At 39.5% G+C, this 204095-nt stretch overlaps 7 protein-coding genes and 4 long non-coding RNA genes across 32 annotated transcripts; 2 read left to right on the top strand and 9 right to left on the bottom strand.

Moving 5' to 3' along the window:
- Nucleotides 1-4264: 4264 nt before the first annotated feature.
- Nucleotides 4265-11128, bottom strand: LOC110981796 (uncharacterized). Its single transcript, XM_087138871.1, has 8 exons — nucleotides 11108-11128; nucleotides 10260-10373; nucleotides 9095-9163; nucleotides 8559-8666; nucleotides 8057-8137; nucleotides 7556-7651; nucleotides 6469-6599; nucleotides 4265-5398 (listed from the first exon to the last, which is right to left on the bottom strand). The coding sequence occupies exons 2-7, from the start codon at nucleotides 10341-10343 to the stop codon at nucleotides 6486-6488; spliced, it is 552 nt and encodes a 183-aa protein (XP_086994997.1). The 5' UTR covers nucleotides 10344-10373; nucleotides 11108-11128; the 3' UTR covers nucleotides 4265-5398; nucleotides 6469-6485.
- A 1530-nt stretch (nucleotides 11129-12658) lies between these two features.
- LOC110981794 (uncharacterized) lies at nucleotides 12659-22998 on the bottom strand. Of its 7 annotated transcripts, none has more exons than XM_022239710.2 (8): nucleotides 22888-22998; nucleotides 19437-19542; nucleotides 19115-19168; nucleotides 18017-18127; nucleotides 17270-17356; nucleotides 16974-17066; nucleotides 15936-16090; nucleotides 12659-15032 (listed from the first exon to the last, which is right to left on the bottom strand). In XM_022239710.2, the coding sequence occupies exons 2-7, from the start codon at nucleotides 19533-19535 to the stop codon at nucleotides 15971-15973; spliced, it is 564 nt and encodes a 187-aa protein (XP_022095402.2). In that variant the 5' UTR covers nucleotides 19536-19542; nucleotides 22888-22998; the 3' UTR covers nucleotides 12659-15032; nucleotides 15936-15970. The 7 variants fall into 7 exon arrangements, with proteins under 7 accessions (XP_022095402.2, XP_086994995.1, XP_022095400.2 ...); XM_087138869.1 differs by having other exon boundaries at nucleotides 19443-19542; XM_022239708.2 differs by lacking the exon at nucleotides 22888-22998 and adding an exon at nucleotides 20139-21216 and having other exon boundaries at nucleotides 15931-16090.
- LOC110981791 (uncharacterized) lies at nucleotides 16387-185546 on the top strand. Its single transcript, XM_087138851.1, has 18 exons — nucleotides 16387-16403; nucleotides 27938-28013; nucleotides 146367-146437; nucleotides 172285-172394; nucleotides 172851-172924; nucleotides 174234-174378; nucleotides 174707-174763; nucleotides 175876-175964; nucleotides 176491-176539; nucleotides 177623-177761; nucleotides 177894-178111; nucleotides 178861-179015; nucleotides 179356-179444; nucleotides 179775-179978; nucleotides 180406-180496; nucleotides 181723-181912; nucleotides 182213-182411; nucleotides 182920-185546. Exons 4-18 carry the CDS (start codon nucleotides 172302-172304, stop codon nucleotides 183075-183077), a joined length of 1950 nt encoding a protein of 649 aa, XP_086994977.1. The 5' UTR covers nucleotides 16387-16403; nucleotides 27938-28013; nucleotides 146367-146437; nucleotides 172285-172301; the 3' UTR covers nucleotides 183078-185546.
- Nucleotides 28136-38839, bottom strand: LOC110981795 (uncharacterized). 2 transcript variants are annotated; one of them, XM_087138852.1, is made up of 8 exons: nucleotides 38820-38839; nucleotides 35856-36026; nucleotides 35184-35222; nucleotides 34302-34520; nucleotides 33423-33521; nucleotides 32924-32959; nucleotides 32362-32500; nucleotides 28136-31822 (listed from the first exon to the last, which is right to left on the bottom strand). In XM_087138852.1, the coding sequence occupies exons 2-7, from the start codon at nucleotides 35946-35948 to the stop codon at nucleotides 32387-32389; spliced, it is 600 nt and encodes a 199-aa protein (XP_086994978.1). In that variant the 5' UTR covers nucleotides 35949-36026; nucleotides 38820-38839; the 3' UTR covers nucleotides 28136-31822; nucleotides 32362-32386. The 2 variants fall into 2 exon arrangements, with proteins under 2 accessions (XP_086994978.1, XP_086994980.1); XM_087138854.1 differs by lacking the exons at nucleotides 32924-32959; nucleotides 38820-38839 and having other exon boundaries at nucleotides 35856-36082.
- On the bottom strand, nucleotides 50107-65707 carry LOC110981792 (uncharacterized). Of its 3 annotated transcripts, XR_015425961.1 has the most exons (4): nucleotides 54830-55030; nucleotides 54379-54442; nucleotides 52696-54055; nucleotides 50107-51460 (listed from the first exon to the last, which is right to left on the bottom strand). It is a non-coding gene; the product is annotated as an uncharacterized LOC110981792 (long non-coding RNA). The 3 variants fall into 3 exon arrangements; XR_015425960.1 differs by lacking the exon at nucleotides 54830-55030 and adding an exon at nucleotides 65288-65699 and having other exon boundaries at nucleotides 50107-54055; XR_015425959.1 differs by lacking the exons at nucleotides 50107-51460; nucleotides 52696-54055; nucleotides 54379-54442; nucleotides 54830-55030 and adding exons at nucleotides 57747-63364; nucleotides 63689-63754; nucleotides 65288-65707.
- LOC110981789 (uncharacterized) lies at nucleotides 71175-74696 on the bottom strand. The gene is made up of 2 exons (XR_015426031.1): nucleotides 74171-74696; nucleotides 71175-73875 (listed from the first exon to the last, which is right to left on the bottom strand). It is a non-coding gene; the product is annotated as an uncharacterized LOC110981789 (long non-coding RNA).
- On the bottom strand, nucleotides 101579-106797 carry LOC110981788 (uncharacterized). Its single transcript, XM_022239685.2, has 4 exons — nucleotides 106554-106797; nucleotides 105616-105700; nucleotides 103082-103168; nucleotides 101579-101737 (listed from the first exon to the last, which is right to left on the bottom strand). Exons 1-4 carry the CDS (start codon nucleotides 106733-106735, stop codon nucleotides 101579-101581), a joined length of 513 nt encoding a protein of 170 aa, XP_022095377.2. The 5' UTR covers nucleotides 106736-106797.
- Nucleotides 117231-124195, bottom strand: LOC147798648 (uncharacterized). The gene is made up of 4 exons (XR_015425852.1): nucleotides 123645-124195; nucleotides 120933-121016; nucleotides 120713-120804; nucleotides 117231-120165 (listed from the first exon to the last, which is right to left on the bottom strand). It is a non-coding gene; the product is annotated as an uncharacterized LOC147798648 (long non-coding RNA).
- On the bottom strand, nucleotides 133200-153078 carry LOC110981799 (uncharacterized). 13 transcript variants are annotated; one of them, XR_015425851.1, is made up of 9 exons: nucleotides 152771-153078; nucleotides 151123-151325; nucleotides 149496-150106; nucleotides 148338-148455; nucleotides 146084-146137; nucleotides 145835-145885; nucleotides 143723-145062; nucleotides 133710-133793; nucleotides 133200-133581 (listed from the first exon to the last, which is right to left on the bottom strand). XR_015425851.1 is itself a non-coding variant. In XM_087138863.1 (8 exons), coding segments are annotated over exons 3-8 (399 nt in total). In that variant the 5' UTR covers nucleotides 150015-150106; nucleotides 151123-151325; nucleotides 152771-153078; the 3' UTR covers nucleotides 142203-144999. The 13 variants fall into 13 exon arrangements, 12 of the variants coding, with proteins under 12 accessions (XP_086994989.1, XP_086994991.1, XP_086994984.1 ...); XM_087138863.1 differs by lacking the exons at nucleotides 133200-133581; nucleotides 133710-133793 and having other exon boundaries at nucleotides 142203-145062; nucleotides 149496-149606; nucleotides 150013-150106; XM_087138865.1 differs by lacking the exons at nucleotides 133200-133581; nucleotides 133710-133793 and having other exon boundaries at nucleotides 142203-145062; nucleotides 149523-149606; nucleotides 150013-150106.
- On the bottom strand, nucleotides 162921-165820 carry LOC110981798 (uncharacterized). Its single transcript, XM_022239716.2, has 7 exons — nucleotides 165746-165820; nucleotides 165567-165628; nucleotides 164884-164934; nucleotides 164583-164714; nucleotides 164088-164138; nucleotides 163869-163913; nucleotides 162921-163582 (listed from the first exon to the last, which is right to left on the bottom strand). The coding sequence occupies exons 1-7, from the start codon at nucleotides 165801-165803 to the stop codon at nucleotides 163556-163558; spliced, it is 426 nt and encodes a 141-aa protein (XP_022095408.2). The 5' UTR covers nucleotides 165804-165820; the 3' UTR covers nucleotides 162921-163555.
- LOC147798647 (uncharacterized) lies at nucleotides 164643-170176 on the top strand. Its single transcript, XR_015425853.1, has 2 exons — nucleotides 164643-166491; nucleotides 168982-170176. It is a non-coding gene; the product is annotated as an uncharacterized LOC147798647 (long non-coding RNA).
- Nucleotides 185547-204095: the final 18549 nt, after the last annotated feature.

Raw genomic sequence — 204095 nt, 5'->3', positions numbered from 1 at the left:
TTTACAAAAAGGTTGTAAGCACGATGAAACTAACTATGGACCTATTTCTGTTCTATCTACGTTTTAAAATTGTTTAAGAAGATTATTTATCAAAGTTTATTATCTTTCATCAATAAAAATGACATTCTTTCTGAATCACAATTCGGATTCAGACAATCAATCATAATATATTAAGTAAAAAATAATGCTACCCGGTGGTACAGCTCTGGACTCGTTGAAAAGTTATCTTTGTTGTTCGTTTAAATCGGTTAATTCCAGCAGTCGAGGAATCGCATGTGGGGTACCATAAAGTTCTATGTTTTGCTATTTCTACTTATATGCAGTATCTCAATCAGTACATTTTGTTTATTTGCCGATGATACGAGTCTGTTGTATACACACAATAATGTAAATGAAGCAATCCAAAACATTGCTAAAATTAATGAGTGGCTTTTAGCAAACAAATTGTGTGTTAATGACTTCAAATCGCATTACATAATTTTTCGTCCAAATCAATTTAAGTATACCCAAAATGCTCATTTGATCTTAAACAATTCGAGGTTGATCCAGGTTAAAAGTACAAAATTTCTGGGTGTGTTAAACCTGGATGAAACTCTTACTTAGAAATGTCATATCGATGAGGTAGCTACAAAAATATCCAAGAATATAGGCATTATTAATCGCTTAAGGTTTTATCTTCCGGATAAGGTTTTTAACACTGTACAGATTCTTAGTTTTACCCTATTTGAATTACACTAGAATTACTTGGGGCAGCTCGCCATCTAGATGAAATAGATTACTTACTCTACAAAAGCGAGCGGTTCGTATATTTAAAAATAATGCCGGTCACCGTGATCACTCTGCTCCATTGTTTGCTAAATTAAATCTTTTACAATGTAATGACCTATATTACCTGAATCTCGCGACGTTTATGTACAAATGTAAGGCATGACCTACTCTCTCCTTGTCTTATAGGCTGTTTCACCTTGACATTAACCATCATTACAGTACATGAAGTATTTAAAAGGGAAACTTGTGCGTCCAGTTTAATTTTCAATGTCTGAAAATAATGTTATTCACCAAAATATACGGTATTGGAATTGCTTAGATGATTCTATGAAATCACTACTGTCTTTACCCGTCTTTGTAAAGAAACTATAAAACTCAATTTGGAGAGAAGTTATAGGAATTTTTCTGAAGTGCTCTTTCAATTAAGCATCTTTCCCTTGTCTCGCCTTGCGTGTAGGTTTTTTTTTCTTATGGCCTCCTCGCCTGTCTATATGGGATAGAAAAAGCATTTGCTTAATCCTAACACCTAAATGTTGTCATTTTCTTCTGAATGTTATGTAGCTATGATAACATTAATGATATTTATTGTTTGTGACAAATGTACGTATGTTTATCTAATTTGTGTCTACAATGACAACTTTCAATAAATGTCCTCCTCCAACTAACATTTTAACTGCGAAAGGGCCCTTTTTTCGGAGTCAAAACGAGGGCTTCTGCGCTGAAAAACTTTTGCGAGCGTAAAGCGCGCACCCAATCTCCATTTCGGTAGACTTGTAAAGTTGTATCAATCGTACTTTTACCTTCCGATCCGGTGCAACTGAGAGCGAGTAAATGCGTCGGCATTATTGTCTCTGTTTTTTTTGTGCTGTTCTTACTCAACTTGAATTTTTCAGTGGATGTTTAAAATTTTTAACGTTAATTTTGAATTAAATAGTTCAGATCCAATGATATGGCTACGCTAGACCACTCTCGGTGGAATTATAACTAAGAACTTGGCAGACACTTTTAACGATTGTTGCAGACATCGATAAAAGAATGAGTCCACCAAGAAAAGGAACTTTGCGATACCCAAATATTTATTATTCCTTCGGCAAACAGCAACATATGCAATAAAATGAATGTCAAAGTTCCTGCTGCAAATTAAGATTGGGGTAAAAAGTTCTGGTGAAAAAAACTGAAGTTATTCCATGCCAGATAAATAAATATAAGGTTGTTACGCACTGCTGTCAAGTTCCCATCTCGGTCTTTCGGTGAAGGACATCTTTAAGGAGAACACTGGAAAAAATAGAGTAAATTACAGGTAAATGGAACTTTATCACAGAATAAGGTTATTTTCTTTCCTCTGAAAACTAAATCATTCTGTTTATCCTTATTTATTCATGAACAAGGTGCTTTCAAGGCCATCGTACAAACCATTTCTCGATACCACACGTGGCAGCGCTTCCACTTTCAAGGAAATTTCCTTATTTTTAGGAATTTTTTGCTTTCGAAGGAAATTTTAAGGAAATGAAAAAATCTAAGGCGATTTTGAGGAAATGCCCCCAAATCTAAAGTAATTCTAAGGAAATTATTAAATTTTGAGCAAATTTTACATATATTCATAAAATTAGCAGCAAAATCTACATTTCAAACTCTACAGTAATATTCTTTCAGATTCAGGATGACTGGAAACAAGACTAATAGAATAAAACTTTCTGCGCGTGCGCACAACACACTTGAAGCCCGCATTAAACGCAGCCTGATTTTTTGTTCAAGACAGTGAGTTTGGTTTGAGCATAACTTTGGAATCTACCATGATTGTACTGACGTCTGCCTATCATCTAGCAGACAAACATAGTAGTTTTGTTAGTATATTAGGCTTTTTGGTGGTTAACTAAAAAATAAGGAAATCGGGAGGAAAATAAGGAAATTTGGCTCTGGGGATAAGGAAATTTTCATTTTGACTGTGGAAGCACTGACACGTGGACGCGATAATTCCACCTCCGCTTGCAACAGTGAGTACAAAGACTTTGAGCTATCGTAGAGGACAATAAATTGAACCACGAACAAAATCTTTGTTTAGACTCAGTTAAGGAGTCGACGTGCACCCCGCAGTTAATTCTAAGGGAGTACTACAGGAGTGCATGCCCCAGGCACGCGGTCACAGAGGGCGCCAGTAGGACTGACCAGCGGCGGAGGACTGGACCCTCAGACATTGTGTAAACACGCGTGGTGCCAGTAGTGGTGATGCGTGCACTGTGCAGGATTCAGTGCATACTACTATACTGTATGTGAAGACCATGTTTGTCAATGTTAGTACACGGTATCTATAACCATGAACTGCATGGCCATGTTTCCATTGTTGCTCTGTCTGTCTGTCTGGAGTCAAAGATATGTCATGTTTATTTTTGACTGTAGTGGCCTAGGCCCTATAGACCTAAATGTTCAAAGTGTGCAATTGCAAATGGTGGTTATCCCCCCCAAAAAACCCCCCAATTTCCAAAGAAATTACTAAAATCTTTAATTGTTCTACAGAATTCCCCTTTTGTTTCAGCTCTACTAGGTGGAACGTCAGTATTCCTCCTCTTCGATTTTGGACAGGATCATCATTGAAAAAGAGGAATACTACCGCTCTACTTATTGACTTAGTAGAGCTGCTTCTGTTAATTCCCAATTCATTTGTCCAGTAGCAAATGTTGTACATATTACAAATGGATGTGCCCATAAATTCCTGGTCACTGGAGACTGTTTCTGGGCAAATGGAGTGGTAGTATATGCACAAGTGAGTTATACTTTGTAGTGTTCATGGGACCTTGAAACTGTAGGCCTAGGGCCTTCTTCAAATGTGTCATGTCTCTTGCTTAACGCTGCAGTGTGCCAATAGGGATTGATTGTCTTATGAGCTAGCTCAAGATATCTTCCAAAAGAGGTTACTGGAAGCCTTTTACACTACAGCCTTTCAACGTGTGGGTTGAACTCAACCCGAGTCGAAAATTTGATTTTTCAACCCCACTGAGGTGGCAACCTGGTGGTGTTTCACACTTGTTTAGTGCGAACCAAGCTTGTCAAGGTGAGTTCAACCCAGAAATGAGCACGAAAAAAATTTCAACCCGGGTTGGAAATGCTCAACCCTGATCTGGAGGAAAGTTGAGTTCAGATTTCAACCCGGGTTGAAACCAATCTGAAAATTGTCAACTGAGAATCGTCGCTATGCAGTTTCAACCCTGCGTTAACCCCGAGATGTGTCCGGTGTGAAAAGGCATATAGTGTATCGTAGTGGAGTTCCACACTATGGTCCATGAGTGGGTAGTTCACTTGGCATAGTCGGTGAGAAAAAACTTGGCGAATGGAAGAGAAACACAGTTGGCCTTTTGCAAGCAAGTGTACCAGTAACACTGACATACATGTAGCTGATTAGCAAAGTACACGTACAGTGTACATGTAGCTCTGGTTGAGCAAGGTATGTTGTACCGACAAAGGAACAGATAGGCAGAGAAAGAAAGAGAGAGAGATAGGCTAAGTTGGGCCAATTGAGAGTCTTTATTTTTATTCCAAGAACTCACTCAATCTTCCATTTCAGTACAGTGAGTAGCTAGTGGCTATGCCAGGTTAAAGAATGTAGAACTCTACACAGGTTGTGCATGGCAGCCATCTTTATGATAAGAGCTTTTGTTTCTCATGGATACACATGAGAACACCTGTGGATATCCTCCATATCGAAAGTGCTAACGGGGAGAATGGCTGTTGTGCACAACCTCTGTTCTCAGTCTACTTCTCTTCCGATTGAAATGGGTTAAAAAATCAGCACATTTATAAAGGGGAAGGGGATGATCTTTTCTCAGCAAGCGATGATGGCAGTGAGGGGAAATGTAACGTATTTATTATATTAAAAGGAATAGGGCATGTATGGTCTATTTCGTGAGAATTCAGTGAGGTCATGACCCTGGGGGACACTGACCCAGGGACTTTGGAACGCCCTCAGTTGGGCATAATTGAAATGGGTTTAGTAGGATTAGGGAAGGGACCCCTAGATTGAGTATTGGACATTGGTTATGACGGACACCAGTTAAACTGGGTTGGTCAAATTCGAAGTTAGTGTCATGGGTTGGACTTAATCTGCACTCGGTATTTTTCAGAAGCTGTTTTCGTCGGTCAAGGTCGGCGTGGTTAAAACAAAGGAGACGGTTTGCCTATTTCAAATCATAGTCATAAGTTTGGGCATGGGTGGGGGTGCTGCTTATTTGTAATGCATCATTCTTAGTTTCTTCAGGTTTTACATTGTTATTCTTGGTAATTGTGAACTAGCTCTGTGTACCATACTTAAGAATCACTGGCTTAGCAGGAATTACTGGCTTAGCAGGAATTACTGGCTTAGCAGTGCACAAGGGGAGCGATTTAAGCTACGGATAATAATCTGACTGTGTACAGAGTAGGGGCATGAAAGGAATATTTCATTACATGATCGTTCAAAACCTGTGGTCAAAAGAGTTGAATCTGTGTAAGAAGCAGCTCAATTCACACACTGATTGGGAAACATTTCACTTTCATGCCCCCTAAAGTGATTAAGATGTGGTTGGCTGGAGATCTAACAGACTTGGCGACCTTGATTTCTCTAGCAGTCTTCGCTGTTTGTTTTCATTTGGATCTGCAACTGATACAGAAAGTAAATGTGTGTTTATGATTCAGTTTTTAAAGTAAGACTTTGAAACTCTGTCCTACTCTATCATGCGGAAGTCAAAGGAAGCCAGATTGAAATTCGGGTAGACCTCGAATGCAGTACTCTGCGGAATATTTTTGAGAGGAGCTGTTGGATTAGTGAAATTGTTTGACTTTTTTGCAGGGTTTTCTGCACTTTTAGGACTCAGTGTGGACGAACTGGACATCATTTGAAAGGATATCAGTGTCACTTGGACAACAGGTATAATTTTAATTTACATTTTGATATCTGATAACCAAACTTTGAATGCGTCATGATTTTGTTTTGACACATTCACTGGCATTGGTATTAGTCAAGAATAACTCTTGACATGTATGGCCAATGGATTGAATAAAACCATAAATTTCAGGCACTTGACAAGTGTCTTTAAAGATGACAGAATGCGGTCAACTCAATGGATGGTACCGTCCAACTACATGCTGGATGTAACATTTGTCCTGTGGCAGAGAGAAGCAAGTATGGGTGATAGGGCTCTGCCCAAATACACAGATTTGGGAATCGGCCCGAAGCCCCGTTTGTGAGGCAGTTTGATATTCAACAATAAACAAGGAAGCCATTTTGGATCATTTTTCCTGAATTCAATGTACACGTTATCTCTCAAATGGGGTGGTGCCAGACTATTTTGCCTTACATTCATTTTTTTAATGATGTTGCTTAAAACATTCAGATGTAATGAATAACATGTTGTAAATTACCGTAAACGAAGTTCATCTGCCATGAACTTTTTTCATTGCTTTAATTTTTATTTTCCTGAAAAAGAAAAATTCAACCTTGCTCTCAGCTCAATATGGCCGACTTGTGAATGAGATCAGTTGAAATTCCATTCCTTATGTAGCTGACATACATGACATATAGGCATGACACTGAGGTTTCAGTTTGATCATGATAACAGTTACCTTAATGCATACAGGAACACAATTACTCCAACTAGCTAGAATTTTTTTTTTGGGGGGGGGGAGGAACATCAAATCTGGTAATTTATAAAACGTTAAAAGAGGACTCACAGACAGTAGAGTTCAGTCTACATGTGTGCATGAATGGGGTCAGGTTCCGGTGGCTCATCATACATGTATGGTTCCAGTGGCTCATAGTCTGGTTGTGGAGGTCCACCTGCCATGCTTCTAAGCTTTTGATTCTTTAAGCAAACAGAAATGAAATGGTAAAGAGGGGCTACACAATGACTTCACTTGGAAAACGGCGACTGAATGTTTTCCAAAGGCTGCAAACTTTCCTTGTATTTTGCAAGTGCAGAAGAAGAAACGGAAAATATGATTGAAATGTAATAAAATTGTCTTTTTTTATTGTGAACTGAAAACTCTACATACATCAATTATTCCGTTTATTCATTTTGGTTCTAGGCTATCATCTCTTGGTTCTACAAAATTTCCTTGGGGCTGCATGTACATGTAGATCTTAGAGCTGTATTAAATGAATACAGCGGTAACTTTGAGGCCCCGAGTGCAGACATTTTGAATTCGTGTGTGTTGTTTTAGAAAATAATGAAATCCTATTTATAAAACAAATGCTGAATCATGGTCTAAATGCAAGATGCAAACATGCACAAATAGGATGTACCGGTACCCGTATATGTACCGGTACCCGTATATGTACCGGTACCCGTATATGTACGGGTACCCGTATATGTACATTGTTCCACGCTTAATGTCTTCATTGTACAGCACATTTGATCGTATCTACATGTATATGAAATTTGCGCTTTATAAATGAATATATCATCATGCACATTAATTTAAGGTACATGTACATGTATGTTGTGTATCACTGTAAAGCATGAAATAATGCAGCAAGCATGCGATTGTGTTAATGCCCTGTATATTGTGCATTTATGCTCCAGCTTACATTGGCTTTGTTTTAGATACACAGCTACATGTACACAAACTTGAGAGACACAAAACTTCAAGTGTTTGCATGAACATGGCTGCGCCCAGCAGGTTTCACTTTCCACAGAGTGAGCAGTCCAATGATTTACTTAATATAATTCCGCAGACATCTGTCATGCCATGAAATTATTCTTACCGTTGCACTATTGAACGTGCGGCATCGTTAGGATGGGTTACCGTGAGAGCTTACCTGTTCCATTCTCATACATGACTTCATTGCGATATCTTCTCCATACATGTATAGTTTGCCCCTGATGTACATAAAAGGCTGTTTACTAGCTTTCTTCTGTGAGAAATGCAAATTAAGAGTAACCGGGTCTGAATACATGGTGAGGTATATTGCAAATGTCTGTCCACATTCACAAAGAAAAGCTGTTTTTGTACACTTTCAAAAGGGGGGGAGGGGAGCATAGGGATGCCTTGTATTCACTCAAAAAATAAATGAAGAAATAAAAAGAAGAGAAAGGGGAGGGAATGAAGGGAGGGACCCAGCTCCATAAATACGACGAAAGCTTTGAAAAAAACAACCTCCCTAATCATACTGCTGCAACCCTAGAATTTGTAGTTCACTTCCCCCTTCTTGGAAATCCTGCATCTGCCCCTGAAAATGTTAACAGAAATTGGCCCTGCAAAATGTGCAAAGAGGCCAGAAACAAATTTTGTTTTGGATTTATGAACTTTGTAGCATTACCTCATTTTTGATGTAAATTTGTTGGTGTTCAGTATCCTCCTGACTTTTCTTCCAAGGAGTTTGATGTTTTATATTTCCATTCTGTGGAAAATGAACAAAAAATTCCATGGAAAACATACTTTGACTGGGAAAATGTACTGTTTCAATTAACTGATATTGTTACCTCATGGTAAGTTATCCACGCGAACTTCAGTTCAGACTTTTAATTCCAAACCCTTCTAATTCCAAACCCCTGGCTAGCTACACTGAAAAGTGTGAACCTTAGTCATTCACATGTATGTTTGGGTACATTCTAAACAAAAAACTGGAAAATTACTCTACATCTAGGGGAAGAGTCAAATTATTGCAGTCGTTTTGATTATATTTTTCCTGTTAAAACATCTACAGTGATTTGTTGAAAATACTGGGAGATAGTAGAAAGAAATTGTTGTCTAAGAAAACGATTGTGACTTTCTGAAACGGCACGTTAAGTGTCACAGGCAAGCTTGTCATCACTCTTTACCTTTTTTAGTAGAGGAAGTGGCTTCTTCATGATTTCCCACCATTCCTCTTCATAATGGTAGTCATAAAGATACGTAAGAAATCGATGAACATCATCATCCCAAGTATTCTGCATAAAAGAAGATGTATTCTGTGACTGTTGACCCAAAAACTATAGTATCTAGTCACTTCCCAAAAACAAGGCAGAAACACCGAGTTGGTGATTGGGATGATTTATCATTTTCTTCCCCACTCTTTTGTTATATGTACTGTACGCGTACATAGAATTTAACATTCAAGTGTGGAGAAAGCCTAGATACATGAATATTTTCTTATATGTGTAGCTTGGGCAGTGATGAAAGCTGCACATGGTCACAGTTCGGAAAAATTTACATTTTCACTACTGTCCAAGTATACATGTAGGTACATGTAAATGTATCTGCCCTACTTGCTTGTTTGTTTTATAATCATAATGGCCTTCTTCTTAACATGTGTGCCACCAACGTTTATCCCGGAAAAAAATCCTTAATCGTCAATTTGTACTGGTCAAACACTCACCTTTTTAGCTCGGATGGTTGATGTATGTTGCGTTGATTTTAGAGCTATGAAAGGTTGTTGCTCATGATTCTGTGGGAAAAAAAAGCCCCCCCCCAAAAAAAGAAGCGTAATGTAACAGTTACCTGAGCTCCACCAGCGGGCATACCGAGCACACTTTTCAAATTCTTTCAATACCTTTTGGGTTGGGTGCACTCTGTAGGTATATAAGACTGCTGCACGCATTGGGGCGCTGGTCATTCTTTTGGTTTCTTTATGTTTGTAGCCACTTTTACGTTTGGGTTTCTTGGCCTTTAGCCATGCTCTCTCCTCCAGCCCCGCACCTGCACTGGTCATATTACTTGTGTTACCCGATATTTTAATTTATCTACATTTGTTAATTTGCCTTTTGGTTATCTTTGTAAATTATTTGCATTGTGTGATTTCAATACTAAATTTGGGAGGCGCCCCCAAAGTCTGTCTTGCTTTTACGTGTTTTACTTGGTGGTTGTTAATTTGTATTCATTTTCCCATACCCCGGCCTGCTCAGCCCGTTACAGTAATTTGTACCTTTTCAGGAACAGTACAATACACCCCTATTAAATTAATGCATACAGCGTGGTACATGTACATGTACATACATGTATAGCTACATACTGTACATGTACATTTAGCTATGCTGGCCAGCACTACAGTGTAGCTAGCATTTCAAATCACCAGCTGCCTTACTGGCCGACACAAATTTTGCTGCATTATTTGACAGTTTTGAAGTTTTGAGAGAAAAAAACTTTCAAAACTTCTCAGAACTCTTTTTCCACCCTTTTCATTTAACCCATGTATTAGACAAAGGGCATATACCAGCCAAGGGGTATGTACAATACTCAGTTGGTCTGTATGTACATGTACGTGCTCCCGCTGCTCATTCTTTTAAGTTCAACCCTCTACCGTTAGTCCAAAAATTGCCGACTCTCAAAGTTTTCCCGGCTGCAAGTCTGAATGCATAGGTGTGCAGAATGAACATCTGCACATTTCCACAAGTAAAGTTGACTCTAACCCTAACCCCATAGGGACCATTGAAATCCTACATAACCTTGTTGGGTTCAGCATGGTTAGGGACGAAGGAAATTTGTCTATGCAATTTGTAGGTCCTCCCTTAGTCTTTAGGCAATTGATCGTGAACGGGACTTACCTTAAAAAACAACTGATTGATGATCTGGCGGTCCTGATTATTGTGTAGATGGTCTATAGGCGGCACGCCAGGCGGAACTGCCATGATGTAAAACACCTGTAAAGGTTCTGGTTTCTGTGAATGGACAAATGTGTACAGTAAATATATTTAGATTTTGAAACTTTAATCTACTTGAGGGTACCAACTTACCTTTTAACATGCTATAATTTGTTTCATGACATACTATTATTAACATAACCACTTCATTATGAAAATTTAAACAAATTATATTGGGAAACTGACTAGGTGGTTACAAATGATTGTAGAGATGAACAAAGAAAATGACTGCAGCGGGATTTGAACCTGCGGCCTCCCGAATACTGTGCCGGTACTCCACCAACTGAGTTGTCCAGCCCTATGTTGGCGGCTCTTTCCATTTGTCAGTATCTGAAACCTGAAACACCATGTAGCCAGGGATCGTGCCCCAGTAACACAATATAACCTGGGAAGTGGTGAACAGGGATCACTCGGAGAGGATGTGGCTTTTTGAACATACCGGTAAATCATGAAACAAATTATAGGCCTATAGGGAAACTGACTGGGTACTTAAAAATGTCAGTCAGTCTCTTTGTTCATCTTTGTAATCACCATAAAAATTATGAATTTACAGCTGTATTAGTGAAAAGACCTTTTGCGTTGTATTCAAGAACCAGACAGGTGAAAGCGCAGCATGGCTGGCTGTGTGTGCGTGCTGTTGTCTTCGTGCTGCATTCTGTGTTCAATACAGTACAGTACGGTACAGTACAGTGCAGCTATTTCTTCAGCATGCATTTGGTTTGTTCTACTCCTCAAAAAACAATAATTCATACCCCTTCCAAAGAAAAATCCGCCAAAAAAAGGGGCAAACCAGAATTTTGGGAATCACGCTTCCCTCAATATGCCCTCCGTCACACAACATCACAAGACAATCAATGTCATCCCCTATACCGTTGTGAATTGAACATCCAAACAGGCCTAATTGAACGGAAGACATTTGGGGTGTGTGTATGCTGCGATCGACAGGAAATTTGATAAGTCCACAGTCCACACTTTGGTGGTGCATTTTGGTTGGTGCCTCCTCCGCCCCCCCTCCTGCCATACTTAAGTTAAAGTGCACGTTCAAAATGGCACGGACAGGAGCGGACTGATCACAATGATCATTGTCTTGTGGTGTTGTGTGACGGAGGGCATATTGAGGGACGTATGATTCCCAAAATTCTGGTTTGCCCCTTTTTTGGTTGATTTTTCTTTTGGAAGGGGTATGAATAATTTTTTTTTGAGGAACTCATGCAGCAACATGTACAGATTTTTAGAATGGTTTTCATTCAATTAATTTTTTGCAAGAAATTGGAAAGAAATGGAAATCTCCAACAAGTTTATTCTTGAACCTATTTTGTGTGCATGTACAGTATTACCCTGTTCCTCAAAATCATTAAAAGAAATGCTGAAATTTTTATTGAAAATGGCATTCTTATGAAATACTTGCACACATTCCCAAAGCCAAGGTTCACTTTATATAAGGTGTGAATTGTAAAAGGTTCCAAGAAGTACTCTACATGTATCATGTCTGAAAGCCAGGCAATTCACTCTTGGAAATTATAAGTATCGTAGCCTTGCAGAATGTAATGTTCAACCAAAGAACTTCCTTAACTGCTTCAACAAAGGAGACAGGTTTGTGTAATGTGAATTACAGATCCTGCACATTTTTATCATCCAAGTACCTGTGCTGTGAAATGTGTTGTAATTGAAAACAAACTTACCACCTGTTAACCCTTTAAAACCAGTCAAAAGTATCTGTTCAAACTTCATTAACAGGTGGCATTTCATTGCAGAGACAACTTGGCAAGAAATCCAGCACCAACTTACCTTTTCTGAGTGGAATTCTGATTTTTTTGACGTTCAGTGCAAATGTCATCTACAGAAATGTTTGTGTTATGGAATTTGGGAATTCCCTCCTACATGTACGTCACGCTCTTTGTACGCATGTACGGTCTTGCTTGTAATTACGGACCCCATTATGTGACACTTCACTTAGTTCAAAAGTCAGTTAAGAGGAAAGAATTATTTATTTTATGGGGTTGTACCATTATATATAAGGGGGATACATTCTGCAGAGGATACAAGGGGTCTACATAAATCCAGGAAGAACCTTGTTTGGATTCAGACAATTGGCCCACATAAATATGATGATGACAGCTTGACAGATGAAGTTGTATTGAATCCAACATTGTGCGCAAGCTTGTGACCTTTAATACGACCCTTGATGGTACAGGTGGCAGTGGTAAGTCTGGGAGAAGTGAATTTCCATAGCTCTTCTGAAGTGATGTGTCAAATTTTAGGTACATGTACATACGACAGAATTGACAGAGACAGCCTATTACTTTTTGTTTTTTTGCTTTCTTTTAATTGAAGACAGCACAATTAACCTCTAACAATCTTAAGTGTGAGTACAATGTAGCTACTACAATAACATGCATTATTGGCCAGGCATTCCTGTTAAGAATTTTTAATTGGAACAATCTGGGTAAATATACAAAAAGCAGCCAAGCAGCTTTTACATGTCTATAAGCACTGAATATACTGAGATATACGGTTTACTACTCTATAATTATTACTTTCAACTAGAGTAAATCTGTGAGCCACGCTGTATGATTGTGGAACCGAGGGAGAAAAAGATTGATTCACGATTAACGTTTAGGACATACTTCAGCTGTGGCCTCTATTGGTCAAGGTACATGCATGACTCTTATCTAATATGTGGAGACTTAGGAGTAGTTCACATTTCAGTAGAGTGCCATCTCTAGGGCACCATAGGGTGGCCAATTTTGGAGTGCATCATGGGAAAATGGTCATCAAACAGAACTTTTCCATTTTAGAATGTGATGATTTTCAAAATCGTTTTGTGATTTTTAAGTTGAAAATAAATTTCCAAAGCTCTGGGGAATTGTAGGTTGGTATGATACTGCAGTAAGTAGGGAGAACATTTTCATCTCGGAGCAATACTACTGTACTAGGTAAGGATCGGGGAGGGGGGTATCCCCACTCAAAAAAAAAATGAATAAAATAAAATGGCGAAAATAATAAAAATAATTAAATAGAATATAATAAATGTGTCAAGTAATGTTTCACCATTGTTTCCGCTCATCTGCACATATGAGACATTGTGAAGTCAATACCCTGGTGCACATGTAGACCAACTTCACAAAGGTTACTAGAAACCCACTTAATGTTTTACTTACGAAAACCCAAACAGGACTATAAGTGCAACACAAATATTTTGTGGAAAAGGCCGAAGCAAACTTGTACATGTACATGGTGCAGGAGCATTTTCCATTCATGTACTTCCCTTCTCATTGACCCAGGTTCAAATCCCAACCAGGTCACAATTTATGTCTTTGATCTGTACATGTACGGGTACATGTACCTTGTTCTTTGGGTTCGACTGAGGATTTCCTTCCACTTCTTAAATTGAACCTTTCTGAGTGGTTCTCTCCCCCTTTTCAGTTGTTTCATGAGACCTGCAACCTGAAAAAATTTGGCCACTTTGAAAACTCTGTGGTTTTCATTACCCCAAACAGAAATAAGTAATTAAAACAAATGTTGACAAATAACTACCAATGTTAATTTTGGTTCACATAACCTTTCACCAGTCCCACTTTACGGCAGTCAATAATTGTTTCATTGCAGCCCTGCATTTTCCTCGCCTGAAGTGTCTGGAATTTCATTCAGATGAGATCTTGGTTTGTTGCTGCACAGAAAGTTCTACAATGCACGTGGATTTTTGCTGTACTGGCGTCAGTTGAACTGTGGTGGCCCCATTTGTCTTTGTAGAAATCAAAATCTTCAAGATTCTTTATGTTTTACATAAACATTATTTTTGAGGAGAGTCTGCATGTGTCCTCAAGCTCAGCAGATGTTGCGGAATTTATAGGAAGAAATTAACTTCAAATGAAACATTTTTTGGCCAGAAATTGCAGAGCTCTTACAGAGGATTGCTCCCTTTGCCTGGTTGCTGCTCTTACTGGAGATTGTATTCATGGTTTGTAGTCCCGACATCATGGTTTGACTGAGGGGGCGGAGACTACCCTTTAGTATAATATGCTATGCACAAGGATGGGGGATATTTTTTGAGCAGTTTCATTGGCCAGTTAGGTGATCATTCTAGGCCAGTGAAAATGTAGCATTCAAGACAGAGTTACATGTACATTGTCAAGTTATGAAACTGACATCTACCAATATGACCAACTTTGATGCTTATAAACTCAAGTAGTCCATCACCAGAAACTTTACATTCCCTTCACAAATATTGTTTAAGTCTACATGCTAATATATAGTAAAGTTCAAAACAGCCATGCACCTGATACAATTTATTTCTAAATGATTTCATGCGGTAGTTAATATTGAGCAAAACACTAAAGTAATACTTGCTTATTTAACACTACCATTGACATTGAACGTATTTAGCATAAATTTCTAATTTCTAAAACTCAAATTACACCCATTAATTCTAAAATTTCTATTCTTGTGGCATGAAATGGATATTTCCTCATGTAATTCAAACCAGACTTTTTTTATTAGTCTTGGTTTTTCAAAGTTGTTGTCGTTTGGAGTGAACTCATTAAATTCACAAATGCATGATGACGTATTCAGATTTCATGCCTCAATAATAATAAATGCATCCGTCGTAGGGGTTGGCACCGATTTGAGTGCTTTGATTCCTCGCGGCTCTCATCCGGTTGCTTTGCTGGGCTTTCTCTGCAGGAAAAAATTAAAAAGTTAAAATATTTTTAAGTGAAAAAGTTGTGAATGTTGGGGTTTTGTTCAGCGTTTTTAGGGTTACCTGTATTATCGTCAAATTCTTAGCTCTCAGATTCTCACTTGAAACTTTAAATAAATACAGGAGAATTTTCTCTGGCTGTTTGATAAATGAATATGTCTTGAATAAGCTGTTCTGTGGTATAGTCACACTACATTTGTGTAGCTATTGATATATTTGTATGCAGCATGTTGGTGTAATATTGACTGGCACACATTCAGCACAACTGCAGCCATGGATGTTGTGGGAGGGAGGAGCAAAGGGGGGGGGCTCAATTCCCCTCCCCTAGAAAAAAAGTTGAAAACTTAAAGGGGATGGAAATTACCAATTTGCTTGAAATTACCAGTACCTTGAAACTGACCCCTCTCTACCATTACCTGACCGATCAATTAAACCTTACCCCATTTGTTTTTTTAACAACCACAGCCGTTATTTATGTCCAATGAGCGAGGCTAGAACCTGTGGCATTAGACAAGGACATACATGTGTAAAGTGCCTTTGCGCACAGTGCTTGTCACTTTGCTGCTGATGAGTTATAATCCCTCCTCCCTCCCCCCCCAAAAAATACTTGCAACGCCCATGGCTGCAGCATGTACATGTACATGTACAATGACCGTGTCAATTCGTGTCAAATGTGTCTAGGGTCCATTTCGCTCGTTTGGTATACATGTAGATCATGCCAATATGATTGTCTTTTAAAATCACAAAGTACACAGATTGCACCATAGTTCAAACGGGGTGGAATTGTTTTCTTCAAGGCGAGAGTGTCATGTATCATTCGAACCAAGAATGCAAGAAAAATTTTGTTGACAGAGCAGTTACCAACGAGATACTAACCGTACCTGCAGTGAAGGTGTTGCACAATATGGAGTCCAGTCTACATGTACATGCGTTTGAGCATGAATCCGGCTTCTGCTGGCTCGTCATATGTGAATGGTCTTGGTGGCTCGTAGTTCCATGTTGGTGGCCCACGCACCAAGTTCATCAGATTTTGAATCTTGAACAAAGAATGAAACAAAAGGCCTCACTGTGTGTGCTTCTCATAAGCAAGTCAAATTCGTCACACATTTTTAACCTGTTCACCCAGTTTCCGTTCATCTCTGGGGTCTATGTGGCCCTTGGAGGATGGACACCAGCCTTCATTTTCATTATTACTGATGTCCGAGATCATTCACCTGTTTGTTATTGTTTCCATTAACAGCTAACCTGGAATCAAGATGCTACTGGGGACGATGTCTTGAAATAGCTGCTAGTCTGAACGTTATGAGTGATCTTTGAAACAGAAGAGAGCCAAGCAAAGTTGGACACAGGTGAGTCTCTCCTCTGTTTGGAATTGTGATATATTTTACAGTGGGGTAAATCTGTCCCGGGAAATTGGCCTTTGAGACTGGATTTGTGTGGCTGGATTCTACTGAGATACTGTATCCTAATATTTCCAGTTTGTTACTTTAAGAAAGATGGTCATTTTACATTTTTTATGGCCTTAACCCACCTCGAGTAGTGCCCACATCTTTCATGCCTCAAAAGACTGATGGGAATGCCTTGATCCAAACTGGGGGCCAATTTCATAGCGCTGCTTAAGTGAAAAATTTCTATAAGCGTGAAAAACCTTGCTTGACAAATCAGGTTACCAGCCAAAACTTCTTGTGATGTATATTGTTTTTGGAATGGCATTTACATGTACCTGTCTTTTGGTTAGTTTGACAATCACAGAGTTTGAGCTGGTGACCTTTGTTTATTAAGTAAGGTTTTTTCATGCTTAAGCCAATTCTGTGCTTAAGCAGCTCTATGAAATTGGCCCCAGATGCATTCTTGAAACTTGAAACTTTTTGCCAGGATGATTGTGAGTAGTAGTGTGGGAAAACTTGTGTGAAACCTACCTCTTGCATTCTTGTGCTTGCTCTTTTTTCAATATCCTCACCGTAGTGTTCATTTTCAGTGTCACAACATTTACTACAGGCACTCGCTTCTTTCTGTAACAAGACAAATGCCGAAAATAAATCAAACGTGCCAGAATGGTTACAGTACACATCACTGAGTGTGTGATTCTGAATACAATGTACGTTGAGCCATCACACAACGGTGAAAATGAGCTGTATTTCGTGAGTAAAGAAAGGTTTTGAAAAATTGACCTTGGAAAATGTTTAGAGGGACCGAAATAAGTCTGCTCTATTACCCGTGTTGTTTTGAACACACTTTGGTTTCGAATATTCCAAGAAGGTACATGTATCTGCAACTGATTCCTGCTTGTTTTCTTGTGCTTCTGTAAAAGGAGAAAAAAAAACAGATTTAAAAAAAATGTGAGCCTGGAAAAGATTTTACAAGAGGGCTGTAATTCCTGGATATCTAACTCCATGGGAGTATTTGACAGTAGTTTAGGTCCACAACCCATCCCTTGTCGTGTTTCAGCACATTGCAGTGGCTACTACATGTACTGTCTAACGTCCATAGCCACATAGTTACCAGGACCCTAATTTGGCCACCTATTTTCAAATCTCATTGGTTTTCATGTTTTTCACGTGGCACTGAAAATACTGGATCTGGCGACTATACCATCATGGATGTCAAACATGAAAAGACTTGCAGTTACAAAATAACAACAGAAACAACCACATCAGCATAAACCGATAGCAGAACAAGTAAAAGGTGTCTTCACTGCAAGTTGGAATTCCCTAAACTTCATTTCCATCAATGTTTTTATTGGTACGGAGGGATTCAACGTTTCGCCGTTGCATCTGGTTTCTTGTACTGAATACTAAAAAATGTACAGCAATTGGTTAATGCAATGGAGGAAATGAGAAAGGATGTCGTTAATTTCTATTCTTGACTCCTGGAAACTGATAGATTAATAATTACCGCATGACCAGTGGGTTTGCAGGCTACCAGTATCTTGTATACACAAATGTGTGTAGCGTACACCAACCTTACTGAGTAGAGGCAGGGGTTTCTTCATAAATTCCCACCATTCCAACTCTTGATGGTCGTCACGTAGAAATTTCAGAAAGCGCTTGGCATCCGCATCCCACTTGTTGTTCTACATAAAAAGATGTGACTTAAGACACATTTTTAGCTAGCTTTGGACTGAACTTTTCCGAGTGATCTGCCACCTTTTCCTGATTAGAATCATTGGATATGATCCTAACAGCACGTTTCACCTCAGTTTGTGGGATTTTTCCACCATAAATTGATGGCAGTGCATAAGTGTAATGTAGGTACATGTACAATGTTGACCCCATTCAGGAGGTGAAAAAGAATACAATCATTACTTTGATCGAGCAATTTGAAGTCAGCATTTTTAATAAATCTCCTTTTTTATTGCTCCTGAACAGCAACCTAGGCAGCTTTACATCTGTGTTCCCATTCAACACAGTTTTTTCAGAAACTTGAATTCATCCGACCTTATCCTTAAAACAGCATGAATGGCAATGCAATGGTGAATGAATTTTTTGTTACCTCCTGTGGGCAGTTCCAGAAGTTTTTATCCAACGTGTCATTTGGCTTTGACATTCCACGAGTTGATGCATTTTATATTAAAAAGACTTACTAATCAGTTACAATCAAAACTTTCAGCTTCGTGTAAAGCAAAAGCAGGGTTACATGTTTACTAGCTCAAATTGGAGAAGTTATTCTCAAGTTCCCCCCCCCCGAAGAAAAAATGCATGCACCTAACTGTCTCCTTTACCAACCAAAATTGTCCTGTTACTTAAATCCCTCTGCCACCAGAAACTCCCCCACAAGCTCTGTGGTTTTGAAATACTGTATTTGATAATACATGTAGGTTGATGAAAAGTATCATTTTGTAATTATCGTGTTAGCTAAATTTAATTAGTATCAAGAGATGTTACACATGGTTACTTTGCTTCAACTATGAATCATCTGTTGTACATACTAGGAGTAAGTCCAGAGTAAAAAAAAAAAAAGATAAAATAACTGTTGTATGAGTTTCCCAACCTAGTCTGAAAAGTACACAGAACTTCATGCAAACTTCATAACTAAAGGTTACTGCAGCCTTGACACATACCTTTGTAGCTAGGATGGTTGGCCCATGGTGCTTAAGAGCTATTGTAGTTTTGCTCTAAGAATTAAGTGAAATCATAAGCGTTATTTTTTACATGTAGTGGAACTTTCTTGGAAAGAAAAATAAGATTCACGAACATTAGACTGGCTTAGAATTAATGAACTTATTGAGAAGTTTAATGGTAATAGGTTCATCACAAGGCATTCCTGAGCACGTATTTTAAGCTTTGGCAACTGTTGTACAAGTATACACAGACATGTACTAAGTACATGTACAAATGTACCGGTACATGTGCCTGTATATCTTAATGTTTTAAAAGACTTACCGGTACCTTTCTAAAAAACAAATAGTTAATGATCTGGCGGTCCATATCGCTGCTTAGATCTTGAATTGGCAACTTGCTGAAGACAGACGGAACAGTCATGATGGAGCTGATGTGGACAAAGAAAACACAGGAATTGTATAAAGTACTTAAAATGTTTGAAAAAGACATAGTCATCTTTTATAGGAAAGTGTGTGATACTGCAGCTCATCAACACAAATTAATCAAACTTTGAATAAACTCCCGTTGGTTCACCTTGGTACCATGCCCTTTTAAAACGTTGGAATTGTCACATCCTACATCCTTACCCTTAGGATCACCATAAAAAATAAAAGTCTTTGAGCAGTTTTCGTTTGCACTGAAAAAGTGGCCAAAAGGAGGTTTTTGTCATCAAGAGCCAGAAGTGATCAGTTGTGTTTCAACAGGGAAAAAAATGTATCTTCATGTAGACACAGATTTTCTAGCATATTATGCGTGCATTCCCGGTGTTGTAGCATGTACGAATACAATGTACCAGTTCGTTACATACTGTTGCATACATGCACGTACATGTACATGTATGCACAATGTCATGGATGAACTTTTTTGACCCAAATAGCCACTGATAAAAACATTTGTACAGGTATTTGCACAGCTGGCATTTTATCACTGACATACATGTACTGGGACATGTACATGAGGAAGAGTTTGTGCTCCAAAACTTACCAATTCTCTCTGGAATTCCGAGTTTTGAAGTGCGGTGCTTTTTGCGTGTCGCAAATCTTTATTTGGAATTCCCCAGTTTGAGGTGCACGTGATGTTTGACGTGTTTATGTTTACGCATGCGTGGCTTTTATTTACTTCCTCAAGTTCAAAGGCACTCATGAATTGACTTTGGAAAGAGGAAAAATTGTTTCCTGTGGGGCAAGAACGTGTACTTAAGGGTAGAGTGGTTGTTTCTTTGCAATTAGAGTAAAAGGTGTACAATATGTGAATTTGGCCTCAGAGCCTAAAAAGTTATCAATTTCTAATAGATTGGAGCAGGCTATAGGTTAGAAAGGGCACTTTTTGAGGCAGTTTCAGACAAGTTTGTTAAGGAAGGGCCACGTGTAAAAGTTATTTCTAAAGCCTCCCCCCTCCAAAGTACAGTACTGCTGCTTTCGATTTTCTGACCGACCCTAACTATTCGGCGTGACCCTAAAATCTCTATTGACAGGTTAGAAAAACAAATTTTAAAAAAGTGGAAAATAAAAAAATAAATCCTGTTGGCTTTTTCTGTCTTTACAAAACACCTCTGAATTTTTTTCAAATTAAAACACTTGTTTTTACATGATACATGTTTTCCTACTTTCATTTGCAACTTATAAAAAGAAACTTCTATTATTTTCAGGAGTTCCCTTCGGGTTTTGCTGTCGCAGGGGTGAAAACACTTGCGCAAAGCTACCGGTAAATGCATTAAAGGAATGCCCGTGCACATGCAATAGAACATGTGATAGAAATGTGGCAACCATTATACATCTGGTCAAAATAGTGTTGTTACGTTACATTGGCCCCACACGCAAGCAACCCTACAGCTTCAGGTCGAAAAAACATCAATGTTTTGAGAAGATTTCTGCAGGTTAATTCACTGAATTTTGTCTCTTGCCTGTGTATGTATTTTTCGTGTTGACGAGTTTAATTTGAAGCTGTACCGGAGACACGGTGCGATGTTTCATGGCCAGGGTGCCCAAAATCGGAACTTAAGAAAAGACGGAGCTGCTGGGACTTGCCAATCAAGGTTCATACATTGTCAGCGCAGAGTGCCGGCATTAGCCCTAACCCTCCTCAGTCCTCCAACAGGTGAAGGATTGAGGAGGGTTAGGGTTAGTGGAGGTAATCCATAATTTTTTTGGAACAGTACCATTATTGCTGCTGCCAGTGCAAGCAGATTATCAGGGGACAAAAGCACTCCAGCACTCGAGTGACGAGCTATACAATACCGCTGCACGCTCGTGGAATCTGGCTGCATGAGTACAGACAATACTGCTGCGCAGCATTCATTGTGTTGGTGTGCCCGGTGAGTGGCCTGGTTCATTCTCCTGGCCCACGCGCTGCTTGACCGTCAATCGCTACGCATAGCAACACCGCTGTCCAGTGTAGCAATGCACTGGGCCAGTTCCCGGAACAAAGAGGAAATTACGCGACACTGCACAATGGGGGCTCTTTACTGGGCAGCAGGTGTGGCTGCAAATACTCAGGGTCCCGAAGATACCGACTTAGCTGGAGTTTACTGTATTTCCTACTGCTGCATTAGTTCAACTTCATTAAAAGAAATTGGAGCAGTCATCGGTAATTGAAAATGCAAACTAAGAACGATAAAATTCACATTACAGCTGGAAAATGTCGGATACTGACCCAAGCTACCAGTACCTGTACATTGGCTGCATGCTTAATGCTGGCGTACCATGCTCATTCAGTGCTTGACGACAAATTAAAAGCACATCTGCGAAAAACCACTGTGTAACTTTGGGCCAACTGCACTGGCCAAAATGGAAAGTTCTTCAGCTAAAGCCGTCCAGAAATCATGCAGAAGTTTAAAACTGTTCCAGTTCAGTGGCCTCTAAGGTGCTTTAAATTACCATTGTAGCAGTGGGCTTGAAAGCAATGGGGTTAAACTTTGAAAGCATTTAGACACTGTTTTATCTGGGAAGTTAACTAGATCATGCTCAGTTAGCGTTTTTACAAGCAAATGGAAAATAGTATCCCTACTGTGATTGTGTGTTATCTGAGCTGGTCGGAAACATTTTTAGTAATCATTTCAACTTTCTAGGGAGTACATGAAAATCCTTTGGAATCATTTCATGCCCGCACAGGTTCCATACTCCTGGATGGAGAGAGGCCAGTGAGCATAGGAAATAAAATGATTTGCCCAAGCTTAGTTACAAATACGTGCTTCAGTGCTGGATTTGAACCCTGACCTTGTAATCCTGGAGAAATCGCAACTTACTTAGGAATGGCTGTTTGCACTCTCGATGGACCTGTTCTTTTGCAAATGTGATCTTTGATCTAGTTGATACTTGTAGTCTTCCAAGAATGCTGTTCTGAGCTAGACGATAAGTTTCATGAGGGATACTTCGACAGTCAACGCACTATTGGTCACCACTCTATTGAACACTATAAATCCCGCTAAACATGTACCCAAACAACATTGTGGTTTTTTTTTTGTATTTATGATTCACTTCACCGCAGGAACTGGGAACATATTCCTGTAATAGATTGAATGTGAATGCTCCATTGTGGCCATACGGATTCATGGCTCAGTGACCTCTTCATTTTACTTAAGCCTGTTTTAAAAGAAACGTCTCTGCCATTTCTCTGAACTCCCAGGTACTCTGTACCTTGGAAGGATTATTTTCATCTCTGTTCCTGGTATGGGTAGACAAATAAGAAACAGGATTTTTTCAACCAACAAGTTAAAAACATGTTCTGCACTCACCTGTTGCTGCTACTGGTATTCGGTGAAGAACTTCAGCGGTCTTTTGGTGTTGGGGAGGATTTGATTGGCTTGTTTGCATCATGTGACATGGTTATGGGTTAATTCTCGAACATTCCATCTGTACGTCATGTACAGATCACGTCAGTCTAGGGAATTCCCCCAAACTTGTTTACTATCATAGGAAGTACTGCTTAACGGAATGTGCATAGAATAGGCATTTGTTGCTTGTGTACATGTGTGTGTGAAGGGTGAGGGAGACATGTGTATGAATCTGAGGTAACTCCTTCATTTTAATACAAACATGTGACCAAAATATTCTGGGAAATACACACTGGTACATGATGAGGTCTACCGTACATGCATCAATACCTTGTGCCAATACCAGGGTTATTACATTTCCTTTTGTGTTCAAATGATCATTCTTGCCGTCAAAATTCTGTCATTGGCACCAAATCAAAGAGGTCACGGCATACACTGCCACTTGGTGTCAGAAGTGTTCGGCCTCTATTGACCAATGCCCCACCAATGCACATATTGTCCAGCCCTAGCCACCAACCTAACTTTTACATCTTCGCAGTCAGTAAAATTGGAGAAATTTGTCTTATCCCCCCCCAAAAAATGAAGTAATGTCCTTCATCAGAAGGCTGAAGACGGAAGAATGTTTGGGAGCAACCTGTGGGAGATAATTGGGTGTCAGTGAACTCTTGCAAAGAGGAGGTCAGCTAGACTAGAGCTGATTCCCTCATAGACACAGTGTTTCCCTGCCTGATGTGCATGTATTTGAATGTGAGGCAGCCTACCTCATTAATTTTAGGGGTACAAATGTGGGTCCACGTTTTGTATCTAGATTGGACTCATTTTGCCTTTCCTACTGGCAAATAACAGTGGAATTGTGAAGCTCGTGACGCGCTAAGAATCTTCTTTACATTATAGCACTTTTCATAGGAGAATGTGTGACCTCGCTACCATTTTCTTTGATAGTTTTATAGAGAGTTGTGTAAACACGCCTAGCAGTCGTGACAGGTTAAAGTGTCAGATTTCCCATTTCCATGTATTTGTACATGCACACAAGTCCGTGGAGGTGGCTGTGTGTTGAACTTGGTTATGTTGTTGGCCCTAGATCATTTGCAGAAATTATGTCCTGGCAGGGAGCGTTGTACAAATCTTGCGCAAGTAATGCTTCAAAAAGCATGATTTATGGTGTCCCACGCAGTTATAAAAGTAGCTGCAGTGTGTTATCACTTTATAAGTTCAGATTTGGCCTAAAAGTGCATAACGTGGTCGAGGTAGGAAAAAAAGGGGTCTCAGTTTCAGCTAGCATTTTAAAAATTTTCACAGATAAAATATACATGTGGCTTGTGGATCAGCCTTCATGTGAACAATTTATACATTCATTATATGCTTCATACCTGCTGCACAGCCCTCAAAAGGCCATATTTTGATTCAAACAAATCCAACTAAGAGGCCATTCAAGGTTTTCAATATTTTTTAATTTCAATTTTTTGAAGTGATGGGTGGGTCAAGGTAAATTTTTGAAGATTGAAATTCACTTTTCATTAACCGAAACAGTCCCAAATCCTCCAATTTTATGATTTTACATACATCCTACCGGTTAGGTGATGAAAGACAAAAGCAAATCAAAACAATTTCAATGAAAATCGAAATTTTTCAAAAAACTTCAAAATTTTGAATGATCCCTAAATAAGATGGAAACACTATGACAATTTACGAGTCAATTGTCATGAGACTTGGTGTAGTGATGACTTGAAAGTATTGTTACGCTCCCAGAAACTGTTCCCCTATATGCATGTAGCTTATAGTGTACACGCTACTACACACACCACTTAGCCCACAGCGAGCGAGCAGTGACCATCTAGATTACACGGGTTGTACACAGCGCATTGCATTCCACACGTGACCCCATTGCTCTATGCTGCAACAAGCTTGAACCGCAACTCCGAAGCACACTTCCAACTTAGTCATTTTCCCCCAAATCTTCCTCGGAGTCGATCCTACTTTCAGTCGCACATATAACCCGTACATTCGACCCACACAGACCCCCAACTCATACCGTAAAACGGTGCCCCACCAAACCACACACCGAAAGCCTGTCTTCGGTCACGTTACAGCAAAGGTCAATTACCTCCGCTCACTCTCAGTTTTATCCCGTAAGAATTATGTGTAAATTTCCTAGCCATTCAGAGACTAAGTGTTGTACACAACCCAATGTACTGAGAAAGGCTCACCCTTTCCTTTCCCTCGTTGACCAAGTCCCCCATAGCTCACCCACGAATAGCCTCTCACCCTCTCGCTCCCAAACTTCTCGGACCTTATCGCTCTCCAGAAACTAAGTCGGCGAAGACCAAGTGTGTACAAAAGCCCCATAGACTTTTCTGCCGTAGACTTTCTACATGTATGAATTATTCATAACCACCCCAATCCAGTGCTCCCATTGGTCCCCATTGGCTAAGACGTGGTCCCAAATGTCTATATAAAGTGACCAGCTCCAGCGGTCAGCATCGATCACTCCCGAGCGGGCAGCTTTGGAGAAACAACTCCCTGACCGTTTGTGAGTGTATAGCTCCGATATGAACAACCTTTCTATCACTCCTGAATAAATAGCTCAGATTTGGACATGCAGTACTTGAGTAATATCCAGCCTTACTAGCAGAAGTTGCTCATTGTAAATATGGGGATATAAATGATTCTTCGGAATAAAACAGTAGTGTGTGTATAAGTCAGTCCAGTGACTCTCATTCTTTATGATAACGACTCCCTACCCCAAGAGAGACGTTAACGTATGTAAAGTGCGTGTAGCTGAAGTCCATTAATGCTGTATGTAGCAGGCAGTGGACAGTTTTGAAACGAGAAGTGTTGAAAGCCCTTTTCCCTTACATAGTTAACTTGCAAGCAAATTATGGCAAGAAACTAACAGATCATACACATGCTGAAGATTGCTCTGCTGCACATCACTTTATTAAACTAACTACAGGCGTACATTATGAACTATTACATACTTTGAGCAAGTTTATCATAAGTTGCATTTCTGCAGTTGAAACAGTCAGAAGACCAGACACAAATTCATTCACAAGACCAGTCACAAGTAACTGGGTGGGATGCGTTTGCTTCAGTTTGAATAGCATGTGACCGTGAATTCCGACTGGAGGTCTTAATAATTATAGTAATAATTGAAAATTTATAATGCGCTATATCCATTAAAAAAAATCAACGGTGCCGTACAAGTTTTAACGCAAAAATAATTTAAGAAATGAAAGGGTAAGGAAAAATGAATAAGGATAAATGAATGTCACCGCGCTAGTGCCCAAACCACAGTATGGGGATACGTCTGCCCCGCCAACAGGGAGAACCTAACCCTGCTGGCATCGGTGATGTCTCAATCTTTCCCGGGGACAGACGCCTCTAACCCTACCTACGATAAAAGAAAAGTAATTATACCCGACACGGTGACACTAACGAATCACAGCTAAACCTACGTTAAAATAATAACCGTACTAGATAAAATGAATGAAATCAATAATCTTGAAGCGCAATATATCACTGTGTAAGTGCAACATTAAAAGGTAAGTTTTCACTTCACATTTAAAAACGGCTAGGCTTTGCTCACACCGTAAATGGCATGGCAAAGCATTCCATAATTTAGGAGCAGCCATAGATGGATTTCACATTAGTCCTGTCTGCGCATATCTGCATCGAAACCGAGGCTCTCTGTGTTGAACTTCATCGCGCGTGCCCACGGAGTCCACACAGTACATGCAGTACGCGGTTTGTAAGTGTGATACCACTTCAGTTTAAACCACGCCCACTGCACAAGATACACGGCCATCGCAGGTACGTTAGTTCGCGGTAAATTGCCATTGTTTTTTCCTTTGATTTCATGCGTGGAGTCATTCTGAAAGGCTCTTCAACAAAAATTTGCAGCCTCAAAAGTCCGAATTTAACATACCGTTACGTATTTTGTGTCTTAATTCCTTACTTTCAATTGTCTGATTATATTAAGAATTGAAGCTGACACATACAGCCTCGTTTTCAAACGCGGAAGTACGCAGATCGACGCTAAAAGCTTCGTAGTGGGATCCCTCTATTGCGAATGCCCTGTCACCAAGTGTGGGTAGCATTTAACCATTAGGGTAGCTTAACAAAGGACCATTACTTGCTGACCTGAGATGATACCTAGACTCCTCGGTCTTGTTATGGTCCTTCGTGTATGCTGGTCCACTGGGATCTTGTGACAGCCTTGAGAGGTCTCAGCTACAATACTGATAGATTCATTGCAAGGCGATTTTACTATAACTATCCTTACTCCACCAAAGTCCTCCACTGCCGGGTTTCCAGCTGGCAAATTTTTCATTTTTTTTTTTCAACAATAGCCAAAGTTTTTTCTCGTGCACATTTTTCCTGTAAATCACTTTTTATTAAGTGCAAATTGCAATTATTTTCTTGCCTATTCCTCATCAGGATTATTCTGTAAATATTTGCGATGGTATTCAGCAACAGTGGCCGCTGGCAGCTGGAAACCCTGACTGTGTAGGATGTCAACAATGTATACATGCACATGTACATTTCTCAAGTGATTAACTCTTCGCTGACAGGAGGTTTGGGTAGACACAGGACAGGCTGGTGCCAATTGCTAGCCCAGTGGATTTTTGCAAGTTGTAGTTGTGGACAAGCATGTACTGGTTCTAGAACTAGTGACATGAAGACACTGTGGGCCTTGTATTCCACTTAATTTCCCATGTGCCACTGGAAAGACCTACTGTAGAATTGTGTCAAATTGAGATGATGGGAACTTGAATTTCATCGGCTGTGTGCCGCTGTGAAGCCCTTGGGAGTTCCTACATGTTGAAAGTGTGTGGACCTGGCGGTCGTTGCTTTTACTTCTCCCATCATGTATAGTCTTCCCAACCGTCACGGTGATTGTGAAGGATTTGGATAGGTGGGAGTAAATGCCAGTTTACCAACTGGTAAATGCACAATATTTCCACCCCCTTTTGGTGGGGTCAAAAGCTGACAAGGCTTCGTCTCTCCTTAGGGTGTGATGCCAGACAGCACATAGCAGAAGGTCCCCTAGCAGCTAAAGAAGGAAGTATACCTAGGGCCCCAGCCTGGTGAGTTCAAGTATTTTAGGTGAGAGTGTCAGCGAGCCAACCTGATTAGCCTGATATTACTTGCATGTATTACAGTGATGAAAGAAGAATCAGCATGGAGCATACAGACACAATTATACATGTATCATTTCAATATATAGTGTAATCTACTTTTATTTCCAGTTTTTCTATGTACAGCGTGGTATTAATAGAACCAAGGATTTGAACCAGGTTTCAAGTCATTTAACTTACTTGAAAATGGGCATGCTTCATTGATCATACTTGTGCTTGTATAATACTACTGGTTTGGTGCTGTTAAAGAAGTGATTTTTCAATACAGTGCTTCACCAAGAGGTTACCAGAGGGAGGCCAACTTTACATTTGTGGTGTTCTCTTCTTTTATACTATCCAAATGTTGTCACCAGAAAGTAAGAGCATCTCTTTTGTGTATGATTGGTAGCCCCTTCCAACAGTGATCTTTAAAATTTTTCATTCCATGGAAGGTCTTCTTCACACTGCCTCATCTCAACCTTGATTATGGCCACTACCTTGAAATCACCTGACAGTGTTTGGTACTGAGTGCTTGGGTGGGGTCAGGAAACTTGGAACCAGTAGCAGGTGCTGATACAGGCAGTACTGGATTACAGCTTCACCAATAGCAATCTAAAGATCCTCACGAGATTGGCCTGACTTCTTTATGGGAAAAGCATTGATAAATACCGGTACACGTTGGTGCAATGGCAGGTAGCTATGATGGTGTGCACGGTTGTATGAACTACAATAAGAGGAATACTGAAGGTGTGCAGATCCTAAAGTCTGTTGATGCAGTCCAGTTAGTGATATGTAACACTTTGTCTCAGAAAGTCGGCTAACCAGCAGGTGACATACAGTTCATGAGGATGCAACAGTGCTATAGACTCCCTGATGGTCAGGATAGGGGGCCTTACCATGGTGGAGGATGTCAAGGTCATTGCCAGGGAGGTGTGTGTTTCACAACACTGTTTCATCATTGGTGAGCTGGCTTTATGGTTCCAGTTGGTGCTAGGAAGATTAGAAAGAAGCACATGCCAAGATTGGGGGTGCAGCGGTTAGTCAAGGAGGACGTGAGCAAACGGTTTAGATTAACCCTAACCCTCCTCAATCCTTCACCTGTTGGAGGACTGAGGAGTGTTAGAGTTAAGGGTGGAGGAGTTGGCAGAGCAGGCTGTGATTGAAGAGAGTGTGGATGACTGGTGGTCTTGGCCAAGAAACATCTGGTTGCAGGTTGCCCAAGTGGTTTGTGGGTGATGGACAAAGGGCAAGTCTAGGCACAAGGGAGACCTGGTGTGGACTGAAGAGGTCGGGAGTGCCGTGGATGAGAAGAAGCATCGCTTTAACTCATGGAAGTCATTAGGTGAGGAGATGGATAGGTTGGCCTACCTTGAGGCAAAGCAGACATCGTGAAGATGGATGTGGATGGCACAAAATGCCAAGAGAAGGGAGTTTTCCACGGAGTTACGCAGTGGCAAGGGTAGGAGGCAATTTTTCAAGACTGCCAAGCAGTTGGTAAAGAAACGGCAGGATGTGGCTGTTGTGAGTTGTGAGCTGTTGTGAACTTGGTAACGAAGTGAAAGGTAGCGAAGGTAAACAGGAGGTATAGAGGAGATACATGGAGCAGCGGCTCAGTTTTAAGAATGAGTAGGACAGGGAGGTGGAGAGTAAAGTGGTGGAAGGCCTGTATAGCCTCATTGAGGAGTGGGGGTGATTGAGGCACTGAAACACTCCAAGTCTGGGAAAGCTGCTGGACCATCTGAAGTACTTAGTGAAATGATGAAGGCCTCGGCTGATGTTGATATCCAGTGGATGACAGCCTTGTACAGTTCCACTCTGGCACAAGGTCATATTCCTACTGATTGGCTGAGCAGCATCTTACTCCCCCTGTTCAAATGCAAGGGTGATCCGTTGCAGTGCAGCTCTTTCAGGGCCACCAAGCTCGGAGTAGGCCATGAAGGTGTGAAGGAGGGTACTTGAGGTACGTCTGAGAATGCGCGGTGGATTTATGCCTGGCAGAGGAACTACCAATGTCATTTTCATTGTGCAACAGCTGAAGGAAAACTTTCAGGCCAAGAAGATGAAACTCTACCTTGGGTTTGTGGACCTGGAGAAGGCTTTTGACCAGGTGCCAAGGGAGGCTGTGGGATGGGCCTTGAGGAAGAGGAAGAGGGGTGTTGAGGAATGGCCGGTGAGAGCAGTGATGATGCTGTACACGGGATCAATCACAGCAGTGAGGACACGTGCAGGGGATAGGAGGCGTTTTGAGCTGAAGGTCGGTGTGCACCAGGTTTCGGTACTGAACCACTTGCATGGATTTGTTTTTGCTCATGCAAGTTTTGCTCTTTGATAGATATGACTCTTTCTCTACTCCTTGGTGCCTCTGAGTACTTGAAAATGTATGCATATCAACCCTACAATTAAAAAAGTGGCTTCCCACGATTGAGGCAAATACTTGGTGACCCACTGTCTTGTGAATAGCTCTCATTAGTACTAATTATCAAAATAATTATTTTATACGTTGGTCTGAACCAGGGCCAAGTTGTATTAAAAATTTGCCTCTGTTATCATACAACAGATCTCGGTATAAACTATTTGAGTGACCAGATTAGAAGCCATTGCTTTGGGGCCATCCAGTTTGCACGCAGGTGGTACATGAACATGTTACGCACATTTTTTTCTCTGACCAATAGGGTGGTTGTGACTTGTAAAAAGCATGCACGCACTCAAGTTAAAACCTGTGTGCTTGAGTATGATGGCCCAGCAGGAATGGCATCTCCTCAGATTTGTCTCTTTTGAAAATAATAAAAATGTACCATATGTAAAGGAGTGAATGCGTGTACCATGCAGATCAACTTCACCAGACACTTGTACTATACAGATACATACATGTAGTATGTAATGCATGTGTATTTTTTGAGTGGGAATTTTTTTACCTAACAAAAAGGGGGATACCTACATATCGCAGATATTCATGGAAATATGCCAAAGCAAGTATCTGGTTGGTTAGTGCAGGAGCACTTCCCACACTTTCCTTCTCATTGACTCAGGTTCACATCCCACCCAGGACATACAGGTAACTCAGATTGGGTGTTGATCTATACCTGATTTTGTGGGTTGTCTCAGGATATTTGACTGAGGTTTTCCTCCCACTTTTTTAAATGTAAATGATTCTTTCTGCATGGTCCTCTCTTTTCCAGATGTGTCTTGAAATTGTAAGCTAGAAAGCTGCTTTACTTGACAAATCCTTAGTTTCAAAATGCAAAATGAAATGATTAACATTTACCAATGTAATTAAACATAGATGCCAATTTTATACAGTGCTAATTATCCCTTAACCATTAATTTCACAAATCCTTTCACAATTTCATAAGTCAGTATGTACAGTGTAAATAATCTTTAATTCCTAACTATGCAGTAAGCAAGCAAAACAAACCAAAAAACAAAAAGCAAGAAACAAAACAACAAACTACACGCAAAGCATCTGCATTACAATGTATATCTACATATTCCCATAACACCACCATTCACGGTGAAAGTTTCTAATTTTTAATTGAGTGCAGCAGTTTTGGCATGAAATGAATAATTTACCCCGCGCTTGATCAGACTTCTATGTTATTTTCACTGAGTTCAAAACGGATTAGATTGTTTAAATTGAACTCGCAATCCATCAAATGCACGGTGAAGTATTCAGATTCCATGCCTCCACAATAATAAACGTGTCTGCCGTTAGGGGAAAGCACAGACTTAAGAGCCATGGTTTCTCACTGCTCCTGTCTGGTTCTGTCCGTCCGGATATTCTGCAGAAATAGAAACAGAAAGTAACTACCTTTAGTGAAAATGTTGCAGTTGATGAGTTCTTTCTGGATGGCAAATTGTGGGTGCACCCTTAGGTAGAGTATGTGTATGCCTTGGATTTGCTTTGCAGCTTTTCTTTTTATCCATCAAGATTTGCTACCGCAGTTTTTACCCACAGTCTTAGTTTCTGGCCATTCTTAGTGATGGAATGTCAATTTCAGAGAGCACCTGTACAGTACCAGTACATGGTCCGGCAAGGCATGCGCCATTCATTTGACCACCTCCCGAACCTGCCTCGATTGACAAGATGCACATGCTAGGTGTGGTGCTCACCAAAGGTGCTCACAGTGTTAACTGCACAGTCCAATGACATGTGCACTAAAGCATACTGTCATTGGAAGTCTTGGAACCAAAACTAGGCGGTAAATGAACATTGCATGAAGAAATTCCTAAATTTTGGGGTCCCTGGAAAAAAAACGAGGTTCCCTTCTGCCAGCATTTGGTCCTGGATCTGTTCCTGGCAACCACAGGCAACGCTTACCAAGTACGTTCTCCATTTTGTTCTTCTATACCTGCCAGGGGTCTGGTGTTGGTGGGTTACACGGATATGTAGTCCCATATGCAGTTATTGGCTTATAGATACCAGTAGCTCCTGGTGGTTCACATGGAAAATTTTCAACCTGACCATGGACAAAAGAAGTTAACATAATGGTTGTTTTACAGAGAAAACGGTAATGTACGTGTAGGTTCATTTTTTCTCAAACACCCCCCTACGCCCCCATGAATGTCTGAGGCATATTGTGTGCCAGTACAAAAGTCCTGCGACACACACGCACGTGTACTATACTTCATATACAAGAATTTGATTGGGACAAAATCACAAAAACAGCTATTTGTAAAGGAGACACTGGCAAACTTGTTTTTGCAACCAGATAAGGTACCCATAACTTGAGGATAATAGCATATTGTTAATTCGTTTGTACATTTCAGAACCATAGATTTGTAGCAATTTGCCTGCGACCACGTATGTATACACCTCCCATTCACTACATGTACCGATTGTACTATGCATGGCAAAAAGTAGTTGCTGAAATGAAACTCACTATTTGCTCATTAGGATTTGTGGGAGTTTCTGCATCCTGCAAAGAGAGAATATATTTAAAATGCCACCGTGGGAATATAGGGGAGTAAGGTTGGTTTAGGGGCTCTGTCCTCCTCTACCACATGTTAGTTCCAACCTGATGGGTTCTCCCACAGAACATTGGTCTGGGGTTTTCTTCCCACCATTACATAGGACTGTAACTGCCATGCATTTGTCTCCTCTCGACAGGTTTCTTCAGGCTTACGAGTTATATTGTTCAAGGCACTTTCAAGTGTTCCTTCCCATCATTTCTAGAGATGCTTATTAGCAATACCAATGCATATGGTGAGAGTTTTGTAGTGTAAAATTAGATATTCATTTGAAACAAAGAAATAACTTAGGTATAAATTAGAAAGTTGGAATAATTGGAAACACCTTTATCCAGTGTTTTGTGCATTTGAAATCAATGGGTTGAGCATTTGTGAATGTTGTCAGTTTGGGAAGATCAGAGCCATACGTACCAGAACAAGATGATAGCGTTGTTTCTTCTTTTTATTTTCCAAAGGTTGTTCATTATTTTGGTCGTCTGGAAATGAACTCCCAGCCTTTCTCTTTCGATGCTGTAAAAATACAAGGAAAACGCCATGCACTTACATGTATATTTCATAAACATTCGGAAGCTGTTAACATCCCTTTGTTCACAAGGAAGCCCTTTTATTGCCCTCCCAGGGAAGGTTTTTGTATGACTCTGAACAAAAAAGAAGGAATTAAAGTTGAAACAGTCTGACGAAAAAATGTCAATATGCATGTGTGTACTTGTGGCTCGGTCTTGAGCTGAAACCAGTTACCTTTAACCCAATTAATGTTGGAGGATTTCAGGCTTGTCTTAACCTTAATAAGGATCTTATTATCTCTTTTATACAGACCTTTGGCATAAATTGTCTAACTGAAAAGGGCCTTCGCAATAATTTTGTTTTTACTTCTGTTTTGCTGAGAGAGGGCAGTATGGGTTTTGCTTCAAGTTTGAAGCCCTTTTTGACAGACTGGGCTTCATGCATTTCAAAAGATACTGCTCATCTACACGTGTTCTCTGCAAATGGCACAGTAGTGGGCCTACCAGCTTGTCAACTTTCAGCATTCCAATCCCGTGAGCACGACAGCTCTCTGCCATTTTTCCAGAAGACAGAGTCATTAGCTTCTTTATACGATTTCCAGATGCAAAGTGTGAGAGTATAAAACTCATATACCATAGCATCAAACAATATTTGTCATTCAGATGCTATGACAGATGGTGTGACAAAATAATTTTGAAATACGTGTAGGCATAGTCAAAATGTTGTCCACAGTCAAATCTATGATACACATACAAGTACACTGTACATGGAAGCCTCATATCTTACCTCAGTAGGCTGAAATTGAGGATTTGTGTCTGTCCAGGAGACTGATTCTGCTCGATTGGCTTGGATATACTCTTGGAATGCCACCACATGTTCACCTCTCTTCGGAAAAGTTAGCGGTAGTTGAAAAGAGTGTGATGAGGCCCACAAGAAGTCATCTTCAAGATACTCTTTGAAAGCTGTTGTTTTGCCCCCTCTGTTGTCAACAGTCTGTGGACTAGACTGTGATAACCACAAGAACTTTGCTTAAAATAAAGAGTGCAGTATTCGTGCATTGGTTGTGAAACTTTGGCATTCAGACCAGAATTCTTCGAGAACTGGCTTAAAAGTAGGATGAATGCAGATCGGATGTGGCTCATGTTAAATAGTTCCTCTGTTTAGGACAGAATAGCCAGTCAATATTGGGATGTCATATTTTCTCAAAGATAATGCATGTAAACACTAGTTTTGCTTTCCATCAAAGGGAGGGAAACTTGTTAAATTTGTTCATATCCCAGTAGGAATTACGGGTGATTCCATGTAAAATGGAACTATGCTTACACTTTTACTGACCTCATTATTAATTGTGATTCAATAACAAAACAATTTGACAAAAACTTATTTCCAACCTTCAAATGCCTCATTTTGTTTGTGAATTACCTCTGGAAATGAGGTGAAAAACAGTGTAAACAAACTTTCCCTTTGTATTGAATGGCTGTCGTCACAAATGGATTGTGTTTAAGCAGTGTTCTGTATTAAGTATGCAAATTTAAGTAATAACTTCTGTCATGGATGTTGTACATCAGAATAAACAAACTGAGCTTTGTTTCAATTTCCTATTCATTGAGGAGGTATTTTGTGGTACAAAGTAGCCACTTAGCAACTGGAATTTGCTGTCACACGTACCTTTTTTTCCACATGTATTGGATAATTTTCTTCTTCTTTCTGTTGAGTGAAAGAACAAGGTATCAGAAGTCATTAGTGCATTTAAGGACTTAACTAATATTGACCCTAAAACTTTATTTTCGGAATTTAGAATGAAACGGTGTCAACTACAAAGTTTTGTCATAACCCTAGTGGGATGGAGTTTAGGATAGGGATGAACACAGCTCTCAATCTGTTTTGAATGAAAGTTTTTTGCTCTGTATCAAGAATTAGCAATTGCTTGCAGAGTGTCAAGTAAACCCCATTCCATATGTGTCGTACATGTACATCTAACTCATAGATCTATAAACTACACTGCCCATTAGCCTATTTGAGGGAGGGCGCCATGTGGTCTAGGCCAAATTTTTCTTGCTTACTTTTAAATTTACCCACTTCAAATAGTACTCTCCTACTGTGCCCATCCTGCATCAAAAGTCTGCCTAGACCAGCAGCAGTCAGGCCATGTTTGAGAACTACATGTCATTTCTGTTGATTTGGGGATGGAATTGTCATTATACATATTTGTCTTCTTGGCCTATTCCCATGGTGCATTTGGTCAGAATTAACCATCCCAAGTGACATTGCCTATTTGAACGACATGTTAAGCCCCTTTGAATCCAAAAAAACTACAGCACTGTGAACTGGGATACTCACCTTTATGAGAAAATCTGGTTGTCCCAATCCTTCATAAAGTTCATCCTTTTGATGATGAGGCTGCATGTTGATCTCTGCACTTTCATACCACATTGTGCTTGTAGTAAGAATAGCTCACAATGGCCAGGTTAACAGGTGCTTGGCGATTAGCATATATTGGCTTGTAGGTATCTGAAAAAAACATCAAGGTTTAATACAAACATTGCAAACGGGATGTTTATTTCATATTTCTGCTAAAGATCTATAGTTTGGGTAATTTTAGATCAGTTTCGTTTGTTTTCTAGATACGTCCATTTAAGAATCATGATTTTTTTGGGGGGGAAGGAAGAGACGAGTTGAGATAACAATTATGCAATGAGAAAAGCATAGAAGACCACAGAGCTTGCCAGAAAGCGAGATACATCCCACACGTGAGCTAACCTTCCCTGCGTATCCAACACAAATAAGGTTCAGTCTTCCTATTTTTCAATTTTCAGGTTTAAAAAAATGTGTATGTGCTTTTAAGTGGAATGTACATATACATGTACATGTATGGTTTGTGTTTATTTTTGCAGGTACGGTACATGTATGCAATGCTTTTTTTTTCATCCTTGAAAATTTCTCATTTCTGGAATTCCCCTGGAATAGGTTGCCATTGTTTGCTGGGATTGGTGAGGGATGTGTGTGTGAAATGCATACATGTGTATGTATTGGTGCCAGGCACAGGCTGTCACAGAAAAACATGAACCTGGCAGGAAAACAATTGTTTCCCAGATTGTTCCTATAGATGATTGGTGTTACCTTTTTTCCCCTGTGTGTACACACTCTAACTTGTACATTTACATTACATACGGGTAAAGGCTCGCACGGAAAATAAAGGAAGAGTATTTTGCAGGGATAATATGGAAGCACATAATCCTTGATGTGCATGTCTTGCTTTAAGGGATAAAAATGTTTGTTTTGACAAACAGGAAAATATTCCTCATGAATCCCAAAGTTGTTGACCTTTTGCCCATGTATGTATATGAAAAATTCGACCTTTGATCTGTTGTTCTGCCTTTGATGTTCCATAATAATTGAAAACATGGATCTGGTACATGTTCATGTACATGTGCATGTACCGGTAGCTCTTACTACATAGAAGAAAACAAAGCAAAAAAGAGCATTTGCAGTGCACAAATCCCTCAAAGGGCCCTGTTGGAAAGCACAATTACATGTACTACCCCGTCAGTATCATACTGTACATGTAAGTTGGTCAGATTAAAACATCACAGTACATGGTGTAGTGTCTTTGTTTTCCTTTTGGATGTCAAGTTCCTGCAATTGGCTTAATTCTGGTCTTGTATTATGCATTCTACATGTAGCATCTCCTTTTTCTTTTCAAATTGGAGGCTGTCCCTATTTTGGGATTAAATTTTATTTGAGTGCATTGTTCTAGTAATAGCGCCTCAGGAAGACAGTCACCAGTTCATGGATTGATTTGTGAAGCCCACTGCTTTTTAGCATGTACTGTACATGTACTGTATGTAAGCAAAGGAGCAGAAAATTAACAGAACAGATGGAAGCAGAAATATACACAATCCTGGAAAGTTTTTAGAAGCAACTGTACCAGGGAAGTTTCTGGCTAAGATCATTACTTTTTGGCTCGTAATATGTACGTATGGAAATGTGTATTAGCCCTAAAGTACCTCCTGCAAAATGCTCTCAGAAAGAGCAATTCAGGAACTGAATCATGTGTACATCTACATGTACATGCGGGCCTAATGGTAAGCTGGAATATCTGGTGCATAGAAGCTTTGTATGAATAAATCCAAGGAGACTGTAGTGACACCGCACTCAGCTGTGCATTTTTAAACTAGACGGGTGTTTGCATTTTGGAAAGTGGTGGAAGCTATAGATATTCTACACACCTACTACTATAGTTAATGCAAATTATGCAAACACAGAAGCAGATAGTTGGGTATGTTCAACTTTGCCTTTGTCTTTGCCACTGATTTCGCACCTCAGGCCATACAAACGCTTGTGTTGGCATGATGGTCATACAACAGTGTCCCTCTTTTTTAAGTTCCACTTTAATCTTGTCCCATTTTCTCCCCATTTTCTTCCTCAAGGAAAGCCCGCATTGTCAACAGATTGCTGACCGTCAATGAAATGCATCCAGTCATCACTAAAAAAAGGCACTTTGTACAAACATTTTAGTAGGTTTTGATGCCATCTTGGTCTCCAAGTTTTTTTTTAATCGTTTATGGTCGAAGAACATGACACTATTAGTTAGTTATCACATGGGCCCAAGTGGAAACAGAATAATGTAATGCGTCTGTCTCATATACCACGAGGCCGAAAGCCGAGTGGTATATGGGACGTACACTGTAGATGCACTACATTTCTCTGTGTTCCATGGGCACGAGTGTGATAACAAATTTTGCTTCAAGCAAACTTGACACGCAGTAAAGATGTTATGGGGGAATATGTGCACACACAAGTGCCAACTTTGAATTGACATTAAATTTGGCTTTTGGCGTAAAAAAGGTGCCTTGCGTGGAATTGGAACAGCACATTATGCAGGGTTTGACATGGATCGAGCAACACAGACGTCGTTTGTTGCCAGGGATCGACCAATCAGAATCGAGAATTCATGTTTGCCTTAGATAATGTCCCTTGCATGATGACTGTCTGCATCTTTAATTTTTTTTGTCGGCAAATATTGTAACCATGTGGCAATTTTGGCGACTGGATTCAGAACACCACTTTTTTTTGAAGGCATATCAGGAAAGAACAACAAAGGAGTTTCACGAAACATATACCCATGTACACCAAGGTAAATGTGCATGTACGGAGTATGTACATATTGCGCAAGTACAGGTCATGTCATGTAAATCTTCATCACATTCGAGAACATGTTGAGAACAAATCATGCATGTGACCAGTTTTGTGTAATGTGATATACATTTAACAGAATATGCTTTTAAAAACTGCAAAACTTACCACAAAAGCTTGATAATTTTCATACAAATGCAGAATCCCAAATGCTAGAGTTTTTTAGAAGTGTTGAGATCCTTGTACGCATGCGCATTGATAGTTGGTACTCGTACTCGTACAAGTACTTATGTACAACCCGTTATTGTTAAGAAAAAAAAAAAGTTTCACCTTTCAAAATAATTTGAAAATAAAATGTTGGTATTTTCTTCTCAAAATATTTAAATTTGCAGAAGTATCAATTTTCAGTGTAATACATTTGTACTAAATGTATCCATAGTTCTGATTAACCGTACATGAGCACATGTAATTATTGTATGCTGCCCTCTTTTGTTTCCTTTTTATGCTTCCGCATTTTAATTCTGGCAAACATGAATAAATTCCACTTCTATTTCTCATCATGGGAAAACCCCAACTTGATACAGAAATTGATCTTTGATGTCTATTGAATTCTTCCAGGACGTTGTATTGAGTTCTAAACCAGTTCTGTTTTGGGCTGACTTTCTTACTTTGCATGTGTATGAAGACAACGTGTCATATTTTCGAGAGTAAATACCCCAATCACCATGTGAACTGAAGCAGATATGTTGTAAATTAAATGACAGAAAAATGGTGGCAACCAGTAGTTGTGGTTATTGTATTGAGTATGAATCGTATGGTCTGCCTCAATTGTCCATTTAACTTGCTGTAAATGTTTATGGATGTTGTGGGTTCCAGCAATGGAACATCCCGAAAAGATGTTGAATTGCTTTTGTTGAAGTGAATGTCTACTGACAGGATTTGATAGGTTTATTCCCTATGAGTGGTAACAAAAAAGTGTGTGTTTTTAAGTGACATTGACAGTCCTTTGGCAGGAACTCACAGCACAGACACCCAGTTGGAAAACTTTGTAAGAGTCTGTCTTTCCTTTGCTGTTGAGGGTGCACTTCAACTCGGTCTGGATTGCTATGGCAATTTAGAAGGTTGAAGAAGGTTTTGTCTGTCGAGTTTGTTTCAGCTTTTGGCTGGTATGCCATGAATGGTATTTTTTGAAAGCCAACCAGGCAGGGATGGAGAAGTGAATATGTGGTTTGGGGAAGCTATAGCCCATCAAGAATTTTTTCATCAAATATTTTTTTCATTTTGTACCATTCAACGAACTTAACACCCTTTGATCACTGAGCAGTTGCTAAAGTATACAATATTTCCTAGGCCAGGAAATTGAATTGCCCTAATAACAGTCCCCGGAATCCTCCGGATTTCATTATGATTTTACATGTATACACTCTGGAGGGTTAGGGTAAACAACTCATTCTACAGTGTAGGTCATCAGTTTTCAGTTGAAAGGTTTGTGATGGACCAGTCAATCACCTTTATAGCAAAAGATTTCAAATATTACGGAACAGAAACCCACAACAACCACAAATGGTGATATTACCATTTGTGGTTGTTGTGGGTTTCTGTTAATTGATTTTGGACTTTTGCCCTGCCTGACGTGTCTTATAACTCTTTATACTCAGTGTTTGAGTGTATACTCAGTGTTTGAGTGTATACTGAGTATGCAGCATCGTAATACGCATCAGGCAGGGCAAAAATCCCAAAATTAATATCTCCCTGGCGCAAGTCCATCCTTTGAAATATTTGTTTGTGCTACCTGCTGCTACAACTGATTCATACTAGCCAGCTAACTCCAACAAGCTCGGTGGTTGAGTGGTTAAGACATCTGCACTAGTAAGCAGGTAGTCATGGGTTTGAGTCCCACCCGAGTATACTTGTGGGTTTTTCTCAAGCCTTCAGGGGCAAACACTGAGTATACAGTTTTATAATAAACATTGGGCAGGGCAAAAAATCCAAAATTAATTAACATCTCCTCAGTGCAAATCCATCCTTGGAAATAGGTTTCTGTTCAAGCAGCCAAAGGGGTAGATAGAAAACATGTTGTACATATAACTGTACAATACTTGTGTTATTGCTTTGGGGAGGGGATCTTTGTTTTTATACTATGGTGGCAAAATTGAAAGCGTTTAGCTAAATTCTCTGAAGTGAATTGACCGGGGAGGATTTTTCACCTTTCTTCATGTTTTTTCATTTTGCTTCTGACCATCAGTAAATTTGTTCTGCATTTGTTTCAACCTATTCAAATTGTTCAATATTTGTAAATGAACAAGAAAAATCTATATTTTAGTGTTGACACAGCCCAGTAGTTGAGCTGTTTACCGAAGGCTTCAGGAGGTTCAGCGTCCTAAGCTGATGAGTAAAGGTAACAACTTGTAATTTTAACTAGAGATTGCTCAGAAAATGTGATCAAGTGGGTTTTGATCTCTTGGCTCTTTGTGGCAGTCCTACTGTTGTTAAAATCAATATGTCTTCATTAGTCATAGAAATAAACAGTCAAACCATTCATTCACATTTGAAAACTTGTGTTTTATTTGTTGCCATATACATCATTAAAAAAAGGAAATGTTTTCCCTTTTGTGCGTAAGTCTAACTGTGGCCTGCAGTTTGTAGAAGCCAAAGATGAGACATCAAACTCAGTCTGGGTGCAAATCAAATTGTGCGAGGGACATTTCATATACAGTAAATTAGCTGGATTCATCTCTTCAGCACAAAGTAATTCACATTATATCCTCTTAAAACTATATCATGTATAAATTGAAGAGATTACAGTGTGTTATTGTCATTCAAATCATATAAGATTTATTTCAACAGCAAAGGCATGTTCTTCATAAAATGGACCAAAATGCAACTCTGGATGTCATTTTTCAAAACTTCTAAAAGAGTGACTTTGATCATGTAAAATACAAATTAGCACCTTCAGATTTTTAAAAATGATTATATGGGGATACTTAGGCATAATATATATTTATGGTGGACATTTGGTTGGCTACCAGTGCAAATCAAATGGAGTTGAATTCATTTAAAGTTTTACGTCAAAGTGTTTACATCAGGGGACTTGATTTCAAAACTTCTCTCAACAAGAAGGAGAATTCAGTATGTATTCAGTATGTTTTATTTATTTTGAAGCACCTAAGAAATAACTTAAAAAACATATAAGCCACAAAAAACCGACAAAATTGACTGAAAATTATGAGAAAAGTTAGGCTCTCTTCATTCTCTTACCGTTTATAATCACTCTCACTATACCAGCATATCTGCCAGGTCTTATACTTTTCAACCACCAAAAATTATCATTGCTTGGCTGCTTCAAAAATTTATAGTGAGTACAATATGTTCATTGCGAATGTCATATTTGACAAAATTTTGATGACGTTCAAGAATTTTGACAGAAACTGCCTGACGTTCGAGAATGCCGAATATGCTGTCACAAGTAGGGCTAGAAAATGCCATGCGCGATTTTCATGTTGCCGTTTATTTTGGAGATATCTCCGCTGAAAATTAAATTAAAATGTACAACTCTGAGCGTTAGATTTTCATCATGAATTGTATTTTATGTCTTGAATGTCATTTTTTTTCGAACGTCATTCAGAATGACAGATTTTCTTTTGAGAAACCTTGTTCCTAAGAGAAAAATTGCAGAGCGTCGCCGTTCAATGGAGGGGCTCATGAATGACAAATAAAAAAGAGGGCGCACTATCTGGGTTGATGTCAAAGGTCAAACAGGCCACGATGCAGCGAATTTTCTCTAACGTCATCGCGAGAGATTGATGGAAGCCGCAAAATTGCCACAATCAGTATTTTGGACTGCGGTTTTTGGAAATGTACTTCAAGAAAATGTGATTGGTCCAGTCGTAAAAGGATGGTGGTTTGGCGGTGCTTTTTTGCACTCTTTTTTAAAGCTTGTGTTGTACATCAATATATGGATTTTTGACACTAATGACAGAATCGAATGACATTCGCGACTGCCGACTTCAGGACCTGATTAATTGTGAGAGGTGTTTTTTAATTTCGTGATTATGGTTTTAATATGTTTTAATATTATCACCTGTCACCACACATAAATCTGTGTAAAATAACCGCAGTGATTATCACTCTTCAGTAAATTCTATTGGCTAGGATTTCAACAGGTTGGTCATGTTCGTCAAAAATGCTGATGTTCAAGACTTCAATTAAATAACTCCAATTAAGTTGAAAGGTTGACATGGTCATCATAGTTCCAGATATCAGCCATGACTTCCCTCATTACATCAAACATTATAAATTAATTCGCTGCTGTCCACTTCAGGAAAAATGAACCCCCAAAGTTGAACATTATCTAATGGTCCATATTTTTAGGAACCTGCCAAAAACATCATTTAAAATACATGTTCACTGCTAAATTACAAATTTACAAGATTTAAGTGGTAGCCATGAATTACATATAGAATAATGACTACATGTATAATGAATTAGTAGCAAGCAGATTATTGGATTTGCATGTATGGCAATTTGTCAAATTTCGCCAATTTTGTGGTTTGTGATTTAGTTTGTGTATCATTTCAAGGACCCGTTTTCATTTTTTTTAGTTCACTGCTTTGAGGAAAATCGAGAACGAAAGCGCTGTTCATTATTTACACTCGAAGCCCAGCTCGTGTAATTTGTCTCTCAAAAGTCCATGGGCCATAGGAGGTTCTTGAGTTTCACGATAGTGCAAAGGCAAAGTTGATCTGGAGACCAACTGTAGCCCTTGAAAATGTATTTTTTTCCATGACATTGAGCAGTGATAGTGGTTTGCAAATTTACCTTCAAGGTTGTGTTTCCTCTTCACCAATGCAATGCCGAAAATTTTGTCGAATAAACACCGTGTCATCGTGCAGTGAGTTGACTGCAGTCACCACTGCGTGACCAAAACATACAATATGTGCACATGCACGATGGACCGGTTTGTTTGCTCTTCACATACACATAGCCTCCCGTGTCGGACAAAAACTCTACGCACCGTCAGTGCCCATCATAAATACTTCATAAATCAACAAATGTGGCAACTATTCGTGTAGAAAGTATTTTCCTCATTTTCTAACACCGGTTGTCTACAAGAATGTGTGAAAATCAGCAAAAATTGGTCCCGTAACAAGAAATTGTCAGATATGGTACCGTGAACCCCAGACTTATTGTGCAGCACCTTGTACATAGAAACAAATTCACACTAATTTGTGTGTAGTAACAAAATTAGCACAAAGTGTGTATTGGATATAGGCCTACATCGATCACACCATAAAAATCAAATACATCTTTAAACAAAAGCACCATTGTGTAGAATTGTACAAAATGAAAGTGTTAGACACTTTCACCCACTCACAAGTGGTGGTGACACTGCACTGGCTTACACCACTGCCTTATGTATTTACCAACTGTGAAATCAAGCTTAATCTTCCTTCGCATTTGGTGAAGATTACTGTTAAGCCAAACCACCGTAAATGCTTAGAGGATGGCCATAAAAAATCCATGGAAAAACCCTTCCAGGATTAGTTCAGTAAGCACGCAGTAGGTATCCTTAAAAAACATCCAGGATTAACTTCACAATACCTTAAAGATGTTCATGAACTAGGAGTGGTTTTGTTTTGCCTTTTCAATTTCTTTTTCAAGTTTGTCTTTTGCCTTGTGGTAACTTTTTGTACGAGTATGTCTGTTGTGTATGAATTTGAAATACATTTTCTCCATTTTTGTCCAGAGTTCTCTAATTGTATCAGTAACCCATGGAGCTGCTGTCCATGTGATGCGGCTGATTTCAATCTCAGACACTTGAAACAAAGGGAGATGTTCAGAGATATCTGTTATTAAAACCCCTTGTGTAGTTTGTACATTTGCAGAGTGAGCATTTGTAAAGATGTTGTCAATTAGTGTTGCTGACTCTTTAGTGAAATGGGTTTTACTGTTGATCAGTATCTCATGATCAGGATGGCCCAAATCTTTAAAACTTTGATTGCATTTGCGTAAAACATTTATGTTAAAGTCACCCATTATGTATGAGATTTTGTCCTCTTGTTTTATCGTTTCAAAAATGCCACTGACAGATTTCTTCAATTCATCCTTACTGGAAGAATTTGCTCTGTAAATTATGCCAACAATAATGTTTTTGCCATCTACCGGTATTTCAATGAACAGTGAATTGCATTTAGCTTGGCCTTCTTTTACTGGAACCTGTAGTTTGAGATCATGCCGTCTTTCATATTTGACACTCTCATGTACATAAACAGCAACCCCACCACCATCTGTCTCTCTGTTTTCTGTAATGAAATTGTAGCCTGCAATATCCAATCCAGACACGTCATGCTCCATCTTTAGATGTGTCTCTGAAACTCCAATGATGTGCCATGGATAAGCAAGCTGAACTAGGTAATCATGAATTTGGCCAAAATGTTTGTTAAGACCATTTGCATTGATAGAAATTGTTGAAAATTTTTTGATAGTATTTTCTTTCCCATACTGTTTTCTAAATTCATGACTGTATAAGTATTGGTCATCAGCAGTTGAACCAGGTGTTTCTGATCTGTCCTCATTCCTTTTCTGGGTTGACAGGGTTCCTGGAATATACAAATTTAAAAGATTGAAAGTCAAATTGTCATGGTAAAGTAACTTGAAACAGACAGGAAACAGTGCCTTTAAACACAGGAGATGGTACTTGTCCCTTCCTCATATCAGTGTTGTCATCAACCTATTTTTTCCAAAATCAAGTCAGAGGTGAAACAACAGTGTGACTTGAATGGAACCTGAGCCTAAGTTTACAATTCAATAACAGCCTATTTTTTGTTGATCTGTGCCCCAAAGTGTGTAGCTAGACTAGATTGATCAAATTTGATCGGCATAAAATGTGCTGATTGTTGAGGCTCATTTGTGACCTGTTACAAGAACATGAGAGTAAAATCGCATCTCGCTCTTTCCTTTTTTGAGTGTTCAAAGTCATATTGAAGCGGAAGTCAATCTTGAGGTTTCGTAATTTTTGAAAAGAGTAACCTGTCTCCTATTTAATGCCAAATATTTAAAAATATCATTTTCTCAGCAATTTTGCAGATAGCATTATTTGTGCCTGGTCTGAAAACAAAGACACCAAGCTGGCTTATAATTTTACCTTAAGTGTTCCATGTATATACCACTGAAAAGCTCTTTGCGGCTGAATTAAAAAACACCAATATCTGAATTTTTGAAAATTCCGACTTTCAGCCCATTTTGTGGTGACAGGTCACATTTATCAGTAGAGGATTTGTGAACAACTGGGCTTTTTGGTTGCCCTCAAGTACAATGTCCTTATCATGGACTAGTCACTTGTAGCCCTGCTGGCTCTGAATTGATTCAAGAAAGTCTGCATGTTTGGTATTTGAATGTGGGGTGTGCACTGAAAGGATGAAATAACAATGGGTGACTACATGTACATCTCAGTATTGTCATTTAACAGCTGGAAATTGGGCAGTGCTGGTTAGCCCGTAAAACTTGAGTCAAGGGGAAAGTGTGTATTTTACACCTTATTTATTGATTGCAACAGTACTGAATTTCTTGGCGGTATTGCCTTTGGATTGTCACTGAAATATTGAGATGATGTACATGTACTCACCATGACCCTGATCTTGCTGAGTGGAACTCCCAGCATCTGTTTCAGAAGCTCGGCGCCGCTTTGGCTGTGAGCCGTTGTCCACTTGAGATGATAGTCTCCGCTTATTATGCTCTGACATGTTCCTGCACCTTGCATTAAGCACCGGGTGTAAGATGAGGAATCCAATTAAAGTCTGGCTTTGTCAAGAAAAGGCCGAGCAACAATAAATGGCTGTACCATAAAAATTCAGATCCTTTGAAGTAGCTGTTCTTGTCTAAATCAGGCTGTCTCAGCTAGTTAGGTCCCAAGTAAATGTTGCTGTGATAGTCCAGCAAGTCAAATACTGAGGTCTGGAGTCGCACGTTCTGAGGGTTTGGATGATCAAATGATCTGCTCACTGAGATGGTCAGTGGGAAGATGTGAAGTCCAGTGAGTCAAAAGCAGATGAATGGAATCCAGCCTGTGGAGATAATAATAGAGATGTAAGGAAAATAATGCCCATACTAATTGAAGACAACATGAAATAGGATTTTTATTGTATTATTTCAGTATAAAACAAATTCTGATCTAAAGATTCATATTTTGTGTGATTTGAATACTGGTGTCGAGGATAAGTCAACGAAAAAATACATATTTGGTAAGCCACTCCACCCATGGAGTTTAACCTGAATTAACAAAAATCTTTGCGAGGGGTATGGTCTACACTGGGACACCGTCTTGTCATGCTTTAGTGGGTCTTGCCAGGCAGAAGCTCTATCATGTATGTTCATGTACGTGTGTGATTGCAACAGTCAGTGATATTGTTGCCAGATTTCAGATTAAAAAACATTTTTTTTGAGGAGGGGACATGTTGACGAGGTGTGTTGCGGAGGAGTATTGGATATTCCTGTATGGGGTATTCATCACAAGAACAATCAGACAGATTATTCATGTCAGAGCTGTTAAGGCTTAACAAACAGTCAAGGAATTGTTACTCTGGAGCTGCCTGCTTTGGAATGATCAATGCTTTATACAGACTTTTGAGGTCATGTCTCAGCCAATGAGAGTCCTAGGTTGGGGTGGTTATGAATAATAATACATGTAGAAAGTCTATGGAAGAAAACTCTGTGGGGATTTTGTGTACACTTGGTCTTGCTTACATAGTTTTTGAAGAGCAAATAAAGTCTGGTAAGTTTGGGAGCGGAATGGTGAAAGGATGCTTGTGGGTCAATGAGGGAAAGGAAGTGGTGAGCCTTTATCTGTACATTGAGTTGTGTACAACACTTTGACTCTGGATCGGAAGGGCAGAATTTCACTGCATAAGACAGAATGCAGATTATGCATAATTTGATACATGTACATGTACATTGCCAGCTTCGTCCAGAGAGGCCTCATTTAAAAAACTAATGCATTGACCCTGTGTGTCACTCGTGCTTACAGCTGAGTCACGAATGGGTTTTTCGCGCCAGTTCTGGCAAACATGTTTGTGTGACTCGATCTGGCGCAAATGTGAGAGGAGATCCAGATTTGCTTGTGCATTTACATGTATATAAAACTCCGTGTGGCTTCACTGGTTTTTGGAGGTATAATAAAGGCTAGAAGCACTTGTGCAAACCCACCCGCAAAAAAAGCAGCGATGTTTTTACAATACTGTATTAACCCAGAAAGTATGCTTCATGTGCTGTACTTCAGCGGATAATGTTCACATTGGTCATAGGTCTATAATGCACAATAATCAGGCTGAAAATACAGAACTAACGTCCATGACCATATACAGGTACAGTGTACATGTAGTTGCCAGGTCCCTAACTTCGCCACCTTAGAATTTGTCAAGTCTGATTGGTTTTCTCAGTGGCAAAATAAGGGAGTTGGTGGCGATACCATTATGGATGTTACATGTGTAACAACTCTCTGTGAGTGCAAGATTTATATTGCAATACATATATGCTGCAGCAACATCCCTGTGGTCAGAACGTTTTCCTAAAATAGACTGAATGTGAATTGCTTCTGTTGTATATCTTCTATCTATTGTATTTATGGCGATGTGTCATGTTGCCCTGAATGCCTTCTGCATTTGACTAAAGCCTGTTTTATAAACGAACTTCTGGTACAGACATTCTAATCAGTTCTTGAGAAGGATTTGCCAGACTAAGAAAAAATATTGTAGCGCACTCACCTGTTTTTGCATTGTGTAGTTTCATTTTGTAAACTCTCATAGGAAATCCCTGAATGTTATTCTGGCATTAAGGATTGATTAGCTTGTTTGCATCATGTGATGTAAATGCTTATGTTAATTGGCAATTCTAGAAAGCTCTATTTGTATGTCACCATTGACATTGACAAACAAAAAATCCAAAGAGGTTGGAATCAGCATGGAGGGAGGTGATTGGATGTCTGTGAATTTAGGTCTTGTAAAGAGGAGGTAAACCAGCCTTAGCTGGTTCCTATACCCTCTGCCTCATCGAATGCGAGGTTAACCTCCTCACTTTCGACAACCCAGTTACCTTTTGAGTAGCAATAAGCCCATATCTCAAATGCCAAAACGTAAGAAAGCAATCCAAGGAAACATCCACAGAAAATCTGAGAATTTCTGATTGATAAAGAATTGGGAAAACAATTATTGAGTTTAGAGGAAATGATTGAAATGTGCCAATGGAGTTCAGGGAGTAGAGCTAACTTGGACCCTGTTCACTTGATTGTCAATATGACTGCTATATACTATATAAGTCTGTCTGCATATGGACCTATTAATTTTAAAAAGTCAACTGAAACTTACTGGTACTGTGGTGCAACGGAGGCTCAATTATTCTCATACAACCACCAAATTATCAAACGCTGGATATATTCCCATTAATCATGATAATCATAATTAATTGCTTGAGTATGCATTGAATAAGGAAGTGCATACATGTGGATGCCTTATTATTCGTTTGCAAAACCAAAATGTTGCTTCACCTAAAAAAAAAAAATCCTGTATTTTTTTCCTCAAACTACAATCCTGGACAAAATAGTTGGAGCACCTTGTGGGAAGCGCGGTGAAAAGATCCCCCTCTCCCCCATTCAATGTTGCGGACATTTATTGGACCAAGATTCGGCCCAGCTTACCCAATGAGAAACAACATTGACAGGGGGCGAGGGGGGAGGCATGTTCCAACAAGATTTGTCCACTGGCAGGATTGTAGTTCCATTTTCAAAAGAAAGACCAATTACTTTTCAGTGTATTACAGTGGTTGTGGTAACCATATCAACATGTACACATGTACTTTATAGTATCTGTAGATATGTCATTGCCATGCCTCTTTCTGGCAAACACAAATGAATGTTAACTTGATTTCTCATGGGGGGACCCAACTTTGTAGGTGTGTTGTCTACCTTATAGTCACCCTGTTTGCATTATTAATTCAGGAAGGTGATCCTTCACATTAAACAATTAAATTCTTTGAGTTTATTGTGGGCCTCTTGAGTTCTGAACATATTGATCCTTTCTTATGGAGTGTCTTTTAAAGAAACATTATTCATTTCATTTGATCCTTTTTTAAGAGTGAAAACCCCAGTCACCATGTTAACAGAGGCAGGTATTTGTGCAGTTAGTTGTGTATACGAACAAAGCAAATCTCTGGTTTAGTGTTCACATAGCCCAGTGGTTGAGCTGATTACCGTAGGCTTTAGGTGGCTCAGCCTCTTAAGCTGATGAGATGAAGTTAAAGACTGACAAGAGACCAGTCAGAAATTGTAATCAAGTGAGTTGTGATCTCCTGGCTAATTGTGGCAGTCCTACTGTTGTTGTTCGGTAGACTCAGAGACCTCAGTCCCTTGAAGTCTTAAATTCACTGTGTCCTCACCCATCATTGAAATAAACAGTCAAACCATCAATTCACATTTGAAAACTTGTGTTTTATTTGTTGCCATATACATCATGAAAAAAGGAAATGTTTTCACTTTTGTGCGTACATGTAAGTCTAACTGTATTGGCTGCAACATGTAGAAACCAAAGGCGAGACATCAAAATCAGTTTGGGTGCAAATCAAATTGTATCAGAGACATAAATTACATTTAAATGTACCTTTACATGGACGCATCCCTTCAATGCATAAAGAAGCTCGCAATATATCATGTATAAATAATACAGATTCAACTTACAGTATATCGTTTGTCATTCAAGTCATGTCATAAGCTTTATTTCAATAACATTGATTAAAAACATTATTTTAGAAATACATGTGTGCACTGCTAAATTTACAACTTTACAAGATTTCAGTGGTTGCTATGAATTAATAAATAGAATGACTAAAATGAATTGGGAGCAATTAAGCCTTAAACCAATTTTTTTCCTGTTGTCATTTATGAAATAAAGAAGATGTAATATATGTGTACATTTACCACAAACTACGGGTACACGGAAAAAAGGAAAACATTTTCAGTTAGGTATGATTGCCTCTTTATACTTTAGTCTACAACATATACAAATCGTCACTGGATTTTAAAATTATACTGTACATAAATTTCAGTTTGGGTGTCAATCAGATTAAGCCACAGGTAAAAGTTTAGTTGATTGCACCCTGCATTAAATTCCTAACGTAGCTTACATTATGTCCTCTTTATATTTTATAGCATATTCAACTTACAGTTTGTATTACTGTCATACAAGTTATATTAAAACGGCATCAAAAGAAGAAATCATTGTGAGTCTGTTCTGTAGTTTGAAAAGTTCTGTAGTTTGCAAGCATTGTTTAAAATATACACATACATATTACTGGTAGATCAGTTCGAAAGGTTACTGTGAATTTTAAAATAGGGTTACAATGTTTACAGTGAATTTCTGTGGTCTACATAAAAAATTGTTAATGTTGTCACTTTTATAATAGAGAATATCACCTTCATATGTATACGTACATGTGCATATTTGTCATGCACATCAGGAGGACCTACTTGTGTTGCATTGCAACATTCTCAACACTATCTTTTTTGTCTTCATACTACATGTACTACATGAAAAAAATTTGGTAGATAATCAAGGGGTCTTAGTTGTTTCAGCCGGTGAGAAAATTGTATAAACTTATTCTTAAAAAGAAAGTCCTCATGGTTAGCAGGATTTTTATCTAGCATCAGTTTGATTGCATTATTTTTGTGTAGTAACTACAAATAACCTATTCGTAATTTCCTTAAATGGTGTCCCATTTGTCCATCATTGTCTGCTTTTTAAAAGGCTGTAGCTCTAACATGTTTCCTGTAAATTAAAAAAAAAACACATAAAGCTGTCCTCCCAATCCATTTGATAGAAAGTTTTTAAAGTTGTATGCTTGCTGGAATCTAAGAGTATGATTCCTGCATAAACACTTGTTTGACTGATTTCTAAATTCCATATCTTTGTCGCATAGCTTTACAGCAGGAACAGGTACATGTAACACAATTTTAGAATGCAGTTGCTAGTTGTGTTTCTCATCAGGGGAATTCCCATTTGCTCCATCCCAATCAGAGACCCATTGTAGTAGATAAATCTACCAGGAGTTAGGGTCAGGGTCATGTATGGGCCATTCATGTACTGTACATGTAGGTGTACATGTACATGTATGCCTTCGGAATCTGGAAGCCATTTTAACAATAAGGCAATTTTACCTTGTACCAATATGTACAATCTACTGTACAATCTGTTCATTGTGCAAACATTTTACATTTTGGATTAGAGAAACTGCTTGTTCTTTAAAATTATGGCTTGAAGCGTTGATATCTTCACTGAAATTTGCTACATTTGCATTAACTACATCATTTATTCAGCAAAACTGAGAGGCATGCAAGTTCTTTCCAGGCGGCTACTTTTGGAGCCTTGAGAATGGTTACGTTTTACATTAGGTATAGCTTTGTAATGTGTCATCTTTTAGCAACAAATGCAATGTTCAGTACCAAAATCAAATCTAGAATTGCCAAAATCAAAATCTAGAATTTCCAAAATCATAAATCTTGAATTACCTTTTCTAAAAAGGGTACAGGCACGCCGCCTATTCACAAATTTCAAATCAGAATAAATGCGCATGTATAATATTGACAGTTCAAAATGTTCAATCCGATAGTTAACTTGTGCTGCATTCATGTACAAGTGTGAATTTGTGTGGGAAGAGCGTGGAAATTCTAGTTTGCCTTTATATCCTATTGACTCTGATTGATTCCATGTATTATTCCAGTTGCACATCAGAATTGTTTTTCTGCCATATTTGGTGATCTCTAAGACACTACTGTCCTGTCTTAAAGAATATATACATGCCCATCATGGTACTCCTGGTCTGCTAAGCTAACATCAAGGCAAAAAGCAGGAGTTATGGGTGATTTGAAGATTTGTCTGAGAGCAAATTTCCAAATTACAATTTGCTGATATTCTTCATGCCCAAGCTCCTTAATGATTAGCTGAAATGGATTATGGTCCTTGATTATTTCATGAGTTCCATTGTTACACACTTTCTCACGTACACTGTTCATAGCTCCTTCAGCTTTTCTTTTGAGTTTGCTGTCTTCGTTTTCGGGTGTAATTTCTGTTAAGAAAGCACCCAGAAATGTGAATAAACACCCTGGGTAGTTTTTGAAACAGTGTCCGTATGCTGCAGTCATAGTTTCTTCTACCCTGCTAAACATGTCGTCAATGCTTGAACAGTGTAGAAGATAGAAGCACAGTATGCTTTCAACAAGTAGGGGATCTGAACGTGGTGCAACTGAGAAGCAGTGCATCATGCATTTGTCAGATTCTTTCTGTAGCTTTGGTACAGCTTGAAGTTTGTACTGTGAGAAAAATGTCTGTTCAATATAGAGATTTGATATTCTTCTTTGATGGTTGCTTTCTCCATCTGCATTTAAGAATCCATTCAAGATTGATGTTAGTTCATGCAGTGTCTGAAGGTACCAAATTACTTCAAAGTCTTGTTCTGACCTTTGCTTAGTTGAAAGTGTGAACCTAACCTTACATGTACGTTCCCTTATATTTGTTTTTAGGGTGAAAATAAGCGTGTTATGATTTGTGGTTCCAAAGTCATCAACTTTGAAGTTTATCAAAAAACTCCAATCCTTCTTCCTGCAGAGCAAGTAATCCAAAATGTGGCGTCTAGTTGTGAGCCCCTGAGATTCATCCCCAAATCTGCCGTTTGCTATACGAAAGCCTGTTCTTTTGCAGAAGTCCAATAATGTTTTTCCAAAATCTCTGGTTTGCCCATCTGGGGTTATTTCTCTTGCTCCAAATTTTCTTGCTTTAAGATTACTTCCTTCTGGACCATCAAGCTGCCCGTAAGTATATGCATTAAAGTCTCCAGTGAGATAAAATTTAGCCCCCTTGTGCTCATCAACCAAAATCTTGTACTCTCTTTCCATGATAGAGAGGATCTCATCTTTTGTAGTTTTGTCGGTCGGGGGGTTGTATATAACTGCAAATACCATCTGTACATTCGATTCAGGCTTTTTGGGGTCTGCTTTCACCCAAAGAATAAAATGAGATTTATTCAGAATCTTTGAAAATCTATAAGGCAGTGATTTTCGATGGGCAAACAAAAGGCCGCCCGGAAATGGTCTTTGCGTTGATTCAGCCAACTTGTTTACTGACTTTCCAATCACTGCAAAATCTGGAAATCGGCTATCATATTGGTGAGTTGAGTTTGCCTTTGTCTCTGTCAGGCACATTATGTCAATGTTCCTGTCCTCTAGAAGTGCTTGAACTTCAGGTGATCTTGTCCCAAGTCCATTTACATTCCACGAAAGAACTGTAAGAAGTCCACTCCCCTGTTCAGCCATTGTTTCTTTGTCAGGTAATCAGATTAAAGCTTAATCTGATAATACAATTTACATCCTGGAAGTAAAAAGAAATGAACCAAAACAGAAATGGTTACAACTTCATTTTATGTACTCATGTGGGCAAGTACCGGTAGCCATAAATGATTCTAATAGCAAATTGAAGCACATAAATCAGTAATGACCAATAACTACACATGAGCATGAAATACAGTATACATGTGTCTGTGAGAGAAACTATTCAAATGAGGTATATGTAAATTAGTCAATTAAATGTACTTAATCAGTAAAAATGTCTCAGGGTACAAATATGAAATCGTCATGTACTAAGCTAGTCATCAATTTTTCATTTGCATGTGTTGACATCAATTTATCACTTACCACACTCTACCACAGCAGCTGTTGAGTGCGTTGCAGAGCCCTTTTGTCTCCGCAATTGTGAGATCTCATGATGGAAAATGAATATTGAAAATTTAGAATCCCAAAGACAAAAAATACATAGAAACTTCAAGGAATTTTAAATGTCCACGAATGAAGACAGCGTGATGCGTGTATTTTAGACTTTTGGGAAAATGGTGGAGTCATCTTATTTAAAGATGAAAGAAGAATAAAGAAAGGCTTGAGGACTACAATATAAAGTATGTGTGAAAGGGCTGGAATTTGAGTCTTTTGAGCCCATTTTGCTGTGACAGGTCACATTTATGAATAAAAATGTGAGAGATGCCAGATCAGCGAACTCCAGCAGGACAGACAAATAGTGAAATATTGCAAAATATTACATCAATCTAAATACAAGCATTGTGGAATTAGAGTATGGCAGTTTTTTACTCACCTTCCGACATGTACGTGTACCTGCACATGTATTCTTTTTCAATCCACAGCGTGAAAGCACAGCCAAGCTCTTCTAGTTACACTTTGTTCAAGAAACAAGATCATGGGCTCAGCCTTCAACAAATGGGTGAAATTTCTGACTGCCAAATCTTTTCCCACACTGTTCTTTTATACTGGTACACTTCCTCCTTCAATGCCCCTTTATGCAAGCATATGTTTTTATGTGTGTACTTCTAAGCAAATAATGGACGGACGTCACCCTTCACTTGTGTGATCACTGACAAAACACCCACTTATCAGCGCAACAAAGTGCTTTCTTCATTGTATGTGAAATAGTGTTTTCATAAATGTTTTTTAGGTTGTGGATGGGAGCAGCAGTTTGTAATAGAGAGTACGTCATGAAAAAACTGATGACCTCTGCAGCCCTACCTGTGAACATTTGAGGCACCTCTCTTCCCCCATCCTAGGTCTAGCCCTAAATTTCAGTGTGAACTCAAAGTTATGTAAATGTTAATGTGCCACATTGTCCCGCACTATTGCCAAACAAAGTTGAATGTTTGCTACTTGCGATATGCTGTTAAAAGTTGTTGAGTGATTTTTAGGATTCTGTTTATTGCTAGAGCTTGCAATGTTACAACAGGTAACTCCTCTAAATATACATGTACATCTCAGTGTTTCAAGTAATTGCCCATTTTCAAAAGGATTTGTGTAAAGCAAGAGAGTCAGAAAGGGATTTCCTCATGTTGTCTTGCAGTCCTCTGAAAGACGGTGAAGACTTAGTTAATTATTAAAATTAACCAAAATGCAATGATTCTTTTAATGCAATGATTCTTTTAATGCAATGATTCTTTTAATGCAATGATTCTTTTAATGCAATGATTCTTTTAATGTAGGGGCAAAGCCAGCCTTTTGTGAAAGGGCAGAATTTAATTTCACTGCCTAAGACAGGATGCAGGCTTTCCGTGACTTGATACATGTACCTTGCCAGTTTGGTCCAGAGAGGCCCCATTTTAAGAAACCAGTGCATTGCCTTGGTATGTCTCTCTGCTTGCAGCGTAGTCATGAATGAGTTACTCATTAGATTATTCCCAATCAGAAGCGGTGATACCCAGGCCGTTAGCACAGGTTCAAGACAGGATGCCCTCTGATAGTCTGTAACAGCTCACAATATCAAGTTGTTGGTTGGATTACTTGGTATAACGAAACACGAAGGCCTTAATTAACAGACTATAGTCTTCAAATGGCCACAACACTGTATACCACTCTGCTGTGTAGTCTGCCTTGTGCGATCACTGGAAAAACTTTGCTTTTCTGATATCAGTGATGCTTGCCACAGATGAAGCCATAACTAGTGTATGTTGGGGGGGAGGGAACATGCTTTCAGGTGGAGGCCCACAAAATTTGGAAGTACGTGTATTTTCATGTGATCTTTGTGAGGGTGGGGCTCCATTTTGGAGGCTTTTTGTGTGCTTTTTGAATGAAGGGAAATGAAATAGATAAAACTTTGCTCTCAATATTTTTCAAAACTAAAAAGTTCCCTTTTGGAGTGTCAAAGGATCCCTTCAACTACCTGTACAATGGGAGACGGGGGGTAATCCGGGTCATCCCCCCACTCCAAAAAGGAACCTTTTTCCATAACATCTTGCTAGAAAAGCTTTTTTTAACTTCATTACTTTGTTGCTTTCATGGACGTGTAAAGATTCACTCCACCTGGCTGTTATGTACGTGCACATGGTATGAGCTGTCTTTATTTCTGCATAGTTGTGATATGGGTCGACTTTGAAGTACAATTGTGCAAACAAGTGCATGTGACAAGTTTTATTGTTCAACTGTCCAAGAATTCCACACACATTTTCTTCTTGGTGTGTATTTATGTGGTAGCATCCATACATAATGTGCTTTCTTCGTTTTATTTTGCATAAAATTGTTACTTGCTTGGAGGTCAAGTAGGTGGAGTTTCCAAAACTGTATGTTCTTTTATGGGTTGTTGCTGGTACAGAGTTGTCATACATTTGGAATACCTCAAAAACAAGTTTCTACCTCGCCTGTCCCCTTCCGGTGTGTATTAGTGCTAAACATACCATTTTCTTGCCAGCATTTTACTATCTAAAGCTCAAAGTTTGCCAAATGCAACAAGCTATTGGTATGATGGTAATTTTACAAGAATCATACTCATTGGCACATAGCCAGAAGAATCCAGAAGAAAACAAGTAAAGTTGAAACTAATCAGGGAATTAAGAAAGAACACCCAAACTGTACAATATATTCTTAGGGGTGTGAGAATTCAGCTTTTCAGCTAATTCAGCTTTTTTGTGTAGATGTTGACCCTGAATGGCCATATCTCTTATACCTATAATTCTGGCAGACACAAATGTTTCCTTGATTTCTCATAGAGGACCCAACTTTGTAGACCTTTTGTCTAGCTTACATCGCCCTGTTTGCATTATTTATTCAGGAAGTTGATCGTTGACGTCTAGCAAATTCTTTCAGGTTATGTTAGGCCTGTTGAGCTCTGAACATTTTGATCCTTTCTTATGGAGTGACTTTTTAAAAAACAATTATACATTTAATTTGATCATTTTTGAGTGAAAACCCCAATCGCCATGTTAACTGAAGCAGGTATTTGTGCAGTTAGTTGTGTATACGAACAAAGAAAATCTCTGGTTTAGTGTTCACATAGCCCAGTGGTTGAGCTGATTACCGTAGGCTTTAGGTGGCTCAGCCTCTTAAGCTGATGAGCTGAAGTTAAAAGACTTACAAGAGATCAGTCAGAAATTGTGATCAAGTGAGTTGTGATCTCCTGGCTAATTGTGGCAGTCCTACTGTTGTTGTTTGGTAGACTCAGAAACCTCAGTCCCTTGAAGTCTTACATCCACTGTGTCTTCACCCGTCATTGAAATAAACAGTCAAACCATCAATTCACATTTGAAAACTTGTGTTTTATTTGTTGCCATATACATCATGAAAAAAGGAAATGTTTTCCCTTTCGTGCTTAAGTCTAACTGTATAGGCTGCAGTATGTAGAAACCAAAGGTGAAACATCAAACTCAGTCTGAATGCAAATCAAATTGTGTTAAGAGACATAAATTACATGTACTTGTACATGGATGCATCCCTTCAATATACACACAATAGCTCACATTATATTGTGTATAAGAAACCAGATTAAACTTACACTGTATTGTCATTCAGGTCATATCAAAAGCTTTCTTTCAACAACTTTGATTAAAAGCATTATTTTAAAAGTAAATGTGCACTGTTAAATTTTCAAATTTACAAGATTTCAGATGCTATGAATTAATAAATAGAATGATAATGACTACAATGAATTGGTAGCAAACCTTAAACCAATTTTTTAAATGTTTTTACTTATGAAATAAAGATGTAATATTTGTGAACATGTACTACAAACTACGTGGACAAAGGGAAAAAGTGGAACACTGTTTAGTGTGCAAGATGTGCAAATCATTGCTGGATTTTAAAATCATGCTGTACATCAATTTCAGTTGGGGTGTAAATCAGATTGAGTCAAGAGGCAAAAGTTTCATTGATCGCACCCTGCATTAACCGCTTGCTTGCTGAAAAATGTAGTGGATAATGCTGGGTCATTTTGAAGATTTTCAATTTTCAAAATTCTTTCATTTAACGGATCATACCCACAACATGTAATCTTTGGGTATACCAGGCAAGATATGGGACGGAAGGGTACCCCCCTTACCTGTTCAATCCCTATACACACTCTAGACTATTGTTACCTAACACATCCCCCCCTAGAAGTCTGTAAAGAATTCCTGAGATTCCGATCAAACAATGACCAACACAAAGGTGTGTGGGGGGGGTCTCTTCCTCCCATATCTTGCTTCAAATGCCTTTGGGTGACCTTCATTGATGCAGGAGTATTTTAGCCAGGCCTGCAGCCTTGTAAAAAAAAGAGCCCAGATTATTCAGTGTTATGAAACCTTCTTTTGTTTATGAACCTACCACAGTGCACTACTACCCTGTTTTCAATCAGGGCTAGATTAGCATGCAGCCATGCTGTGTGGTTCATCACTGTGGTGGTGGAGAGCTTTTGTCCCCGGTGGTAATCCCTAAATCTAAATGCACAAAATTCTGGTATAAGATTTCAAAACAACGATGGATTATCTCCATTATTGAGAGTGAAAAAATATTGGTAATACCCAGCAGCTCAGTCCTTTGTGCCGAGCATGGTCTTTTGTTACAAGGTCGAAGTCTTTTGTCCAGAAACGGGCTCCCCCTCTTCGTGCATTAAGCCCAGCTCCTCGAAAATGGGTCGCCCATCAGGAAGTGGTTTAATTCTTAACATAGCTTACATTATGTCCTCTTTATATATTATAACATATTCAACTTACAGTATGTATCACTGTCATACTGAAACATCATCAAAAGAAGAAATCATTGTGAGACTGTTCTGTAGTTGGAAAACTGATACTGGTAAGCATTGTTTAAAACATACACATACATATTACTGGTAGATCAGTTTGAAATGAATTATGAACTGAAACTTGGGAATTTAAAATAGGTTGATAATGATAACATTAAATTTCTGTGGTCTGCATAAAAAATCATTAATGCTGTCTTTTTTTAAATGGAGAATATTGCGACACACCTTACACTCATGTACACCCTACGTATCTGTCATATTCCACCAGAAGGACCAACTTGTGTGGCATGCAACATTCTCAACACTGTATCTTTTTGTCTGAATACATTTGGCAATATTATACCTCACTTTTGGTAGATAATCAAGGGGTCTTAGTTGTTTCAGCTGGTGAAAAAATTGTATAAACTTTTTCTTAAAAAGAAAGTCCTCATGGTTAGCAGGATTCCTATGTAGCATCAGTTTGATTGCTTTTTCAAAATAGTTCGCGGTACCTGCTGCTTCATTTGACTCGGACCGGCCAGCCGACCCCAGCAAGCTCGGTGGTCGAGCGGTTAAGACATCTGCACTAGTAAGCAGGAGGTCGTGGGTTCGAGTCCCACCCGAGTAAGCTTGTGAGGTTTTTTTCGCAAGCTCTCGGACAAGCACTGAGCATACATTGCTTATTAATGTACGTTGGGTACGGGCAAACCGTTTTATATGTAATTAACAGTTTGATTGCATTATTTTTGTGTAGCAACTACAAATAACCTATTCCTAATTTCCTTAAATGGTGTCCCATTTGTCCATCATTGTCTGCTTTATCAAAGCTGTGGCTCTAACAAGTTCAAAAAAAATTAAGCCTATCCTCCCAATCCATTTGATGGAAAGTTTTTAAAGTTGTGTGCTTGCTGGCATATAAGAGTGTGGTTCCCTCATTTCTATAAACACTTGTTTGACTGATTTCCTTATCTTTGTTGCATAGCTTTACAGCAGGAACAGGTAACAATTTTAGACTGCAGTGGCTAGTTGTGTTTCTCATCAGGGGATTTCCCATTTGTTCCATCAGAATTGAAGACCCATGGTAGTAGATGATTCTACCTGGAGTTAGGTTCAGGGTCATGCATGGGCCATTCATGTGCATGTACAGGTAGGCCTTTGGAGTCTGGAAGCCATTGTAACAATCTCGCTGTTTTACCTTGTACCAATATGTACAATATTAATGGTATGACTTTAAAATACTGTACAATCTATTAATGTAATAATATATACATTTTGGATTAGAGAAAGTGCTGGTTACAATTAAAATTATTGCCCTTTTAAGTCTAAAAATATTGATATCTTCACTGGAATTTGCTACATTTGCATTGGCATATTCATGTACTGTACATGTATATCATATTTAGCAATACTGACAGACCAAGTTTTTTCCATGTAGCTTCTTTTGGAGCCTTGGTTATGATGAAACCTTACTTTAGGTATAGTTTTGAATGTGTAACTTGAGCTTTACAACAATGAATTGCTAGTACCAAAATCAAAATCAAGAATTAACAGTAGCTATATTGTAAAAGCATGAAGGTCTGTTCACAAATTTCTAATTGCAGTTCATGTGAGTTTCAGATGTTTGATCTGAGTTTACTTTGCTTGGCATTTACACCCAATTTCAATAGTAAACCTATCAAGGCTTCCAAGAATGAGATCATCCAATACTTTCAGGCCAGATTTGCCAGCTCATGTTGTCTCATGTAGTTAAATGTAAACTTATGAAAGTAAGCAGTTCCACTGTGGGCTTACTCATAGATTACTGGAAAAAGGTAATGAGAATCTCTGAATGACATCTCCATAATGACACATTATCCGCTACATTATGCGCTCATTCGTCCAATTAAATTGGTGCAGAAAGAAATTGCATATCATAGCTTGTGATACAGTTGATGCTGATGAAAAATGCTGAAGTCACGTTTCATTGACTTGTGTTTGCAGACTTTTGTTTTTCTAGTGCAATACTTACTCAGAAATGAGACACCTCTGTCTTAATACTATCACCATGTTACAATAGCACATGTTGTATTGCTACCTAAGTTCAATGCACGGATTGACCTTCAACAGTAGAACCGCTTTCCAAGTAATGAGCCTCACTTAAGGAATGACTAGTTGAACCACAAGGCCCTTGGGGAGGAAAGCAGGGCTGGACCGGATGGGTCATGAGGCAGCCCACTGGCCTTATAAGGAAAAGTCAGTGTTCATTAATTTGACTAACCCTACCCTCAAATCCAAATGAACCAAACATATTCATGCACGCTGTATTAATATTCAAAGAATAGTAGCTAATACCTAATAAGGCAAGGAAACCTGTATGATGGATGAAAAATGGAATGTCCAGCAAATGTATAAAATCCCTATGAGTTCTGGCAATTGGGCAGAGAGCCGCACATCGAGCCAGCCGAATAAATCACATCAACTACAGTACAACTTTGTCTCAAGTCATCCTCTTGTGTCCATTCATACATGGAGGTAGAATATTCTACCTCCATGATTCATATAACCTGTCAGGTTATATTACTCTCGGAGGATCATTACTGCACTTCTGGCCTGCAATTAAAGCTTATATTCAAATCAAAATCTGGAGTTAACTCTGTTTTGAATTGTTGTCTTGAAGCAAATTTCCAAATCACAATTTGTTTATCTGGTTGATGTACAAGTTTCATGGGGATTAACTTACAGGAATGTTTTATGTGTTGGCGAGTTCCAGTTTTTTTAACTTCCTTCCGTACTCTTGTCATGACTGTTGTATTAAGGTTGGTACATATGTTTTCTGTTGTAATTTCAGGTGTAATTTCAGTTACCGGTATGAAAGCACCTACAAATGTGAATAAACACTCTGGGTAGTTTTTGAAACAGTGCCTGTATGCTGCTATCACAGTTCCTTTTACCCTGCTAATCATGTCGTCAATGCTTGAACAGTATAGTAGACAGAAGCACAGTATGCTTTCAACGAGCAGGGGATCTGAATGTGGTGCAACTGAGAAGCAATGGATCATGCATTTGTCAGATTCTTCCTGTAGCTCTGGTACAGCTTGAAGTTTGTACTGTGAGAAAAATCTCTCTTGTATGCATACATTTGATACCTCGCTTTGGTACTTGCTTTGCTCATTTGCCTTTATGAATCCATCTGGGATTGATGTTTGTTCTTGCAGTGTCTGCAGGTACCAAATCATATCAAACTGTTCTTCTGACTTCTGCGTTGTACATGTAAGTGTAAACTTACCGGTAACCCTACCAGTATATGTACGTACGCTTGTATTGGTTCTTAGAGTGAAAATGAGAGCTCTATGATCTGACCCTCCAAGGTCATCAACTTTGAAGTTTATTAAAAAACTCCAATCCTTCTCCCTGCAGAGCAAGTAATCCAGAATGTGGCATTGAGTAGTGAGACAGTTAGATTTATTCCCAAATCTGCCATTTGCTATACGAAAGCCTGTTCTTTTACAGAAGTCCAATAACGTTTCTCCAGAATCTCTGGTTTGCTTGTCTGGGGTTATTTCTCTTGCTCTAAATTTTCTTGCTTCAAGATTACTTCCTTCTGGACCATCAAGCTGCCCGTAAGTATATGCATTAAAGTCTCCAGTGAGATAAAATTTAGCCCCCTTGTGCTCATCAACCAAAATCTTGTACTCTCTTTCCATGATAGAGAGGATCTCGTCTTTTGTAGTTTTGTCGGTCGGGGGGTTGTATATAACTGCAAATACCATCTGTACATTCGATTCAGGCTTTTTGGGGTCTGCTTTCACCCAAAGAATGAAATGAGATTTATTCAGAATCTTTGAAAATGTATAAGGCAGTGATTTTCGGTAGGCAAACAAAAGGCCGCCCGGAAATGGTCTTTGGTCTGATTCAGCCAACTTGTTAACTGACTTTCCAATCACTGCAAAATCTGGAAATTGGCTATCATATTGGTGAGTTGAGTTTGCCTTTGTCTCTGTCAGGCACAATATGTCAATGTTCCTGTTCTTCAGAAGTCTTTTAACTTTCTTTGCTTTTTTCCCAAGTCCATTTACATTCCACGAAAGAACTGTAAGAAGTCCACTCCCCTGTTCAGCCATTGTTTCTTTGTCAGGTAATCAGATTAAAGCTTAATCTGATAATACAGTTTACATCCTGGAAGTAAAAAGAAATGAACCAAAACAGAAATGGTTACCACTTCATTTTATGTACTCATGTGGGCAAGTACCGGTAGACGTGAACGATTCTAATAGCAAATTGAAGCACATAAATCAGAAATGTACCAGTATGACCAATAACTACACATGAGTATGAAATACAGTGTACATGTGTCTGTGAGAGAAACTATTCAAATGAGGTATATGTAAATTAGTCAATTTAATATACTTAATCAGTAAAAATGTGAAATATGAAATCGTCAAGTACCAAGCTAGTCATTAATTTTTCATTTGCATGTGTTAACATAAATTTATCACTTACCACACTCTACCACAGCAGCTGTTGAGTGCGTTGCAGAGCCCTTTTGTCTATACGCAATTGTGAGATCTTATGATGGAAAATGAATATTGAAAATTTAGAATCCCAAAGACAAAAAATACATAGAAACTTCAAGGAATTTTAAATGTCCACGAATGAAGACAGCGTGATGTGTGTATTTTAGACTTTTGGGAAAATGATGGAGTCATCTTATTCAAAGATGAAAGAAGAATAAACAAAGGCTTGAGGACTACAATATAAAGTATGTGTGAAAGGGCTGGAATTTGAGTCTAACAACACTTTGATTCGTAGCTTTGATTTACATGGTCGATGGCCATTTTTGCTGTCATCACTCCCCTGCTATCAACACAGGTATGGGACATGCACAATCCATAATACAATTATAAATGAACGGTCTTTGGTGACTCGGTCCCCTGGCCAATTGAATTTGCAAACATAAATGAATCCAAGTGGTCGGAAGCCACAGATGCATTTGTGGCCTCCTTTACAGAACTTGATTTGGGGTCATTTTCAACTACATTCAACTATTTTGTCAACTTTATTCATAGCTGTCATGTTTTCACTTTGCATTGGGGGAATACCGGTATTTTTATTCCTCTGTGTCCCAAGGTAACCCTCCTGGTGGGTCGGTTACTGGGGCCAGACCTAAGAAATTACTGGTATTTGTTTGAGTGACAAAATCAAATGCAGTTGTGCTTGAACGAGTAAGCATGCGGGAGTTGATTTACATGTAATATGTCTCAAGTAACTGAAAGCTTCAACAATAATAGTTTGACTCCTGGAACATGTAATTACATTTAGTCCTCTGGGCATAGTGCTGGAAATATTGGTTTCCAACGACACGTTGATTCACTTATTCTTCTTTGAACCATTTTGTCCCTTATTCCAGAGACATAATTTCTTTGTGTTACAGCAGACCTTCCAAGTGCACATGTACATGTCATTTTGCTTTGGAAAACTGAATCCTCATGGATTGTGCAGTTAGCTTTGTCATTCTTGTCGACCCTTTGTCAGGAAACAGGAGGGGGATTACAACTAAAATTCAGTTGAATAAATACACAAAATATAATTGCTTTGCCCTTTGTATCCCTTATTATGACTTGTTATTGAAGTATGATTATGAATATTTAGCACTTGACCAAACAAATTTTTTTACCGATTATCTTCTCCGGGTGGATTAGTATTTCACCTCTAGGGCAGCTAATTCCTCCAGGTGGATTTTTATTTTGCCCAAGCAGATTAGTTTTTCACTTGGGCAGATTGAACTGATATGTTTCACCATTTCAACAGTAATACACTGGGGCAAAATAGTGATCCAGTCAGGTAAAATAGTAATCCATCCGGTGAAATAGTAATCTGCTCGTATGAAATAGTAATCAGGCTGTGCAAACCAGTAACACTTATAACAAAATACTAAACCGCTTGGGCAAAATGCTATTCTGCCTAAGTGAAACACTGTTCCATCCTTTGAAAAGCTAATCCACCCAGTCATAAAGCGGCCATTGTGGGGGTTCATCATGTCCTAAATATCTTTCCGTAATTTTTTTCATGTGAATTTAGTAGTTGATAAACATTACTTACAGATGAAAATCTGAGGCTGCAGGTGGCTTTGTATCATCTGAAGTTGAGCTAGTTCAATGGTAGAAGGTATGTCCATATACATGTACCCCAAGACAGCGGTTTGAGGTAGCCAGTGACACGTTCACAATTTCATATTTTTGGTGTAGCTTTGATCTCTTGACATAACAAAAGCGAGTGGCCTCATCAAAAATATCAAGCTACAGTTAAAGCTTCGTGTACTAAACGCTGAATGATTCCCTACAGTGTCATTTCCTTGTACCCCGCCCTAGTAGAGTTCTACCACTGACAAAAGAAGACCATCCGACCAACCATGTTGCTTTTGCTATCATTTGTGCCCAGCAGGGGTGAGATCTTGACCATTTTGTTCTCATTTCTGGATTTTTCATGAATCCCAAGTTGGTCTTGGAGATTTTACTTGAACTTTGAGTTTTACATGTTGAATTAACATGAGGCACGACTTGGTAAAGTCTAGCACAGTTGATTGCAATGTAAAACAGTGAATAATTCACAATGTCACGTGCTCTGAAATAATTGTATGCGCACCTTGACTATGTTGGAGTGTTGCTATTAAAAGTAACAGCAGAGGAGGCATTGTGTATTTTAATGCATATACACATACATTATGTTTGAACCCAAAAGTTGTTTCGTGGACAGGTGGATTTTAACAAAATGTACAGTTCAGCTTTGGCAGTATTTTTAGAGGTCAAATAGAGCATTTCTACCATTAAATATTCAGAGTTTGCCATATGGAACAAGCCGTCGTATGATGATAATTCCTGGGAAGTTGACTAATTGGAAAAGCAAAGCATTCATTCCCTTAAAGAAAAATACAAGGGATGTATCAACTACTAAGGGAATTTGTAAAGAACTCTGTAAAGGTAAATTGTTTGAATTCAACAGTGACTTTAAGTGCCAAGAAAAGGTGTAAAATCGATAAACATCGTAACTGTACGAGGTGTTCTATTTGTCAGCATTCATATTTTTAATGTCAAGCTTTGGTTTTAATTTAAGTCTCCAATACTAAACAAGCTACAACAAAATCAATTCAAATTCAAATGGGTGTGTATTTGAAGGTACATGAAGGCCTGTGCAAGTAACTTAAACTTGGAGTTTAATTTCTGCTCCATTCACCTCAGACTCAGATATATTTCCCGTTACATGTCCATGTACAGTGCTTCCTGTTGACATTTTCTAATGTGACAAAACTTTACAGATCATATGCGAGCAGTATGCAGGTTTAAGACAACTGCCATTAATATGTGGATGATACCAAAACATCAGTTGAAAGACAATTCTTAATCACTTGACATTCATGTTGTTCCAGGCTCTGTACTTGAATTCACGTTAACACATGTTCACATGAATACATATACACAAATGTGTATGTACATGTATTCACATGTATAGCTTTTATCAAAATAGGCCCTAATAATAAAAAAGAAGACAACTCCAGTGTCACTTTTTATGTGAGCCATGGTTTTATGTTCTACTGACATCATCATCTGAATTTGCAAGTATAAATAAAAAGGATATATGTATTCACATGTGTCAGTTTTATTTAAAAAATCGTAATAAAAGAAACTGCAATTTCATTTTACATAAACTACATGTAGTATCAGGTATCACTTACATTAACAGCATAAATCAGAAATCAGAAAAACTGCACTGTGGTGGCTTGTTTTATGCAGATCAGCTACTTTTAGGTTTCTCGTAACACCTCGAAATAAGCTTTCCAAATTTACTTCAGTCCCAGAAATGTGCAATTCCTTGATTTTAGTCTTGTTGAATTTTAAGTAACATTAATCGGCTGTTTGGGATTCTACATCAGCACACATGCATGTTCTTTGGGATGAATTCTCCATATTGGTGCCATTAATGAATCTTTTCAACATTTATAACCCGGCTATAAGCAAAAGTAATTATCCTTGATTTGTAAGCTTTTTTGGATAGGTGATCTTGGGTAAAGCTTTGTTACAAATAATGTGTGTGTCCCTGCAGCGAAATACTGCAGTGTAAAATTGCAGAACATGAATAATTAATACTTGCAATTTATGCTGTTAATGTCAGTGATACCTGATACTACATGTAGTGTATGTAAAATGAAATTGCAGTTTATTTTACCATTATTTATATGAAGGCGCTACATGTGAATACATATATCCTTTTTATTTATACTTGCAAATTCAGATGTTGATGTTAGTAGAACATAAAACCATGGTACACATAAAAAATGACGCTGGAGTTGTCTTTTTTTTGGAGTTATGTGTTTTATTATTATGTGTGTGTCCCTGCAGCGAAATACTGTGGAGTAAAATTACAGAACATGTGTTTCTACAGTTGCTTACTGACTCATGTTTTGACCTATACCATTTCTCAAATTCTCACATCAGCTCGTAGAATTGCCCCAAAATCTTGCTTAGTACATTACTTTTGGTTATTAGAGTTTTCTACCCATCTTTGGTACAAATCAAACAAGGATCTTTTAGCAAGTAATATGTAAACTATTCCCTTCAAAAAAAGCTGCAATATACACTTGCATCCATGATTCCAGCCTAATTTCTTTTGGGAAAACTTACCTGTTACTGTATTCCATTTCATTGGCACACCATTCAGTGAAATCTCCGGTCCCCTTTGATCTGATGCATGTACCACATTTTGTGGTTCTGATGTGTGCTCCGTAGTTCAGAAGTTTCATTACATTTCATTTTTCAAATTTGTCCACTTCTTTAATTGAATTTACTTGCATTTTTGGTGCAGCCGTTAAAGGGATAATAGTATTATTCCACCAAATCTTTGGTCTCACTGATTGAAGACTGCTAACTATTTTTTTAAATATGTCAGACAACTGTTTGATTCGGGAATATTGTGTGTTGATTCAGGCCTGTGAAGAATGTGAGAATGTAAGCAAACAGAGAAATTCAGAATGCTTAAATAAAGTGAAGTGAACAAACAGAATGTGTTGTATTTTTGATTGTTTCCGTGAATTGTGCAAATCAGCAGAACTCAATGTTTTTTACTGGGTCTTCATAACTTAAAAGCTCAGCTGGATGCACATTGAACCCATACATATATAGTTTTTCTCCTGTGTGTTTGTTATGAATTGAAATCTGAAATTTCTGCAATGTTTTTTACTGAGTCTTCATAACTTAAAAGATAAGGTGGATGCACATTGAACCCATACATATATAGTTTTTCTCCTGTGTGTTTGTTATGAATTGTTCAAATAAGCAGTCTGAAATCTCTGTAATGTTATATTACTGACTCTTCCTAACTTCAAAGCTCAGATGCATGCATATTGAACCCATACATGTCATGTTTTTCTGCTGTGTTTGCTGTTGCCATGGATGCAGTTGCCACATATGAAACCACTGCAGCAGGAAATGAATGTGTGCCTCTGAACTTTGTTCCCTGTGCATGTTGTTCTTCACTCATTGTCATGTATATGGACAAATGAAGTACTTATGAGATTGTGAATGTTAGTTACAGACATCGATATTTTTACACTACAGGAATTTCCTTGTTATTCCGATTTTCAAGGAACTTCACTGGCACCCAGTGTAATAAAAAGGAGTGTTTTTTAAAGTCTGGGCTTGTGGTGTTTTAATCAGTTCAAGTTGAAGCGCCTTCCTATCGGTACATATCTAAACCCCTCCATAGATACATGCCAAATGTTTGCCTCTGATCTGTTGATGACAAGAACTGCCCGTAGAATCACTGGCACATACTTCATTATGTAGTCTACATTTGGGCGGTAATCAGAAACCCTGCAGATCTGTAAGGTGTCTGCCTAAATCAGACAGCAGTAAATAGCAACAGACACAACACAGTCCTGAAAGTGGCGCACTCCTTAACTAAACCACATTTTTTAATAAAACCATGTGGATGATTGAACTAGATTTAAGGTGTTTATTCATTTTTAATTGATGGACAGTGTTTCAGTCATGGAAGAAATACTGTACATGTAGATATTTGCGAAGAGGAGTAGGCCACGTGGTATTGTTGTACACCCACAAACCTGGATGGTGAAGTTCCAGCACCCCCCATGTTTTACTTGTTCTCATTGCCTTGCATTCCCAGGGTCTCTTATTTAGCTCAGCTATGCATATGGAAATGTAGCAGAGAGACTAATTTATTCATTTTAAGTTTTCCGGCTGTACTATTGTGTGAACGTGTGTTCCTTCACTCTTTTGTCTTTGTCTTTCCGCTGCTCAATTTGGCATCTTGGAATTTTTCCCTACACTTGGCTGAGCATGGTAGGGTTCCCTGGAATGCTAATACCTGTGTTTGTTTACCTCAGACTTTGCAGCCGTTAGTCATTCTCCAAGATATTGTGTAATACATAACCGAACTACACTTTTGGACATGTGATTTCTTATTCTGTACTTCACATTTGTACATACGGCAGTAGAACTTTGAAGAATTTAGGTCAACTTATTTTGTTTAGATGGCCATAACCACCACGCCTTTACACAGAGGTTCTTCTCTGTATGAGTGATAGATAATCAAGATAGTCCAGTTAGCTGCTACCCCACTTGAAGGAAGACTTCAGAAGACGGCACTGTGCCATGATGTTACAGGTTCCTTGGGGACTTCACAACATTGCTATTGTAACCTGGAAATTGTTCGGAATTACCCTTTGTAAAAACAAAAATTGTTCCACAGGGAAACCTCTGTGCTTTCCTGCGGAACAAAAGCACCGGCCTGCAAGATGGCAGCCATGCAAACCCTCTATTTCCTTTATTTCTGTATGATGTGCTGGAGAGATCTACACCTGTTATTTTGGAGATTTTTTTAGGCTGAAACTACCCTCAGACAAGGCTTTGTGACTTTTGTGAATTCTACAAAGTTGCAGCGCTCTCCAAATTAGTTTTTAAAATGATTGCCAAGATCTCACAAAGTGCTCAAAGGGTTTGTCAGATATCTGTTCTCCTAGTTTGCAAATAAGTGAGTGTGAATTTTGAACACATTCAAATTTCCCAGTGACTTTTGTCATATCTGTTCAGTCTTGGATTGTCTCAAAATAGTCTCAAAGCCTTCACAATTGTTGGCTTACAGGTGCCAAACCATTTAAAAATGTCGCTAGCTTTTGTAAACTAAAAAAGGCTTGATCCCTGGGCTGGTCAAGACCCGGGCCTTGAGCCTTGGCTGGTCTTCAAGGTCCATCTAATGGTGTTGCATGTCCATCTTCTCCAGAGTCTGGATGCAGACTGATGCTGACCTCAAAATATGATTCTTGTCCCTTCGCATGAGTTTGCCAAGGTCATGAAAACATCTCAACACTTTTGTGCAAATGTTTGATGAATGTCATGTGACTTTTGTCATATTTCTCAAAACAGAATTGACCACAAGTTGACCAAAATTGCTGTGAATTGCCGGGAAAAAGGCCACAGAAAATTCTAAACATGCACAAATCACGGCTTTTCTCTGGAGAAAGTGCAGGGAACCTAGTTTGCCAAGCTTGCCAGCATGGCCAACTCTAGTGAGAGGCCACCCTCAAGAAGTAACATGAAGAGAAGTAAATCGTAATGCTTGATTTTATTTGTAAATACAAGTGTTTGAAAGTGCATATGTTGCAAATGTCTATCTGTAGTCCAGGACTCGGGTTTCATTGTTATTCTTGAGAGATTTTCTGACAAGAATTTGGGATTACTGCTAGATTTGCAGATGACAGGTTGATTAGCAGTGACGAGAACCATCAGTGCATTCCCATTTTTCCAGTGGTTAAACCGGGGCCATTCTTCTTTTGAAATAAGATGAAGAGACAAACTTTGGGGGACATTCATATTTCTTCCTCCCCAAAGTAAGAGAACCCTCAAATTGGGCACAGCTGTCAGAATTCTAGTTCCCCTCCCACCCCCCCTTTTTTTTCTTGATTGGCCCTTGGGTATAGCGTGCAATTTCAGATAAGTAAGAGTCAGATGTCAGCAATGCACAGCACACGAGGGTCATGTACATTGTGCCCGACTCCTTTTATCATCATCAATTGCACTTTTTCTTTTTTTCTGTTTTTTCCTTTTTTTTTTTAATATTTTTTTCTCATTTTGTTATTCTTTTTTGTTCTTATTTCCTTTTTCGTTTCCATATCTTATTCAGTTTAATATGTGATTAATACAATTCACATGGCTTAATTGTAACATAAAATTAACACAATCCATTGTACTATTTATTTTAAAGAAGGAAATTCTGATTATCAAAACTTAAACAGTAAACAATGGTGAACATGTACGCGAACATTCCTTGTTATACCATTCAACACATTCATCCCCATTTATTTTGTAAAGGAAGGAATGAATGTGATCCATGCTTGTAGTCTATAGCTCTGCCACATTCATGCAGCAAAGTTGTGCAGCAGTGAGGACTTCGGAAGGAAGTAAGTTTTGTTTTCTGCACTCATCAATGACTTTCTGTTCTTCACAAGCATGCATTTCATCACCAATGTGAAAGTTTAAGCCAGAATCAATACTTATCCCACAGAATGTTGTTTTTTCAACACGTTTGAATTTCTCATTGCTTTCCTTTGGTGCTGTTTGGTCTTGTAAAGGTTTACCATTGTTTTCCTCATTTCTAAATCTTATGTAACAACACCTTTCTACGGATAGGCCATTTTCATCTAATTCTTTGTAAAGATTGTCCATAGTTTCTTTCAGTTTTTCAGACCATGCTGATTTTTTACCTTTTTTTTCATTAGTACAAATTATGACTATTTCATTTTGGTTTACAATAATGGGATAATTTGAAATGTCAGTCATGACATTGGCATACAGAAGGTCTAACAAGGATGAGTTACATGTACTTGGGGTATTTTGATATCTACTTTTAAAATAGCTTGATAACCAGTTTAAAAGAGCTCCATATATTCCAGTTTTCTTTAATTTTGTTGAAAGGATTCCACTGTCTATTTCTGATCTTTTTAAACTAAAGAATACACCAATTGGAGAGAGGTTGTCGTCAAGAGCCCTTTGTACATTGTTAACAAGATATGCCATTTTGTTCACTTTTTGAGTTTCAAACAAGTACGGATTGTTGTAAGTCAATTTATTTTTGTCTAATAAATTCTTTGTTAGCTTGCAAACAATTTTTTCAAAAATGTCATCACATTGGGGAAATACGCATTTCTCCCAAACCTGCCATTGCTCAACAACCTCTTTCAAGGAATGCAATGAGGAATAATCAGGACTTTTACCTTCACGTAAAGACTGATTGAAAACTTTGCTTAGGGATACAGTCAAATTTAAGTCTTCTGTTATAAGTTGTGGACAGAATCTATGTAAGCTGAGATGGGCATTATCTTTAATAATCTGGTGAATCAATTCTACAATCTCTTCAGACGTTGTATCTGTAAAGAGGCCATCTGAAGGTGTTTGTACAAATTCCTTACGAGTCCCACAGAAATATTGGTATGTAAATTCACTTTGTGGCATGTGTGCCATTTTATATTCAGAAGTACAAATACATGCACAAGGTTTGCTACATTTAAATTTGTCTTTAATCATTACATTAATAAAATTAATAATTTCACGCTTTACTTCATCATTTTGGAATTTCGTTATATAATAATCACTTTTAATTTTACTTATCCATCTATAAAATTTTTCTGTTTCTCGACTTAATACTAATTTTGTGTCAGTTAAAGAAAAACCGTTTATTGTCTTATATGCAATTTCGTTCTTAAGATGAGTTTTAAATGCTTGTTTGTCTTCAATACCAACTTTCCAATTTACTGCATTATTTACTTTATCCAATGAAATGAACTGAAATATTGGAAAGTGATCGGATACAGCACTTAACAATATCCCCCCTGTGTCTGCAGTTGCATACTTGGCATTGGTATATATATTGTCAATTAATGTCCTTGACTCGTTAGTTTCAGTAATACAGACACGGGTTGATCTGTTAATGAGTGGCTTGAAATTATAATTGAATACAGCATTGAGAAACTTTTTATAACGTCTGTCTAAAAGATTGATATTGAAGTCTCCCATGATGAAAAGTACTTTGTTTTCCTCAGCTATCTTTGCAAAAACATTTGCAACAGAATCTCGAAATTCACCCATGTGATTTTTTCTCACAAATGATGGGCTGTAAATGACACCAAAAATGATGTTTCTACTGGCTATGCCAGTTACTTCAATGAAAAGTGAATTGCATGGTGTCTCACAGTCTTTAACTTGCACTGTAAGATCTTTTCTTCTCTCGAAAGTGATGCCGTTATGCACAAAAAATGCCACCCCACCACCTGCTTTGTCTTTCCTTTCATTACCCACGAAAGTATAGTGGCAAATGTGCAAAGAGGGGTCACCATTTTTAAGAAACGTCTCCGAACATCCAATTATATCCCATGGATAACCGAGCTCTTCCAGATAATCATTAATTTTGTCAAAATTATACTTTAGATTATTAGCATTGATACAAATCATAGAAAGGTATTCAGTGGTCTTATTTCTTGTTTGGTCATATTTTTGTTTAAACTCATAGCTCTTAAAGTATCGAGACTCGTTTGTTATCCTCACCTCCGAGGGATTCTCACCGGGTTCTCTCTCCGGTTCACGTGTTATTACTTTGTTAGCGGAACATTGTAGAAGGTTTTTCTGAAATACAAAGGAGATAGCAAACGTTAGTGAACATATATGTTGTTTTTATAGCAGAAGCTTTAATACATGGGGAGGAATAGACAAGAGGCTTGAGCTAAATCAAAAGATGCTACTTGCTACTACACCCTGTATACAGCCTTGTCAGGTTTCAAATTGTTTCATTCTTTCTTTCTTCTGAATTCCTACTTGCAGGCCTAATTATGCCCAATCTTCAAGGTTTGTGAAAATTCGTATCAGTAATAGATGATTGAGAGCTGTTAGAGTTAAATAACGCCACCACTGGCATACTTACGTCTTTGATATCCATTTTAGTGGGATGAAATTCCTGCCATGATCTGCTTATATACAGTGTAGAAAGATCTTCCTGGTGGTGATGTCAACAATGGTGGAATATGATTGGCTGTCCCGTGTCAGGACTGGGCCATTTTTTATAAGGGGGCTACAAATTGAAGTTTAATATGAATACTTGGAATGCATTGTACGCATTTTTGTTGTGTACTCCATGTCAGGGCCCATTCTTGTATGTGTGGCTTGTTCAGTAGGTTCTCAATTTACCTGTCTTCATCAGCTAGCCACTTCTGGGGAAGTGCCTTAAATGTAAATTTCATGAATTACCCAGAATTTGCACTTTTTATCATCCCGGCTGATTTTTAATTTCTGTGTTTTATGTTTAGCTTATTTGGGCACGTTGTTTGCCTTATCTTTCTTCGCTGTTGCTACAGGATACAGGTTTGCACAAATCTATAATGTAATGTCTGGATGTACATGTATTTCTCATCAGGGGATTTCCAGAAATTTTTGTAACCTTACAGCACGTCATATTGGTGGTATTTATTAACCACTTACAGCCGAGTGTGCCCATATATGGACACATTCTTCTAATCCACACAGCCGGTTGGCCGTCGCCCAGCCCGCCCATTGTTTGTCGTTCCTAAGGGCTGAGGACAAACAAAGAAGCCGTTATGTAACATAGACATAACAATGGTGACAAGTATGTTGGATACGAATGTCAAAGTCAAAATCATAAAGCACTGCCCGCAGCTTGTTAATCAAGGGGCTGTTTTACCCGGCGACAAGTGGTTACATCCATGCATTCACTCGAGATCATCGCTACATTTCATCGCAGTCATACTTCCTGGTGCTGATAAACCTGTGGTGATGAAAACAACATGGCGCACGATCTAGTGGTTTAATTGAAATAGAGATGTGGACTTGAAGCCCTGGCTTTTACTCCGTTCCATTCCACCCCCAATGTTTTCCCAACTGATAAAGGAGGTCCCCGAAAACACGAGTGCTTAATTGGTATTTGGTATGGTATTTATTTAATTAAGGAATAAAAGGCAGACACTAGAAAACAAATTCCCATGCATAAAGGTAGATGTGTTGATGTTACAAAATACAATAAACACCCCCAGCCCTCATCTCAAATACCATTGTAGAAGTCAAATTGAAAGCCAAGAGCTTTCAGGCTCGAACAGTATTGACAGTATGCAATGTAATCACTGCATTTGCCGGTTTGTTGTGGTTTTCTCTTTGTCGTCTTGGAAACACTTATTCTGTTTGGATTCCCCCCTTGAAACATCTTTTATACGTGAACCTGTTGATGAAATCGGAATCCGAAATGAATCTGTTGAAATTAGAGAGCAATAAACAACAACCGTCAAGAAACGTTAAGTTGTAACTTTAATTGAAAGGATAGCTCTTTTCATAATCAATTTACTTGAGACTGTGTACTGCAGATTTTCAGTAATGACTGACAAATGATTTTGTATTGAGAGAGGGGGTCATTCCACTGTCCCCTACAAATTTTTTATTGTTGGGAGGGAGGAAAACTGTGTAATTACAGAAGCATTTACATGTAGTATCGGCCCCACAGAAAGACCATAAAAGGTTACATACGTGGATGTAAAAGCAAACTCTTTGGATCTGCCTTTGAGTTAAGCATTTAATTTCAGATAATTAGAAGTGAGACGTCATACCATGATGCATAATATACATTGTACACTGTACAGTTGTTGGCTGCTGTGTAGGGGTACATGTACATGTATATGGCATTTGTACCCCCCCCCGTGTACTAAATCATGGACCCCTTCGCAAATGGGAGATCATTATCGACCATGATAAAATTATTAATAAGCAGTGAATTGGGCAATACCGTGTACCCTGTGTTCATTTCAGTGTTTGGCAGAGGGGATAGCATGCACTGTTGTATAATAGCTTCTGTATAGACCGCGTGTGCGTTACATGTGCAGACACATATACTGTGGTTAGGAGTCATTTACACACGGAAACCCATTGGAAATTTTGTGAGAACATTGTGATCCTCTCATCCAGAAAACAGCCAATTAGGAGCCGCAGAATGTTGACCAATGTCAAAGACGGTTTGGAGTGGCAACCATCTAATCAGAGATTGTTTTCTGTGTTACTTGGCAAGGCCTGGCCAGAAGCCAATTAGAAGTTGGGTTGGTTCTTTTCTCTTTCGAGGTTAAAACTTTGAGCAGAAAGGAAAAATTGCCGTGTTGTCGCTTTTGTCTCAACCTAAGAAGGAGCAACCACCTTCCCCTTCCTCCTCCGATAAACACCCCCATGGCTTAGGAATGATTTGTTACTCTTGACATGATGAAATTTTAAATGATACGTAGATGAGATAAAGTTCATTATGATGGATTATGTAATTAACTCAATGGAGTAGCTACAGTGTCTAATGGTGGCTGTAAACTATGTCTTCCCTTGAGTATTGTGACGGGAGAATAAACCATTCTTTTTTCTGTAATTACAAAGAAAGAAAGAATGGTGTTAGGAAACTCATTTTGCTGACTTTGCATATATGAACATAATAATTATTATGGCTTGGTAGAGTTTTGAAGTGAGGTGGCACTGTCCTAACGAATGGTTGCTTCGGCCCATCGGAAGGTCATTATCATTGAGTTGTGGTGCTCAAAGAATGGACATTGATATGTGTTGCATGCAACATAAGTGGGCTGCCCAGATTTCAGTGCCTGACGCATTAATATTGTGGCGGTTTCCCCTCCGTAGTCCGCAAACCCTTGGCTCGCCGGGCCACTCAGCCCGGTTGCGGCGCTGCTCGCACGTGATTTGGCCAGGGCCTGGATCCGTTTGGGTGGAAATATACCGCCCGTTACACCAAGGACAAGGGATGCTGATCAAAATGGCACGCCCGGCAAAGATATGTGTGATACCGTCTACTTCTAGCAGGTTTATTCACTTCCACTCACTTCCTCAATGCATGAGGTACCCTAACAAACTGATGCTAAACATTTGCAAACAGCAAGGAGGGGGCTTGAGGACCCATCGCACACCCCCTCGCCCTGCCGAAATGCACTGTCGCAAAATTAAGTAAAGGTAGAATACCGGTTCATGTACTCACATGAATTAATTACAAACGTCCCGTCAGTACCCAATCCTTGTGCACAATCCAAGATGAACTAACAGTTTGGTTACAATCGTCCACACATTAACTAAATCCCGGTGCCAAAGTTGTGTTAGTCGATCCAATCTGAACTCCTCAGCAGCTCGGCTTAGACTGACCAATTTTTCCCACTCTGATATTATTTAATTCCCTCCCCCGTTTCCCACAGTCTTGAAAACACCATCTTAGCACAAAGATGCAAAACAATGGTCCACAATACCCATTTCAACCTTTCTTCCATTTACTAATTTTTATCACACTCCGGATATTGTCAAACTCTCCCCCCTTTTTCCATCATGGCAGTCTTATTAGTTCAGTTTCCCACTTTCTACAACATGATTTACTCACTAAAAACATGTTGTCTATCCCCTGACAGTTACCCCGCTGCCATTCCTCTAGAGTTTAAAGGGTCACCAGACATTCACGTTACAATGTGATGAATAAATTCCTTCTGACTGAGGCGTGCAAACACACCAGTATTTTTGTCTGCTTATAAACTGTATTATATCCACTCATCTGAAGTAAATACCTGTATGTCCTAGTATGTGTCTACATACATGTACATATACATTTCCTGACCAAGTGGTTCACATCACATCCAGCTTATGTTACAGAGCACCCAGTTTCATTTGAATTGGCACAAAATGCACAGCTATTTAGATGTGTTATGACTTTGTGGGTATATCTGTCTAATGTCTCTCTGCATTGTTCTAGAGGGTACTGAGAATGGAGTCGGTAATATCCAGGAAGTTAAGCAGTACACCTATTGATGGCTTTGTGGTGGTATAAAACCAGCTTCCATCACTGATCCGTGCAGCATTTTATCTGCCTCGAGGGGGATCAAAAGAGGGCACAATTTGACAAGTACCTGAGGCTCATTTGGTAGAACTACAGTGCTCTGGATTATGTACGAGTGTAAAAATACAGGTGTTGCAGTCACATCACGATCAACACAATGTACATTCCTCATAAAAGCATGGCTCCTGTCAACCCATGAGGGGTGTTTCTCCTCGAGGCAGATATTTCCCTCTGCTTTCTCACCTCAAGAAAATAGAATGCTTCGTGGATCATCTCAGACGGCCACTTATATCTGTCCAACACCACGAGATGAAACATTCAATATTTGTTTTAGGACACATTTTTCACAGATTCTACTTGATTGAAGAGATAACTGAAAAATTCAATCCAAATGAAAGGTGCATCTATTTGAATAAGAAATTCTGTTTGAAAATTTGTACCCAGTTCTTTGGTGCTAACACTTTGAAATGGGCGTGACACGCACACCAGTTCGTATCACACAATGTCGCTGATCATGCATATACATGTATGTTCCTTTAGTGTCTTGTAGCAATTTGATTACAACAGGTTTATTTCTTTTGGCTGTGCACCGTGAGATAGCAAAACTATTGAAAACCAAGTGACTGGCTATCGGCCTATCAAGATGTAGAATCTGCGAGTGAAATATCATAAATTTAAATTTCATTAAGGATGTCTGTGCGCTGAGCTTTCAGAATCCAGCAGCAGTGAAATATGGTGAATTTCCAACTTGTAAAGTTGAATTAAAGTCTCACCAAAAACCCTGACTGTAATGTTTTTTACATTTTTTACAAGTTACTGCCTGTTTTGGATTTTGGTTCCCGGTTCAGCAGGGTTGAGGTTATAAAGCTGTAGTATTACAAGGTAGGCAAAATAAGGAGGCAGTTGAGAGCAAGTATTTGGAAAGAAGTGTGTGGGGCTCTTTTATATCTTGTTGGAGTGTTGCTATTAAAAGTAACAGCAGAGGAGGCATTGTGTATTTTAATGCATATACACATACATTATGTGTGAACCCAAAAGTTGTTTCGTGGACAGGTGGTTTTTAACAAAATGTACAGTTCAGCTTTGGCAGTATTTTTAGAGGTCAAATAGAGCCAAGCATTTTTACCATTAAATATTCAGAGTTTGCCACATGGAACAAGCCATCAAATGATGATAATTCTTAGGAAGTTGACTAATTGGAAAAGCAAAGCATTGATTCCCTTAAAGAAAAATGCAAAGGATGTATCAACTACTAAGGGAATTTGTAAAGAACTCTGTAAAGGTAAATTATTTGAATTCAACAGTGACTTTAAGTGCCAAGAAAAGGTGTAAAATCGATAAACATCGTAACTGTACGAGGTGTTCTATTTGTCAGCATTCATATTTTTAATGTCAAGCTTTGGTTTTAATTTAAGTCTCCAATACTAAACAAGCTGTAACAAAATCAATTCAAATTCAAATCGGTGTGTATTTGAAGGTACATGAAGGCCTGTGCAAGTAACTTAAAGTTGGAGTTCTGCTCCATTCACCTCAGACTCAGATATATTTCCCGTTACATGTCCATGTACAGTGCTTCCTGTTGACATTTTCTAATGTGACAAAACTGAACAGATCATATGCGAGCAGTATGCAGGTTTAAGACAACTGCCAGTAATATGTGGATGATACCAAAACATCAATTGAAAGACAGTTCTTAATCACTTGACATTCATGTTGTTACAGGCTCTGTACTCGAATTCACGTTAACACATGTTCACATGAATACATATACACAAATGTGTATGTACATGTATTCACATGTATAGCTTTTATCAAAATAATAGTAAAACACATAACTCCAAAAAGAAGACAACTCCAGTGTCATTTTTTATGTGAGCCATGGTTTTATGTTCTACTTACATTAACATCTGAAATTGCAAGTACATGTATAAATAAAAAGGATATATGTATTCACATGTGGCGCTTTTATTTAAATAATGGTAATAAAAGAAACTGCAATATCATTTTTACATACACTCTACATGTAGTCTCAGGTACCAGTGACATTAACAGCATAAATAACAAGTATAAATTATTAATTAAAATAGTGGTAATGAACACATTAACGGTAAGGAGACTTTCCGTGTCGTATGTACGCTTCAAAATCTTAGGTACTATTCAACTTTTTATTGTAGCTAACTAGGATATGTACACACACATGATATTAGTTTTTGAATTTGAATATTCAAATCCAAAATTCATGAAAAGGAAGGGAGAATTTTGTTTGTTTTAAATCAGAAAAACTGCACTGTGGTGGCTTGTTTTATGCAGATCAGCTACTTTTAAGTTTCTCTTAACACCTCGAAATGAGCTTTCAAAATTTACTTCAGTCCCAGAAATGTGCAATTCCTTGATTTTAGTCTTGTTGAATTTTAAGTAACGTTAATCAGCTGTTTGGGCTTCTACATCAGCATGCATACATGTTTTTTGGGATGAATTCTCCATATTGGTGCCATTAATGAATCTTTTCAACATTTATAACTCGGCAGAGTAAGAAGTGAAGGGAATGATGGGCAGGGGTGGAGTAGGAGATGGATAGGATGATGGGGAGGGGGTGGAGTAGGAGATGGATAGGATGATGGGGAGGGGTGAAGTAAGAGATGGATAGGATGATGGGGAGGGGGGAGAGTAGGAGATGGATAGGATGATAGGGAGGGGCGGAGTAGGAGATGGATAGGATGATGGGAGGGGGCGGAGTAGGAGATGGATAGGATGATGGAGAGGGTGAAGAGTAGGAGATGGATAGGATGATGGGGAGGGGGGAGAGTAGGAGATGGATAGGATGATGGGGAGGGGTGGAGTAGGAGATGAATAGGATGATGGGGAGGGGGTGGAGTAGGAGATGGGTAGGATGATGGGGAGGGGGCAGAGTAGGAGATGGATAGGATGATGGGGAGGGGGCAGAGTAGGAGATGGATAGGATGATGGGGAGGGGGTGGAGTAGGAGATGGATAGGATGATGGGGAGGGGGTGGAGTAGGAGATGGATAGGATGATGGGGACGGGGCGGAGTAGGAAATGGATAGGATGATGGGGAGGGGGTGGAGTAGGAGATGGATAGGATGATGGGGAGGGGGTGGAGTAGGAGATGGATAGGATGATGAGGAGGGGGAAGAGTAGGAGATGGATAGGATGATGGAGAAGGGAGGAGTAAGAGATGGATAGGATGATGGGGAGGGGGTGGAGTAGGAGATGAATAGGATGATGGGGAGGGGGTGGAGTAGGAGATGGATAGGATGATGAGGAGGGGGAAGAGTAGGAGATGGATAGGATGATGGAGAAGGGAGGAGTAAGAGATGGATAGGATGATGGGGAGGGGGTGGATTAGAAAACGGATAGGATGATAGGGTTGGATACAGAGTGCAGAACTGTACATATACTTTGGAGGAATTTTAATTATGCACCATCCATCAAACTCACAAATGCACTGCTTATATAATCATCCAAGTCTGGTCTGACTGGACTGGACCCACATTCTATAGGCATTCCTCTCTCCTGTAAAGAACTGTGAAAGCTTTGTACCTGCGTCTCCCTTGGTGGTGGTCTTTGTTGATTTACTTTCACATGACTGGCGCCTTTCAACACACAGTATGCACACAGCACTGACTAGGTTTCTTCTCCTAGAGTATGGTGAATTGTATTGCTAGGTCGATAAAATAGCTCGTACATCTGCATTGCAGTCGAATGTCAACTATCTACATCTTGTAAAAAATTTTGATGAAGCTCTGTTAGTATTTACTTGTTTGATTTAGTTACCATATTTGTATAACTTAGATGTCTCTTTCCTGTTATTACAAGAAAGAAATTCAAATTCATAACAAGCAGTGAGCCATGGCGGCTTTGCCGTTCTAGTTATTTTCTCTATTTTATATGTGGCTACTTTCAAGGTTTTGTTTTGCTTAGTTTATTTTCACTGGTCACCGGTTAGCACGACTTTTTAATGTAACGTCTGGATGTACCGGTATTTCTCATCAGGGGATTTCTGGAATCTGTAACCCATAGTATTTTTAGAATTTCATCTGACCTATGGCTTTTCACGGTCTCTTCATGGCCATTCATGCAAGCCTTTGTTTGGAAAAAAATTGATGAAGTTGCAAGGGAAGAACAGGTGTGGTTGTGGAATTTCACCAATAGTGTATGATAAATTTCCTTGCCAGGAGAATTCCAGGTTCAGGAATTTTGTAGTCCCTGATGTTATTGTTCTGAGAATCATTGTTGGATGAGATTGGTTTTTAAATGCTTGCATTCCTGCCAAAAATGTGGTAATGTCGAAAAGAAGCCATGGCTCGATGAACGAGCCAGTTAGGCATTTCAGTAGCACATGCCTAAAATGGAGCTCGGCCAAGGTATTTAGACGCATGCCTGTTAATGAATGACCCAATTTTTTTTAAAGATTCAACTGGCTAATTGTATTCTCGTTAAACTGTATGGTGTCATATTGTCCTATGAAATTCCAAGAACCGCTTTCTTCACAGACACCTCATCAGTGGTACACTTTTAATCTGCCCAAGAGTCCGTAGGCCGTCTCCTCACTTGCTTGCCACTCCATCCTTTGCTGCTCTGCCTAGATGATAAAGTTTTGAAAAAATAATGCATTTTGAAAGCATTTTACAGTGCAACAGAAAAGAGTAAAGATCAGGATCCCTGTAATCTTGTAAACATTTACTGCCTGTTACATTGCAAGTTCATATTCATGCATGTCAGATGTGTGCATCGGATTTATGCATACTGTGTGGTACAGAAACCTTACAGAAGAACAGGATGTTTCTGTGAGATTGAGCACCAACTATTTTTGGAGTTCATGATATAAAAGTTGAATTGGGGCTGTAAAAACTACAGTCAATTTGTATGTGGGAGCCAAAGTATTCGTGAATGTGTTTTTCACCTTATTTACGTGCAATAACTTAACCCTAACACTCCTCAATCCTCCAACAGGTGAAGGGTTGAGGAGTGTTAGGGTTAATTAATGATACATTTGTTCATCCATCATTGTTGCTTGTTCATACTTTGAAGTTGTTTCCCAGTCTAGTTAATTACCCAATGGGTCAGAGTACAAATTATATCTTCTTCATTGCTATCCCCAGTTTTGTTACATGTATGGTATTAGCTTTGTGGTACTGGTAATTTTTTTTTGTATTTTTGTGACTGTAGATCAGCTGCTGTTTAGTTTCTAACAACACTTTGAAATAAGCTTAAGAAAATGGACGATTCCTTAGTTAGTTTTGTTGAAGTTTAAGCAGTGTTGATCAGCTACTAGTATTTGGGCTTCTACTGGTACATCAGGGTTACATACGGTTAGTGTATCCCATCTCAGTGGCACACAGTTCAGTGACAGGTCTGGTCCTCTTTGATTTAATACGTGTACCACATTTGTGCTTGTGTTGCCTGCACCGTAGTTCTGAAGTTTGATTACATTCCATTTTTCAACTTTATCCACTTCTTTAACTGAATTTAGTTGAATTTGTAGCTCAGCCCTTGATGGGATAATAGTATTATTTTACCTTACCTGAGATTTTACTGATGGAAGACTATTTACTGGAAACATATTTTTGTTAGATGTTTCGGACAGCTGTTTGAATTGGGAATATTATATGATAAGTCAGGCCAGTGAAGAGAAATTCAGAATGCTTACATAAACTGAGGCAAAAAATAGAATGTGTTGTGTTTTTGATTGTTGTACATGATTCAAATCAGCAATTCCTCAGTGATGTTATTTTGCTGACTCTTCATAACTTAAAAGGTCAGATGCATGTACATTGAACCCATACATGTCATGTTTTTCTGTTTTTCCTTATCTAAATGTGAATGTGCATTCATAGCATTACATGCCAACCCCCCTCCTCGAACAGTGCCATTCTACATATGTAGTCACTGTTTGGGTAGGTAGAGCACTGTAGATTCCTCCACCACATTGAGTGTGGGTTGAGTCTACAACTAAATACCAACCCAACCAGTCCTCTCCTGCCCGTCCTTCCCACTTTGGCACCAAACTTTGAGTTACTTTCGAAAGGAAGGAAGATCATGGCGGCAAAACTGCATTACAGTGTGGGAGGTTGGGGTGCACCACAGGTGATGAAATCTGTTCATTAAATAATTATAGGCGCATGGGAAATTTACTTTACTTTTTGGGTAGGTATTCTCTAGTAGACCCGTCCCACAATTAATGTGGGAGAGGATTTCAATATTACAGAGAGCAGTATTTTTCATACTATGGAAGTTTTCATCGTTATTTCCATTTTGAAAGAACTTCAAAAGGCTTCCAATTTATGGTTTTTAAATCAGTTAAAGGTGAAAGACCTTCTTTTTGTCTCTAAACTCCTCCACAAGATGTTTGCCTTTGATATGTTGACAAGAACTGCTCATACAACCACTAGTCTATATTTTGTTGTAATCAGAACCCCAGATCTGCACAGTGTCTGCTTAAATCAGAGAGAAGTAAATAGCAACACACACAAAAAGATTTACAAAACCGTGTACATTACTGAACTAGATTTAAATTGTTTATTCATTTCATGATTAAATTGAAGGGCAGTGTGTCAGTCATGGAAAAATTACATGTAGATTGTTTCCAATTTATTTTCGTTTATTGTGTATCTAAATTCAAACACCCCTAGTAACACTGGAAGGCCTACTTACAAAAGCAATGAGATACTGGTACGTGTTTCACCTGCTTCTACACACCTGGCTGCCAGGAGTTTACCCAACTCAACCCTGCCTTTACATGGCAATTACAAATGTACTGACAGGTGTATTTTTTCTGGGCCATGGTTATTGTTCAACATGTTTCTGACTAAGGTTGTTTGATGTTATTATTAAGTCACGATTTAAATCATTCCAAAAAGTATCGTTTGAAAAACTCACATTGAGTTAATACTGAGAAACCTTTTTTGGTAGATATTTGAAAAGAAAGTGGTTTGATTCAATAAATTGGTTCTTTTAAAGCTCAATATAGCTAGAGGGTCATTCTGTACATTATGGGTCAAATTATTTTGGTGTCCCAGTCACGTCTGACGAATAATTTTGATATTCAGAACACATTCTCTTTTTTCCAAGAGTAATAAATTAATGCAGATGACCTTCCAAACAAATAGAAATCCTTTTAAATCATTTCCAATGATAATGTCAAATAACACAGGTCAGGTGTAACAGGGACAAAAAAGTCATACTTTTGGAACCAAATTTATGGAATTACATGTACCCTAGAGTTTACTCATTTTGGAATATAATTATGTTCTCTGTTGAGACGATACATCTAGTTCAAGAGGGCTCAAGAAAGCCATATGCATCCTTCTCACCAGATCTACTTCATTTATTGAGCACTCAGTAATGGGCAGGAGCCTGACATCTTTGCTACAGTTAGAGACATAACCTATATACATGCACATAGTGCTGTGAATTTGGTTCATTCGGAAATAAAGGCGAAGTGACATTTTTAATCAAAACAAACCCATCTTATTAGCGCAAGGGTGGAAATCTCTAAGTATATTTGTACATGTGGTTTGTCCCTATTGCATCACCTTCTTCTTACACATGTTTACTTTTCTAGAAAATTTATACAAGCATTACATGAGAATAAGTCCAACTAAGACAAAACAATATAAATTGTGTAAGTACATGTACACGACAATGGATGGCATACTATCTACATGTATTATGATTTGCACAAAACATGTACAAATCTTGATGCTTTGAATTAAATTTGTAAAAGATATGTGGGCCAAAAAAAGATTCAGTGTTACTACTTTTCCAGAGGGAAATTAGACTTGAAATCAAGTTGGTAATTGGCTGGGTGTAGTCCACCTTCCTCACGATGCGTACACGGAGCGAGCAATTTAATAACACGTGGAATCGGTCAGTGCAACCTCGCTCCCCAGTATGCATGTTCGACTGTGCCCAATTCTCAACTTCAACAATTTGCAAGCCCTTTTGTGCACAACATATGGGGCTTGCTACGAAAGTTGGACAGAGTATTCTGATTGGCTAAGAATCCCGAAAAAATGAATACTTATTTCAGGGGCAGTTTAATTGGTCAGTTGAACGCATAAAAGCATTGATTTTTTACCAGACAAAGATAGTTAATAGATTTGTTCTTGAATAGTTACATCTACTTTGTCACTAAGCATATGAAAGAAACTGGCACTAATGAATTGTAGGCATTCCTATAAATAAATGAATGAGTCTATTCTTTAGCATGAGCTTCTGTTGGCGTTTTACGTGGAAATATAGAGAAATCATGCAGTTCAGTTGTTGCTAACTTGAATATCTATCCAGAGAATCAGGTTGATCATGTCATTAGGCAGCACAGGGATCATGGGCCAGTGTGCACTGAAACCCGGTACTGAACAGCCCATGAGCAAGGGCATGCTGGATGGATTGCGGGCAACAGTGAATGGGCTCCACACTAATTGTAAAAAGGACTTTGGCAACTAATCAGTACAGACTAGCAGGTTCTTTATAAACATAGAGTGGTCCCATGATGAAATGTGTTTTGAATAATAATGTAATATTCATTTAACATAAGGACCAAAAGTTTGGGGACACTTACACAGAAAAAGACAAATTGCTTAAAATGATTAAAACTCTGATGAATCCTCCAGGTTATTTTGGCCAGTCTTGCGTGGGGGGGGGGAATTCCGTCCCTTAAGATTTTGGCCATGCTCTTTATATTTGTTCAATCTTGGAATGCATGTAAAGACACTTCTCATTAGTAATGCAAAGTTGGAACTTGGGGATATATGGTATTGTTGGTATGGTCATTTAAGTTCAAGGCTACGTTGAACACATCAGTGATCCATTGTTGATTCACTGACACCAAAATACGCGTGAAGTGAACCAGCAATGGGATCACTGATTGAGTAAAAAATCACTGTGAATTTTACTTGGACCGTTACAAGACATTTGCACAAATGTTGCAAAACAGTTAATAGAAAATCCCAAACATGTACAAGTCACGTTTTTCTCTCACGAATAAGCTTCCAACCCATTTCACCATACTATATATATGGTCCAAGTCACAACCAACAAATTGCTTCTAGTGGTCGCCAAATACGAAAAACCACAAAAACCTGTCTTTTATATAAACTACTTCAGGAAAAGTGGAAACGTATGCCTGACCTACGTGCAGACCACCGCTCTCAGGCGAGCTAAGCAATATGTATGTGTACAAGAATTTTAAACACACTTCCCCAAATATAAATCTGAAGATTTTCATGTACCCTCATTGCTAGTACCAAGCATAAAGTGATGCATTTATCCATTGGCAGTACCACATTCTATTCCCACCCTGACTACTGAACTGTAGATTCTATGACAGAAAATACTTCACCTTCGATACCTACAAATGCATTTAAAAATGTGCATGCAGTCAGTAACCCGAAAACAACGAAGATCATGACATCACCCCACATGCGCTGCACTCCCAAGGCAAACATCTTAGAATTCCATGCGTAGCTCGCCTCTTTTTTCCCAGGGCACATGGTTGATCAGACGCGTTTTCTTCTGAGGGAGCTTCGTACATTAGTACTTAATTGTTGCTGTTGGATTGTAATTCCCGACACTTTCGACCGTGTCAAGAAACAGATGGTTCAAGAAACCTGCAAGTAAATGTCAATCTTGCAATAGTTCTTTATTTCCCTTTGACTTCGATATTCATTCAAACTGCTACAGATGTTGATTACAGCAGTTATCGCAGGATGACATTGTGTCACCCCAGCGGATGACTGGAGTTTCGGTACCTATTTCAATCTCAACACTTCAAAATGGGAACTCTCAACAGCCTTATTCCAGTTTGGAGATTATTCCATACACGTTTTTTCCTGACATGTCGGAGCCCCGGCTGGTTCTGCTTCCTGCTTGCTTGAGCATGTGACTTACGTCCAATTGGATCACCCGTCAGGGTCCCGCTGAGGTTTCCAGAGACATGAATGCTCTTCTCCAGCAGTTCTTTATCATTCTTTGAGGGGCTTCTACCGTTCCTGCTCTTGTTCTCTGATTTAGTGGCTATCTCTGTCTTTTTTGCTCAGCCGTTCTGGGTCAACCACTGGTCACCACGCCCATGATGAGTTGTATACGTCATTTTCTAGCGACTGTGAAGATTATTCCTTCAAACCGGACTATACTTCTCTTAACCTGGTCATGCCCAAAGTGAGGAGAATTTTACAGTTTCCCCATGCCAGAAACAATTACCACATTCATCATTTTGCAGGGCCTCATCCTCTTCTTCCCTTCAACCTAAATGTTTGATCCATGTTGATGGGTTTAGTTCAGTTATTATTGAGGTTTTCTCTAAGGTGCAGAAGAAATCTATACCCAGTGTCCCACTTCCAGAGCAGTCCCTCCAGACAAAATCTCAGGAGGCTGCTTGTTATTACTCAGTGCATTCTCTTTTTTCCGAGTGGCAAGGGTTTCCAATTTTTCCATCCTACGCTCTGATACTTTGGCTAGGGTATCAGAAAACCCTTCCTCTATTGACTCAAGTCCTTTGCCTGTCATGTTCCAATTTTTGGATGACTGCCTGGTTTCTTTGCCTATGTGAGTTCTTTTTACGTCATAGCTTGGTCTTAAACAACCTTTTTGCGCTATCCACTGCTTCCAGAGAATGTGTGAAAGACCTGCCCTTATTGGGGAGTGACCTATTTGCAGATAGATTTGGCAAATCTGTGCTTCAGGAAGCTAAACGCTTCAAGACAGACAAGAAGTTCAACCTACGCCGTCAATTCAATCATAGACGGCAAACTAGTCGGTTTTATCTCTCCATAGCTTTCTTATAAGTAGGATTCCTTTCCCGCCCACAGTCTTCCCACATCCAGCAGTCCTGAGTGTCCTCAGGAACTTCGTCAAGGTCTGCCCCCCAGTGTCAACCTGCTTCCTCTGCCACAACGGGACCTTTCAAACCCAAACATGCCACCAAATCCCAGGGTGTTCAGGGACCTAACGGCCAATGACTACAATTCAGATATGCCCAACATTCCAGAAGTTTAGGGCTCCGTAGGAGCAAGGCTACTAGACTTTGCTCAGAAGTGGCATCAGATCTCTTCAGACATTTGGGTGCTCAAGACTGTTTCTTCAGGTTACCTATTGGAATTCACCAGCCCACCTCTAGCTCTTGGCAGACTTGCTCAATGGTCCTTGCAACCTCCCTGGAATTCCTTTTAGTAATAGAGATAGCACTTTTGCTGCAAAAGAGAGCTATAACACCTCTCCTAAACCCTCCAGAGGGCTTTGCATCAACTTTCTTTCTGTCTCCGAAGAAATCTGGCGATTTGCACCCCATCATCAATCTCTGTCCTTTCAATGCCTTCATTCATCCAAAACACTTTCGCATGGAGACTGTGGCTACAGTTCTACATTTGCTTCCACAAGGCTGGTGGGCTGCATCACTGGACCTGAGGGATGCTTACCTTCACATTCCCATTCAACTTCATCATCAGTTCTTCCAATTAATTTATTATACACAAACATAGCATACCAGTTCCACTACCTTCCCTGTGGCCTGTCCACAGCTTCACAAGGATCACCGAAGTGTTAGCTACGGCTCTTCCCATCAGCACATTTGAATATATGTCTACCTGGACAAGTGGCTGATTGTGAACTTGTTTCATCTGGCAACTGTCCTAGCTTTGTCAAGGACGATTCAACTCACCTCAACCCTTGGTTCCATTGTCAACTGCCATTGTCGAAAAGTCCTCTTTGGTTCCCTCAACATGCAGACTGGCAGGGTATCCCCACCATGGAATGTTGCTTAGCCCTCGAAGAATGTATTCATCTTTTTCTGGAGAGTCAGTCCCTCCCAGCCCGGGTATGCCTTCAACTCCTCGGTTTCATGGCGAGATTTCTTGGACATGCGCATGTGTCCACTTCAACTCCACCATTTATGGTTATAGGTCAGCCATAGGGACTCTTCATACTGGGTTTGGGGATGGTTCAAGTCTGTCTAACAGTGCTTTCAGCTCTTACCTAATTAATTCAGGGTGTGTTTGTTAAATGACCCCCCTCTCCACCGAGACTCTTATTCCAGATTGGGATCTTAGCATTGTGCTTGAGAAGTTTTCAAAAGCTCCCTTGAAACTGGCTGGGTCTTTTTCTCTTTTCAACCTCACAGTCAAAATGGTCTTCTTATTGGCAGTCTCCTCTGCAGGTTGTTGGAGCAAACTTCATGCCCTCTCCATTGAAGAGGTCACCTTTGCTGGGAAACGGGGGAGTATGTTATATCTCTTGGGCTAAATTCCTAACTAAAATCAGTCTCACAGTTTTTCTCCTCCTGATCTCTTTGTTCTGAGTCTGACATCCTTTTCCAGTGTGCATGAAGGTAAGTTATGGTGCCTTGTTACAATCCTGCAATTCTACATTGCTCTCACAAAAGTGCTGCGAGGTGGTGTTACACAACTCTTCACTCCAACCGTTTGTCCACACCACCCAGCCTCAGCTTCGACTATTGCAAGGTGGATTGTGGAAGCTATAACATCCTTCCCATTTCACGCTTGACAAAAACAGCCATGTGGGTCACAGTCTTAAACTCTAGTTTCTGCAACTTCAAGCCAGCCATATTCCTCAGGCTGGTTATATGCATCCTCAAGGGCGGCAACTTTGTCTTTGACGAGCTATGCATAGAATTCAGGGATGTGGGCCTTGGGTGTGCAGTGTGAGGTTGTGGTCATGAAACACTCACCTGTTTCTGTATTCTGTTCAAGCCAGTTGCTGCAACTTGCACAATACTAAAGTTGATGAGTATGTATGTTTTGGTTGGATTTAAATGACAAATGGAGATATATTCGGTTGAGTACCAAAAAGTATTAAAACACATTGAATATAGACTGGAACATCTGTGGTGACACCATGCAATCAATCTCTTTTGTGATCAAGTGTGGTTCTCATGAGAACCAGGGGGCTTGACATTTTGAACAGCTTGCTCTGTTAGTCTTCAGGAGAATACAGGATTCTGGCTGGAAAGGGGTTTATATAAACTGGTCGAGGATTCTGTGCAAAGGATTAGCTCATTGAGGGGTGTTGTACTGGATGCGAAGCTTGTGTGTTGAGGCACGAGGTAGTTGGTGCTCACTCGAGTGTATCAGTGTGGTGGAGGCTGTCAGAGAGCGAACTGACAAGATGTCAGGGCACAGATGACCTAAGGGCAGACTAGGTTGGGGACTGGAGAAGGTTGGGGGTACTGTCCTCAGGTATAGAAGACCCATCGGACTGTCTTGAAAGTATGAGGCACCAGACTTATGGAGAAACTTGTCACTTGGAGAAACCAATGTCTTGAGGTGGTGTTGTTCTTGTAGATTTTGATGGCTTCTTGGATTCGGCAGGGGAACCAGTGGATGACGCTGGGGATGAGTTCCGTCTGGTCCCAGTTGATCTTGTGGTCTGTGGTGTGGGAGTGCTTGACGATGGTCGACTTGCCGTAGTCTCCCCATCTGACATGGGCTTTGTACCCTCAGAGCCTGGTGGGAAGGTCTCTGCCAGTCTTGCCAGTGTTCAGCTGGATGAAGAGACACAGATCTTGAACTTGGTCTGCTCTTATGTCTGTGTGGACCTTGAGTGTTGGGTCACATTGAAGTTTCTTGCCGGAGATGTTGCAGGCCTCCTTGCTGGTAAATAATGAGACAATATTGTAGCTCGTCATTATATCGCCAGGCTGGAGGATGAGATCTTGAATAAAGTTAGCCAGTTGGTTGCAGGTCTTGATGTGGTGTTTGGTATTGCCTACCAGTGGGTGCACAAAAATCTTGGTGAGGTACTTGGCTGAGTTGAAGGTGGGAACTCCCTTGGAGGCCACCATAGTGTGGAGACGGATATCTGGGTTGTGAATCTTTGCTGACTTGTAGTCTCCTCATCTGCTATGGGCTTTGTACCCTTTGAGCCTTTTGGGAAGGTCCCTGCCAAGTCTCACCAGTGTACAGCTTGATGAGGAGACACAGGTGTTGAACTTGATTAGGTGTTTTGTCTGTAAGGTCCTTAAGTGTTGGGTCACGTTGAAGTCGCTCGCTGGCAATGTTGCAGGCATCCTTGCTGGTAAATAATGAGATGACATCAAAGCTCACCATTATGTCATCAGGCTGTAGGATGACATCTTGAATAAAGTCAGTAAATTGGTCAGATTTCTTGACAGGGAGTGCAAAATCTTGGTGAGTTACTTGGCTGTGGTGGGACCTCCCTGGGAGGCCACTATATGCTGGAGAGTGACATCTGACTTGTGAATCTTCGGCTGTCCAAACAATCAAGGGCACTGAGAGCTGGAGGGGCAAAGTTGATGATACACGGCTGGTGAGATGTTGCTGGATCATGTGAGGTCGAGTTTTCTTTGGAGCCACTTCTTGATGATGTTTTTTTCCATCACCCAAAAATTGGGCTGCAGTCAACCAAACCCTGATACACAGAGTTTGCAATATCTGCCATGAGGAACCCCTCAACCAAGAACTCCACTTCATCACTATCACCCTACGATGCAACGGGTTACAAGGCAAGACCAGTCTAGACCCAAGATCCCAGACATACCCCTGTGCGGAGGGTCTCTTACACCCAAGGTCATCTTGTTTAGGCCACTAATTCATTCAATGCATGCTCCACAAACAAAATATATGCATCTTTCATACAGCCCCCCTCAAGATCTACTTTGTGCTTCATTCTCACAAGGACCGGGCAAAGCCCTAGTACAAACCAAGAGTCTACAGAATCTGGTGCCCCATACTTTCAAAATGGCCATTGTGAGCAATTTTCAAGTACTCCTATGCTACAGACCACAAGATCAACAGGGACCAGACAGAACTCATCTCCAGCATCATCCACTGGTTCCCCTGCTGAGTCTGAGAAGCCATCAAAATCTACGAGTACAACACTACCTCAAGACATTGGTTTCTCCAAGTGACAAGTTTCTCCATAAGTCTGGTGCCTCATGCTTTCAAGACAGTCCGATGGGTCTTCTATACCTGAGGACAGTACCCCCAACCTTCTCCAGTCCCCAACCTAGTCTGCCCTTAGGTCATCTGTGCCCTGACATCTTGTCTGTTCGCTCTCTGACAGCCTCCACCATACTGACACACTCGAGTGAGCACCAACTACCTCGTGCCTCAACACACAAGCTTCGCATCCAATACAACACCCCTCAATGAGCTAATCCTTTGCACAGAATCCTCGACCAGTTTATATAAACCCCTTTCCAGCCAGAATCCTGTATTCTCCTGAAGACTAACAGAGCAAGCTGTTCAAAATGTCGAGCCTCTTGGTTCTCATGAGAACCACACTTGATCACAAAAGAGATTGATCGCATGGTGTCACCACAGATGTTCCAGTCTATATTCAATGTGTTTTAATACGTTCTGGTACTCAACCGAATACATCTCCATTTGTCATTTAACTCCATCCTAAACATTTATACTCCTCAATTTTGGTATTGTGCAAGTTGCAGCAATCGGCTTGAACAGAATAAAGAAACAGTGTTACATGTAGATGTGTATAAACCATTGAGAAACAAATTGGAAAAGCATTCCTGGACAGAACAATCTTTAGCAAACTCTGATTTTCACCAACAATGAAGCTTAAATGGTCTCCAGCAGCCGTGGCACCCTTTTCCTGATCTGACATAAGACCCCCACATCTCTTGCTTCGATGCACCCATATACAGTCGAACTTGCTTAATACAAGCTCGAAGGAACTCTCAAAAAAACTTGTCTTCTGGTAAACCTTGTGTTATATGTTTTGACACTTATCCCATTCATAGAGCGCACGTTATGTCTAACACTGGCTGCTCAGAGGCTCGGAGACCATGGCCAGCAAACTTCAGTGTTCAGCGAACTTCAGTGTTCAAATGTAACGAAAAGGTTAAAAACAAATTTATTTCTACAATTGGAGAATGCACTTTAATGAGGTTTTCATTGGATCATCAAGACCGGCCATGCAAGTTGCTGTGGATGTTGCACTGATAACAGGTGATTGAGATGATGCTGAATTGCTGATAAAATATCATATACGGCTTTCCAGGTAGTGGTGATTTGCTATGCGATTGTTACCATCTGGTGAAAGAAGAGTTGTATTGAGTCACCGTACTTGGAGCTCTTGAATTCACCAATATGGAGGGCAACTGGCTGGCAGCATGCTGTGGGAAATGGAGTTTTGGTTTGTTGGGGTTGAAGATCAGCTTAAAGAAAATAAAAATACAAATAAATCTGTTATAGTAATTTAGTATAATATAAATCATTTAATACAATGAATTGACTTCTAAGTTCATTAACACATTGTTCTTTAACTTGCTGAAGTAACAATTCGCCCTTGACTGTTAAATCTCACCGCTAGACCAGTACTGATATCTTGAATAAACGTTGAGTTATTTTTGTTCTGTTTAGTTTCAAACAGAGGGAAAGGACAAACAAATTTTAAAATGCCAGTAATTTCAGATCTTGAGTTGTAGTCATCTGGAAAATATAACACCAAATAGGAAGCCGACCTCCAAGCAGGACAAATTAGTGTACCCTCTGCTTAACTAATTAATTGCTGTATGACCATGATGACTTTTGGAATCAAGAGGTTCTTTCCTTGGTCAGACCAGAACTGGCCATTGTTAGTGGAGTTCATCATTCACATTACCTGTGTAACCTCTGCAGCTGAAGCCATTTTTTGTTGCATTGAAAAACATGAACATGAACAGAACGGCATGAACAGAATAAAGAAACAGGTGAGTGTTACATGTAGATGTGTATAAACCATTGAGAAACAAATTGGAAAAGCATTCCTGGACAGAACAATCTTTAGCAAACTCTGATTTTCACCAACAATGAAGCTTAAATGGTCTCCAGCAGCCGTGGCACCCTTTTCCTGATCTTAAATTATGTCGTCATCATCATTGATTGCATCCTCTAGAAGTTTTCTTCCAGTCGTACACATCCCAGATGTGCTGCTATTGCTCTAGGATCTGACATAAGACCCCCACATCTCTTGCTTCGATGCACCCATATACAGTCGAACTTGCTTAATACAAGCTCGAAGGAACTCTCAAAAAAACTTGTCTTCTGGTAAACCTTGTGTTATATGTTTTGACACTTATCCCATTCATAGAGCGCAAGTTATGTCTAACACTGGCTGCTCAGAGGCTCGGAGACCATGGCCAGCAAACTTCAGTGTTCAGCGAACTTCAGTGTTCAAATGTAACGAAAAGGTTAAAAACAAATTTATTTCTACAATTGGAGAATGCACTTTAATGAGGTTTTCATTGGATCATCAAGACCGGCCATGCAAGTTGCTGTGGATGTTGCACTGATAACAGGTGATTGAGATGATGCTGAATTGCTGATAAAATATCATATACGGCTTTCCAGGTAGTGGTGATTTGCTATGCGATTGTTACCATCTGGTGAAAGAAGAGTTGTATTGAGTCACCGTACTTGGAGCTCTTGAATTCACCAATATGGAGGGCAACTGGCTGGCAGCATGCTGTGGGAAATGGAGTTTTGGTTTGTTGGGGTTGAAGATCAGCTTAAAGAAAATAAAAATACAAATAAATCTGTTATAGTAATTTAGTATAATATAAATCATTTAATACAATGAATTGACTTCTAAGTTCATTAACACATTGTTCTTTAACTTGCTGAAGTAACAATTCGCCCTTGACTGTTAAATCTCACCGCTAGACCAGTACTGATATCTTGAATAAACGTTGAGTTATTTTTGTTCTGTTTAGTTTCAAACAGAGGGAAAGGACAAACAAATTTTAAAATGCCAGTAATTTCAGATCTTGAGTTGTAGTCATCTGGAAAATATAACACCAAATAGGAAGCCGACCTCCAAGCAGGACAAATCAGTTTACCCTCTGCTTAACTAATTAATTGCTGTATGACCATGATGACTTTTGGAATCAAGAGGTTCTTTCCTTGGTCAGACCAGAACTGGCCATTGTTAGTGGAGTTCATCATTGACATTACCTGTGTAACCTCTGCAGCTGAAGCCATTTTTTGTTGCATTGAAAAACATCATAATTGAACCATGGTTTCTTTCAGATTGCTTGTGACTGTAGAGACTAACATAATAATCCATCAGACGCCTCATTTCCATCACACGAGTTCACTGGCATTCCAGTGTTCGACCCTGGTCAATATGCAAAACTAAGGTAAAGAAGTAAACATGTGTTTCGTGACAACTGGCGGGGGGCATGCAAAGTTATTGTGTCATGGGTTTTCAGTGCTCTATGTACATCATTTTGTACGAGCTTTCAAACACTGTTTTGGCCATGAACTCATTAAAATGTCACTCCAACACAAATGTATAATTGTCTTAAGAGGCTTTGACTTGGATACAGTCTTTGACAAGACCTATCCACTAGTTACAAATCTGTAGGAAAAAAAAGAGTGGATGGAGTACACTGTAGACCATCAAAATATTTTTTTAATACAAAAAAAAATTCCCCCAATCTAAAAGAGACATGACCCACCTACCCAACCTAATTTCTTTTTCAATGTAATGGGGGCACAACTGCTAGTTTGTTTGGCCTTATGTCTAGTACAAAGCAGTTGGCTTCAATTGATTTCCAGAAATCATGATATTGCAAATGACCATATACTTGAATTTTACAACCTGTGGAACACTTCCTCGTATTCAAAGAAATAGTTTTTTCAAATAAGTCAACTTAACTTTTTTCCATGTGCTGGACTTGGTTGATGTGCCATCCTTGCTAGGCAGAGGAGCTCAAAGAGGAATTGACCTGTTCTTGGCTTCTGATGTTCAGGCAGGTTCAGGCGAAGCAGTCGTCTCTACTGGTTTGAAGTCTTTGGCCTCCAAAAACTGGTATCGTGTCGGACGAGGTACAGAAAGAGTAGCTGGAGCAGCAGTTTGATAATCACGAGCCTTGAATCTCTTGGCTCCAGATTTTTTGATGGACAGAGCTTGGAGTTTTCTGGCTGCCGTCTCCTACCCTTTTGATCATCTTGCCATCAGAGTCAGTTGCGAACTCATTACTCTCGTATTCCTTGACTTTCGCCCAACCTAATGGGCTGGTGTATCTGCCACTCTGATTAGTTTCTGATGATGTTCAAGGAGCGATTTTTATACTAGTCAGCTCCTGTTGAAGTTTATAGGACTGGTTTTGCACTCAGCTTCATCGACGTGATCAAATTTCAACTGCTTGAATATATATTGTTTTTTACTTACTTATGACCCCCTTTTTTCAGGTTAATTTGGTGCTGGAGGCCAACTTGAGATTTGAGATGCTTTGGCTATTTCATCTTCTACAAACGTTTGTAGTACGGTAGCTTTTGTTGTTGTCATGTGCTGTCATTGCTGGTAGCAAACATGAAGTGGTGCATATCCATTGGCAGCACATGCTACATATTGCACCCAATTCAAGATTCTCACCCTAACCACTAAAATAAAGACTCATTAGTATTACAGTGATAAATTCGATATATTCTGATATGTTCAGGTATTCCACCGAGTACTTCTGCATTGCTTTGCTCAGTACAATTCTTTGTCCTTTTTGAAGAAAAGAATTAATGGAGTGTTTTTCTTTAAACATTTTTATTCTAAAAACTTAAACAGTCAATAATATCTATAATGATAATGGTTCACTCTTATCAATAATAACAAAAAATGGTTACCTTTGTAATTTTTTGTTTTCGCAAATTGCATTTTACGTGAGATTTAACTTTGGAATATATAACATTAAGCCAATATAAATAAACTGTGTAATTACCATTAAAACTACATCATAATCATAATGGCTTAGCTTCATGAAGAACGAAGCACAAAGATTTAAGACAGGTTGTTCACATCTGTTGCACCTTTGCCTGGTGGCTGATGAGGCCAATATGTGGCAAACAAGCTTGACCATTCACACCTGGGGCTCATCATTATGGCCTAAGCAAGCTGGAATTTTGCAGTGAGGTCTTTGGGTCATATATTTTACATCAGACTGTTCTTGTCCTAGCCTCTGGCTCCAGGCATGAGAACTAAAAAGATGGAATTCTATTTGACCCATAGTTGGGGCTCAAACAGGTGCTACCGCTCCGAGCCAGGGCGGACCTGGGAACAATGGCAATTAAGGGGTGGTTCCACACTCCCCAAAACTTCAGAACTCCCGCTCCAAAGCCTTGCCACCAGATGCAGTTTAATGTCATACCCAGGACAACTGAGTTCACAATAAAAACTACACTATAAAATACCATAAAAACTACAGAATACAAACATTATTGGAGCTTCATGCATTTATAAGCTTAAGCCATGCATGAATTTTAAATATCTAAAAAATATTATTGTAGGTATCCAAAATACTAGGAAAGAGTAGTTACTTATTGTTTATAAAATTCTTTTCAATAAAAATTTTTTAAATACCCCTGATAACATGCATGCACAGGTACATACCATGCAACACCATTCAATACGATCATCTCCTTTTTTTAAATGAATGAATGTGAGTGAGAATTTATAGGTTAATCTGATTCCACGTTTTGACTTTTCATGCTGCAAAGTTGTGCAGCAGTGAGGACTTCAGGAGGAAGTAAATCTTGTTTTCTACACTCAATGACTTTCTGTTCTTCACAAACATGCATTTCATCACCAATGTGAAAGATTAAGCCAGAATCAATACTTCTCCCACAGAATGTTGTTTTGTCAACACGTTTGATTTTCTCATTGGTTACCTTTGGTGCTGTTTGGTCTTTTACAGGTTTAACATTGTTTTCCTCATTTTTAAACCGTATGTAACAACATCTGTCTATGGAAAGCCCATTTTCTTCTAATTGATTGTAAAGATTTTCCCGGGCTTCTTTCTGTTTTTTTTGCCTTGCTGATTTTTTCCACTTCTTTTCATCAACAAAAATTACAACTATTTCATTCTTATTTACAATAACAGGAAAATTGGAGATATCAGTCATAACAATGGCATACAGTAGGTCTAGCAAGCATGAATTATGTGTAATTGTGCTTTGGGTATTTTGATATTTACTTGTAAAATAACTTACAATCAAGTTTAAAAGAGTTCCACTCATTCCACATTTCTTTAATTTATTTGAGAGGATTTGTTGGTTTAATCCTGATTGCTTTAGATAAAAGAATACACCCACAGGGGAGATTTTGTTGCGAAGACCTTTTCGTACTTCGTTAAGAAGGTATGCCATTTTTTTTACTTTTGCAGTTTCAAACAAATATGGATTGTTGTGGTTTACTATGCTTTTGTCAAAGAAATTCTTTATTTGATTACAAACAATCCTTTCCAAAATTTCATCAGAACATCCTGACGGTATGCATTCTTCCATGGCCTTCCCCTGCTTAGAAACTATGTCTAAGGAACTTAAGATGGAATAATCATGTAAACCAAAATGGGCATTTTCTTTGATAATTGATAATTGATCAGGTTGATTGGTGGATTGATATGGGCTGTTAGAGACAGATATTATTTCACGTGGAATGACATCTTCAGAGGTGCATACACAAGGTTTGCCAGATTTGAAGTTCTTTTGCATTTGATTGGTAATTGTCCATACTTTGTCATAATGACACAATTCATTTATGTAAAAATCACTTTTAGTCTTGCTTATCCATCTTTCAAGATTATTTCGACTCTGGATGTATTTTTCTTTATCTTCTTGGTTACTACTTTCCAAAAAGTTCAAATATAATTCCTCCTTTTCTCTATTCTTTTTTTCGATACTTTTTGTGATCCACGAGTCCTTTCCAAATGGGAGGTCATTCTCAACCATAATTTGTTTTTTATGTGCGGAGGCATTGCTCAGATCTGTTTTCTCTGGTTCGTTTTCACATATTTGTGTGTCAAGCTTCAATTTTTCATCATGATCAGAAGATACGTCAAAAGTGGACACCTGGAATATTGGAAGATGATCTGAAACATCACTGACAAGAACTCCACTGGTTGTGTCCACTGGCACTTTTGCATGGGCCACATTTGTAATTATATTGTCAATCAAAGTTTTCGATGTTTCTGTGATACGAGTTGGTCTTTCGATCAGTGTTGCGTGATCGTGTTTACGTAGAGTTTCCTTAAACATTTGTTGAATGGTTTTTTCCTCGGAGAGATTGATATTGAAATCCCCCATTATAAAAGATACTTTGTTGTCTTGGTTTATCTGAGTAAGAGTTTTGTCTAAAGACTCTACAAATTTATAGCAATTGACAGAGGGTGGTTTGTAAATTACACCAATTATAATGTTCATTTCTGTTATTTCAATAAAAATCGAATTACATGGTGTCTCACTCTTTTCAACTTGCACTGTAAGATCTCTTCTTTCTTTGAAATGGATGTCATTACGCACATAAAGCCCAACCCCTCCACCTGGTTTTGTTTCTCTGTTATCTCCAATGAAAGTATAGCCACAAAGATGCATCGGCGGATCACAATTTTTAAGAAATGTCTCGGAAAGTCCTATTACTGTCCACGGATAAGCAAGCAGTAGTAGATAGTCATTAATTTTAAAAAAGTATTTGTTTAGATCGTTGGCACTAATAAACAGTGAACTAAATCCAATGTCCGTATATCTTTTCAAATATTTTTTTCTGAACTCATCAGTTAAAAGTATATTTTCAGTCAAAGTTTCTGACGTTTCTGTGATATGAGTTGAACTTTTCATCAGCATTGTGTGACCATGTTTAAACACAGGTCCCTTCAACGTTTTAGGAACTCTCTGCAACGGATTGATGTTGAAATCCTCCCGATGTTGTAATACCTAATGCAGGAGATAAAAAATTTACAAATGGAGAAGGAGAAGTTAAAAAAGAAAGAAAGACACCTTGTTTCAAATTTTATTTGGAACACTTTCATGGTTTCATTAGTTAATGTGAAAAATGTCCTTAATTTGATTGCATTCAGTGTAGGCTGAGAGAGTATTTCGGTATTACCAAAGTGAGAGAATATTTATCACAAATACTGTCGTTGAAAAAAAGAATGCTATCCTGTCCAAGGCTGGTGGGGAGGTTCCGGGTGCCCTTGGACCGGACATCTAGTTATATCACTGCAGAGGTCTTTGCCAGAGTGGTGGCTCTGTGCAACTTTGGCCGAGTTCGGGTGGCTTGTTCTCCTATGTTCACAAACAGCTTGATTTGTTGTTCTTGGGTCAGCCGCTCAAACGCGGGGAACATACAACTGGTTGTTGCTGGTAGTTAGTCACAAGCAACATGCAATATGGCGTCCATGTACGTTATTTGAGAGTTAACGTTTGGATAACTGGGCTGAATTCTTTTCTGTTTAAACAGGAACATTCATTTCTGTTTTATGGAGAATAATTAGTGTTACTTTTGCAAAATTTCCTATTGTCTCTGGCTTTGTAAGCCATCACTCTACTTTTTGCCATGTTTGCAGCTGTTCAAATATCAAAATCTCACAAGTTTTCTTGTGTGTTCTTGTAAAACCCTGATGAGGAGGTGGTGTGTGATCCTGTTCCGAGAACAGTGTTCTTGAGTTGTGTTCCCGCCGTTCGAGCGCGAGAATAAGAAACCCGTGTCAAGAACAGGCCACCCAAACTGTCAATATCATGTGGTTGGAGAGTACTTGGTATTCAGTAAATAACAAAATTGAAGAATTCAAATTTACATGTTCTGTCATGTTGTGTTTAATCTCAGGAGATCTCAGGTTGTGTGATGTTGCACATTCTGTGACTCCCTGTTTGAAACAAAATGAGAAATAATCAATAATAATTTATTCATTCATTATAAAGCACAAATTTCACAGATATGCTCAAATGCACTGTACAATGAAGACATTAAGTGTGGAAAAATGAATACATTTAAACATGGTTGAGCCGATGGCATACAAGGGTGCCTCGGGCAGCCGCAAACGACCCACATTCACCAACATCAGTAAAGAGGAGACCGTGTAAAAATCAAAATAAAAGCATGACGGGGGGTTAACTGTATAGTTTTACCAACATCACCCTAACGTAGGACGGTAAACCCCTCCCCACCTTTTTTTTAGATACTTGGGGCGCGTTGACATTTTTCTTTTATTACCTCAAACAGACTTCACATGAAATTTCTCCGTTACAGGTTGAGAATGATGTGTTGAATTGTGCATTATAAACTGCTGGCAGACTGTATGTTTTTGGTACATGGGATTATTGAACTAGAGTTCTTTGTAGGTAGGAATGCCTTTTTTCGATTACCGTGTACGTAAGGGCTATGCCGAATATCCAAATATTCAATGGATTATTGAATATTCAAATAAAATATTCCAATGAAGTATAAAATAAAAAATATTCATACTTCTTGAATTCAAGTATTCAAATGCAAAATTCATAAAAAGGTTAAAATTTCTTTGGTTTTAAATGAGAAAAATTGTACTGTGGAGGTTTGTTTCAAACAGATTCAAATGAAAAAATGACAAAAATCTTACAATGATTCAAAAGTAAAATGCTGATACAATAAATGATAGAGAACTCTTAGAGTTAAATAAGGCAATACCGATGCCACATGTGTTGACAGACTTAACTTTTTAGTATTCATTACATATTCAATGGTGATGAAATCCTTGCCAATATTTGCCTAAATACTGTGTGGAGAGATCTTCCTGGTGGTGTGCCACTATGTTGACACAAATTGTTAATGTAAATTTTGGTTATTAAAATACTGTTTAGTTCAGTTTACGACAGTGAGCAAAGCTTTTTTGAATTTTCAACGAGCAAATCTTGGGTTCCACCCCCATGAATGCAGTTGTGGCGTAAATGGTGATTGCAGAAGTGCCCTGGAAGAGGAAGAGAACACTTCCTCATGGGGAATAACCAAAAAGAAATTTAGAAATAAGAGATTGAAAGTTGCTTGGATACACATTCCTATTTAACCTCTTCAAGTGTCACAAACAAGGCCAATGGGGAAGTCACTTGGTCATATTTGTTTATTCTTAGAATGAAAAATTTAATTCTGGCATTCCTCCGGTTTTCTGATTTCACATTCTCTGTAGGCAGTTAAATGTCTGATTTTAGAATGGTAGGATTAAAATGTACATACATACCTGAACTGCTGGGTGACATGGTTTCTTTGCACTGCCACAAAGATCAACTGTCAGGTTACAAATGTCTTTTCTTTTCTTTTCTTTTCTCTGTGGGTAAAGTGCAGAGGAAGCAGTGAACACATAGATGTGGTATGGGTGATGTACAATGTATATAGCCTATCATGTCATGTCCAAATATCGTATATCGTAAAGGTGTAATTACCATGGGCACCATTTGAGCAAGCGATACGCCTGCGCAGTTTATGGTAATGCTTAGGCGCAGGCTCACCAGGTGCACGTGCCTGCTGCGGCGCCTGCGCCAGTGCGTTAATGTGCATTGCGCAGGCGTATCGCTTGCTCAAATGGCGCCCATGCGATTCCAATGTTTTACGTGTATTCACAGTGAAGTTCACCATCTTGCGCCGCTACGCGGCGCTATACGATCTTTGGTCATGTCTATCTTACTTGTACCTGTGGTTTATCTACATGTATGTTATACACGCAAGTGTGTAGAATGGACAGGATGGTTTGCAAAAGAGATAGTTGAGCTTGTCAGTTTGGTTTGGTGTCAACATCATTTGTGATTGATTTCCTCATTGGGCATTCAGAAGAGATGATTCAAATTGATTTGTATTTCCCAGTATTAGAAGTCAGTATCAAAACTATTTTATTCTGGTCCCTTATAGACAGAATCAATTTATAAGAAAATAAGTTTGTGTAATAAAGTGTGGTTGGAGAATACGTGGGATTCAGTAAATAAGTGAAGAATTCAAATTTACATGTTCTGTCATGTTGAATTTTTTGAATATTCAAATATCACTTCTTGAATTCGAGTATTCAAATTAAAAAATCATAAAAAGGGAGAAATTTCTTTTGTTTTAAATGAGAAAAATACACTATGAAGATTTGTTTCAAACAGATTCAAACGAAAAAGGACAAAAATCTTACGATTCGAAAGTACCTTTCGTTAAAAATTTAAAAGCACTGAATAGACATTTTCAACGGAGCAAGAAGTATTGGTCATCCCTTAAATCTTCCTAAATTGTGGCTGGAGAAGCTCCTAGACATGAAAAACTATTATTGAATATTCGATTAGTGAGTTATTCAAAGTGACTCAGCCCAACTGCACATTATGTCAAGGAAACGTTCCGAGTCTATTTTCTGACTTAAACTTTTTCCCATTGTGGCACGAACATGTACCATAACCCCAAGTCTACAACTCTCTCTCTCTGTGAACCTTTCACCTGAGTCCACACCTGTTTTCCTTTTGTGCATAAGTTTTGGCTACATGAAACACTGACAGTATTCATCAGTGCTGGTACCGGTACATGCTCTTTTCCTCATGTGTCTTGGAGTCATCAATATACGTGTGCCATTGCAGTGAAACCTATGAGACTAAAACCACCACAGGACAGTAGTAGGGAAGGGACAGTTCTGGACCACACGCCCTTTTCCGCCGTTTTTAGCAAAAACCCCTGGGTAGTACATCGACTCAAAAAATCGGGGGAATCCCCTAAAAATCTGGAATTCCAGATTTTAACAATTTTCACTGGGTACCTCATCGACCCCAAAATCTGGCTCTAAAAATACAGGGTAAATATACACCTTCTGAGCCAAAATCTCTTTCACCCAAACGCACTGGGGATTTCCACTAACCTTTTGACCCCGGCTGTAAACAACTCGTGACTTGGCAATCACTCGCAAACAAGTCTCGACTTGCCCGATCTAAACTCGTGACTGGCACTCACTCGCAAACAAAAAGGGATTTCCCCTTGCTTTTCCGGTCTGAACTCATGACCTCTACTTAAAGCATGGCTCTGTTCAAAGCAAAACACGCTATATTTACAACCGCCTTAAATAAATGACCTATATATAAAAAACATGTCAAGTCAAGTCGATAGAAAAAATGATAAAAATTTTAGAAACCTATATATAGAGACATGAGCAACCTTCTACACAGACCAATACTAAAATATTTTACTCGATTTAAGAAGGTGTTTTTAGAAGATTTTGTCAAGCGGTATAACATCCCATTACCGGCACCTAAAAATAAACATCATACACGATTAGAACTAATAAACGCTATCAAAGAGGATCAAAAACAATTTAGGTATCTCCTGCGTCAGTCATATCGGCAGCTGTTGAAAACGGTACAAAAATATAATATTCCTTTTGCAAAGAAAGACAGATATGTCAAACAGGACATTATCGATGCGATTAAAGCTTACACTAAGCCCGAGGAAATTGCGGAAGTCGACATTAGAAGCGTCAGGCGCTTTCAGGGTAATTTTCGCAATTGGGAATTGATACCCCATTTCTTTGAATATGACCTAATACACTTTTTTGATTTTTACAAAACTGTCATCGAGAAAAAAGCTTTGGAAGAACTATTTATATATAGGTTTCTAAAATACTACTCAGGACTCTGTAATAACTCTGTTATATGTAAATTTGTGTAAGCCGTAATAGTTTTCAAACTTGTGTGATCCACCCTGCATTCTTTTTGTTTAACATAATGACTTCTTCTTTAAGCATGCATATACAAGTTCATTTACCTGTGAGAATTGTCCGTCGTTCTCTTTGTCCTGATGTGAAAGGCATTTGTCCTTTGTGGAATTACCCGCCATTGGTGGGGTCAGCCTACCAGAGGAAAAAAAAACCAGTCGTGTCAGCTCTTAAAAATCGTGTCAGCACCAGAGACAAAGGCGGTTCTATAAGGTAGATTTTATTTTCCTGAACTTCAAATACAGTAGCGTGTAGAAATTAAATTTCACTCCAGTGTCAAAGTTCATGTGCTGACTTTGAAGCTTCAAAAGTGGACAACACAAATTTTTCCATGTTCTGCTAGTGAATGTTGAGGTTTTCAGAAGTGGTGGCATCCATTTTCAAAAATTTACATTTTCTGGTGGCATAAATCTGCATTTTACCATATACATGTATGTCAGTGAAGTGTTAATATGTCATGTTGACCTGGATGGTCACAACAGCAACTGGATTGATAATTTGTAGTGTTCAAATGAGTGCTTCATGTTGATTTGTCAATTCAATCAATTATTTGTATTTATTTGTGCGCAGGAATGATGAATTGTTTGCAGATGATTGTTAGCGCTTAATTAAACATCATGCATTGTTTGTTAAGTTTTGAAATGAGAGAAAAATACACAAAAGTTCGAAATACTGTGAAGATTTGCACGGTCAAGTGGGAAGTCACCATGTTAACTGTATAGCACATGATCTGGCTAACTGTCCTAATGCAGACTTAAGTCCTCACTGAGAGAGACTTAAACACCAAACTCTGGTAACTTTCCTCATCAGCCAGCTCATCAAATACTTCTGATGTAATATGCATGGCTGAAGATCAAGATTCATGAACCACTGATGAGTTACAGTACCTGGAAGCACTTCATCAAATCTTCTTTATTTAGCCCAGTATTTCAAAAACTATTTCTTAACTTACAGGTGAATTCATGAAAATTTAACAATCATTACTTACGGGCACAATTGAGCTTTGGAGGCTTCTGGTGACTTAATAGCCTCCGAAGCTGATCTCTGACAAATTGACATCTCGATAAAAAGTTGTTCTACGTGTGGTGAATAGCCAGCAACAAACTCATACGGTGTAAAGCTTTGTGTGACGCTTTGATACACAGTAAAAAAACTTGGTGGCCACAGCATTGTAGATTTCACCTTCAAAAAGCTTTGGAGGCTACTAAGTGCCGAATGACTTCCCTTTTATACCACTCGTCACTGCTCTTTTGTGAATTCAACATTGGTGATGTGTGCATTTATGCATACATAAATAGTTCATTTGCACTGTATCTGGGTAGAAGTGGCAAACTTACCTTGGAAATTTTTCATGAATAGATTTCATGTCGTGCGATAATCTGTTCTGGTTGGTCGTTGAGTTTTCACTGATGTCAGTGGGTGTGGTCTAATTTATACCAGTAGTGTACATCATGCCTAAAATATCTTTCTGTGGACATTGCATCATGCGGGGACGGGATTTCCAGTAAGGTGTTGCACAATCATCAGATGCAAAAGGATTTTAAAGAGCACCTCTAAGGAAAATATGTTTTCTGTAGTTTTATTTGTTCAAATAAACATGGAAGCAACCAAATCGAGCGCAGTGTCATTTGTCTTCAAAGCTCAACTGTAATAAGCGTAAAAGGTTATTTTTTCTGTTAATGCCAAGATGCAAATTCTGAATTTAGATTGTATCAGAGAAAACAGAGAAAATGAAGGGACCCCTGACCTGTGTTCATAATGGATAAACCCTTGTGCATGTAGCTATTATTTGTAGCCACCTGGAAATGAGGTTTAGAATGCAGTTTTGTTACATGCACTGCGGTCTCGCCGCCATGATCGTGCAAATTAGTTTACATTGTGTAATTTGTAAATGTTAGTTAATGACTTGTTGATTGGTACAGATGGGGTTGTGAATTGAAATGAGTTGCGGTTGCCACAACTCTATACACGTGACTCCTATAAAATCCGTGCCAAGTTTAAAGTTTCCTAAACTTGTTTCTTGAAGGGGGAGTCCGTCAGTTCTCTTCAAGTTCTTGAAATGAACTGTTCATTCCAGATTTATATGCAGTGTTAACTTTTCTGAATGTTTTGTTAGGATACACTGCTTTACAAATTCTTTTGATCAATGAATGTGAATAAATTTGTGTGATACACAAGCAGTTCTTTGGAATGTACCATTGGTAAAACATCTAAGGATGTAAACAGAATCATTACATCATGATAAAATTAGAAGGTGCCAATTTAAAAGCAATTAAGCTTTGTAACACTGAGTAACACAAATCTTTAACATAATGTAATGTCTGGATTTATTTCTCATGAGGGGATTTCCAGAATCCATGACCCATTGTATGTTAGAACCCCCTTTTGGGGGGGGGGTATTGGGTAACACGATTCTTTAACATAATGTCTGGATGTATTTCTCATGACAGGATTTCCAGAATCATGACCCAGTGTATTTTAGAATTTTACCTGACCTGGAGCTTTTCAGAGTCAAGATATTTTTTTGGCTATGCATGGAAGTGCTTTTGTCCACTCACAAAAGCTTGACGATGTTGCGTGAGAGAAACAGGTGGGCCTATTTATGGAATGTCAGCAGTGGTGTATTTTTTTTATATTTCCTTACCAGGAGAATTCCTGCAATCTTTGGCAGCCTTTCATGATGATCTTTGATTTTGTTTTAAGTCGCAACAACTTGAATGAAATGACTTTCAGTTTGAAGGAGATGACAATAATATTACTTTTTCAAGTATTGCCATTTTTCGTCTGGAAAACGTTAATGCTTCAGCTGGAAAAACAAAACATCTGATGATGCCATAATTATAACACATCATATTTAGCATTAGCAAACATTTTACCAAGGGCCTAAGTGTCAATTTATGGGAATAATCTTTGCTAATGTTGTGACATTACTTTTTTCCCTGATTTTGGGAGAAATATACATCTTGCCAAATGTACCACAAATAGAATATGACATGTAGTCATTTTTGTTGAGAATTCTGAATGATGTCCACTCATTAGTGACAAAGTTATGTTAAAAGAATACTCCAGGTCAACAGTTTTCCCTCACTTGACACTTTAATGCATGCACACTGTATGTACATGTACATGTATTTTACAGAGTACCTGCTGTTGTGTGAATGTACAGCGCATGTATTCCCTGGAGATCATACTTCCTGGTGCTGCTAAACCTGTGGTGATGAAAGTAACATGGTGCACTGTCTAGTGGTTTAATTGAAATAGAGATGTGGACTTAAAGCCCTGGCTTTGACTCCCTTCCACCCCCAATGTTCTCCCAACTACTCAAGGCAATCCCAAAAATCATGAGCTGTTAATTTGTTTTTTTTTTGGCCAAGTTCCCAGCTGAATAAAACCATCTTGCAAGTGACCTTCCAAAATTGTTTCTATCTCAAATTATTAATAAGCAGTGAATTGGGCAATACCTTGTGCCCTGTGTTCATTTCAGTGTTTGGCAGAGGGATAGCATGCACTGTTGTATAATAGCTTCTGTATACACCGCGTGTGCGTTACATGTGCAGACACATATACTGTGGTTAGGAGTCATTTACACACGGAAACCCATTGGAAATTTTGTGAGAACATTGTGATCCTCTCATCCAGAAAACAGCCAATTAGGAGCCGCAGAATGTTGACCAATGTCAAAGACGGTTTGGAGTGGCAACCATCTAATCAGAGATTGTTTTCTGTGTTACTTGGCAAGGCCTGGCCAGAAGCCAATTAGAAGTTGGGTTGGTTCTTTTCTCTTTCGAGGTTAAAACTTTGAGCAGAAAGGAAAAATTGCCGTGTTGTCGCTTTTGTCTCAACCTAAGAAGGAGCAACCACCTTCCCCTTCCTCCTCCGATAAACACCCCCATGGCTTAGGAATGATTTGTTACTCTTGACATGATGAAATTTTAAATAATACGTAGATGAGATAAAGTTCATTATGATGGATTATGTAATTAACTCAATGGAGTAGCTATAGTGTCTAATGGTGGCTGTAAACTATGTCTTCCCTTGAGTATTGTGACAGGGGAGAATAAACCATTCTTTCTTCTGTAATTACAAAGAAAGAAAGAATGGTGTCAGGAAACTCATTTTGCTGACTTTGCATATATGAACATAATAATTATTACGGCTTGGTGGAGTTTTGAAGTGAGGTGGCACTGTCCTAACGAATGGTTGCTTCGGCCCATCGGAAGGTCATTATCATTGAGTTGTGGTGCTCAAAGAATGGACATTGATATGTGTTGCATGCAACATAAGTGGGCTGCCCAGATTTCAGTGCCTGACGCATTAATATTGTGGCGGTTTCCCCTCCGTAGTCCGCAAACCCTTGGCTGGCCGGGCCACTCAGCCCGGTTGCGGCGCTGCTCACGCGTGATTTGGCCAGGGCCTGGATCCGTTTGGGTGGAAATATACGGCCCGTTACACCAAGGACAAGGGATGCTGATCAAAATGGCACGCCCGGCAAAGATATGTGTGATACCGTCTACTTCTAGCAGGTTTATTCACTTCCACTCACTTCCTCAATGCATGAGGTACCCTAACAAACTGATGCTAAACATTTGCAAACAGCAAGGAGGGGGCTTGAGGACCCATCGCACACCCCCTTGCCCTGCCGAGATGCACTGTCACAAAATTAAGTAATAGTACAATACCGGTTCATGTACTCACATGAATTAATTACAACGTCCCGTCAGTACCCAATCCTTATGCACAATCCAAGATGAACTAACAGTTTTGGTCACAATCGTCCACACATTAACTAAATCCCGGTGCCAAAGTTGTGTCAGTCAATCCAATCTGAACTCCTCAGCAGCTCAGCTTAGACCGACTAATTTTCCCCTTTCTGACATTATTTAATTCCCTCCCCTGTTTTCCACAGTCGTGAAAACACCATCTTCGCACAAAGATGCAAAATAATGGTCCACAATACCCATTTGAACCTTTCTTCCATTTACTAATTTTTATCACACTCCGGATATTGTCAAACTCTCCCCCTTTTTCCATCATGGCAGTCTTATTAGTTCAGTTTCCCACTTTCTACAACATGATTTACTCACTAAAAACATGTTGTCAATCCCCTGACAGTTACCCCGCTGCCATTCCTCTAGAGTTTAAAGGGTCACCAGACATTCACGTTACAATGTGATGAATAAATTCCTTCTGACTGAGGCGTGCAAACACACCAGTATTTTTGTCTGCTTATAAACTGTATTATATCCACTCATCTGAAGTACATACATGTATGTCCTTGTATGGGTCTACATACATGTACATATACATTTCCTGACCAAGTGGTTCACATCACATCCAGCTTATGTTACAGAGCACCCAGTTTCATTTGAATTGGCACAAAATGCACAGCTATTTAGATGTGTTATGACTTTGTGGGTATATCTGTCTAATGTCTCTCTGCATTGTTCTAGAGGGTACTGAGAATGGAGTCGGTAATATCCAGGAAGTTAAACAGTACACCTATTGATGGCTTTGTGGTGGTATAAAACCAGCTTCCATCACTGATCCGTGCAGCATTTTATCTGCCTCGAGGGGGATCAAAAGAGGGCGCAATTTGACAAGTACCTGAGGCTCATTTGGTAGAACTACAGTGCTCTGGATTATGTACGAGTGTAAAAATACAGGTGTTGCAGTCACATCACGATCAACACAATGTACATTCCTCATAAAAGCATGGCTCCTGTCAACCCATGAGGGGTGTTTCTCCTCCAGGCAGATATTTCCCTCTGCTTTCTCACCTCGAGAAAATAGAATGCTTCGTGGATCATCTCAGACGGCCACTTATATCTGTCCAACACCACGAGATGAAACATTCAATATTTGTTTTAGGACACATTTTTCACAGATTCTACTTGATTGAAGAGATAACTGAAAAATTCAATCCAAATGAAAGATGCATCTATTTGAATAAGAAATTCTGTTTGAAAATTTGTACCCAGTTCTTTGGTGCTAACACTTTGAAATGGGCGTGACACGCACACCAGTTCGTATCACACAATGTCGCTGATCATGCATATACATGTATGTTCCTTTAGTGTCTTGTAGCAATTTGATTACAACAGGTTTATTTCTTTTGGCTGTGCACCGTGAGATAGCAAAACTATTGAAAACCAAGTGACTGGCTATCGGCCTATCAAGATGTAGAATCTGCGAGTGAAATATCATAAATTTAAATTTCATTAAGGATGTCTGTGCGCTGAGCTTTCAGAATCCAGCAGCAGTGAAATATGGTGAATTTCCAACTTGTAAAGTTGAATTAAAGTCTCACCAAAAACCCTGACTGTAATGTTTTTTACATTTTTTACAAGTTACTGCCTGTTTTGGATTTTGGTTCCCGGTTCAGCAGGGTTGAGGTTATAAAGCTGTAGTATTACAAGGTAGGCAAAATAAGGAGGCAGTTGAGAGCAAGTATTTGGAAAGAAGTGTGTGGGGCTCTTTTATATCTTGTTGGAGTGTTGCTATTAAAAGTAACAGCAGAGGAGGCATTGTGTATTTTAATGCATATACACATACATTATGTGTGAACCCAAAAGTTGTTTCGTGGACAGGTGGTTTTTAACAAAATGTACAGTTCAGCTTTGGCAGTATTTTTAGAGGTCAAATAGAGCCAAGCATTTTTACCATTAAATATTCAGAGTTTGCCACATGGAACAAGCCATCAAATGATGATAATTCTTAGGAAGTTGACTAATTGGAAAAGCAAAGCATTGATTCCCTTAAAGAAAAATGCAAAGGATGTATCAACTACTAAGGGAATTTGTAAAGAACTCTGTAAAGGTAAATTGTTTGAATTCAACAGTGACTTTAAGTGCCAAGAAAAGGTGTAAAATCGATAAACATCGTAACTGTACGAGGTGTTCTATTTGTCAGCATTCATATTTTTAATGTCAAGCTTTGGTTTTAATTTAAGTTAAGTCTCCAATACTAAACAAGCTGTAACAAAATCAATTCAAATTCAAATGGGTGTGTATTTGAAGGTACATGAAGGCCTGTGCAAGTAACTTAAAGTTGGAGTTTAATTTCTGCTCCATTCGCCTGAGACTCAGGCTCAGATATAATTCCTGTTACATGTCCACGTACAGTGCTTCCTGTTGATATTTTCTTATGTGACAAAACTTTACAGATTATATGCGAGCAGTATGCAGGTTTAAGACAACTGCCATTAATATGTGGATGATACCAAAACATCAGTGGAAAGACAATTCTTAATCACTTGACATTCATGTTGTTACAGGCTCTGTACTTGAATTCACGTTAACACATGTTCACATGAATACATATACACATGTACATGTATTCACATGTATAGCTTTTATCAAAATAATTATAAAACACATAACTCCAAAAAGAAGATAACTCCAGTGTCATTTTTTATGTGTGCCATGGTTTTATGTTCTACTTACATCGACATCTGAAATTGCAAGTATAAATAAAAAGAATACATGTATTCACATGTGGCGCTTTCGTTTAAATAATGGTAATAAAAGAAACTGCAATTTCATTTTTACATGCAATCTACCTGTAGTCTCAGGTACCACTGACATTAACAGCATAAATTACAAGTATTAATTATTAATTAAAATAGTGGTAATGAACACATTAACGGTAAGGAGACTTTCCGTGTCGTATGTATGCTTCAAAATCTTAGGTACTATTCAACTTTTTATTGTAGCTAACTAGGATATCTACACACGGATGATATAGTTTTCCAATTTGAATATTCAAATCCAAAATTCATGAAAAGGAAGGGAGAATTTTGTTTGTTTTAAATCAGAAAAACTGCACTGTGGTGGCTTGTTTTATGCAGATCAGCTACTTTTAAGTTTCTCATAACACCTCAAAATGAGCTTTCAAAATTTACTTCAGTCCCAGAAATGTGCAATTCCTTGATTTTAGTCTTGTTGAATTTTAAGTAACATTAATCAGCTGTTTGGGCTTCTACATCAGCATGCATACATGTTCTTTGGGATGAATTCTCCATATTGGTGCCATTAATGAATCTTTTCAACATTTATAACCCGGCTATAAGCAAAAGTAATTATCCTTGATCTGTAAGCTTTTTTGGATAGGCGATCTTGGGTAAAGCTTTGTTACAAATAATGTGTGCGTTCCTGCAGCGAAATACTGCAGAGTAAAATTACAGAACATGTATTTCTACAGGTGCTTACTGACTCATGTTTTGACCTACGGTATATCATTTCTCAAATTCTCACATCAGCTCGTAGAATTGCCCCAAAATCTTGCTTAGTACATTACTTTTGGTTATTAGAGTTTTCTACCCATCTTTGGTACAAATCAAACAAGGATCTTTTAGCAAGTAATATGTAAACTATTCCCTTCAAAAAAAGCTGCAATATACGCTTGCATCCATGATTCCAGCCTAATTTTTTGGGGGGAAAACTTAGCTGTTACTGTATTCCATTTCACTGGCAGACCATTCAGTGAAATCTCCGGTCCCCTTTGATCTGATGCATGTACCACATTTTGTGGTTCTGATGTGTGCACCATAGTTAAGAAGTTTCATTACATTTCATTTTTCAAATTTGTCCACTTCTTTAATTGGATTTACTTGCATTTTGGGGGCAGCCGTTAAAGGGATAATAGTATTATTCCACCAAATCTTAGGTCTCACTGATTGAAGACTGCTAACTATCTTTTTAAATATGTCAGACAGCTGTTTGATTCGGGAATATTGTGTGTTGATTCAGGCCAGTTAAGAATGTAAGAATATGAGAATGTAAGCAAACAGAGAAATTCAAAATGCTCACATAAAGTGAAGTGAACAAATAGAATGAGTTGTATTTTTGATTGTTTCCGTGAATTGTGCAAATCAGCAGAATTCAGTGTTTTTTTTACTGAGTCTTCATAACTTAAAAGATCAGATGGACGCACATTGAACCCATACATATGTATGGGTTCTCCTGTGTGTTTGTTATGAATTGTTCAAATAAGCAGTTTGGAATCTCTGTAATGTTATCTTACTGACTCCTAACTTAAAAGCTCAGATGCATGCATATTGAACCCATACATGTCATGTTTTTCTGCCGTGTTTGCTGTTGCCATGGATGCAGTTGCCACATATGAAACCACTGCAGCTGGAAATGAATGTGTGCCTCTGAACTTTGTTCCCTGTGCATGTTGTTCTTCACTCATTGTCTTGTATATGGACACATGAAGTACTTATGAGATTGTGAAATGGATGTTAGTTACAGACATCAGTATTTTTTACACTACAGGAATTTCCTTGTTATTCCGATTTTCAAGGAACTTCACTGGTACCCAGTGTAATAAAAAGGAGTGTTTTTTAAAGTCTAGGCTTGTGGTGTTTTAATCAGTTCAAGTTGAAGCGCCTTCCTACCGGTACATATCTAAACCCCTCCATAGATACAAGCCAAATGTTGATCTGTTGATGACAAGAACTGCCCGTAGAATCTAATAATGTAATCTACATTTGGGTGGTAATCAGGAACCCTGCAGATCTGCAAAGTGTCTGTCTAAATCAGACAGCAGTAAATAGCAACAGACACAACACATTCCTGAAAGTGGCGCACTCCTTAACTAAACCACATTTTTTAATAAAACCATGTGGATGATTGAACTAGATTTAAGGTGTTTATTCATTTTTAATTGATGGACAGTGTTTCAGTCATGGAAGAAATACTGTACATGTAGATATTTGCGAAGAGGAGTAGGCCACGTGGTATTGTTGTACACCCACAAACCTGGCTGGTGAAATTCCAGCACCCCCATGTTTTACTTGTTCTCATTGCCTTGCATTCCCAGGGTCTCTTATTTAGCTCAGCTATGCATATGGAAATGTAGCAGAGAGACTAATTTATTCATTTTAAGTTATTCATGCTGTACTATTGTGTGAACGTGTGTTCCTTCACTCCTTTGTCCTTGTCTTTCCGCTGCTCAATTTGGCATCTTGGAATTTTTCCCTACACATGGCTGCATGGCTGAGCATGGTAGGGTTCCCTGGAATGCTAATACCTGTATTTGTTTACCGCAGACTTTGCAACCGTCAGTCATTCTCCAAGATATTGTGCAATTCATATTTGTAACCGAACTACACTTTTGGACATGTGATTTCTTATTCTGTACTTCACATTTGTACATGCGGCAGTAGAACTTTGAAGAATTTAGGTCAACTTATTTTGTTTAGATGGCCATAACCACCACGCCTTTACACAGAGGTTCTTCTCTGTATGAGTGATAGATAATCAAGATAGTCCAGTTAGTTGCTACCCCACTTGAAGGAAGACTTCAGAAGACGGCACTGTGCCATGATGTTACAGGTTCCTTGGGGACTTCACAACATTGCTATTGTAACCTGGAAATTGTTCGGAATTACCCTTTGTAAAAACAAAAATTGTTCCACAGGGAAACCTCTGTGCTTTCCTGCGGAACAAAAGCAGCGGCCTGCAAAATGGCAGCCATGCAAACCCTCTATTTCCTTTATTTCCGTATGATGTGCTGGAGTGATCTACACCTGTTATTTTGGAGATTTTTTAGGCTGAAACTACCCTCAGACAAGGCTTTGTGACTTTGTGAATTCTACAAAGCTGCAGCACTCTCCAAATTAGTTTAAAAAATGATTGCCAAGATCTCACGAAGTGCTCATAGGGTTTGTCAGATATTCTCCGTGTTTGCAAATAAGTGAGTGTGAATTTTGAACACATTCAAATTTCCCAGTGACTTTTGCCATATGTGTTCAGTCTTGGATTGTCTCAAAATAGTCTCAAAGCCTTCGCAATTGTTGGCTTACAGGTGCCAAACCATTTAAAAATGTCGCTAGCTTTTGTAAACTAAAAAAGGCTTGATCCCTGGGCTGGTCAGGGAAGACCCAGGCCTTGAGCCTTGGCTGGTCTTCAAGGTCCATCTAATGGTGTTGCACGTCCATCTTCTCCAGAGGCTGGATGCAGACTGATGCTGACCTCGAAATATGATTCTTGTCCCTTCGCATGAGTTTGCCAAGGTCATGAAAACATCTCAACACTTTTGTGCAAATGTTTGATGAATGTCATGTGACTTTTGTCATATTTCTCAAAACAGAATTGACCACAAGTTGACTAAAATTGCTGTGAATTGCCGGGAAAAAGGCCACAGAAAATTCTAAACATGCACAAATCACGGCTTTTCTCTGGAGAAAGTGCAGGGAACCTAGTTTGCCAAGCTTGCCAACATGGCCAACTCTAGTGAGAGGCCACCCTCAAGAAGTAACATGAAGAGAAGTAAATCGTAATGCTTGATTTTATTTGTAAATACAAGTGTTTGAAAGTGCATATGTTGCAAATGTCTATCTGTAGTCCAGGACTCGGGTTTCATTGTTATTCTTGAGAGATTTTCTGACAAGAATTTGGGATTACTGCTAGATTTGCACAGGTTGATTAGCAGTGACGAGAACCATCAGTGCATTCCCATTTTTCCTGTGGTTAAACCAGAGCCATTCTTCCTCCCCTCCCCACTGTCTTCTCCCTTTTGAAATAAGACGAAGAGACAAACTTTGGGGGACATTCATATTTCTTCCTCCCCAAAGTAAGAGAACCCTCAAATTGGGCACAGCTGTCAGAATTCTAGTTCCCCTCCCACCCCCTTTGTTTTTTTCTTGATTGGCCCTTGGGTATAGCGTGCAATTTCAGATAAGTAAGAGTCAGATGTCAGCAATGCACAGCACACGAGGGTCATGTACATTGTGCCCGACTCCTTTTATCATCATCAATTGCCCTTTTTCTTTTTTTCTGTTTTTTTCCCTCTTTTTTTAAAATAGTGTTTCTCTTTTTGTTATTCTTTTTTGTTCTTATTTCCTTTCTCGTTTCTATATTTTATTCAGTTTAATATGTGATTAATACAATTCACATGGCTTAATTGTAACATAAAATCAACACAATCCATTGTACTATTTTTTATAAAATTAAATTAATAAATTTTAATTTTAATTAAATTTTTGACTATCAAAACTTAAACAGTAAACAATAGTGAACATGTACGTGAACATTCCTTGCTATACCATTCGACACATTCATCCCCATTTATTTTCAGTTTAATATGTGATTAATACAATTCACATGGCTTAATTGTAGCATAAAATCAACACAATCCATTGTACCATTTTTTATAAAATTAAATTAATAAATTTTAATTTTAATTAAATTTTTGACTATCATAACTTAAACAGTAAACAATAGTGAACATGTACGTGAACATTCCTTGCTATACCATTCAACACATTCATCCCCATTTATTTTTTAAAGGAAGGAATGAATGTGATCCATGCTTGTAGTCTATAGCTCTGCCACATTCATGCAGCAAAGTTGTGCAGCAGTGAGGACTTCAGGAGGAAGTAAATTTCGTTTTCTACACTCATCAATGACTTTCTGTTCTTCACAAGCATGCATTTCATCACCAGTGTGAAAGTTTACGCCAGAATCAATACTTATCCCACAGAATGTTGTTTTTTCAACACGTTTGAATTTCTCATTGCTTTCCTTTGGTGCTGTTTGGTCTTGTACAGGTTTACCATTGTTTTCCTCATTTCTAAATCTTATGTAACAACATCTTTCTACGGATAGGCCATTTTCATCTAATTCTTTGCAAAGATTGTCCATAGTTTCTTTCAGTTTTTCATACCATACTAATTTTTTAACTTTTTTTTCATTAGTACAAATTATGACTATTTCATTTTGGTTTACAATAATCGGATAATCTGAAATATCAGTCATGACAATGGCATACAGAAGGTCTAACAAGGATGAGTTACATGTACTTGGGGTATTTTGATATCTACTTTTAAAATAGCTTGATAACCAGTTTAAAAGAGCTCCATATATTCCAATTTTCTTTAATTTTGTTGGAAGGATTCCACTCTCTATTTCTGATCTTTTTAAACTAAAGAATACACCAATTGGAGAGAGTTTGTCGTTAAGAGCCCTTTGTACATTGTTAACAAGATATGCCATTTTGTTCACTTTTTGAGTTTCAAACAAGTGCGGATTGTTGTAAGTCAATTTATTTTTGTCTAATAAATTCTTTGTTAGCTTGCAAACAATTTTTTCAAAAATGTCATCACATTGGGGAAATACGCATTTCTCCCAAACCTGCCATTGCTCAACAACCTCTTTCAAGGAATGCAGTGAGGAATAATCAGGACTTTTACCTTCACGTAAAGATTGATTGAAAACTTTGCTTAGGGATGCAGTCAAATTTAAGTCTTCTGTTATAAGTTGCGGACAGAATCTATGTAAGCTGAGATGGGAATTATCTTTAATAATCTGGTGAATCAATTCTACAATCTCTTCAGACGTTGTATCTGTAAAGAGGCCATCTGAAGGTGTTTTTACAAATTCCTTACGAGTCCCACAGAAATATTGGTATGTAAATTCACTTTGTGGCATGTGTGCCATTTTATATTCAGAAGTACAAATACATGCACAAGGTTTGCTACATTTAAATTTGTCTTTAATCATTACATTAATAAAATTAATAATTTCACGCTTTACTTCATCATTTTGGAATTTCGTTATATAATAATCACTTTTAATTTTACTTGTCCATCTATAAAATTTTTCTGTTTCTCGACTTAATACTAATTTTGTGTCAGTTAAAGAAAAACCGTTTATTGTTTTATATGCAATTTCGTTCTTAAGATGAGTTTTAAATGCTTGTTTGTCTTCAATACTAACTTTCCAATTTACTGCATTATTTACTTTATCCAATGAAATGAACTGAAATATTGGAAAGTGATCGGATACAGCACTTAACAATATCCCCCCCGTGTCTGCAGTTGCATACTTGGCATTGGTATATATATTGTCAATTAATGTCCTTGACTCTTTAGTTTCAGTGATACAGACACGGGTTGATCTGTTAATGAGTGGCTTGTAATTATAATTGAATACAGCATTAAGAAACTTTTTATAACGTTTGTCTAAAAGATTGATATTGAAGTCTCCCATGATGAAAAGTACTTTGTTTTCCTCAGCTATCTTTGCAAAAACATTTGTAACAGAATCTCGAAATTCACCCATGCGATTTTTTCTCACAAATGATGGGTTGTAAATGACTCCAAAAATGATGTTTCTACTGGCTATGCCAGTTACTTCAATGAAAAGTGAATTGCATGGTGTCTCACAGTCTTTAACTTGCACTGTAAGATCTTTTCTTCTCTCGAAAGTGATGCCGTTACGCACAAAAAATGCCACCCCACCACCTGCTTTGTCTTTCCTTTCATTACCCACGAAAGTATAGTGGCAAATGTGCAAAGAGGGGTCACCCTTTTTAAGAGACGTCTCCGAACATCCAATTATATCCCATGGATAACCGAGCTCTTCCAGATAATCATTAATTTTGTCAGAATTATACTTTAGATTATTAGCATTGATACAAATCATAGAAAGGTATTCAGTGGTCTTATTTCTTGTTTTTTCATACTTTTGTTTAAACTCGTAGCTCTTAAAGTATCGAGACTCGTTTGTTATCCTCACCTCTGAGGGATTCTCACCGGGTTTTCTCTCCGGTTCGCGTACTAACACTTTGTTAGCTGAACATTTTAGAAGGTTTGTCTGAAATACAAAATAGATAACAAACGTTAGTGAACATATATGTTGTTTTTTAATACATGGGGAGGGAGAGAAGAGGCTTGAGCTAAATCAAAAGATGCTACTTGCTACTACACCCTGTATACAGCCTTGTCAGGTTTCAAATTGTTTCATTCTTTCTTTCTTCTTAATTCCTACTTGCAGGCCTAATTATGCCCATTGTGTTGCAATCAGGGCCCATTCTTGTATGTGTGGCTTGTTCAGTAGGTTCTCAATTTACCTGTCTTCATCAGCTAGCCACTTCTGGGGAAGTGCCTTAAATGTAAATTTCATGAATTACCCAGAATTTGCACTTTTTATCATCCCGGCTGATTTTTAATTTCTGTGTTTTATGTTTAGCTTATTTGGGCACGTTGTTTGCCTTATCTTTCTTCGCTGTTGCCACAGGATACAGGTTTGCACAAATCTATAATGTGATATCTGGATGTACATGTATTTCTCATCAGGGGATTTCCAGAAATTTTTGTAACCTTACAGCACGTCATATTGGTGGTATTTATTAACCACTTACAGCCGAGTGTGCCCATATATGGACACATTCTTCTAATCCACACAGCCGGTTGGCCGTCGCCCAGCCCGCCCATTGTTTGTCGTTCCTAAGGGCTGAGGACAAACAAAGAAGCCGTTATGTAACATAGACATAACAATGGTGACAAGTATGTTGGATACGAATGTCAAAGTCAAAATCATAAAGCACTGCCCGCAGCTTGTTAATCAAGGGGCTGTTTTACCCGGCGACAAGTGGTTACATCCATGCATTCACTCGAGATCATTGCTATATTTCATCGCAGTCATACTTCCTGGTGCTGATAAACCTGTGGTGATGAAAACAACATGGCGCACGATCTAGTGGTTTAATTGAAATAGAGATGTGGACTTGAAGCCCTGGCTTTTACTCCGTTCCATTCCACCCCCAATGTTTTCCCAACTGATAAAGGAGGTCCCCGAAAACACGAGTGCTTAATTGGTATTTGGTATGGTATTTATTTAATTAAGGAATAAAAGGCAGACACTAGAAACAAATTCCCATGCATAAAGGTAGATGTGTTGATGTTACAAAATACAATAAACACCCCCAGCCCTCATCTCAAATACCAGTGTAGAAGTCAAATTGAAAGCCAAGAGCTTTCAGGCTCGAACAGTATTGACAGTATGCAATGTAATCACTGCATTTGCCGGTTTGTTGTGGTTTTCTCTTTGTCGTCTTGGAAACATTTATTCTGTTTGAATTCCCCCCTTGAAACATCTTTTATACGTGAACCTGTTGATGAAATCGGAATCCGAAATGAATCTGTTGAAATTAGAGAGCAATAAACAACAACCGTCAAGAAACGTTAAGTTGTAACTTTAATTGAAAGGATAGCTCTTTTCATAATCAATTTACTTGAGACTGTGTACTGCAGATTTTCAGTAATGACTGACAAATGATTTTGTATTGAGAAAGGGGGTCATTCCACTGTCCCCTACAAATTTTTTATTGTTGGGAGGGAGGAAAACTGTGTAATTACAGAAGCATTTACATGTAGTATCGGCCCCACAGAAAGACCATAAAAGGTTACATACGTGGATGTAAAAGCAAACTCTTTGGATCTGCCTTTGAGTTAAGCATTTAATTTTAGATAATTAGAAGTGAGACGTCATACCATGATGCATAATATACATTGTACACTGTACAGTTGTTGGCTGCTATGTAGGGGTACATGTATATGGCATTTGTATCCCCCCGGTGTACTAAATCATGGACCCCTTCGCAAATGGGAGATCATTATCGACCATGATAAAATTATTAATAAGCAGTGAATTGGGCAATACCGTGTACCCTGTGTTCATTTCAGTGTTTGGCAGAGGGGATAGCATGCACTGTTGTATAATAGCTTCTGTATACACCGCGTGTGCGTTACATGTGCAGACACATATACTGTGGTTAGGAGTCATTTACACACGGAAACCCATTGGAAATTTTGTGAGAACATTGTGATCCTCTCATCCAGAAAACAGCCAATTAGGAGCCGCAGAATGTTGACCAATGTCAAAGATGGTTTGGAGTGGCAACCATCTAATCAGAGATTGTTTTCTGTGTTACTTGGCAAGGCCTGGCCAGAAGCCAATTAGAAGTTGGGTTGGTTCTTTTCTCTTTCGAGGTTAAAACTTTGAGCAGAAAGGAAAAATTGCCGTGTTGTCACTTTTGTCTCAACCTAAGAAGGAGCAACCACCTTCCCCTTCCTCCTCCGATAAACACCCCCATGGCTTAGGAATGATTTGTTACTCTTGACATGATGAAATTTTAAATGATATGTAGATGAGATAAAGTTCATTATGATGGATTATGTAATTAACTCAATGGAGTAGCTATAGTGTCTAATGGTGGCTGTAAACTATGTCTTCCCTTGAGTATTGTGACGGGAGAATAAACCATTCTTTTTTCTGTAATTACAAAGAAAGAAAGAATGGTGTTAGGAAACTCATTTTGCTGACTTTGCATATATGAACATAATAATTATTATGGCTTGGTAGAGTTTTGAAGTGAGGTGGCACTGTCCTAACGAATGGTTGCTTCGGCCCATCGGAAGGTCATTATCATTGAGTTGTGGTGCTCAAAGAATGGACATCGATATGTGTTGCATGCAACATAAGTGGGCTGCCCAGATTTCAGTGCCTGACGCATTAATATTGTGGCGGTTTCCCCTCCGTAGTCCGCAAACCCTTGGCTCGCCGGGCCACTCAGCCCGGTTGCGGCGCTGCTCGCACGTGATTTGGCCAGGGCCTGGATCCGTTTGGGTGGAAATATACCGCCCGTTACACCAAGGACAAGGGATGCTGATCAAAATGGCATGCCCGGCAAAGATATGTGTGATACCGTCTACTTCTAGCAGGTTTATTCACTTCCACTCACTTCCTCAATGCATGAGGTACCCTAACAAACTGATGCTAAACATTTGCAAACAGCAAGGAGGGGGCTTGAGGACCCATCGCACACCCCCTTGCCCTGCCGAGATGCACTGTCGCAAAATTAAGTAATAGTACAATACCGGTTCATGTACTCACATGAATTAATTACAACATCCCGTCAGCACCCAATCCTTGTGCACAATCCAAGATGAACTAACAGTTTGGTTACAATCGTCCACACATTAACTAAATCTCGGTGCCAAAGTTGTGTCAGTCAATCCAATCTGAACTCCTCAGCAGCTCGGCTTAGACTGACCAATTTTTCCCTTTCTGACATTATTTAATTCCCTCCCCTGTTTTCCACAGTCTTGAAAACACCATCTTAGCACAAAGATGCAAAACAATGGTCCACAATACCCATTTCAACCTTTCTTCCATTTACTAATTTTTATCACACTCCGGATATTGTCAAACTCTCCCCCCTTTTTCCATCATGGCAGTCTTATTAGTTCAGTTTCCCACTTTCTACAACATAATTCACTCACTAAAAACACCTTGTCAATCCCCTGACAGTTACCCCGCTGCCATTCCTCTAGAGTTTAAAGGGTCACCAGACATTCGCGTTACAATGTGATGAATAAATTCCTTCTGACTGAGGCGTGCAAACACACCAGTATTTTTGTCTGCTTATAAACTGTATTATATCCACTCATCTGAAGTAAATACCTGTATGTCCTTGTATGTGTCTACATACATGTACATATACATTTCCTGACCAAGTGGTTCACATCACATCCAGCTTATGTTACAGAGCACCCAGTTTCATTTGAATTGGCACAAAATGCACAGCTATTTAGATCTGTTATGACTTTGTGGGTATATCTGTCTAATGTCTCTCTGCATTGTTCTAGAGGGTACTGAGAATGGAGTCGGTAATATCCAGGAAGTTAAACAGTACACCTATTGATGGCTTTGTGGTGGTATAAAACCAGCTTCCATCACTGATCCGTGCAGCATTTTATCTGCCTCGAGGGGGATCAAAAGAGGGCGCAATTTGACAAGTACCTGAGGCTCATTTGGTAGAACTACAGTGCTCTGGATTATGTACGAGTGTAAAAATACGGGTGTTGCAGTCACATCACGATCAACACAATGTACATTCCTCATAAAAGCATGGCTCCTGTCAACCCATGAGGGGTGTTTCTCCTCGAGGCAGATATTTCCCTCTGCTTTGTTCACCTCGAGAAAATAGAATGCTTCGTGGATCATCTCAGACGGCCACCTATATCTGTCCAACACCATGAGATGAAACATTCAATATTTGTTTTAGGACACATTTTTCACAGATTCTACTTGATTGAAGTGATAACTGAAAAATTCAATCCAAATGAAAGGTGCATCTACTTGAAAAAGAAATTCTTTTTGAAGATTTGTACCCAGTTCTCTGGTGCTAGCACTTTGGAATGGATGCGACACGCACACCAGTTCGCATCACACAATGTCGCTGATCATGCGTATATGTTCCTTTACTGTCTTGTAGCACTTTAATTACCACAGGTTTAGTTCTTTTGGCTGTGCACCGTGAGATAGCAAAACTATTGAAAACCAAGTGACTGGCCATCGGCCTATCAAGATGTAGAATCTGCAAGTGAAATATAAATTTAAATTTCATTAAGGATTTCTTGTGTGCGCTGAGCTTTCCGAATACAGCAGCAGTGAAATATGGTTAAATTTCCACCTTGAAAAGTTGAATTAAAGTCTCACCAAAAACCCTGACTGTAATGTTTTTTACATTTTTTACAAGTTACTGCCTGTTTTGGATTTTGGTTCCCGGTTCAGCAGGGTTGAGGTTATAAAGCTGTAGTATTACAAGGTAGGCAAAATAAGGAGGCAGTTATGAGCAAGTATTTGGAAAGAAGTGTGTGGGGCTCTTTTATATCTTGTTGGAGTGTTGCTATTAAAAGTAACAGCAGAGGAGGCATTGTGTATTTTAATGCATATACACACACATTATGTGTGAACCCAAAAGTTGTTTCGTGGACAAGTGGTTTTTAACAAAATGTACAGTTCAGCTTTGGCAGTATTTTTAGAGGTCAAATAGAGCCAAGCATTTTTACCATTAAATATTCAGAGTTTGCCACATGGAACAAGCCATCATATGATGATAATTCTTAGGAAGTTGACTAATTGGAAAAGCAAAGCATTGATTCCCTTAAAGAAAAATGCAAAGGATGTATCAACTACTAAGGGAATTTGTAAAGAACTCTGTAAAGGTAAATTGTTTGAATTCAACAGTGGCTTTAAGTGCCAAGAAAAGGTGTAAAATCGATAAACATCTTAACTGTACGAGGTGTTCTATTTGTCAGCATTCATATTTTTAATGTCAAGCTTTGGTTTTAATTTAAGTTAAGTCTCCAATACTAAACAAGCTGTAACAAAATCAATTCAAATTCAAATGGGTGTGTATTTGAAGGTACATGAAGGCCTGTGCAAGTAACTTAAAGTTGGAGTTTAATTTCTGCTCCATTCGCCTGAGACTCAGGCTCAGATATAATTCCTGTTACATGTCCACGTACAGTGCTTCCTGTTGATATTTTCTTATGTGACAAAACTTTACAGATTATATGCGAGCAGTATGCAGGTTTAAGACAACTGCCATTAATATGTGGATGATACCAAAACATCAGTGGAAAGACAATTCTTAATCACTTGACATTCATGTTGTTACAGGCTCTGTACTTGAATTCACGTTAACACATGTTCACATGAATACATATACACATGTACATGTATTCACATGTATAGCTTTTATCAAAATAATTATAAAACACATAACTCCAAAAAGAAGACAACTCCAGTGTCATTTTTTATGTGTGCCATGGTTTTATGTTCTACTTACATCGACATCTGAAATTGCAAGTATAAATAAAAAGAATACATGTATTCACATGTGGCGCTTTCATTTAAATAATGGTAATAAAAGAAACTGCAATTTCATTTTTACATGCAATCTACCTGTAGTCTCAGGTACCACTGACATTAACAGCATAAATTACAAGTATTAATTATTAATTAAAATAGTGGTAATGAACACATTAACGGTAAGGAGACTTTCCGTGTCGTATGTATGCTTCAAAATCTTAGGTACTATTCAACTTTTTATTGTAGCTAACTAGGATATCTACACACGGATGATATAGTTTTCGAATTTGAATATTCAAATCCAAAATTCATGAAAAGGAAGGGAGAATTTTGTTTGTTTTAAATCAGAAAAACTGCACTGTGGTGGCTTGTTTTATGCAGATCAGCTACTTTTAAGTTTCTCATAACACCTTGAAATGAGCTTTCAAAATTTACTTCAGTCCCAGAAATGTGCAATTCCTTGATTTTAGTCTTGTTGAATTTTAAGTAACGTTAATCAGCTGTTTGGGCTTCTACATCAGCATGCATACATGTTCTTTGGGATGAATTCTCCATATTGGTGCCATTAATGAATCTTTTCAACATTTATAACCCGGCTATAAGCAAAAGTAATTATCCTTGATCTGTAAGCTTTTTTGGATAGGCGATCTTGGGTAAAGCTTTGTTACAAATAATGTGTGTGTCCCTGCAGCGAAATACTGCAGAGTAAAATTACAGAACATGTATTTCCACAGGTGCTTACTGACTCATGTTTTGACCTACGGTATATCATTTCTCAAATTCTCACATCAGCTCGTAGAATTGCCCCAAAATCTTGCTTAGTACATTACTTTTGGTTATTAGAGTTTTCTACCCATCTTTGGTACAAATCAAACAAGGATCTTTTAGCAAGTAATATGTAAACTATTCCCTTCAAAAAAAGCTGCAATATACGCTTGCATCCATGATTCCAGCCTAATTTTTTGGGGGGAAAACTTAGCTGTTACTGTATTCCATTTCATTGGCACACCATTCAGTGAAATCTCCGGTCCCCTTTGATCTGATACATGTACCACATTTTGTGGTTCTGATGTGTGCACCGTAGTTCAGAAGTTTCATTACATTTCATTTTTCAAATTTGTCCACTTCTTTAATTGAATTTACTTGCATTTTTGGTGCAGCCGTTGAAGGGATAATAATATTATTCCACCAAATATTAGGTCTCACTGACTGAAGACTGCTAACTATTTTTTTTAAATATGTCAGCCAACTGTTTGATTCAGGAATATTGTGTGTTGATTCAGGCCAATGAAGAACGTGAGAATGTAAGCAAACAGAAATTCAGAATGCTTACATGAAGTGAAGTGAACAAATAGAATGTATTGTATTTTTGATTGTTTCCGTGAATTGTGCAAATCAGCAGAACTCAATGTTTTTTTACTGAGTCTTCATAACTTAAAAGATCAGATGGACGCCCATTGAACCCATACATATGTAGTTTTTCTCCTGTGTGTTTGTTATGAATTGTTCAAATAAGCAGTCTGAATTCTCTGTAATGTTATATTACTGACTCTTCCTAACTTAAAAGCTCAGATGCATGCACATTGAACCCATACATGTCATGTTTTTCTGCCGTGTTTGCTGTTGCCATGGATGCAGTTGCCACATATGAAGCCACTGCAGCTAGAAATGAATGTGTGCCTCTGAACTTTGTTCCCTGTGCATGTTGTTCTTCACTCATTGTCATGTATATGGACACCTGAAGTACTTATGAGATTGCGAAATGGATGTTAGTTACAGACATCAGAATTTTTTACACTACAGGAATTTCCTTGTTATTCCGATTTTCAAGGAACTTCACTGGCACCCAGTGTAATAAAAAGGAGTGTTTTTTAAAGTCTGGGCTTGTGGTGTTTTAATCAGTTCACGTTGAAGCGCCTTCCTACCGGTACATATCTAAACCCCTCCATAGATACAAGCCAAATGTTTGCCTCTGATCTGTTGATGACAAGAACTGCCCATAGAATCACTGGCACATACTTCATTATGTAGTCTACATTGGGGTGGTAATCAGGAACCCTGCAGATCTGCAAGGTGTCTGCCTAAATCAGACAGCAGTAAATAGCAACAGACACAACACATTCCTGAAAGTGGCGCACTCCTTAACTAAACCACATTTTTTAATAAAACCATGTGGATGATTGAACTAGATTTAAGGTGTTTATTCATTTTTAATTGATGGACAGTGTTTCAGTCATGGAAGAAATACTGTACATGTAGATATTTGCGAAGAGGAGTAGGCCACGTGGTATTGTTGTACACCCACAAACCTGGATGGTGAAGTTCCAGCACCCCCCATGTTTTACTTGTTCTCATTGCCTTGCATTCCCAGGGTCTCTTATTTAGCTCAGCTATGCATATGGAAATGTAGCAGAGAGACTAATTTATTCATTTTAAGTTTTCCGGCTGTACTATTGTGTGAACGTGTGTTCCTTCACTCTTTTGTCTTTGTCTTTCCGCTGCTCAATTTGGCATCTTGGAATTTTTCCCTACACTTGGCTGAGCATGGTAGGGTTCCCTGGAATGCTAATACCTGTATTTGTTTACCTCAGACTTTGCAGCCGTTAGTCATTCTCCAAGATATTGTGTAATACATAACCGAACTACACTTTTGGACATGTGATTTCTTATTCTGTACTTCACATTTGTACATACGGCAGTAGAACTTCGAAGAATTTAGGTCAACTTATTTTGTTTAGATGGCCATAACCACCACCCCTTTACACAGAGGTTCTTCTCTGTATGAGTGATAGATAATCAAGATAGTCCAGTTAGCTGCTACCCCACTTGAAGGAAGACTTCAGAAGATGGCACTGTGCCATGATGTTACTGGTTCCTTGGGGACTTCACAACATTGCTATTGTAACCTGGAAATTGTTCGGAATTACCCTTTGTAAAAACAAAAATTGTTCCACAGGGAAACCTCTGTGCTTTCCTGCGGAACAAAAGCACCGGCCTGCAAGATGGCAGCCATGCAAACCCTCTATTTCCTTTATTTCTGTATGATGTGCTGGAGAGATCTACACCTGTTATTTTGGAGATTTTTTTAGGCTGAAACTACCCTCAGACAAGGCTTTGTGACTTTTGTGAATTCTACAAAGTTGCAGCGCTCTCCAAATTAGTTTTAAAAATGATTGCCAAGATCTCACAAAGTGCTCAAAGGGTTTGTCAGATATCTGTTCTCCTAGTTTGCAAATAAGTGAGTGTGAATTTTGAACACATTCAAATTTCCCAGTGACTTTTGTCATATCTGTTCAGTCTTGGATTGTCTCAAAATAGTCTCAAAGCCTTCACATTTGTTGGCTTACAGGTGCCAAACCATTTAAAAATGTCGCTAGCTTTTGTAAACTAAAAAAGGCTTGATCCCTGGGCTGGTCAGGGAAGACCCGGGCCTTGAGCCTTGGCTGGTCTTCAAGGTCCATCTAATGGTGTTGCATGTCCATCTTCTCCAGAGGCTGGATGCAGACTGATGCTGACCTCGAAATATGATTCTTGTCCCTTCGCATGAGTTTGCCAAGGTCATGAAAACATCTCAACACTTTTGTGCAAATGTTTGATGAATGTCATGTGACTTTTGTCATATTTCTCAAAACAGAATTGACCACAAGTTGACTGAAATTGCTGTGAATTGCCGGGAAAAAGGCCACAGAAAATTCTAAACATGCACAAATCACGGCTTTTCTCTGGAGAAAGTGCAGGGAACCTAGTTTGCCAAGCTTGCCAACATGGCCAACTCTAGTGAGAGGCCACCCTCAAGAAGTAACATGAAGAGAAGTAAATCGTAATGCTTGATTTTATTTGTAAATACAAGTGTTTGAAAGTGCATATGTTGCAAATGTCTATCTGTAGTCCAGGACTCGGGTTTCATTGTTATTCTTGAGAGATTTTCTGACAAGAATTTGGGATTACTGCTAGATTTGCAGATGACAGGTTGATTAGCAGTGACGAGAACCATCAGTGCATTCCCATTTTTCCTGTGGTTAAACCAGAGCCATTCTTCCTCCCCTCCCCACTGTCTTCTCCCTTTTGAAATAAGACGAAGAGACAAACTTTGGGGGACATTCATATTTCTTCCTCCCCAAAGTAAGAGAACCCTCAAATTGGGCACAGCTGTCAGAATTCTAGTTCCCCTCCCACCCCCTTTGTTTTTTCTTGATTGGCCCTTGGGTATAGCGTGCAATTTCAGATAAGTAAGAGTCAGATGTCAGCAATGCACAGCACACGAGGGTCATGTACATTGTGCCCGACTCCTTTTATCATCATCAATTGCCCTTTTTCTTTTTTTCTGTTTTTTTCCCCTCTTTTTTTAAAATAGTGTTTCTCTTTTTGTTATTCTTTTTTGTTCTTATTTCCTTTCTCGTTTCTATATTTTATTCAGTTTAATATGTGATTAATACAATTCACATGGCTTAATTGTAACATAAAATCAACACAATCCATTGTACTATTTTTTATAAAAGTAAATTAATAAATTTTAATTTTAATTAAATTTTTTACTATCAAAACTTAAACAGTAAACAATAGTGAACATGTACGTGAACATTCCTTGCTATACCATTCAACACATTCATTCCCATTTATTTTTTAAAGGAAGGAATGAATGTGATCCATGCTTGTAGTCTATAGCTCTGCCACATTCATGCTGCAAAGTTGTGCAGCAGTGAGGACTTCAGGAGGAAGTAAATTTCGTTTTCTACACTCATCAATGACTTTCTGTTCTTCACAAGCATGCATTTCATCACCAGTGTGAAAGTTTACGCCAGAATCAATACTTATCCCACAGAATGTTGTTTTTTCAACACGTTTGAATTTCTCATTGCTTTCCTTTGGTGCTGTTTGGTCTTGTACAGGTTTACCATTGTTTTCCTCATTTCTAAATCTTATGTAACAACATCTTTCTACGGATAGGCCATTTTCATCTAATTCTTTGTAAAGATTGTCCATAGTTTCTTTCAGTTTTTCATACCATACTAATTTTTTAACTTTTTTTTCATTAGTACAAATTATGACTATTTCATTTTGGTTTACAATAATCGGATAATCTGAAATATCAGTCATGACAATGGCATACAGAAGGTCTAACAAGGATGAGTTACATGTACTTGGGGTATTTTGATATCTACTTTTAAAATAGCTTGATAACCAGTTTAAAAGAGCTCCATAAATTCCAATTTTCTTTAATTTTGTTGGAAGGATTCCACTGTCTATTTCTGATCTTTTTAAACTAAAGAATACACCAATTGGAGAGAGTTTGTCGTTAAGAGCCCTTTGTACATTGTTAACAAGATATGCCATTTTGTTTACTTTTTGAGTTTCAAACAAGTGCGGATTGTTGTAAGTCAATTTATTTTTGTCTAATAAATTCTTCGTTAGCTTGCAAACAATTTTTTCAAAAATGTCATCACATTGGGGAAATACGCATTTCTCCCAAACCTGCCATTGCTCAACAACCTCTTTCAAGGAATGCAGTGAGGAATAATCAGGACTTTTACCTTCACGTAAAGACTGATTGAAAACTTTGCTTAGGGATGCAGTCAAATTTAAGTCTTCTGTTATAAGTTGCGGACAGAATCTATGTAAGCTGAGATGGGAATTATCTTTAATAATCTGGTGAATCAATTCTACAATCTCTGCAGACGTTGTATCTGTAAAGAGGCCATCTGAAGGTGTTTTTACAAATTCCTTACGAGTCCCACAGAAATATTGGTATGTAAATTCACTTTGTGGCATGTGTGCCATTTTATATTCAGAAGTACAAATACATGCACAAGGTTTGCTACATTTAAATTTGTCTTTAATCATTACATTAATAAAATTAATAATTTCACGCTTTACTTCATCATTTTGGAATTTCGTTATATAATAATCACTTTTAATTTTACTTGTCCATCTATAAAATTTTTCTGTTTCTCGACTTAATACTAATTTTGTGTCAGTTAAAGAAAAACCGTTTATTGTTTTATATGCAATTTCGTTCTTAAGATGAGTTTTAAATGCTTGTTTGTCTTCAATACTAACTTTCCAATTTACTGCATTATTTACTTTATCCAATGAAATGAACTGAAATATTGGAAAGTGATCGGATACAGCACTTAACAATATCCCCCCTGTGTCTGCAGTTGCATACTTGGCATTGGTATATATATTGTCAATTAATGTCCTTGACTCTTTAGTTTCAGTGATACAGACACGGGTTGATCTGTTAATGAGTGGCTTGTAATTATAATTGAATACAGCATTAAGAAACTTTTTATAACGTTTGTCTAAAAGATTGATATTGAAGTCTCCCATGATGAAAAGTACTTTGTTTTCCTCAGCTATCTTTGCAAAAACATTTGTAACAGAATCTCGAAATTCACCCATGCGATTTTTTCTCACAAATGATGGGTTGTAAATGACTCCAAAAATGATGTTTCTACTGGCTATGCCAGTTACTTCAATGAAAAGTGAATTGCATGGTGTCTCACAGTCTTTAACTTGCACTGTAAGATCTTTTCTTCTCTCGAAAGTGATGCCGTTACGCACAAAAAATGCCACCCCACCACCTGCTTTGTCTTTCCTTTCATTACCCACGAAAGTATAGTGGCAAATGTGCAAAGAGGGGTCACCATTTTTAAGAGACGTCTCCGAACATCCAATTATATCCCATGGATAACCGAGCTCTTCCAGATAATCATTAATTTTGTCAAAATTATACTTTAGATTATTAGCATTGATACAAATCATAGAAAGGTATTCAGTGGTCTTATTTCTTGTTTTTTCATACTTTTGTTTAAACTCGTAGCTCTTAAAGTATCGAGACTCGTTTGTTATCCTCACCTCTGAGGGATTCTCACCGGGTTTTCTCTCCGGTTCGCGTACTTTGTTAGCTGAACATTTTAGAAGGTTTGTCTGAAATACAAAAGAGATAACAAACGTTAGTGAACATATATGTTGTTTTTTAATACATGGGGAGGGAGAGAAGAGGCTTGAGCTAAATCAAAAGATGCTACTTGCTACTACACCCTGTATACAGCCTTGTCAGGTTTCAAATTGTTTCATTCTTTCTTTCTTCTTAATTCCTACTTGCAGGCCTAATTATGCCCATTGTGTTGCAATCAGGGCCCATTCTTGTATGTGTGGCTTGTTCAGTAGGTTCTCAATTTACCTGTCTTCATCAGCTAGCCACTTCTGGGGAAGTGCCTTAAATGTAAATTTCATGAATTACCCAGAATTTGCACTTTTTATCATCCCGGCTGATTTTTAATTTCTGTGTTTTATGTTTAGCTTATTTGGGCACGTTGTTTGCCTTATCTTTCTTCGCTGTTGCCACAGGATACAGGTTTGCACAAATCTATAATGTAATGTCTGGATGTACATGTATTTCTCATCAGGGGATTTCCAGAAATTTTTGTAACCTTACAGCACGTCATATTGGTGGTATTTATTAACCACTTACAGCCGAGTGTGCCCATATATGGACACATTCTTCTAATCCACACAGCCGGTTGGCCGTCGCCCAGCCCGCCCATTGTTTGTCGTTCCTAAGGGCTGAGGACAAACAAAGAAGCCGTTATGTAACATAGACATAACAATGGTGACAAGTATGTTGGATACGAATGTCAAAGTCAAAATCATAAAGCACTGCCCGCAGCTTGTTAATCAAGGGGCTGTTTTACCCGGCGACAAGTGGTTACATCCATGCATTCACTCGAGATCATTGCTATATTTCATCGCAGTCATACTTCCTGGTGCTGATAAACCTGTGGTGATGAAAACAACATGGCGCACGATCTAGTGGTTTAATTGAAATAGAGATGTGGACTTGAAGCCCTGGCTTTTACTCCGTTCCATTCCACCCCCAATGTTTTCCCAACTGATAAAGGAGGTCCCCGAAAACACGAGTGCTTAATTGGTATTTGGTATGGTATTTATTTAATTAAGGAATAAAAGGCAGACACTAGAAAACAAATTCCCATGCATAAAGGTAGATGTGTTGATGTTACAAAATACAATAAACACCCCCAGCCCTCATCTCAAATACCATTGTAGAAGTCAAATTGAAAGCCAAGAGCTTTCAGGCTCGAACAGTATTGACAGTATGCAATGTAATCACTGCATTTGCCGGTTTGTTGTGGTTTTCTCTTTGTCGTCTTGGAAACACTTATTCTGTTTGGATTCCCCCCTTGAAACATCTTTTATACGTGAACCTGTTGATGAAATCGGAATCCGAAATGAATCTGTTGAAATTAGAGAGCAATAAACAACAACCGTCAAGAAACGTTAAGTTGTAACTTTAAATGAAAGGATAGCTCTTTTCATAATCAATTTACTTGAGACTGTGTACTGCAGATTTTCAGTAATGACTGACAAATGATTTTGTATTGAGAGAGGGGGTCATTCCACTGTCCCCCACAAATTTTTTATTGTTGGAAGGGAGGAAAACTGTGTAATTACAGAAGCATTTACATGTAGTATCGGCCCCACAGAAAGACCATAAAAGGTTACATACGTGGATGTAAAAGCAAACTCTTTGGATCTGCCTTTGAGTTAAGCATTTAATTTTAGATAATTAGAAGTGAGACGTCATACCATGATGCATAATATACATTGTACACTGTACAGTTGTTGGCTGCTGTGTAGGGGTACATGTATATGGCATTTGTACCCCCCCCCCCCGTGTACTAAATCATGGACCCCTTCGCAAATGGGAGATCATTATCGACCATGATAAAATTATTAATTGGCCAGAAGCCAATTAGAAGTTGGGTTGGTTCTTTTCTCTTTCGAGGTTAAAACTTTGAGCAGAAAGGAAAAATTGCCGTGTTGTCACTTTTGTCTCAACCTAAGAAGGAGCAACCACCTTCCCCTTCCTCCTCCGATAAACACCCCCATGGCTTAGGAATGATTTGTTACTCTTGACATGATGAAATTTTAAATGATACGTAGATGAGATAAAGTTCATTATGATGGATTATGTAATTAACTCAATGGAGTAGCTATAGTGTCTAATGGTGGCTGTAAACTATGTCTTCCCTTCAGTATTGTGACGGGAGAATAAACCATTCTTTTTTCTGTAATTACAAAGAAAGAAAGAATGGTGTTAGGAAACTCATTTTGCTGACTTTGCATATATGAACATAATAATTATTATGGCTTGGTAGAGTTTTGAAGTGAGGTGGCACTGTCCTAACGAATGGTTGCTTCGGCCCATCGGAAGGTCATTATCATTGAGTTGTGGTGCTCAAAGAATGGACATTGATATGTGTTGCATGCAACATAAGTGGGCTGCCCAGATTTCAGTGCCTGACGCATTAATATTGTGGCGGTTTCCCCTCCGTAGTCCGCAAACCCTTGGCTCGCCGGGCCACTCAGCCCGGTTGCGGCGCTGCTCGCACGTGATTTGGCCAGGGCCTGGATCCGTTTGGGTGGAAATATACCGCCCGTTACACCAAGGACAAGGGATGCTGATCAAAATGGCATGCCCGGCAAAGATATGTGTGATACCGTCTACTTCTAGCAGGTTTATTCACTTCCACTCACTTCCTCAATGCATGAGGTACCCTAACAAACTGATGCTAAACATTTGCAAACAGCAAGGAGGGGGCTTGAGGACCCATCGCACACCCCCTTGCCCTGCCGAGATGCACTGTCGCAAAATTAAGTAATAGTACAATACCGGTTCATGTACTCACATGAATTAATTACAACATCCCGTCAGTACCCAATCCTTGTGCACAATCCAAGATGAACTAACAGTTTGGTCGCAATCGTGCACACATTAACTAAATCCCGGTGCCAAAGTTGTGTTAGTCGATCCAATCTGAACTCCTCGGCAGCTCGGCTTAGACTGACCAATTTTTCCCTTTCTGACATTATTTAATTCCCTCCCCTGTTTCCCACAGTCGTGAAAACACCATCTTAGCACAAAGATGCAAAACAATGGTCCACAATACCCATTTCAACCTTTCTTCCATTTACTAATTTTTATCACACTCCGGATATTGTCAAACTCTCCCCCCTTTTTCCATCATGGCAGTCTTATTAGTTCAGTTTCCCACTTTCTACAACATAATTCACTCACTAAAAACACCTTGTCAATCCCCTGACAGTTACCCCGCTGCCATTCCTCTAGAGTTTAAAGGGTCACCAGACATTCGCGTTACAATGTGATGAATAAATTCCTTCTGACTGAGGCGTGCAAACACACCAGTATTTTTGTCTGCTTATAAACTGTATTATATCCACTCATCTGAAGTAAATACCTGTATGTCCTTGTATGTGTCTACATACATGTACATATACATTTCCTGACCAAGTGGTTCACATCACATCCAGCTTATGTTACAGAGCACCCAGTTTCATTTGAATTGGCACAAAATGCACAGCTATTTAGATCTGTTATGACTTTGTGGGTATATCTGTCTAATGTCTCTCTGCATTGTTCTAGAGGGTACTGAGAATGGAGTCGGTAATATCCAGGAAGTTAAACAGTACACCTATTGATGGCTTTGTGGTGGTATAAAACCAGCTTCCATCACTGATCCGTGCAGCATTTTATCTGCCTCGAGGGGGATCAAAAGAGGGCGCAATTTGACAAGTACCTGAGGCTCATTTGGTAGAACTACAGTGCTCTGGATTATGTACGAGTGTAAAAATACAGGTGTTGCAGTCACATCACGATCAACACAATGTACATTCCTCATAAAAGCATGGCTCCTGTCAACCCATGAGGGGTGTTTCTCCTCGAGGCAGATATTTCCCTCTGCTTTCTCACCTCGAGAAAATAGAATGCTTCGTGGATCATCTCAGACGGCCACTTATATCTGTCCAACACCACGAGATGAAACATTCAATATTTGTTTTAGGACACATTTTTCACAGATTCTACTTGATTGAAGAGATAACTGAAAAATTCAATCCAAATGAAAGGTGCATCTATTTGAATAAGAAATTCTGTTTGAAAATTTGTACCCAGTTCTTTGGTGCTAACACTTTGAAATGGGCGTGACACGCACACCAGTTCGTATCACACAATGTCGCTGATCATGAATATACATGTATGTTCCTTTAGTGTCTTGTAGCAATTTGATTACAACAGGTTTATTTCTTTTGGCTGTGCACCGTGAGAGAGCAAAACTATTGAAAACCAAGTGACTGGCTATCGGCCTATCAAGATGTAGAATCTGCGAGTGAAATATCATAAATTTAAATTTCATTAAGGATTTCTGTGCGCTGAGCTTTCAGAATCCAGCAGCAGTGAAATATGGTGAATTTCCAACTTGTAAAGTTGAATTAAAGTCTCACCAAAAACCCTGACTGTAATGTTTTTTACATTTTTTACAAGTTACTGCCTGTTTTGGATTTTGGTTCCCGGTTCAGCAGGGTTGAGGTTATAAAGCTGTAGTATTACAAGGTAGGCAAAATAAGGAGGCAGTTATGAGCAAGTATTTGGAAAGAAGTGTGTGGGTCTCTTTTATATCTTGTTGGAGTGTTGCTATTAAAAGTAACAGCAGAGGAGGCATTGTGTATTTTAATGCATATACACACACATTATGTGTGAACCCAAAAGTTGTTTCGTGGACAAGTGGTTTTTAACAAAATGTACAGTTCAGCTTTGGCAGTATTTTTAGAGGTCAAATAGAGCCAAGCATTTTTACCATTAAATATTCAGAGTTTGCCACATGGAACAAGCCATCATATGATGATAATTCTTAGGAAGTTGACTAATTGGAAAAGCAAAGCATTGATTCCCTTAAAGAAAAATGCAAAGGATGTATCAACTACTAAGGGAATTTGTAAAGAACTCTGTAAAGGTAAATTGTTTGAATTCAACAGTGGCTTTAGGCGGCTTTGCAAAAAGGTTGAACCGCGGTTTGACCGAAGTCACCGCGGTTTGTCCAATCCTTAGTTACAAGCTGACGACCGCGGTGTCCTGCTCACTTTACATATCAGAGCAACTGACTAACAAAGCCCCTATTGTTATTGAAATACGTGCGGACCGCGGTGATCGCGGTCGGTGCCACAGAGGAATTAGCAACTGACTGCGGCCACCGCGGTGACATTCCAAAGCTGTCTAGGTACTTTTCAGGAAGCCGGCATACCGACTCCAATATTTCTCGGGCATTTTGAAGGGGGAAAAACGCGCACATTGTATGTCACTGTTTCGCTCCCAAGAACATACTTTTGCTCGGGCTGCGTTGTTTGTGTTGTTGGTTTGCAGTTCTGGGAAATGATCTCCGTAACGTATACGTGAAGTAGTATTTTTGGTTGAGACTTGTGAGTGATGAAAAATGCAAAATGCCAACAAAGTTTGGATAACGTTAATAAGAATCTCATGTAATAAACTGAAGTTTTAAATTTCAGAGCTTCCTGCACGAAAAAGTGCATTTGACAGTTTATGATTTATAGGGTAAATATCTGGATGAGCCGTGTTGATGACTGGAGTCGCATTTCTATTTCTTTTTGTGACTAAATGTGAGGCACGACTTGACTTGAAAAAATATTACTTGCGACTCCCGACTTGACTTAAATTTGACATGTTGACTTCAACACTTTTGTACATGTATTGAACACAACCATTATGTACAGTACGTTCAACTAAAAAGTCAAGGGCTGGGTTACGTACATGTATATATCGAGCCAGACGTCCTGCTATATTTACATGACACAAAAAGTATTCGCGCTCTTTTTTATCTGCAAAAATTGATGAACACATTTCAACACTGATGAATTTCGTTGTGTTTTTCTTAATGTCAACTTTACTTAGAATTTGCGTTTTTGTAAAAAGTAAAAACCGGCCTCAACGTTAGCATGTTGCCAAACGTTTTTATCCCTTCTGAAATCTATAAAGGCTATGCATGGAAGTGCTTTTGTCCACTCACAAAAGCTTGACGATGTTGCGTGAGAGAAACAGGTGGGCCTATTTATGGAATGTCAGCAGTGGTGTATTTTTTTATATTTCCTTACCAGGGGAATTCCTGCAATCTTTGGCAGCCTTTCACGATGATCATTGATTTTGTTTGAAGTCACAGCAACTTGAATGAAATGACTTTCAGTTTGAAGGAGATGACAAAAATATTACTTTTTCAAGTATTGCCTTTTTTTGTCTGGTAAACTTCAATGCTTCAGCTGGAAAAATAAAACATGCGATGATGCCATAATTATAACACATCATATTTAGCATTAGTAAACATTTTACCAAGGGCCTAAGTGTCAATTTATGGGAATAATCTTTGCTAATGTTGTGACATTACTTTTTTCCCTGATTTTGGGAGAAATATACATCTTGCCAAATGTACCACAAATAGAATCTGACATGTAGTATTTTTGTTGAGAATTCTGAATGATGTCCACTCATTAGTGACAGAGTTATGTTAAAAGAATACCCCAGGTCAACAGTTTTCCCTAACTTGACACTTTAATGCATGCACACTGTATGTACATGTATTTTACAGGGTACCTGCTGTTGTGTGAATGTACATGGAGATCATACTTCCTGGTGCTGATAAACCTGTGGTGATGAAAGTAACATGGTGCACTGTCTAGTGGTTTAATTGAAATAGAGATGTGGACTTAAAGCCCTGGCTTTGACTCCCTTCCACCCCCAATGTTCTCCCAACTACTCAAGGCAGTCCCCAAAATCATGAGCTCTTAATTTGGTTTTTTTTGGGCCAAGTTCCCAGTTGAATAAAACCATCTTGCAAGTGACCTTCCAAAATTGTTTCTATCTCAAATTGGGCAATACCTTGTACCCTGTGTTCATTTCAGTGTTTGGCAGAGGGGATAGCATGCACTGTTGTATAATAGCTTCTGTATACACCGCGTGTGCGCTACATGTGCAGACACATATACTGTGGTTAGGAGTCATTTACACACGGAAACCCGTTGGAAATTTTGTGAGAACATTGGGATCCGATCATCCTCTCATCCAGAAAATAGCCAATTAGGAGCCGCAGAATGTTGACCAATGTCAAAGACGGTTTGGAGTGGCAACCATCTAATCAGAGATTGTTTTCTGTGTTACTTGGCAAGGCCTGGCCAGAAGCCAATTAGAAGTTGGGTTGGTTCTTTTCTCTTTCGAGGTTAAAACTTTGGGCAGAAAGGAAAAATTGCCGTGTTGTCACTTTTGTCTCAGCCTAAGAAGGAGCAACAGCTTCAGTCGGATTCTGCTACAAAGTTTTCCTACCACCTTCTCCTTCCTCCTCCGATAAACACCCCCATGGCTTAAAAATGATTTGTTACTCTTGACATGATGAAATTTTAAATAATACGTAGATGAGATAAAGTTCATTATGATGGATTATGTAATTAACTCAATGGAGTAGCTATAGTGTCTAATGGTGGCTGTAAACTATGTCTTCCCTTGAGTAGTGTGACTGGGGAGAATAAACCATTCTTTCTTCTGTGATTACAAGGAAAGAAAGAATGGTGTCAGGAAACTCATTTTGCTGACTTTGCATATATGTACATAATAATTATTACGGCTTGGTGGAGTTTTGAAGTGTTGTGGCACCGTCCTATCGAATTGTTGCTTTGGCCTATCATAAGGTCATTGTTATTGAGTTGTGATGCTCCAAGTCAAATGGTGCTCGGAGCTGTTAGCGCTCTTTGGCCTTGGTAGAAGTTTTAAACAGTGAATAATGATGAACATGGCATTCCAGGTCAAATAGTGCTTGGAACTATGGGCACTTTGAGCCTTTGTGGGTACTCAAAAAATTAACATACAATGGATGCTCCGAGTTAAGTGGTGCTTGAAGCTGTGTTTCTGGGCCTTAGTGGGTGCTCAAAGAATGGATATTGATATGTGTCGCATGCAAGATGGCTGCCCAGATTTCAGTGCCTGACGCATTAATATGATGAACAAATTCCTTCTGGCTGAGGCATACAGACACACCAGTATTTTTGTTGCCATATGTTTCATGTTGTCTGCTTATAAACTGTATTATATCCACTCATCTGAAGTACATACATGTATGTCCTTGTATGGGTCTACATATATATACATTTCCTGACCAAGTGGTTCACGTCACATCCAGCTTATGTTACAGAGCACCCAGTTTCATTTGAATTGGCACAAAATGCACAGCTATTTAGATGTGTTATGACTTTGTAGGTATATCTGTCTAATGTCTCTCTGCATTGTTCTAGAGGGTACTGAGAATGGAGTCGGTAATATCCAGGAAGTTAAACAGTACACCTATTGATGGCTTTGTGGTGGTATAAAACCAGCTTCCATCACTGATCCATGCAGCATTTTATCTGCCTCGAGGGGGATCAAAAGAGGGCGCAATTTGACAAGTACCTGAGGCTCATTTGGTAGAACTACAGTGCTCTGGATTATGTACGAGTGTAAAAATACAGGTGTTGCAGTCACATCACGATCAACACAATGTACATTCCTCATAAAAGCATGGCTCCTGTCAACCCATGAGGGGTGTTTCTCCTCCAGGCAGATATTTCCCTCTGCTTTCTCACCTCGAGAAAATAGAATGCTTCGTGGATCATCTCAGACGGCCACTTATATCTGTCCAACACCACGAGATGAAACATTCAATATTTGTTATAGGACACATTTTTCACAGATTCTACTTGATTGAAGAGATAACTAAAAAATTCAATCCAAATGAAAGATGCATCTATTTGAATAAGAAATTCTGTTGGAAATTTTGTACCCAGTTCTTTGGTGCTAACACTTTGAAATGGGCGTGACACGCACACCAGTTCGCATCACACAATGTCGCTGATCATGCATATGTGTTCTTATACTGTGTTGTAGCACTTTGATTACCACAGGTTTAGTTCTTTTGACTGTGCACTGTGAGATAGCAAAACTATTGAAAACCAAGTGACTGGCTAGCGGCCTATCAAGATGTAGAATCTGCGAGTGAAATATCACAAAATTAAATTTTATCAAGGATTTCTCATGTACGCTGAGCTTTCCGAATCCAGCAGCAGTGAAATATGGTGAAATTCCAACTTGTAAAGTTGAATTAAAGTCTCACCAAAAACCCTGACTGTAATGTTTTTTATCACTGATTCAGTTGAAGACTGCTTGAATAATCCCAAGTTACTGCCTGTTTTGGATTTTGGTTTCCGGTTCAGCAGGGTTGAGGTTATAAAGCTGTAGTATTACAATGTAGGCAAAATAAGGAGGCAGTTGAGAGCAAGTATTTGGAAAGAAGTGTGTGGGGCTGTTTTATTCTTTCATTTATTTATTGTCCACCACTTATTCATTATTCATTTGACTGCTTAGTAACTGTTACATGAGATATTGGAATTATATTGGAATGCTGTTTCTCAAGTAATATTTGTAATTCAAGATACAGGTTTTAATATTCTGTTCTTTTCAAAATTGAGGATTGTGTAACATCCCTTGGTTTGTTTACTTGCATAGATGCACACAGTCACTTGGAATGCCAAAAGCCCTACACATTTTTTAAAAGTTTTAGCAGTACAATAGAAAGTTATTACTAAATAATTTGGGCACAGTGCAGTCCATAACTGAACTGAATACTTTTACGTAGTCAACAGGAATAGAATGATAGTGGGTGAGCATTCTTAATGTCAAAACCTTTTTTGTTTTAAACCTGATGAGATTAACTGATGCTTAAAGTGTCCTGTGAAACTTTGCACTGCAATGTATCAACAGCCCTATCACATTTGTAAAAGTTATTTGAAAGCCAAGCATTTTGATTGCACAACAAGATCTGTTGGTCTTTATCCTTCTTGGAGTCTTCCATTCTTCAGTTCAGTCCATTTGGTCATAGCATGTTATGGATTTGGTAAAGGGAATGTGACATTCATAGGGAACCTGTACATTTTCACTTCCCGATGTACGTAGATGTCACTGATACAGAGACTGAGATCTGTAACAAATTTACTACATGTCACTCAGAATACCTAGAGTAGCAGGTGGTGTTTTAAAGTGACACATTGCCTTTGAATTCCATAATGAAAACAAAACAGATACCATGCCAACTCAGTAGAAAAGGAGCATTAGTAGACTGTATTTGAAGTGGTTGCTAATTTTGTTAAGTTCATTTACATTGTGACTGTGCAATTTCAGATAACGTGCAGTCAGATGTCAGCATTAGCATGCATGCACAGTACACAAGGTTCATGTACATGTGCATGTTTTCTGACTTGTTTTTATCATCACTAACTGCACAGTCAACATCCATGCATCTAAAGGCACTGTACAAGATGAAACTATGCATTAATTTTTAACAATCAAAATGCTAAATTTTTCAACCACATTAATGGAAGTTTCACACCGTAAGAGTAATGAAAAGTTCCTCTTTAATCTGCTATAATGCATAAATTGGCAACTACTTTTGTGTACAGGTGGAAATGTATGATTCAGCGAACATCTTAGTTTTAAGACAAAGGAATTACCATTGGTTTATTATATTGTGAAAGAATCCCAGCAAAAGCATTGGTTTTAGTGTTAACTATACATGTACATCTTGGAATCAGCCGTTGAGCAGGAAACAGGCCCTGCAGCATGAACCTCAACTTTCATGGGTCATCAAGCCTCATGGAATGCTTGTGCATGTCATCGTGTCTGGTCTCGACCAGGACAACCCTGGACAGTACATACAATGTAATCATCCCAGCACAAGAACCTCTCTCACTGGATTTTGACGAATCTGAAAGATTTACTTTATTGCAACAATGTATTCTCACCTACCTTTACGTACCGGTAGTCACTGATTCCAACATGCATGGTGTGCCAATTTGTGTCCTGTGAGAGCATTCTGTCAAACTTAACAAATCTCTCATGGCAGTTAGGCAGACTAATAACAATCAATTAAAAACAGCCTGCAGCTCTGCTTTGGTGTATGATAGCATCAGTCCCTGTCAATTTGTTTGGGACTTGTCACGAAAAAGAAACAGCAGAAATGGACCAGTCTGCCACCTACAATCATGTCTCTCCTAAATCCAAACTCACTTGTTATATCAGTTTTACTCTGCAACAGTGGCTCAGGTTTCACGTTTGAAGAAGTCTAAAACCACATTGCATGGATCTTTGGTCCTTTTCAGTGATGTATCTCACCCTGGCTTTTAAGTACAACACATGAAAGACCTCGGGCACTACGTATGTGTATGTTAGAGTTTCCAACACTGGGTATACGTAGGTATACTTCCTTGCAAACTTCCTTAACCCTAACCCTCCTCAATCCTCCAACAGGTGAAGGATTGAGGAGGGTTAGGGTTAAACTTAAAATAAGAAAAACTCCTCATTCTCAGTTAATTATTTTGTCAATTGTACAACTTCTTTCCGTAAGATCCCCCCTTCCCCCTACCTGAAAATAGCGTAACTAACCAGTTATCATTTCAGTAATAAATTGTGAGTTTGGGTTACTCTCAAGGCCACATGGTTTAACCCTGAAGCTAAAGCATCACCTTTTATTTATTCCTTCAAAGAAAACCTGCAAAAACAATAGAAGTAAAAATATAAAAATGGTAAAACAAAGACTGGAAGTAAGTATAATGATTCCTCTAAAAACATTGCAGTGAACAAGTACCAATTTGTACATTTGTACATATCCAGATGCAGTTAATAGGACTATCAGTTTGTATCAGCTGTTCCAAAACCTCCAAAGAAAACCTTCGAAGAATGAGGGTGTAGCGGTCGAAGTACCTTCACGTTGGCTTGGGAGTGCTGCGAATTAAACCGAATGGCCCATGGAAAAACTGGGTGATAGGGGCACAGGTGTGTTCAGAACTATTTCTCAGGGGCCTGGGAGTTTGCAGGTGACCTCCAAATGGAACAGCTGAAGACTTTGACTGGTCACTGCAAATCTACAATTTACTAACCATCTCTGTAGTATTCACTTGTCGTTTTGTCTTCGGTAGTCGCTGCATTCTTCAGAGATCTTGTAAAGGGAGAATTCTTAGAGTATGTTTCTGCATTTCCGTTTGTTTTGATTTCCTCTTGTTCAAAAAGTACCTGGTTCATTGCACTTAGACAATACTTGCATATACGTGTGTGTGGTCTTGGTCAAACGTCAGGTGCGGGTGGTGCTCCTTTGGAATAAAATGGAGTTAAGTTTAGTAATTAAAGCTGATCCTTGTCCCATGTGTATCACCCTGTACAGGCTATAGACTAATCCGATTAGACGCCATAACTGCGGTAGCACCGCACTCGCACACATTCTTCAGCTTGACGCGCACGAGCATTTGACAAATTACGACACCCAATTGGTGGAAGAGGCATGTAACGAGCGCGTACCACCTGTCCACGAGCGTTGTGCCACCGCAGTAATGGCTTCTAATTCTGGTGGTAGAATTACACTATATAAAGCTAAATCTGAAGATCTGGGTTTAGTGTGATCACGATGGATTCAGAGTTCTCTCCCCTTGAAAAAATGTGATTAAAACTGGCTGCGGAAACACAACTGCATGGACACGTGTGTTCCCAACTGTAGTTATGGGTACATTGACGCTTGATATTTCACCTATTTTCTGGAGACCAAAAACATGATGGCGACAAAAAAATAAATTGTCATAGATATTTACAAATTATTCTCCATTCAGACGTTTATTTCTTGACAGATTCCTTTTGACGCAAAAAGTAAGCTCAGTCAAGAGGTTGCAGTCGTTTAAGTTGCAATAATGAACGTTTGACCTTTTCCTTCTTTCCCCCCTCCCAGAACATCTTTTCTTCCGAGTATTGGAGCAGTTTCGCACATTGTATGATCAAATACATATATGATCAAATACATGTCCAAGTTGCAGTTAATGGAGGATAGAGAACATCTTGTTTATAGCTGTATCAAACATTATTCCACATTCTTACCTGAAGTGCATGCATCTTCTTGGATCTCTCAACGTCATCTTTTTCAGTGAACTGTGTTAATTTAGGAAGAGTTGAAAAATGGCGTTGGATTATCCTGTGCAAATTTTAGAAACCTTTAAAAGTACATTTAGCTTTGAGTGTACATCTAAACATTTAAACACGGTCCATGTTGGTTCAAATGAGTGTTGATCCTGTAGAATTGTAGATCCGTGAGTAAAGTTACAACAATGAATGTGTGGCAATTCTTACCACCAAAAGCTTGAGTGGCTCAACGAGGACAGTCATATCATTATCCTCTGAGCACTGTGTGAAGGAAAGAGGAGAGATTGATAATAAAAACCACAGCAGTGTACTAGTAGTTTTAGTTGGCAAACTTGGCATTGTGCAGCCATGAGGGCACAAGGCATTCCTTCACTGGTTCCCTGTGCTGCACATTGCTCTCATTTGGAGGTTTCAGGAGCACAAGTTTGCAACACGTGCCCTTTAAAAGCAGCTAAGCACTAGTGAGCATCATTCTCTTTTCAATTGGCAGGAAGCTGTCCCACCTCATTGCCAGTCAGCCGCAACTACGTTGCTGTGGGTGGAGTCACATACTCCGTGCAGGTCAGGTCCATTTTTTTATTCATAAAAGTTTATCCCAATGAATAGTAGTGAGATTCTGTACAGTCTCAATTCCAGACTTAAGAGGCCTATAGACTTTTTCCAGTGATATCACAATTGTGCTGGACCTACAATGTGTTGTGATGGTAATGATTGCATAGTGTTGTGATGGTAATCTACCTATTTGAGATAAACTAGTCAAGCATACAGCTTTCGCACATGTGCTAGAACGTGGTTGAAGCTGCCCGTAGGAATATATGCGATCACTGTGGCCAAGGCAGACCACCCGTGGTGGTTATGTTGATACATTTAGTCGTGTGGGTGAAAAAGGTCTATAGAGTGAAGTGAACAATAAATTAATAAATAAATGAATAAAAGTGAATATGTCATTGGCACAGTGTTGTGTGTATAGTGCGAGAACAAGCGTGGGAACCAACATACGCGTACGTATTCCATTCGTCTGAACTTCACATCCTAGTTCACAGTGGCGTTATGCTTTGGTAGTCTATCTGCCTCGAGTAGAAGCACCCCCTCATGGGTTGAAAAGAGCCACATTGTTCAGGAATGTTCATTTTTTTTTGGGTAGCTTTGCAACTGTAACGCGCATTTCCTATTCTATCGTGAAACAGCGCAGTTCAGTTCCATTCGAAGGAGGCTCTGTTGCTAAGGAAATTGCGCCATCTCTTAGTCAAGCTCAGGGTTTATAGGTACGGGAATCATGAGGCACCTCGTAAGCAGATCCACGGGGTGGGTCTGCTAGGGTGGAATGTTCAGTCTTTTGTGCCGAGCCCAGTTCTTTTGTTCCGGTTTTGAGCTCTTCCAGCTTGGAGTATAATGCCTATGTACATGTACTCCAAAATGGGTCCCTCAGCATCAAGTGGTTAACCCCTTTTTATGAGGATTTTTTTCTCAAGAGGTTCACACTAGTTACATAAGGCAAGTAAGCGTGCATGTATAATATAAGTGCATTTCTCAACCTCAGTTCTGGTGTAAGGTCCCTTCCCTCCCAGGCCCCCTGTCTTATGTTTGTATGAGGTGTGAGTGAGTGTTTATCTGCCATTTAGTGGTGTGCTTTGGTTATAGCAGCATAAACTTCCACCAGAATAGATCAGCGTTTCTGGCCCTCAAGCAACACTGCACACTGCCATTGGCCGAGACTGACTTGAGAAGTCGTCAGGGGGCAGAACCTTTAAAACGCAATGATAAATAACAGATTTATTGGGCACAAATCCCAGGAAGCATTGAAATACATATTGCATGTACATGAAAATCACAACTAAAAATCCACTTATATATAACAGGTTTGAGTGGTTAAGACATCTGCACTAGTAAGCAGGAGGTCGTGGGTTCGAGTCCCACCCGAGTAAGCTTGTGAGTTTTTTTTTTCGCAAGCTCTCGGACAAGCACTGAGCATACAGTGCTTATTAATATACGTTGGGTAAGGGCAAACCTGTTATGTATAATTAACATCTCCCCAACGCAAAAATACATCTTAAAAATCCACTGAAGAACAAAACAGTTTTTACTAAAAGAGAACATGACAGTGGTGTATCCAGGGGAGAGGGGAAAAGTTTCCACCACATATTTTTCTTTCTTCTTTGTAAAATTTATCTATCAAATATTTATTTACGTTTCTCAAATAGTAGCACCAAAACCCTAAGAAAACACCACCGAGAGATAAAGCAAGGATGTTGAGACCACGAGTAAGGCTTGTGGTATTTATTTCTTCACCATCATCATGTTGAATAAGCCCAAAGTCCACACACTTTGAATCCCCCTCCACACCGAAAGCTGGATACAACACTGGAACATAAACTGGATTTGAAAAGATGCATCAGTTAAACATAACATAGAGAGTATTGACTGTTTGCAATGAATGCCAGTTACAAAGGACGATATGTACCTGGACTTGTAATACTGTAAAGATGTACAGGTACCTGGACTGGGAAGCACCGTCCTTTCTTTTGTTCTTCACATTGGTCACTGTGTGGTGCACTCCTTTTTCTTTTGGTACCTTTTTGCTACAGGTTAAGGAGAACAGATAGATAAACTTGTTGACCCTAAAGAGTGGCAAATCCCAAATTTACAACGGGGGGGGGAGGACATGCACCAAATGGAGGGAACCCAAACTTCAAAATGAGAAATGATTTGTAGAGAATATTCTGTATGTAAAAATTAATTAAAGACCACTTGAGATCCAAAGAAAAGAGGGGACAGGTGTCAGGAAACATAGGCCCACCTTCTTTTGCAAAATGCTTTCATCATAATTATCACTTGATGTCCACATACATGTATCTTAACATTAAGATCTGCAGTGACCGACTACAGTATGTCAGAATGAAGTTTTCACACAAGGGTGGAAAATGTTCAGTTTTTAATAATTTTTTTTTCATGATTTAAAACTTAAAACAAATTTCTTAGTTTTTCTAAGAGAGGGACCATTTTGGGGTTCTCAGCATGGTGTACGAAGTAGATTTAATGTTTAGCTTTTAATTGCTAACCATTGGCAGTGATTTCTTGTAATGGTAATGTTTGTAATCTGAGCTGCCTATCACCTAACGGTAATGGAGCAATTTTCAAAGGGGCTGCGATGAGACCATCATGCATTTGGCATAAATACATCTATCCATTAAGCCCCACCTCACTGTGTTCCGACCAAGAGTGAGAGACTGTACCATTGTGCCCAGTCAAGAAAAGGTGTGGGGGCTGTGCCCTAGTCCCCTGTCCCCTTTGCTTCCCCCTCCCCCCCCCCTTGCTGAGATCTGCATCCAGAGTATAGCCACGTGGCAGGGGATTATAAGGGCTCACTTTGCCCCTGTTATGCTAGGAATGCATCAACAACTACACGTCATTCACATTTTTTGACAAATGTTCATTGACATGATGCACTTGCAAGGGGGCAGTTGAAAGTTGCAGTAGTGTTTTTTTTTTCATTTTTTTCCCCCCAGAAGGTGTTCCACGTCTGAAGTTTGTAATTCTGCATTGGACACACACTGGTGCATTTAACTACCGTGTTTAAGAAAATACAATGTAGAATCAAGAATGATGCTCATGCACGTACACGTCGGTGTCAGATGTGCAACTGTACCTGAGCGGGGCTGCTGCCAGTACAAAGCTTCTTTGCTTCATAGTTGCCGTTGTCACCACTATGTGTCCATTTTGTTGCCTTCCCCTGTGGGAGAAAAGAAAAATATTACCCATGGTATACCTACATGTATTAGATGCATGCACCATTTGTGTATTCTTTTTAATAAATGTAACACACTGTACATGATGTACATTCATGTACATGAACACAAGGAGTATAGCAGGTAAGGTGTGAACATGAAATGTGTACACTGTACATGCACACGCATACATGTGCATACGCATGTGTGCATTCTTTCTTTTTGCTTTTTTTTTTAACTGATTGGCCTCTGCAATATGGGTCCTGATGTACAACAAAATATCAGGTTATAAGAGATCCACACAGTTTCATTTTAAGTTCAAGACCAGTTTCAAAAATTCTTGTACCCTAATATTAGAGGACTTTTGAGGGGCAAGTCAACCGCTAATTCACAGTTTTTACATTCACGTACATGTAGTTAAATTGATTCTATGATTAAGAAAACTTGCACTTTCCTGCGGTAAGCGCCCCTGATGTGATGTACCAATACAACATTCTTCATCCCGCTGTAAACAATCAAACAGCAAAGTCAAAATGGCAGACTGTTGTGACTTAAATTTTGAATTCCTAAGGTGCAGTGATATACATATACATGTAACTGAAAAGCACATGAATATGCATCATAGACTTTGAACATAGACCTCTTCTGTACATGTACACCAGGGTATGTGACCATATGATGAGCCATTTCATAGCACTGCTTAAGTGAAATATTTGTTTAAGCATGAAAAAACTTGCTTGACAAACCAGGTTACCAGCTAAAACTTCCTATGATATATAGTGTTTTGGAGTGGTATTTACCTGTGCGTTGGTTATCATGACAACACACAGAGTTTGAACTGGTAACCTTTGTTTATTAAGCAAGTGTTGTTTTTTTTGCACTTGAGCAAATTCTGTGCTTAAGCAGCTCTATGAAATTGGCCCTTGGCATAATGGCATATGATGGAAGGCAGTAATGTTGGATAGTTCCTGAAACACATGAAGAAAGTGAAGTAAGTTCATATGAATGAGCCAGAAACTTATTTTAAAAAAGCAGCAGCACCATTGGGGATCAAAGCCTGCACACGAGTCTGCATTGGGTCGTGCCAATAGGGCAGGCTTTGCACAAACATATCTGAAAGACCTCAGACACACTTCATTTTGGGCATGCGCCAATGGATTACTGAATGGGCTAATTCTTACAAATGGGTCATTAGGGAGACATTTTGTGGTAAATTCTTCGACCTTAGGGAGACATCGGTCATTAGGGAGACATGTCTCCCTAATGCTCCAACTACCAGAAGGAGGCCAAATTTTATTGTCCAAATTTTGAGAGATGATAGATTAGGGTCTAAAATGAAAACAGACAAAGTTTGATTCAGATCAGATTAGGGCATATTTAATTTTGGGACAGTAACGTTTGTGCACATTCTTATGGGAATGTCCCCCAAGTGACCCATTTTTGGTAAATTGTATTAATGCTGTTATTAAAAATAATAATTTTTGATTTGAAGTCATAACTAGTACATGCACAAGTATTTACCTCTACTTTGTTCTCGTCCTTAAGTAAAAGGTGATTGGCCATTGCTGGAGGTAAATCACATTAAAGAATATTGCGCAGAGGTGAAACGTTGTTGCTATCATTCAATATGATAACTTGTAGGGCCTCAGCATCAGACAGCTTGTTGTCTCTCTGTATCCACCTGCCTCTCCCTATGATTGGTGATAGGCACTTCACAAAGCAAGCTGCAGTACAGTAGTGGTGAAATGCCACACCCAATGTCACAATGTTATTTTAGCTGTACTTTAAACAGTGTTTTTGAGGTCTTGGTCTCAGTCTTGGTCTCGGCCTACAAGAGTCTCGGTCTCGGGAGGGTCGGTCTCGGTCTCAGTCTCTGTCTCGGTATCGAACTGCAAAAGTCTCGGTCTCGAAGTTCTGGTCTCGGTCTTGAAAGACCTGGTCTCGGTCTTGGTCTTGGTCTCGAATGCCTTGGTCTCGGTCTCGGACATAAAGGTCTCGACTACAACAATGACTTTAAACACTCTTGAGAGAGTAGTGCCAAGTAAAAAAAACAGACTGTGATATACCTGCAGCAGGTTTCATGAAACATTAAGCAATAGCGAAAATTTAGAATCATCCATTTTTCAACCTTGTCACATGAGTGCAAACTTTTCTCTGACTCCACCTCCCCCAAAAATGCACATGAAAATGGTTGACAGTGGAGATGTATGAATTTGTATGCCCATATTAATATGTGCTTGATAAAATGTGCCAACTAGGTTTCGTCCAGCTGTGGCGGCTTGAAATTATGTTCATGTCTATGGTGGTGGCTTGCTGCAAATGCTGGTGTTTGCTTATACATGTACTTCAAGTTGAAGCCACATGGCTGGTCCAAACAAAGCGAGTTGGGTACATGTATAAGTGCGGCAGCAACTTCCGGTTTGTCAGAAAAAAAGGAAGTGACCTGTGATCATTGTACATACATGAACACTCTTAGAAAACATTGAAAAAAAAAGGATGATCCCCAAGTTTTACATGTCAGGAAAATAAGCGACTGTTAGTCCATGACTTGTGCAAAAAATATGGTCTACCTTAAGCAATCATTTGAGATACAACAAGCGAAGATTACCTACACTGAAATTTCAAGAACTTTCATTGCTCAACCTACTCTGCTTTACATGAGAAATCCTCAGCCATGGGTTTTGAGAGAATATACTAAACCTGTTTGGCTGTGAGAGAACTTCCAAGACTTGCTCTCTTGTTCCGACAAAGAAAATATGAAAATGCTTTTAATTAAAATGGCAGGCAGGGCAAATTGGATGACCATCTAGTGATATAGCAATATTTCTCGGGAGCAGCCTCTTAAAGGCTGTGATCGTCCTGGTCAAAGATACTCAATATGAATAACATGTTGTGCAGCTGTGGAACTTTTAAAATTTGAAATCAAGCATACATGTAAGTGCATATTGTGGCTTCAAGGCTTATGCATGGTGTAGGACGATTGCAGGTTTTGTGAAACCGACTGCGACAATATCATCTCCATCCCTATGATTTTTTGGGGGGCTTATAGTCTCGAATCATGAGGAACTATTTTCTTAACTGTAGCTGCTCGAAATTTGCACAATGGAGCTGAAGAGTACATTTACATGCATAAAATTCCCTGCAAGAGAGCAAAGTCTTCCACACATACCTCAGAAATAGAAGGAACTCCTTCGGCGCCTGCCAGATCAAGTGATGAACTCCTGAAAGCCTGAAGTTTGCTCTGTGTCTGTTTGCTGGATTCAACTCTGCCAGCTCTCCGTTCGCCCATTCATAAAATGCAAGCTCTCATACATGTACCGGTAATGGGTTATTCTGGAAAACTGCCAACTGACTGGGAAAACTAAGGTACTGACAGATGACGTGTTGCGTTATGGAACAGCCAGTAATAATGTATGAGACAGAACACACTGACCACTGCAAAAGAAAATCAAATGAATGCCATTGGGGGCATTCACTATCTCCAGTTATTGGTTGCATTATTGGCATACAATAACATTATGTTTGGATTGTTCCATTTGGAGGGAGGGGGGAAGAAATGAGAGCATTGTGCATTTCGTTTTGTTACTATTTAGCATAAAAAGTCCCAGGCCAAGTTTATAGTGGCCCGTAACATTGTTCCATCAATAATGTAGTGAGTTCAGGCTGGGTTATATTCGTACACATGAATAACGGTGAGTGCTTCCCCTCTTCATCTCCCAAGAATTCTTTTCCATTGGGAAAAAAATTGCTCTATTCCTTCATGAAAGCAATTGCCAATTTAAACGAAGCTTCCCTGGAAGATGAAGTTGGACGGAAATTCTATGTAGTCATCATGACGCGAAAGGGATCACATGAGATAGCACCACCTACCAGTAGCTTCAATTGTTTAAAGCTAAACGAACACATCTATCAGGGGTGAGATTGACCAATGAAAATAGCTAAAAGCAGCTAAAAAAAAAGCATAAAGAAGCTAAACTGTGAAAATCTCCTATACCTTTGTACACTGCCAGTGAGAAAAAAGCTGAAATCCAAGACAAAAAAGTTGAAATCAGCTGAATAGCTGAGAAATCTCACCCCTGATCTGTAGAAACATAACACGTGGAGGGATCAGGGAGGGCATGTTATGCCTTTTGCGTCATGATGACTGCATAGAATCTCCATCAAACTTCATTTTCCAGGGAAGCTTCGTTTAATTTGGTGATTCTATTACATTATCGTTCTACACTTCAGTGATCACAGGAGACTTTACAGCAAAAGATGTGTGAGAGAGAATAAGAGTCACAATTCATTATCATTTATTTAGCATTCAAACACCTGTTAACAAAGGTATTATTTTTTTATATGGGTTTAGAACTTGGCAAACATACTTTGCGATGACCATCCTGCTGTGTTTAAAATATGATCCATGGGTGCCATACCAATTGCTTTGCTTGGCTTTTAGGTAGTCACTGCTGCCACTCTGTGTGGTTTGAATTGGGCAGTGTCAATTCCAGATTGCTGCATAATGTCTCAGCCATCTGCTGATACATGTATTTGATAAGGCGTAGTGTTTATATAACTAATGTGGGGATCCTCATTTTGTGTATTAATTACCCTCGATGTTGACTTTGAGGGGGCACACTTTCAAACGTGGCTTCTCCTGTCCACCAGGAGTGAATGCGGACGGGCCGAAACAGTTCAGTAATTTACTCTGTCTTTCACTCTTTCCAAATAGCATGATATAAGTGGTAAATTATCTGCTTGTTGAATGACTAGAGAATCAGCTGGGATTGATGATTACCATTTAGTTGAATAGGTTTGGGTTTTTATGGATAGAACTTTTCCGTTCGAGATCATGTGCGCGAGAATTGTCTACACAGCTAATTATGCGTGTTTAAAGTGCGCTGAGTGCATGCGGGCTAGTGGAAAGTTCCAGTGACCTTTTGGTCGCATCCACGTGCATGTATAGTGCACACTGATTTTGACAGTGCATGCTACTTTAGCTGTGATTCTGCTATCATTTGGGAAGAATGATTGCAGGGTTTATTGAAATACTGTATTTTTCTCCCTAGTGTTATGTTGTTGTGTACACTCGGGGTTACCATTTCAGTGCAGTGCATTGGGTCACACCACTTGTAGATGAAACTGCATTTACATGTAACTGCAGTCCCACGAGAGTTGGGAGAGTTGAAATACTAATTATGCAATTAAATGTACATGCAAATATACTCCATCACACATACACATGTATGAGTTTATACTTAAAATTAAATAAATTAATTTAATTTAAATTAAAGTAAATTTTGTATATTTATTTAATGTCAATGACATGAATGGTTTTTCAGGGATATTTTAATAGGAGACATGATCAACAATAAATAAAACAGGATCAAGAGGTCTGTTTCATCATTTATTTCTAGGAGTTCTCTTACAGGAGGATGCACGTCCTCCCTGATACAGCTCCTTCCTCACGGGACGCTGCCACCTGGCATTGCCTCCAAGCTTACACTAACAAATAATTGTCTTATATTCCCTTGCAATTAATGATTAAGTGCGGGATAAATATTCTGTTACAGGAACCAGGAAATGGAAATATTTCATAAATTTTACTAAAAACCCTTGAAATTGCATCTTTGGGTTTCAATTGATCTCATTCTAAATTTTTCTTTTGCAATTTTAACCCATATTTTGATGCTTTGTTGGTTTTATGCTAATGCGTATTTGCATATTCCTGAATAGAACTATGATCCAAGGCACTGAATCTCAGCGTTGCACCAATTTGTGTGCAGAAAATTTCTAGATTTTTTAACCATTGCTATGGCAGATTACATTTTTTTGGGCAGTTTATTGCTGTGTAAGTATATGGCAATAATCCAGCAAAAATCCTTTTCACAGAAATGTTCCCAGATAGCATATTTGGGGCTCACAATTTGAACATGAAAACATGCAACCTGAACCATGTCTTCCTGGATTTACATCAAAGCAAAAGCGCCACTATTTATCCAGAAATGCTTGGTCAATTTTTATTGTTTGAAAAAGTGCACCGTTTAGTTCACGTAACTCAAAAAAGATGTCAAACAGTCTTCATACATGGAAAAAGAGTACAGAATTACACAAAAAGTGATTCTGAAAAAAATTCATTTCCTGGATCCTTTAAAGTAACACATACGCACAGTTGCTTGTTTGGCATGTAAGACTTAAAAATAATATCAAGAGCAGCATAAGCTGGTCTGTTATGCTTAAGCAGTCGATTAAAAGTAAATGTAAATCCATCACTGTCATGTTGGACAGACTTAATAACTGAAGAGTTAGGGTTCTTGACGCAGTTGACAAAGCAATCAACATTACCAGTTTTAAAGTGAGTTCTTTCGAAGGTAGCGCCTCAGGCGGTGGAGTAGCCTGCAAGAACTAAAGCTCCTGGTTTACATCCCAAATCTCAGTTTAACGAGATTTTGTTGGTCTCAAGTTAAAGACACCTCATAAGTCGTTTTACAAGCGGGTGAGCACCCACAGTTACACTGTCATTGTTGAACATAAGGCAGATACCACCAATTTGGCTGTGTTCAATGCGCTGTGAACAACTCCCATGTGAAAGTGTTAGGTGAGGAAGTCTAATACATGTACCATACCTGGCTTACACCTGGATGCAATGGATCCATTTGGATCTCAGAACGAAAGTGCAACCATCGTCCATTATAGGATCGTTACTGTTTCTGTGTACTTTCTCTCCACAGTGCCATGATGATGTTGGCTGTCGCTCCAGAAATGTTTTATTGTTAGAGCGATTGCCTGACACCCGGCAAGCCATCAGTCTGAGCTTTTTCCACAGTGGAAGTACGTGTAGTTGGGAAGACCCTGGAAATTGAAGCAGTGTGTCTTTCACTGGCAGTAGTATTGGATTGCTGACCAACCTATGCAATATCCGAGCAAACCATGGTTGTGTTGTCCACACTGGGGCTATTACGATGCCCGTCACTTGATCCAACACTACCTACTGAAGTGTCTTGCCTAAATGGAAGAAATGCATAAAAATGATATGAATGCCAATTTAATGTAAAAGCATCTACGTGGAAGGGCTCGGGATCAGGCCACCATAGACAAATTTAGTCTTGTGGCAAAAAGATTTATATCAGGTCTTCCCAACTTGTCTTTGATCAAAACAAAAACAGATCGATCTAATTGCCATGCAGTGCAATCATTAAACACTGTAGATTCATAATCAGCCTCAACATTCGGTGTTTCTGGTAAGGAGGTTGCTGTTACCCAGATTCTATATGCTTTGGCCAAAACCACATTGCTTTGGTAATTTCATGGCAAATGTTGGATTCGACACCACCCATGTGATTTATATACGTTACCGCCGTACTATTGTCAATTAACATTTGTACATATTGAACTGTTTTCTGGCAGTTGATGCTTTTAATGCAAAGAGAGCTGCTCTCCTTCTCATGCAATAATATGTAGATTAGCTTCTGCAGCTGTTCATCTGGCCCCCCTCACTTCAGGGTTCCACAACTGCCTCCCAGCCGAGGTTTGAGGCATCTGAGGACATGGTCATGTCTGCATTTCCTTTTGATATGTCTCATTTTTGCCGAGGACGATTTTCAATCCACCAGCTTACATCAGCTTTCATATCTGGAGTAACTTCCGTGGATGCATCGTGGTCACCCTTGTGAGTGCTCAAAGCCTCCGCTTTTACCATTTGTTGTGACTTGCAATACAAAGGCCCATGCTCTGTGGCAGGCAAAGTTGAAATTGTGAGGTCAATGACCTTAGCTACTGATCTCATTTGCATTACATCTGCACGCAACACTCTTATGTGAGGAGCATGTTGAGAATCAAACTTCTACCTACCTCTATGCAGATACTGATTGGGACACACGTGGAGTGACAGTGTGTACGTGTGGAGGATTCTGTCAAACTAATAAAAGTCTCTGTTGATTGGAGAAATCTTTAAAATCAAGGTGGCAATAGCACAGACGCTTGTCCTTTTTGAGCAAAAACTGATATGTATACTCTCAATAATCAGTTCTCCAAAACCCAAAGGCATTTCACTTGGAAAGAACTGCTCATTTGACTCTTTCAAAGTGTAAGAATGACAATGTTGCACCAGTGCACAGTAAGTTGAAGGACAACTTCCCATCTTCAGTGCTTTTAGAAAGACATGTACCTTGCTTGCTTGGGCACCACACAGCAGAGGAGAGTTCCATTCACTGGCTCAGGTGTGTGTTGATGGAGAGGCTTTCACACCAGTGACATCAAACAGGACTTGCTGAATTTAAATTCTTCTGTCCCTAAAAGAAATGCCTTTCAAAATTCCCGTAGAAAATTTTCAGAGGCAATGGGTTGTTGTGAAAATAACCCTTCCAATGAAGGTTCCCCATAACTGAAGGGTCCAAAGTTCTGGGTAGTAGGGACCCAAGTGGGGACTTCTCAGAGAGCTTGTTAATATTGAATTGCCATTAGCCACTGCAATTCTACAGTGCTCTAGCGTGGGCTGTGGCTCAAGTGACATGAAGTCTCTACCAGGTGCAAAGCCAGCCACACTGGGGAGGAGGGAGGTCGCAAAGAGTCTCAGTTGAGCTCTTGCTAAATGGCCTGGACCCTTTTAGGTTGGTGATTGGTACATTTAATAGTTGGACATATCATTCACGTTGACGGTTCCATCAGGAACCATCTCTCATTGGTCAGCCCTTGTTCAATGGTCTCCCTCCACGAGGCATTGTAATTCAGCAAGGAGATGTTTAAAGGGCAGATCCTAATGTGTGTAGAGACCAAAATCTATGATTCTAATCTACACATACACAGTGTCCCCCTCCCCCGCCCAAAAGGGTGTAAGCCAACACCGTCCATTTTAAACTTACAATGTCATTTAGCAGTATTTATAGCTTATATGATGTAAAAGGACCATCTTAGCGTGGTGATGCATTTCATTTTATTTTCTTCTGGAGATCCAAGTATGTGTACCTGCCCCAGTAAACACAAACAATCAAAAATGAGTTTGTGCCACTTTTTCCAGAATGTTTTCTCTCAGCATGTTTCTGTGCATTTTAGCACCGTCAGCTTCGTGGAAATCAAATTCCAACTTTTGCCACTTGTTTTTTAGTTTTACCAGGAAGTATGTTTGCTGGGGCTTATCTCTGGATTGCCACAAGCAATAAGATTTAAAAAAAAAAAAGCATCATCAAGCTATCTAAAGAGCGTCCTTTGTAAACCAATGAAAGTTCTCAATACTGTCCTTTGATATTCTTTGTTTAAAATAAGCCATATTTACTTAACCAGGGAAGGGGGGGAATTGATGCGGATGAGGGTGGTAGAAAACATGTGTTTAGAGTGCCATGCATGTAACTTGCCTTCTGCCATGAAGAATATTCAGTTCATTCCAATTCCGTTGATTCAGTATATGCAAAGTGTTTATTTATAACAACCTTTGCTGCTGTAATATTTCAAAGTGAAAACCATTGTAAGGCACAACAAATAGCACAGAAAGAACCATTAAATAGAAAGGAAAGAAACTTTTAAAAAGTAAATCATTAGTGAAGGGAAGAAAGTGAAACAAAAAAATCAAAATTGGAAGATAAAAGGTTAGCAGTCTAACCTTTATAGAGTAGTTATTTACATTTTAGCTCCACAAACTTGCAGGAAATTACAAGATGATGAAAAACATACTTTTTATTTTCTTCATTTTACTGTGAATCCAGCAATGTTGACCCTCAGTCACATTTCTTGCATTCAGGACTGTAAAGAGAAAATCTTGAAACTGGGTACATAGAGCTTGTTCTTCAATTTCTTAAAAATTTTCAAGGACTTGTGTAAACAGCCGGAGATGGTTTCAAAATTCATGGTAGGTTAATCTACATGTAGGTGTACTGTCTGCGTAAATCCTCCTGTTGGACAGCAAAGCCCAGGGGGTCACTCTGCTGGAATTGACTAGCACTACTTCACACCTAACAGGATAGTTGTGCTTACTACTTCAGTGTGATTTCTTGGCATGAATGCATTTAATTTTGGAAGTGCCCTTAGGTTTGTATTGTTACTGATTTAAGCAGCTTTTTCCTCTGGAGTCTGCTTTTGATAAAATTCTGCCTCCCTGGCAAAAGAATGTTCTGGCTACTGCATGTGTTGATCATTTTGCCTTCACAGGCTGTAGCTGTTCAGGATGGGAGTCACATGCTGCTCCTGTTGCTGTTGATTACTGGCCAACAGCTCATGAAGTTACAGGTTTCTCTGAAGATCTGCATTGCCGCCATCCAGTGACACGTTGAACTCTGACTGCTCCAGATGGTAGTCACGTGCTGCTCCTGAGCTTATTGCTGTTGACATGGGAGTGTTGCCTTAACTGTTGACAATGAGGACTCTGACTGCTCCAGATGGAAGTCACATGCTGGTGCTGAGCCTGTTGCTGTTGGCTGCAGTACTGCAGTAGTTTTTGCTTAGTCTGGGGAGTACTGCCATCAACTGCTGACACAGGACTCTGACAGCTTCAGTTGATGGCCATGTGCTGCTCTAAAGTGTGTAGCTGCTGATCACTGACAGCAAATGAAGCTACAGGTTCCTGTGTTGAATGTATTGCCAACCAGTGAGACAAGGCATTCTAGTTACTCCAGATGATAGTTACATGTACATGCTGCTGCTGAGCTTGTTGCTGTTGGCTGCAGCCCATAGAGTTTCAGCTTGGTCTTGGGAGTACTGCCATCAACTGGTGACACAGGGGGATTGACTGCTCCAAATGGTAGTCACATGCTGCTCCTGAGTTTTTGTTGCTGTTGGCTGCAGCCCATAGAGTTTCAGCTTGGTCTTGGGAGTACTGCCATCAACTGGTGACACAGGGGGATTGACTGCTCCAAATGGTAGTCACATGCTGCTCCTGAGTTTTTGTTGCTGTTGGCTGCAGCCCATAGAGTTTCAGCTTGGTCTTGGGAGTACTGCCATCAACTGGTGACACAGGGGGATTGACTGCTCCAAATGGTAGTCACATGCTGCTCCTGAGTTTTTGTTGCTGTTGGCTGCAGCCCATAGAGTTTCAGCTTGGTCTTGGGAGTACTGCCATCAACTGGTGACACAGGGGGATTGACTGCTCCAAATGGTAGTCACATGCTGCTCCTGAGTTTTGTTGCTGTTGGCTGCAGCCCATAGAGTTTCAGCTTGGTCTTGGGAGTACTGCCATCAACTGGTGACACAGGGGGATTGACTGCTCCAAATGGTAGTCACATGCTGCTCCTGAGTTTTGTTGCTGTTGGCTGCAGCCCATAGAGTTTCAGCTTGGTCTTGGGAGTACTGCCATCAACTGGTGACACAGGAGGATTGACTGCTCCAAATGGTAGTCACATGCTGCTCCTGAGTTTTTGTTGCTGTTGGCTGCAGCCCATAGAGTTTCAGCTTGGTCTTGGGAGTACTGCCATCAACTGGTGACACAGGGGGATTGACTGCTCCAAATGGTGGTCACATGCTGCTCCTGAGTTTTTGTTGCTGTTGGCTGCAGCCCATAGAGCTTCAGCTTGGTCTTGGGAGTACTGCCATCAACTGGTGACACAGGGGGATTGACTGCTCCAAATGGTGGTCACATGCTGCTCCTGAGTGTGTAGCTGGTGATCACTGACATACAGCACGTGCAGTAATAAGCTCCTCTGGTGAAATATGTTGTAGCCAACCACTGACACGAGGCATGCCAACTGCTGCAGATGGTGGTCACATGCTACTTCTGAGCCTGCTGCTGTTGACAGAATGCATGTGGAGGTTCAGCTAATATTAGCTTGAAGATTGCTGCTGTCAGTTGGTGACGAGGGGTTTTGACTGCTCAAGATAGTGGTCACATGTTGCTCTCAGGCTGTTGCTGTTGACTAACACAATGGGAAGTTCCTCAGGAGACATGTGTTACTGCCAACTGTGACATGACGGGTTATGATTGCACCAGATGGTACCCACGTTCTTCTCCCTGGCTTCCTGTTGTTGGGGGTTAGCAGTGGCTTAACTAGGATATTAAGAGTGGGGGAGGGGGCACAAGGGAGCACCGGCAACTTGTGGGGGGGGCACAAGCTTTCAGTGGTATGGTTTATTTGAGGGCAAGTTTTCGTTGGCCTTGTTCAATATCCATTCATCCATTTTTTTTCTGGTGGGGGAGGGGGCACATGGGATTCAGGCTAATCTAGGCAGTCTTGCCTCCAGCTGATGACTCCATAGGCGATTCAACTGCTCGAGGTAGCGTCATCCTCTTGCTCCTGATCCTGTTGCAGTGCGGTAATGAAACATGGTGGTTCAGGTTGTTGCAGAGCGTGTAGCTGTCAACTGGTGACATGTGGCCCAAAGCTTCTCCACGTTGTGCTCACCAGTTGACTGGTAAAACATGGGAGGAGGTGTTATATGAAAGTTTGCTGGCTTACTGCCAAGAAGTGTAATGCTGTTGACATGTGATCAAGAGTTCAAGGTGTTTTGTATTGACAGATAAGGAATGCATACAAACATGCCCCTTAAGTCCTTTGGACAGCAAACTGGCCTAGGATAGCTTTGCTTATTACACTGTTAGCATGCTAACATACTATTGGTTTCATTTTCAGACTTGCTGATTGTTAATCTTGAGAAGCACACTTAGTATGTGCTTTATGGGCCTTGCATTTTACAATGAAGCCTTCCGGTGTTTGAAGTTCAATTATTCAAGGTCACACGAGGATGATCTTGAAGCAACGATAGTCGCAAGTGGAGTGCTTTTACATTGATTTAGTTTATCTCTATAGTCGGTCTTCTCTTTCAGTTAGATGCTCACATCTTTTAATTGCCCAAGTCCCAGTCCCGAAAACACTTTGGGGACCTGTGTTGTTGTGGTGTGTAGTATCTTAGCAGTCGGACTACAAAAATTGTGACCCTGTGTATTTTGCTGTGCCATAACTGTTGCAAAGACTTCACTGACTTGCAGAGAATGTCTTCACTCATGTATGAGACATCCTAGGCTAGGTTGGATGCAATCCTACCACCCACAAGTGGTCTTCTTTTCCTTGTTGATACCGAAGTGACTTTAAACCCTATCAGCATGGCCCTTGGTGATTTGGGTTGTGAGTCATGGTCATGTTATTTACTGATGGATGGAGTTTACTCTCTAGCCTTCACTTTATCTGCCCCAGTTACTGTGATGTGCTTCGGCCTAACTACCTCATTCCATCCTCTATAGCATTATTGTTGCTTTCTTTCAGTTTTGCGGTACTTTAGTGGAGCTACTTTCAATGGGATCCAGTGCTGCTCACTACCATGAAGTATTTGAATGTATGTGGTTTGAAATCATCATAAGGCACGGGTGTTTCCTTTGAACATAGCATGGTCCCATCTCTGCTGAGGATGCAGTGTTGTTGGACCTGTGATACTTTGGGCTTGGGGGTAAATGGAAGTGGGAACTTCCAACCCCAAAGGCTTGATTCAACTCTCTTCCAAAGCAAACAGGGCATTATTGCTTGAGCTATCCATATTTTTTTTTAAACTAACAACAAACATACCATTTGTGTGTTGTAGTTTTAATGAGATGATGTCATACCCCTGTTTGGGGGAATACAGCTCGGTGCAACTGCTTGTCAGACCCCTGTTTGGGGGAATACAGCTTTGTGCAGCTGCTTGTCATACCCCTGTTTGGGGGAATACAGCTTGGTGCAGCTGCTTCGGGAGCACAAGGCTAATGTGCTCGGTAATCATCTTTGCCCTCAGATGAAGCACCCATTTATATTCATGAATGGAGCTGGAGGGGATTACATGTTGGGGTAAAGTGACTTGCCCATGGCCACAACGTGTAACCAGTGTTGGATTTGAACCCCTGACCCTATGATCGGGAGTTACAAACCCTAGGTCACACGTGCCCCCTCGTATACGCTCGCATTGCCTCTCGACTGGAGGCTGGGCGACTGGGTGCTCCTCCGTCCTTGTTGGTACTGCTTGTAGTTTTCTGGTTTATTGGCCAAAAAATACTTACCCACGTATTCACGACATCTTCACTCTGTCATGGTCCAGGTGAGTTGCAGACGACCTTTGGAATAAAAAAAAGTTTTAACTTATAAGGGAAGCTGATCTTTATTTCATATGCTTCCTCTATGCAACCTTTGAGGTTAAATCGAAAGATTTGCCCCTTTCACAGAAAAAGTAATGCCCAGACTCAACCTTCAGTTCCAAAGTTCATTTGCAATAGTGAACACAGGACGGATTTCCCCTATAACCTCCTGGTCATTAAGGTGTGGCAAAAATGTAAGAACAAATACAAGATTGCCTTCTGAGGACAATGCAGAGTTGTAGTATAGAGTACTTGACAGTCCTACCAGAAGCATTTTCTTGAACTTCTCACTCGGGTCATGCTCTGTAATCTGTGTAAAAGAGAAAGGGGGAGGGGTAGTTAATGAATTATGATAATAATTATGCATTGAATTTGTGATGTGTATATGAAAAAAAAATCAGTTACACGTTACCTCAAAATTGTGATGAAAAGCAAATTGGAAACAGTCTGAACAAACTGAAACCTATAACAAAGGATACTTTACCAAGACGTCCTTGATCTCCTCAATGAGTATATTCTCATTATCTTCTGTGCACTGCGTACAAGAAAATTGAAGATAGATTACAGCATACATGTTTGCTGCATTTTCAGTTTGTGTTGTGCATTCTTGAGGGCTTCGCGAGGGCATTCACTGATTTTCATTGTGCAGAATTGTGTCAATCTCACATCAGGAACCAAACAACATGTACATGAAACTGTAATTTTTCCACTTTAATTTTTCCACAGCACTTTTCCCCTGAATTATTCAGAAACACCAGATTCATAATCCAACAAGCCCAAAGATGCTGGCGCAAATGAGTTGAATCAAACAACTTCATCAAGAAGAAAAGAAACAAACAAAATTTAAATAAACAAAAACTATGTCCCAATAAAAGATCTAATTGTACACATGAGACATTTTCCCCATCAAATTGTCAGGTATACTCCATGGAACAGCATCACACACTGTTGTAAGAGCAAATTCAAGGTGTCCATGTACCTGCACTTGAATATCTGGAGGAGGATCCACAGCCTCATGTGGGTTGAGGTAAGGAGTATTTGACACTTCTCCATTTTGGACCATTTTCTGAAGGATTTTCCTCAGTCTCTCATGGGGATCACTTTCTGTGGTCTGTGTATAGGAGAAGGGGAGATGAATGGTAAAATGATAAGGTGCTGATCTATACTAGTATTTCAAAAATAGGTGCACATTGTCTCCAACTGCTGACAAACAATACCCTGAAACAATAAAAAACAATAACTCTTTGTTAGTTATAACAAAGGCTTTCTGACAGTTTTACCAAGATTTCCTTGATCTCCTCAACTGGCGGGTTGACGTTATCTTCTGTGCACTGTGTGAAAGAAGAGCAGATGTTAATATTCTTGTGGAGTACATTTTTAATTGTTGAGTTGCGTCATTGAGGACAGGTATAGCAAGATTATGTGCAGAAAAATGTGAAAACGCCTAGTGGGCAACATGGACATGTATCTTACTGGGTTCTGATAAGCATCCAAGTCAATGTTGCTAGTTACCTGCTACTGAGGCACTGTGGGATAGCCTGAAAGATACTGTTCTTTGGGTATAAGAAGGTTACATTTATTTGTCATAACTACCGGTATGTCTCAAATACAAGTCAGTTCGACTCCTTACAAGGACTGTTGAAATTATCTAAAAATACATGTACTAACAAAGTCCACCACACAACAAAATTGGCTTTGCATGTACATATTCATATACACAGCATGGATGTTGCGTGGTGAGCAGTGGTGTTTGCCCCCTCCCCTTGGAAAAAACAGGGGCAGAGAAAGGGAAACGAGAAAAACTTGGTTGAAAGTGCTTCCGACTGTTCAATTGTTAATCTGTTTGCCAGGGATGAGTGCTAATTTGCCTCCCCTTCTCTTCTCTCCCCCCCCCAAAAAAAAAGCCCTCCTGCCCCCTTGAAGAAAACCCTGGTGACAACCATTGTACTCAGTATACCGGTACCTGCACAGTTGGTCTCCTGCTCTCACTGTCTCCAGTCAGACGGCAGTCAAAGTTTGCCATTGCTGTGGAAAAATTCCAGAAAAAAACAACACTTGTTTGAATTTTGTCAGTGTTTACGCTTTATGTGGCTCAACCAAGGTCAAGTTTTGTGAATTGCTTGTGAATAATGAAGAATGTACCATCTGAGCTCCTGCACAGTGAAGTATATTCCAAGAGTTTCCAAACATTAATGTACATGTAAACACCAAGAGAGTGCCCAGACAGATTGAAAGACCTTAAATACAGGTACTGTGTAGGAACCGAATTTCCCGCCGTCGTCCAGTCATGTGACGTCATGGTTCAACAGGAATCTAAGTCTGGTGTTACAAATACATGTAGATGTGTGTGTGACCGAAATAGAATACAACATAACTGTCACCGCAACAGCTGTACTAACTGCAGCAAGTCTTTGTCTTTATTTTCTGGAGTTTTGAATAGTAAATTTAAAATATGTAATACCTTTCTAGTGTATTTCATTTTCAGCTTGAGTGAAAGAGCCTTTATGTACAAGGGTGCACTGAACTAATTCAAGCTCCATTGAAAATAGTGTAAAATCAACCAAGTTTGGAGCCCCATGGCAGGCAACTGAAGTCCCTGAGGCCTCTCAAACAAAAATCTCTGGGGGTACTTTTTCTGCGCCTCGGCCTGGCGGAGAATTTTCCTTGAATTGGGACACTGCACCCACAAACTGCTTTTCCCATTGAGAATGACATAAAGACTGTGTTGTTTACTGCATTTCCGGGCCTGTACTGTTAATCGTATATGTGCCACATTGGTATGCTTGCAAGTGTTCAAGTGAGCCCCGAGGCAGCCACAATGATTATAAAAGATTCCAATGCTTTTCTATGTGTATAGTGTATAAGTACACTACACAGTGTAATTCGGGGTAAGTGGAACATGAAGCTAGAAAAAGGTGTTTGAATAGCTCCATGAGTGGAACGACGGCAAAGAAACAGATTGGGTATTAAAGTGGGACAACATGTTTTTTTTAGATCTCCCAGGAGTACTGTACTTATTGGAGGAGAAATTTTCTACAAATATTGCTGGGGAATAAAGCGGTGTCCAAATGTTGCGTGCATTTGGGGCAATTGTTTGGTGTAGAAATCTCTGACGATTGCAACCATCCTTTATGGGGTCAACATTTGATGCATTTCTTAGTAAAAACCAATATTTGACAAACTGACATACACATGTACCTTCTTTGTTCTAACTTTGGATCCCCATCTGTGAGGAGTAAAACATGACTGTTCGAAGAAACTACTTGTCTCTGTGATAAGAATTCACCATTTAAATTGGAACTTTTCAATGTTTTACATCATTTTGTGTGTGTCCTATTCACCCCAGATGGCTGTCCCACTGACCCCAAATGTCTGGGATAGGTGGACCAAACAATGGGATAATGGTTTATACCTCCATGTCACTCTTGGTGTGAAAATGAATGCAATACGTAATAACCTGAAATGTATGTACAAAATATGTAGACTTATTGAAGCAAACTTCATTTTATCAAACACTTTTACCATCTATTATAATTGTTACATTTTTTGCTTAACCCTGTGGTTATGGCATTGTAAAGGAGACATATTTCCAACTGGAAAGAATGTCATGGTTCATAGAATAATGGAATGATGGACTTGATTTATAATTGAAAAGCTCTACTCTCAAGGCATCCTCCCTCCCCCGTTTTGATTCTACTATGGTCCTTATATCTGAAAAAAAATGATATAACTTTTTTTTCTAAAGTAACCTTTTAAGGCCTCTCTGGAGGATTAGGCTACATTTTGACATTCCTTACACACTTTGGGAAAAACTAGTAATAGAATAGAAAAAATGTTGCCTTTCTCTCTTTGAGGGGCTTCATTTTGGGGGCTATGACCCTAACCCCTGGATCCACCCTTCTGTTCATAAACATGTAGATCAAAGATGTTTCGGATTAAACAATGTTTCGGAGTAAAAAAAAAAGGAAAACTATATGCATAGGGAATCTAGAGCAATGGACCTACTGATAGAACAATGGTTGTTACATTTCTTAGTTCACCAATCTTGAGCTGATGCATCTTTGAGTGGCAAATGTTAATTGATCGTATATGCAGCTTTTATTCTTTTCATGTAACCTCCATCAGGAGTGAATGAATGCTTTGTACTACTGACTGATCTAAAATCAGAGAGACGGAGGGTGAATATGACAACTGTGTCTAGAATGTATCTTTGCATAGGTGAAGGAAACAAAACTGTACATACAGGAAAACGTCCTTTGCATACTGAAACCGACATGTCTGTCAAATCAACCCTGCCCTGCAGTGAAGTCAGCAGTTGACTATAAATCCAGGTGATTCCATCCTTGTTCAAATGGATTTTGAAAATGCTGGAGTCGCTGGGTTGTTCAGCTTGAGCTCTGATTCAGAATCCGCACAATGACTTGTATGTGCCTTGGCTGCATAGTATCCCTGATAGGATGTGTAGCTTGGTAGCACTGGCTATCCAGTTTGATAAACAAAATGGACTGTCAACAGGTATTTTCACCACACAGAGGACACAATGTCCCAGAAAGGCCAAAGCTAAGGCTACATGTATGGACATGTCCTGTTTGCCCTCTGCCCTCTTCCTCTAAAAGAGTACTTGCTACTTTCACTTCTTGATATCACCAACAACTTGTCATCTTCAGTAAAGAGGTCCATTTAGCTCACGGAGTAAGTGTTTGATCCAACCCAGCCTTGCCATTAAGAGTTCATAGGTCATAAACTCTGATGTGTAAACAGGGTCAACCATTTTGTGTTTTATATACGGGCGATAAAATGATTTATACAGGGCAAACAAGATCCAGTCAAGTAATGGGGAGGGGTAGCCATACAAGGGGCCAGGTCCCAAGGGGAGTGAAGCATGGGGGCTTGGGACACAGCCAGTCAAAGGATAGTGAAACATGCACCACATATACCAGGTGAACCAGTAGGTGAACCAGTAGGGTCTGCAAAGGGCATTGAGGGTGGTCAAGGTGGGGATAGGTAGAGGCCAGGCGGTTGGATCTTTTGCCACAGCTTATCAAGTACATGTTGTAAAGTACACCTTGGGGAAGCTGAAGGCTGTCGCTGTGGAGAGTGATGAAGTTCATCTGTGACAGGACAAGGAGAATTGGTGAGGTCATGTCCACTCTCCACAGCTTGTGCATTTCAGTAGGAAGACTGATCCTAGATGCAACTTCATCACCCTTTCCAAAGCCATAATTAAGGCACTACTACACAATGTGATAATAATAATAATAACACATTTCTTATATAGCGCATCACATAGCACATCTCGATGCGCTTCACAGTAATATTATGAAATAAAGCAAGGTGAGTTTTAAGTAGTGACTTAAATTCGTTTTCATTTTTGACAGTTCTGATATGGTGTGGGAGAGAGTTCCACAGCGATGGTGATGCATACTTGAATGAACGATATCCATAAGTCTTATTGCGAGTGACAGGTGTACTGAGCAGCAATGTTGAACTAGAACGGAGGGTGCGTTGTGGCTCGTATACTTGAATAAGTTCACGGAGGTATGCTGGTGCTGAACCATGGATGCATTTGTGAGTGAGGAGTAGAATCTTGAAAACGATTCGCTCATTGATAGGTAGCCAGTGAAGGCTGCGAATAATAGGAGTTATACGTTGCCTAGATGATGAACGGGTAACAAGTCTGGCGGCTGAATTCTGAATGCGATTAATGGCTCTGCTCCCTATAGGACTCCCTGCCCTTGAGTTGACTGATTGTTTGACCCTGGAGGAAGGCAGACAGCACTGTGCAAGGCCGGCTTTCCCTTATGATTGATATTTAACCATTAAAGTACTCTCTTGTGACTTTACCCAGTAAAAGGTAAATTCTCTAAAATAATGCCTTTGTGGTGACCTCACAACAAGGGATCATATTTTAGGATCTGATGAAGAGGTCCATCTGTGGTATTGTGCAATGTGTTTACAGTAGAGAAATGCCACACTAAGTCTACCGATCCTATCCTAGCTGACCATTTCCCATGCAATTAACCATCTTTTCAAAAGTGTGCCTGACTATAAATTATGTTGCAATTGTGGGTTCTCAAATGTACATGTACATCACACATAGTGCCATCATTTCCCAGGATTAAACTATTCATTTAAGGGGTTAGTTAAATAAACCACAACAAAGGAGATTTTATTCCATTTTTACATCCCTCATCATGTTATTGGCATACTAATGGTATTTCAAACACTTAACGATTTATCAACAGAGGTTTCATGGAACCTTTAATCTGCATACGTTTTTCTGCCCTATTTAACCTGATTTTTCAGTTTTGTTATGCCATTTCATGGTTATTTTGTTGCCTGTTTGTGAATGTTCATATTTTTTGAGAAACGTGCAGTGTCATCCAAGCCAGAAAGTATTGTGTTATTTTTGCACTGAATTTTGCCAGAGTTATGGCTGTTTTGCTCTTGTAAAGTTTGTTTACTTATTTATATGGTTCAATGAAACTAAACAAAGTGAAATCATTCCTTAGCAGTGCAACTGTGAAGTCCTAACTCAAATCCAAAGGTTTGTTACAGTCATTTGAAATTCAAGATCACACTCCGTGTCAGTTCTTGTGCATTGAACACGTCAATGGAAAGACGTTGTTGGCTGACCTGTCTCAGCAAAATGGACTTTGCGCAAGAACTACATGTCGGATTTTCCAAAAATGGGTATCAAAATGATCGGAACGCATTACTTTGTAGGTTCAGTGTATGAATAAAATGCACTTTGATGATGTCGAAGAAACTGTTAGGGGGGAGGGCGTGTGCATAGAGTACTCCCCAGAACTGTGGGGTCTGACATCCGCTTCTCTCCGTCAGACCCCATGGGGGTTACACAGAGAACTTTCTTTGTGAGACTCATGTTGAAACTAAAAGTTCCTGATTCCAATGTAAAGCTAAGAATTAAAAATTAAACATATGAAGCAGTTGGCCAAGGATGATTCAATTTCTGTGCATCATGACGCAGTTGGCATTACAGAGTTTCACAGTGTGCTGAACTATTTTTTAAGTATCTCAAATGGTTTGCTGTATCTCTTCCACGCAGTGAATACATGTATGTAGGTGTCAGTCTTCTTACAAACTATTACTACCACAAATAATGAATTTCCTACCTGACAAGATGCAGACAGACATGGACAGAAGAGGCTATGGTTGGAGCAGAGTTAGGGCTCAAGTAAGGTTGGAATGTCTGAGGAGGTAGAAAAGGCCATTGAATGTCTTTCCACTCTGGCAACACTCTCGTCTCTGGAAATTATTCCTCTGATGTAGCTCTTCTGCCATGCAGACCACCCACCCTCTGGCCAGGGGTCACTCCATTGTCTGGCAGGAGGGGTGTGTAAGTTTAATGAGATGATATGATCTTAAAGACAGGTGAACAATAAGCGCCTAAGTGAAAGTGAAAGAAGAGAATTAACAGTCCCGGGTCTTAAAGTTACTTTTTACCTAGGGAGAACGAAACCAAGAGCATGTCTTTTTCAGGTGTCACCATTATATTTCATAGTTGTGTGTAGCACAGAGTAAGTGGCTTCAGTCATTCTGGCCACAGAATCGCCAAAGTCCATCACAAGTCCATCACAAGTCATTCAGTCTGGAGCCCAAATCACAGCCTATTCAAAGGCACTGCTGACAAAGCAACCCCTCGTGATATTAATCATTATCTGGTGACAGGACTTCTAACTGGACTTGTGAAGGAGTGCGGGATGGACTGTGGTATCTTGGAGGTAGAATCAGATTGCCTCCATGGCGGTATGGTATGGACTTATCTTCATCACTTGGCAGGAGATATGTCAGTTGAAGGAGTTTGTCAGAGGTTCTCAGCTCTGTGATAACATTAATAGTGGTTTTGTCAGCATTTCACATGTGAGTTTACAAATGTCAACTTAGTAACATTGTCAAGGGTGAGATTGCTCAGCTTTTAGGCTTACATGTATTTCAGATTTTTTGTTTGGGATTTCAGCTTTTCGTCCTCACTGGCTGTGTCCAAAATATAGGAGATTTTCACAGTTAGGCTTCTGTATGCCTTTTTTCAGCTGTATTCAGCTATTTTTCCGATTGGTCAATCTCTTCCCTGCATACACTGTCGGGGTACACCTGTACAGTAGTTGGCATAAAGACATGTCACACATAGGATGGATGCAGGCAAGTCATCATGCTGTATTCAGTTGGCACAGTTGGCAGCAATGGCGTTTGGCATTTTGCTAGGACATTACTGTGCAGAGGAGAATAAGACATGGTAGAGCTAGAAAAGGTTGACCAGTGCAGAGACCACTGTGCACCAGAGGACATGTACATAAACACAATTAAACTCAAGTCAAAAAAGTCTGTGGCTGTTTGTTAGAGAGTGTGCTGCACTTGACCAGTGCACATGCGTGACCTGTGGTATTGCTTGGGGTGTTGGGAAAACTCGAAGGAAATATCACACAGATTTGTTCAATGAATCAAAACAAGCCGTATTTCCGCTCCATCTTGCCTTTTTTTTTCTTCGAAAGTCGCACTTTGTGGCCAAAATGGTACCATCTACAAGTAGTATATACCGGTAAGCATCAGGTCTTGTACATTGAAGTTAGCATATACTACGACAGAACTGTCTGGAGAAATTCTCCAGAGAAAGAAATCTGCTTTATTTGATGATATGATTTATCCTTTCTTTATTGCAGATCTTATTGCAGATCTTATGATGGCCGCTTCATGCCAATTTACCTATCTAACCGTAGCTGTCCTCCTGTCTATCCTGCATTCGTCATTCTGTTTCGTTGGAAAGAAAAAGGTTATTTTACTGCAAGGAAAACCTGATAGTGTGCTTAATTAAAAGAGAGACAAAGAATTTTAACTGTCGGCCATTAAGTAACTTTCTTAAGGTGCTTTGAAACTTCTTGGATCATCTCTTATAAACCTTAACATATTAACTCCAAGGAAGACAGTTGGAGAAGCACATTGGCAAGGAGCCATAGCCGTATCCCAAAACAAAGTTTTGAGGCCTAAACTTGTTTTCTGTTAGTTATGGGGAGAGGGACTTCATCGGATTTATTTGTGTAATTGGTAGCCCCCTGAGGTGTGAGGCAGCATCGTGAAATAGTCTGAGAAAGTTGTTTATCTTTTCCAAATACAAGAAAACTCTGGATCCCCCCTTCCTCCGATCTTTCAATGCTGTTATGGTTAAAACGAGTGCTTGTATTTCAATCATAAAGAAAGACAACTCTGGATTGATGGCATTGTGCTGTAGGTACTGGCTGATGTGACGAGCAACAAACTCACCAGAGAGCATGACGGCAGTTTTGGTCTTTGGTCATTTCACGGGTAAGATATACTTCATGTTGAATTTGGATAGGAAGGTAAAAATACCAGCACGTGTAGGTACGGCTCTGTTGTCAGGTTCCGACATGATGGGGCCACAGTAGTGGGGGGGGACACACCAGGCGAATAATACTTCCTTTTGATGCTTGTGGGGTTTTGGGGGAGGGGGGCTGGTTGGACCGGCTCCCTTTTAGTGATGGGCCAGCATATACGCATACATGTACATGTATTAGTAGTGATTCATTACTTTAAGAGAGAGTTCTTATGCAGTGTGTAACTTGCACCTTGCCACAGGATTTATGCAACAAATTTTGAAAGTAATACCATATTACCTGATCGGCTGCCGACAGGTTTTGTTCTGCAAATGCAAGATTCTCCCTTACATGACAACACTGCCTCTGTTGTTTGTTTTGTAACTCATGATTTACTGGTGATACCTCCTCTAAATAAGAATATTGTTGACAGACTGCTGGATTGCTAGACTGATGATCTAACAATTTGGTGGATCAAAGGACCCTCGCTGGAGTCCATATGGCCACTGTTGGACAGTTTTGGACTCACCAGTGGTCTACTAGATGTTGGTGTTGACTAAAATTCGACCATGGTGCAGGCTCTGAAGTTTTCTCTAAAATAACTCTATAGCTTTATTTATCTCTGCATTGATTGGTCACTAATTCACCCGCCCTCTTCTCATGGTGAAATTAGAATATAAACTTTCTCATTGGCTGAATGGTTAAGAGGTCTTGCATAATTCTGCCGACCAGCAGCATCTCTCCAAGGTGTCAGCGGGTTCCAACCCTGAATTGATTTATTCACACAGTAATCGAAGTTAACATTCAGGTTACTAAAAATACCCAGCCAAGAGTATTGGAAAGTTCACTCACACAACGGGTCTGGTATTGCACCAGGACTGACCATTGCCACGTTTGTAATTACAGCATAACACTGCCTTTTCAATTTGCGATGCATGAAGCAGCAAGCAACCTTGGGGTTATGAGAAAAGCCAGTTGACCTAAAAACACCATTACCCAGATAGTATAATACTCTTGCATGTCTATAAAAAGGGGGTGGCTGCTAAATTTTCTCATGTGTCAACCTATAGTTTTCACCACCGTAAAGAACAAATTTTGTGAGGTATTTTTTTCTTTGTGTGTCCAACTGTTCACTTTGCAAGTAGGCCTGGAAGGATGCAAGGGACTTTTCTGTGTGTGCAGTTCTCTTGATTTCCTGCTGGAATGTTGCTGATTGAATTGTGATATTGTCAAGTGTTTACACTTGCTGAATGTCTTGAATGACTTCCTGTCCATTTCAGGATGGCAGCCGAGAGCCATGCACAACAGACAGTGTTCACCTACAATGCTGATCTCCTCAGTACCAATGGTAGTCAACACATCAGTATCGCATCCACACTCTATCCATGGATGGGACTCACTTCTGACCAGGATCCGCTCTTCCAGGTATGTCGGCAGTTCTGGATCATTGTCAGGGGTGTCGTTTTGTCTTCACAACGGATAATGTTTTAATATTTCCTTACAAAGAGTAGAAACTTTGCTTTTTTTGAGGATAAAGTTTTTGACTTTACACCCATAAATCCCTTCGCCAGTTTTGGACCTTGGGGGTGCCACAGTACCAGCTGTTCTGGAATGGGGGAGGGCACTTCTCCGCATTCCCCCTTGCTAATGGTGACCAACTTTTACGTGGGATTATGTATAAAGTTGCTTCAGAAGTGTTATATGTTTGCTTTAGTGGGGATGAGGGTTGATTAATACATGTTTTTGTCTCAAGGAATATTTGTTCCTGCAAGGGAGGACGGCAGGCATCGATGGTTTTCTCCTTGAATGGGTAAGTCATTGAAGTGAACGTTGAGAGAAAAGCACAAGAAATGCTTCCTGTATCTTCCATTGGAAGATCAATACATGCTTGGGACGCACCCATGTCACACTCATGCTCACCTGTCTTTTAGTTTGACAGCTCTATTCAGTTTATTGAGGTGAATGCCAAGGCTTAGCATTTTTCTACCTGTAGTTAATTCCCTGTTAAATATTCTGTAATGCATCACCAGTTCCTCGCCCTATGAGAGTGTAGTGTAATCCCCGGTGACGAGTAAGGAATGAGGTGGTGAAGCCAAATTGGGGTTCCCGTGTCACTGTCAAGCCTGGTTTATTGTCGATTTTATTCTCCATCCAAGAAAAGACCTGCTAATACAAAATCATTAATGTGAACAAACATGAATCTTCGGTTCCATAAATTAAACTAACTACCAATTTCCATGATCAGTGCGGAATATGCTGGGACTACATGTTTACAACTTAACAAGTACATGGTGCGGACTGTACTTCCAAGGTCATAATACAGTGTACATACACGTACAGTTATAAAGGTGGAGGTACACGTACGTGCACCCCACATTGCCAAATTTAACATGCAACTTGCACCCTCCACCATAATTAATACCTGTTCATGTATAACATACCAGCCGATGTAGCCAATCTGCCCCTAGCCTAGGGACTCCTCACCCGCAATTCAGCAGATTTGCAGGACCATTCCAGGCCTCGAACATGGATCAACACAAGGTTGTCAACAAGATTTCAGACAAGATCCAAAGACCACTTAACATGCATATCCATGGGCACAGGAAACTTAACCAATCGCAGCTTAATCCCTCTATTAGGTGGTATGGACTATTAAAGTATTAGATATCTGCCCATATGCATTTTACCCACAGCTCCCGGATCCAAGCCATTCAATTTTATAAATTAATACATCATTAAACCTGGAACTATCTTTTGTGCCCCCACAACACTAAGATTGCTACACGGGTAACCGGGCCATTCATGGACGACATGACTAGCGCCCTCATGTGACTACACCATTCAACCACAATCAGAGAATCACCCCATCAGATAGATAGTGGCAGTGAATTGGAAAATACTATTCCGTGATCTTTTATTTAGGGACACATGAACCATTCAAGCAATGCAGCTCTACTACAGCTTTTGAGGATTGCAAAGAAATATGGGGCATTTACCCTTGGAATCAATTGGTAAGATTTTTACATGTACATGTACATCTCAATGAAAGCTTGTAACTTGAGCCAGACTTGCACTTTTTTTTCTATCCAAGCCCAATTTCACTCACTGTTTTAAACTCACTATAAACAAAGATCAAGATAAAGTATGAAATCATTAATCTATTTACCTGCGTGTCTTAGGTGAGGATAATTTGTTTTATGTTGAATATTATATGTAGATTTGATCTTTATTTTATTTATAATAAATATGATGGCTATTGCTAATGGTTCCTTTCCAATTGGGACCCACCACCCCCAAACCAGGCTGAAGTTGGTATTAGTGATGTTGGACAATTCCTCTCCTTCAGCTATTTTTTTTTTACACTTTGAAGTGATCCATGTTCAATCAAAACTTTGTCTACACTAAACTTCTTGCGGGCAGTGATAGCTGTAAAACTCCCATGAATATCTGAAGAGTGGAAGTTCCACTATTTTAGGGTTGTGAAATTGCCTACTTCAGCCTGGTTTGGGGATGGTGGGTCACAATTTTGCTATGCAGGTGTGATCACTGGCTTACAAAAGAGCTGAAGAATAAGACAAGTGCAGAGGTAGAGAACAGCTTCTTTCAGATCACTTAAAATTCTGTAGGCATCATTTATCTGCTCTGAGTGGAATTAAGAGAGAGCATGTTTTTACATAGCAATGATGTAAAAACATGCTCTCTCTTAATTTTCATAGCATTGATGGTCCTTTGGTGGAACCCCATGGCATGTGTGCAGGTTTACGGGCATTTGATGAAGCACTGAGCATACAGGACCAATTTGTGTTTGAATGCATGGTCTTTACTGTGTGCCTGGTCCTTGCATAAGCCTACTTGAAAGCTCCCCACCAGCCTGTCTCTTCTCTGCCGGTTAGGGAGCCCCTCCACTCTGGTTGGATAATGCCAAATGCCATGCTGCTTTTTGTCCACCACCTGTAATTCAATTCCTGCCCCCATGTGCCTGGATACATACGATTCACTCCGAAAAGGTGCTCATTCAGTAGTTGAGTGAATAGTTGTTACGTGGTCATTTGTTTCACTGGAGGAGTGTTTGGATCTAGCGGTCATTGTTTCCCATAGATCGTTATGACTATCAGCCACATCAGCGGGCCTGTATGCAGTCAAGTGGATCATATGGGGAGGGGCTAATAAAAAAAGAAGGGAAAGAAAGGAAAGTGAGTCCCCCTCCCCCCATCAATTTCAGTGACGCCCATGAATACTGCTGTCCCGTGCCAAGGTGGCTCCCCGGGCTGGTGCTGATCTGTGGTTCTCTGACATGGGAATGACTGAATATACTTTGAATCTCTGAATAGCAGGGATGCCAGTCTCTGCCACGAAGGGGCTAAAGTGACTTGCTAGGGGACACATCGTAGGACCAACAGCTGAGAATTTGAACTCCCAACTTCTACTTAGGAGTGGTGCAGCCCAACCACTTTACCACTCCTCTCTATTAGGAAAGAAATGCAAAATTAAATAGGTGGTAATTTCAGGTTCACCTTGAGGTTTACAAGATTTAACAGGGTTTTGTTTGGGTATATGAAGGTAAAGTTTTGCGTTACCCTTGTGTTGGGCTGCATTCCTGCCCTACCACCCCAGAAGCTGTGCCAGACTGAAGGAATTCTACTTTACTCGGTTTCATTCATGTGACTAGGTGGTTGATGCATTCCACAGCAACTTGCAGTATCTGGTTGACAGTGTATTCATCCATGGGCCTGATGTCATGCTGTACCATGGCAACCATCCTGTCATCTTCATCTTTGGAGGAGGACTGACATCAAAGCAATTCGCAGGTATCCATTTTTTTTCTTCACGTTTACCCGTACAGTGAAAAAAAATTCAAAGGCACTGGGAAGTTTATTTTAACCTGAAATAAATCAGATACAATATAACATTTAGCCTTCTGAAAAATCTCTGTGTTACAGAATTACTCAGCAAGCCCCTCAGTCTTCCTCCAGACATGGCCACCCCTATCTGGATTGGTTGCTACCTCAACTTTGCCTCCAGTCCTGCACTGTGGGAAGAATGGGGCAGGTTACTAAACGGTACTTTTGGGTGGGCTCCATTCGTTGAGAGGCCTACCCCCGCCAATATGTCCGAGTGGGACTACTATGGAACGGTGGAAGATGCTGTTCAGTATCAGGTATTTTGAAAAAAAAAATTAATCCATATGGATGTTGGATATACAATAAAACCCACCAACTGCCGACTGCTGTGATGTCAGATACGGCAATTTTACGTGGGAAAAAAGCATCATATCCATTGCAGATGGACATGATGCTTTGGTGTTTTTTTATTATATTGTGCCAATTTAGTCGAGAGACAAGAGTTGTGACCAACTCATTAAGACCCTGCTTTTATTCCATTTTTACCAACAAGTGGTTATGAATGAAGAGTTCTGCACAAGTTTTAGGAAGATCATTTTGGAAGTTTTAAAGGAGGTTTTTTGATAATAAACTGTAAAATAGAAAATGTGTAACCCTTATTTTTGGTCATGTTCTGGATGTGAATGCTGTCAGCTTTGCCAAGGTACCTAGTACTCAGTGTGAAAAAAGAGGATTTTCAGCGATGTGATGTAACAATTCCAAAATGAGTACTAGATTTTCATCAACTCAAATTATGTTACAGTGAGCATGATTTGATGGATACAACTTAATTTCCCAATAAATCTGAAGTTCTGTTGTGCAATAGCATGATGCGTGTTAGGCCTAGGTTTCCCTATGGTTGTAATGATTGGTGACAGCATGCAAGATTGGAGCAGTCTCTTTGTCTTTTAATGTCCAAACTAGGCTTTAAACCTTGTACTCCTTGTGATGACTGCTTGTTGTTTTCAGTGTGCTTTTCTTGAGTTGTCTCTGTCACTTCCATCCTTATGTTCTTTTCTCTCCCCAGAGGAATCTGAGCGAGTTTGGCAGTGACTGCGTGGCGAACGCTTCGTGTGTGTTATGGTGTGGGTCGGTCTCCCCTGGCTTTGACAACAGAGGCTGTGCAGGGTGGGGGCGGAGTCTGCGGTACCTCCCACGATTTGACCTGGAGACTCACCACAGGTTAGCGGGTAATCATGTCAGATTTGTGTCAAAAGTGTTGCAGTTGGAACTTGCTGAATGTGGTACAGTTTTGGGGAGGGATTAAGAACTGTGACATGAAAGGACGTTGCTTAAAAAAAATTCTAGAAGATTTGGAGTTTAAGGAAAAATTTACCTTGGCATACATTTTGCCACTCATCAAGTTCTCCCATTAGCATTATAAATTTTGAATTTAAATTTTGAATTCTAAAGAAATTTTATTAGATAGATGGCATGCACAGTCAACTTGTTCTTAAGAACCTTCCGTTACATTCCATATTCCTCTGTCTTCAAATTGTCTCTTTCTTTGGTCTTCTGTCAGAAGCACCTACATTGCTCAGTGGGAGTTCTACATTGAGCTAGCCTCGTCTCCAGATGTTCTTATCATCCCTACCATGAATGATTTCCCAGGTAAGGATCATGCTGTAGTAGTTTACATGTTTGGAACTTTCATTTCTTGAGGTCTCTTGAGGTCTTGAGTATAAGTCACAGCTCGGTGAAGCATCATTATGCTGTCAATATTCCCTAAATGATCTTTCTGTTGGAATGATAACAGATTTTCATCAAGACGATGCTATGTGCTTTGAAGAAGATACGGCGCTTTGCCCTTTTTTTTTCTCTAAATTTAATTTGTTTTCCTTTACTTTACGATACTGTCTGTTGTTTCTGCTTTCAGAAAATTTTGCTCAGTATTTCTCTTTTGATATTATCCAGCCTTGTCAATATTGGTTTTCCATGCAGAAGCCACCGTTCTTCTCCCCACCAGTCCTTCCCTGGGCACGTTACACAGCACAGCCTGGCTGTCAGCCAAATGGAAGAACATCAGCATGGACATCAGAGGCGTGTCCCTCCCTGCCACTTGGTTTAGTCTGTACTCTCAGGCTATGTTCCATTGGCTAACACCACGAGTGAATGGTGAGCCTTACAGTACGAGGACACAGTTCAGTAAGACCATTGTGCTATTTGGGGGACTTCCAAAGAAGTTTGAACGAGAATTGTTAGTCGGGACACAAGTCCTGTCAACATCTGATAATTTGGTAACTGTTTACAACTGATCAGGCACAGAACAGCCTAGTTCCCCCCTCCCCCCCGGTGTGAAATGGCCCGTAAATTGTGTTACTGGGACCAGCAGTTTGGTTCAGTCATAATTCCCTTTTAATTATGACAAGTAAGGAATTTTTTCAACTCTCTCACCCAGATCTTATAGGGTGTGTGAAAAGTCATTGACATGGGATCATTCTGCTGGGTTTTATATGTATCTTTAAAACTTGTTTAAGAAACCTGGCTAAAATTGTGATTTTTATAGACAATGTCTTTATAGGTCACATACAGTTTTGCCATAACTGGTTCACTCCTTTTATGTAATTTTTAGTGTCACACATCATCTTGGCCCTAGAGGAGACAGCGTTATTGATTAACAGCACACTGTATGTTAAAGCATCTAGCTGCCTCCATCACATTAGGTGTGTATGTCTTCTGCTTCTTTTAGTTTTATGGCTCAGTTTAAAGGTCAGGCATGGAAATCTTTCCAGTTTAAATGGAGATCCGTGTTTTTTTCCTTCAAATTTATGGTCTTCGAGTTCAGTGTAAAAATGCAATAAAATTTGGGGAGGGGGTTGTAAGGGAATAAATGTTGGTTGACCGCTTGGCGCTTAAAATTTCCTTTTATTCTCAGTGAAATTTGTACATGGAAACAGTATCTTTTTTTTTTTCACTTTTCTAATCCAAGTTGGAAAGCTAATGAACATGATGTATGTATTGCTTTGCCAGGACGTGGGCAATGTTTTGATTCACACATTGCTTTGGGACAGTGTATAAGCAATACCCTTCGAAATGTACGTATGCAGGAAACGAGGAACTATTTCGTGGATTCCCACAAAACTTGAATTCTGTTTACGTAGCCAAAGGAGGGGAACCAGTGAAGGTTAACGCGCAATAACGAGTGCAGTCACTTCACCCAAAAGTCACTTTGGGTGAATGCCTGGTCTCGCATGAAAACCTGACTCCAGTAAAAATCAAACTCTTGGCTGTTATTTGTTAATTCCTCTCATGTGAGATATCATTCTAATTATCATACTTGCGCATGCGCAATACTACCAATGAGTCTATATTTGCTGCACCGGTTACAAAGGCGAACTGACTTTCTTTCAAAGTGCCGCACCGACACATACGTACGTACACATAAAAAGTCAGGAAAAAAATCGAGGTCTTGGCGGAATGAGAGAAGTTCGTTGAGCTTGGAGCTGCCAATCCAAAAGAGCTAGACAAATCGGTAAAACAAGTGAAATCAGTTATGATGCGACAAGTTGTTACTGACGAATACGGAAAGTGAGCACATGGTGGGCGACTGCTTTCGCAAGCTTTACAATCCTTGAGAAGCATGGTGTGAGTGGTGTTGTATTTGTATCAAGTATAGCAGTTCCGGAGTAAAACATTGACAGCATGCAGCTCAGTACCATAAACAAATATCCTTGCTCTCGAGAAGATTTTGCTCCAATAACTTGAGGGCAAAGGGGCCAGGAATTGCCTCAGGTTGCACTACAGAGCATCTATAATCCGAAATTTACAAAGCTCTTATACCTTGCTGCTTGTTTACATGTACGTGCTTCACGATGTCAAATTCAAGACCCTAAGTAAAAACTGGAGTATTTCTTTTTACTTTGTGAAGATGAACGCTTTACCTCCCCAGGAAAAGTTTACAGAAACTCACGTCCCAGTTGAAGGTCACCAACATGACCCTGGACTTGCCAAGCAAGGGCCTGTACCCTACTGTGAAACCGACCACAGAAGCTGGCTCATATGTCGTCCGTAAGACTGAGGGATTGTTCCTAGCTGTTGATGAAGCAAGGGCTGCCGTACTGAGAGCGGCAAACTTTGAGGTGAGCTTCTGACCAAATATTTTGCTCTTAGAGTTCAGATTGAGTCTGTCAAAAATCAGATCAGAAATGAGGTCTCAAGTAAGCGTTCTGAAATGTGTTACCCAAGTATACACAAAATGTCTTTGTGAAAGTACTAAGCTTGCTGGTTAGTTTATGAAAAACTCCCATCTTTGTGAGCATTGTTCAAAATTTTCAGAGAACTTTTAGATTCTTGCCACTTCTGGCTGCCTGTGCATGAGAGTGTTAAAATGGATACTTAATTAATGTCAAACATGGGCGTTGTCTGGTTTCGTGTTCCAGGGCTTACTGCGCTTTGAGTATCGTCTGCAGGAACAAACCTTCTCACATCTCAGGGTGTATTCCTCAACGTCAAGGCAGGACAGACAACCCAGGAGAGAACTCCTGGCCTCCAGATATCCAGGGAGCGGCAGGCACGGGGAGTTGTATATCAGATATGGAGACTATGCTGAAGTATGCGACATCATGGTGGCCTCGTCAGGTGAGAAGAATCAGTTTGGCTTGTGTCTCTTTTTAGAGGCATTATTAGGACATTTTGACAGATTCAGTGTCAAGGTGATATGGCTATCATGGTAGAGTTCCAAGGAAGTTGAAAATGGATGCCCTAAAGCTAGGTTTGCTGGCAATTGAGGAGTCTAATCACACAGCAAAAACGTATCCTTTTCTGGATCCCTGCAAAATGTTCTAGAAAAAGGGGGGACAGAGTCTACCCAACATTTTTTTTAACTCAAGTTAATTCAAAGTTAGCAATAACTGACACGCAGGGCGATGCAAGTGAGCAAAGCACTTGCGAGCAACTATTTACCATGAGCAGCCCTGCCTAGATTCAAATAGTATTAATAAGACAATATCCTGGGTTTTTTTGTTTTAAAACCGAAATATAGTAGCGTGAGAGGAAAATCTGCATTGTTGAGTGTCACAGTTCTGAGACATAGTAAGATAATGGCCACTGTTCATTGATATCTCTTCCTTTCCCATTGGACTTTCAGGTACCTGGGAGTCGGCTGTTGTGGCTCTCTACAAAGTCAATCAGGCCTGGGATCACAGTGCTGAGCATTCATCAGATCTTTACTTTGTAGCTGACCATTCATTTTTACTACGGAATATCTCTTTGGAGTTTCAGATATTTTCTGTAGACTCAAGTTAATGACTTTTGTTGCGAGGGGACAATATTGGGCGGACTCTCGTGAGTGACAGCCTTGTGAAACTTTCTTGAAGTTAAATAACTCGGCTTGTAGGGTTAAACACATCAAGATAGGATTGCCTGTCTGGAACCCTTGCGATCCAAATTGCCTTCAGCAATGCTCACAATACCTTCAAGAACTTGAAGCTCCTACTCGGTTGCTGTTTTATACCTGCCAAAAACTGGTTCAGAATGTTTGGTGCATTATTGTAACCCAAGAACTGGTTTCTTGACATATGACTTGTAATGCAGGTGTTTGTGCCTTTTAGACATGAGAACATACCTTTAGAAAATGTCACAGTTTTTTATTTTAATTTTTGTACTTGAGGGTTTGCATAAGGGTTGTTTAAGAGAGTGACAAATGTTATTTTCATGGTAAAACAATCGGTTGAAATAAATGTAAAACTTTGAAGGATATTTTGCTTTTAAGCCAAAGATATTTATAGTTCATTTGACTGGAATGTGTACTTCAGCCTGAAGCAAAGTGTTGTTTTACCAAAGGAAATCATTGTCACCTTCCCATGAAAACAAATTTGAAACACATTACTGTTCAAGTTTTTTACTGAAGCATTTCATAAACAAATCTTATTTCACTAGAATTTAATTGAAATATATGAATATTGAATCAGGTAAAACCATGGAAATGTCCCTTATCTTGACTATTTAAAGTGGTCATCTGAATAAAAAAAGTGAAAGCAGTGACTGTTGATTTGAATAAAAACTGTCGGGAGTGTTTCTGAATCACAAGGTCAAGTCTGCAGGCTGACTGGTTTAACAAAGATCACATTTCACGGGTGCTTCTTATCTTGCTGTCAATCTGATATTATAAATCACCTGTGGGTTTGGGGCATCTATCTCTGTGGTCTGGGTGTAACCAGTGAATATTCAGCACAGACGTAAATGCGTTGACTGCCAGTGTTGTGTGTAGAACTGTGATTTGGAAAAGTTCAAGATGGCAGTGCAATGTAATAGCGCTCAGTGTGCCTTGCAATGCATCATAATCGTGTTCAATGCTTGTAGTATGTAACAGGCATACGTCTGCATTGCCTGCATTTGTATTGTGTGCTCAGTTGAGCGCATGTGTACAGTTTTTTGTGCTTTGGTCATGTTAACTCAGATGTTGCAGGCACATTGTTTTCAATCTACATAGGCTTAGTACTTGGAGAATTTTTTAAACAGTTAAAAACAGTTTCATAGAATGTTATTGCTGGAAGTTAACTGTGTATATTCCCCATACCAAGGGTAGGATTGCCCAAAGATTTGATTTTCCTTGTGTGCTGCATGCATCACAATATGTGTATGTAGTTTTGAATGCGGTCTAGTGGCCTGTGTGTTTGTAGTAGGTTCTATGTGATGAATGCAAAGTGACCCCCTTCCAAGGAAAAAGGAAAAAAAATGTGCCATTTGGGCTTTAGAAAGCACCAGCATTTGTGACCCAACCTAGCAAAACAACAAACTCTGGCTTTTCAGTGTAAACGAAAACAGTTACCCAAAATATGGCCTTGGAACACATTTCATGGGATGTTGTCACATTTTACAAACTGTACTGTCATCTCTCTTGGGGAGGGGAGGGGCAAGAATTCTTGAAGTAATTCCCGTAAGCGTAATTTATTTTCCTAGGAGGGTCAGGGGGCAGTTTTCAGAAATGAGCGTGGTTAACTACAAGCTTGATAGTGGACCCTTAGAAACTTAAGTTGGAAGGTATTCTTTTCTGTTACAAAAACATCCTCTTCCCAACTCTTCCCCCCCCCAGAAAAATAACTGCATACATGTAGACTTGAACCCTTGCCTTGATGCTTACAAGACCAGTGCTCTTCTGAGCTACCATGCAACTGGCCGAGAGAGCAATTTTGTTGTATGTTATCCTTAACATTTTGTCCACCTCATTTATGATCATTGCTCTCAACCTTTCTACGAAAAACGCAAGCGCAGCAGTTCAGATACGCCCATTCTATTATTACCCCGCACCCTCCTGGGAAAAATTACGCTTTGCGGCCCGTAAATCGTATGTAGCGCCCTCATTAGGCGAAAAAGCGCATTAAAAACTTTCGACTAATCAGGGCATGTGTTACTGTCTCATTTCAGCGAACAAGTTGTTTATTCCGGAGTAACAGATAAATATACGCTCGCAAACGGTCAAGGAGTTGTTACCTCGGAGCTGCCCGCTCGGGGAACGATCGATGCTCACCGTTGGAGCTGGTCGTTTTATGTAGACTTTCGGGACCGCGTCTCAGCTAATGAGAGTGCTGGATTGGGGTGGTTATGAATTATTCATACATGTAGAACGTCTGCAGAAGGAATTTCTATGGGGAGGAAGGAAGATCTGCGGGTGCAGACCACTAATTCCAGTGAGAGTTTCTAGCCAGCTCATTAGCATTAAAAATGCCCCTAGTACAGTATCTTTTGAAAAAGGAGATCATTTGGCCCCCAAAATGGTGAGATTGTGTAAATCCTTGCCAGGATCAACTCCCTGGGTCTTTGAGCTTTCATATGAGAGCTGAATGGCTAAAAACTACGGTTGGAAAATGGTCCTACGTGCCCAAGAAAGTTGAGGGTTGCCACTTGCAAAATTGCTGCAATCAGCCTTCGGAAAAATCACTTTTTGGGGGGTGATTTTGTTTTGTGGGAATAATTAAAAATGTAATAGGTTAACCCACAAAAAACTGAAAAGAAATTGAAAGATTAGTGACCAGACAAGAATTTCACTTGTGTTTCAGAAATCTCAGGGATGTGGGTGTGCATGTTATTGGGCCCTGAACAGTGCTGATTTTACACCGTTTTCAATGGGGCTTGAATCATTGGACTGTACCCTCTATGGGGATTTTGTGTACTTGTGGTCTTCCGTTTCCAAGAATGGATTTCTACGGAGCTCTGGAAGTGCCACCCAACTTGTTGAGATCCTGACATGTTTTTCTCGGGATGACGACATAATAAACGCAAGATGTCGACATCCTGAGATAATTTATCACGGGATGACAATATCATAAAAGTTGGATGATGACATCCTCAGATAATTCATCATGGGATGTAGACGTCGTAACAGTTGGATGTTGACATCCTCACTAATGACGATAATCATTATCTCGTGATGTCGTCATCCCATGCTAAATTATTTCAGGATGTGGTCACCTAATTGTTACGATGTCGTCTTCCTATGATAAATTATCGCAGGATGTCGCCATCTGACCTTTACAATGTCGTCATTTCGAGATCAATTAGCTTCAGGTTGTGAACATCTTGCCTGTATCATGTCAGTTGGAAATGTGTTGCGGAGTAGCTAGCGGTTCAGCAACGGCATGTCGCGCGCTGACGCTTGCTGTGGGCTGAGTGCGTGGTGTGTGCAATAGAAATAAGGGGAATAGTTTGTAGGAGCGTAATAATACCTTAAACTGTTGAAATATCACGTACCAACAACTCATAAGTATCCATGACTGAAATCAATTCATTGGAGAAATACGGTGTCCAACTCCAAGAAAAGCACATGCAATTTTATACACACTAACGTTTCGTGCAATGTCTATTAATTTGTTCCATTGAACATCTGCGATAACATCAATTATATTCCTCCTTCAGGTCTGTGGTTCCATACCAGTGCACACTTACGCGGTATGCAAATACCCAAATTCTTTAGACAGTTATATTTCCCGCAATTGATTAATCTTAGTAGAAGCCATAACTGCGGTGAGAGAGAGCTCTATGGGTGGCAGCCAATGTTGATCTCCATTATAAAGACCATATGTATAATAAAGGAGATCCTGCTGCAAATCACGACAACCTGGATGCGCTCGTGCGAATTCTCCTGTTAACACGAGTGAGGATGCTCGGATACACCAGGGGCAGCCTGCAGGTCATACGTCAGCCGTTCGAGCGCTCAGATGAATGTTATTTAAGTTATTCGTGTTAACGCGAGCAGCTCGCTCGAATTAACCAACACACCCTATGATTCTTGTACTAACCAAAAGACAGCTGAGCCTAAATGGAGCTTTGGCTAGGTAACCTGATTTGTCCTTTATTTCATGCTTTACCTCACCTTTACTCCAGTATCTATTGATGTCACTGCTCATTTTCACAGCTAGTCTTCAACTCTTTTGTTTTAGATGTTAGTCTAGTCTTCACTGTTGGTTGCGTTTTTTCTTGTCTGCTTTCAGTATTTTATCCCCTGTTTAATTGCATGAGTAGTAGAGAAGAGCCGATTCTGGATCACACGCCCCTTTTTGCCCGGTTTTTGCTCAAAGCCCTTGGGTAGTACATCGACCCAAAAAATCGTCGAAACAATTTTGGTGGGGGAAAATGGGAAAAAATGGGAAAATCCAGGAATTGTCGTGAACCCGGTTTTTGATCAACACCCCTGGGTAGTACATCGACCCAAAAAACCAGGGAATTTCCACTCACCTTTTGACCTCGGCGCCGCTCGCTTTGCTCGCTGACTAAACAACCCGTGACTAGCGCCGGGGATTCCCACTTCACTGACCTTGAACTTTTAACCCCGGCTGGCTAAACAACTCGTGACTGGCACCGACCTGCACAAACAAAAAGGGACTTTCCCTCGCTTTTCCGGTCTGAACTAGTGACCTTGGCTCTGTTCAAAGCAAAACAAACCGCCTTAAATAAATGCTCTTTATATAAAATAAAAATAAATGGTAGATCAAACTACAAACGTGAATTGTTATTTTTGCAAAGACACGAGCAATTCTGTCGGCTTGATAGATTCGTACGATTGCATTAGTTGTTTTAATTCTAAAAGTTTACGCAAATGCACCGGTTGTAAAGAATGTCGCAATTGTAACAGATGCCAAGACTGTGTCAGATGTAAGGACTGCTCTACCAGCGACGATTGCGGTAGCTGTATAAATTGCACGGCTTGTTTTAATTCTTACGACTGCAGAAATTCAAATGTCTTGGACAGTTGCGAGGACTGTTACGAGTGTGCCAATTGTATCGAGTGTTTTGGTTGTACCTACTGCACCTGCTGCGTAAATTGTGACGAGTTGGAAGGAATGGATCACGTGGTGCTCGTCGACGGCAAGTATAAAAAGTTGAGGCACACGCGAGAGAACGAGCCGCTGTCTGATTCAGCTACTAAACTCGACGCAGACTTATATAAAATTGGACTAATTATTGAATACAACACTGACGTAGAAATCCCAACCGAATAAAAGTGATAAAAATTTTTAAAAACCTATATATAAATAGAACATGTCAACTCAAATGTATATCGTCTCAAATGACCACAAACGTCTAAATGCTAGCAACAAAAACCCAAGAATTACCTATGGGCCCTTTGACTCTGAAAATTTAGTCATTTTAAGACCTATAAAGTCTTCTTCTAAGATCCTCTATCGCCACGAGGACCAAAACAAACGATTGTTGATTAGGCTTGAAGACCCTTGTTACGGTATCAACCCGGTTTACAAATATGGCACTAAGGAACCTACTGGCCAAGATCAAATTTGTTATCAAGTGTCTCCCGATACCGAATCGTTGCTGTTATGTATAAATGAAGCATTTTATAATTATTTTGAAAAATTAACAGATGATATCCTGGAAGATCTCCCCGTGATTACGCGTAACTCTTTTAAGGTGTCTCAAAAACTAGACGACATACCCGATCAAATCAATTACTTAGTTAAGCTGGCTTATACCGATAAAAGTAGGATGTACGTTAAGATCGCCTATGATGCCTCTTTGGTGGATAAATCGTTTAAAGAAATTGATCGCTCTCTTTTTGCTAATAAGAAATGCCAAGCGATCTCTTTGATCTCTCCTAAAGATATTTACTACGGCGCGCACGGTTCACTTTCTTGCGGCGCGAGTGTTAGGTATAGAGTTATATCGGCTATGCTAACGGTTGAAGAAAAACCTTACCTTTTGGACGCGTTTGATTAAATAAAAGTTAGTGAAAGTCAATTTAACCTCGGTTATCCCGGGGTTAATTTTTTTTTACTTTAAATAAATAAACTCTTATATAAAATGACTGATGCAGAACTTTGCCACTTGCTGAATCTAAAGGAAGTACACATAATTGGGGCAACGAGAAATGACCAACCGAGAACGCCTTGTAACCACCAAATAGTTGAAATGGACGAAAGATACACGTGTAAACATTGCGGTCAAATTTTTGGGTGGGTTTCTTCGTTCGGAGCCGCAGACGTGGGAGATCGATATTACAAGCATCACGTTTGGAGGAAACCTAAGCCGCCAAAATCGAGAAAAACGTTGCTGAAGTATAATCTGTCTTTTCAAAACGGCGAAGCGGGTGAAATAGAATATCGATTGAACCAAGTTTTAAACGGTAAAATCTCTCGAGGTAAACCGTTGAAGGCTTTAATTGCAGTCTGTTACCAAGACGTAACCGGGGAAATCGAATCTGAAGTTAAAGACCTTTTTCAAGTCTCGGATAAGCACTGGGAAAACGCTATGGAGAAGTTTAAACTAATATAAAACGTATTTAATAAAATGGGGACGCACACTTTTCACTTGACCGAGAACCCGCAGACGTTTAGATTGAAAAACGAGATCAACAACACAAAAGGCGACAAAGTAGTCCGAGTAAAGAATATTCAGTTTGAAGCTGGATATTTTAACGTAACAAACGCTACTGAAATTGAGTGGGATACAAACTTGGACGGTAGGCCAGCGGGGGTACTTGGCGAACGACCACCCGGTATACCCTCAGTGGAAAGAACGGATTCATCTCCCAATCCAGAATTAGTACAAACAGCTAAAAACAGATTGATCGAAGCAAATAAAAGAGTCGAGTTAGCGGAAGAAATCAGAATAATCGCTGATGAAATTGAGCAGCTAAACCAAGAAATCGCAGCTTTAGAAGATCAGTTAAACCAAAGACAACCATCAGAAACGCGAGCTCGTTTACATTTTGATCTCGACGATAAAAAAATTAAATCAGCTTCACTGCTCGAGGGGCAAAGACAAGCTTTAGATGAAATATACGAAGGGAATCCACCAACTCGACCTACCACCACCACCAACTCCCCCAGGAGACCCAGAAGAGAATTAACTAAAAGACTGTTTTTGACGGGGCTAACTGAACCTATATACGACAGACTTCATTCGCAAAGCTCATCCGAACAATTACCCGAGGGTCAAAGAGGAAGCATCGTGGTATCCCCCGGTTATTACGGCATAGACTGGTTTCACTTTTTGTTAAACTCGATACCAGGCGTTTCTTTTAAGGTTCACACGGAATCTAAACGGGTGACTTTGGCCATTACGGACCCCAATCTCAAGTTGCGACTAAATAAAGAAGTGTCCAAGCTATTAAACTTACCCAAAATAAAACTTTTACCCAACGTTATTTACGAAGGCAAGTACGATTTAAACCCCTTGAAACTCGCGTTTATTCATTGCAAACAATTAAATACATTTGACAACTTTTATAACGGGCGGACTTCAGACTTGCTGTGCGTGATAGCTACCGAGCCTAGCACCCGTAATAATTGTAAAACGCCTAAAAAGTTAATCGACAGGAACATCAGTGAATTGACTTTTTCTGTTAAAAATGACAGAGGTGAGCTCTTGAATAACATCGGCAAAATTTTAATCGAGTTAGACATTTTTTAAAACGCGTAATTATAAAAGATGACGACTAACATATACCCGGACTTGACTTTAAACTCGGTTGAACAAGCGGAAACAAAGGTTTACAGGCTAAGAAAGATCGAAGAAATTAAATCCCAAATCCAAAGAGAACGCGACGCGAGGGAAGCTTGCTACAAAAAGATCAAACGACTTTTAACAGCGCTCGGATACGTGGAGTACGGCGTGGAAGCACTGGGCGCCACATCGGCAGCAGTAGGTATTCCCGCCATCTTGGGTGTCATTACCGGTCCCGTCGGACTCGTGATGGAAGGAATCGCTATCGGTGCATTTGGTGCTTACGCGATTCTAAAGTACGCCTCCCGTAGACTCACCCACAAAACTAAAAAACACGACCAAATTCGAATGTTGGCAGACGCTAAATTAAACACCATCGAGGAATACGTATCTCACGCGATTGAAGACGGTGACATATCCCAGGAAGAATTTGTCCTTATTTTATCCGAGCTGAAAAAGTTTAACGAGATGAAAGAACAGATCAGATCGCGTACGTCTACAAAATTGGAAGAAACTAAAGCTCACAGCTCGCAAAGCGAGCAAGAATTTGAACGTCGAGTCAACGAAAGAGCAGAAGCGCTAGCCAACGAACGGGCGGCGGTTTTAAAAAAAGATCTTATGAAAAAACTTGGCGAATAAGTTTTACAAAGTCGGTTGGGTATGAAGAGAATCCACCCGCTTATAAAAACTTGGTCTACCCAACGGCACCTGTAAAAGACTGGTGAAGAATTTTTTAAAATAAATGGGAGGCAATTTTTTTAAAATTCTTTTAAAATAAATGGGAGGCAATTTTAGTAGTCTAAATATTTTAGTAAACGAAGACAATTCCTTTACAGCCGAGTTTCCAAATTTAACGCATGCGTATAAATTACCGAAAGTAACCACGGATGAAGCGGTAAATAGGTGGTCTGCCGAGTCGATATCGTTTTACCAAAATCAATTTAATTTCGCGGTCTATTGCGCGACGACGGCCTGCGGTGTGGGTTTTGATCTGCTGTCTGACCCTAATCCATACGTCTCGGCTTTATTTAATTTTCACGTGTATTACACCGTACGAAAAATATTTTACGACTGCGTGATGCCCATTCCGAGCGACGACGTATTTGACGCGTTACACAATAATTACGACCATCGGAAGTTTACTGACACATGTCTTTTATACGGAGTAGACCCGAATAAATCGTACAAACAAACGAGGGACACTTTGTCGAACGGATTAGGCACAGCTTACTACTACGACAATGGATACGTACCCGTTCCGGGTAAAAACTACGACGCGCACGACTTACACGTGACCAACGGTAAATACGCGGGATCTACTTATATGGGATTTGGATGGGCTAAACCGCCTAAAGGTTCCGGTCACGCGAGTACCTACACAGTTACCTGGATTTCACAGTCGGACGCGGTTACTTTGGCCTGGTGGGATTTCGTTCCTAAAAAGTCTAGGTTGACAGACGTGGGAATCACCAAGGTAAACGAATCGATTCGAGCTTATGTCTACGCTTTGCTCGGGGCACAGGCTCAGACCAAGACCAGCGTTTTGGCCACCGGCACCGGATTAGACGCTCAAAGGCAATTTATTACGATCGTAGAATCTTTAATTAATTCGAGTCCCGATTTGGAACAGTCGATTGACCAATATCAAGATTCGCTACAGTACGCAAAAACGCCGTTGAATTTCGTAGTTGCCCCCGGTTTGTACCTGGTGCCCTCGGACATGGACTTACGCGTCGGAACCTTTGAGGGGTATAACAATAATTTACAAGTCGCGACTGCGGATATGAAGACTGGATACGTACCGAGTTTAAATAACGAAGCGAGTATGAGTACTAATGAAGAAGAGGAATTACCAGAACCAGAAGTGTTACCGAGGAAGCCAACTGTAAAGCCGGTTTTTAGTAAGCCTTTAGACACACACAATGAAGAGAAACTATCCTTAACCGTTGGTGCCGTTGCAGTGGGTGTTGTCGGGTTTACCTTGTATAAAATTTTAACTTAAACGAAGCGAGCGAAGCGAGCTGCGAAGCGACTGGAAGGAGCGAGCAACGGGCGAGAAAGTTTTGAATATTCCCTCCTAAATCTAGGAAGGAATATTTTTATCTTATTTTTACCCTTTTTGCACGTACGTTAAAAGCAAAACACCCAAGCCTACAAACAAGGTCCACACGTGCTCTGCCACCCATCCGACCGCTTTACTCGCCACGTTAAAAATCCAACTCAAAATGCTACCGATGATCCCGGGCAAAGCTCCTAAGGCACTCAACCCGAGTTTCTTTAATACGTTGGCTAAATTTTGTAATTGTCGTTTGATCCAATCGGTGACCCCGCCCTTGGAAGGAGGAGCAGGCGTTGGTTTAGGTGCGGGTTCAGGCGTTGGTTTGATCGCTCCGCCAGTTCCAACAGCTCTGACGCTGGCTACTATACTACTAACGATGGTACTTATCGCTAAACCAATAGCTGTTAAAATGCTAGCTATTGTGATACCTTGTTCTCTAAATAAAATATTAATTCGTTCGCGTAGTGTCAAATCCGAATTCATGATCTTATTGATCGTTTCCTTGATGCGATTAATTTGGTTTCTCAATTGACTGGTGTTTCTATTGATGACTTCTAATCTACCCCGTCTTTCGACTCGTAAGTTGTTTAGTTGTTCTTGGAGTTCTGTACGTTCTTCTTCGGACGTCGCTTCTTCTAACTCGGCTTCAAATTGTTGAATTTTTGCGTCTAACTCATCTAATTTACCTTGATTTAAAATTAATTCTCCTTTTACCGTTTGTAACGATTTATCTAAAGCGACCAACTCGCGATAGTTTAATCCTTCTGTTTGAACGTCTATGTCACGGGTGAGGTCTTCCACGATGTCGCTCGCTAGATCTGCTTCTTGGGGTATTTCTACCATTTCTATGCTCTCGGGATGGAGTTTTGCGAGTTTACGAGAGACCCGGGCAGCTTCTTCTTTTGTTTTTCCGGAAACGTAATGACGCAAGCCTAAAACGCGTCTTATAAAATCTGTGTTTGTTCTTTGTCTAATAGTACTTAGGCTAAGAAATTTACTATTATCGTTTTCTTGGGTTAAAAGAACTTTTTTGCCTTCAAACTTTACGTACAAGCGATCTTTACTATCTAAATTAAAAATATTTGGATCTTTAATTTCTGTTTCGTAACCAGTTTCTTTTTTGATAGCTGTGTAAAAATCGTTCACTTTAGATTCACGTAACAATTGCGTAAGCTCTATTAATTTGGCTTGTATCGTTGGTTCTGTTTCGTGTTTAGATTCACGTAACAATTGCCTAAGATCCATTAGGTTGACTTGTCTCGTTAGTTCTGTTTCGTGTAAAGGATCGACGTCTTTAATTAACTCGTTGTATCGCTTTTCGATCTCTAAGCCGCCATATATGTCATCTTCTTCGTCTGGCCCAACAGTAATAGGATATGTAAAATCAATGTCTTCTAACGACGTTTCTGTTTGCGTTGGATTAAGTATTAAGTCCTCCCACTCCAATTGCAAGTCTTGATCGGTCTCCTCTTTGTTTTCTAGTGGTATTTCTTCAAAATCAACTCCTCCTTCAGCCATTTCACTTTAACTTTAAAATAAAGAAACTTAAGCGGTGGGTAGGCTAGCGGGTAGGATACCCTGCGCCACCAACCAACCTTGGGTAGCCAATGCGCCGCTAGACAAAGCGGTTAATTTTAACGCATCTTCGGCGGACAACTTATTGAAATCCGGTGGTTTAATTTTAAATAGCTTACTCGACAGCATGGCGTATCCGAGTGAGATTCCTGAAACGACGGCACCGTGGTAAACCGTATTGGCGATTCCGTTTACGTCGATTGATTTAGCGTTACTCATATTTAATAATAAGGAACTTTTATTCCATATCTAAAATTGGTTCTTTAGTCAAGCTTTGCTTTGGCTGAGCGCTAATTTGTCGTGAACTGGTCGACTTGTTTCTCCAAATTAAGTAGAGAAGAACCCCCGCAACCCCCAACGAACCGAGTATCAAGCTTCTGTTTTCAAAGGCCGTTTGGGTAAAGCTAGATTCTTTTTCTTTGTTGCTTTCTTCGTCCGCTAATTTCATCTTAACGAGTTGTTGCTTCATCTTTTTGTTATGTTCGGCCAATTTTTTACCTTGTTCTACACGCTTCGGATTTTTAGCTTTAGTACTCCCTTCGGTCGTAGCTCGTTCTGCTCGCTTAGTAACTGACTTAACTACTTTCTCCGGTTGACTTTGTTGCTGGCTCACTTCTGTTTCCTGTTGCTGATTCGTTTGATCTGTTGTCATCTTCTTTTATAATAATAGAACTTTTGTTGAATTCTAGATGTTTAGTGGTAATCAACATAGCTGTAAGTGGAGACAGGTACACACCGTACTTGTAACAGACCTCTGTAAGTAAATGACCCATCGTTTGACTGATGATCGGATCGTCGTTTAAGTCCTTAGTAAGCGCTTCCTCTGATTTTAAGTTGACGTTGAATCCGAGTAGATCGATCGGGGTGGCTATTCCTAGTAGGCGAGAGTACAAACTTAAAATCGAGTGACCGAGAGTTTTAACGATTTCTTTGCCAAACTTAACTTCGTATAGGTTAAATAATTTTTCTTGTTCTTTTGGTGGTAGAGCTTCGATCTCTTTTATCGTGTATTCTTTTCCGAGATACTTCTTACTTTCGCCCGAGGCAGCTATCGCGCAAAGGCGGTCCTTTACGTTTGATTCGCTTTTTGATTCAGTGAATATGCTTTTTATGTCGTCCATTTAATTATATACGTTTTAAATTTGTTGACCGTTTGTTTGAAGCAAAGATATTCGTAGGTATAATAAGTCAAGTTAGCTGCAATAACTAGCTGAATAACTAGCTGGACGTATTGTAGCATTGTTATCTATTTACTATAACTAAATTAAATTTTATTATAGCACAGCTGAATTAGCTATGCTCAAGCAAAGGGTAAGTAATTAGTAACTAGTTAATCAACAAAGTAAAACAAATAAATAACTAGCTAAAACGTATTATAAAAAAGCTATTATTTAGTTACAACTTAGCTGAGTAACTAGCTAAAAAATATTGTAACTTGCGGGCGCTTCGGTATTTAACACCAACTTACTAAATCTAACGGTGCGTAGATGCCTTTTAATTTCCCCTCTCTTTTCGTCTGGCACAATGTCGTTCTCATCGAGACATTGATCAAATGAATTACGATCCTTACAGTGAAATATTGCGGTCCAGGCGGTATTTTCTCTGAAGTCTTTTAAAACTGAATTGTACTTTTGCGTCAAAAGCCAACACGAATGGAGGTAATGTCTACCCGAGAACGCCATCTTACTAAGGGCACAAGTACTGCTTACCTTAGATTTCTTTCGATACTTGATAAACTGATCGGCTGCACAATCGTCGATAATAAATAATGTATTTATCCCATCGAATACTCTCTGATAAAGTTCGATCGCATCATTTAACTCTAGCCTTTCTCGATCCAGGTCACAAAGATAGACATTTTCGTCGGTGTACACCCACAGTCGTTCTAAATAAGTTTTATTCTTAAAAAGCGTTGGGCATATGATCACGATAGCTTCAAAGGTGAATCGGTATTCTGTCTCTAAAAGATTTAAGATCCAGTTAGTCTTACCCGACCCCGTCTTGCCCACGATTAAGGCACAGTGGGGATTCTTAAACATTTCGTTCTCGCTGCGCTCATACTCCCTCCGGTCGTTCTCACTTCTTTCATAACTCGCTCGCTCGTTCATTTTTAATAAACAAGATTTTTAAAGTTCCCGTCTTCCACCGTTAGTTGAGAGTCCATCACCAGGAATACATACATCGTCAACGGTCCCGCGGTCTCGGCCGTTCGTTCCATCTGTATAGATATGTCTCCTCCTCCACCGAGAGGTCTGCCCGATCCGTGGGCACTGTTGTCGTCAGAACTTCTGAAGTCGAGCCACAAACCGTACTTGTCTTTTAGGTAGTCGGCCATATCTACTCCCAACAAAGATAAGTCCGAGACGACCCCTCTAGCCAATTCTTTATCCGAGTCTCCGAAATATTTAGTAACTTCATTCCAATGTTGGTACTCAAACAAACCCTGTGAGTACAATTGATTAGGTCTACCTTCAACCGTCACAATCGTCTTTGTAATGTGTGGATTATAAAATTTTTGCGGGTTGCGGGTCGTCGGGTCTTTAAACAGGATCAAAATTCCTTTTAGACTTTTAATACTCTGGTCTATGCTTATATTCCATAGCGTATCACTCTTGTTTACCGCTTGCTTCTTCCACGAGTGAATACGGTCGAATAGATAATACATCGTCTTCTTATTTCTCAAGGTTTGCGCCAGGTCTCGATTGGTGACGACTTCGTATTCCAAGGTCAGATCGGAAATTTGATATTCTGCGGCGGTATCTGACGAGTTGACCACTTTGTCGTGCCCGTTAAAAGTTAGTTGGTACGTTAGAGGCTCTTTAAACCACGAAGGATAGAATGGGGTATGGTCCGTCAACATAGGTGTGTCTAGTGGAATCGCGTACCTGTTTTTAAAAGCGTCGGCAATTGCCTTGTCTTTACCGTCGTTTGCAGCAGCATTAGCATCGTCAGCTCCTAGACGTATCTTAGCTACGTTCTCTTTCTCTAGTCCAAAATACGCCATATTTTTGGTCTGCGACGGGGGTAACCAATTGTCCTTGAAATTGTGAAATACGTCCGCATCCCGGTAGCTTACGATTTTATTTCCCTGGAGACTCACATTTATTTCCGAAACCAGGTTTCTCGCCACGTTGTTATAAACCGTCCGGTTGTCGTCCGAGGCGCCGTCGAGGTCGAGTTTAAAAGCCAACTTTGCAGTACCGGGTACAATGACGTCATCGGTGCCTAGGGCCGGGAATTTTACGTTTAACGTGTGGCCCGCGTCTACGGTACTCGGGTTGTGCGTAATGGTGACTTCGCGCCGCTCTCCTTTGATCGCGCGAGGAAATTTAAGTCTTCGACTCGGGTTAAGCTTTTTGGTGTACATTCTTACTTTTATATAATAGTAACCTTATTTTAAAAATGGCTAGTGCTTTAATGATGGTTGGAGGAGCGATAGTAAACGCCTTAGCATTCACGGGCTCAAATTTTTTATTTAGCAGTTTATCAAAAAGTAAAGTCGACGAAGAACGAAAGCGTCACGACCTCGCGTTGGAGCAATTGGCGCAAGCAAAACAAGAGTGGGAACAAAAACGCGTACACATGCTAGACTTTTTGAACGAACGAATGCGACAAGAACGCGCGAGTCAGCAAACATTTGTAAACGTGGACGAAGCTTTACGAGCTTATTCGGAATTGACTGGTAAGAATATTACCCCGTTACCGCCAGAACCTACATTGTCCGATTTTTACGAGCCTTCAGAAGACCAAAAAACCCGCGAGTTGGTTTGGATTTTAGGTGGAACTGCGATAGTCGGATTGTTGGCTTATCGATTTGTGTAACTTATTTTAAAATGGAGAGAGAATTTTCAAAGTTGTTTTACAGCCCACAAGGCTACTGGCGAGGAGAAAGCGCGGTGGATCGTCTCCACGAAAAGACCGGTGCAGACAAATCAGTTATTAGGAAGTGGCTAAAAAAGCAGGCCGTTTGGCAAATATATTTACCCGCACCACATTACGTACCCAGACCTACAATGTTGCAATCAGAATCGGTTGAACCTAATTACGCGCATCAAATGGACGTACTTTATTTACCCTGGGACCGAGTTAAAAGAAAAATGTTTAAGTACGCTTTAACCGTGGTAGACGTGGGTTCGCGGTATAAAGAAGCAGAACCGTTGACCAGTAAAACCGCCGAACAAGTTAGTGAGGCAATAAAGAAAATTTATTCGCGAGCGAAGCGAGCTACGACCAAAGGGAGTAACGGGCGATCACCTCTGACATGGCCCAAATTCGTAATGGTAGACTCGGGATCTGAATTCAAAGGCGAGTTTAAAAAGTTAATGACAAAAAATAAAGTACAAATTCAAGTGGGTGAACCTGGGGTACACAGATCTCAAGGAATTGTAGAAAGGTTTAACCGTACTTTAGCCGAAAGGTTATTTGGCCACCAATACGCTCAAGAGATGTTAAATGTAGGTGCGCGAAACGTGGAATGGGTAGAACGTTTGCCTCAGGTCGTGAAATCGTTAAACGAGGAAAAAACGCGGTTAATAGATGCCGTTCCTGCAGAAGCTATAAAATCAAAGCGAGTGAACCAAGAACCAAGTACACCTGTAAGAACTACCCAAAGAGAACTTCCTCCAGACGCAGTCGTCAGGTACCTCTATTACCCGGGTGAGCAAGAGGGCGGCACCGTCAGAAGGGCAACAGATCCGATATGGTCCGTGGACGTTTACCAAATTGAAAAGCGCACCAGTCAATTTAAACGAGTGAAAGGAAAACGCGTCAAAACGGGCCCAACATTGTACTACCTATTAAACGGCCCGAATAGGAGTTTCGTCAAAGAGGAACTTCAGGTCGTGCCCGAGGATACCGAATTACCGGAGTAGCTCGCTCGCTTATGCCCGTAAGCCAACGTATCGATTCCGTTCGGCAATATATAACGCTTTGTGTCCAACGGCGACAAACTAAGTTTATTTTGTGAAATGGTGAACACCCGATGTTTATCCGATCTAAATAGTTGTTGTTTATTGAAATGAGAAACCCTTTCAAATAGGCATCTTTTATACATCTCGTGGGTCAATCGTTTCTCGGTTACTACCTTGGAGACCCCTTTCGCCTTCTTTAAAGAAAAGTACTCGCTTCGCTCGTTCTCACTGTGTTCGTAGCTCGCTCGTTCCACTCGCTCGTAGCTCGCTGGCGCTCGCTTTTGATCGGTAGTTAAGATCGAATACATTTTTGGTCTGATACAAACGGCTTCTAAAATTGTTTTACCGCCAAACTCGTCTTTCATTTTACCTATGACTTTTTTATTTTTGACGCTGTAAAGCGGATGACCCGGTGGATAATTACTAAAGTCAAACAAATGGCGCTTTTCGTTTAGGTAACCAGTTAAATCGTCAGAGCTTTGCTCGATTTGAACTAATAGAGAATCAGTGTCCGTATAAAGTAGGTTTACTTTTTCACCAAAAGTTGATTTTAGTTCGTTGTAGTAGAAATCGTACATTAACGTTTTTGAGATATCGAGAATACTTACACCGCAATAGATTGGCTTATTTAATTTTGTTTTGGTTCGGTACATCTCCACAAACGAAAGAGAACAGTCCCCAAATGGCACCGTCGATTTATAATTCGGTTTATACGTTAATTTTTTGTATTTGGCGGCGTCTTGTTCGTCCCTTAGGAGGTGGCCGTCAATTCGATGTCTTACATTTTCCATCGTCTTGCCAAATACCGAATTGTTCATCAATTTGAAAAAGTCTTTCTCAAAATCATTTTTTGCTTTCTTGCGCAATTTTGTGTTTTTATCGATGTAGCTCTTCATCCACGGCTTTTGGCGGAAACGCAGTACCCGGTGAACTTGTTTGATCCACAACCCTAGTTTGAGATATTTTTGTAATGTACGATAGTGAACCACGTATTTTCGTTTGGTGCTGAGAGTGCATACTAATTTGTCTACCGAGGTTACTTGCTCGCCATTACCAATTAAATTTTGTTGATAGCTAGAAAACCATTCGTTTGGTACCGTGATATTTTCAGGCGCAAGTGGAAAGTCATTGTGTTTGTCATGGTGACGTTCCGGGTAATCTAAAGAAATCTCAAACATGTAACCGTAGTCGTCGGTTAGTCGCAACTCTTGGATGTAATAGTAATTAAATTTTTCTAAGTCTGTTTCCCAGGTAAATTCCCCTACGGGCAGATATTTGCTCATCGCCCAGCCGTATAAATTATTTGCGTCTAGGTACATGATCTGTGACTCTGGCTTATTTGGGTCGTAATCAGGTAGTTCTGGGCTATTAGCTTTCGCGTATCGCTTTGCACCCACACTCGAGATACCACCTCTTTTTGCCCTTTCAAAGAACAAGTGCTTGTCGATGTCTGTCAGTAATTCCAATTGGATTTCAGAGTGTTTTAGCAGAGCGTCCCACGACAGGCCTGGCGCCGTATAATAGTTGGCTGGGTCAAGGCCGTAGTTCTTCTTGCATACCTTCCGGAAGTTCTCAAATACACCCGCTAACAATAGCACGTCCGTTTCCACGTATAAGTCGTGGTAGTCACCTAAGTTTTGACAGCCAAAGGCTTCCCATACTTTCTCCGCACGAGTGTATTCTTGCTCGGTTATCCCTCCCTGCTTCAGAGAACTATAGAAAGCGTCTATAGGCGGTAGTTGTCTCTCTTGGAACCGATCAAAGGAGTCTATATATTCATAGGGGTAAATTCCCTTTTCCAAGAGTAAATGAGTCCTCCCTTCGGTCGTACCCGCTGCGCTTTTATTATTTGGAAACCTTTCACAAAGTAATTTAAAATCATCTGGTGAACAATTTTTAACCAACCGATCTAGCGAAGCCGCCATAAAATGAAAGGAGTCCAAAAATCTGAGTTGGCCAAAAGAAAACGAAATGTAATTTTCAGTATTTTTAGCGATCAACTTGATTGATTTTCCGTAAAATTCGTGAGCGCCTTGCATAATCAAGTGTGCGTCGTATTTCTCCAGGTTATGTAAGATCACCGGAATAGGTGTTTGATCGACCACTATTCTTAACTTGAGATTACAACTAGCGTGCGCTGGGCCTCGGTACTTCCCCGTCACGTGACAATGATCGCGAACTTTTCTAAAATTGTTGATGGGCTTTTTGCAATCTAAACATTTCCATTCTTTGAACTCTTTGTATTCTTTGCCTTCAACTTTAACTATACGACAAAACTTGATTTTTTCTTCTTTTGTCTCTGGTGGTTTTGGAATATCACATTGACAGTGAGATTCATCCGCTTTTGCTCGATCTATCAACTTTTCGCAGATCCAACATCTATTACATTTTTCGTAAATTTTTTGTAATTGATCGTTCCAAATCAACGGCTCTTTGTTTTTAAACGTTTCATTTATTTTCTCTGTTTCCTGAGAAAGTGACCCTACAAAATCTACAGCTGCGTCTTGGCCTCTATATGTTTTTCGGCTAGTGCAAACTCCATCGCATCTGACGACTGCGTATGAGTACCCGCAAGGCCTGTGAATCTGAGTTTTCACCGTGTTTGTATCGGTCAGCGGTAATTTTTCTAAAACAGACTCAAAATCGGCGTAAATGACAAAAGGTGCGTCTTGCTTATTTTTATAATTTTTAAACTTGAGTATATTTTCACCCTCGGCTGGCATTTCAACTTTACATGTAGGAACGTTTAAGCCTTGGCAATCTTCTTTGTGGCAGGCTAACTTTTCTTCCGTTTGGAAATGCGACATGCACTTGAAACACCAGTGTTTCTTATGCTCGTGATGATCGATATCACCCGTCAACCGAGAAAAGTTTTTAATCCAACAGTAGTGATTCTCTTCATCTCGGGTAAAATAAAGTAAATTGATCGGTTCTCGCTGCGCTCGTAGTCCGCTCGCTTCACTCGCTCCTTCTTCTTGACGCTTGCTTTTGTGCAGAATGTAAATACCGTCTTTTTTGGTGTAACCAAACACATTGATCGCCAAGTTATTTTGCGATTCGATACGTGGAATTTGTGAAATCGGTGTTGGAAAGCTTATGTTTGTAAAATTTAAACCATCCGATTCTGACCGGTAAGTCGAAGGTCGCTCCTTATTTATTTTATATTTTGGATTTGTTTCTAGCTGACTTTTGACTCCGTCTGAATACAGCTTCAAAGCTGCTCTCAACGCCCATCGGATGCATTCTTGATCTTTATTTTGGACATTTATGATTGCTTTTTTGTCTAACAATTCCTTAGGCAACGGAATGTAAGAAGAACCGACTGGATTATATTTAACCACGTTGATGTAAAAAGCGACAACTTTGTCAAAGATCCACCCCGAGCCTTTTTGTGTATGGGCCTCCACCTGTTCGATTTGTTCTTCGCGTTGCTTAGCAAGTGCATTTTTAACGCTTGGTTTACTCGTTACTACGTCTTGATCACTCTGAAAGGGAAAGGTGCCGTAGTCAATCGTTTCGTCAATTTTTTCCAATCTAAACTGCACTTTAAGATGTGTTTGTAATTTGTAACTCCCGATTTCTTTGAGTTCGGCTAACGCTGTTTTCTCTATCAACTGCTTGTAAAAATCAAAAAAATGTATTAAATCATCTTCATAGAAGCGAGGAATCAACTCCCAATTACGAAAATTATTTTTAAAACGCCATATACGTTTAATGTCTACTTCCTCCAGTTCTTTAGGTTGTGTATAAGCTTTAATCGCATTGATAAAGTCCTGTTTGACATATCTGTCTTTGTTCGCATAAGGAATATTATATTTTTGTACCGTTTTCAAAAGCTGCCGATATGACTGACGCGGGAGATGCCTAAATTGTTTTTGATCCTCTCTGATAGCTTTTATTAGCTCTGATCGTGTATGATATTTGCGCCTAGGTGACGGTAATGGGATCTTATACCGTTTAATAAAATCTTCCAAAAACACCTTCTTAAATCGAATAAAGTTCGTTAATATAGGTCGATGTTGTTGATAGCTCATGTCTCTTTTTATATATAGATTTATAAAATTTTTATCAATTTTATTCAACATGGTTTTTTTATACTACTATTTTATATAAAGAGCATTTATTTAAGGCGGTTTGTTTTGCTTTGAACAGAGCCAAGGTCACTAGTTCAGACCGGAAAAGCAAGGGAAAGTCCCTTTTTGTTTGTGCAGGTCGGTGCCAGTCACGAGTTGTTTAGCCAGCCGGGGTTAAAAGTTCAAGGTCAGTGAAGTGGGAATCCCCGGCGCTAGTCACGGGTTGTTTAGTCAGCGAGCAAAGCGAGCGGCGCCGAGGTCAAAAGGTGAGTGGAAATTCCCTGGTTTTTTGGGTCGATGTACTACCCAGGGGTGTTGATCAAAAACCGGGTTCACGACAATTCCTGGATTTTCCCATTTTTTCCCATTTTCCCCCACCAAAATTGTTTCGACGATTTTTTGGGTCGATGTACTACCCAAGGGCTTTGAGCAAAAACCGGGCAAAAAGGGGCGTGTGATCCAGAATCGGCTCTTCTCTACTACTGCATGTTCTCTACAAGCCCTCGATATGAACAGCCCCATACTTTCTATCTTTTAAAGTTTTATATATATTCTCTCATAATTACATTGTACTTATGGTTTGTATTTATTTTACATGTATTCTTTGATTCGCATGTTAATGAAAGTATGGAAATAAATGTTTTTGAAATGAATTAATCAAACAAGGTTTTTGCACCTGGCATGAAATTGGTTCCACTCCCAGTCCATGAGGGTCAGCCACACTTAAAGCCGGCTCTCGAAACTTTCCGAC

The sequence above is a fragment of the Acanthaster planci genome, linkage group LG07, assembly GCF_054643075.1.
Source record: "Acanthaster planci isolate LZ-2023a linkage group LG07, COTS_SCS, whole genome shotgun sequence".
In the NCBI taxonomy this organism is placed as follows: Eukaryota; Metazoa; Echinodermata; class Asteroidea; order Valvatida; family Acanthasteridae; genus Acanthaster; species Acanthaster planci.
The sequence above is the reverse complement of the archived record's forward strand: the minus strand, read 5'-3'. Positions and strand labels throughout refer to the sequence as shown.

What these genes read in the sequence shown, in the direction of transcription:
- LOC110981788 (XM_022239685.2), bottom strand. Translation starts at nt 106,735, where the DNA reads ATGCTGTGGCCACCAAGTTTTTTTACTGTGTATCAAAGCGTCACACAA. An exon ending in TCCAAAGCTCAATTGTGCCC is followed by an intron (nt 105,701 to 106,553) that starts GTAAGTAATGAT and finishes TTCCTCTGGTAG; the next exon opens with GCTGACCCCACCAATGGCGG. An exon ending in ACGACGGACAATTCTCACAG is followed by an intron (nt 103,169 to 105,615) that starts GTAAATGAACTT and finishes CTTTACCCACAG; the next exon opens with AGAAAAGAAAAGAAAAGAAA.
- LOC110981795 (XM_087138852.1), bottom strand. Translation starts at nt 35,948, where the DNA reads ATGTGGTATGAAAGTGCAGAGATCAACATGCAGCCTCATCATCAAAAG. An exon ending in AACCAGATTTTCTCATAAAG is followed by an intron (nt 35,223 to 35,855) that starts GTGAGTATCCCA and finishes TTCACTCAACAG; the next exon opens with AAAGAAGAAGAAAATTATCC. An exon ending in AACGCTATCATCTTGTTCTG is followed by an intron (nt 32,960 to 33,422) that starts GTACGTATGGCT and finishes CTCTCTTTGCAG; the next exon opens with GATGCAGAAACTCCCACAAA.
- LOC110981791 (XM_087138851.1), top strand. Translation starts at nt 172,302, where the DNA reads ATGATGGCCGCTTCATGCCAATTTACCTATCTAACCGTAGCTGTCCTC. An exon ending in ACCAGGATCCGCTCTTCCAG is followed by an intron (nt 174,379 to 174,706) that starts GTATGTCGGCAG and finishes TTTTGTCTCAAG; the next exon opens with GAATATTTGTTCCTGCAAGG. An exon ending in GACATCAAAGCAATTCGCAG is followed by an intron (nt 177,762 to 177,893) that starts GTATCCATTTTT and finishes TCTGTGTTACAG; the next exon opens with AATTACTCAGCAAGCCCCTC.
- LOC110981799 (XM_087138855.1), bottom strand. Translation starts at nt 149,806, where the DNA reads ATGCGTATGCACATGTATGCGTGTGCATGTACAGTGTACACATTTCAT. An exon ending in AGCCACTCAAGCTTTTGGTG is followed by an intron (nt 145,886 to 146,083) that starts GTAAGAATTGCC and finishes AAATTAACACAG; the next exon opens with TTCACTGAAAAAGATGACGT. An exon ending in AGAAGATGCATGCACTTCAG is followed by an intron (nt 145,063 to 145,834) that starts GTAAGAATGTGG and finishes TTTATTCCAAAG; the next exon opens with GAGCACCACCCGCACCTGAC.
- LOC110981796 (XM_087138871.1), bottom strand. Translation starts at nt 10,343, where the DNA reads ATGGCAGTTCCGCCTGGCGTGCCGCCTATAGACCATCTACACAATAAT. An exon ending in TCAATCAGTTGTTTTTTAAG is followed by an intron (nt 9,164 to 10,259) that starts GTAAGTCCCGTT and finishes TTTTTCCCACAG; the next exon opens with AATCATGAGCAACAACCTTT. An exon ending in CATGTATGAGAATGGAACAG is followed by an intron (nt 6,600 to 7,555) that starts GTAAGCTCTCAC and finishes GTTTGCTTAAAG; the next exon opens with AATCAAAAGCTTAGAAGCAT.
- LOC110981798 (XM_022239716.2), bottom strand. Translation starts at nt 165,803, where the DNA reads ATGTACATTAATGTTTGGAAACTCTTGGAATATACTTCACTGTGCAGG. An exon ending in ACTGTGCAGGAGCTCAGATG is followed by an intron (nt 165,629 to 165,745) that starts GTACATTCTTCA and finishes ATTTTTCCACAG; the next exon opens with CAATGGCAAACTTTGACTGC. An exon ending in AGTTCAAGAAAATGCTTCTG is followed by an intron (nt 163,583 to 163,868) that starts GTAGGACTGTCA and finishes TTTATTCCAAAG; the next exon opens with GTCGTCTGCAACTCACCTGG.
- LOC110981794 (XM_022239710.2), bottom strand. Translation starts at nt 19,535, where the DNA reads ATGACTGTTCCGTCTGTCTTCAGCAAGTTGCCAATTCAAGATCTAAGC. An exon ending in TGTTTTTTAGAAAGGTACCG is followed by an intron (nt 19,169 to 19,436) that starts GTAAGTCTTTTA and finishes CTTAATTCTTAG; the next exon opens with AGCAAAACTACAATAGCTCT. An exon ending in GTGTGTTCAAAACAACACGG is followed by an intron (nt 17,067 to 17,269) that starts GTAATAGAGCAG and finishes GTCTTGTTACAG; the next exon opens with AAAGAAGCGAGTGCCTGTAG.